Here is a 232,500-nt window from a genome sequence, read left to right on the forward strand (position 1 = left end):
TCTGCTTGGAGAATAAAGATGGAGATGGTTGCTTCAGCTCGCTCTCTGCTGGGCTGCTGAGGGTGGTTAGCGGGGAGTCTGAGGAGTGGATCCAGGGGGAGTTTGAGGGGATGTGCAGGCTCCCTGTGGAGCGGTGGTGGGCAGGTGGGCTGCGAGAGCCACGTCTCCCCTTTGAATGGCTCCCTCCTCCTGCATCTTTGGAGGCTCTGCAGGATGTTTTGGGCTTGGGTTGACTGATGGAGATCAGATTCCCTGCTCCCTTTTCCCCCGCTTTTCCTTTCTCTGCTTTCCTAGTGGGTCCTGCCTGTTGGGGAGAAACACAGAGTGATCATTTATTTGATCACAAATGTTGTCTTTACCTGCCAATAAGTGTCTCGAGTGCATCATTCTATAATCATTTAATAAATATAATAGATACTCACTCCAGTCTTGTCCTCTTCCTCCTTCTCTGCGTTCTCTTGTTGGGTCAGGGACAGCTTCCGGCCTTTCTTCAGCCAAGAGTTTGGGTGGAGGCCCCTGCATCCTTTTAAGGTGCCCCAGTTGAGTGCCTCCTTGGGTGGGGAGCCTGGATGTCCACTAGAGGGCAGAGCAGGGCTTATAGAGGAGGGAGCAGAGACAGGGGGGTAGCTGGGAGGGAGCTGGGTCTTGATTGGGTGAAGCCCTCGTCGGGTGGCCCAGGTGTGATCACTGATGTCTGAGTCGAGAGAGTCCAGGGAGGAGCGGGTAGCTGTGGGGGAGTTTGGGCTGGAAGAGAGGCTGGGGGACCTCAAAGCTGCTGACCTCAGGGTCAACGCCAGCTCATCTTCTGCCTCCTTACCATGGAGACCATCACTTCTCCCGGACACACACGGGCGAAACTTAGCCACATATTTTATCGCAGGCTCTGAGCAGCGCCGCGGTCTTTGCAGGGACACAGAGTCCAGGGTCGGTGCATCCTGGGTGGAGCTTGAGAAGTCTGCATCCTGCCTCCTGCCGCTGGTTCTCCCCTGCAGGTGTAGCTTCAGCCCCTGCAGGCTTTCAGTGTTGGCCTGCAGTGAATCCGGGTCTGTGTCCGGCTCACAGTCGCTGAGCGTGAGGATGGAGTCCAGGCTGCCTTGTAGAGGTTTGGCTCTGCTGCGCCGTGGGCTGCAGAAACCCGGCGAGCCGCTGACGTCCAGCTCGTTCTCCAGACTGTCGTAGGACGAGTCCGTCAGAGGGTACAGCCACGACTCTGAGGACGAAGAGGGATGCATACAGAGAACTGTGAAAACCTTTCGCTGATGGTGCTCAGTTGAACTATAGGAAACTGTTTTCTTTCCCCTCGTTATATTTCTGTTGTTTCTGTACCTGATCCCATCTCGTCAGTGAGTCTTTGTGGCGGCCCTCCGAACAGGGAGCAGGGATCCTCTCCCAAAATCAGCTGACAGTGCTCGATCATGAACTTCACCAGCTCACAAACCTGCGGCACACATGGGGAACAATGGGAGTTCAATCATAACAAGTGTAACAAATATTTTGCAATGTTAACTATTTCCAATGTTCAAGCTTTCCAAGGCTGATCAGGGATCAACACAAATATTCTTTTCAAAAACAACATCAGTGTGAGTGATATCCCCAATCATCAAAGCCATTCAGGCAATAAAAACTCAAATACGCTGTAAAATGTTTTGAATATAATGTGCATTTTTGATAGTATTTACAAGGCAAACTCTAAAGAGTATCATGACACAATTATGACTCAGGATAGCACATAGAGGCCCTTCTCTCCCCCCAAAAAAAGGGGGGAACATTTATTGAAAAGGAAACTTAAAAATTGATTGAAACTAAATAAATCTTGATTATTTTTTGTTTAAAATTGCTCCTTTAGGTGATCCCATTACATAGAAGTGTGCCTTTACTATTTTACTGGATCAAGCTATGAATTTCAAATGTTTTTATTCCTTTTATTTCAATATGTGAGAGTGCAGGGAGTCCTGACAAAAGGCCAGCTGCGGTTAATAAGCTAAAGGTTGAAATGTGGTCCTTATTGTTTCTAAAAATGGCAACTTTTCATGACTTTTATGACCTGCAGACAAAGCTCACACACCTCTCTTTGTTACTGAGCCGTGACGTGGTTCACAAACACTGATTTAATTGTGTTGCAACATTACAACAACCCTGGGTGTCCGAGTCAAAATAGCAAGCGACCAACTGTATCTCCATCTGGGTCAAATTCCTCAAAGCATTAGCAGTCAGTAATATTTCCTCCCACTCTCTCACCCTCTTGGTTCCCTCTCCCTCCACCTCAGGGCTGCATGGCGCTCCAGGAGCCCAGAGCATGCTGGGAGCGATGCACACGGACAAATTGAAGCTGGTCATCTGGTTTTCCTCGGCGTTGCCCTGGATGCCGCGCAGCATGGCTAACAGGTAGCGGAGCAGCAGGCCGTTTTCTCTGGGAAGCCGTGAAATCATCCTGCAGGAAAACAGTCTTTCATTTGTATGTATTTATTTATTATAGCATGCTATTGTTTTATTCCAGTAGATTATGCACCTCTTTACATCCTGTAACTGCTCCTCCTCCTCCTCCTCTTCTTCCAGCACGTCCATCCACTCTTCATGCAGCTCACAACACAACAAGCTGCTCGGGATGCTGCGCAAGAAATCCTGAAGACAAGCAAACATCACATTTAATAAACCTCTGCCTTAGCTTCTAGGTTAAGTGAATTCATTTTTATACTTGGAATACTTCAAGTGTTCACGCGCACGATTAAACTGTAGCTGTAGGGTAATAAGTGAGCCTTGTGTACAGAAGCTCTCTGCAGATAATAATAAGAGATCTTAATCCAGATTACACTAACAAGTCATTCTAGAGCCTCTGCTTGTTCTGCTAACGTAGCTGCACGGGATGATACACAGAGCGGATTTAACCTACAGATGTGGGTCAATTAGCTCACAAACAACATGACGCTACCATGACATGTGTTGCTATGACGCTTTATTAAATATTGCAGTGCAAATAAAGCACTTTTTCTATTCTCTATTGATGTTTAAACATACACACATGCTGATAGCATGGTGGGGGGTCATTTTCCCCCCAAAAAACCAAGAATATTTAAGATTAAAGTCGTAAAAATAGCAACAAAAAACTACAAATTATGAGAAAATTATGAAATATTCCCTGAGATAATAAGTCTTTGATTAATAAGAAGTAAATCTCACAAATTCACGATAAAAGAACTCGCCGTGTATTATGCCAACAGCAGATAAGCAATTAATCAAATTACACTTTTCACTCTGATTTGGCATTAAGGAAATACTCGTGATTTGAATAATGGTATTTGATATATTACTTTGAAGACTCCGGCGATGAGGAAGACGTGGTCTCGTGTCAGAGGAAGATGAACCTCTCCGCTGTCCAGTGAGTCGCGAAGCTCCCGGACGGCCCGAGCCCCCGCGGCCGCCGGAAATCCCCCGCGTCCACGAACCCTCGTGGTACAGGAACGCCATCATGTCCTGGAGAGGGAGAGCCGTGTAATTCAGTGTTCCTTCATCCATCTTTAAATTATGATATTATAATGGAGTGCAACCAAAGATAACATATATTTTAAATAAATAAAACCATTAAATTCCATTTTATTGTATTTATTACTTTATATGTTACTTTTTAATGTGTGTTTATGCATATATGTGTTGATATATATTATTATTTGCATTTCTCTTTTGTATATTTGTAAAGTCCTCTGTAAGGGAATGTTCTTCTTTGACAAAAAATGCATAAAAGTCTAAAAAAAAAACAATGATTTCCCGTGAGAAAGAAGGATAAACCAGCTATGACTGACTGAAACACTCCTCTCGTTGTTCCCACTCACCATCACAGGTTTCGGCAGAGCGTCCTCCACGCAGACGGCGCTCAGCGGCTGGGAGAACAGGATGCCGCGGGGCCCGCTGGCGAGGGACAGCTCGTTCAGGTGAGGGGAAGAGCCTCGCCAGAAAGCCCAGGTGATGAGGGAGCGCCTCCTTTTAAACGGCTTCTGAGACCAATCTGAGAAGGAGGACATGGTATCCCACAATGCATTAGCAAATCTGGACGACTTAGGGTCAAGAAAAAGGCAGAAATCTAATTGTACTTATCAGAGTCATCTTTTTGTATTAGATTATTCTACATGTTTGATGAAGAAAGGAAAGGGTGCTTCCTTTTCTAAATAGATATTGAGCTCACCTGTAGGTTCACGCTGTGTTTCCACGAGTCGAGGCTTCATAATGAACTGGCACTGCTTGTACACCTGCATCTGCTCCACCTGTCTGTCTGCGGCCTTGCCTCCCCCACCCTGAGACACCCCCGGTCTCACATGACTCATCTGGATACTGAAGGGAAACTCATGACCTGAGAGGGAGGACAAGAGGCATTATCACTCCCCTGCAGGCTTGGTAGGAAAAACATGGATAACACCACGGCAGCACACACACTGTGACCTCTCGCGTTCACCCTGCAGGGGCTGCATTACACAACACACACTCTTCTCTGCGAATGAATGGTGCTAGTGTGTCTAAAAAAAAACATCTCACCCCCGTGTCAGCGCTTAGAGTGTCTCAAACTTTCTCAGCAGAAGCGAACAGAAAAAGCTGAAGACTCAAACTCGGTCCTCACTTACTGACCTATCAGAGGATAGGGGGCGTTGTCCCTCTTGGAGATGACCCACAGCTGGAAGTCTTTCACATTTCCCTGAGCCAAACACAGACAGAGATAGTCAGAAAAACACTCGGGGAACAAGATGCCTAAGAACCCACACAGCCGGTCCTGCAGGGGAGGAATACTTTTGAGGGTCGGAGATGTAAAAACAGTGGAATTATCTTCAGCTGTGGGTTTATATCACATGCAGCTTGCACACGAGCTGAAAATCGGCTGCAGGGCTTCTGTGAAACCCTCAGTTGGTCTAAGTTGCACAGCACGGTTGATTGTGTTGTAAATAATCTGTCTAAAAAAGATCTGCTCTTTTAACCTTTTGACCAATTTAACTTTAATTTAGTAGTACATGTAGCATGGAGCTTTCCTGCTTTTCTCAGTTTTAAATCCTATTAAACGGATTATGTTTGGGGGTAGGATTGATAAAACAAGACACCTAAAGATATTAAGGACTTTGAGAAACCTGGATCTGTATTTTAGGAGATAAAACACACAATGGAAAGCACACCTGCAGGTTTACATAATGTACACATATCTAATCATAAATGCAGCAGTGTCAGGTAATTTAAGTAACCTTACATAAATATGATCAATATGTGATATTTCTTCACTCACTATGATGCCAAACTGCTGCAGGGCCAGGCGGATCACCTCATTGGCTGAATCAGAGTTGCTGACAGGAAGCGTCTTGGTCTGATCGGGGTAGAAAGACATATTGACAAACTGTGAGGAGAGAGAGCCGAGACAAGAAGTAACTACAGTTATGGATCAGTGTTGCAGAACGTACAATAGCAAAGGTATTGATGCCCTTCCCGTAGACCCTCAGAGGAATGGTTTTAGGTTCTTCCTTCTCCTTCTCTTCTTTTATCCGACTGGAAAGGAAGCAGAGAGGAAGCTTTACTCGTCTCTCATCTCACAGACTGGATGGACACACTTTATGTTTATGCATGGAGGCTGACTTTACCTTTTGAGAAGGGAGAGCCACCTCTCCTTCTGTTCTGCTGAGCTGAGGAGAGCATGGAGAAGATGTTACTCATTTCAGAATAGGGCGTTTCCTGTCTGTTGTCTGAGCATTTTATCATGTGTGTGTTACCTAAACATGGCCACACAGTTACAGGTGGGCCAGCCCATGACAAAGCTCCTCTCTGGATTGGTGCTCCCCTCACACACCTCGTCCATGCAGCCTGCCGTCCACATCTCACACACACACACCTGCGCCTTCTGCTTGAAGTGATTGGCTGATCTGGGAATGCAGAGGAAGGCACCAAACTTAAGACGCAGGACTTAACCCTAATCAGCTCTGAAGGACGAGAGGTGAAAATGTTCCCCCACTTACTTGGCTTTGGCGATCACCATCATGTCGCTGAACAGGAAGAGGTGTCTGTCCTGAGTCTGCATCCCTGTCTTCAGCTGAGCATGTCCGTGGAGAAGGAAGGACCTATCAGAGCCGGAGAGGAGGGACTGGACCAATGAGCAGCTCTCAGGACACACAGGAACCAGGAAGCTGTCTCTGGAATAGGGCGGCAAAGAAGTGACAGGTTTTTATTTGATGCAGCTGATAAACATACTTACAAATAGCACATTTAATTCAGTTACTTCATTAAAGTGAGATTCAATGGGTGCTTTGGAAGGCGGTGATATGTGAGCTGTCACTTTGGATAAACCATCAACTTAATGAGATGGAATTGAATTACTGAAACTCCATCGCAGACCACGTTTCATATCAGCCAAAAGTTTTTTCATCCAAACTAAATATTTACAGCTGAAAATTGTGATGAAGGAAGGAAGGTATTAGAGGCTAAAGATCTTCTCAGAAATGTATTATCAGGTTTAAATACTAGATTGCACCTGAGCCCTACATCCTGCTTACGGGTTAAAAAGTCATATTTTTAAATTGACAGAATTACAATATTTATAATAGCCAGAACAAAAATGTGATTTTCAACTTGTTTGGTTTCAGGAAAAGCTTAAAATAGTTATGTTTCAATCAAAATCACTACATGTCTCCTTTAAAACATACCCCAAAAACAAACATTTAGCATGAAACACATCCTGCAACCAACAGGAAATACCCATAAAAAAGAATAACTCTATAAACATTGAACAATAAAGAGGAATGAATAGATGAAGTAAGTAAGACGAATCCTAAAATGTATATATATATTAAATATTACATTTATTTTCTATCCTTCTATTTTACTTTTGTCTTTTTTTTTAAGGATTATTTATTAAAACATGTTCCTTTGTATTTTTTATAAAGTCACTTTTATGCAACTTCAGCCACGAGTGCCTCTGATGAGACCTCTTATAAGGAGATGTTTTGAGGTACAGTGTTGGGTTATCAGTTTGGCGGTGACGTCGCAGACCTAATCCACCCCGTCTCTTATGATGCCAGAGTGCCTCTCTCTGATTAGATTATTCACTTCAGATCTGTGACTCTCCGCCTCATCGTGAAATACAAAACATCTCCCAAATTCTGACATGTATGAACATTGAGTTTGCATGATCCACTTTGACTCGTCCCTGGCGTCGATAGAGCTTGATAAGGGATGAAAGGACTCTTGCATGTAAATGGGATTTATGTGAGTCATGTGTGCCGTATGGGTTCAGGTCGGGGAATCTGCAGATTCTGAAAGTCAAATCTAAACAGGGACAGAAAAGCCTTAAATATATGGTTTTCCCAGGTTTGTATTTCTCCAAGGAGGTGTCTTTTCATATTTCAGGGTCATGTCTTATAACTTTTTCCACACTTGACTGAGCATTACGTGCAGAGGAAAAGTCTAGGGTCCAAGGGTAAGGGTCAGAGGGTGTTTTTTAACGAGGTTACTTCTACTTCACTTTCCCTGTCTGCACGTTAAAGACAGGGCTATTAATAGATGCCTGATCCTCTGATAAGTCTGTTTGCAGGAGGATTATCTATCTGAGTCGATTCAACACCTCGCTGAGGGGTTGTTTCTGACTGCGTGTGTGTGTGTCTGTAGATTCAGAGTTTTGTTTAGCCTCTGTTAAAGTGAGCTGGATAATTTTAGAGCTTGACCTATTCACCCGGTTAAACCCTGCTGGTACATTTCCTGACAATGATTGAAGGTGGACTTACAACATGAACACAATCAAGAGGACTTAAAGGTGCAACGTGTGCATCAAGTGTAAACAATTGAGTATTTCAATGTGTTTTGCAGTACCTGGAGATAGTCTTGGACCTGATGAGAGCCTTGGAGAGGACCAGAGACGGGGCAGACTGCCGCCGATAACTCTGAGACTTCATCCGCTAAAATCAGACAAAAACACACAATTAGTTAATGCAAATCAAAATGTACCTCACCACTGTAATGTGTGTGAAGGGTGTATGTATCCATGTGGAACAGAAAGTCACCTGAACTCAGTTTGCAGGTCTTTTTTTTGCAGGAAAACAATGAAATATTTGATTTCCGATGACCAATATTCATACCGAATGAAGGAAGAAGGAATGAAGTGTAGTGTTTAGACGTCCAATTTACCATTTCTGATTATCATTACGATAGCACTTAACTGAATCTTTAATGTGCGTCAATTTAGAAGACAGAAAAAGTGCATTAACTTCTGAATTTGGCTTAAAAACTACATTTAACACCTCTTCATGAATCCCATATAAACGTCAAGATAAAAGCCTAAAAACACGTTGAATCACCTCGAGCATTTATCTAACCCGCACAACTCAAAAGGCTCCAATCCCACAAAGAGCGGAGGGTCAGACCCTTTTTTTTAATGTCGTGTTTGCACTTTCCTCATCCGTTAACACATCCATCACGGCGCTGGGACCGAGTGTGGCCTCCAAAAGGACGGGAACGTCCGATTGAAACAGGAGAATTTAAACACGGAGGAATGTCGGGGCATGAAGATTAACCAGGTGACAACATAGAGCAGTCTGTAGGACGTCCAGCCTCATCTGTCTCTGCCGTGGCTCCCCTGACCTCTCTCACACTTCATCTGCACCGTGCACACATGTGTGAAAACTGTGACGCTCGTATAGGAATTGAATCTGTCTGTTGGATGTGAGTGTAAAACTAGGTGACAGAGAGCCATTACATAACCATTGTTATGTGTCCGATTAACACACTGTGTCGTCGTCACCTAATACCTATTATGATGAGTAAAGTCATTTGTAAAGACAGGTAATCCGTTTTTAAGATGTGCTTTGAGGATATACATTACTCTTCATCACACTTTATGAAGTAAATGTATTTTAACTCTTTAATATATGAAGGTAGAAACCTCCCCAATTACAAACTATTTCTAGGGAGCAAGAAACATAAATAAGAACAGTTTTAATTCAATAAAAAATAAAACAAAAGGAATGAAAAAAAAAAAGAACTGGAAGTAAAACAGGATTAAATACAACATGCTTTTGAGTGTTCTGCATGTTGTACCATGGCATGTTGTAGTCAAACCGACTGGGTTTGTCATTAGTTTTGCATTAATTAAAACCTGAGGGACTCAAGGATGTTATTACAACATATCCGTAGAGGATTATGAACATTGTGATCCAGTCTGGACAAACGGCATGACATTAAATTCACTCATGTGTGCGTGGGGCGTCATAAACTTTCAGCCTAACAGAATCAAAAGCTCCACAGTGAGAAAAGATCAATCCCATCTCCACACATTTTTGACACTTCACAGTGTAATATCATTGATTTAGCAAGGGTCACACGCTGGTGAGACATTCCTCACTCTGCAGCCACAACATATATACTTTTCACTGCTTAGAATAAACTAACATGAACTCACAGCCAGGGTTAATGTTGGGAAACACACCTACTGACTGCTTTAGGACTCAAAGCATGTTAAAGGATATTTAACTTTGTGCCACGGGCTTTTTTACAAAACCAATGCACCATAAACACCCTTATTATGATGCATCTGATTATAGTACAGACTGTTTTACAGCAATCTAAAATGATGCTCATGTATTAACAGCCTGGAAACTACAACACTCCGAGGGACAAACGTCATTATTGAATGCTTTGTAATGTGGTATGATTCAATTCTGACCATTAAGTTGATAAAACCTAACTTCTTATATATAAGACTCTTCATAAATGCTTATATTAAACTACAATAACATTGTTTATGGTTGTTATTTGTTATTCTGTACATCATCCTCCTCAGGACACAATGCACCCTTCATCTTTCTGCAACATTATTTAGTAACACTGACATACCCGTGTGATGTCCTGCTGCTGCTGTGGAGACATGTCGTCCATCAGCCTCCAAACTCACTGTCCCGCCGCCCTCAGGTGATGCAGCGGGGAGGGGAATCCCATTAACGCGCTCCGTCGCCGGGGGAAAGCAACCATCCCAACACCAGCGCGTTTTAGAAGTCACTGGAAACTTTTTTTGGTCTGGTGCGTAAAATGGACGTGATCTGCGAGGAGGGGAAACACGTTTTTAAAAAAGTGAGAACACAGGTATCTCCTTCTCTTTACCATCCATGCAAGGCTGTGCTGTAACCGAAAGCACCTCCTGTCTGGATTATCAGTCACTGTGCCACCTCTTAATGCGTCTTTACGCACCGAAGGGAGGCGGTGCCAGTACGCTGCAAAAAATAGGTCCGTCTATTTTTAACCAAATTGCTCCATTCAATCTGCGCGGGCAATCAGATTTACCTTTAAACAAACAAGTCAAAAGGAGGTTTATTAGGTAAGGTTGGATGTTTCCTTTGGAGATTACGTTGTATTAAGACGTCCATGCAGTAGATCAAAAATAGACTTATTAATGGATCAATCCGCAAATCATTGTTGCCTATTAGCAGAAACAAGATCCTGTTTGTAGATTAGACTCTCTAAAAACATACATTTATTAACTTATCCTCAGAATAATATTAATTATCATTATATTTGGGTACAATTACATTTGCAAGGCTTCTCTTGGTGTGGTTAAATACAAACAAATAAATAAAAGCAGCCATAAAAACTGCGTTTGTTATCTGCGGATGGGGGAGTGTGTCACAGTCACAGTTATTTAAGAAGGGAACACCTATACACTCAAACAATCACATAAAATACATATATGTATAGCTTAAGGATAATTAGAGGCTGGAAAAGGTATGAAAAACAAACCCTAAACGATTGATTTTCTTCCATTTCCATTTGACCTATCAGTTTATCCTGTGACTTTTGTCATATTTTTCAAACATGCAAGCCCAGTTTGCAGCAAAAGCAAGGATGACCACAGTCTATAATACATATATACAGACAAAAATAATAAATAGACCTTGTATTTACTACAATGTACACATTTAACCATCCATACAGATGCACAAGGATTCCTGGGAACATGTTCCAGCGGTTATTTGGACGGGTGATCAGATTAGGGGTCTGATGCTCGCTGTCAGTAGATTAGCTGCAGGCTGAAGCCACATTATTAGATTCAGTGTCTCTGAGAAACTGAGTGCAATGTAGGCCAAAAGGTTGTAATGTAGGACACATTCACAACATAAATTAAGTGATTAACTCCACAAAGAGACATCTTTGATCTGTGAGGCAGATACTGATGTCCCACAGCTGTAATTATTGAATAATGGCATTAATGTACGACCCTATCTCAGGAAACATCGAGGAAGGAAACACAAAAGGACAAATGACTGTTACCCCAACATCGATTGTCCTTCTGGAAAGTGGGCCACAAACTGGGCTAAAGCAGAACAAGGCCAGAGAGTGAAGACATGGAGTATTCATTCCCCAAATTGGCCACAATCAGCCCCGTTAAAAGTGGATCACTTCAATGATTACCTTCCCTCGTGTTGGTAATGAGCAGCCTTGGGCATGGCAAAGAAAAGCAGCACGCCCCCCCCCCCCTTCGCCGGCACCAAAATGTCCTGCTACAAACAGACTTTTTCCACCCCTAAAGCTGAATCAGTGAGTGTCATGTTAATATTTCATTCTTCTAAAACAGCACATTTGAAACATTGCTTACAAACACAAAAGGTGATACAGGTTCTTCTGTTTCTCTACAAATGGACCCAAAAGTCTGGAAAAAAGCAAATCATCAAACAATCATCTTTGTACATCAATCAGAGGCATGACCTAGTTATCAAACCTAACGTTTGAGTTTGTACTTTAGTTCCCTTTAACAACATCCAATGTGATTCATAATTTATAGTAGGAGAGGTATCTACAAAGCATCGATGTTTGTACTATCTTTCAGAGGCATCGACAGCGCTATGGTTTCACTCATCATCTTTATTTAAGTTTGAAATCTACCTGTGATGTTTTACATTTGTCACAAAATAATTTAAGTCAATATGTTGTTTAGATTTCCGCCAGCTTAACCACGGACACTTCTTTGTCTTCTTGCAAGCCAGATGATTGTCCTGGACTTAGTGCTGACTCAGTAACCCTGTCTCTACTGACATTATGCACCTCACCATCTTTGTTTTTGGAACCAGAAGCACTTTCAAAATATAATGCAATCCATCCTGTAATCAGACCGGGTGTGTCTGTGAGTATTTACCATTTTTTTCACGGGACACACTCAGGACCTATAAGAGACAAGAGAGAAGACAGTTTAAAACTGAAGTACTGTGCAGCACTGAGCATGACACTGAAAGTGGCTGAATGATGTGGTTTCAAATAGCCTCTGAAATATTCATAAAGTGGACAGGCACAATCTGCAGTAACCAATAAACTGGTTGATCCTCATCAGGTGACACAAGTTACATCTTAGCAATCAGCAAATATTAATACTGATTCCAGGCAGTGCCGGCGCTAAGGGGGGGCATTCGAGGGCCGTGCCCCCCCTAGCGGTCATTGATGCCCCTCCTACCAGCTGTGAAGCATATTCTCGATCTGTCACAATCGACTATAATTGACGCTGAGTTCGAAGTTGCTAAAGAGTTTTTAATGTCACAAAAGCAAGCAAGCCCCCCCCCCCCCCCCCCGCCAATGACCCAATGCCCCTCCAGTAGATCTGCTCTGGCGCCGACTCTGATTCCAGGAAATAGAGGAGCCATTCCTTATGAAGGACCAGCTATTCCCAATTATTAAGGATGAGTGATTCACACAAAGCTACGATACATGCACAGACTGAACCATCGACTTTCCCCTCAAAATGCAAAACAAATAGATAATAAACTGCTCTCAATTTCCCTAAACATTCTTCTGTAGGATAGAATTCGGCACACACACTAGATAGATATAAAGACAGACAGATGTGAGTGTGTTTCACTGTGGAAAGGGAAGGAATAAAATAATTGAAGTGCCCAGATCAAGTGAAAAAAAGAGATTGCTTGGTCAAGAATAAGAGCACACACACACACACACGTTTGCTACCACTATCTCCCTCAAAATGTCAAATGCTTTTTTCTACATTTAAAAAGGTGGAACTGCGAGAATCAGAGGCCAACTTATTGCAACTACTCAAAAGAAAAGAGACTCAGAAGCTTGAAAATAAGGACTTTTTTCTACATTTAATAAATAACGTTTCTTGACGGTTAATCAGATTTTGTGTTGAACTCGTTATTGCTTATATTTCCATTTCACAAGAGGACTGGATTTATACAGCATGCTGTATAAAGGAAATTACAGTACAAAACATGTAGTAACCACAAGACATTTATCAGGATCTGACTCAAACAAAACAAAAGGGTTCAGTGTACGGAGGTTTGACAAGTACTTCCAATCACAGAGACAGAATTTCCTACGAATGGTTTATTACTCTTGAACTTTTATTTAGCTCACAGTCTGTGTTTGAAGGAAGCACTCCCAGGAACATCTTTCTAATGTTACACGACTTCTCAGTTTGAGAGTCTTGTTCTCAAATGGCTTTTTAAAAATGCGACACTCAATGCAGCAGTTTCATAAAGTCTGTTCCAGACGATAGCAGCCATAGCAAATGTTCCCACATTTAGGATTCAGCAGAGGAAACAGCACCAACCGTCCCATTCAGAAACCATCTTCGGTTCAAAGATATAGAATATAAATATCGCGTTAAAAAGCACTTCATCCACAAAATAGACGCCTTAAAGTCAGACCGTGGGTCCGCTTTGTCCGGCACACATTTCCCACGGGGAGTGAAGTGGACGTACGTACGACAGAAAGAGAGGATTGGGACTGGGTCAGTCACAAAGGGAGGTTGTGTCCCGAAGAGTTAGTATCTGCGGCGTTTGTTATTTGGTCCATCAAAAGCACCCCCTACTGGACTCCCCCTCCCAAATCCTGGGCCCTGTCCAGCCTGAGGGCCCAGTGGCTGCTGTTGCTGTTGTTGTTGCTGCTGTTGTTGTTGCTGTTGCTGCTGATTTGGGGATTCAACTTCTGGTCGCCCCCCCATTGGTCCTCCCTGCGGAAACCTATCGTTCCGCTGAGGTGTCAGAGTGAGGATCCAAGTGTCGTCGTCCGAGAGCAACAGAAGTGAGCCGGGCAGACAACAGGAGAGAGGAATAAGACTATTAGTAAAGTCTACAGGTAAATTAGACAAAGCAAAATAAAACACTCTTTATTTATGCACTGTTACGAGACAATGCTCTAGACTCTATGTTTCCTGATACTTTACCATGGCTCCGTTCTCCGACATCAATGGCGACCCTATATTTGCCGTTCCCTCTGGGCCGATGGCTGCTCCCCTTCCACTCATGCCCATCATCTGACCCTGGTTACCATTGGGCCCCGGAGAGCCCTGGTTATATCCATCTGCACACAAAACAACGCAGCATTGGTTCGTTGGTGAGTCAGGGAAACGCCCCGCAAGAGACAAATACACCAACACAACATGTTTACATCAACCAGCTTTTATGATGCCCATACCTCCCATGTTACCGGCTCCACGGGGGCCCATCTCCCCACCTCTCATTTCCTGTTCTCTCTGTAGGAAGTGGACAGAACACTGAGAACACAACCAGCGAAAAGCACCATTCTTCAGCGGAGAAGCTACTATAAAAATACACATTTTCTACACAACACTGACAGAACAGGACTCTGACTGAATAATTATCATTCTGCAAAACAAAGGAACACTTACCGGTCACAGAACATGTAATTGCAATCACAGCAATTGTACATTAAGCCACATAAAATGGGCTTTATTTAGTTTTACTGACATCTAGACATCTACAAATGATTGCTGAGCAGCAGCTGAGCACTACATGGCAGCAGACAGCATTTATAGTCTTTACTAATACTTCAAATTAAATAAATCACAAACTAGAATATCACCAGAAGAAGTATGCATGCACCTTAATGTAAAATGCTTGATATGAAATGGTCAATTATATACTTCCTGATTGCAGATATGATACTATACGTATGAAAAGTGCAAACTAGATAAGCTTAGGTGTGTTTGGGATCCAGCTGTACTCACGTTGTCCGGGTAGTTTGGTTTGAATCCCTCTGCTGGACGTCTCAGGTCCTCCTGTTCTCTGTGCCTCATCATCTCCTCCTCTCTCCTCCTCCTCTCCTCTTCATGCCTGCAGCCACACCGAATAAAAACCAAGGTCAAATAAAATACCATGAACCAGTAAGAGATCGTCATGTGGGCCGTGGTTGAAAGGTTGAAGAGCACTGGTCTAGAGACAGAAAGCACACCTCATCTCTATCTGCTGTCGTCTCTGCAGCTCCTGATTGCGGAGCTCCTCCAGCCTCCTCAGCTCCTCCTGGCGCCTCATCAGATCTGGAAGAAGCCACAAAGACGATACCACATATTGAGCATCATATCAGAAGGACAGCATGCATGAATGATGGCACTTCCACAGCCCCTACCCTTTCTCATCATCATGAGCTGATGTTCGTGTTTGGCTGACTCCAGCTCGGCCTCCAGCTTCTCTTTGGCCTCTTTGATGTTCTTGTCCACCTGCTCCTTCTGCTGTTTCTCCATCTCATGGAGGGCTTTCCAGCGGGACGAGTATTCAAACTCAAAAGTCCCCGGCTGGGCAAAATGTGGCTTCAGTTCTCGCTCCCTGAGGAGGAAGACAAAGAGAAGGAAATACACTTTTCTTTACTGACAGAAAACCAGGTGCATGGTACATTTTAAGAAATCTAAACAAGTCTTTGTACTTACTTATAGTACTTGGGTGTCTTGTGCAGCAGTTTCTCAGGCTGTCCGTCCTCATCATCAAAGTGCTCTGAGGGCTCTACAATAGCTGGACAAGGTGTGCTAAAGAAAGGGAGACAACACTGAATGAATCCTGTGATATTACAAGTAAGCAATGGTTTGGTTTGAAGTAGAGCTATGGGATAATGACAGGTTCTGTAAGTTTAATAGATGTTTGTGCATGGATTTTGTCGTAGAAAATGCAGTCCTGCACTCACTTGGTCAGCAGCAGCGCTCCCTCTGTGCAGCGCTCCAGAGCTTTTCGTGCAGCCGCTTTGTTTGCAAACTCCACAATGCCTCTCCCGGTGGGACGACCGCGGTCATCTGTCACCACAATAGCCCGCTCCACCGGCCCAAACTCAGAAAACGCCTGATGAAAGAAAGGTCTTCAGATGACAGGTGTGCACAGAAATCAGCAGAAGTCTCTTTGACAAACACAAGAACCTTGTTGAGTTTCGGAAGTGTTGAAACTCTTGTCCTACCTGTTCTAGCAGCTCATTGGTCACTGCAGGCAACAGGTTGCGCACAGTCAGCGCAGAACTGTGTGTAGCGAAGCGTATCCTGATTGGTCGGTTGTTCATCACAGTCCCATCCAGCTCACATTTAGCAATCTCTGCTAGTGTCCGTGTCTCCTGGAAGACAAGGGATGCAAAGGAAAGGATGATGATACCTCAGTGAGGCACAGTGGTTTCTATCAGGGCTGAATCCTACATACATAACTTGTTGTCTTAACTTTAAGCTATTTGTGTCTTATATTTATGTTGCATGGCATTTGAGATTTGCATTGCCATAACTAAACTGTATCAACTGTGCATATGAGAATGAAACCTTTGAATTAATGAATCTTGGTCAAACATATTTCTGCAGTCAATAAAGGTTTTGTCATGTTGAATAGCTTATTCCCAATTCTCTTAGGGTTTATTTATGGCAAACACAAGATTAAAGTGTGGCTTTTGCCTGATTGTTTGTGGAGAAACACAAAACAATGAAACACACGTTTGGGAAAACAATTGAAACCACAATAAGCTGGACTTACCAAGCGAATGAAGCCGAAGCCCCTCTCTCTGTTGATAAACACCTCGCTGACATTTCCATATTTAGCAAACATATCTTTGAACTCTTCCTCGGGGATATCCACAGGCAGGTTGCCCACAAACAGCCGTGATCTCTGGGTGAAAGTCTTCTCCCCAGGCTTCCTAAAACTATTGATATCCAGGGTCATTTCATCCCGGGGTTCCTCGCTGCCTTCCCCGGCTCCTTCCGCTGGTTCGGCCGCCGGAGAAGGCTCCTCCTTCGGCTCTGGACTGTCTTTGTTCACCGGTGACTCCTCTGAGGAGTCGGTGGTGCGTAAAGCTGGTTGGGGGGAATTATTGCTTTGCATGGTCGCTTGATGCATGTTTCGGTTAGCCATTTTTGGACAAAGTTCTTGTAGAAAGCAATTAAATTAAAGACAGTTTGAGGAGGGTGTTGTGGACCAGACGGTGCACACCTCCCGATTTTCAAAAATGGCGACAGATGCGTGCGCAACCTCTTATTTTGATCCATGCGTAAATACAAAGTGCGGACACTAGGGGACCCCCTTTCAGCTATTGGGAGCTCTATAAATGTCATAATTTCCTTATTAATTAATGTGCATAAAAGGGTCTAAAACCCAAATATATTTTATGATTAAAATGAAATTTAAGAGGCTTGAAATGTATATTTGTTAAACTCCAGAAGCCTTACAGCCAGCAGGTCACGTAATGTACAAAATATCTTACAACACTCTGCAATAGAGCCACTTCTCCAACACACACTCTTTCTGTATGCTGATTGAGTTCTTGTTGCACAACGGGAAGCACTATGAGCTCCCAAGTAATATTTCCATATATACAGTATATGATTGCCTTGTATATCATTTCTATGAAATAGTATTTTTGCCCTCCAGTTTGGGATATTCAAGCAGTGTCCAAGCCTGAGCGTTTACCCTGTGAGGTCCGGCCATCTGTCCAGATATTATATGGCACATCTGTGCAAGAATGCTGCAGTTTGACAAGGATCTGAGGGGTTGCTATCCTCCTCATACCATGCATTTCGCTCAGGGAATGTGAATAAGCAAGCGCTTTGGAGGGTCTTTGCCTGCAGAAAAAAGGCAGGCTCATTATACAGAGAAGATTCACTGTTTGATCTCTTTTGATCCTGAGCAACGCCTCTGAGCATTTTACATAACTGCACTTTTCAAAGCTGATCTTACTGGCTTTTTAATTACTGTTTTTAATTGTATTTATACGTCCTTTTGTTGTGTGTTGTCTCAATGCTTTTCATGTGTTGTGTAAAGGAATTGCCTTGTTGCTGACATGTGCTATACATAAATTTGCCTTGCCTTGTATTAATTAAGCTGATGTTAAATATGAAGCCTAGTTGTTTCATAGCACTCGATGTTGTGTGTAATTGCAGAAAAATGCATGAAACAGTGTGCAAAATATCAGATAACAGAGTAGAAAGTCAAATGTTTTACAGAATTCAAGAAAATAAGTGCCTCATCATGCATCTCAAGGACTGCAATAGAACAAAATACTTTGTATGACAATGCTTACTGATGGGATGCACTAAACGTGTATAAAATGTAGATATATTACTAATCCAGCTGCAGTGTTGCTGATGGGACTAGTAGTGACGTAACAGTGACGCTGCAGCCCCTCCTCCTCCAGTTGTCCGCTGAGCAGCAGCACAGTAGTGTAGTATTTTCATCTGCCTGCACACTCCTGCGGGCTGATCGAGGAAATAAAGCCGGTGAGTTGAAATATAAAGTACTACAGACAGTTTGCATACCGAGTCAGTGTTAATGCATGAGTAAATATCACGCAGAGTGGTTTGTAAGCGTGCTTATTTAAGGATAGATATTAGAAAGCCACTTACAAATTCCGTTTGAAGTCGTTTTTCTGTGAGAAACATTAGTTATTAACTGACATGTAAGCATACCGATATCACAGTGTGAACACCTCTGAGGTTTGAAACGGAGAAGGCATTTTTAATTTAAAATAATAATAATAATAATAAGTACATGCAGTCTACTCGTTTGTTTATGTGCACAGGGTTGCATTTGCTGCTGTGCATTGTTGTGATTATTGTCCATTGGGACTTAGTGTGAAATGTAACTTAGTAACGTTACTACTATTTATTTCACAGCAATAGCTAGCTTACAGTTTCAGACTGTAAATAAAAACATGTGCTCTTTATCAAATATGATGCAGTTTCATTGATTTAAGTACACAGTACTAGCTTCACTTCCAGCAGTTATCAAAACAAAGCATATCCAGTCCTTCATCAGTGATATAAATCAAGTGTAGAAACCTAAACTCTGGACTATATGTTCTTTTGACATGGTTTCTGAACATTGGAATACTTCCTTTTCCACTGCATGAGAAAGAAGGTTTGCAGGAGGCTTAACGGACAGTAGAATTTGCTTAAAGCTTCCCTTTGTGTGTCTGTAGCATGCATGTGCAAGGTTAATATTGTAGTTTCCATACAGAGTATGCTCCATTCTTTCCAGCAGCAACACCTTGTCCTTTCTCCGGTGCAGTCATGTGTCTGCGGCTCAGTGTGGAAGTGAAAAACATGAGCAGTGGTATGTCAGAAGTTAAGCCCCTGCCATATGTGTCTGGTCCATCTGAGCTGCTGGATATCGGCTGGACTTCAAAGGCGACCCTGGTGGCCCGACTCTTGTATTCTTTAGACACGCATGACAAAACCGGAGTAATTAACGTGCAGCTCAAGAATTAAGTTCACACATTGTTCGAGCAGCCCAGATCCGTTTGCAACTGTTCCAGTGATTTTTTGAGCACTCGATTTGGCTCTGTTGTTTGGGTCGAACGAGGAAATTCTTGTCTAAAGCTGCCAATGTTGTTGTTTACCATGGGATGCATTTAAGTGTGACAGAATGAACAACTGCAGAGGCCTCGGGGTATCAAAACCATTCCTCTGTTTCTCAGCCTGGTGCCTTTCAGTGTTCCTCATGTACAGTATAACCTTAGACTTAGAAACCTTAGTCCATGCACATTTAAATGTTTGTATACCAGCAGTTAACACAAGTAGCATCCATGGATTGCCCACATTTCTGCTCCAAGTGGACACAGTTAACATGATTCCACATCAGTCCAGAATCGCTTCACCATTTCCAGAGATAAGAACGTGGACGTGTGAAAGAACAGTCAAAAATGATAACATCAAGCCTAATAGTATCTTTATTTAAACAGCAGGTATGAAAACACAATTAAAAACATAGTGATAAAAGTACTAAAAGGGCAGAAAGGAAATAGGGACTGAATAAAGATTAGCAAAAGGGGAAATCAGTGCAATAAAAATGGCGTGATTTTGGATCGACTTTCCCAATAATATGATCTTTTGGCTCATTCATGCGCATCTCAGTCGTAAATATGATAACTCTGACAACACTCTAAGCCAGCACTGACTGCAGGTATATATTTTAGAGAACATATTGTCAAAAACAAGGCTTAACCTTTGACCTTCTGATGACTGATTTACAACACTGGACTCTGCAGTAAAACCCCACTACTCAGAAAGCTAGAGTTACATTAAAGAAAACTGTCAGAACCACTCCTCAACTTTCACACTCACAATCAGCAAACGTTATCCTCTGTAATCAGGGGGGGACAGGAAGATTTAGACTGGCCCTCCTTCAGATTCCTCCAGCCCTGCGACCCAGAAGGAGTGGGTCGGGGCTGATTGAACTCTGGGTGATAGAAACCCTCTCCAGTTGTAACACGGAGCCATTGTATCTAATCCCCGCACTCCAGATTTCTCTCCATGCGGGGCCTCGCATCTCTCAGACAGCTCAACGCTGGAGAGTTTAATCCCAAGTTTTCCATTCAGCATACAGAATCAAATTAGGAGCCATACAGTAGACCTGCTGCTCTGAGGAGCTTCATTAATGCAAGCCAATAAACTGAAAGGCTTCTCTAAATTAAATAACACAGCATCGTATAATTAAGCCGTGTTTGCAGACTTCTGTGCAGGCCAGATTCAAAATAGTTAAATAGTTTAAATACATTTTAATCAGGTCAACATTGTCTACATATTGGCCTGATTTGCTCCTTTAACGTATGCAGTGTGTACACCATATACTGTATATGTGCAGCTATGGATCAGTGTTATTGGGGCATGCATAATGCTAAAAAAACAACCATTAACAACCACACTGCCTGCACAACGCCTGGGGTAAAAGTCAGGGGCATCTGAACTGATCTTACACTATGATCTTCATTCAGGGCTAACCAGGTCATCTGGTACATAATTCATTGGCTGATGTCTCAGTTAATCCAAAAAGAGCCTTTTCTTAGAGAGTGTGTACTGCAACTGAGTATTATTAGACGTTCTCAAAGGTATATAAGAACACAACATCTAAACTCTCCCATATAGCGACAAAGCATTCACATTTCTGCACAAAGGACAGCCGCCTCTGAGTGCATTTGATCTGTCGGTGTTGAAATGATAAACGTCCTCATGCCGTAATAAGCTGTAGTATGTTCTGCATGACTTTCAAACCCTTCAGCTAAACGGAGCGGTGTTCATGTTAATCTCTACAGTATATCTTAGTCGCTGACTTGTGAAATCCTCCTTTGTAGTCTGGAACAAATTTAGTGCCTGCCACATAAACATGACCGTAGCTGCACCTGATTAAGCAATGTATGAACGGATTAACACGGCGGCTTACAGGATATTACATACATTCCTCAACAAAGTCAGTCACATAGTAAGGAATGTTAGCTTATTGTTAATTGTACTTGTTTGAAACAGTTGTTGCAGTCTCCAGGTTAAGGGGAATCAGACTATACAAATGCTTAGCAATGAATGTCCCAATGCACGGTGGGGAACGACCCCATCTGGCAAGCAACGACTAATGGCTTAATTCCCAGAGGGCAACATGGGTTTTGTAATTGAAACATAACTCATGTTTGTGTCAGAAGTGACAGCGTTAATAGTTATAATAGATCACTTCCTATGCTCCGTCTGCAGCCTGGTAGGGATCCTTTTGACATTTAAATAATGAAGCGCGCTCACAGCATGAGCCGCACACACAGCTGATCACTTCTGGGGACGGTTCTTTCTCCTGTAACACACTGCTTTGCTTTTCTCTCCAGAACACGTTTGTTTTTCGATGCTGGGGATTCAGTTGAAACATCCTATATGTGGTGTATTTCAACTGCTCTCCACAGGGTTTGTCTGCCCAAACAGTGAAGTGCATGAAGGCACACCTGGCCAAAGATGGAGGCCTGGCCAACCGTGGCCTGGGTCCTGCTGATGACCAACATTGCTGTCTGGCTGAGAACTGTCCACTCCCGGGACTTCACCATGACAGACATCATCCAGCTGCATCCCTCAAGTAGGAGCATATTTAATATGTATTTTACACCGATTAGGGGCGCTGGAAGTCCGTCTGTGTACTGCCAAAATGCTCACATGCTGCATGACATTGCTGTTTTATTTTGTCATTTGAATTATCTGTATTCAAGATTTTAAAACCACTTCCACACACCAGGTTTCCCCCTTGGTTTGCCTTGGGGTACAGGGGGTTTGCTTGGAGATCTTATTTAAAAAAACAACTGTCTTACTGTCAAGGGAACTACATTGATGCAATCTTTTGAGGGGTTCGTTTAATTATATCCATCCTTTCTTCGTGATGTTTTTTGATCTAAATCCTTGTGAGTTTTTATGAATTGCAGCACATTTCAACAGCTCAAACTCAGATGCATTATCTGTCCTCCACAGCCACTCCTCATCCTGGCAGCTTCAAGTGCTTCACGTGTGAAGACGCGGCAGATAACTATGAGTGCAACCGCTGGGCGCCGGATGTTTACTGTCCAAAAGGTGCATCAGTGTCTCTGTGTTTGCAGCTGCACTGAGTTTATACAAATGTACTACCCAAAAGATTATGTCTGCTTATTTTGAGTGGTTAAATAATCCATATATTAAGTGTGTCATGTCTTCCAGATGCCAGATACTGTCACACACTGCACATGATGGACAACCATGGAGACAGTGTGTCTGTGACCAAGCGCTGTGTGAGCCTGAAGGACTGTCAGTTTACCGGCTGTGCTGACGTCACTGATAACGGCTATCAGGTACGGAGATTTCCCTGGATTCACTTTTAACGTGGGAAGTTGTAGATTATTTGACACATGCAGGACATGCTCTCCTCATCAGATGTGCTCGTCCTGCTGCGAGGGGAACATCTGTAACGTGTTTGTGCCGAGGAATGCCAGCAGCGCCATCTTTTCCTCGTCTTCTCCTCTGGTCAGCTCGAGCACCGTGCATCTCCCGACAGCGCTGAGCTACCTCCTCATCAGCATCTGCACAGCAGCTCATCTCTGAGGGAGACACTCTGCCTCTGTGGGACGCCTTAATGAAGGACTTTCTTTTGTACATCACATTTTTTAAAGCTGAAAATCAAGAGTTATTGTATTTGTTTAACCCTGGCAGCATTAGACCTGAGATTCATATTTGTTTAACAGTTTTAACTTGACGTTTAAACAACTCAAATAAAACAACTGGACTGTTTTCCCTTTACCCTCTTCCTCCTCTCAGACACTTTGTTAAAGCTATTCTGTTAATTTATTCATGCTGAGTGTCAACATTGTAACAGCATAACTGTGTTGTTTATCCATGTCTCTGTCTATATTCGGAGTTTGGTACTTATTAAATTGCTTGTGATATTACCTAGCATCTGGTTTTTTGCATGTTAAAATACATACGAAATGCAAACTCAATTAGCACATCATTCTTCATCATTCTATAACACAGTGTAGGACAACTCACACTCTGGGCTTAGTTGACTGCATATTACATTTTCTTTACATACAATTTATCTAACACTAAATGTATGGATCTTTATCGTCTCATTAACAGCAGGCTAGAATTAAGCGTAACGTACAAAGCAGAGACTGATTGTATATTAAATGAAAATCTGTTTTGTTAAAATGCAAAAATGTTTTATATAAAACAGAACTTTCTGGATTTACAAGGAAAGTTTCAAACTAACTCAAACAAGGCTTTAAAGTTTGATCATCAATACTAAATACATCGTTAAGATGTAATGCTCTCACCCCACAACTACTTACATGTCCTTAACATATTTAACAGTTTCCTCCCTAAATCCAATTCACAAAAGTTATCAGTGGTGTTTATTTATGTTTTACTCCTCCCTGTTTCGGCTTTATTTGCAAATAGATGGCGTCTGATTTTTCTCATTCTTTTTGTGAGCAGTAAATTATTTTCCCAATATTTTTTTTCAATGCTGCTGGTGATACACCATCAACATTTAACTGAAAGATGTGGGTCTTCTTTTCAAGGGGCGGGGCCGCATTTGTGTGTAGACGTTCCAGAATGTGGACTTCCGGAACGTGGGAGTTCTAGAAATTCTAGGCCGAAGCCAATGCATTCTAGAACTCCGGCTTTTATCTTTTGTACCTTGGAGTTAGATTCCAGCAGAATATTCACTTATCTACAGACCTTCACTGGACAAGTCACAGAGAGAAATACTTCTGTAGTAAGTACCTTCAAAAGGAAATCAGCGCACCCAAAAAGAACCACAGGGTAAAACAATCCCTGAATCAGAGAAAAGGGACCAGCTGGGGAAGAAGTTACAGTTTTTCTTGGATTTATGTTTATTTTGGATGAAATAGCCTTGAAATGCATAACTTCGATGCTGGTCTCTCTGTGCACGTTTTCAGATTCACTGCAGAAATGGTTTATGAATTTTAGCTTTGTTGCTATTTTTAAACAGGCCTGACTTTTAAAACCTGGTTTGCTTCCTTTCTAGATTCCTTCAGACGAAATGGGACCCCTAGCGTGCAACAAGTTGCTCATGCCTTTTTTAACTCCAGACCCATTCCAAGCCCCAATCTTGTCATCCTTCAAGGACATCTCAAATGAGTAAGTAACAAGTTCAAAGTCATCAAGCAAATAAGCTCAGTCCTAAGGTAGAAATGTCCATTTTGCTAAACCATTACTTATCTTTTTCTTGCAGGGGTTGGAAGGTGTTATCAAACGGCCACATTGACTCAAACTTGATCTTTGTTTTAACACAAATGTGTCAGGAGATCCTAGATTTGCTCACCATCATTATCTTGGAAACTGTTTTGCCTCAGGTTAATAAGAGGATGGACTGGGAGAAAAAGGAAAACCACAGAAACAGAAAAAACTCCACAACAATGTAAGTCAACGGCTTCACAGACAAATTCCTTTCATTCACTTTTATTTATGTAGGCCAAAGCAAAGGTTCTGGGTTTTAGGATTCATTCATGGAGAATTCTGTCACCTTGTGACTGTAAGAGATCGTAGGACTAACGTGCATTACTTTTTGTTTTCTCAGTCGCACTAAGGCTTATGGGCAAATCCTTCGTACATATGACAGAGTGACAGAAGAGGATATTGATGACATCTTCGGGAATTCTCTTGATCGCTGTTTCGGTATGGCACTAGCTCTCCCACAGAGTAAAACCATACACTCTGAAGCACTCCGGGCTTTGTTTGTAGAAGTGATAACAAAGAGGGTGAACATGGGAATTGACAACTTCACACAGACATCCCCTTCTTGCTGTTCCAATGAGTCGGATGCATCAACTGACTCACTAACCAAAGATATGGTTTACTACGTCACCCACATCTTGAGAGGTTGCATGGGAAATCATAAGAAGATTCCCTTATCACAGTTTTCCAAACGCAGCCGAGGTTCATGTTGCTCGGGTTCAGATGAGGAGATGGACATCAAAAAGATAATGGCAGCGGCAGATCGAACCATGCTGTCTTTATCTGACACTGGAAAGCCTTCGATCAGTACGGCAGGGCAGCTGCCACAGAAATCAGCAGAGAAAGAGACAGAAGGACACCTCTCTTTAGCAGATGTTTTAGAATTGCTATCCAGTGACACCGAAAACGACCCTGTCTCAAGATCCAAGAACCTGCCACAGAAGTCAGCAGAGAAAGAGACAGAAGAACACCTCTCTTTAGCAGATGTTGTAGAATTGCTATCCAGTGACACCGAAAACGATCCTGACATAACACCAAAGAACCTGCCACAAAAGTCAGCAGAGAAAGAGACAGAAGAACACCTCTCTTTAGCAGGTGTTTTAGAATTGCTATCCAGTAACACCGAAAACGACCCTGTCTTAAGATCCAAGAACCTGCCACAGAAATCAGCAGAGAAACTGAAAAAAGAAACAGTCCACTCTTCATTGGACAACGTCACCGCCGCCTCACCGTTTGACATCTTTGAGGATTCGGACATTTCTTCGGAAGGAGAAGAGTTAGAAGGCACTCGTTTCCCCCAAAGCCCTTCTTACAGTATAGTTGTAGACAGACCTGATAGTTACGAAGAGGAGCTGCCAGTAAAACGCAGAAAAGGCGTAAAAAAGCGCAAACAGAAGGAAGTTGACTCTTCAACCGGGACTTCAGACATATACACAGAGACACCGCCAGACAACAGGAGAGTCAAAGATGAAGAGAAAGAATTGTACTCTGCAGAAGAGTTGCTATCAACACAAAACAGGGACTGTCTCAATGCGTTTCTAGTCATGCTGCTAGATTACATGGCACCCAAACGCACTAAAATTTGCCTCATGGACTCCGAGGGGTTGTTGGAGCGCCTGATAAAGGAAACGGATACAATTGGAATCGCCACTCTCCAAAGAAGCTGTTATACAATCCACATCCCAGTCTACGAAGACCTTTGCGAGCAGTTTGGATCTGCAGAGGAGCTGCTGCGTGCCATCAGATACAGATGTGAGATTTTCGAAGAAGCCGTGGCCTGGACATTGAAAGAACATCTGTTGAGGGCTTCATCAGAAAGGTCCAGCCAACCAGCAAGAGTGAAGAGGAAGAGCAAGAAGAGGGTCAAGCAATCACCCACAGACAGTGAGATGAACACATCATCATCAGTGACGGAAACCTCCCAGCTGGTTTTGACATCGGCACCAAAACCACCCCAGAAGAAGAAGAAGAAACCCCTCTTGTGCAGGATGTACTCCTGGATCGCCAAGTTCAGCAGGAAGGCGTTCAACTGAGGACCCAGCGCTGGATCGCTAGCATATAGAAAACAACCATCACACGTGCATCACATCTTCCCCTTTATATTATCTTTCCCCTCTGTTTTTCAAGATGAATACACACTCTTAAAAAGGTCTAATAATATCAAGTACAGGCCATCTTTACAATGTGATAAAGCCGAGCTAAGAGTGGATCTTTGTTCTGGTTTTGTCTTACATTGGCACTGATTTACACGTCCTTTTTAAGAGTGAGCTTCTAATGTTTTTCCTCTGTCCAGTATTTTTTAGTTTTTATATTGTATACTCAATACCCGTCTTAAAAAGGATGTGCTATTTCATTTGACATTTGACAAGGTAGAGCTGAGAGTAGATCTCCGCTCTTGTTTGTCAGGCGAGTCAGGTTGTTTACTGGAGTGATTCAGTAAGAAGAGCACGTCCTTTTTAAGACTCTGCGAGTTTTCTTCTATGCTATGTTTTCTTTATCCTTACCCCCCCCCCCCCCATTTGATTAATGAAATAGATTCAATAAAATTAGAACAAATTGTTATTTGTTGTCTTTGCCATTTATTCATTGTAAGAGGTAGAACAGGAGTCAAGAGAACGCTCTCATTCTTAGAAATGTGGCAAGCTGAAGTTTAAGGGGTCAACCGTTCTTTGTACTAGAGGGCGACAAATAATAACAAACCTATTTTGCTTTGTGACAAAAAGAAATGTCAGCTGAGTCAGTTTATCTTTTCAAAACATAAGCTTTGCATTCGTTATTAAAACAGGTTCACAGTGAACTAATATTCAGATGGCCAGACTGACATGTTCAGTAACTTAAAGAGTCACTTTATTTGCTCAGTAGTTATGACCGTCAGAACTGTCTTCAACTTCAGATTATGTGCACCGGGTTAGAGAAACATTTACAACACTTTTATATGAAAAGCTTTAACCTGAGATCTGGGTTTCCAGTTCAGTCCATTATCAAAAAACACAGGTGTCGTCATCCTCTCAGTGTTGCCTACAAACGTATCAAACAGCAGGTATTACATGTTGAAATGCCTTTTTATTGGTAATATGATCCCTCCCCCTGCACTGAGTGTGTTTCTCCCAGGATGTAGTGCAAGGTACGCCGGGGGGACCTCTTCTACATTAAGGTCTCAGTCAAGTCCTCGTTACAGTACAACAGACTTCCACCGTGCCATCAGTATACCAAGTTCCACGCTCCGTCAAACATAAATAGGAGGCATGTCGTGGATTTAAATCCGTGCAATATTTAATAAAAAGCCTATTCCTCATCAGAGAGTACATTTTAAAGTCCTTGTAGTCTTGCAATAGCAGCACTGTGAGCAGGTGCGTTGGTGAAAACGGTCCCCACGAACATAGGCGTTCCTCTCAGGATGTGGCGAATAACTGTGCAGGAGCCGGACACCTCGATGTGGAAGCCCAGATCTGTTAGTTCCTCCTCTGTCCGCAGTTTGGTTTGATTTGATGGAGATGCAAAGAACTGTAGGTTTGTATTAAAAAAGTTATTTAGTTGTAGAGTTAAAGTAATTAGTGATGCATAAACCGTCTCCCTTTATTATGAATTTAAAAATAATCACTCACAGCTTCTCCTGTTGTCGGGTCAATAAAGTCCGCCCAGTAGCCGGCAGTCCACAGAGCGAAGCACATTTCCTTTGCTCCGCTCACAAACTGCAGTGAGGAGAACACACAGTCAGCAGCTGTTTCACAACTCTACGTAACATTACCAAACTTAAAATAACCAGCAGAGATGAGAGGACTCACTTTGTGGAGCTGCTGCTCTCTGTCCTGCTCTGCCGCCTCCTCACACCGACTGTTGCTCTGTGTGACCGTCACCACTGTGATGGAGGCAGTGGGCGCTGAGGGGAACATCAGCTCGAGATCTGCCACACACACACACACACACACACACACACACACACACACACACACACACACACACACACACACACACACACACACACACACACAGTTTTGTTATTGAGGGTTATAATAACTCTCTGTATAAGATGAGGAAATGCCATTGCCTCACCTTTTCTCAGCAGCTCAGGGCAGGAACTGATGGCGCAGTCTGTGTCCGTCTGATGAAAGTACTGCTCAGCTTTGTTCACTCTCGTGTCTATACCACCTAAGTTTCCCTGAGGAACAAACACACAACTCATATAAGAATACCACACTGGATATATAGTGCAGCCTTGACAAACAATAAGTAGATTGGAAAACGCACCTGGAACTCATTTACAAACTGGGCCAGGATGAACTGGTGTCTCTCTGAGCAGCTCGGGGCCGTCAGTACATCCGGCACCGTCCTGTGGACTGGAGTCTTTCTTTGGGGGCCCATGCCCTCCAGGTGGCAGTCAAAGCCAGAGTTACCCGGCAACTGGAAGCGCTGGTCCTGAGGTCCGAATGGTCCCATGTTCTCATCGGGCCACACGGTCCTGGGGCCTGCAGATGGATGTGAGGAACACATTATATAGCATCTGTTTTCTGCTTAAGCGTCCCTTAGAACTGTATTTCTAACTGTGATTGTTGACCATAAACTCTGCATTAGGTCACATTAACCAGACTGATTAATCCACCGGTTGTCTCACCTGACTGTGTGTGTGATGAAGCTATGTACGGCTCGTCTGAGCTGGCAGCAGAGAAGGTTCTGGTTCTGCCGACTCGCAGGGCAGCTAATACTTGATGGCCAGCAGTCTTAGTGAGGACCAACCGGCCCCGACCACACAGCACCTACACCGGGACAAAGACCTCTGTTAACAGCCGGAAACATTTGAATAAACTGGATAACATTCATTTATTGTATGCATAACTTGCACGCTAGAATGTCAGATAATGTAAACGAGTGTTTATCTGATTCAAATTCCCTATCTTGTTTACATTACACTTATCACAGTTGACTGTGCCTGCAGCTACACACGCTTACCTGGTGTACTGCTTTTAAGCCTAACACGTTAAGTAAAACCTGAATAACAAGTTAAATAAAATCAGATTCATGTTGAAAATAAAAAGCGAGAAGCTTAGGAGCACATACTACTTTATGCACGCAAAAAAGGACAACATTATGGGATACAGATTTGTTTAAAATCCTATTTTTTGGGTATTTTGTGTGTGTTTGATGCAATAGCCTATAGCGTTTAACAGGGACAGGGGTATGTCACTTACACTGCTGGACATTGTGTGTGGTCTCCTTCTGTTTGTCACTTTAAACCTGTTGGATAAAAACAACAACAATAAGAACACAACACATACAGTTTGTTATTACAGTAAATCAACAAGCGTTAGCTTTGCTATCCGAAGTTATTCTAACAATGCTAACATGATGCAATGATTACATGCATCGTACACGAGGCACCAGAAGCATCAAGGGTCAGGTCTATCATTGCTTTACTTATATATACTTAAATAGACAAACAGGAAGGCATGTTATGATTTAAAACACAATCAAAACAGCTGTTAGCTCCTCGCGTTAGCACGTTGTTTTGTAGCAAATATGGAAGGTCAGCTGATTCTTATTTTGACACTTGCCCTTTTTTCGACCGTAATGTTTACTTCTTTTCTGACTATAAACTAGCACCGAACACCTGACAACATGGACGACAAACGTGTCAATAAATCTGAGGGAAAAAATGTCAAATGAACATCGTTTAATGGGTAAACATTATGAAAAGTACATGTTGTTCTTACCTGTTAACTTGCACGTCCGCAGCTATGGCATAACAATGACGGAGAGTGACGAGGGACAGAAAGGTTGCATTTCGCGAAACGGTTAAACTGTATGATATTTCTAATGTTACTTATAATGGGGATTTACTATTTACGTACGTGTTGTAAGACAATATTTACTTTAATATACCAGAGCATTTTTCGACCTTTGAACCAGCCTTGCACTAAATATATATATAATGTTGTATAGCCTGCGTTTTCTCATTTCCACCACAGGATGGCAGCAAATAACAGCAGCACTTCCCCGGTCTGCATAGCTGTGGCCTTAAAGTTGCATTCATTTATCATTTAAAGTTTGTTATGTCAATTTGCATGCTAAACTGTAGAATGTGCACCAGATTCTTTGCAACATACACTGTTCAGTAAAAAAAAACACTTGTGTTGATATTTATGAGTTCTTACAAAATAATCATTATTTAAACCTTTGAGGTTTACTGTAAAACATTCACAAAGAGCAGGTAGACCCAATTAATACCAGGTGTGTCAGCTGATTACTCAGCTGCATTAATTAGGCTGATAAAAAGTACATTATAAGTCCTATCAATCAGTTCAATTTTGAGTATTTGTGCTCTTTTGCTTCCATAACATGTCAGCTTTTAGAGTAGTGGATAGAACATATCCAAAGTACACATCTTGGGGGACTAACATGTTTCTATTCTTGAACAGTGTGCAAACTAGCACATATTTAATAAAACCCTATTCAACTTTAGGGTCTCCCCTTACTTCTCTCTAACTTTACCTTGGCTATCCTCCACATAGAATCAAAGACTGTACCCTTCGTTTCCCAGGTGGGAATCTGAGGAAAAAGGGGACTCATGCTCAGCAAAGTCCCCCTCCCTTGATCAATAAAGTTTGAAAAGTAGAAAAGAGGAATTGTGGTGGCAGTGTTATTTGCTGTCAGAAGTGTCGAAGGACAAGGACAGCTTCAGTGAAGTTCATTCTGCTGGCGTACACACATCTGTTTAGCTGACTTAGACAAGCTGATTGACACTTTCTCTGAACAGACAGGATATGCAGTGGGACTTTACCCTGCAACCAACATGCTGTGTGTGTGTGTGTGTGTGTGTGTGTGTGTGTGTGTGTGTGTGTGTGTATGTGTGTGTGTGCGAATGACACAGAGCCAGGCTGTCAGTGAGTCTCCCACAGGATCATTTGCAACAGCTATGCAGAAGCATCCACCCTAGATGGAGCCCCTGTGGGATGCACACACACACACACACACACACACACACACACACACACACACACACACACACACACACACACACACACACACACACACACACACACACACACACACACACACACACACACACACACACACACACACACACACACACACACACACACACAGCCCAAATGAATTCTTCGCCTCAGGCTCTCTGCACAGTGTTGTTATTTGGATGTAAAAAGCATTGAATTAATCAAAATGGAAATGTTACACTCTGTTTTGTAGTGAGATAATATGCAGCTCAACTGACATTAAAGCACCATTTCTGTCTAGTGTAAATACATTCAATTTGTCCATAAAATATCAAAACAAGTTCAGAACAGAATTCTACAAGACACGATAATGTAAACACAACATTGAAAAAACAAAGAAGCAACAAACAGCATACTAACGAGACAAAAGAAAAAGGATGGTTTGCATAATTATAGGAAAAACACATTTCAGATCTTCATGAATCTTTGTGGAAGGGTGAAGCATGAGCCAAAGAAGAACCCATTAAAAAATGGAGTTGAAACAATTGAAAGGTCCTGATTTTTTCGGGTGTGCCCTTTCTGTGAAACCATTGTCCCTGGACAGCAGTGCAGCGAAACCTTGAAACCTCCAGACAAAACCATGCATCAGTCCAAGTCTTTATTCGATATGTATCGCTGCGCTGTCAGGCCAAATCGGGTCTTGTGTGGAATCAGCACTTTTCTACTGTATGAACATTTCATCCTCTGTCAAAAAACACATTTCCATCTCACACATCCTGAGCTACCTGTCTTTGAACTAATGATAAAGGGGGAACCATTAAAGGTCTCTATCATGTCTTTGCCACGTCAGGATGACTGACCTATAGGACTTGCAGAGCTACAGATTTGTCAGAGTTACAGACGCCACACCACCTATACGTGACATTTTATACATGCTTGCTCGTGGATTTTAAACGCTGGTGTGTTAGGCTTTATCTCCAGTCTTCTTCAGTCTCTGTGTTGTTCTCTGCAGCCACATGTCTACTGCATCAGTGCCATTAAGACCACATCCCCAGCTCTCCAGGGTGGGATATTTCAAATGGCTGCCATTTATAAGTTCTTCCCATCTAAACTGATTTCATTGATGGGGTTAATCTTTTACATGTTAAACCCAACATCCATTTTCTCCCCCTGATTGACCTGACTTGATGAACATGGTCACAGCGGACCCTGATGCAAAATGCATGAACAGCTCCTCCCGAAACATGCATAATCATATGAATGCGGAATCACAGTGCTACCTCATTAGAGACTATAAACCCCCGGGTAGCACACAGAAAATAATTGAAGAGTTCAGCACTACCGACAACGCTCAGAGCATTTTGGAATCCATTTTTACAAATAAGCACCAGCTGCAAGTGTGATGATATATCCCGAGAAAGTAGCACAGAGAGGATTTCTGTTTTAATAAAACATGTTGGCTTGTTAATAATGCCAAAACACTGCCAACAAGACTTAGGAGTCTCCAGACGTGCTAGCAGCTGTGAGGCCCAGAAACAGTGCTGAGAGCTAAGTGCTATCACAAGCATGCTAAAATGTTGGTTTGGTTGGTAGTGTAGCACTTCATTTCAGTTTCAGAATCATAATAAGTACACTACAGCAGCTTTTTCAGTTATATACTTAAAATTTAAGAGAAAAGCTACAGAAAAAACTCTCAGTTGCAGAGTAAACTTGTATACTGTATGCCATAAACTAATACTCACTAGTTCTCATTTTTTAATTCACGTTTGTCTCAGCAACTTTACGAGAAAATTGCTCAATTTCTCTGTCTGTATCCCACTTACTGAGGAGGACGTGTCCAAGTGAAACTGGGGGTAAAGTGTGTCATAACTCAGGAGAATTACAGGAGAATTTTGATCCAGGTGAAAAACTCCTGGGTACAACCAGGACATTTGGCAAGGGTGCAACCGCTCACTCTGCAATGCAACACACTTGTAGGTTGTAGTCAGTATTAAGAAAGACCCATTTAAAACATGTTAAAGCTCACTGACACCTCATCAGTCACACTCATTGACTTATTCCCTCTGCAGAAAGTCCCACAGACTTCCTATGAGATGTGACAGGAAGGTCAGACACATCAGAATATTTCGATAGGTGCTTCACCTGATGCTCATTTGTCCAAGTCTGCTGCAAAATGCTCAGAGCGCTGTCAGGGCTGCTGAACTGTGCAATTAGGCCTTTTCCCGGCTGTACGCCCCGAGGCTGCAGCCACTAATGAGGTATGGGTGTCTGCTGTTGCACGGAGCGCATAACATTATGTATATGCACAGAGGGCCTCGGGGTGCAGCTCACCACCGACACCACTACTGACTGCTGCAGTGATTCTGATCATCCCCGATCGCTCGGTTCTACTTTGTTCAGTAACACGGACGTCACACCTGAAAAATGCTCCTTAATGCAGCAAAGGCTTCATTAAAATTCAGGCGAGTAGTAATTACAAGGAAGATAATTACTACTTGGTTTGCATACGAGAACACTCAAGCATGTGGCACCCTGATCACTTATGCCATTTTACATATCTTTACATATCATGAATGCACGCCTGCAGAGCAAAGGTTCAGATGATCTTCCCAACTCTGTTTCTTCCCATCAGCCTGAGAAGATGGAAGTAGCAGATTTGAATAGAGACACATATTTCTGACCGTTCGGGTAAGAGATTAAAAAAGCTGCTGCTTTCGTTCTGACTCTCCTCCTTCAATTTCTGTGGAAAAACCTCAGGATTAATCGTTTTTTCGTGTGCATGTAATTCCTTCCACTGAACCAATACCTGCACCAGGATCAGTCTGGCATCGAGTAAGGTCTAACATTTCAGGAAATTACTCACATGATGTCGTCATGCGTTAGGATTTTCCCTTCTTGCACCACAGTCCAGACCTCAGTGTGCTGAAATGAATAGACTGGCAGCACTGGGAGGAACTGCAGTATTATAAACCAGAGCAAGAATCCTGAAAAGCATATAAAAGGAGGCAACCTTTATCGATATGTTAATAAGAAATGCAATAGGTTGTAAGTAATGCAAACAGGAGCCCTGGTCCTGGAAGGTCAGCAGGAGCCTTTAGTCACAAAAGCTTCCCCAGCAAGATGAAGGTCAGCCGAGCGAAGTAGCAGCATAATTTATTAGAAATTACAGTACAGACAAACCGTGGTGCAGCTTTTATTTCCTCCTTTCTTATCTCTTGCCTCCTAACCAGGCCTTGATGCAACCATTTCTCGACTTTGCTCCAGTCCTTCCACTGACATTTAACTCAGCCACTCAGATTACCACGGCCCCTGGATCTGCTGAACCCTGCAGGAAATGTTTGGAAAACGTACATTCTCATGTAGATCTGTGCATGTGTGTGTCAGTGCTCGTCACTTCTCGGGGACCAGAGGTAGGGTGACATTTGTGAAGGCACGTAAAACCTTGCCACTGTCTCAGCTACTGTCTGTTCGGATTACAGTGTGTGCAGTGTGGACAGGGAAAGCTCTCTGAAAGGGTGTAAAAATATCCAACTTCTGTCTCGTCTGACGCACGGTGAAATGAAAATAGACAACATGACTTCAGTGCGTATTAAAAAGGGGCTCGTTGAGAAGCTTATGTACAGTATGAAGCGAGTATGTTATGTGCTCTGTAAAGGCAGGAAAACAGCTTGAATACTAATGAAGTGATTATCCACAAGATGGCTGTTTTGTGGCATATTCTCTTCATACTTTAGTGTAATTTTAGCCTCTGAAGCTGAACAGGAATAGCACACTTGTTTTACAAAATACTCAAGGGTCAGTTCAGCATTGTGATGACGGCATGCTGCACAAAGGGTGCGGAAAGGCTCGGCGATGCCACGGCTCATAATGCCCTGCTAACCTGTGCTTTCACTTCCCATTGCAAACCGCAGACGATCACAGTGCTGTGGCATCTCAGTGCGCTGGGCGACGGTCCTGTGAGTCTAACACAGTTTGATAGAGGGCTTTTCACACTCCATGCCCAAAGGTAATGTATTAGCTAATCTCACTGCTGCTAACTCACTGGAGGGGGAAATAATCTCCTCATAGCAACATAAAACCCTGATAGATTGTTTGCCCAAAAACACAATAATATCAGGAGATGAAAGATGCATGCACATCAGAGCAAGAAGCTAAACAAGTCCATACAGTGTGCAGCTTAATGTGTATTGATGTGTTCATGTCAGCTGTCTCTTTGGCTCCGTCACACGCTCCGATGATCGCCATCCTGCCCGAGAGCCACCTACACGCCACATGGGGCTCAGAGACAACACTGAGATTATACAATGCATGCAACAGAGGCAGGAACAAAGGGTAGAAAGATGCCAAGCTTACAGTTTCACCACTAAATCATTCTCTTATATCTGTGTTTCTGCAGCATCCCTGACACACATAACCAACCAACCAGGTAGCACTAAAACAATTGAATGAGCCTCCAGAAAGCTGACCAGCATTATTAAACATGAGGGTGGATAATGCTAGCAGACAGCTGGAGGTGATCCAATAAGTGCATCACACATCAGGCACCGCAGGGCTGATTTAGCTCTTCATGGGTGGATTAAACACAGCAGCATGATACTGTGCCGAGGGGCGAGGCACCTTTGAGTGACCACGACACTAATTCCACAAAGGTCAAGGGTTGTTAGGACCAGCTTTCTACATGTGTTTCAGGTCAAAGTAAAGGTCTCAGAGAATGCCACTGTGAAGTATAATGTCACTCTACAAAGGGAAGGTGACTGTGTCCAGATGAGAGAAATAGCATTTACTCAAAGGCGTGCTAAACTTATCATCTAAGTCTCAATAAAAACAGAAAATTGGTGCAAAGGAGTAAAGTTCATGGCAGAATCACCAAAATAAAGTACTTAAAGACGTCACCGATGCAATCAAGCTCAGGTTGAGGTGTCTTTGTTGTTGGAATAATCTCACCCTGTTTGCTGCCCTGTAGTCCTGCTAACCTTTGCTCTGCAGCATCATTAAATGAAGGCCTTGTGACTTATCAAAGTGTGCACATGTCCCTTCCTCTTTTAACGACTCACACTCCATAAACCGGAGCGCCGCCACACTTCACTGGGTTTTCTGTCTGCGGGCAGGGGTACGGTGCTGAGCGTTGGAGCGTGACTGCAATGCTCTGCTATATTTCCCCGGCTTTGTCTCCTGGCTTGGAGCCTGCGTACAGTGCAGGATTGTGTGTGTGTGGCCTGCCAGATAAGGTGAGAACGCTGACCTCTCTCAATCAGACAGGGGCAACGATCCGACTAGCGCTGACCTAATTTGAAGGGGTATCTCTGATCCGCTCACGTTACCTTCAGCAACCTGCGTGCCGTTTGAATTCCCTGCAGCTGTTAGAGGTGACAGGTGGAGAGGAATCAGGACGGCGTGGAGATGATCCTACTACGGGTTGTAGCTTTTCTATAATGCCTTTCTGTTGCTGGGGAAAAACACAATGACTATAACAACCTCTTTAATGTCGACCAATCCCTTTGAGACATGCATAAAAGACACATCCTTACCATTGGCTTCTTATGGAACTATGATAGTCCAATGCAATGTGGGTGGTGTGTTTCCATCTCTTAACTTCGCTTTTAGCCATAATAGGGTCTTAAATTCAGGACGTATGCATTGATCCTTTCACCTGCGATAGTGTGCAGAGTGTCCTGTTGATTATTTTCAAATTCAAAGTGGAAAAAAAGTGATTCACAATAAGAATATATGTTCTGTTTGAAGGTTAACAGGGTACCACAGGGCTGCTGTTTTTGGACTGTAAAGCTTTTCTCTGAAGCTGCATGTCTTTGTTACACAATGGAAAGTACAGTAATAATATGCAGGCACTGCTTCTCCTCTCTTTGGGCCCCTCATGAATATGAACTGTTTCTATTACAGTATTGATTGCCCAGTCATTTCAAAAGGTCAAAATAATCCATCTGGACCGGTAAACTGAATGAATTTGACTAAATAGACAAGTACATGCGTTTAGATAATTTGGGGCGAAGGAAAGACGGCACAGAATCTCATTTTCTTGACATCCAAATCATCGAAAAATGTAAAATACCACCGACAGACCATATTATAAAACAGAAACAACCAGCCAACAAATGGAGCACATTTTTCTGCTATTTCCTATTTAAGAAAAGCTGTCATATAGCTGTAAACGAGAGCAACATTTGGGACCCATTCCTCACTTCTCCCACTGGATTAAAGTCATTGATTCACCCAGTGCACCCTGAGGTCAGAAATTGGCTGTTGGCCCAATCAATGTCCACCTTACCGCCGTCTTTCGGAGAATCAATGCCTGCTTTAATCTTCCCACAGCTCCCTCTCCACATGCAACCCAGGTTATTTTCTCCATACGGCACGGCATCCTCCCCAGCAGCGAGGACTCATATGGAAGCCTAAAATTGGTCAGGATCTCCTGGGGAAGAGGATAGAAATCAATACCCTGAGAGAGAAGCTGTGCTGGATTCAGGCGATGCTGATTGTTGTGAGTTTCCTCCAGTGAGACGATCATAATCTCATCGCTGTGGTGGAAGTGAAGTGGAAAACTCACATATCAGAGTGTGACTTTTCTTACTTTAGAGAAGTTCGATGGACAGAAAGTCTATAACGGAGGCAAAATAAACTGGAATATGTTATTTTGAGATGTTATAGAATACATGGACCCTTCAATGTCTCAAATCTATAATAATACCGGCAGTAGGAATAAAAAATCTGGCTTTTGAGCAGAAAAACAAGTCTGATTGTATAGGAGTCTATGACAAACTTACCCTACGTCCTCCTTGATTTATTACACATAGCACACATTTTCCTAATGAGTTCATGGTCTAAAAGGCTCATTTCAACTTCAATACAGCATGATATTAATATAGTTTCCTTTCAAGTAAAATAGAGGATAAAGCAGGGTATGATTTAGGGCGGGGCAATCCTTGTGATTGACAGGTAGCTACCACAGTGTGGGTGTTGCTTGTGTGTTAAAATGAACACTTTGGTCGCCTGCAAATGTATTTTTCAGTGTCCACAAACCAATGGATACCATCCTGCTCATATAGTCTGCATATATAGTCCCTAATCTATGTCACATGCTTAATTTCAATCTAAAAAACAGTGAAGTATGATGGTGTGGATTATTACCAAACAGTACACAGTGACAGATATCAAACCCTTCATCCGTGCACTGGTGGAGTGGCAGCAGAGCCACATGAAGGAGGTAAATAGGTTGTGACAGCACATTACAAAGCCTCTCGGTCGAGTGTTGTAAAGGACGGTGAAGGACACGCACCACAGAGATAGATTTATGTTCGGGGTTGCTCTATGATCCAGATGCAATGAGTGAAAGCAGGTACGGGTGCAAAAAGGTTGGTCAGTGGGTTTTAAACATCTTTAAGGGGAATAGTTTTCTTGCAGAGATGCAGAGTTTCCCCCCTCTGCCAGGATGTGCAGCCATGTGTAAATATGTTCTGAAATGACTGTTGTTGTAAATACTCGTCCATCTTCCACTCTCCCTGATCCAACCAGAGTTTCTGTTCATCCACTCTCCTCTGCAAAGGTTAAAAAACTCTACCCTTTACCTCTGCACACAAAATGTCACCCTCCATTGCTTATTCATACACACACACACACACACACACACACACACACACACACACACACACACACACACACACACACACACACACACACACACACACACACACACACACACACACACAGGCTGCAGAAGATGAGGGTCAAGGACAGGTGGGCCATTGTTGAACGCTGATGGCCTCTCCAGAACAAACACAGAGCGGGGTGAATGAAAGAAAGCTATCAGAAGTAGCAGCTGTATTGCTTGTGACAAGGCACTGATGGGATGGAGAGGCTCCTACAATATAGAAAGCCCCGCCATCAGCAGTTCTCTGCCTGCAGGTAATGGGCAAATAACATGCATTCACTTCCTCGCTGATGCACTCGCGGGCGACAGTACGGCACTTTGGTTGCTGCGAGAGTGCTTTCCTTTGTCGCCTCGCCGAGGGTCTGTGCATCTGGCCGCGCCGTCCCTCCCCCGCAGATAAACTCCCATCTTTGTCTTTCTTACTGTCAAAGCATGTTTTTGCTGAGCCTGTAATTTCAGGTTTACTTCTGTTCCCCACTAAACAAAAAACCAGCCGTGATATGAAATGGCTCTTGTCCCCCCCCCCCTCGACAGATGGAGGTGAAGGGTTTTTTTTCTCGATGTGCAGCTACCAGAGGAGCTTCACTCAATTACCCAGTGGCATTTTCTGTGACCTTGCACAGGATAGTAATGACCTCTCCATCCCACTGAGCTCTGCTTCTTCAATTTTTATCTCAAGGAGACGACAAGTCCTCCATCACACCACGAGCTGATTGATGCGTTCTGTGCATGACCCCATGTTTGACGAGAGCGACGGCAAATCCATTCTCACGTCTCTATTTCAACATGTCTTAAAGCAGGGTAATGGGTTTTCTCAGGGGTAAAGTTCTCCACTATTCTATTCATTTGAAGATTTTCACATCTTGTTCTGATTGAACTCAAAGTAAATGAGATTTCTTAACGTTAACACACCACACATTTACCCCCCCCCCTGATCCGAAAGCCCCTTTGGTTAAATAATCAGAAACACAGGAAGGAACTGTTCTGCAAAAAATATGTTTTACAAAGAATAAAGCTCTGTCAAATAAACACTGAGAGCAATAACCGCAGCTCCCACAACAACAAAGAGCTGCAGACCGGATCATTTAAACATGCTACATCAGTGATGATGCAAAACATGCCAACATTTCATCCTGTTTCACAGTCTCACTGAAGCCAATGCTGCACAGAGAACAAGCAGGATGTATATCAGCACCACTGTGTTCAGTTTGTATCATCATTTTAAGGCGGTTTTGCTTGTAAACAAACAAATATTCCTTTGGAGGGAAACAATGGCGACAGAAGAAGTCACATTTTGCTGCATGCCAAGCATCGAAGATAAGCTAACACGCAGAATAAATCACCTCCTCCGTCGTCTCATTGAACAATGTGCTGCAGCTGTAGAGACGTTTACACGAGCGGCTGAAACACAAGTGTTTGTGGGGGTATTTGTGCACAGAAGGCTTGACTTCAGACCCTTGTTTTGTGATCATGTTAAGGGTTCTCCCTATGCTGTTGGAGGAGGAAGAAGTCGGTCATAAATGACGATGCATAAGCACGATGGAGGTCAAATGATCTTTGATCTGCTTCACACAGCAGCTGATTCTTCTCCTCTAAAGACACACTATGCAATGCTAACATATAAAGCATTCACAGATATTTAGTCGCGGTTTCAAGGCACAAACAAGGGGTGTCTTTCACTCTTCAAGTGTTTAAAGCTCCTCCTATGAGTTTGGACAGATCACCTGACGTTGTATCACGTTAGGAATGAAGGTGAAAGCAGGACACAAAACAGCCGCGCACCAAAGGTCATTCAGCACAAATGGTCTGTCCTCCTGCCTCAAGTGGAGGTCATTGTGTCTCAGCAGGATTTCTACTGAGAAAAAAAGCTCCTCAGAAATGTAATATTTCAATATTTAGCAATAAACAATATTTGATATGTCTTTTAGCATGCAGAATATGGCAAGTTGATCCTCTTATTACAGGCTGGATGTCTCAGTAACAACTTTTCTAGCATGTCTTGTGGAAAACATGCTTTTATATATTCCTAATTGACGGAAAAATAGAATAAAATACAGGCAATTTCTGACTAATTTGCAAAAAAATTGGAAGTGTATTAGTTAAAAAAACATCATTTTTTGTGAAATAAAATGATTACATATTCAAAGAAGTTGGTTTGCATTAAATATTTGCTTATTTGCATGCATTTCAAGAATGGAAATGTACATTTTGGAGAAAGCCAGTTTCAAAATTCCATGTTTTAGCCTCTTGTGTAACGCCGTTTGGAGCAAAAATCAATATTAATAAAGTTTTTTTATTCTCAGAAAACTCAGATTCACATCTTTGTTATTTCCATCCACACGTCACTAAATGAGTTTCCACATTAATGCTGTTAGAGGCACTTCATTACTCCCATCCTCCTCACATTGTCCCTCTCAGAATCGCTCCTAGCGTTGATGAGCGGTGACAGTGATCAGATTAAAACACACACACCACTGCAGTGATATGAGCAGTCACTGCAGCACGGCCTAATGAAGTATCCGTATGTAATATGTCAGCTGCCTGTGCATCAGTCTGGGACTAAACTGTGGTGACTGTGCACACGGAGTGCTGATACAGGAAGTGTTCAGCAGTGCTGCACTGACACCCTGAGGCCTCCGTGTCACACGTCAGAAACACCAAGATGAAGTCACTCATGAAGTACATCACAGCTGTGCAGAAGGACCTGTTTTACATTCACTTAGAATCCATAACTTCTTGTGGTGCAATAAAGCACAACATGCACCAAATTCACTCTGAACCCATGAAGCAAATTCATTTAAAAGCAATAAGCAACCTTATCACCATTTCCAGGCTCAGTGAGATATCATTTTCAGCATCCTGCGGGAATATGTCACCGCTAATTTAATCCGTGGCTCGCTTGCAACACTTCCCTCAAACAGGCAGGAAACAAAGCAAGCCGAGAGAAAGGAAAACACAAACTCATGTTTCATTAAATCATGAGGGAGCCAGAGAGCAATCAATGCACAACATGCCATTTTCCTATCCACTGACTCAGAAACTGAAGGATAGGGATCTTGTTATTTTCATATGAATTCAGTCTGAGTGACGGCAGCTGGTAAATATGTGAGCCCATGCAGGCGTGTTAAAGTGCACTTTCATCAATATTGTGTCAAAGCTTACCACTTTCTCCACATTCAAAGAGAGTGAACACTTTCTTATTGATTAAAAGCCCTGTGTAGAGAGGCAGGTCCTATATTTATTGCACTGCATGTGAAAAGAAATAGTTAACTTCCTTTAAAAGTCCTGAAATTGACATTTTTAGACCCTATGATTTAGCTTTCTGTGCACATTTCTCTTCCAAATCCGGCTGTGGGTTTATTTAATTTCAAATCCAGTACTTCAAAGACATCCCTGCTTTGCAGCGTCCACTGAGGTTCAGCGGATGTGACAGCGGGCTGCAGAGACCACTGTGCTCTGCAGTGACACACTGTCCACTCGCATCATCAGCATCCTTCCCCCCACAGCAGCCTGTCACTGCTCTGCCTTTAACCACCTGCTCAGGGGGAAGAAAGCAGCGCTGGCAACACCTGCCCACATCTGGCGCCTCTGCTGCCACCCAGCCCCTGCTTTTGTGGGTCGCCAGACAAGCATTTTTCTGGTGGCCGGGCACGAAAAGATGCAGTTGTTTTTTTGGTAATGCTGCATGTCACACTTGCTTCAAATGACAACTGAATAATACTCAGATTAGCCTAGCTTAGCATAAAGACTGGAAACAGGAGGGAACAGCTAGCCTGCCAGATCTTCTATAGCTTATTTTAAAATGCCCAGGAGAGAAGGACACATTTCAGGTTCTGCACACTCACACGTTGTTTGAATCCATGAAATCTCATTTCCAAATCCTATCTTCTTTCACAGTGCCCGGCGACAACTACAGATTAAATGGAGTCAAAACAGATGTGCAGAATTAGCATTTAAGAAACAGGAGATTACATTTGCTCTTGAAGTTGCACAGCAGTAAATTACTGATGAAGTTTAATTGGCAAAAAACACTTCACAACTAATTCCGAGTTGTAATTGAGATCTCTCTGGTGTTGGATTATACTCGTGCACTTATATTGACCAAGTTGTTATTCCAAAGAGGAAGAGTTCAAGATTGATTCATGGTTGGTACTTTAAGTGGCCTTCAGTGCCTTCCTGTAAAAGAAAGGCTTCCTTATAGTAAATCTTTTCAGGATAAGTTAAGTTTAAAATAAAAGATCAGGGGTCAAGTTTTATTCGGCTAGTCTGCAGCCCTGAAGACCATCTCGTCTCATCATACCTTTCTGTGTCGATCATTTCACTCCCCCTTCCTTGGGGACCTGTTGTGCCAACAATGACTTTGTTATTAAAGGCCCGGGAGCTTTTTAATGTCCAAAAAACAGAGAGCTCAGCAGGACGTTCACGAGCGTGCTGCCTCTGCAGAGCTGCAGAGCACACAGCAGCAGAAAATCATCTGAGGTTGGTTTGACGAAGCTGAAATGTAAGCAGCAAGACGTTTAAAAGGTGACAACTGGTTTTGCATCCATCATTTCCATATTGTGCAACAATGTATGATAATTCTATAATCATCATACATATCTCCAGATGCCAAAAGCACTTAATCATGTAAATCTGTAAGATGGTTGCCTCCCACGCTGCACCTGCTTTCTCTGTGAAGCCGCCAATCTGCTGTAATTCTCTGGAGTCCTCAAGGTACAAACATGTTCAACGCACAACGCTGCGAGCCCTCTCTCTCTTAATCCTGATTCCTTTGTCTTGCAGAGAAAACAAGTGACGACTCTTATGAGATATGCATCTTGCTTTTGTTAATCCTCTGCCTGGAACAGAAAAAAGACTTGCTATTTTACTCCCTGTAACTACAAAACAAAGCAAACTAAAACCACTGAGAGCCTGAAGCCTCAGACTGGTTGCTTTTTACCATAAAATGGTTGCGGCTGGACTTCAAGCTGATTGCAGACGCATGAGAACTTATTATGGATGACAATCAGACAAAGAAATACTTAATTCCTACAGTAATTTTGCCTCTTGGTCACATTAAGTTTTATTCCCTTGTCCCGTCTTGTCTCCACCAGTCTCCGCCACCATGTGAGTCGAATAATCCCGTCAATTCTGCTCCAGCTTTCTTTTGTTTAGCTTTTGAGTTTCATCCGTTCAGAAACTACAAAGAGATTGAGAGTAAAGCTTTCATGTCGTGCCAAAACACACAATTCTCTCTCTCAATGTATTGGCGAAAGGAGTGGGTATTTGAATCGGACATGGCATGTGTGTGTCTGCACGCCTTGCATGAATCACATTAGATAAAAATGTAGACATATTGTGTTGCGTCACGGCAAAATAAAAAGTCCTTTGAGAGCCTAGGAGATAAGTCCTCACTGGAGAGGATATAGCCTTTCCAGACCATTTGCATGCACAAAAACCTATAACACACTACAGGAAAGGGAAAAGGAAAAAGGCACAATAGGGAATCTTTAATAGACATCATAAAAAAGGATGAGTCTCTTGATACTCCATCAAATAAATCCCATAAAAGCCATAAAGATGTAATTTAATATAGATTAAAAATATGCTTTATCTAGCAAAAATACAAGGCAGCAGACGATACAATTCACAACCTGTCTTCATTGCACATCAGGAGGCGTCATATAGGGATGCTGAAGGGTGCTTGAGGGTTACATTAAGAAACAGGTGAAAGGTTAAGCATGAATGGATTGCAAATCAATTGGAAGGTGCTTATTTGAGATGGCCTTATAAAACAAAAAATACAGAATAAAAACAGCAGCAACACGGACCTCAACAAACTGCATTCCTCCTCTCAGACCCGTAATTATGTTTGTACTACAGCGAAGGGGAGGATGTAAACAGGTTTCTCATGGAGTAAATCTTTCCTCACTTGAAGACAAACAGACACACACACACTCAGTGACATTTCAGGTCCTTCCAATGACATTGTGTGCAATAACCAAAGGGCAAAGTGTGTGTGTGTCTGTGTGTGTGTGCAGGATGTCATGTTTACACAATCTGACAGGCAAATCTATGAAATGGGAAAATAGCTCGGCCACTGGAGTAAAAAGTCTGCAGCCTCTGAATTTGAAAAGATAAGTCTCCTACAAAACACATCACAGATATGACATATCTGGGTCCCCACCAGCGTGGAGAAATCATCTCGGAGTCGCACAAGTGGAGTCACAACAACAACTCGCTGTCGTGTCTCTGCTCCGCGAGGCTTCAGTGAGTCAGTTCAGGATTTCAGGTTTTAAATTATCAAGCTGCTCGGAGTTTCTCAAATGCACACTAGGACTATTTCTACATGTAAACAGCACACTGCTTTGCATCCAGAAACCGTACCTGATTCCTGTTAGAGATGTCTTTAGTGAAATATAGAAGTCAACAGGATCTTACACTACGCCAGGATGTGTGTGTTCATGGAGCAAATGACCTCACAAGGGAAGAAGTGATGGCATGTTTGAGTTATTAGGGCCTGGAGTTGGATTTAGAGTCAAAGATAGAAACTGGGGAGTGATCTAAGGGCTTATTTTAGCCTTTGTAGACCACTGACATGCACAAAAATAGGGCCTTTTTGATTTACAAACCAGGATGTTTCACATATCTTTGAGTCCCCAATGTCTGCTCATGGCAACAAGGCTTTTGTTAGGTTAAAGAAAGCTTGTGTTTATAAGCTGTGCTCAAGGTATGGTAACACATTACAGTTAATAAGAGAGGATGGTTGGGATTCAGGAAAGGAATATGGATGTGGTTCTCGGAAAGAAGCATTGGTGCAAAAATACATTTTAGTTCCAGATTGTGCTCACAATGAAGTTTCCCATCCAACTGATTTTAAACCCCCTTAAACTCTACTCCCTTTACTGTCCTTTTGCTTATTCAACTCTGACACTTTTCCAACATGTCAGCAAGTTTGCTCGTCGCCGCTCTATCGAGAATTACTTGAAAGACGACGTTTTTCTCTCGCTAAGCCTCTGGAAAGACTCCCACTGCCGTCCTCTGGCTTTCACATCCACACTTCCTCCACCACGTCTCCACTCCTCGGCGTGTAGGAAGCAAGGGGAAAACACACAGGAGATAATAACTGATGTGTCAAACCTGGAGGGAGATCAAAGCGGCCCGGCTGACAGGGAACCTTCCTCCCAGCACCGCAGCAGTACGTGGGGGGGGATTTACATGTTATGCAATGCAATGCTGTCGAATTAACACTCAACATGTCCCCCGAAGTTCTCAATGAAACATTCGCCGTCACCTCGCATTGAACCCATGCACCTGAATGGATATGTCTGCAGCAGAATACAAGGTCTTACTATGATGTACACAAAAGTAAATAAAGGCTTTTCAGTTTTCCTCTGCATCTGATTGTGTTTTCACCTTTTCAATTGATCATTTTTCTCTTGCACGGTTGCAGAAATGCTCTCTTCATGTGAGCCTCCTCACTCCCACATGGGTTGATACCGTGTGTGAGGACATGGATGGATCTTATTTTCCTTTGGCACACATCACATCAGTCATCTGAGTTTTGGTGTGACAGCCTCAAGCGTACCTTTGACAAGCATCTCATGTGCCAGCAACGTCTCACAAGCTTCTGTTCAAATGCTTCAGTATATCGAAGACATTGCTTTTGAATCTAATATTCACTCTGGTGCTTTTCTCTCACTGAATACCTGTCTTGTTTCAGTAGAAGATATCCATGTTTAGGATGGCTGATATCAGTTTCGATAGGTGCAAAAGGAGCCGATACCAAAAGAGAAAGAAATGATGTCGACGTGAGAAATGCATCTTATTGGTGACATTTAAATTACTTCTGCACATGTAGCCCAGCCAATCACTTTAATCAAGAATATCTGTAAGAAATCTGACAGTTTGGGCTATTTCAAATGTGATTTCTGCATTTAACTTGTATTTGTGCACGTCAAAACTGTTTTAAAAATATCTAAAATTCACATTTCCAGTCAGCCTTACTGAGTAAATGTGTTCTGTTTGTTCAATCACATACATAAAAGGTCCAGTGAAGAAAGAGTGACATTGGTGCAACAATGTGTGGGTTTAACACTGAGGTATGCACAAACAGCATTGTGCAGGTATGAAACATCATAGAGTATTTAAATCAATGCCAAAGTAAAACCTGGCAAAGCAAAGAGGAGTCCCGGTTGCAGCACATCATCAGGAATCAGAAGCGTTTCAGGGGGAAGTCAGCTTCCAGGATGTTTAGAGAGACCGGCCCTCTTTCTGTTTCGCCTTTGAACCCCCTCCAGCTTCAATCCCAGCTGAGAGGAAGGAAAGACGAAAGGAGAGAGGAAGGAAAGAGGAGAGTAGGGGGGCACTTCCTGCAGAGGAGATGATCTCAGTTCACAGAAAGAGCTGCTCGACCAAACACTGCTGCAAAGTCGCTTTACACACACGAGGTCAAAGGGTAAAGAATATTGCATGGACACCAATAGTGCTCCATGCAGATATTAAAGACTATCAGTGTGAGCGGGGAGGAAACAGGAAGTAGTATCTCCTATTACCCTAATGCTAAATCATATGAATAATTCAGATATGTTTACAATGCGCTATAGTGCAATCACTTCACTATTTATCATGTTTACTGGTGCAGGGTCCTTCAGAGACTGGACTCCTAGAGGTGCTGCTTGCCTTTGCTCAGCGGTTGTTGACTTTAGGGACGATATAACAATGGAACAACAAAATCAGCGGGAAAAATGTCCACAAGAATTGTCCAACTCCTAAAACAAACTCCAAGTTGTACCTGATTTGAAAAGGACAACTACAATCCAAGTAGAGAAGAAAAGCATCCTCAAAAAGGCGTCAGACTCAGCTGCAGTCCTCGTGGTCCTCAGACGTCCTTATTTTCACAGGCCACGCCCCCTTTACACCTGTGGGAACAGCACACCTGATCGGTGGGTGGAGACAATAGAGAGAGACACTGGGTGGAGTTTAGCCACGTTAGAAGACAAAGAGAGAGAGGCAAATACTTTATCAATATTTAGGAGTTTGTTACTTGCATTATTTATCAGCTTAAAGTGTTACCCGCTCTTTAATTCATCTCACATCACTTCCAGAGGATGATTTAAAAGTGTGTGCCGTGCAATAAATGTCATCATCTTTGTTATCCATAACTGCTAATGCTTCTCAGATTACAATTTAATGAAGATGTTATTTTGCAGACAATAGATAAGTCATGAAACATCGATCATGAGCTTCAACACAAGACAAAGTGCGGCTCGGCAGGATGCGGTCAAACTGCCGTCATCTGAGACAGGAGGAAGTAGCTGTATCGATTCCTGAGTGTGTGTGTGTGTGTGTGTGTGTGTGTGTGTGTGTGTGTGTGTGTGTGTGTGTGTGTGTGTGTGTGTGTGTGTGTGTGTGTGTGGGTGTGGGTGTGTGTGTGTGTGTGTGTACTTCAGATAAATCTAATATCCATTAAGATAACAGCTTGGCTCTGCTCGGGTTTCATACGACTCTGAAATCTGGAATAAAACCTCAAATATATAATGATTTCTTCCTGAAAATACATTGAATTTGACTTATTTATACAAGCAAATAATAATGACAGACAGAGTAGACTTTGAATATGAAAACCAAACTTGTTTTAAAGAGGATAAAGAAACTAAATTGTTTCTTCATATGATATCTTATAACTTGGCTTTGGCTTCCAGGACACTTTTGCTGTCAGGAAAATGTACATTTGTAACCAATTCCTAAAATAAATCAACAGCCATCCTGCAGCTCTTGTGTTTTACCTTTAATGTAATGCATGACATGTCACGACCCTCCGAATATCCCGTGGACTCAATGGATCAATGCTGAACGTGAGCTGATGTATTTTTTAAATCAAATCCTCAAGGTCATGTTCGTGGTCCCTGTGCACCGAATGCTTTACAAGGATCAATGCAGAGATGACTGCCGGGGTTACACGCTCGCTTTGATCCATTATTAATAATGCTGAGGTGCTGCTTTTGGGGGGAGAGGTTCCTCCGAGGGGTATTTGGTGCATGCAGCATATACTGTAGTACTATCAGTGGAGAGAAATGGTCCTGGTGTCATCGTTTTGACTGGTTAATAATGTAGCTGTGGATTAATCAATCAATAGTGTCTCTCTGTCCTTTTGTAGCAGACGGTACGGAAAAGCCAAATGAGTCGAGTCCTTTATTAATGCGGTTTGTATTAGTGACTGCCACCTCTTCAAAATGAAAGCCTTTACATCCACACTGAAACAATGCACACAACGGACACATGTATTTCAAAACGCAGGTGCAGCTTTAGGATGTTTTGCATGAAGGTAAAGCTGGCAAATTTGAATTTCAGACCCCCTATTCTCTACTTGTGGCTCACAACAACATCCCTCGTCCCCTTTTCCTTTACTGCGTCTGCTTGTTAGCTTTGAAAATTGTTGAACCTTTAAAGGAGAAGAGTGAATTTTAATACATACAGTAAACCCACACTCAGAAAATGACACACCGTCCTCCCAGGAAAACAATGCAACAACACAAAAAAGGCCTTTCTCACTTAATGGGACTATTAAGGAGCCTCCAAAGGGACCTCTTTGAATGTCTCGCATTAAAGCAGCGAGAGGCAATTTCACATACTGGCAGCTGCAATTGGAAACAGGAGGATAAGTGCTGGGACTGAAATGAGTTTAGTTGCCAGAAATCCAAAAACGTGACTTCAGTAAACTGCTTTTTGTGCACTCAGGTTAACCGATACAGTACCAGACGTCCTTCATTGGTCCTGCTTTTCTCACTTCCTGTCGGTGTCATCCAACTTTCGCCACAGAAATGCATGTTTTGCAGATTCCTCACACTGCTCTAGACAATCCTGCACATGTGTGGCCCCGAGTGGCAGCCAAAAGGAGCCCTCATGTAATATTAAGTCAGCGTTTTCTTATGAAACACACCAAATGTCTGCTCTGAGGCCTGGGGGAGTGAGTTTTGCAGCTGGATCAGCCCATTGTTGGAGGGTTAGGATGGAGCGAATGTTTTTCTGGGTGGAAACCATTTGTCCATATCCATCACTGACATTTAATTACAACTGTCCACATCTGTAGAGGTTTTCAGAATCCTTCAGGTGTTTTTACCTGATTGGATGATGCTGTAAAACACCTTTGGGATTTGTCGTTATTTTTTAATTTTCCAGATGCTGGGCAAATCCCTAAGGTTTCCTCAGGATCTGCAGAATGACAGCGGAGCTACACTGTTCCCCTTGTTTAATTCACTTTCACTTTTTGGGCCCCCACCTCACAGGGACTTTGAGTCATCCATAACCTCGCCGAGGTTTAATTGCTTCTGGCTGTCGAGGACCTCAGGGAGAAAAGCTGCAGCTGAACCGGATTCCTCTGTTAGGAGGTACTCAGGCACACTTTCACTCAACTAAAAAGGCTTTTTTACGCTCATCGTGCCGAGAGAAAAGTAGGTTTTCACATGAAGTGCACCATGGATACACCACTGTGTGTCTCTGTTCATGTTAGTGTCAAATACGTATTGTCCTAATTAAAGAGTGCAGAGAAACCCTGACCCTCTCTGTCTCTCCTGTATGCAGCAGAAAAACACATGATCACGTAGCAGATGAATCTACGTGCCTCGTGTTGGCTTATAAAGTCTTTGTCACAAATTCATTTCTCCTCCGGTGCATTGCTGCAAGGAAAACAGGAGCGGCTGCACTCCTTTGTGTGCAGAACTGAAAAGAGGAGCCTTGAATTATTTTTTTTCAAAAGCTAGTCGACTCTTTGTACTCCTCCAAAACACAAATAACGGTTTCACCTTGATTCCATTTGATCTCATAGTTAAAGGGGCCCTATTATCCTAAATTCATATTTAGCTCTGTGCTTTAATGTTCAGAAAGCTCTTTATGTTTGTCACACTGCCTGAGACGCAGCACCTCTTTTCACCCTCTGTCTGAAACCAGAGCCCAGTCTGCTCTGATTGGTTAGCTGGCCGGCTCTGTTGGTATTGGTCAACTGCTTAGAGATGGGAATGCTAGCCAATAGCAGTGCGAGTGTTACATAGTGATGTCACGAGGGGTTGCAGATTAATAACATGCACAAAGCTATAACACACGACAGGAAAGGTCTTTGAAAGGGCCTCTTTAAAATGAAACTCAAAAGCTTAGATGCTCTCTGGCTTCGATTGCTGCTCTCTGCTAGCATGCATGTGAATGTCTCTAATCATGTTTCTAATAATAGCGTTGCCGTGGCTCCTTCCATCTGTGATCCATCCCTCAATCCGTGGCTTTTCTCCGAGATGACTGATATGCAGAGAGTCAGTGGGCTGCAAACAGCTGATAAGGAGAGTCTGCACAACCCAACAGACTCACCTCTAATCTCCACACACAGTTTGAATCCAGAGGTTTTTCTATCTGTGTGTGTGTGTGTGTGTGTGTGTGTGTGTGTGTGTGTGTGTGTGTGTGTGTGTGTGTGTGTGTGTGTGTGTGTGTGTGTGTGTGTGTGTGTGTGTGTGTGGCCACCTAACCTTGGTAGTTTCATTTTGAAAGGCTGAAGAGATGTTATCTATCAGGCTTAAAGTGGAAGAGTGTAGACAGAGTTTACACTTTGACCCTTCAAACTGTTGTTTACTGCAAAGCATTCAGGAAGAATATCAATGCTCTACCCTAAGGATGCATTACTGCTTACTAAATGTATAATATGTTACCTAAACATGTGTTTAAAAAAGCCACTGATTGTCTCATCCGTCACACATAGCAGCTCCTGTTTTCATTATGTCCCAAAGTCTTGGAAAGAGAAGACAATTTCCTCACTTTTGTGATGCATGAAGCACAGAAAAACTGCGTTACCATGGAAATAAATCCAAGTGATTGAGATGCTGACACCTGATTGGTGCATATCTGACCTTGCAGGAGGTTGATCGGCTTAGCAAACAGTTATGCTAATGATCTCCACCCACTGCTCCATCAGCAGGGAGGATCCCAGAGGAGCCCCCCCTGCAGAGACCCCTACTTTAAAGGCATCTCTATCTGCTATATTACCCATCAACATATGTGTGTGTGTGTGTACTCTGTGTGTGAGGCTTGGACTGCAGTGACTCCCCTCCCTCGTCCAAAAACAATTGGAGAGTCTCTCCGCTGAGATAATGTGTCTGACTGCATTACAGTCCATTAGGAAACAGCCGCTGCAGGGATGTAATTGTGATTTAATAGCCTGAGAAAGGAGCGGTACCAAATGGATGAGACAAGTTTGATTAGCAAGAGGATCATTAAGTGTTAGCTGTGCATGAATAGCATGTTTCCTGTGTGTTATTTACACACTTTCGTCTCCGGAAAGCCTGATTTGTGTATGTATTTGAGTTGACAATGAATCTGTTTTCACGGGAGTCGAGGAACAGTCTTCACTTCAGGCGAAGGAACTTTCCTTTTATCGGACAAAATAAGATCAGCTCATCAGGACAAAGCAATGTCCGAGAAAGGGAACAACATTCAGAAGCAAATTGAGTTACAGCTCAGCAAAACAAACACACAGCGGGGTCTCTGCAGCGCTGACAACTGATAAGCGTCTTTGGCTCGGTGTGGCATCAGAGGCGCAGTCGGGGGTTTGGGTTTTGGGGGGGCGTGGTGGTGGGACTCATGCTAATCAGGCAGGTGGGAGCTGGGTGCTTTTTTGTTTTTGGTGAAGAAAACACTCAGCAGGAGGGAGGGTGACACTCTTTCTCTCCCACAAAGTGATTTTACTGCAGCTTCTCTAATCTTTAGGGGGTCTCGGGCTGATGGAGATACTGTAAATGAACTCATAAATAATGCCGCATTGAGAACGGCTTGAGTTTGGATTAGCCGTGACCCAAGAGACCGGGTTTCTGCCAGACAGGAAGTGCAGATGTCTGAGGTGAACGAGCAGGAGACAGCTGCGTTAAAATATGGAGAGGGGACGGTGTAAATTGCTTTCATGGCAGAATCTTAAAATACATATTTGTCTGGATAATGAAAAAGACGCTGTGCAAACGTGTACCTGAGTTAATCTTGTTTACAGTCTTTCAATTTACGAAAGGGGTTTTGAAGAGGGGAGAGTTTGCTCTGCTGATAGCTTTGGAAGAAGAGTTTTGTAAAGATTTATCCAAAACTTCTCCTGGCACTGAAAGCCAAATTGAGGTAAATTCTTTAGACATCTATTTCATATTTTACATTTGACTTCCTGAGCGAATATCCTCTGGGAACCATTGTGCACAATATCACAGCAACCTGAAGACTGGGTGGATCAAAAGTGGGAATACTCTTGTGTTGAGTTGCTAACGGTCAAAGTTGGGACCTCACATCTTGGAAAGCAGATCAAAAGACGGCTAAGAAAGTTAATTACACGTGCACATCTAAGCATATCATTCAGATGTAATCAACATTTAGCAAAGGGAAGTAAAAGCTAGCTAAGCAAAATGATGTGAATTAGACTTTAAATTGGTTTTGTTGCACAACAATTAAATGCTTTGTCCCCAGTGGATTATTGGCTGCAGTTCACTGTAGCATGCACAATGTTGACTGATGTGTAAAGAAGATAAATTTAGAATCCAAGCAGCTCCTGACAACATGCTCAGACATGTGTTGGGCTTGGCCCCTGACCAGAAGGAGCAGATGGAGCAAAGAAGCAGGAGGTCAGCGGTCTGGACGGTGAGCGCCAGACATATGGAGCAGAGAGCATGGAAGATAAAGAACTAGTATTTAACAGATCTGTAGCCAAAGCGTGACAAAAAAGGTGCTGTAGCAAACTGTAGCGGACTAAACATGAGTCAGGAAGTTCTCCGGTGATTTGGCAGACTCTTTGCAGAGAAACTCTCAACCGAGACGCATGAAAAACCTTTCCCACAATCCTGTCCAAACACAATCCCCCGTTGAGGACAGAGAGAGAGAGAGAGAGAGAGAGAGAGAGAGAGAGAGAGAGAGAGAGAGAGAGAGAGAGAGAGAGACAGGGGGAAAGATGAGGGAGAGAGACGGAAGCACAAATCCACTCATTTGTTGAAGATTTTTTAAACGAGCTTAAAGATTCTGGAATGTTTTTGAAGAGAGTCTAACTTCTGAAATGCAAATGGTTAAATTCAATATATATTTAGGGCTCCTACGGTCTTATATGTTCCTGTAAAAGTGGACAGGCCTTCCTCAAAGTCCTATAAATAATATATGATGCTTTCTTAAACTCTTACTTTGATCGTTGCTTATTTGGTTATGAATCTTTCATGTTAAAGAGAAACACAGATAGATAACAGAGCTCGTGTTTAAAGCCAAAATACAGAAGACATTTGAGATATCTTGACAAACAGGAGCATATAAATACATTTTACAGTGAAATCTTTGCAATGCATGCATCTACAGCCCTAAAATGGGACTAAATGAGGCATGTTTTGCCTCTTAATCTGAAGCATTGTCTGATTCTTGTACACAAGGCGCTGCACTGTTTCCTCACCCTGTGTGTCAGCATTTTAGATTAAGCCACATTCCCCCCACGTTGCAGCAGTTCATTCATAATGAACCAAAGCCGTGTCATTAAACTCGAGCCGTTTGCACGCCTCTGAGCCGAGGGGAACACGTTCCTCTCTTCATCCTCTTTTCTCAAGACCTTCAATGCAGCACCAGCTTTTTTTTTGTTGTAAAAACACCCCCATTGTTTCTCCTCGGCGTGTCTCTACCTTACAGCTGTGCATGACGGATTGTTTGAGCAGGAGGATTGTGAGGGGAAACAATGCACCACCAGTTCAGACCTATTGATCTCCACGCTCCCAGTCTGTCCCAGCTGGTCCTGCAGGAGAATGGTAAACCGGTTGGGGGTTGGAGGTAACCGGCTGCTTACACAACCCGGGGAAGCCTTCATTTACATTTAGGGAACTTAAAAGAGTGTGTGAGGATATTTTCCCTGAGCGAGCTATTCAATGTCAGGCCCTGGGTTGCACTTAAAAAGCAATATGTGAGAGATGGATGATCATTCCCCGTCAATCGAGTTGGTGCTTCTGCCATAACAGTTCATCCTGAGCACTTTATTTCTGAATCAGGAGGAAAAAAAGCCTCTCCGCTGCAACAAAGATGGGGATGAATAGAGACCATCTCCCTCTAAGCTTGTTACTGCAGACGGATGAAGATTTGGATCCTGTTTTGCAGCGGAGAGCGGGATGAAGATATTTGGTTTCATATTAAAACTATTTATCACATGCTGGGAAATCCTGAGTGATAGGTAGGATAGTTTTCCCTTCATGCAATCAAGAGCTGTTTTCAGAAAAATGTCCAATAAAAGGAACGGCATTCTGAAAAACGACCAGCTCCATTTCCAAGCAAACAGTTTGTCACCTGTCAGATTAACGCACGGCTGAAAACAAAAGAAACGCGACAACAAGATTTTCCAATTGTCTTCTTTTTGTCTTTAGGGACCGAGCTGCCAAAAGGCGACAATGGAGCTCAACCTTTCCATCTGCCAGATACTGTAGAGACTGTAGGAGTGGCTTCTTGTCACATTTTCTCCCACTGAAATGCCACCACTGTACAGTCTCTATGAATCATGCCTATTTGTCAGGGACTTATTCAAGACTTCACAGCCGGCTCTGTGAGATGCTGGGAAGGTAAAATAAGCCAGTGGCAATGCAGGATAACATTTAGCAGTACAGTGTTATATTCCCCGCTTCAGTTAGTGTTGCTCATAAGCAGTAAACACAAAGTATGACTAAGACGGATGGAAATGTCGTTAATTATGCAGGTATTTGGAGTTAAGAATTGCACAAGTTTGGACCTGATGTTGGCGCTTGATTAAACATTTAGAAGATCTCTAAGCTTTTCTCAACACCACTTTATGAACATCTATCCAATAAGAGCCAGGATTCTTTGTCTCAAACAAAAACACCAACCTAATGTCAGATTATCACCAAAGAAAGTAGAAGTTTTGGGCTGGATTTTGAACTATTTGACATGTGATTCATCTCCTGGGAATCATGAATGCACGTATCAAATAGCAATTCATCCTGAAGTTGTTGTGATATTTAATATAACCACTATAAGGTTTACTTCTAACGTTGCTAGAGGTGAAATCAGCCAGTGTTCATCGTATGGGAACCATGAATAGCTTCATGAATACATCTATGTAATATATCCCAGGATAGGTTAACACTTTGACCTGATGGTGGCGCTAGAAGAAGAGTACGACAGGCCTCAGAGTCAGCAGGATTCATGCTCTGGGGACCGTGAATGCCTGTGCACATTTTCAATATAATACATGCAAAGGTAGTTGAGATATTTAGTTCATCTGGAAATCATAAGACCTCAACCTTGGGGAAACGGTGGAAATCACTCGCAGCACATCTGCAATCAATGGATTAGCTCACTGTACCTCCCGCACTTGTACAACATGGCTTAGTGAAGCGAGGCGTTGTGGGACGCATACAGTGCCTGGACAGGGCGGACTGCTTGTCTGCCAGCTCAGGTCCAGATTCCTCACTTGTTACAGTATGTGGGTCAAGCCAAATACCATTACAGTCTGGACGCCGCTGCAGGTTAGATAGAGACGTGTTCTTTGTGAGGGTCAGTGACTGCTATCACTGTGAGTTAATGCTGAACTTTCAGCGGGAGTGTTGTAATTCAGTACGGGGCTTTCCCTCCTCTCCACCCTTGCAGAGTTATGTCCTACAGATGGATTTCAACAAGCCTTCGGAGAACATGCCTGGACATCAACAATCAAATGCATGTTAGAGATAGAGTGTGTGTGGAAAAAAAAGAGCCACAAAGGAAGCAGCAATGGCAAGAAAGCAGGTTTCTCCATTTGAGAAAAGATGTCCTCTACATGTCAGACGTTCAGCTCTATGAGGCTGGGTGTGGAGGGTGTTATTTGATCTACATCTTGCAGGACTCCCCTGTGTCTCTGGTGGAAATAGAAGCAAAGCCAGCTCTAGAAAGCAGAACTTGCTGAACCTGATTACAGCTGATGTTTTGCTGACAATTATAACTCCTTTTTTGCAGGAACAGCGGCAGTGTCAGTGTGACATTATGAATGCACAAAGGCTTCAAAATAACCTGGTTTTATTAGGTGTTGTGACTTGGTTGCAGTAGCTGCGGTGTCTGTCCACTTAGAGATATGAGAAACTAGTCTTAAGGCTTTACAAATGAGACTTAAATCTAATTTAAATGCATGCTACTTGGAAAAAGAACGCCCCCCCGTGCAGCCGTAAGGAGCCCAGTGTCAGTTTTCCACCTGACAGGCCCTGTTTTCCTGCCCCCTGACAACCTAATACATCTCGGGCCGCACATACTGTATGTGATGAAGTCATTGCGTGATATATAGGCTCGCTGTGTGAGGAGAAGCAGTTTGTATGCTCGGCAGCCCCGGGGGGATTCAGCACGGCCTGTACAACATTGTCTGCCTGCAGTCATTCTGAAGCTTTTAGAGCAGACGAGACGCACAGAGAGCTTTTTGTTCCTTTCAGCTGCTACACAACCTGCTTTTCTCTGGGATGTCAGCGCAGTCAAGGACTCGAGTCCGACTTGTTTTTCTGAAAAGAAACATTGTAGTAATAGTGTAGAGCTGAGGAGATGACTGTTAACTCTGCTGCGTAAATACTTATCTATTTTATCTCCCATTTAATGTGGCACTCACTGCTTTCTTTTGTAGTTTGTTACGAAGCTGGGCCCACTCGGAGCTGAAGCTACACTTATGTTATACATTCTTAAACTGGGATCAAGTCAATTTAAGTGCACTCTACTTCTAAATCAACATGAGGAGAGAGACCATAATAGGAGGCTTCATATGATGGCCGCTGATTAAACTATAGATTTAAGGTGTCATAAGCAAGAAAACTACAACTCCCATGATGCCACGCCATGTTAAGACTCATCCAAACTTGGACAGCTGTTTATCTTTTGATTGAGAGACCCCTGTTGTGCATTTCAAGTGTCAAAACATCCCCTTTGTTTTGCTTAAAAAGGCTTGAATATGACCCATTTATGACAAAAACAACAGCCAGGAATTAAGTGCATTAAACAAAGGATGCGTAGCATCATTTACTTCCAAATAAACGTTACAAAAACCTTCTTTATTCCACCATTAGTGACCTATGTACACAGCAGAGGGCTCAGGAGGAGACTTAGTGTTCTGTTGATATAAATGATGCTCATTTTCCAACCAAGCATCAATAAATCTACGGTCAGAACCTCAGATCTCATCTCCATTTATCACCCTAAAGCGTCTGGAGGAGAGTAAGGAAAGTAAACTCTGAAAATGGATTGTATTAAGGGGGTCTAATGCCTCGGGACATGTGTGTACAGCCCACACAGAGCTTTTGTCAGAGAGCAAACACAGACTAAAAGCCTCCGTCATGTTTGAGTTTACAGAGGAGACCGAGGGTTCGGCTGCACCTGTGCAATCACCTGGACCATCACAGGTGTGTCCTTTGTCCTGGCCGGATTAAAAGCTGTAGATTTAATTCAACACTTTATATCCGCTTCGATTGATGATGAAATCCTGGAGTATTTTCGCAATGCATTTCCTGTTTTAAATGAGGAAGTTCATATTTCCCCTCTTGTGTAACTTTTCAAAAGATTTGTAGGAGCACAAATGTGTGTAGGTGTGTTAAACTTTCTGACATAAATATAAGCTTAATTCATACCTGTCGTATTTACAAACTTCTCCATGTGTCAGGCTTGTTTCGTGCACGTTACTTTAGAGAATATAGCCCAAAAAATCCTTCAAAAAACCATCGTTTTCTCTCAAATGAACAGGAAACACACGTCTCTTCAATTCCATTTGCATTTATTCTAAAGGGAAAATATATAATTCAATAAATATTGCGGCAACAACATTGGCAAAGACATTTGAAGGTGACATCAACATTCAAGAGAATATGATAATGTACACGGGGGGGGGGGGGGGGGGGGGGGGGGGGGGGGGGGGGGATAGGAAGACAGATTTGGGCCAAGATAATTGGGAGGTTACATTAAAAGTGCATCAATACCTTTGATATTCAAACAGCTTCTTAATTGCACTGCTGAGAGGAAATAACACTAATTCACACTGTAAACAACACGGTTTCTTCATAGCTTAGAAAGTAGTTGGTTTTTGTGACAATTTTCAAACCTAATAGTGTTTCAAACCATGTCGGGGAATATTATCCAAGTTGAGCGAAGGCCCGGTCACACCACAGAGGGAAACAGACAAAAATGTTCCTAAAACTGCAAAAAAAAGATGGTTTTACAAGTTATTTCTGCCTCCTTTTATTCAGTTTCATGCAATAATTCAGTATATTTTAGGTTAACACCAATGTAACGCAGTGCTTTTTGATCATGACTCATCACAAATGAACGTGTACAGCTGTCTATATTTAAGAAACCAGCTGATTATTTCCTCTGTTCGTCTTTATTGTTCCTGGTGTGACCGGGTCTTAATAAGAGTCCGAACACTTGGAGGAAATGCAAAGCAGAGAGCTCTGGTGTCGTCAGCTCCTCACAAACAAGGTTTAATTGTTGCTCGCATTTCCACTCCCTCCCTAAAGTGCATTGGGAGAATGACTCATGGCTCAAACTGGCTGTCATTTTACACAATTACTCCCTTTTTTCACTTGGTCGACTGACGCTTTTTAGCCCATTAAGGGATTTAAAACGCGTTAAGCAAGTTATGTTTTGCAAAACAGTGTCACTAATTTGTTGGCCAACTCCTGGAGGCGTTACCCAAGTAATTAAGCTTTTTGCTGCCCAGTCTGATACAGGGGAGAATCAGTCTTTCTGTTTGTGTATCTGTCTGATAAAGTGAAATAAACGGGCACAGGATGGCTGCTACGGACTCAAGAATCAGGATGGAGCTAAAATAAAACAATGATGCAGTTACACACCAATGACTTCACATTATACCGACAACAAATCAGGGACACGGGGGGACAAACAGCGTCAGAGTGTGTGCAGGACGAGGAAATTAGTCTTGTAATGTCCTCTGCACAAACAGGAGCGGGGGGTGAGGGTGAATCACTTCCGAACTACAGTGACGAGTTGGTGTTTAAGCCCTCCGAGCAGCTCCTGTTCTCTCCCTCCTCCTCCCGGGAAGCAAACCCCCCCACCACGCCGGCTTTTTGGCTCTCATTCAAAAGATCACATGTTTTAAAACCCGGTGAGCGTTTCCTAATGACATCACCCCGTCCCGCTCATTTCCTGCTTGTGTGGAAACACCTCGAACACGTCCGCTATGTGAGGGAAGTAGGTCACTTCCCCTCGCAGGTATCTCGTCGACAGATAGCTTCCTCTTCTGGTGGGGCCACACGGATCGGGAGGCTACTACGCATTGAGTATTCCAGTAACATGTACACGAACTGAAGCTTATCAAACCCCCTTCCAGACAAATTAGGGGTCTTTAGCATGCAGGAAAGAGCGTCGGCCCTTCGCTTCCTGCTTGCACTGAGCTCTGTCCTCGTCAGTCTGATCCCCCTCGGTCCGATCAGTCACATGATCGAGCAACTTTTGGCTTTGTCCTTCCGGAGATCCGAGGCCACCGCTGCCAGGTCAGGCCTGCTGGGCATGTGTGAGATCCTCTTGTTGCCGCGCGGGGCCTTACTGCGCTTCACGTGTTTGTTGTTCTTGTTAATGCAAGCCAGTGTCGCCACGTGGAAAATGTCTCTGACGCTGTTCTCAGACTGCTGCGCCGAGCACTCTATGTAGGGCGCCGAGATCTGCTTGGCCATGCTGTTCCCCTGAGGAGGAAGACGACAAACACGGTCAGAGAAACGGCTCGCAGGTCAACGATGGCGACAGTATTTCCTCTCTTAGGGATTAGCTGTGGCTTATAGCACAATGAGCGATTATTCACGAATGATTGCAGCCACCAGACTGCTCTCACTAATTACACGTCTGAAATGTGTGATTTTAATTAATCTGCATACCTGGTCGTAGGAGACGGGGGTCTGTCTGTGGTTGGAGAGCTCCACCAGCGTGCTCAGGTCTGTGCGCAGGTCTGACTTGCATCCGACTAAAAGCATCTTCGTGTTGGGACAAAACTCCTGGATCTCCCCTTTCCACTGTGGACAGACAAGAGCTAATGTCAGGCAACATTCAGAGGAAAGACTAAAGGTATAAATGAGCAGAAAATCAGTATTTAGCTCCACGTTCCCAACAGACCACCAAGGAAACCTTATGTTTATTTAACTACAATTAAGGGGTAAATTATGCATGTTGGCCAGACTGACACAACATCACATGAGTTGAACCCCCCCCCGTGATCCGTCTTTTAAGTACAAAGGTTAAAGCTGCCACTTCCTGGAGCCCATCACGCTTTCGGCCCTGGAAGCGAACTACAAATAATCCCTGTGTTTCCTCCCTGACAACAATAACTGCTCTGTGATCGATGGCGTGTCTCCAGGGGATTTAATCTGAGGCTAATGTGCCTGAGGGCCCGGCTGGCCAGGGGATCAAGTCCATCGACATGTAAGGAGGAAGTTGTTCTGTGTGGTTGCACAAACACCACTCGAGGAAAAGGGTACAGACTAAATGAGAGCAACGCTAATTCTGCTCTGAAAGCTAACTGTCTGATGAGCTTAAGTTGAGCTTTGAAAGCAACAGAAATCCAGGGAGTTCCTTTCAAAATAAAAGCACAACAAGGAAGAAAAATGTCTCAAGATGTTTAAGAAATTTGTTTCAGTATTTCTTTTATTCTCCTGGATTCATTAGATGTTATTTTATCTAGATATACTAATAATAATGCTCATACAGTATACACGGAGCATTGATCACTGGAAACACATTTATTCACAGTTTACATCCCCTTTAAACTTCCTATACCAATATATTATAACATATTTAGTGCAAACTATCAAAATAAACAGCCAGAAAACGACATATTAATTCGGACATTTTATAAACTAAATGAAAAGTCATTCAAATAATGTTTAGTTTCAGTTCTATATCAGCCATCAGAGCCTTTGATCAGTCATAAGACTTGATGGTGCATGTCCGGCTTTATGTGCAGTAAACATATGTGGGAGTCAGCCTCAGTCATCAGACCTGAACCACGTCAGCTCCATGTGAGCCGGCGGCTTCACCTCACACAGCTTCTCCTAGCAGCCGCTGCAGGGATTTAACCCAGCAACCCTCCGGTCACACCACAGCTTTACCAGCTCACATCACAAGATCAGACATGACGGTGGCTACAGGAAAATCTCTCGACTGTAGACTAGACTTTTGTCAGTGGATCAAACACAATCAAAGGCTTGTGGAGGAATGTGTAGAGTTTCAAGGCTAAACAGAGCGAGCTTATCAAAGGCTTCATGAGTGAATGTGTCAGGGAACTAGCTACTAACCTTTTTCAGGACGCTGTCGAGTGTTTCAGGGCGGCTGATGTCGAAACAGATGAGCACAGCGTCAGAGTCTGGGTAGGAGAGGGGCCTCACATTGTCGTAGTACGGAGACCCTGAAACACAGGAAACAGGACGTTTAAAGCACATGGTGCGTCTTGTGGATGTTGGGCTTGAAGACATGCACAGTTTCAGACACCAGAAAATGGGAATTGGGAGGCCTACAATTCTTCACTAAGGGAAATACCTGCATTGAATCGAGGGGCAGCTACAGACAACCACACATATTTGTATAATGCACCAAGCAAATCCTGGTTTGAGCTTCTAAAGCATTCCTGACAGTTATTCTCTTATGGTATGATTGCAGCTCAGCCATAATCCATAGCAACGGGGCGAGAGAAAACAAATAACGCAGCATCAGTCGGAAAAATGTGCTGACTACGGCGAGATCACTTGTTGAAGAAATCCTTTTCTGGAGAAAGGGGAGAACTTCAGAGCGGGGAAATGACTCCCATGCTCAAAATTGGAACCATGTGTGTGTGAGTGGGAGACGCCCATGTCTCTCTGGCAGACAAAAGTCTCCTGGGAGGAAGGGAGGGGAGGGTGGCGTCATGTCAAGGTGAGTCAAGATCACATGACGAGCAAGAGCTGACCACACACACAAGCGGCTGCCAAGAATCTGGAGAATTTTGTTTTTGGTAACTGAAGGTCCCCCCTGGGAGGTCCTTTTCTAAACACTGCTGCGGCGAAAAGGCAGGACGGACACACACACACGCACACACACACACCGCCCTGGTGCTCCCAATCTAAACACTGTGGGTGAGAGACGACACCATTTATTCAATCTGCGCTTCCTTCCAGGACCCGGGCCTCGCACAACAAAGCGTGACACCGGCTGATGTGTGCACAATAAAAAATGTGCCGCTGCTGCAAACAGAAATCCGAAGCCATATCCGTGAGCACAATCATACGTTCCCAGTGACAGAGCCAAGGTTTTCTGGGAGGAATGGGGAGAGAGAAACCGGCCAGTTAGGTTACTGGGACGGATAAACAATGCTGTGAAAGCTGAGAGGGCAACACGGAGGCATTTGAATGAGATAAGTATTATGAGACATCATTTCTTTGCTGAATTCACAGCAGTATCAGAGGTTTTCCATATCCAAGCTTTACAGAGTGGCACACCTGTCTAACAAACCATAATTATCCAAGACACAATTCTGTTTGCAAGCTTCATTCTGCAGTGTAGCATCATGCCAACAGGCTGCCCTTGATTTTTTACGGGGGTAATTCAGTGCAGGGGGCTTGTAATGATGGGACATTTTATGTTCTAAGGGGGTCATTGTCTCAATTGGCTCAAAGCCTAAATTCCACAGCATCACTTTCCCAAATGTTGATACAGGAAGCAGCCTTAATGTCTTTCAAAAAATGGACCCAAAGAACGAGACATTATTCAGATGTCTCGGAGGGGAACAGACTGGTTTATTTACGACCTCCTGCCTTCCCACTCGCTCCCAGAGGATCTATAAAGCGGTGCGTTAGGTGACAACACCTAAAAAGGCCGGACTCGGAGATGCTGTCATCGACGAGGCACAGGAAGTCGAGGAGGAATGTGGCACCCCCCCACCCCCACTATAATTTATACCCCATTTTTCATGGCTGTCTCACAATCAATCAGCAACGCATTGTATTGTTTGAAGGTTTTTTTTTCCACTGCCTGGAACCAATCACCGGGAAAATAAGAGATTGCGTCTGAAGCAGTGGAGCCCGTCGACATTTTACAAAGAATTGATTGTTTTTACCAACCCAATGAGGGGTAACACACACACACACCGGGGTCTGTGGGTGCAGAGTGTGTGGTCCCGGTTTCAATGCATCTGCACATTTTACCTGGAGATTAAAGTATTTATAGCAGCAAATCCTCAGAGTGCATCTCTGCAAACTAAATAAGCTGCACAACACAAACAGCAAACTCGCAGAAGTTTGAAGAGTGTGTGCAGCGTGGAGCGGAGAGTGTGTGTGCACGGCTGTTAACGCTTTTCAGGAGACTTTTAATAGGAGACGTTTGCTTTCTTGTCTGGCGTTTATAGCGAGGAGTCGTAACTGCATTAGGCCCGGGTCTGGGACTAAATTGTGCTTTGAGGTCATCTATCTTCCTGCAAAAGATAAGAGGAAACCTCAAAGCCAGCACAGCCACACACACACACACACACACACACACACACTACGACCTGGTGACCGTCACCTAATTAGCTCTTGTCATTGTTCCCTTCCCGCAGGATCTCTAAATCTGGAAGGAAGACACACACCCTGTCCTCCCTCGCGGTCTTTAAACACACACACGCTGACACACCATCTCTCAAATGTGTTCCCCATTGCTCCCAGCACATAAAAGCACAATGCAATGAGAGGAAACACAATGCCCACGGAGGTCTGGATGGAAAAACCAAATGACTTTCCATGACTGAGCAGAGATTCTTCACCAATAAATGTAAAAATATTCTCCCTTCCTGGTTTTGTTAATGTGCTTTTCCAGGCTGGTTACCACAACAGCTGGGTCTGAGAAGCCCCACTTAATGCAGTGCATACACATCAGACGAGATGGGGAATATATTCTGCTCTACTCATGTAATGCGACTCGATATTCACATTCCCAGATGTTCCCCGACTTCCAGTGAAACACAAAGGAATCGGATATTTCCGGAAAGTAGTCCTGGTCTGGAATACAGTCCTTAAATGCTTCATGATGTCTTAGAAATCCCCCTTTTCTGGAGAAGACCATCACGTAAGTGGTTTAAAGGAAAGGCTGTGTTTGATATTGAATCATCCGCAGTTTATTTTCTCAGTTTGGACATAAAAAGGTCTGAGAACAGTGAAAAATGTCCATGAAAGTACTCAAAATCAAAGGTAATGTCTATAAATGTTGTACTTTCTTAGTCAAAACCCCAAAGATATTCACAAGAAACACATCTCTATGTTTAAGAGGCTAAAAAACAGCAATTTTTCTGATGTTTCTGCATGAAAAATAACTATCTATTGACAAAATAGTCTACTTTTATCGCAGCTTGACTTAAAGACATGGAAAAACATTTCTCTAAAACAGTCCTGAGGTAAGCCAGCTGCGGCCAACTGGCTGGAGGTATGGCAACAGGTCTGCAGGCCTGCTGATTTACTGCATAGCTAGCATAGCTGAGCAGAAGCAGGGGGAGTGTGTGTGTGTGTGTGTGTGTGTGTGTGTGTGTGTGTGTGTGTGTGTGTGTGTGTGTGTGTGTGTGTGTGTGGACAGGCGTTAAGCCTTCAGGGACACCTGTGGAAACTACAAACAGCGACAGGCACGTACAGCCATTGAGCTGAAATATGTAGCCTCCCACAAGCCAGACACATTTAACACAAACAGAGCGAGGAAGACAGAAAGCAATTTAAACTGAATAACCTGAACCAACATCAGCGGAGTTGCTGTGGTTACCAAGACCTCTGCTGCTGCAAACGCTGCCGTGGAAAAGGTCTAATATAATATAAACTAACCTGAGGCTGTGAATGCACCACGATGCCTTTAGATCTGATGTAACGTCACTACCCTGCAAGATAACATGTCTGATAAATGGTTTTGATACTCTACGTTACGATTGGTTGTGTTGGAATAGAACATTTGACGATGCAATGTGTTGCACAAGAAGTGTTCAAATAAAGAAGTAATGACTTAAATCACAAAACATTGGACTTAGTGTAAACGTTGGTTACCCATATCTCCCTCGCTAAAGATCCAGAAGTTTCTGTAAAATGTAGGACAAGCATTCGTCCCTCAGATCCCATCTCACGCCTCAGAGGTGTTGTTAACGATGCTTTAAGGCCACATTAACAACTGAGTGTGACTCAAGAACGACTCAAATTGTGGCCCAGTTCTTCAAGTGTATGCAGTTTAAATGATCTCTACAGAAACCCAGAGAAAGGAGTGTGGATACAGTTTGAAGTCAGTCATGTTAGGCTTGTTTTAATTTGTTGTCAGTCACATCATTCCTTTGATTTTGCAAGTTCAATATTTACGATATCCGTGTGGGAAACCCCCGAGAAAAAGCCCAAACTGATCCTGTGTGTGTGGTCTACCACATTTTCCACATCTGTTAGGCTTTGGAAGGTCTTTTTGAGTGTGGGCCGGCCTTTATAGAGCTCAACATTCACACAGGGAACGGTGCGTCACAGAGTTCAAGGTGTTCGGTGTCGGGACCGGACATTTTAATGCCAGGTGGAACATCATACGGAGAGTGCTTCCCAGCATTAGCAGACAGGAAGTGTATTAAACTCCTGTCCTTTCGCTGCATCACCTCTGTACGCTAAAGGCTCTCTCGCTAGTCGGTAAATTCCAGCGTGATTCAATTTCCCCTTGAATCCGAGGTAGGCTTTAGTGAACCACGCCACTTCTCTTTCACCCTGCGGAGGATCTGGGCCTGCTGGGTACAATAGGGGTCTTTGTAGCGGAGGAAGTAGGGAACCTTTAGCCTGAGGAATGCCAGACATGCGGCTCCAATTCTCTCCGAGGCCCCGAAATCTGATCCAATGCAACAATGGCTGCCGACACAAGAATGGAGTGGGGGGCACGGTGTGTGAGGAGCTTACTGAGTTCATGGAAAATGTCCCATGGTTCAGCTGTCCTGCATTACAGGGGAACATGCTGGAGAGGAACCAGAATCCCAGCTCCGCTATCTTCCTTTCAAACTATTTTTCTTCCTGTTTTTCCAGGAAGTGGGTCATCTTTTAGAGTCGGTAGCTGTTCAAATTAAACTAAAAACAACAAGAACCTTCCCTCAAGGATAAATATTATCAAATGAGATCCATAGGGTCCAACACACGGCTCTCTTTGGAGAGTTCCTGATATCTGAAGCTCTTTATTTGTCCTAGCTTTGGAGAATTGCCTCAGAAAAGTTGGAAAAAACATCTCTGATTTCTGAATTGCTAATCTCACTCCAACATAAGTATCAGTGTTTCACCACTTGTTTCAAATCTAATTAAACCAAGAGATCCTGAATGTACAAACTATTAAGTGGTCGACAGCTACTTTAGACATGTTCTTATCAAGATTTTAGGCAGTGTGTGTGAAGGGAAAGCTATCAAAACCCACCAAATAGAACGATATATCTCCTTTGAGGTGGTGGAGAGCAAACTGGACTTTTATCTATCACAAGACACTAAATCAATGCTAATATTGCTCCACATCTGCCGTTTGTGTAAATAAGCTACTGTTTGCTAACATGTTATGTCACTGTGCAGCCCAAAAATAAACATATGCAAGATTAGGAAACAATACATCGTAAAAACAACACTTTTTTTAGATTTTCTCTCTCAGCTTGGCTCTGGGAAACTGCAATGTAATAATGAAGACAGTCAGCAGTTGCAGTCCCGCATGAGATCTTCTACTTTAGGTTTAAAAAGGAGGATTTTTTTCTCATTTCCCCTCGAATGTGAATAGGCCTCGGGCTCCTAGCTGCAGGCGTTGTTCTGTTTACCTTCCCCCTCTTCCCATTCTCCCGTTTGACTCTCACACAAACACCTTCGCAGAGCATTTAGACTCACAGGCAGACAGAGAGCGTACAGCGCTTCCTCTGCTGCTGAGAGATGCATCAAAGGCTGCGAAAGCAAGCGGGGTGGGACAAATGGAAGGCAATACACCTGGTAGGCATTTACCTTAATGACCTGAATTACTGCCATCACCCGTCCCTTCTTAAAACACACACACGCCAGCCATCTCATTAGGCCGCTCATCACCGCAGAACAAAGACCACCACGGTGTGTGAAGGTGTGTGTTTGTGAGGGAGGGGGTAGGAGTGTTTATCCTGGGCTTTTTCCCGTTGCATGCTGGACACACACAGACACACACACACACACACACACACACACACACGGAGATAAGGGATCGATTTGATCGGCCATGGCTGATGGGTGTCTCTACAAAGGGACCAGTCAGGCCAAAGGCTGTATCAATCAGTCTCTGGCTGTGTGTGTGTGTGTGTGTGTGTGTGTGTGTGTGTGTGTGTGTGTGTGTGTGTGTGTGTGTGTGTGTGTGTGTGTGTGTAGATTGAAGGGGGTTGGCTCAATCTCAGCCCCACCAATCTAATAGGAACGGCGTCCCCCCCTTGCTGTTTTACGAAGCAGAGAGAAGAAGAAAAATGGCTCCAGGCAGTCGGCCAACACAGTGCAATAAAACAAAAATTCTCACTCTGGCCGACTTTCATTTCTCCGCCTTTCTGTTTCCACAGCACACACACATACACACACTGTGGGGGTGAAGGAATTTGAAATCCGACCTCCTTGTATTGCTGGCTTGTGGTGTTACTAGCTCTGAAGTCTGAAGCAGCACAAACCCAACAGATGCTACATCGTGCAAAATCTGTTCATCGATTCTTTACTTTTGCTTCATTCATGCTCGTTTTTTGAAAAGGTTGACAAAGTTATTCAAACATCACTCAGGAATTCCAGGCCAGAGAGCCGCAACAGCTGGCTGTCCACTTGTCCCCGCCCATCACACACACACACAGACATGCTCACACACACACACACGCTCACACACACAACATACGCCTCGCTCACGCTTGACTGCTGTGCTATTCACTGCTAAGGCATTGATGGATGGGAAAGCTGGATTGTTTACACATAAAACACACACTCTCACACACACATCGAGGGGACACAGCAGCTGGTTTGGACTCTGAACACAAAGTCCAACCAACAAGCGATAAAAATTTGGAGAGCGTGTACACGTGTTGCACAACAAAACTTTCCCAAAAAGCCGCAGAGGGAGGAATGTCAAAGTGTGTTCTCCAGATGTATGAAATGCGCTCAATCCAGCCTTTCATTATCTTTCCTTTCCTGTTTCTGCTTTTGCTTTTCTCTTCATAAATCAGACCCAGCTCTTTGATGCCTTTCTGTGTGATACTGAACCGTACGTTTGTATGTAGGTAAAAGGTGAGGGTCTGAGGGGGAACGTGTTCAGCTGCAGGAGCTGCAACTCACACTATGAGAAAAGGATTAACCCAGCTTTTTATTAAAATGGGTCACGGATTCATTTCATTATTCAAAAGTGTAAGCCTGAGCCTCTTAATATCCTAGGAGTTGGACATTTAAGGGGAAATACACCAGCGTTACATATGGACACAAATGGATGAATTGACCCACTATCTGATCACCTCTAACCAGCATGAGATGCATTCAGAGGTCACAGAGGGTCAGTGACCTGCATGCATGGACATGTCAGGGCATTTCACCACAGCAGATTCAACACACAACAAGACACAGGAGAGAGGTGTTGGAGGTGCATTGTTACCTGAGGTGTCCCACAAACTGAGCTCAATCCTCTGCGTGTCGATTTCAAAACTGGCTGTGTAGTTTTCGAACACAGTGGGGACGTAGGTCTGCAGGAAACAGGAACAAAAGACGTGTTTACATCTTAAACTTTGAGGAGGGATATAACATTTACAAGGACTAGCATCATAATAATACTCTGTTTGTGTCCTTCAGTAAAGAAACTCCTATAACACTCATTTTGCTGACTAACATAGTAAAACAAATCTGTAAAACTGAAGCAGCTTTTACTTTGAATCTTGTGTTTATTAGATATGTGTTCAGGTTTTAAAAACAAGACATCAGCATAAATAAAATAGATGAACATCTATTTCATGCTGCTTTTCCCATGAATTGTGACATTTAATGCCTCTTTATTTAAGTATATTCTTATGTTTTACTTTTTGTAGCACTGTATCTTTGCTGGTGTATTGTCTAACTAGCATTACAGCTACAGCATCAAACAGGCTGAAGGTAACTCTCAATGCATGCCCTTCAACATCCCCGCAGCACACACACATCCCTCTCCATAACGCACAGGTAATACCCCGGTGTGTTAGTGATAGCAGCAGGTTAGGGAGGGTCATGTCTCACCTCGGGGAAGCAGTCCTTGGCGAACACGTGAAGCAGGGCGGTCTTCCCGCACTGGCTGTCTCCCACCACCACGATCTTACACTTCACACTCTGACTGGGATCCATGCCGGATAGCAGAGACAGTTTCTGACAGGACCGTCTCTCCTTCATTGATTTCAATCGGAAATAAAAAAGTAAAAGTCCAATCTGGAGGTGTAGATAGAGCTGCAGAAGCGTGTCCTTGGTGCTGTTCCTCCTCCGGTGTCTCCGCTGCTCTGAGCCGGTGAAAAACACTGGCCTCTATTTATAACATCTCACGAGCCTGACAGGATGACGCGCATGCCTCCCTCCTGCAGCGCGTGGCCTTCAGCAGGGCGCCCCCGTTTGGACAATACAATAACCACAACTTATATATAAAATACAAACATTTAGATGCACAAACCTTTATAGGACTTTATACAATGCATACTAGGTTGGTTCATCATGTATTCTAACTTATTGTGTATGTTTTGTACTGCGTCTGTTCGAGTTTACTTTCTATTTTGTTTTATTTTGACTCTCTTGTGAACATGCTAATATCAATAAAGCAAATCTAAGACATGAAGGCAATCATACAGTCAACTCCCTGTTTGCAAAACGCAGATCCATTGTCTTTTTAAGGAACATTTTACTGCACCAACATTAGTTTTCTTTGTGTATCATAAATATATAGACACCTCACAATCATAATGAGTCCCAATAACCTAAATATGAAATGTTTTCCTTGCTTGTATTTGAAACCACTAAACCCCCAGACTGGTTTGTGTACTTGGGCTTTACTTCTACATACTACTATAAGTACTACTCTCAGTTCCTACAGAAGGTTATCCCCTCTTTCTGCATATAAGCTGAGCATTGTGCACAGTGCACAGATATTGATTAAGTAACCCACGTTTATCTCTAAAAGCAATCAAATTCAGCAAACCAATAAACCCAGTAAACACAAATGCTGCTCTGGTGGTTTCCCTTTATTATCTGAGCACAATACACAGACTTATTGCAGCAGAAAAAACACATTATCATTATGAGAAGATAGAGAACATGTTCAAATGAACAGCAGATTTCCCTACAGGCTTTCATAATGCACCACATTTCTATCTTTCAGTGTGAACAGACCCCCCCCCCCCACCCCCACCCCCCCGGTCCCAAGGTATCATCATCTCCAAGCCTTCGGGCTACTCTCCCAACATGGCAGCACTACTAATTTCTCTACAAAAATGGGGAAACAGCAGCGTTGTGCATCAGCTCTCCCCTCTGTGACAGAGTGATTGGACTCTGTGTGTTGCTGGCAGCGTGTAGTCTTACAGTGAGACAGCTCCACCCTGCAGGCTGTGTGCTGGGAGTCCCGTCTGTTGTGTGGGAGCATCACTGCCAGGAGAAAATGGACGGAGGGGGGGGGGGTTTACACACTGTGGCTCTACTATTTGGCTGTCATCTCCATACCATATGCATTTGACCTCCTCGTAGTTCTGTCTGAATTTGAATTTTATGTTTACCTGCATGGGCTACAACATGTGGTGCTCCCTTTCATCTGGTAACCGTCCTCTGGTCTGTATCGTCCCAAATAATAATAATGATGTGTGTGTGTGTGTGTGTGTGTGTGTGTGTGTGTGTGTGTGTGTGTGTGTGTGTGTGTGTGTGTGTGTGTGTGTGTGCAGCATTGTGCTATAGCCTGCAGCATTGCCATTCTCACTTGTGTGCAGCCACACATTTGGGCCAAAGTGAGAATGTGCAGAAACATCCTAAGAAGAAATGTCTCCCATTATATATCTAGATCAATCTGTGATGCATTGAGGAGCTTTCTTCAGTTTAATAATCATCTTTGTTCCCTAAAGATACTCCTTAATACATTTCCTGAGATGCCTCGTAGCAAACATGATCTTAAACATCATCCCTGCTGTTTCAGGCCAGAAGAAAAGACCCACATCCTGGTGCAGCAGAAGCTCAACTCCACCCGTCTTCTATTGCATTCTGGTCCATTGAGTGTTATGTCAATATATAAATTCCCTTCCCCCCCGCATGCATCTCCAGCGTGATTGATGTTCCCGCTGAAGGAGATGACAAAATGTGCACAGAACACACAGCCTGGTCGACACTAGAGCGGGTCTTTGTGTGAATGGGATTGGCAGGCAAGTGCAGCCGCCCAAATACTGTACATGTCTCCCAGAATAGCAAAGAGGGTGCCACCTGTTTCTGGACACATGGTGCCGTCTTGCACATTTCCATGACGGCACAGGCTCATTTTTTCCTACAACATCAACACATACACTTTTAATTATTTCCCCTACAGCAGCCTCACTGTGGAGGTTTCATTCAGAGGAAACTGTAGTTTGTTACAGCTGGGTTTCAGGGATGATCTTGAGGTATCCTTGAGTAAAACGTCAATAACTGAAATACTGCAGCGCTCCTTTGGGAACCCTTTAACCACGTACAGCTACCCCTCACTGCCTGTCACACACACCAGGATAAATAGTGATTATTTTTACCTTTCTGTGAATATATGAAGCAAGTTTTGGAAGGAAAATCCAATTTAAGTCCTTGGAGGATTATTGTGGATGCTTAAACTCCAATTTATAATTCCAGATTAAAGATAAACTGTACATTTTAATTAAAACACTTTAATTAAAAGAACATTTAAGGCATACACACACTTGTTGACCTTGGTGTGTATTCCCGTTATGCCTTATTGCACAACTAGGTCAGCCATATGTACCTTGCAGTGTTTTGTAAAGCACTTCCACATGTTGGCATCATAACAGTTGGAAACATGGCATTAAACCAGCTATTTTTAAAGCCACAAATAACTGAATTATTCATACTGAAAGTACCTCAGAGCAGCAATGCTGGAGTTTCCAATGATGCCTTGTGTTCTGCATGGCGGGCAAACATCACTATCCCGCAGGTCAGGTCTGGGTCACGCACCGGTGCACATTATTCCTCCTGTGTGAGGACAGAAGAAGAGGGATTTGTCATGTTTGTGCAATGATTTTCCTGAGATTTTAAGCAATCACAGGTACGGTAACCATTTAAACATGACGGTTTAAAGATCCCGTCACAACATGAGGAAGATTGAATCACTAACGGACTGATTTGAAGTGGATTAAACTGGGTTTGGCTGCCGGGCCTGCAGTGCTGGAGGTGTGTGACTAGGAGGAGGAGGAGTGTAGGTCAGTGGGCCGCTCTGCCCCTCAGTTATCTCTGTCGCCGTGCATTCAATCAGCGGCTCACTGACATTTACTGCCGGGGCAAACGCAGCACACACTCACTGAGCTCCGATCGAGAGGGATTTCCTCGACGGTTAGTCACCGCGACTGGGAAATTAAGGGCAGATTCAAAGCATTCAGGGAGAAAAAGCAATGGTTTCCTTTGTTCTTGAGTCAAAACAAGTGCATGGGAGTGTTTCATACTGCCTTGGCTTTTGAATCAAAATGAAATATATGAGTAGTTAACACCCAGGTCATTTGTTGACATACGCAATAACACAATCTTTGATTTAACGACGCCGTCCACTGCATCGGAGCAATTTCATTTAGATTGTATTATAGATTCTGCATGACAGTTTCATGGTGCAAGGCCGTAGCAATAAGACAGATGGGGGTACCAGGTTTAATTACCTCATGCATGTGATTCTATATATGATAGTAGTCCTGCATTGTGACAGCTTTTGTGTCAAAGCAATGAATAAAACCTCCAAAGCGCCCGTAGAAGAGAAAATGAATTTAGGGAGTAGTTTGACCTCTCTAATCTTTGGCTGACAGCAGCAGGGGGGCCGCAGTCTGAAAATACTCTGGATTCAGAACAAGAAGAGATGTTATTTCACACCCGCTGACATGTGTGAGTGTGTTCCTGTACATGTTTGACTTCACACACAAATGACTTTCCATAAAAGTCGCCCATATGAGTCAATTGCAACGTTCTCTGTCTCTATTGTATTTATACTTCTGCTCCTTCTTCCACTATTCCTCATTGCTTTATGTCTTCAATTGCACGTCAAAGGAGACTTTAAATGGGCTTTGCCAAAATCCTGTAGCTGTTCTACACGTGACCATAAAGCCTTTTGAAAACTTTCAACAAACAAAAGGGAAGAAAAAGGATCCAAAAAGATCCATAAAAGGTACACAATCATTGGTTAAATGTCAGTGTGTATTGGATTTATCACATTCAAATACAAATTTCACAACATTTTAAGGAAATATTACATCATGTGGTGCTTCAAAGGTAAAATAAGACGAGTACACACTTCAACACACGACAGAATCTGACTTTGGGGTGACGGTGGGGATGATAGTAAACGACGAGTTGGACTTAAACTTTCCAAAGTTTGAAACAGCTAAATTTAGATCTTTGTGTAGCACAGTGACGTCCTTGTAATCCCTGCCCTGAGTGAGGAGATCTTTTCCATTCGGACTGCCTTTGTGTCAGATATGATGTCAGTTGAATGTGGGTTGGACCATCGCTGAACACTTACTGGGAATTTTTCCAGAATTCCTTTTAGTTTTAAAAATGCCTCCTCCTGTTTTCCAAAAGCTCGTTCTGCTCTCTCATTTGTTTTGGCTCCAGCTTTTGTGGAGTAGAATAGACTCGTGCAACAAGTGAAACTAACTTCTCCTGTTGTGCTCTCCCTTTTATTCTCCATTGCCAGCAATCATGAGTAATATGTATCCAGGGTCAGTCGGTTCGAACATGTCCTGGGTGTGCACAGCTTTACCAAATGCTGCATGAGTCAAATGATATAAATCCATCAGATAGAATGTCTTTCCTGTATGAAACCATCGGGACACCACCCTTTCAAATAACTGCAGAAGAATATGATCAAACAGCAAGAAAATAATCATATTTTTTGGCTTTCTTTTGTTCATGAGACTGCCGGGAACCCCTTAATGAACCCTAATCATCTCTCTTCCTCCCCTACACATGACATTTTGTTTTAATAAACCATTAGCTTAATGTCCTGAACTGTAGGGCAGCGAGGGCACGACACACACACTCTGACGGGAACACACACAGACAGACGTGCGGGGAAAAGGCACCGATGCGTTCAGCAGAGTACAGTAAGTCTGTGCCGTGTCTCCCGTCAGTCATTAGGTCTGCTCAGGCATGGGTACACACACTGATGTAATGAGGCACAGTCCATGTGTTCAGGCTGTGTGTATTTAACAGATTGAAGGATGAATCATACCAGGGCTGACCTGATTCTTCGGGGGGGAAGTTTCAGTTTGTGTGTGTGTGTGTGTGTGTGTGTGTGTGTGTGTGTGTGTGTGTGTGTGTGTGTGTGTGTGTGTGTGTGTGTGTGTGTGTGTTTGGAGGGGGTTAATGGCGCATGAAATGATGTCTTCATTAGCATCTCTTCAAGATAAACCACATGAGGGGACAATAATCATATCTGTCAGTTACATGACGGGAACAAAGCGATATTTGTGAGTCCAATCATTCCTGGGAAACTGTGGAGAACCTTCTGTATCAGGTTTAATTATACCTGTGGAGCATCTGATCGAATAACGTGCAATTTGGCTTAACTTTTTATAGGTAACCCGCCCGATTTTGCAGTTTTGTCGCCACCTTGACTGTTTTTTTGTGGGATTTTCAATGCATATCAATGCTTTATTAGTTCCATGACGTGGTTCCATTAGCTGACACATAAGCAAAGACTTTACATACCCTGCCTCATCCACAATTTGACACTAAATGGGACTATAATGGACATCCTGCTGTATTGAACAAGACCTCAAACTAGTGATTTTGACCATAAACTCAATTGGAAAATGTTGACAGAGGGGGTAAATCAAGTGATGAGTAGGATCATTTCTCAAAGGCTTTGATGCAGCCAACAGAGAGCAAGTTCAACAGATGCGCTTCACTTTGCAGAGGTGAGTTTTCACATGCATGCATATCAATCACTCCTCATGGCTCTTGTTTGTTTTGTCTCAAAGAAAATGTTGAAGAATCCTTTCTTTCTACAAAACAAACACAGCAGCAGTCAGCTCTGTCTTGCAGTCGTGTCGTCTGGGATCAAAACCAGCGCCTGCTGTAATTCCTCGTGATCCTCGGAAATGTGCGGCTGCCGTGTGAGGATGTGGTTCTTTTTAACAACCGTGTGCAGACCCACCACAGTCGCCCCGATGAGTCAAATCACATCACAGGGCGATACAGATCTGTGTGTGTGTGTGTGTGTGTGTGTGTGTGTGTGTGTGTGTGTGTGTGTGTGTGTGTGTGTGTGTGTGTGTGTGTGTGTGTGTGTGTGTGATGTGTGATGTGGAGGTGAAGATGAGGGTGACAGCCAGGAAGCAGCCCCCGGTGTCATCCATCTCTTTATCACGGTAATAAAATATGAGAAGCTCCGTATGTGCGGGGGGGATTTTAATGTCGGGACTGAAATTTCCCCTCAGATCTCAGATGCACCAAAGGAAGATAATGCAACGGCTGCTGTCGCCGACGTCGTTCTGATAAAAGGCTATGAAATATTAAGTGGCATTGACTGATGCTAATGTTGACACGATAGTGGGGTTTGGACGTGTTCTTTCAGGTGACAGACTATGCCTCCTGGCTGCTTTATTAGAGGCCCTCAGCTGATCGTCACAGACAGAAGCTGGTTGTCTTTATAATGCATGATCAGGGGTACTTTGCACATCATTTTTTAGGAGGTTTCAAACCCTGATATGGACAGTTTCACAGTTTTGCATACTTAAAAAATGCCCCACAAAGCCTGGTCTGTAACCTTGATTTTGATTCAATTTAAGGTGTCAATCTTACTTAGTAGTGTCAAATATAATCCTAGGAATCAGCTTTCCATGTCTCTGTATAAGGTCTCCACATCCACGGTTAAATAGCCCTTCAGATATTACATGTTCTGTCTAAATATAGCTTAAAACCAGGCCATCACTGTGGCCCATATATGTGCTAACTCTCCACTAGACCTATATGAAAGTACACTGCGTCTCGTCTACTGCTTAGACCGAATTCAAATGATTTATTTTAGACTTTGACAATGTTTTACTTGTGTTTTGCATTTGGTTGCACTGTAAATGTGCATAGCAGACATTCCCAGCAGACATGTTGACAGAGGAAAAGCATTCACTCCAACATGAGTTACTGGGAACAGCACAGACCATTGTTAATGATATTAGTACCACATGTTTTGGGGATTTTAAATATTATTCTCATTACAGATTGATATTTTTGGGCTTTTTGGAAACGTCATTTGATTGATTGACAGCTTGTTTTGTCCTGCAACCTACAGAATAAATCAAAACCACCACTAAGTATGAAAGAAATCCTGATTTGCAAAAAACAGAGAAAATAAGAAAGAAAAATCACATTTATATTTGGTATTTTTGCAAAACTTAAACACTTCTCCTCATGCAGCATCATCTCTTATATATATTTTTAATATAATGCACTAAATGCTCTCTCACCCAGGTGTGCAGGAGGACAAATCCCACTAGCTTGAAGCATGCAGTCGATGGAAAATGTTCTTTGACCTAAGGAAAGAGCAGAAACAACAACATGTTCCCAGAAATCAATGCATCCTACCAAACCAAAAACTAAATTATGGATAAAAACAACAATATAAGAATTCCAGTTCCTGCATGAGACCCTGACTGTGAGTGATGCAGTCTTTGGAGCTCAGCCTGCAACCCCCCCCACCCATTTTCCCCACCTACTGGCAGGCCTTGGCACTGTGGCCTGGAAACCAGCCTCAGGCGAGGATGCAGCAGGAGGTGTTGGCATCTGTGAGAGAGCAGTTATGTGCGGGGATATGGGAACTGGACGTCTGAAGCATAGAGTGATTACAAGAATTGGATGTAGTCCTTCTGCCTCTGTTAGCCAGGTGCATCCATACCTGGAATAGTGACTGGCATGCAGGCGGACCCTCTCCGCTCCAGGCCTTCTGTTTGCTTCCTGAAAGAGGGAAAGAGCACTTAAAGCAAGACGTGTGTTTTGGGGTTACTTTCAGCCACTGAGAGGCAGGGGGGGGGGGGTTCATACCAACATGTCTTTGATCTCCTGAAATTGCCTGAGGTCTGAGCAGCATGCTGTGAGAGGGGGGGTAGGTGGAGAGTAAGTAGGAGGAGTAACGGTGTAATAAAAGCCGTGTATTGACAGGTCATTGTTTTAATGAAACGTTGTGTCAGGTGTAGTTAATATTAAGGGGTTAGTTCATAAATCACACACACCTCATACACTGTTAACTAGTGGTGTGTAGGATGTAGGATTGCAGTGTTTTTAATAGAGAAGAAGGGTGTGTTTGAGACCACTTGTGGCACTTTTTTAATTGTACACATGCTAAAGGATTCAAGAAGAAGACTAAGCTAGAAGATGTGGATAAATGCAACGCCTGATTTAGAGTATTGTTGAAATTCTGCTTTGCAAATGTTGTATGAGGAGGGGTTTAGTATTTGTTAGCTGGACAGACACAATAAGTTCTGGTGAGAAACACAGAATGTAAACATAGCTGTGTTTGTTTACCACACAGCTCCACGGGGGGAATTCATATCGTCCAATTCTTCGGTTTTTAGGGGGTTTGTGAGGGAGGGTATTGTGGTGTTTATGTGAGATTATGAGTGTGATTTATTCACCAAATACTCAAGTTGGTTGAATATCTTGACCTTCAGGCGGTTGAGAACATGCTCCCTGTCCTGCAGAGGTGGAAAAGCACAGAGAAAGTGCATTAATGTACCATGAGGCGCCCCGGGCAAACAAAGAGGAATTCCTTGTAAAACAAGTACATGAAGTATGTGACACATTTGCAAATGCAGCACAGAGCTGGTGGGCTCGGGGTGTAGCTCAGAGGGGGAAATGTCACTTGTCTCTCTGCGATTTTGGTCTGTCTCCACTTATAAAAAACCCATAAAACCAATAATGTTGTGCACGTGTAGACGTTTTACCCGTGAGCTAACAGTATAGAAGGCGCAGTATGTGGAGAATGCCTTTCATCAAGGCTTTATGAAGGAGGCGGGCGCTTTGAAGAATCTGCTGACATTTCCAGAAGACTTTAAAGACTCCACTCGGGATAATCTAATCAGGGTGTGTTCTGTCTTCGAGGTGAGGCAGCGACCGGAGATGAGGAGACATCGTGTCTAAGTGCATTCTGGATGAAATTGTTGACTGTACACTAAATTTAATCCTACATTTTGGCATTTTTACTCATGACACAATACACATTCCTCCCTGTCCTCCTCCCTTTGTCTTAGCAGTAACATTAGAGTCGAAGCCAATGCCATTCATCTTCACCACACGACTGATTTCAGACGCCGACAGCATACAAATGCCCTCATCACACACACCTGCATGTGCAAACACACCCATGCTGGCACATCCTGTTGGCTCAGTAGGCCACTGATGTATTCCCAACCTCTCCTTGCTCGCCGCCTCCATCTGTCCCTTCCCTTTTCACCATTTGCTCCAGACAAAAACAGATCACATTTGTGTGCATAGCCGGAGTTATGAATTATACAAGGAGTCTTTTTTATGTAATCTGTTCCCAGTATAATTATGTAAATCTTCCTTTTGTCATGGGGGACTGGAGTCTTTATTTGGCTGTCACAGAAATGGCAAAGCTGGCAGTTTTTTGGGTCTCATTTATTGCGCTTGTTCCTCAGGGTAAGTGAACTCACCATCTGAATTTCACAGTGCTACAGATTTTATTACGGAGCCGGGGTCCTGTGGTCAGTGCAGCATGTATAACTGCAGGCAGAATATAAAACATGGTGCCACTGATGCCTTTTCTGTCCAGGCTTCAATTTTCAAAATCGTCCAGGCCATTAAATCGTACAGGTGCTTTCACACAAATCTCAATTATGACCCTCAGAGTTTTCCCCTCCTGCACACGTCCAGTTTAAAACAAGACAGAGTGCAGACACCGATCTGGAGACACACAAATCACCTGAGACATGCCTCCCTCTCTCAGGACTCTGCTGTCTTTTGTCAGCTAATGGAGCTGAGAGATGAGGGATGAAATTGAGAATGTCTCCCACTTGGCAGCATAACCAATCAGATGATATTTTGGACCGGCTGCAGTCAATGAACCAGTTCAGCCATTTATCCTGCAACTGGGACCAACTACTGCCTCCCTTTCTCCAGTAAGGGGTTGTTTTTCTGTCTTTTTTTGACAGGGACGATGCAGCAAAGTATATTTCCAATACAGAGCCTGAAACTGATTTGCTTTTCAGAGTTCATAGTGATTGCAAATGTTCATAATTGGCATTTTGAGCCCAGATTGACTCTGTTAATGGTGTGTGTTATTGGGGAAAAAGAAATTACCATTAGCTACCCTGCAAGTGTTCCAGGTGCACAACAAAACAAAACCTTGCCTGAAAAAGAAAAAGGTTTAATGCTTTGGCAAATGTACAAGGAATGGACCGTCAGCGGGAATATTTACAACTAATTTGATTAACTTTAACCTTCCCAGCTCCATAATCTCATCGGCAAACATATGGACCCTTGCAGAAAGCAAGCATTATTTAAATTAAATACCTAACTTTGTCTTTTAGTTGATGGTTTACTCCTTACAATGTGAACTTCCTTTGTTGTGTGACGTCACACAAGTGAATTTTATGGCATTTGCAAGAAGGAACTTCAAATGAGTTTGGAGTTATATTTGTAATTAAACAATAAAACAGTTCCTAGTTGCAGAATTAGGGCCCAAAGGAACGACAACAAGGTCTGAATCACGCTCCAAAAACAATGCAATGAGATCTGTAGTGCCAGAAGCTCTTGTTTACATGCATAGGAAATCATTTTAGCTAGAGTACAGCCCCCCTGTCTTTAAATGTCCACGTGCAAAGTACTCTGTATTCAGGGGGGCCTACATGTGGCGGCCGTGTGTTGCGGCCTGCGGTGTGAAGGTTTAACAGGCCCTCGCGTTTCTTCTTCACACCCAGAAGAGAGGATGATAATTACACCGACACTTCCTGCATCAAGTCGTGAGGGAGGCTGTGCAGATGGGGAGGATGAAGAGGGAGTACAGCAGGATCTTTAAAGGACACCATCACATCTCTTTGCATTGCATGTCTGGCTGTCTGTGCATGGGTGTGCAGAGCTGCTGATGAGAGGCAGGTGTGCAGGGAGGAGAGTGGGAGAGGCAGGAAAGGCTGGTGCATAAAGATGAGAATAGGAAAGTGTTTGTAGTAAAATAATCTCCTCAGTAAATGGGATCAGAGGAGTCTGAGGACACACACTTTGCACATTAATCCTCCGTCTCTCGTGGGTCACCTTCTGAACGTCTGGGGGATTCGGTGTGTTTACATTACGGCTCGTGTGTTGCGAGACCAATTAAACACAAGTCATCCTTTTTCCACGGCTTTACACACACAAACCGTTTTGGGGTCTGTTGCCCCCAATTTCTCCTACGAGGCTCTTCCATCACATCTCCCTTACCCCGTACAACAGCAGGGGGGGCGGTGCAACTCCAAAACCCCCCTCCTGGGCAGGGTGATGGTGTGTAAAGAGAATCATTAAGACTCAATTTGTGACATGCACACACACACACACACACACACACACACACACACACACACACACACACACACACACACACACACACACACCATCGCCTGAGGAGGACAATCCATCACCAGCAGCAACATTCCTCAAAATATGACGCCTGTCTGCACGACCTCTGACCTCCAGGATGTGTGTCTGAACATGACCACACACACTTGGGGGGGTTGGGGGGGGGGGGGGGGGGGGGTAAAGGTATCGCTGTTGATCATTTTGTGGTAATTTTCCTGTTTTTGTGTCAATTTGTGGTTGTGTGTTGAGAACCTGTGAGGATTTTGCATCATCTGGTGGTTGATCTGCCCCTCTTCAGGTTCTTTTGTGTTGTTGTGATTGTTTTGCATCTCTTTGTGGTTGTTGTTAGTCTCTAAGCGTCTGCATTTATTTTACGTCCGCTTGGCTATTTTGTATTTTTTAAATGGTCGTTTTGCGTCTATTTTGGTCTTCTTTACATTTGTTTTTCGCCTCTTTGTTTGTTTAGGTGACTGTCCCTCCTCCCTCCCTGTTCAGCTATCCCTCTGTGGAATCGTCCTCAGAAAGACACTCAGCCCTCCTCCTCTGTTTCTGACCTCCATCATGAAAGTCATACATGTGTAATATATTCAAAATGTATTTAATTACCCCGTTATATTTATGCATAATGAGGAGATAGGATGAAAGCGATGTAATGGAGGACCATTTCAGGAAAACAAATGCATGCTTTCTGCTTGTTGACCCTCCTTTCCATTTTACCACTAGCCCCCCAGCCCTAAATAATGGGTAATTGTTCAAGAAGAAGGGATGACAGGGAGGTGTGTGTGTGTGTGTGTGTGTGTGTGTGTGTGTGTGTGTGTGTGTGTGTGTGTGTGTGTGTGTGTGTGTGTGTGTGTGTGTGTGTGTGTGTGTGTGTGTTAAGAGTCTTTATTAAGGGTTCTTCTGCTGTAATGTAATTCCTCCGTCCTCCATGCATTGTACTCGAGAGCTTCCCCTAACAACGCCCAGTGCTGCTGCTCGGCAACCTCTTCCACTATGTTCCTATGGTAACAACAAGAGTGTGTGTGTGTGTCCGTATGTGTGTGTGTGTCTGGGAGATGAGTGATTGTCTTGTGTTTGTGTGTGTTCATTATGGTTGTGTGGCTTATTTTTACATAATGAATCAATTACAGAGGCTGTGGAGCGAGCTCATTTGCATAATCGCAGACAAAAAAAAGAGAGCTCTCCACACAACGAGATTTTCACCGAGCATCTCCACACATCACATGCTCGGATCAGTGTTTCCCTGGGAGAAGGTGAGGCACTGTGTGTGTGTGTGTGTGTGTGTGTGTGTGTGTGTGTGTGTGTGTGTGTGTGTGTGTGTGTGTGTGTGTGTGGAGGGGGAGGGGGCGTATAATGGGACGTCCAACTGACAACATTTGCCTGCCAATCTGCACCCTGCTTGCCAAACCCAGCCTCCATAATAGCTCCAGTGAGCAGCTCCACTGTCTCTATTTTATTTTTTGCCTCATTTTACCATATTGGAGGAAGTGTCATAGCGCCCCCTACTGCTCGATGGTGGTCTCTGGTTTTGGCAAAGCACACAATGGGAAATGTTCAAGCCATAAAGCCTCAATAAAGAGGCAATTGATTGGTGATAGGACACATGTTTTACTAATAGAAATCACCATGAAGCTTCCTTAGTTCATGTAATTAGTGCAAATATTTTCTGTTTTACAAGTTTTAATAAAAAAAGGCAAATCGACCACAAAGAAATGCAAAACAACTACAAAAAGTGCAAATATAATCACAGAGATGCAATAAACAGACATGAAGAGATGCAAAATGTACAATTATCACAAATCTTTTGTTACAATTTTGGTCAATTAAGGAGAAATCTATACACATAACAATATCAAATTAGACATTTACTTTATATTAAGAGTATTTTCCACTTTTTCCACGTTTTTGTCAGCTATAAATACACAACTAATCAACTTCAAAATGACTAAAACATTTCAGGGATAAACAGGAGCAAAGCATTTGATTCTTTTAATTTAATAAGCATGTTTAACTGGGTTTTAGAGACAGGAAGTTCTTCGATACAGGGTTTTTAACTCATATGAGTCTGATTATTAGCCAGGGTAATAAAAAATATGTGTTGGTTTAACAGGGGGATCCAAACTGTGCCAGTCATTTTTAACTTAACTTTAAGTTGATTTCAGACCCACTGTGCAGGAGCTGGTTTTGTGGATGCAAAATGCAGTACAATGCTGCCACCGTGTGGTCATCTATAGAACTGCAGTCACTCCATCTATTACGTTATTCGAGGGTCTTTGAGTTTAGTCTCTCCTGCACCATTTCACAGAACAGGTGACATGAAACGGAGTAGCCAATGACTATTACACAAGAGTCCCCTATCATGTATAAAACTCTTGCGTGCAGGACGTTCACATGTTGGCAGATTTGTCTCACTCTCTGCTTGTCCTTCTTGTTGAAGTCGATCTGATGAATTCTCAACAGCTTTCTCCTAACCTCCACCATTATTTGGAGTGTTCCTAATGCAATCTGCAGCCGTGAGACCGTGGATGTTGGCCTCTTGGTCAACATTATCCTTACGAGGTCGGTGCCTTCGCTGTGCACGGACACATCAACTTCTCTGGAGATACGGTCAAACTCCTCTTTGTCAAATTTTTTGATGTATCTGAATATGTAGGAGTCCACCCAGATGCACGTATCCTCCTGATCCCTGGGACCAGCTGCAACTGTGTCCCCAGTGCTACTCTTGGAGGACTTTGAGACATGTTTAAGTCTGGTCTGGATCTTAGCGGTAGTGGCTGGGTTGTTCTGATCTGATTCCTTCAGATAGTCAGCACTGCTGCTGCGGCCTGTCTGACTCTGTCCTCTGATCTGAGCCGCTGAAACCCTGTCTGGTCTGCTGCGTTTTTCTGAAACACCGTCTACTCCTGACTGTTTTGGTGATATTTCCAGCTCCAGGCCTTGTAAGGACGGTCTATTCCTTGAAATTTGCACTGGACTGGGGCTGGTTTCCACTTGCTCTGTCCTGTATTCTGTGGGCATTTCGAGCCGATCACTCTTATGGGAAGCTTTTCGCCTCGGGGAAGGAGTTCTAGCATTTGAGTGCAGGTGTTGGGTTTCCTCACCTGTGGTGTGCAGCGGAGGCGATAAGCAGTTCGCACTTTCTGGTTTGAGCTTAGCATCAGCCCCTCTGTGAGGAGATGTGACCCTGGGATTAGGAGCCATTTCTTTGAGTTTGACGGCAGCTGTTTGGGATGAGGATTTAAGTCTTTCTGCCCTGAGGATGAGGTCCTGTCTCAGGGTCCGGACAGCGGTGAAAGGCCCTTCAATGATGGCTTCCTTCTTCTCAGGCGAAGGTTGGAAACGTATCGACCTGTGAGCTGAACGCAGACTCTGAATCAGCAACGACTGATCTCTGCCGAATACCAAGAGATCAACTGTAGCGCTGGAGACGTATAAAAACACCTGCAGCACAAGAACACATTAATCTTATACATCATCCGAGGAAAGAAGCACAGCCCTATGCATGCAAACAGAAAGTGATCATACATCTGGAGTGAAGGGGAACACCGTGAGCAGGTATTCTTTTGGAAACTCATCGTCCGTCATGATCTGCTGCTCCTTTTGCAGCGCCCTGTTTGCATCTGCCCAGAGAAACACACTGATATGTTATAATGTGAACATCATAGAGCCATTCAGTAATGACACATAGCTTCCTCATTACCAGTCTGATGCTGACATTATACTGTAGATAAATGTCTGATATATACTGTACTATAAGTGGGTCCCATTGGGACCAATTAAAGCATAATACAGGAGATAAATTCAGAAATGACTGGAGTTGGTTTAAGGCATTTATGCATTTAAATATCTAGTCACTGCTTATGACTTACCGCCAGTCAGAACTAATAAGTGTAATAACTGAATAAATGTGAATAAATACGAAAACTTAGGAAAACCCTGAAGGTGTTTCCACAAATACTCTCATTGGTATGCATCAGTTTGCAGCTGTATTTCTGCATACAGGTGCAGTAAACTAAAACATACTGTTTAAAATATTCATGCATTACAGTATTAAAGAAAAGCCAGCCCGACATATAGCATTATTAATGATCGCTTTGTGATATTGAGGATGCACTACCGGAAGAAATATATCATTTCCTGTCACTACCTCTGAGAGGTGAACACGATTTCTATTTTGATTCAAATGTTTAAGTGTTTACACTTTAAGTACAGCAGGAAGTGTTGTTAAAATAAGCTGAATATTTACTCTCAAGTGTGAGATGCACACACTGGAGCTGCTTGCAACAAAACAGCTCGTTTATTGTTAACTTATTAGGCTTTAACTTTAGCTTCCTAGAAGTGAGACTAATCACAACGCACACGCACACGCACACGCACACACACACACACACACACACACACACACACACACACACACACACACACACACACACACACACACACACACACACACACACAGTTAGCAGCTTGTAGCTTGTGTTCAGTAGAGGTGGATTTACCTTCAGCATTGTCGAAAGTGACAAAAGCGACTCCCTGCATGTTGGTGGGGGACTGGACGACCCCCACGTCTCCTCCATGGCTCTTTCTGAAGCTCTGGAAGTGAATTGTTAGTTTGTCTATCATCCTGCTGACGGGCAACACCTCGGGCACTCCGGACACCACCACGGTCCTCTCCTCCTCTGGGGAATCTGTCTCCATTTCGGCTGCAGACACGAAGCCCAGCGCGCATCTCAGCTAACTGCTAAAGGCGCCTTTCCCCTCCACGATAAACCCCGGGCTGTCGCTATGAACACACTCTCTGATACATTAGAGTAAGTTTCGCTTTCACTCTGCTGTGCATGGCTAGTTGCATGATTTGGTAACTGCAGAGCTCCACTAGGGGTCCCTGTTTCTCTATATTTCATATTGAAAATGATAGTAATGATAGTTACCTCATCATTTTTGCTATTCTTCCTCCTCACACTATAGGAACATTTTGCATGAAGGAAACTGTTTAATACACTCTTTAGTGTATCTCATAGTGTACTATAATGTTACTTATTATATAAATACTGCTTACTTACCCCTGAATGTGCACCTTTTTTATTTTAAATACCAAGTGCACGCCTTTTTTATTTAATAGTGTGTTATTTTATATATTTTTTCATCCATCTGTACTGCTGGAATCTCCCCTCTGGGACGGATAAAGGAATTAGGATTCCTTATATACTACTTTCAGATTATTGCGCACCTTTAAACACTGGAAAAAGGTATGTAAACACGTGTGGTGCAAACATTTATTAGAGTCAAACCAAAAGAAAGAGAAAGAAAAAAGCCACACCAGACACAGCGACCTCTCATGATTCACACAAACAAAACCCAAACAAAGAAGAAGAAGAAGAAGAAGCCAAGTAGAGCGACACACTCGTTTGCATTTTTCTTGTGCATATAAACATTTTAATTAAATATAAAAGAAAGTGGCCTGGTCGAGTGCAACAAACAGGAACGATGGGGGTCGATAAAAGAAAACAAATCCAGGCCCAGTTCGATACCAATCAAATCTCCATCTCGTTTCATCACTTCAGTGCAAATCCAACATTCACTGTGTATAAAAGTGACTGTAAATAATTCAGGTAGTATATCTATTATTCAGTGTGTATTATTGTATGGGCTGCTGTGTGCTATTGTTGGGAGCATGTTGTACAAGAGAAAAGTCATTCCTGTGGATAAACGCTTCTCAGTTTCAGTGACAACAGATGATGGAATTATTGATGGACATTAAATAAAACATGACGCCTGCTTTGATATGAACGCTCAGTTTGGATTCAATCACATGGTAGGGGAGCCCCAATTTTCACAAAAACCTTGTTGAACCAGTTGGCTTACTGTTAGCTCGATATGATGCACACACCTGCTTTTATAAAAGAAAATCCAAAAGCTCTCCAAACACTTTCGAAACAGCAAACTAGAAATTTAAAGTAGAGATGGTCAACGGACGCATTTCAAAAAAACAAACCTCAGACCTTTTTGGCCAGGAAAAGAAAGATAAAATGAAGTAAAACAAAATAAAAAGTGAACATTCATTCTTCAAAACATTAGCTTTTGATTTTGGACAGAGTCTGTGAACCGTGACAGTCCAGACTGAGGCAGCAGAGGCAGGTGGTTTCGATGTGCGTTCGTGGCGCGCTCCTTAGACGCACCGGGATCTTAGCAGCTATGAGCCGGCCGAGTCCGAGTCGCAGCGCCCCCCTTTGTGTCCGGTGCTAGTCCTGTGGTGGAGCGTGCTGCTCGGGCCGGCGTATCTGGAGGGTAGCATGGCAAAGATGGAGTATGATGAGGCCAGGTGTCCGCCGGGAGCGTCCCTGGTGGTGTTGCGCAGCCGGGGCCGATGGTCCGACAGCCGCTGGATCAATTGGCCTCCTTTGCAGAGGTCTGCCAGGAGGTGGTGTGAGTCTGTACAGCTGATCCCCTCCGGAGGATCTGTCACTTCCAGGATCTGACTGCTCACTGCAGACACACACAGACAGCACTGTGAGCAGCCGGTAAATACAAACAACTGCCATGGGTGAGGAGAGGAATCAGAGCTACACCATCGGGAGGCTTCAATAAAACGCTGCTGTCAGGGAGAGGCTTTGGGGGGAAGGTCGGTCGAATAAGTCACAGTGTCACTCAAAAGAAGACTGCTGTTTTGTTCCTAGTTTCCAGATTTTCTAAGGTAGAACTTTCCCGTGCAGTGATCACATTATTATCAAACTATTATGATAACCAATTAAGACATTTTTCATGCAAAATGCCAGAAAAATGCAATTAATAACAGATACTTCCTCTCTGGTATTAAACTGAATATCTCCCTGGACAATCTAATACAATAGGAAGGACATTTATCACAATTTTCTGACGTTAAATCTATATAACCGCAGTTTAAGCGATTCATGAACCGTCTTACTTTCATTTAATGCACAAAACACTAGGCAGCGTGCGCAGCCCCTCCTTGCTGATGCACCCTTGATATGATTGACTAAAGCACCTGAATAACGCGGAAAAAATACCTAGCTGCGTGCAAAAACTTTACGCCATATTTGAAATCATCAGCACATTTCTGTCGGCACAATACCGCCGGGGCTGCAGGTTGCACTGCCAGGTGTGAGATCTGCCCCGTCTGTGATTTATTCTGCTTACATTCACAAACACACACACTTCTCCTCTTCAGCTACGGAGCGCGGCAAGCATATTCTGACACTACAAAGCCCTGGTGTTATTTCGGGTAATGTGCACAGCAGCTTTTTTCTCATTAAAGATATGATCGTTTTCTTTGGGTTGGCTGAAGTTAAGATCTAAAATGAGCATTTAGTGGTTCTTAGTGTACGGGGAAGGTCAAATCTGGGTGTTATGAACTTAACATGACCTGGAGGTTCACTAAACTAATGCCTCCCTCTGGACTTCCTATTACCTGCTTCACCTACACTGAGATCTGAAGACAGAGGTTTTCTGCTGGCCTTCCTCCCATGAGCGCTTCGCCAAATCCCCAGTGGACCCTGAGGAGACAGAAGGTCATCAGCTGATCTGAAATGCCATATCTCGAACAATATTTCAGGAGTGTGTGAGTGTGTGTCTGACCTGGTGTTTGGCCACCATGTGGGCGGTGTGGATCAGCGGAGGTCTGATGGAGGGTTTGTACTGCAGAGGTTGGCCCAGTAGAGAGTAGTGTGCTTCACCTTTACGGACAAAACACAACAAGGTATCAACAAAAAAAAGTGGGTAAATAATTTACTTCAAAACATTTGTGATTGCTTCAGTAAAAATGTTTTTGTGTGACAGCTTCCTCTACAGAACCAAAATGCTTGCAAGAAATCTCTGCACACTCAGGATTGAGGCAGGGCTAGGTTCAGACTATCCTGCCATCACTGCTTTCAGACTGACCTTGTCCACTGTGGCAGAAGGCTGTAGGGAGCGGCGGGGGGTGGTGCGGGTGGTGGGCCATGACAGGGATGGACGTAATGCCTGATGGGAGGCCCTTGACGCTGGGCGGCTGGCCGGGCAAGGGAGTGAGGGCCCGAGACAAGGGCCGGCTGCTCTACACACAACACACCGGCGAGAAGAAGACGAGGGAAGAACAAAAACACTTTCATTCAAAAAAAGCAAACGGCTGCGATCCCTCTCAAAGCCATTCCAGTGTTGCTTTAATGTACCGTCCCATCCACATTAGTCCCCTTAATGTACCATTACGCCCTAATGCTGAGGACTGTTCCTTCCTCGTTTTCAGGTTACGCCAGCGCCGACTTCATTTGCTGAGCCTATTTACGGCGACATTTAACCCGCCTGGAGCGCAGGAAGGCAAGCCTGGCATCACTGTCAGCCTCAGACAACCAAACTAAATTGGCTTTCAAATTGCTTTCGTGTAAACGTCTTAACTTTCTGACACGTACTGCATTACATCGCTTGAGCAAATGTAGAATTTACTTTAACATTATTTGGGGAAAAGTCCAAACCTCTGGAGCTGATTAAATCTTGATAAGGTTATGAAGGAGCTCAGGAACATTTGGGAAGAGAGGGGTTTGTCTTTGCACACGGGCAGCGTTTGTACCTGGGTGTTTTCTGGAGGCGGCAGGAGCTCGGCGGGTCTGCGGCTGCGCTGGTGCTCGGGCCCCGGGTGTTTGTGGCTGGGTTGCTTCCGCTGGCAGGGGGAGGGGGCCCGGGGCTGCTGGCAGGAGGGCGCTGTCATTTGCAGCATCACCATGCCGCCGCCGGGAGCCGGGGGTAACAACCCTGCACAGACAAATGGAAAAACACAAGCTGGAATCCAAACGCTGTGTTGACGAGGAGCAAATAAGGGGACAAGGACACCAGATTTGTGTTAAATTCATTATATAAACTCGTCATTTATGCATCAAACTGCTCTTTTGTTCGGCTGCACACCTCAGTGGAAACGCAATTAGACTCTAAGTGCCTCGATTTTAAGGGCACATCCGCGGCGGCTATAACATCCCATCCCCTCCGCAATGATCACATTATCTTATGACGCATAAAAACCTCAGCAATCAGGGGGGTTTCAGAAGCTTCTGCCCCATAAATCCCCTCCCTCGTTTAATTAATTTCCATTTACATGAAGCTCACATTAGGTGGAAAGCGTATTGTAAACCTGGCACGGCCGACGCCCCGTGTTGATTTATGAATTATCACCCGACAACAGTATCAAGGACAACGGCTATTTGGACTTAATCTGCAGCTTATTTCTGGACCGAGCCAATTAACAATGTTTACTGGTGACGCTGTAGGTGAGACCTTTATCTGACCTCATTACTGACGGCTGGGAAATGATGGCTCCCTCCAATGCTCGCCCATAATAATCAGGCATGAATAATAAAGGTCATTAGTAAGGAGACTGCCCCACCTGGGCCTCTGGACAGCACGAGCCCTTCGGAAAGGCCAAGACATGAAGAGAAGAGTTATAATGGAGGGATTTATTACTTAAAACTTACTGAATCACTCTTTATTTATGTTAATTCACTTAGTGGTAGTTTTATCTGTCTCCTAATATATATACCCATCACACTTAGCCCCATATATCACCAAAAGCAGTCATATTACCAGTCTCTTGTGCTTTATTTACTGCATTAAAGCATGAATGTGTTGTGGATGGTTTATGATAATCCCGTAGTGAAACAGTTCTCATATAAAACCTTGTATTAGATCATTTATCCCCGCACCAAACAACACTTTCCCTGAGTTGTTTGGTGTATTTGCAGAGGTAGACCAACCGGCTCCGGTGAAAAGAAGGATAAAAGGTGGACGTGCAAATCGCTTTCACTTGTCCAACCCCCGGGGGGCTGTCAGCGCCACGCCTCACTCTTTCTCATTTTGAAAATCCGCAGTGTAAATCTAATCCCGCTTCTGACGGAGACACAGCGGCACAGTCAAGATTATTTCACTAGGAAGCGCGGGTTGTAGTGGTGCAGGAACGCAGTGAGGGAGTGAGTGTTCCCCGTGTGATCCTGAAGAACAGAACCGCGTGTTTGGATCCTGATCGAGCGTACCTGCGTACTGCTGGCCCGGGTGCTGCTGGGAGACGCAGGGCGACGAGGTCTGAGGAAACTGGAGCTGCTCCATCATCTGCGCCGGCAGGAAGCTCACTGTGGAGCTGAGGAACACACCAAGGGGTTAACAACAGGGTAAACTGAGACTTACTTAAAAGCACATTCTCACATGTTTGAAGCTTCTAACTGGCAAGGTATGCAAGATTATAAGGTGGGGTGCATTAATGCCTAGCCTAGCATGAATTTATAGACATTTATTTCTTACTATTTGACCAAAATTACACTTAAAATCATTAACTGAATACACCTTTATTTGGGATTGTTGCTCGGTAAAAACAAGTTATCTGCTGCAATGATTTAGTAATTGTTTTCTGATGTTGTAAAGACATTTGAGAACATCCTCTTGGGCTTGGAGCAACTACATTCTGACATTTTATAGAGCAAACAACACGTCTGTTAATTAAAAACATAATGGAAAGATTAATCGACCATGAAATTAATTGTGACTTGCATAATTCTGAACAACATCATACATTTACCTTTAAAAAAGACAGATGGATTAACGTTAAAAAAACAGTCTCTAAGATAAGCAGATGCGCCGTATGAAGTCTAAACGTCGATGAAGTCGTCAGCAGAAGTGCTTCAGGCGCCTCAGATGGAGGAGAAAGCAGAGCACGCTCACACCTAAGTGATTGGTAAATCCCTCCTAAACCTGCACAGACGTAAATCTGTTGAGATCTTAGCGCTGCAGCTGGGGATATTAAATTTGAAATTTAACTTTAAGTCTGTGTGCAAAGCAGCCGTGTTGCTCGGTAAGCAACCTGCCTGCAGGGACTCTTCTGCAGCTGCCGGAGAAGCAGGCTGCAGGTGGACAGTCGGGCCTCGTGGGAAAACCCTGAGCCAGCCCGACGCTGCAGCATAAATCACTTCCTCCGACTGCCCTACTAAAGCAGCCTCATTTCACAGCTGGGACAATGAGGGACTGACCTCTCCTCAAGTGTGTGTGTGTGTGTGTGTGCATTGTTCCTCTGCAGGTGATGACTGCGAACATGGCTGCCTCATGTCTGGTGTTTGTTACGAGCACACGCCGGTCCCAGTAGTGCTCCGCTCACCATTATCCAGATTGATTGGGTCCGTGGAGGTAGGAACTAATTACATGTTTTGCTTTCTGTGAACTAGTTCTATCAATCAGCTTATAATGAGAGCCCGGCGCTCACACCAGGAGAAAAAGCTTCTCAAAAAAGTGGCTTCACGCAGACAGGAAACACTGAAAGCACGGTGGTAATAACTTCATTTTTTCGCCCACAGTGAACAAAGATGACCTTGGCTCGGCAGCGCTCTGGGATGCACTCGTCAGGCTTGTTATGTCTATAAATAAGAAGCACCTTCAGGAGTGAGAAACGGCATTGAGCACCTGCAAATGGCTTTCTGAGACAGAGCACATCCACAGGCGAGATAATGACTCCATCTGAACCCGTTTAAAGCCTCTTCAGCTGTTACAACCCGTCGTTCTAAAAAGGCTGAACATAAATGCTCCTCACAAAAGACTTTTGCAACTCAAATAATGCATTTCTTTCAAAGAAATGACACGTTGTTTAGTGTGGAACCATCCTAAATTGTGTTTGCTAATACTGTATATGTTTATTATTGTAAACATACATCATTTTTCATTAAAGTCTTGAGCAAATATACCAAAAACAAACAATCCTCAGTGACTCATGTGTCATTTTTCCTTTTCTGTTTCATGGGTTGCTGGTAAAATGCACACATTTCTATTTACATCTGAGAATAAATGCATGGCTTTTCATGATTTTTGCTCGAGTTTCTGGTACCTCATGGTGGTGTGCTGGTTGGGGGGGAGCAGGCTGTAGCAGGGCTGCATGCCGGCGACTGCCACCCCCCCCTGCCCGGGCTGACAGGACACGAACACCGGCTGCTGGTAAGTCTGCTGCGGCATGGAAACCTGCTGCAGGGACAACATCAGCAGGTAAACCAGCAAATAAAGAAAAACAATGAATAAAATGCTGAAAAACAAAATGAGCTCATTTCCACACGGGTGATATTAAATCTGACACTGATCATCCAAATACCTGATAAGACTGCATTGGAGGGTACTGGACCATCATGCCTTGCATCTGGTTGCCCATATTGCTTTGCTGGTTGCCAGTGAGCGCGAGGTTGGAGGTTGGCTGCATGCCCATTATGGTCTGGTAGCTGGACGCCGGGTTTGGCATCATGGCTTGGTGCACTGAGGCGAAAATGAGAAGAGGCACAACGCTGTGACGGAGAGAAAAGACGCTCGAGACAGAAGGATGTCTGAGACCTGGTATCAAGACTCTACAAGAAAAAAAGATCAAGATTCATTGACTCTAATAGAAATGAGTCGACAGAAGAATAGGAAAGGAAGCAGCAGCAGATTGAAAGATTGTGGAGGAGCAGCTAAGCAGTGCTGGAATAAATGAGAAAGTCAATATATCTGATTGAGCCCGTGGTGGCCTCAGCCTGCAGCCCCGGTCGCTGCTCCTGCAACTTCCACTCCAGCGACTTATTTGGTAAACAGAGAGTGGAAACACATTTCTATAGCACTACTTTAAAACCCATTTAGAGGAGTACAAGAAATCAGAAGCCACACTTATCCGTCCATTTTCCAAAAACGGCCTGAAATGGTGGCGCGTACTCCTTGCCGGAGGGGGAGGATCGGCCTCTTAAATGTCAAGGTGACAATGAGAGACATTTGAAAAAATACCGTCCCCTCGTGACACACACATGTGGTAATCCAAGGGACAAAAAGGAGAGGACGTCCTTTTGTGAAGGTGTCTTTACAGCCTGCCGCCCCCGGGGAGGAAAGTACAGCGAGACAATGAGCGTCTATTTTTATCCATCCTCATCTCTCCCACCTTCACTCACAAACAGAGCATGAAATGACCCTAATATCAAACATTTTATTCCAGGCGGCACGCGAGGAAATGGGGGAATTGCCTCGCATCAGGAGAGTGTCGATGACAGTTTTGCGCACCTCGGGGGATTATGAGCGTCCAGGGAGGCCGGGCTGAGACCAATTATAAAAAGGAAGTTTGTGGCGCACACGCTCCATCCTTCATTCCTGCTGCCGAGGTGAGGAGGGAGGGGCTGAAAAAGAGACCGGTTCACTGTGAGATTCATAGAGGTCTCTCAGACAGCGTCCCGGCCCCGCATCCCGCCTCTCCGGCTCAGCGTGCTGCCGATAAATCGATCTTCATAAAACGACTAGGATCGACCCAAAACAGATACTGTGATTGAACCTGGCTGTCTGCTTTCTCTCCATGTCAATATTTGCTCATTTGATTCAAAATATCTTAGGGTTGACCCTTTATAGTAGAGTTGCATCAAAAATGATTTAACATATCCTTTACGTAATCATTTGGTCTAGAAATGTCAGAATTATATGAATATCTCATCCCTCAGACCCTTATTCACACCTTTATTTCCTTCATAACCTAAAGCTATATAAAGACAAGGAAAAGCAGCCAAATCCTGAAACAAGAGAAGCTTATATAACCGATTAATGACATTTCAGCTCCGTCTGCCAGCACCAATTCAATTCTCTTTAACGTAACTTCCACTGGTTTGTCCCCATTTTCCTTTCTGGTAATGCTAAGGAACTGTAGCTCCCCCAAACAGTGAGGAAGACGCATGCTAATCCCGTCACATAAATTACAAGCTGCTCTCCCAGAATGACCATGACTGAAGCTGCAGCCTGATGCAAGGCGGGGGAAACATTCACCCGTCGGAGAATTCCCACTGATACTTATTTATTGTGTGTGCTACCCCATGCTACTATATCTTCACCTTCAGTTGGGGTTATACGTCTTTTTTTAACTTTAATTAATGCAAAAACAGAAGGGAACACGAGGCGCTGGAGTCATTTTTTTGTGCCGTTTCCTTGAGAAATAATTGCTGTCCTTTGCCTTTGTAGGTCAGCTTCATTTGTCCGCTGTCTATTCCCCGGGTCCCCAGCAGGGAAGCCGCATTTGCAGCCTACAGATGACAGACTAGTGCCGCAGCCACTTACACAGATATGTGTGTGTGAGCGCTGCAATCGTAGTTAAGGAAGAGGGGTGTGTGTGTGTGTGTGAGGAAGAGCGAGCAGGAGCTAACAATCTCAGCTCCTGTGGCGAAGGAAAAAGAAGGAGCAGAATAATCAAGTGGAAGACTCCCGGGGAGACAGAAAACAAAAAACAAACAAACAGAGGAAAAACAGGGAGAAATATTTGTCCTTCAGTAGTGCCGTCGGACCGTTTGCTCAGCTCCCTGGTGGAGGAACATCCCAAAACAAATAGAAACTATCTAAGAGGAAGAGTATTGATGTAGCAGCGAGGCTGGGCTTTGCTCCTGACAACATGGGAGTCTAAATATTCAAGGAAAAATCTGCTGCTTCACATCAGAGGCTGCAGACCTCGTTCATTAAAACCTCCTTTGATTCCTCTTTGATTTCCACCATGTTTCTATTTCAAAGCCATGTTTGAAGAAGCTTCGGTTTAGCACGGGAGGAAGTGAAGGATGTTTGGCATCAAGGTGCACTCGTCATAAAACACAACCTTGGTTTGGATTCAGTGAGAAGTGTAGAATAAACTTGTTTTAATAGAGGACCTTGAGTGTGTTAAAATGAGTCCATCTCACCAGGTCAGTCAGAACAGGGAAAATAAGTGCTAAGATCTGTTGTATTTTACTACTCTAAGTCTAAAACGTCAAGAAAAAAGGTGGAATATTTGGAGAAAGTCAGATTTTTAGTATCTGTGCTACTGCTAGTAGCTTAAACTATTCTCCATTTTGTGTTTTTATCAAAAATAATAAAAAAATTAATCCAAAATCTGTCAATTTTTGTCCTCCTTTACCTCGCCTTAATACCTTACCTTACATTCAGCCTCACTGACAGTCAAATGTTCTAAGATTTCAAATGTTTTACGTGTTCGTACCTTGCTGCTGGGGCAGGTTCTGGCTCTGAGGGCAGTTATAGGGCAGCGGGTTGATGGCGGGCCGGTAGTGGTGGTGCTGCTGCTGCTGCTGGGGGGAGCAGTGGGGGTGGTGGGCTGATGAGCAGTAACACTGCATCTGGAGGAAACAACACACCGATTAACGACTCATCAGACTGCATGTGATTATTGTTTTGCTAATAAAGCTAATTGAATTGATGGGTCATGTGACTAAGGCGCCCCGTACCTGCTGCACAGGCTGCTGGATGTACGTGTGCTGCTGCAGGAGCTGCTGGTTCAGCGCCGCCCCAGGGAAAGCAGCGGGGCCCGGGGTGGAGCTGGGATATGCGAGGTTGGGGCCCGGAGTGGGGAGCGGGATGGGCTGACCCTGCAGCATCCCCCCCGATGGCCCCGCCAACATGTAGCTGGTAACCTGCTGCTGCTGCTGCTGAGGAGGAGGAGGAGCTCCCTGCAGCAGCATGGAGGGCGGGTGGTGGTGGTGGTGGTGGTACAATGCCGGGTAGTGGCGGGCGTCCGGAGCCGATGCGCCGCTGTCGCCGGGCGGCTGCTGAGCCAGAGTCATGTGACCAAACTGGGCGTTCAGGGCGTCAGGCTGCAGAGAGAAGGCGGTGTTAGAAATCATTTTTTGTGTGAAGTATTCCTTTAACCCTCTGAATATGGATCAATACAGAAGGACCACCAGGGGACAGTCAGCTGATTCCTAATTGACTTTCTCTAAACGAAGTGTGACCCTGTCTGCGGACACTAAAGCCGAATATTTATCTCCAGTTCAGGTCACATGTTGGAAAAAAGTAGTAGTTTTTCTAGTCATGGATTATTCAGCGGCAACATCTGGTGATGAATTAAATATTAATGGAACTTTCCACAGGCATAATTAGTCACAGAGGCAAGTCTTTCACTAGAACCAGGTCAGAAATGAGGTTAAGTGAATGCATGATCTATATATGTGGCTCCTGCTGGATTCAGACACACCTTTCCAAAAATTAATCGTTAAGTGGGGGGATAATCAGTTGTGTAGGTGTTTGAAAAGGTGAGATTTACTTAAGATGTCAGTTTCATAGTTTAAAAAGTCTAGAAATGAACTCTTAACGAGGCAGGAGGGACAGGAGTTGGGATTGGAAACGAAAGGAAATAATAAAGATGGAAAGAAAGGAGTTTCTGTACCACAGTGTACTGTTGGTTAGCACAGACGGGCAGGAACTGAGAAGGAGGAAGAGGAGGAAGAGGATAGGACACCGTCGGGTTGTGAACAGGCTCAGAGGACAGCTGGAGAGGAGGACAGATCGGCTGAGGAGGGAAGGGAAGAAGGAGAGGACGGACAGAAGGAAAGGAGATGAGACAGAAGGAAGGATGCTAGTTAGTAGCACGGTGGGAGCTTCACTAGACACTGAAAGGTGGAAAAGATGAGGAAGGACTGATGTTCTTTACGTACTTAAACTCTTTGTAATTTGCCAATTAGCTGCTTGTGGGAGGGGTTTATCAGAAAGTCAATTAAGTGGCTAAGTGAAGCTCCAACCATCAGAGTTAGTAAGTGAAGTTAGTGACAGTTTTTCATGCAAAAAATAGCAGACTGATTTCAGTCCCATAAATACGGAGATTTCCTGCTTTTTCAATCTAATATCTCATTATAGTGAACATCTTTGGCTTCTGGACTTCAAACACAAGACATGTAAAGGCATCACCATCACTGGAGTGGACATTTTCTGACATAAATTGAGGAATTTTGTCTCTACATAAAAGTGTGTAAATGAAGCCCCACCCACTGACCTGGGAGTGGATGTTATTGGTCGGCTGCTGCAGCTGCTGCTGTGGAGGGGCAGGGATTGGCTGCTGTGGGGATTTCCCCAGCTGAGGGTTCCTGCCCGTGGCGCTGGAGGCCGGATTATAAACCACAGCGCTGCCGTCGGGGTGGATGAAAGGCTTGCCTGTCGAAAGTAATTCATAAGAGACATAAAACCACTGCGATGGGAAAAACACACACGTACACACACACACACACACACACACACACACACACACACGACAGGACCCCCATCTTCACCCACCTGTGTGAGGGTTGACCAGCACGCTGCCAGGTGGGATCCCTGAGGCTTCCAGCGGCAACACGTAGTAGTTTGTTGCGTCGGTAGCGGGCGGTGGCTGCGGAGGGACACTCTTGATCATCTCAGGGTGCCCGGGGCCTCGAGTGTCAGGTGCCGGGTGGATCAAGGGAGCGCTGGGTACGTTGGACCAGGACTGGCCCGAGACGACGAGGGAAATCTGGGGACGGGACAGCGAGCTGGACGAGGAGCCGACGCTGCTGCACGACTCGGAACCTGAGGAGAGCCACGAGCAAAAGCATTTACAAGGAGGAGCTTTAACGGATCGCTGTCAGCCTGCTAGTGGGTGGAAAGAGTTGATAATGAAGCAGTCATGCTCCTTGCATTGCATGCTGGTCCTTAAGGCCAACTGTTGATGTAGAAACTGGTCTCTGAGCGCCGTCTGTGATGCACTTCTCCCTGTATAATCACAGAGTGTCGTGCATAAATGGCTAAGAAGTTTATGGGAGGAGGTTGGTGGCAATCTGGTGTTTTTGAGATGGCTGAGTTTAATTCTGTGGCTGCAAACCAATCACAGTGAAGTTCTAAAGATGTGGAAATCAATTAATGTAACTATTCATTAATGTCCCTCCCTTTGGATTCAGAATAAAGGAAAAATAATAACTGAAAGATACTATCGAATTGTAATTATGAAGACAGTAACGATAAACTATTTCATTTGAAAAGATGGAGAGGAATGTGGCCTTCATCTTCTATCAGCCTGTATTCCCAGAAAGAGATTGCGTGCAGGCGGCTGGGAGGAGAGGTTATCTGAGGCGAAGGAGAACACGGCACGATGTCTCCTCGACTTATACTCCCAAAACACAAAAGGGAGGGCAGCGAGCCGCCTCGTAAACAACTTAGAAAACTGCTCAGGCAAGAAGCTGCTGCTGCACCTCTGAGGGGGAGAAAGGGAGGAGATGGGCAAAAATAGAAAAATGCCAGACAGAGGGAGGGAACTAAATGGACTCCTTATCCTGCATTCCCCGAAATTAAGAAGACAACCTGCATCGTGGAGAGAGCGTAACGTCATCTGAGGCCCTTCACCGTCACGCTAATACATAATGCAGCAACTCCTCACTGCTGGGTTTCACCCTGCTGCACGCCTCACCATAGTTTTGACAGCTGTCCGGCTGCAGACTTTATTGACCACGATAACCAACGTTTGCTCTGATGAGTCCTCGGGAGCCCGAGAGGACTCGACTCAATGTGCAAAAGGACTATTTTAGTTGTCGATTCACCAGGGTCTGCTCTCTAATTACAATGACTTTCCTCTGAATGAAATACAGGCTCATAAAACTCTTTGCATCTTCATTCAGAACTCAACATAAATCTGCCTCAGTTTAGTAAAAGAGCTGCATGTCTTGGATGTTATTTCTCGGAAAGCAATCCCATAAAAAACTGTAGATGGCAGAATATTACTAGACTCTTAATTATGAATCTGAACCTTATAAGTACAGCTTTATTCCCCGCCTCCCTTGCCTGTTTTTGAGAGCCTTCCGGTGCTCTTGCTGCTGGCCGTAGAGTCCCCGCGGACGAGGCCGGGGCAGATGCCGCTGAAGCTGCTGGCCTTGGTGATGGCGGGCCGCGGGGCGAGGCGGTTGGAGCTGTCCGAGCTGTCGGTGCTGCTCCACGGCCGAGGCTCGCCGTGCCGCGGCTCCGTCTCCGAGCTGCTCTGCCGGCTGGCGCCTGATCGGCCGGCCCGCAACCTGCACAGGGCCAGAGGTATTTACATTAACCGTGATAATTAGAAAACTGAAGTGCGTGCTTCTGTATTCCATGAGATCAATATCAATAAATCAATCAATAAAGGTCTATCTGTTATCTTTTGTGTATTTATGGCCACACAAAGTTAACCATCAATGAAAGAGGGGATTTTAGAGAGAATAACCCGGTCTCATGGAGTAATTGGCAGGCTTTGGTTGGAACAGGCCGGCCCACATGGGCAGAAAATCCTATTAAACAGAAGCTTCTCTGAGCGGAGGAAACAAATCCTCAGATCAGCACTCCTGCTCCTCAGCGAGCCGATTAAGGCAGACGGCGATTCAAAGGGTTTTTTCTGCGCCTGCGGTTCCTCTGAAAGGAGCTGAATGGCGTGTGACGGGAGAGGGAGGGGGTGGGGGGGTGCACCTACCTGAACATTTGCCGCCTCTGTTGGGTGCTCATGCATGCGCCTTCATCCTGAGCACTGGAGGGAGGAGAAAGGTGTTACAGGCGCCGACTAAATGAGATTTCAAAAAACTCTAATTGCCGCTCTGACAGGGAAACTATAAAAGTGATTGAACGTCTTTAAAAAAAGGAGCTATGTGAAGACTTAAGGTACACTTTAAGAAGCTGTAATCGGTTCTACTTTGCCCAATTAACGGACAGTTTATCATCTGTATCAGAGAGCATTTTCTGGAAGGGAATTATTGCTCAATGACGAGTGAAGCAGAGTCAGTGGCCGTGAGATGAATGTGATTTTACTACTCACCTTCTATCGAGTATGAAGTGATCTCCCTGCAGGAGGGAAGGAAAACCACAGTTATTTCCAGGAGATCATTTCCAGTACTTTTATCTTTGCATTAGCATTAAAAATTCCCCAATTTATGATAGAAACCAGTAGAAAAAAGAGCGTGTTGTCAGATGACTTAGAGGTCTGGTTATAAATTTGACTTTATAGATTTGGCTGCACATCAGAGGGTCTAAAATAAAAATGCATAAATCCAGCAGTGGTAATTGGTAGCAAGAAATCTTCTGAATTTGCACATGAATAGAAACGACACAACATGGCGCCCCCCCCCCCCCACACACACACACACCCCCTCTCCCTCCCCGCCTACACAAACAGCTCCTCTCACATCATGTGCAAATATCCTTTCTCTGGCTCGCTGGTACTCCTCCTCCCGCTCCTCCATCGATTTGCTCCTCTTGTCAGCTTTCAAACGCATTCGGATCTGGAAAGGACACACACACACACACACACACAGTTCTTTAGCAGCTATGTCAGAGACGCCAGATTGTCCCACTCTTACAAACATGTCAGAAATGAAAGTGACAGCTTGGTGCACACACACACACACACACACACACACACACACACACACACACACACACACACACACACACACACACCCCTACCGTGCTGTCTTCCCGATCAAAGCTGGAGTTGTCTCGTTTGAGAATGTAGCGTTTCTGAAAATCGTCCGCCCTGTCATCCTTGATGTGCTCGGAGAATTTCTGATCGGGTCTGTTGATAGTGGAGGTGGGGGGGGGGGATTCACAGGAGTTTTAGTGGCGACTTAATTCCAGGCTGACAGCAACATATGTTAAGCAACACGCAGGAGAGGATACTCTCTGAATGCAGCAGCTACACGGCAAAGGGAGAGTGGTGCAGGAATGAGTCCCAAAACCCGGGAAATGACTTTGCATTTTCCCACTTCTGGTTCGCTCGTGCTGTTTTTTTGTGGTTTTAGTGCATGTAAATGGTTTCGAGAGGCTAAGATCTCTAAAATGTGTTTTATTTTCTGCAAAATACCAAAATCCAATGAAAAATTCCCATGCTTTTTGTCGAGGGAGCCCTTGTGATGCTACCACAAAACTATGTCATCCCTGCACCACTCAATTAAGTCACTGAGTCCGAAGAGAGGCTCACATTCTAGTGTTGGTGGTTTTGTTGATCACCACTGATTTCCCACTAGGGTCCACGTTGTGGTCCATGCCAAAGTAGGCGGCCACTCGATGCAGCAGCATCCTGTGGTAAGACGTCATGGGCGGGAACTTCCTCTTCTGGCTCCTGCAGGGAGACACACAAGTGTGGGTTTTAGGGTGAGTAAAGCTGGAATGAGAAGTCCTCTGGTGCTTTACCTTGTAAGGATAACTCTTGGGTTTGTTTTGAAAATGTTTCAAAGCACGTCTGAGGTCACTGGAGGACAGCCTAAAGCCCTCTGTAATTCTACACCTACACAGCTCCATTAAAAAATGATCCAAACTAAATATTTCAGACTTCCAGGAGATACTAAAATGAGAATTTGATAACCAAAGCCAAGAGTAAGGCCTCAGACTCCTTATTAAAAGTGATGTGATTTCCAAACAGGGCTATCCCCTACAGAGCAGCGGCAAATTAAACATCTGCTCGTCTTCATTTTGTGACATCAAACACAGCCCTCGCTTGTACTCTCTTTGGAAGAATATTTTACAAGTTCTTATCCTGTCTTAAGCTACTGCAGCTGTCTTCACTAATTAAGTTCTCCTCCTCTGATTGAAACCCCAGTGATACGGTGTTCAGTGAAGTGAAGCTACATGAATACTTCTTACTCGTTATTGCTGATGAAGTCCAAGATGTCCTGTTCCAACTTCAGGAGCATGATTCGATCCCTGGATAAATAACACACAGTTTTAGAGACATATTGAAGACATATTGGGTTTAAAAATCTATATTTTTAGGTCATGAGAAACTCCAGAAAGGTTGAGTGTACCTGGGGTTTCCCTTCAGTGTGTTGACCAGGAACTCATGGAGATCTATGCCAGTGGAGTCTGTGTAGTCTTGACTGGAATCTAACCGAGGGAAAACAAATCAACCATCAATGATGCAACCTTTAAAAGCAAGGCAATGCACCGGAGAGGGTCACAACTTCCAGGTTTCAATTGTTGCTCTAGGGGCCTCCTCTCACTGCTCAAAACAAGAGCTTCCTCCTTTAAATGTCATCAAGACACTATTTATACACCGAATATATTTCATATTTACATGAATAATTAGGATCTTGAGATGTTCCAGCCCGTTAACTCGCCAAATTAATGATGAATACTTAATCAACTGCCCGTTTTGAATAATAATCTGCTATTTAATCAGCCTGTCATTCAACTGTGTGTGTGAGAAACTTCGCTGAGGGTGACATTGCTTGTTATTGGTGTGACCAATGGGAGGAAAATCTGGCAGCCTGTATCGGCGGCAGAGAGCGCTGCCAGCTGAACCATTTAAGATATGAGAAAAGTGGCTCGATAATGAAATTGAAACCCGGAAAAAAATCCATGTTCCTGTGCACAAACAAAGGATGGGACCCATAGGTGGGAGTCAGGGGACACTTTCCCCCCGGTGGGTGTCTGGTTTCTATAATTGGCCACTGCCTCATCAGTGGTGTTGCTCCACAGAGGGAAGCAGACACCTTTATTCGCCCGTGGGAATCCTGGATAATTGCTTAACACCTTGAGCTTGTCGCAATTAACTGAATCACGCCAATTATCGGCCCATAATGAGATATCATTTAAAAAGGGAGAAGTGCTTTTTGACATGCTGGAGGGGCTGCTGTGCCGGGGGGGAAATTAAAAAAGAAGTTCAGGACTGGCTGTTCCTCGTGACACGGTAAAAGATATAATTATTAGAAGGCTGTACTTTGTTTGGGTGACATGCATTGTGTGATGAGTGTAATTAAAGCAAAGCCTTCGGTTGCTTTTCAACAGTTTGCCTTCAAACATTATAAACTTATAGATATTTAATCTCATTTTTTCAGATGTGCTCCTGCAAAGTTCTGTCGGTTTAGATTACACTTTTGGGATGGGAAAAGCACCTGCATTTCAAGCGCCCGGTTTGGAAGTAAGCAATGTTTATAAATGAGGCCCCAGGTGTTGATGATGTAAAGAAAGCGGAGGTGTTAATGGAAAGCTTTCGGCTTCTGTGACTGCAAATCTGTTCACCAAGGTTCCCATCAAGGACATCAATATGTTACAATATGTATGAATAAGAAAAGGTAAAGATGTGCATTTTAAATTAAACTCTAATTTCTAAAAACCTGAAGCAAAATCTATAAATAAAGGAGGGGTTTAATTGCATTTCCTCACCTCTCGACAGCATTTTTCTCTGCGTTTTCTCAGGTTTTTCCACCTTATCGCAGCTGTCCTCTTTCTCAGCTTGGTCCTGTGAGGCTCGGTCTTCCTTTTCAAAGGGCTGCAGGAGAAATTCATCCTGTGTGTGTGTGGGGGGGGGAGGAAATACAGATTGAAAAACTGATTGATTCACAGGTAAGAGTGTGAAGCAGATCTTGCTGATGTGTTATTAAACGCTGGATTGCATACGGCGGTTAATGTCAGAGCTTCAAACACCAAATGTGACCCGAGTGTGTTCTGATGGACGACCAGACGTGAGACGGAGGCATTAAGTAGGAGGCATTTAGATCTGTACGGTGTACCCTGAGGTTGTATGTTAATTAGAGAACAGCTTGGGCAAAGGATGACCCCGTTAGACATTTAATAAACTCCCCTTGCTGGTACTCATGCACTGGTGTCGATAAATTCCTTATGATAATGGCAGTTAATCCATCAGATTAGCCCGTTTTAATTAAACCACCTGGATTTGAACCCTGAAAGCAGCACATTTTATTCTCCAAAATCTGACAGAAAAAGGAGTTCTCCAACGGTAAAAATTATTAAAATCTACCATACCGAGTAGAAGATGTTTCGCAAGACCTATTAAAAACTGCCTTGAATCAACCCAGTCGTGTTCCTTCTTCTCACACACACACACAGATACACACACACACACACACACATATCTGATTTGCTTTTCAGGCAATTTTACAAAAGGCTGAAAGGAAAGCTGAAAAGAGGAGAGGGTTTGCCAGTGCACTGTAAGTGGATTAAACACAACTCTGGGGAAGCTAACATCAGAGAGTGTGTGTGTGTGTGTGTGTGTGTGTGTGTGTGTGTGTGAGAAATGGATGAATGAAGTAAGAGTGAGGGAAGGGGTGACCTAGTGGCGGGAGAGAGGCTCATAACCGAAAAAGGTCAGGAGTTTGATCCTTGTAACAGCTGCGAGGCGACATAATGAGACGCAGCGTTCACTGAATATATGTGAAAATGTAATATGCTAATGAGTAACGTGACTGACTAATTGCCTGAGCGAGACCGGGAGAAAAAGCGAAAATGAGCCTTGGATGGCGTGTCATGGAAGTGACAGCGAGTTCATGTGTGTGTGTGTGTGTGTGCATGTGTGCATGTGTTTGGTGTGTGTTCGTCAAAGCAAAAGGGATTTTTTTTCCTGGCATGAAGCGCTGATGTTTGCTACTTAAAGCCACCATCACGTGGAAGCCGCCCGGTTGATGTGCAGCTGTTGCAAGCCGCCTCATTTGTTTCCTGACATCCATTTACCTCGAGATAAAAGAAAAACAGCGGGGAAATGACGGTCCCCTGAATACGTAATGAACGTGGTGTCAGTCTAAAACAAAAAGTGCATTCAGAAGCCCTCGACTGCGCCCATTGATTGGAATTGACAGCCAAGGCGTACGATGTGTGTGTCGCTTTTTTTTTTTCCAGTGATGGCTTGGACAGCCCATAAATCCATACAGCCTTTTGTCATGTCCCATAATCTTACATTACAGACAATAAAGTGGGAATGTTCAGATTTTATAATCAAGAGGTCTGAATGGGGAAGCTGTACTCCATTTGTGTTTCCTCTCCTCTTTTATTGCTTTACCTCGCCCCTCCAGGTTCCTCCGCAGGCCCCAATAACAGTAGCGGGGGAAATATCAGGAGTATTCAATTAGAGCGCTCCACGGCTCTCTGTAGCTGACGTGTGGAAATTGTAATTTCCCCGACATGATTGATGGCGGTAATACAGGACGTCGTGTGAGTGCAGACGATGCGAGACTGTTGTGGGAATAACACCGCCCTCTGGTTCTGGAGCTCGCTGCTGACTGGCTGAAACCGCCTGGAAAACACCTGTGTGTGTGTGTGTGTGTTTGTGTGCAGAGTGGCATGTAATGGAGAAAAGTTCGATCAGAGAGGGGAGGAAGGGGGAAGGTTTCGTCCTGAGATACATCGTAAAAACAGAAGAGATGATTTAGCAAACTGGCCCGCTGTTCTGTACTTTCCCTTTTGATGATGTGATGTTTCCACAGGCAGGTGTTTAATCAAAGCTGTCAGACGAAGGCCGCTAACTCAAGCATCAGAGGTGTAGCTGCTCTGCTGTAATGAGCTTAAACTGAGAACTGATCCCTGGTCAGCACCTCGGAGCATGCATGGGGGCTTATAGATTAATGAATGGGGCTGTGTCTGGGAAGAACTTGGAGGTGACTGGGATGAACTTTACTGCACATGAGCAGGATTTGGGATGTGCTGGCATTTTATCTTCATGCTTTTTTTGTTAATCTTTTTGTTTCAAACATATTTTTCAGTTCCTGATGCAGTTTCATTTAAATGCATGCTCTCCACTACTAGCTGCAGGATAGCATTAACGAGCTAACGTTAGCATAGCAAGTCATGGCTAGAGTAGCTAGAGCGAAACACTGCTCAGCTTCAGTATTGATCAATACGACACGGTATGGATACCATGAGAATATTTCACCACGGAACAAAGTAAAAGCTGACTCTCTTAAGTGAAAACACTCAGAGGTTGTTACCTGAGGTGCTGCTGAAGGCTCAGGGCTAGGGCAAGGAAAGGACTCTTCACACACTGCCAGGCTCCGCACCAGCTTTAGCCTGGTGTTGGACTAAGGGGGGAGGGGGTTGCAGGTAGGTGGGCACAGTTAAAAAAAACATGCACACACACACACACACAGATCTGCATCAATATCATCACAGTGACAAGCAAAAGAGAAACAGCCAGCGAGCACGATCGATTCTTGCAAGCAAATTTCAATATTCCCCCCCCCACCCCGAGTGATGACTGTAGCGCACACTTTCTCAGATAACTGGATCAAAACAACTCCAAATAACAAATACAGTAAGCATTTTCTCGGGGTAATATCAACAGCGATGCAGCAAGCACGATGTCCATTTGAAACGGTTTGTATTTCCAGGCATAATTCACTCTGCACTGATCGCATTTTAAAACAACTGGAGCAATGGTTACATGACAACTGGCTTTACAGGAAACACGGGTACAACTTCCAACGCAATCAAGTGCACATTACACAGGGTGGAGCATCCTTTTACAACATGCAGGTGGAGCGTACCGTACCTTGGAGTACTTCACAGGCTGTCCACAGGTAGGGGGAGGGGTGTCGGGGGGGGAAAGAGTGCATAGGAAGAGGTGCGACAGAGGAGTGTTAATTTAAGAAAGAAGTGGAGGAGTTTGAATTAAATATGAGTGGCCTACATAATGTGCATGCAAGCTCTGCAAAACAATTCTTAGCAAGACAGCAGAAAAATATCCTTTAATGCCGTCGATTCTTAAACATTTCTCTGTGAATTGAAACAAAATTAAGCGACGATGATCTGTGGTTAAAGAATTGACGATTCCCTGCACAGCTAGAAATATCAGGGCTGATTTAATTTTGCAGAGCATAGCTACCAAAGTGGCTGCACTGTGAGGCCCCTTTCTCTCTCTCTCTCTCTCTCTCTCTCTCTCTCTCTCTCTCTCTCTCTCTCTCTCTCTCTCTCTCTCTCTCTCTCTCACACACACACACACACACACACACAATAAAACAAAAGCCAGATATGTGGCTGCGTCGAGTCGGTTCAGTTTTATGCGTTTGCTCACAGCTCCGTTTAACTGTCATGTGAATCAGAGGTGAGACGCAGAGAGAGAGAGAGAGAGACTGACTAGCCAACAGTGTGTGTGACAGCTTCACGCACCGGTGAATGTGTGTGTGTGTGTGTGTGTGTGTATATGTACATATAAACAGAAGGTCTCTCAGTAGCAGGCGTAGAGGAGTGGAGGAAAAGAGGGGAGGGGGGTTAGACCTGGCAGGAGCCATTTCAGGCAAAATTGTAACAGAGCCCAGCTTCCTAATCCCAACATGCACACACACACACACACACACACACACACACACACACACACACACACACACACACACACACACACACACACACACACACACACACACACACACACACACACACACACACACACACACACACACACACACACACACACACACACACACACACACACACACACACACACACACACACAGCCGTCCTTCCCACCTGTCCTCTGAAATCAAAAGGACAACCCCTCCCCTCCCTCATTGAGCCTGAGGGCCAAATATCACCAATAAAAAATTGAAATGGTCCGTCGTTCGCCCTATCTCCGATGCCTGTGACCTGTCGGCCCGTTTCATATCAGGTAATGTGGAGGAGGAGGGGTGGGTGTGGGGGGAACGATTTGGGACCATGCGCCGCACCGCTACACCAGCTAATTGAGCGGTGAGGGGCCGGTGGGGACCGAACAATGCCGGCAGGAGATAAAGGAGCGGGGAAAGGGCTGAAGTCAGCAGAAGTAGGGCGGCCACCTGTCCTGCCGCAGAGGACGACGGAGCAGGAGAGCTGGAGGCAGATGGCGGCAATGTCACACGGTTTCTACCCCCCCGCCCCCCCTCCCTGTGTAGGAATGCTATCCACCTCCCCCGTTTCTTACCCCAAGTATCCTCTATTTTCCCCGCAATGAACAGGCGTTTAACCGCACAGAACGACAAAATTAGCTTTTAGAAAACAACAAGCGGAAAGGTCGGCCGCTTCGGTGCCGTCAGCAAATCCTGTGACCAGCGGGTCAGGGGGAGTTTTAGGACAAAGAGGAAGGATACGTAGACTTTCGGAGGTCACAAATATAACATTAGCCGAGGCAAAGTCAAATCAAGGTGAGTGGTTAGAGGACAGGGAAAACAGAGCAGGAGTCCAAAAAAATTCAATGTATTTTTGTTAAATGTTAGGAAAACTTGGAGCTGATTGGCTATCAGTCTGAAGAGTCCACTCAGTCCAATAAGAGTAAAAAAGATAGGTTTTAAAGCTGAAATTGTGCGTCTGGTGGCTGCAAGATTACAGCACAAGTTGCCTAAAGGAATGGTTTGTCTTTTTCTTAAATACATTTGATGAAAAGAAGTCCAACTTTAAGCTCGTTGTTTCCCCGTCCAACACTACCCTTCATGTTTCCCTCCCTTTATCCTTCAAAACCCCGTCTTTCCTGCACTTTCACAATCATCTCCTTGATCCCTCATTCTCACAACCCCTCAACCATCCCCTCCCTCTCCTCCCCCCCTGCAGCTTCACACATGCTGGTGTCATTCTGTTCCTCGGGGTAACGTAGACACAGGAAGTTGCTAGATAAGCCAGGATTTGAGCTCCAGATTATCTGCCTGCCTGCCTGCCTCCCTCGCTCTGCCTGCCTCCCACTACGAGGCCAGATTGGCCTGAATCCTATTTTAGGGCTGCAGCCAAAAGACACAACCATTTCCTTTGCTTGCATTTGAGTCCTTGACCAAAGATCATTTCCCTAATTTTGAGCACGAATGAACACACCGGTTTTACTTAAGAGCCAATTTGCAAGTCGATGTTTTCCCCACATTTTATTACAAAGTGATCTTCAATCCCCAGTAGATCCCATGGAGGATACAAGAGGTTTCCTCGGTGCTGTGGCAAGCCCTGCATTATTATTTCGGAGCAGACAATACTTTTCATAAATAGCTTTTCTTGCCGGAGCAGCCGAGAAAATCATCTCGAATGCCGCAGGTGACAGGAGATCCCCAGGGCAGCTGGTGTTTGACTGCTAACTGAATTCTTATGGAAATGAGCGCGGAAAAGCAGTGCATTTTGCCGGGTGCAGACACCTCTAACCTCTCTGATTCCGCCACTATGTGACGGGTTGAGAAAGGGATGACTGTCTGGGTGTAACGGGAGGATTTCTTTACCTGGGCGTCCCTCTTATTGTTGCCGCCTTGTTCCTCTCTGCCGCTCTGGCTCTGGTCGGCCACGTCGGAGATGCCGGCGTTGTCTTTTGGAGATGGCACCGCGTCGGCCGCCTCGGAAACCTTCATCGTTTCAGTGTCAACCGTGTCGGACATTCTCATTGCAAAGTCTTACTGGGAGATGCTGGCAAATACAGAGAACCTGCAAGAGAGGGAAACGTCCGTGAGGGCTGCTTTATTTGAGAAGTTACAAGAAAGAATCATAAGTAAGAATGACACGCTGCGGAGGTTGTCTTTTATTAAAGGCTTGTGGAAACAGGAACAGAAATAAAAAAATTCCAGAAAGACAAAGTTTTTCACCTTTTATTCAATGGATGTCTCATCAAAATGTATGATTGGAGTGAGGTGCCCACAAATCATACATTTAATCTATAAATGAACTATTTCTACCTTAAATAATCACATATAACAGTTGATCTCCTTATTCTATATTTATAAAAAGCATATGGCAAAGTGATTGTAGTCTAACCAAAACAGTAATGCACTTTTTTGCTAGTCAGAGTCATTTATTATTTCAGAAACAACACAAAAGGCATGAGGTAGAGATCAATGCATGAGCACTGAAGATCTGGTCCGATGGCTGTGCAGGCGTCCTTTATTGTCCCCATGCTTCTCTCTACAGGGTGTAATAGAAACAGTTCATCACCATTACGCTGCGACATGAACTCAAATATTGTGCAAAATAGGACACCGTGCAATAATCGATAAAAGCAATATCATAAGGGGCTATGTTATTAGAAAATAATCAGAATTACAGTACAAATGAGGTGCATTACTGTAAATAAACTTGAATATGCATCCATAAACCAATAAACGCACCTGTTCCCACTGCATCATCTCCACGGTGCCGCGTTGTTTGAGGAGCCTTTAGTAATGACTGTTTAGAAAGCAGAATGCTGCCGCAGTAATCATAACAGTGATTTGCCGCATGTGCACGGATGCTAACTTCCCACGGAGACGCCGTACATTTGTGTTGCAGCCGTAGAAACACAGGTGCAAATAACGGACCGCTCCACATCTAAATGGTTTCCAGATATTATCATTACCTGTGTTTCCAAACTCAAACTCCATGTTTTCCGCTGTGAGAAAGAGGCGGGCGCTGCTATGGATTCATCCATCTTTTCCCTTTCTGTCTCGCAGCTCCGCAGCTGTTCAGACTCACACACAATGGACGTGATTGGAGAACACACAGCAGGGAGGACACTTTGGTCCTGAGAGATCCAACAGCTTCACGTTACGGCGGCTGTCTCCGAAAAACAATAAACCTTTGACACCCGTGTTTGGAAGTGTTTGAAGGACCCATGGAGGGTCAAGTGTCCATCGCCTGAGACTTTGTTTGGAGCCACTCATAGGAAACAAATAGATATGATGGGGCTTCTTAGGGTGCATGCTAAAGCCAATGCAGCCAGGAAGCTCTTACATAGTATTGAAAATGAATATTTCACTACAAATTAGACCCAGATGTAGTTTGTTTTTAATGACAAGCATTCTGCATCAAACACGAAGATTTCCTGGTTCTTCATTTGTTAAAAATACTAAATAAAAGATCTGCTTAATTGCCAGTCTTAGCTGCTTTGCACCTATGCTCCTTTGCATGCAATAACTATGTAGTGCCACGACCTTCCTATGTCGAAGTCATAGTGTGAGTTCATCCTGCTGATACGCCCTAATTATGCAGTCCGACCCCATGCAGGGAAACACACACAAAGACACACACATATGCACGGGAAGGGAGGGCAGACATCTGGTACATGAGAGCTATGATTAATAGGTTAATTAGAAACGGGCGCATCAAATTCACTTTGCACATCAAAAATGGATTCACACACGACAGCAGCTACTCAAGTGTGTGTGTGTGTGTGTGTGTGTGTGTGTGTGTGTGTCCTCACCAATCAGTGGGGCCTCAACTTATTTGCCCGCCAGTGATCAGAGCGATTTTCCTATCTGAGCCGGCTGAGTCCTGATTGTTTATCTCCGTCCCGAAAGAGCTGAGAGTCGCTCTCTCTTAAAAAGGCGCACTGTGATGTCAGAGTAATTGACTTCCAGTGAGGTCCGCTGCTCTCCAGAGCTTATCTGCCAGGCAAATGTAGCACTAACCCAATGCTGCGCGAGGCTAGGAGGTTAGCTCAACGTAGCGGGGGCACTGGAGAGTCACGTGTTGAATTTCAATGACCCGTCAGAAGGTTTGACAAAAGCAACGGCGGCTGCTGCTTTACATTATTTTTACATTCTGCAGGAAAACAGCTTAATTCTCCAGAGTGCCGCGCGGCGCCGGTGAATATTTAGTGTCTGTTGCTGACATTTTTGATGAGTGAAGTCTCTCGAGTCGCTCCGTTGAAGATTTTGCAATATTGGACAGATATTTTTCAAGAGCCGGGGCTTGTGATGGATAGCTATTTTGCCCCTCACCGAATCACTCATTCTTCCAAACACATTTTATCATGGGACTGGAGTGTTGGAGTAAATTTGGCTCCAGACTTTGATGCATTCCCCGTCTCTCATGGCGGAGGTAATTGCACCGTGTGCCTCTTTAGAATCCCTGATGTTTTCCCTGCATAAGTAATACAGATCATCATTTGATCCTTAGTGTTACATTAAGGGAACGTCTGGGAATTAAGGGACCAGCAAATTGGTCTCTTATGAGCCAGACTGAAAGGGAACATCACTTTATATTTCTGATATATATATATCACTTAATACTGTAACGTCGTTTGATGGACTCACGGTAATGATTGCTATTTGCTTTAAAAGGGAAATTTCTAACAATTATTTTTCACTCCAGTTATTACTTTAAAATATATATTCTATAGCAGGTTTAGAGACTAGCAATGCATCCAAAAAAGTGGGAAAAAATACTGCTTTTAAAGTGCATTTATTAGAGAAAGCACTGTGTTTTTAAAATAGTAACAACACACATCTAAAGATAATTAAATCAGACTCAAATATAGCTTCAAATCTAAATGTTTTTGATATAATTGGTACTTTTGGGGAATTAAATCAGGGCATAAATGAGTGTAATGTCAGAATTACAGGAAATTGCATAATGTTTATTCTTAATGCTTCAATGGACGCAATAACTAGTGAGTTAATTTAAGAAATATCCCAACCTGATATCTTAACCCCTCGGATGTGATTTGGGAAAAAGCAAATGTCTGTTTTTGTGCACTTATATAAAGAAAGTAATGTAATAGAGTTTCTGTATCTCACTCTGAGCAATGCAGAGGTTCATGGTGTTGTTGAACAAGTGTGTAGTAATTACGTCATCTGGTAACACCCTCTTCTTCTTCTTCTGCAGTGGTTGATGGCACCCCAGAGGAGAATTAGCATCAGAAGTTGTGTAATTAAACCAACCAACGTTGCCGATGTCTCCAGGATTTTGCACTGAGTTTGGTTGTAAACTTGCCTTTTATGCACCCTGACTGAGTGTTAATTCAAACCGGAATAAGGAGGATACGTACTTGTTGCGTAGATTCTTGTGGAGAAGGAGGACGATGAGGCTGAGCCTACCGATGCCATCGAGACTTCTTTGCCCATGCCTGCTTCAGCTGCTCTGAACAGCAACCGGGGCCTCCGACACCCTCATGACCCCTGCTGACCTGCAACGAGAGGAGAGGCACAGGGGGATTAGCGCTGTGGTGTAAGGGGTGAGAGGTCGGGTCTCGTGGACTGACAGCAGCCGGGATGTCAGCAACTCTGGAAAATATTTGTGCATCGGAGTAAAAAAGTTTTTTTTAAAAGTGTGTATTTCTGGGCCTATGCGTGCCAATGCGCCATAAATAATAGATGAGCACAGAGATGGGAGTGCGGCGGAGGCAACAGGAGAAGGCACCCCTGCCAACCTCGTAAAAAACAAGCATTAGAATTCAGAGAGCAGCGGGGGAAGAGAGCAATTCTCAGCCGAAAATCCTCTGCCATTTAGTCGCACATACATTTTCAAATCGTGTAGCGTACAGTCTCTCTTTTCCTGGATCAAATTCAGGGGGACACTGGGCAGAAGTCTGAAGATGCACACAATAATTAAAAGACAATGTATGCATGACTATGATTGCCAAATTAGGATGATACACATCACATTAGAGCTGCAGCTAATATTCATTTTTTATTAATCTGCAAAACATTTACTCAATGAATCATTTAGTTGATAAAATGTAAGAAAATAGTGAAAAGGAAACATCTGAATGTCCTAAAGTGACATCTTTAAATGCCCAAAACCCAAAGACAACCTCCATTAATCGGTTATGTGTTGCAGCTCTACACTACATTATGACGCTGTATATTTCCTTAAAGCAATATATAAAACAGCACCTTGCCCGGGCCTCTCATTGTCCCCCTCCCCCTCCCCCTCTCCCCTCCTCTCGGCCTCAGTGAGCGGGCGAGGTGCCACGCTGACTCTGGCACCCAGCGGTGCCAAGGCCCGGCTGCTGCTCCCAACATGGCCGTGGTGAGACCCCCCGTGCCAGCCAAAAAAGGTCAAGTGGAAACCCTGCCCGCTTTATAATCTTCCTCCTCCTGACACCTCATGGCGGCAGACTGGAACGATGATCGACGTGCTGGGAAACAGTCGCCATTTGGTGCATTGCTTTTGTTCTACCAGCCCAGAACTCGACGACACTTAAACATAATTGTTGTTTGACATTTTAGCAAAATTTGGGAGGGAAATGTCCTCCCTCAGTCTGCAGCGTTTCTCCCAGGCGGTGACAGGTGTGACGCCCAAGGCAGGATCCATTCATCAATGTTGATGTCATTATTATAATGACTCACATCTGGAGAGAACACAACCTGCTTCATGCAGTTTGCAGCCAGTCATTTATTACCATCGCCTATATATTCCCCTCCTGTTCCCAGATAGTCTTATCTTTACCCTTCTGCTCTTATTTCTCCCTCTTATCTCTTTTCTAAATGCAGCTTTTACAGGGTTATTCGGGTGTGACAGCAGGAGTATCATTCTGCCGCTGGGGCTCTACGTTTTGCCCTTCTTGGTTGGAAAATCGGATCCAGTTCAAGCCGCTGCGAATAAAAAAAGGTGCCAGCTGAAAAGTCTGGAATTTTTTTTTGATATCGCTCTGAAATTCAGTGTTGCTCCTGCAGCGAACACACATGCACACACGCAGAGTGTAAAAGTTGTTCTGTCGGCCATAGGCGCTCCAGGTTTTACGAGCAGAGCTGCTGAGCGGGCTCCAGGACTTCACACTGAGCCGATGTGTGTGTGTGCGTGTGTGTGTGTGTGTGCGTGTGCAATATGGTGGAGACAGCGTTATGAATGCTACTGGCGCAAACAATGCAAAGCAAAACCAGGAAAGAACTCATTTTGACGCGGAAAGAAAAAGGGAATATCACCGTTTGATTGGTGCTCTGCAGCTTCTAACACACCTACGCACCGCTACACACACACGCACACAGCAGTGAACTTGATGCTCCGCCTGCCTCCAGTTTTGTGCTGTGGCTGACAGGGAGTGGTTCATTGGTATTACAGTCGCCGCAGAGCCCAGCAACCTTAAAGAGGCTCCCTCAGGCATCGTTCAGCGACACACCGCCTTTATTGCCAAGCCCGACCGCATATCAGCAAGCTCACACTCACATAAATCTACACAAATGCATGAAAGAATGACCAATTAGTCAGACTGGAATCCAGGAAATAATCCAATAAAACCAATGCAATTTGATGACACCAGCAGACCTATGCATGCATGTTCTTTCCATGGAAATTATTTCTGCAAAAAAAAACACACAGTGGGGTCATGAAGGTGGTCGTCAACGGAGCCGAGTTAATCACACGCCACGCTCTTCACGGACAATTATGTTCGATGGCGAGCTAATGAGACATTTTTCAATCACTGTGAAGCATAAAAGAGCCCACTGGAGATCACACACACACCCACACACACACACACCTTGCAAAAGGCTGACCTTTCCCTCTCACACCTCCACTCTGCTCTGCGTGGATCAGGGCTCTCTTCTGGGCTAAAACCGGCTCAACCGCAGGTGAAGGACCCTCAAACCCTCCCTCTATCCCCCAACCTCTATCCTCGGTGCACAACGAGGAGATGAGTCAAACACGGGGCGGAAAAGAACAAGCCATCACCTTCACCAGCTTCTGTGTGATCCCGAAGGAAACATGATTTATGAGCGCCCTGAGGGGGGAAAATCAAATAACAGCGGCAGCATCTCCCTGCATGCAGCTGCAGATAATGCGTGGAAAAATAATTCATGCTTTATTGCCGCGCTGATGAGCGTTTGCAAGTGTCACATAAAAAGAACAACGGGGGGAGCGGTGCCAAACAGCTGGGATATTGTCTGCAGAGATGTAGAATACTAAACTGCTCTGTTCAGCGGAGCACGGGGGAAACAAAAGCAGACTGAAACACAAAAGGTAATGCCATGTCTGAGGGCTGCAGCTTTGTGTCACCTGCACACATTTCTGAGGGAAAAAAATCACCACTTGTGCTGAATTCAATTGTGCATTCATGGCACAGGAAGCGAGCACAGCCAAACATTTTACGGCCGTGCTGACTTTCAAACACGTCGACTAAAGCGCAGAATAATTCAGCTGCAGCGGGATGCCGGACATGCACCCCGGCTGAGGGAAAACAGACATCAAATAAACAGTTAATTAGGGAACTAATGGTGGTTTGCACTCGTGGCGCTGCGATAAAATTGATTTCTGCGTTTTGCTAAACTGAGTAACTAATCTCCCGTTTTCTAGCCATTTCTGTTAATTACTAAGCCAGGAAAGCGCTGACAGGGGAGCTGTGTAATTGGACCAGAAAACGATTAGCGAAAAAGCTTATGAAATTATATCACTTTCATACACTGCTTGCCTCAATTTCTGGGGCGACTGAGGCGGTGTCAGTTTAAAAGGAGCTGCTCGTAATAGCTGAATTAACTGGAAAAACATAAACAGGCATAAATGAGCCACTAATTGTGCTTTTTCTCTGCGCCTGCAGGTCACACAAGGCGGAGAGCGCGGTGCAGAGGAGCACAGGCGCAGTCAGACAGCATTAATAAATTAAATCCACAGCAGAGCATGCAGGTAATCCATTACCTATCCCACAGGAGAGCTTCCAGGGAATATCAATCTAGGCAATTAGAGGAGAAACAATAAACACAGAAAACTAACATGCAAGTCTAGCAGTTTTAATCTATGGAGCCTTTTGAGAGGAGCATAACTCAGAAAGTCTGCCAGACTCATTAAAAGTCCATTTGCAGTCGACACCTGCAGAACAAACAGGGGAGCACGGCTGAGCCCGACTGGAGACGGAGAACAATGCAGAGCGGTGCTTCTCATTGGCTGCATCTTGGTTAATTATCCCCGTAATGAAAAGCAGAAGCTGCATTGGCAAACTGGCGAGGAGATTTGGAAAAGCTTTGGCTCGGCTTACCGAATATCACGGCTCTGACAGCGCACACAATCTCATGTTGCACTGAGTTCAACAAGCCAGAGAGAAACACACTCACTGCTGCCATGCAATCAGGTAAAACAAATCAGATACAGAAGAGATTTGATCATGGATTTAAAACAGCATCACCTTGAAAATCAAACAACCTCAATGACGGAGAAAAAGAGAAAAAGAGAAATGGAAATATGAAGATGAAATGAGAAAAAGCATGAGAGATTGATGCCATAAGTGGCTGGAGGCTGCAGGACCTACCTGCCCGGCAGCTCTGCCCTCCATCCCTTCTGCTACTCAACCGTTTAGTTTCCATTGTACAGGAGGCACAATCTGCTGGAGAGGAGGCTGGGGTCGCCTCCCAGCTCGCTCCTCGGCAGCTGCCTGCTGCCTCCTGCTCGCTCGCTCGACTGAGTGAGAGTGGAAGACGGGGAGAGGGGAGTGTAAAGGGAGAGGGTGAGGGAGTGGGTGTCACAAAGAGAGAGAGAGAAGGAGGGAGGGAGAGAGGAAGAGTGCTGTGCGAGCACAAGTCTACCTGCCACAACCCATCAAGCCAGCCAGCCTTGGAGACAGCGCCAAATCAACAGCTGGCCCCCGTGTGATGTCAGAGCCCGAACAGCCAGTCAGAGCAGCCGTGGCCGGACGGCACTACGGAGCGCCGACTGAACCAAAGTCACTGGCTAAATGGGGCTCTTCATTAGCTACTCTGCTTTAGGATGGAGGCGGGGGGAGGAGGAGGCGGGGGGAAGAGGAGGAGGAGGAGGAGGAAAGGGCAGCCAGGGACAGGGGATAGATGGAAGGAGAGTGAGAGGAAGAGGAGAGGGTGGGAGGTAAGGCGCAAGAAAAGAGTGGAGAAAGAGAAGAGAAAGGACAGGATCGACATGTCAGCGGCCAGCTAGGTGCTCAAAGAGCAGGTGGAGAGACGATGGGGAGGCGCTGGCCGCTGAGAGGCCGAGCTGTTCACTGGGCTACCTTCCCATTAAAGCTGGCACCCTGCGCTTCACACATGAAGACGAGGCTACAGCTAATCCCACTGACTCAGAGAGAGCCACCACCTGAAATACCACCCATTACTGAAGACAGAGGAGGAGGAAAACACTGCAATACCATCGAGCTTTAGGCAAATCTCAGATAAGCTTATTGGTGGATAAGAGAGGAAACAATACAGTGCTGCTTGAGGAGGAAGAGCAGCTGCTTGTGCATGATCTCACCTCTGTTTGATCTCAATTGACTTTACATTTAAACAATAAGGGATCTTAGCGTTGTTCATTTCATTAGGGATCGAATATTCTACACGACAGCGTGATAATTGAGCTTTGGAAATAATTGACTTCATGAAGCACCCTCCTCACTAAGTGATAGACAGACTGTCAAAGACAGAAGAAGTCACACACCGGTCCTATGCGCAGCTGAAGTCTAGACTGCCATAATGTGATTGTTTTTGTCCTTTCAGTCACTCAGACTTTAACAGCAAACACAGTGGGCGGAAAAGTTCCTGCTGTCACTAAGCAACCAACACCAGACTGCGACAACCGATCCGATGCGATCCTGCCTCATAATTGTACCATTCGTTATGCCAGGTCTCTGAAGAATTTATTATTGTGCTTTCTTAATCCCGTGAAAAGGTCACCAATTGAACAAACAATTTACGGATAGGCGGATGAATTATTTAAATGGCACAGACCAAATATTATCGGAAAGAGAGAGATTTTCCCCCTGGAAGGCGATGAATTATTTAGTCATCGGGGCCACATTCGGCGACAGCCATTACACAGCATCCTCAACCTCAATATCTGATAATGTCATCAGCTCCGAATGTGCCCTAACCTGCGTAATGAACGGTCAACAGAGTCGCGGCTGCAGACACAGTTATTAGCGTTTATTTTAAGCCTGGGAGTGGTGTGCCACAGAGCAATTGAGCATTGATTTAGTGTACTTTTCACCCTCAATATATCATCCAGAAATGTGTGGGATATCCATATTATCCAATCAGATTGATGGCTTCTCAATCAGCAAGCACACAGCAACTTATAATGGTCATAAATCCCCTGTACAGTACCCACACAACACATGTAGAGCGCTGGCCAGCCCTGCAAAAGATTACCACTTCATCTCCTGTAAACAGCAGCCGCAGGGACGGAGCATGCATCCACTCTCCACCCACCAGGCTCCGCTGGTACCTTAATGAAAATGATACTATCATGATGCACAGCCTCAGTGGTGTTTTCAGTGCCATCTCCAGCAAACATGAGGTAATAATTGCCTGGGTTAATGTATAGGAATTATAATGGGTTATTTATTACACAAGATATTAATGTATTATTTAGGGCTTTTTTTTTACAAGAAGTCAGGATTCAAGGTCCACTTTTATAATCTATGTGACAGTAATGGAGTTGTACTATGTTTTAAAACTATACTACCACATAAAAAGGCTTTTGAAAAGCATGCATTCATTCAACACTTGGGATTGATGGTGTGCACAGCTGCACTGCATCATTCATTATTTTAATTCATGTTATTGTATAGCCTTGGATAGAGGGACAGTGATTGACATTGATGCATTTTATTTATAAATAATACAAATACAACATTTACACCTATTTCCTTATTCAGAAAGCTTATTTGGTGATCCTGCACTTGTCAGGTAACGTTAACTGCGCAACGTTTTATGTCAATTATTAATACGTGGGCTATATTAATACGGGTGACTTTTTTCTCAATGCTTCTAATAACGATTAAGGAAATGTCTAATAGCCACCTATCCATCCACCTCAAAGACTAGATATTATGAGTAATAAAGGAGGGAGACTCAACCGAAAATAAATGCATTTTATCTAAAATAGGGCAATGCAATTTGAATGCTACTTTTCGGTGGCTATTGCTACACCAGACTCCCTTACAAATGGGGCAATTTTAATGTTTCCTCTGTATCGACAAAGCAACAAACCGCGGACAACAAGTGAATTATTAATCCTAAAATATATTAATGTAGGTAAAATTCGGCATGAAAAACAAGTGCAAAAACCGCACAACAACTCAATTAAAGCTCGTTTTATTGAAATGGCATGCCGCATCTTAACGGGAGAGAAACAGTCGAAGCAGGCCTGAAAGTTATTCAATTCTGCTGTATTATTTAACCACTGATGCATGCTTTTTTCCAAATAAAGCCGAATTTAAGTGTGTCCTCTAAAAAATTCGAGACCACGTTTGCATGCAAGGTGTGTGCTTTCGCAGAAGCGCAAAAAGCAATATTATATGAGCCACATTTTTGGCCTGCCACTGGGGCTTGAAATCGGCCAAACACCGGTGTCATGCATTAGCAGGAGACATGTTTACTGCTAACTAGCTCATGGTTACAGCCAGCCGTTCGGTGTCTTTTCCTCCGGTAATTGTTGCACATGATACCGCAGATATCTAACGTTGCCTTACCTCTTTTGGTTAAAACAGTTGAGTCTCTACGGAGGGGAGAAGAAGCGAAATGAAGGAGAGAGAGCAGAAAGCCTGGTGCGTCAGATCCTTACGTCGGGCACGTAAGGGTGTTGAAACATGTCACGTTTCTGTCGTTGCTGGATTTTTTTTGCGTAATGGCACTATGCATGGTGAGTGAACAAGTATATCCTCCTGGGAACGTTTCCTATATTAAAAATGGAAATACTCAAGTACAAGTATCTCAAAATTGTACCTAAGTAAATTAGTAAATGTACTTAGTAAATTCCCACTTCTGCGTAATGGCACTTTGCATGGTGACTGAAAAAGATATATCACTTATATATCATGTTAAACGTTTAAATGTGTAGGTAAATGTAATTACATATGTTATAAAGCCGCAGGAAGTAGCATGGACTGATGACGTTACGTGCAGCGGAAGCTCGCTGGCATAAACAGAGTGAACCTTACATTTGCGTGTTAGTGTTTCACTCCAGATTCAACATATTCCTGCGCCTCATTCCACTGTCTAACCAGGTAGGGAGACCACACACACACACCCACATATAAAGCTTGTTTCTTCTTATGTTCCTTTGCTAACAAAGTGCTTTAAAGTGCTTTAAAGTGCATGCTATGTGCTTAGTTACTGCTCCTGCTGCAGAGTCACGATGCATAGCAACCACAGACTGTCTGTGTGGCTTCACATGGGCATTTAAATCAACATAAAGTCAAAATTAAGCAATTATGTTAGCTTACTAGTGTTCTACTCACTTGGTAGCTTGATGAGGGAGTCAAATACCACACAAAAACAAATACATCCGGTTTTTAAAATAACTATTATACGGGTAAAGTGTACTTTTATTTTGATAGGCAAGTCTGTTTACTTCCGGTGCTACATGCACCCCATGCTGACCTTTTTTAAGTGGTTTAATTAACTCCTAATGTGGTTTGCATACTTTTAAGTGTGTGCACTTGTTGTTGGCCCCTTACCTTGTGTCATATAATGTTCGTGCTATAATATAATATGTATAAATTCACAGTTTTGCGTGTTTTGTTTATCTTCTACTACTTCTATATACCTCTAATTCATGTGCATTGCCTTATATATGCTGCTGTGACGATATTATTCCCGCATTGGGATTAATGGGGTGTCTTATTTTAATATATCATAGATAAAGTTCATTTTAAACTTTAGATAAACACTGATTTCTTACTTTGAATATGATTCATCTAAAAAATAAACTTTTTCAACTATAGAACATGCACATCCTATCTGACCACTGTTGTTCTGGGATGTTGTTACTGTTTTAGACAAAATGAGTATGTGGGCTTGACAGCAGCAGGTGAGGCAACACAGAGAAGATGCTGTAACTGCGGGAAGCTGAGACAGCAAACTCTGACTGCCTCCTTTTAAATTCTGACTTTCTTTGTCCACTACACTGCGTCACCCAGCTTCTCATAATGCTATTCCTGTCGGTGCTAATAGGCAGCAGATGACGGCATCTCAAACTTATAATGAAACATGTTTACATCAGCATCAATACGGCAAACAAAATTGCACTTGTACATCTTGTTTTGTTTGTTTCTCCAGCACAAAATCAGTCGGCTGATGAGGATATACGAATGGAAATGGACGATAATGGCCTTCAGACCCCCCGCTGTGAAACAAGATGGTCACAGCAACTGTCGGGCCTCCCTCCCAAGCTCCTGCAGCGTCTGATGCCGTTCCAAAGGGATGGAGTGGAGTTCGCTTTATCCAAGAATGGAAGGTAAGCAGTCAGTTAAAACACAGCTGTAGTGAATTTGTGAATTTATGTGAAATCTGACGAGGCAAACCATTGATTAGACACCTAATTGTGGACCTAAATACATCTGTTGTTGATTTGTCAGGGACAGTGTAGCCCCCCTTTGAGTTTAAACCAGCCTTTGTCTGTGTATATATTTAGTTATTGATATAAAGATGCTTTCACCTTAAAATCTGTTGTATGAATATTTAAAAGAATAGGTGTTTGATACCGATATGTCTACATCTTTTCATCAGTTATTTAGTGTCATTTTATGGTATGATCACATTGCTTTAATGAGCGTTAAAGTAGGCAGTTCTAATCGACAAACAAGCAGAAAAGCACTGATTTCCATCCCATATTGATGACTCAAGAAACAAGTAAAAAATAAAGAACATATGAGGTTACAAGGTCACATATTTTATCTTTGAAAACAATCACAACTCCATGCAAAGTTCCTCGGCTGCCCTTAAGTCCGTAAGTGTTTGGCTGTGTACGGCAGGACTGCCTCTTCTCGACCAGTCGATGTACAGGAAGGTCAGCGCAGGGGGAGCCATTCTGAGCGGCCGTATTGATTCAGAAAACACTGGGAGGCGATGCTTTGTTACACGGGTGGGTCAGGAGTCAATTGGCTCTGGCTGCACTGTGCGGACAGCTACCTCAGTCAATTGGCTTCAATGTGACAGGGAGAGCTTCCCTCTGGAGACGGGTAGAAGTGACATTAGCTCAAGACATTACAGCTAAAGGCAGCCTGGTTTACTCTACTTTAAAATAACTACATTCTGTACGCCTACACGCATAGGTGTTGCTCCATCTTCTTAAACTTGATGATGATAGGCAGCTAAAATAAGCTTCAGGATACGATTGGACAATTGATGCATGTGGGAGCAACTTTGTTTTGCTCTTCTAATCATGCCATATTGCTTCAGTAGGCTCCCAATTATATTTGTCTCTTCAAACCGATTGTGTCCTTCATAAGTATTAAAACATGAAGCCATTTTAAGAAAACCACATCCAGGTTGCTACACATATTAAAAGTAGTAATGTGAGAAGATAATACAGTGACTAAGAGGTTAGAGATGCAGCGTTTTAATCCCGCTGTGTGCCGCACTCACACACAGGCAGACGGTACAGATGATAACGAGCTAAAAATGGTTATTTTATTGACAGTAATCTCAGTCTTTTTATGTATCCAAGGCACCCTGCTGTTCTTTATTTGTTCGTTCAATCTCCTCGAAAATGGAGGAGAATTAAAGCGCCAGTGTCTCCTTCTGATGCTAAACAGAGACCAGATGTAGCTGCAGATTTTTTACTAAGGAATGTACCTATTCATGCAAATGTAATACACCTGAAGAGGCAGACTGACAGACAGAAAAAGATGTCAGCCCTTCATTATGATATAACACCTGAAATGCACTGAACTGCGTACATTGATGTCTGATATCTAACAGTGTGGGTGGATCCGTGGGAGGATTTTTCCTTTTAAATCTCACATTGGTTGTGTCTTTCCGCATCATCAAGAGCATCGAAACCGAAAGCATCAAATGTTGTCGCAATTCCAATACTTACGGGGCCCGCTGTATGGGTCTGTGTGGGAGGGTGAGTGAGCTTTATGAGGGATAATGTGGGGAACAGTGCGACAATAAAAACCCCTGAGATGTGACTGATTGTATTGTTAGGAAAGTTGGGCAAAAGTGTGCCAATCGGGTGCTGACATCTGTACGTATTCAGCTTTTCTACCCTGTGTTACATCTGTGCATGCACTCCTCCTTCCATTAGGACCTCTTGGTCACTTTCATTAAGGTGCTGACTGCTTGATGCACTCTGTTTCCGCCTCGCTCTGATTTGTCTCGAGTCTTATTGTTAGTGACTGCCTGTGCTTTTATTGAATAAGGCCGGGTGTGCTGTTGTGAGAGGAGATCAATAAGCCGGCTGTGTTGTCTCTGCCTGTGACGGTCAAATTACTGAGAGAAGTCCTTCCAGAGATGGACTTAGTTATCAGCACACACACTCAAGATGATTTATTTATTCCACACATGTAGTCGTCCATAAGTGTTGGTCATAATAAAGAGACTGTACACAGAAATCATTTGGGTGCTTTGCAGTACACAGTTACAGGACTAGGAGTTCAATTCCTCTTATTTCTAAAATCCAAGCTTTAACGCCAGTGGTGCATTCACTTTCTCCTCTGATGGGAAGTCATTGTGGAAGGTAGGAAGTATAGAAGACGCTTAGAGCAATCAACACAGCCTTTAGTCGTGTGTTAGTGTAATATGACCTAGGATGAGTCGATAATCTTTCTGACAGACGGACTAACTAAGCTCAAAACGTGCAAAGAAAATCTTGAATGAACACAAAAATCTTGTGGAAAACTGCGTGCTTTTGTAGGACCAGTAAGAAGCTGATGAGAGAATACTTTCAAGCCTTTAAACAGATTATTTGCTATCATTTACAACACATAGGTGGAAATAATTGCCCATGTTGATTCAGTTTTAGGAAAATAGAACAGAGATGCAATGCACTAGTTGTACATTGGTCCATATATTAAGGCCAGAAAAACTAAAACAAAAAGACAATCAATCAAGTAATAGTTAAAAAATAGACAGATAAAGATAAAGAGCATGGATGAAACGTAGATAGATGATCTCTGGAGAGCAGCATTTTAAAGTGACACTCGCTATTGAAACATCTTTCATCCCCAGAAGAAAAGCCCAAAGCCTTTTCCCTCTAAAGGCTACTCTGTTTTGATTTCAAGTTCATCCTCCAAATCCAGCAGCACTGCTCTCTGAACCCAGTGTGTGTGTGTGAGCACGGCGCACAGTAAAAGCATTTTTGCAGCTCTTTTGTGCAGCGCTCCCCCCCCTCAAACCACAGCACACTTCAGGTCCAGTCCTCAGAAGAGAACCTGGAAGATTGGGGTTAGACACCGGGCCACACAACACATCACTGTGCCGAGGTCAAACCCATCAAATCATTGGGAGGCGGGTGGGAGAGAGGAGCCCATTTCCTGACACTTTGGGGCTTGTGGGTTTCAGAGATAACATTAGAAAGATGGGGCCGTGCCGTCGTCAGGCAACAGCACTGCAGCATCCTCGCAGTCTCAAACCGTCAAGACGACACTCAGGTTATTTAAAGGAGGATGATTAATGTGTTGGGAAATGGCAAGCACCTGCCCCACTGTGGGTGTGTGCGTGGGTGTATGCGCACGCACAAATATGTGTGTGTGTGTACACTTGTTTTGCTTTTTTTGCATATCTTTTGTGTGCATTTTCACACACATACTGTCCTGTGTGTGTGTGTGTGTGTGTGTGTGTGTGTGTGTGTGTGTGTGTGTGTGTGTGTGTGTGTGTGTGTGTGTGTGTGTGTGTGTGTGTGTGTGTGTGTGTGTGTGTGTGTGTGTGTGTGTGTGTGTGTGTGTGTGTGTGTGTGTGTGTGTGTGTGTGTGTGTGTGTTGCGCTGACTGGGCCGGTGTGCTGGCAATTAGAAAAACCACCAGTGGCAAGGTGCACATTAATCATGTTCCTCAGCTGAAAGAGAGAAATGGGGCGGAGATGGGGAGGAGGAGGAGGAGGAGGAGGAAGAATAATGAGCGGCTGTGTCTGAGGTATTCACAGCCGTGCGCTCGCACTGTTTGCTCTGACATGGCGTTGGAAGCATTTATGAATAAGCAAGGTCATGACAATAGGCCCAAATCCACCGGGCCGAGAGAAGCAGGTTTATCAATCTTTACTTTCTCCGCGGGGACGACTTCGGCTAAGGAACGTGACACACTTTCATTGTTCCTCCATCATGTACAGTGTAGCGGGGGGACTGCTGGGCTGTTATAGGGTTGCCAGAGCAGCGTATCAGAGACAGCCACACAGGTGAGGCTATTCCCAGTTGTGAGACTCAGTGGCAGGATTATCTTTAACTGTTAAAAATGGGAAATAAAAGGAGAGTCGGGAATAAGAAACTCTAAAAGTGGGAGGAACGTTCTTATAGACTAAATGGTTAATTGATAGAATATTTAATTGATGATTCAATTAGACGATCGTTAGAAAACCTAAAGTATTTGATCATTGCATCATAACTAGGCATTATTAAAACACATTTTCAAATCCTCTGTATCTTCAAAGACAATCATTATTTCACTTTGGGAATTTAACTCACCCAGCGTCTTTTCCTGTGAAATCGGAGGAACCCAAACCCAGTAAGCCCTCTCCAAAGACATGGGCATTTCAATAAGAAGAACAAGAACAACATAAATATTGAATAGCAACAGCACTTGTCAAACTGAGGCAAAGCCCCGGTGCAGACATAAATTACAGGTGACAGATGTGTAATATGTCCGAGAGCAGCTGGGGGTGAGGTGACGGTGTGTCTGAGTGTGTGTCGTCTGCGGCCACAGAGGCTTGAGAGGAAAAGTTTCGGACCTGCAGGAATATCAGGAAACAGTGAACCCCTCTCTAATGGATGATGCTGCCCTTGAGCAAATCCCTCTTGCTGCAAGATACAAGAACCAGGGCAGCTCTGACAAAGTTTTCTTTTGTTTTACAGATGCATGATCGCTGATGAGGTAAGCACACACAACGCTGGCTCAGGAAATCTATTTCCCCCTCCCCCCCTTTAAAAACTGAACGTGGGACTTCGCTGCATGCCGTCCAAATTAATTTGTCAGCCCAGCACAGCACTCCCACCTGCCTAATCGCTTTTGACATGGGAATCATTCTGAGACCTTATTACTCTTGGGCCGCACATCAGCCCCAGCCGTCATGTGTAATTTACCGCAGAGCCGCTGCAGAATTGACTTGTTTTTCTTTCCCCCTTTGCCGGCTTGTTGATTTGCTGGGTCCAGATGGGTCTTGGGAAGACAGTGCAGGCCATCGCGGTGGCGTATGCCTACAGGCAGGAATGGCCCCTGCTGGTGGTGGTGCCCTCGTCCCTGAAGTATCCCTGGATCGAGGAGCTGGAGAGGTGGATCCCCGAGCTGCAGCCTGGAGACATCAACCTGGTGGAGAACAAGAGCCACACCATGTAGGTTTTCATCACTACTGGAGATGATGTTGCTTCTTCACACAGGGATCAGATATCACAAGCACAGTTACTGAAACACACATTATTATTCATGGGGAAAGAAACTCTTAGAAGATGTTGAAGATGATGTCATTTAAACTTGTTTCAGCTTTGCATCAATATTATAGAATCCATCCAGATCAATATATCATTACACACCTGGCAGGTCGTCTCCTTTCACCTTCGTCCCTTCAAACAACCTCAGCCAGGCTAAACAAACCATTACTAGTACTTAAATCTGCATAAACAAGCCAGGATCGTGACATATTATTACCTAATAATAAGTACATTATGGCTTTTAACACATTCAGCAGATAAGATGCACTATTCTCCTTCATTTGGAGTCGTGTTTCTGAACACCTGATGAGTGTAGGTCCAATAATCGTCATCCATCTTTAGCTCCGTTTTGACCTGCAACCCTTTACTTTGCCACACAGACTTTGCTGTAGTTGGGTTTAAAGGAATCATAATATCAAAATGTTTTGCTAGAATATATATAATTGATTATCTGCTTCACAAATGCACGATTAATTTTCCATCAGCAACAGTTTATATTGGCAAAATTATGAAGAACTGTCAAAGTTTTTATTAAGTCTGCAGTTTGAGAGTCAGAAAGTTAAACCATGAGGGAAATATGCTGGATTTAATACTTAAAAGAACTACCCATAGTGGTGAAAAGAAGCTGCATTTATTACTAACTTTGGTTAAAGGTCACATCTTTAATATTTCTTTAAATACATTACTTTTCTGTGTTTCCTTTTTCAATATTATTAAAATCAATGAAAGACATTGTATTTTGAAGTACGCTCGTATATGTCAGCCAAGAAAAAGGTTGCATCGTCAGCAATCTTATTAATAATTAGCTTTTAATCAAGTTAGAGGCACAATTTGCTTCCTATTAGAAGAAACTATGAAAGAAATGTGCAATAAATCATCGGAAATGTGCAAATATAAAAGTATTATACCCCGTCCTGTGTTATGTAGGTAATTAAGATGAGTTTCACTATATTTAAATACATTTAGGGTCTGATTCTTCACGTTATGGAGCAAATTTGGACACATCAGACCCACAGATTTTAAACGCTCATAATAGTACATCGTGTTCATCTTTTATAACAAGTGAAACATTATTTGAACTTAAGTGGGAGTTGTCGCAGTGTCCGTCTGCTTCTTCTACTTCGCATGCAGGCGGTAATAATTTACCTAAAGAGAAGTAATACACACACACACACACACAGCGTGAGAGTGTGGCACTGTGATGGACGGAGAAGTTTTGCCTGACAATTTAATCTGAAAGTGTCCCCGGGTGTCAGGAGTCAGCGGACCGATGTTTTGACAGCACTGACAGACAAATCATGTCGACGCAGCGTCGGCAATATTGCACAAGAGCTGGGAATGTTTTGTGGGAAAAATGCTGTGGTGGAGAAACGCGTCTCATACTCACAGCTGTTTATATTGATTCAGGTCCGGTAACAATGTATAAAATACTTCTTTATCACTTCAACTTTCCCCTACTTCCGTCCTAGTTTTATTTTTAAATGAAACAAACTTTCTCTATCTGTGACTTGGAGGGAAAAAAAACCCTCACCACCTCACATCACAGCGGAGGCGCAGAGAGGTTGTGAATGCCTTCTGGGGAAAACGTGTCCTTGAACCGGGATGTGTTAATGACTGAACGGGAAGGCAAGGAAGAAATTATGCAGCGCCTCCTCTCAGTATTTTGACTCGCTCCTTCTTTTGTAGAACATGAATGGCACCTCAGGTTTATTTCAGCTCGGGAAAGTGTGTGTGTGTGGTGAAGGCGATGAATTAAAACTGTGACAGATGCTGGAGAGGTTTTTGATTTCTCAGAGATTCTTATTGTGTTTCATGCAGTTTTCAATGCTTGCTCGTTTGTTTATCTGCAACTCTGTAGCTGTGTGTTTGTGTTTAGGCGTAAAAACAGAAAATGCAAAACAGCCAAGGAACCTGCAGCCCTAGTTTGTGCCTCACAGTGTCCGTGTGTGTTTTCCATTGTATGCCTTTACATTATCAAGTCCACACACCCTTTTTTTAAATAGTCTGCTCCTCTTTTTCTTGAGGGCTCAGAAGCCGAGTCAATAAACACAAGAATATTTGAACAGATGTTGTATTTATTCTACCTGTTCACACACATTTGTCAGTGTGAAAGGTGGAAGAACTACTGTGGCAGTTCAGAGGATGAGGTGTGTATTAACGCCTGATAAATATTCTTCGGCACAGAGCTTCACTGTAGTCCAAACTATATCAAAAAGTCATCAATAAGCCGCACGTTTCTCTTTGCAATGATGTAGTTTATTGTGATTTCATCTCAAATAAGCCATCCAGCTATAAATGCTCTCCAACCAAATGTGTATTTATCCTTGGAGGAAAGTAGTCTCCAAAAAAAGCTCCACAGTGCCATCTGTTTCATGAACATACTGAGCCTTTTAAAAAATATATTTCTGATTATTTTTAGAGGTTTGCATGTTCATTAGAAACCAATGCAATGAAAAGTTATGATTTTTCCTACCTGCAACTTTTACCATTATCTGATTTGAATACTGCTTCCTTAATGTGTCCCTGCAGGGGCATCAGCAGCAGCAAGGTGACTGTGCTGGGTTACGGCCTGCTTACTACAGATGCACGCCCCCTGGTGGAGGCTCTCAGCCGGCAGAAGTTCGCGGTGGTCGTGGTGGACGAGTCACATTACCTCAAGTCCAGGAACGCCGCACGGACCAAGATCCTGGCGCCTCTCATTCAGAGCACCAAGCGGGCCATCCTGCTCACCGGGACCCCGGCCCTGGGTCGGCCTGAGGAGGTAAGACCATCTGATTAAATGGCAATTGACAGGTGTCTCCTGGGAAAAGCCTGTTATGGTGAATAATACACACTTGTAAGCTGCTTTTGTTCCCTACAACATCAACTTGAATTTCTGGACAGGAAGGAGCAATTTGGACAAAAATATATAAGAATTCACATGCAGCAGATTAGAAAAAGACATACATGTGCTTCAAACGAGGATGCTCAGCCCACGCTGGAGAAGAAACACTATGAGGCAGCAGCTCTGACTTCTCACCGAGGTGTTTTACATCACAGAACAGGTAGATCGCCATGGTAACTTGCATCATTGCACTCCGATCCAACATTTCAAAAAAAGCCAATTAACTCTCCCCGGCATCACTTATCCTCCAGGATCCTGTGGACTTATTTCAATAACCTTTGTTGCAAAAACTTGATTTACAAAACCCGGCGTGAACAGACAGTGCACTGCAATAAATGAGACAAGTAATAAAAAGAGGCGCACAAGGGGAGGGGGTGACTATTGAATTTAGAGACAATAAGAAGGGCTGTTCACAGGACAACAGTGTTTGGAGAGCGCTGGAGCCAATCCCCTCTCCATAATGATTTATTATATCATTTTTATATATGATACATCCAAGCAGCAGATTGCAGCCGTTTTCCATCACTGCAGAAGACGAAGTGGACTCTGAATAGAAAATCTTTCCACCGAAACAATGCAGTATCAATAAGATGTTCACTGCACTGTAATGATAAGGCACTCTACTTCCTCTTAGGAGTTGACAGGTTATGTTCATAAGAGTGTCTGTGGTTAATGATACCGTAACATATATTCTCCCAATTGATTTTCATATTAACAACTTATATTGTTTATTTGCCTCTCTGGTTTGTAGTAATGCATTACACATATTGAGGGCTTTTATTTTGAAAGGGAAAACAATCAATCTTAATACTGATAGTGTTTGTATTGCCACGTCAAATAATCTAAGAGGACACTCTGGTACATATTGGGTCAAGATCTATACAGTTAGTTAAGTATAGCCTTATACACTATTAATTAAATATAAAAAGAACTTCTTAAACACATTAGGGCGACTGTGATGCTAAATGTGGTTTAATTTGGTCACAAAATTAAAGGCAATTTTATCAGATGGTAACCAACCACATTACTAGTCTGACATCATTTTGTTTTGAATACATTTAAGTATCTGAGCGAGACAAGACTCAGAAACCCTCTGTCATCTAACTGCCACATAGCTGCGAGGAAAACTTAATTATTGCCTCGGCTCGATCGTGATAATTACCTGATGAGATTCAGGCAGCTAATTAATTCCAAAATAGAAACGAAGTTTGTACTTGTAAGAAATCTCGAGAAGGTGTTTCATGGAGTGTGTGTGTGTGTGTGTGTGTGTGTGTGTGTGTGTGTGTGTGTGTGTGTGTGTGTGTGTGTGTGTGTGTGTGTGTGTGTGTGTGTGTGTGTGTGTGTGTGTGTGTGTGTGTGTGTGTGTGTGTGTGTGTGTGATATATTGAGCATATGTGTGTGTGTGATATATTGAGCATATGTGTGTGTGTGACACATGCCATAGCCTGCCCGCAGTGTCAAGGTTAGTTTTTAGATATCATCTCTAGCTCTGCTGCCACTAGAATCTGAAACTGAATATAACATTTTATCATCCGCAGCATAAACCTGATAAGCCCTGTCCCTGCCTGTGTGCCAGTCTCCCCGCTGCCATCATTACTCACTGTGGCTCTGACATCAAGTTAGCACACAGCTCAGGGCATGCTGCACCGTTCATGATGTGCCCTCATTTCCACCTACCTATTATATCAACAGTGTGTGTGGGGGGGGGATGCAAAGTTCCTGTTGAACAAGCGCTGAATTTGGAAATAGCACTCTCACTGTGGCAGCTTATTCAGATCACCTGGTGGATGATTACCTGTCATTACTCTATAAATTGCTGCAATACTGAAAATTGACAGGCATGTGGTGTAGACACGGACAAAGCTTTGTTGCATCCTGTTATGCACACACTTGCTGTATGAAAACACACTCTTTATAATGCCATACGTCCACTTGAGACAGCAGCTTGTAATTATTTATGATGCAAAGATGTTTTGATGACTCAATTGTCATGTTAGCACGAAGAGGTCATTTTTCCTTTATCCGTTTTTAATTTAATTTTCAAATCAGTTTCATTTCCTGGCTGCACAGCTGTTTGACCTGGTTAATTGGCACTGACACAGTTGCACAACACACAGCACTGTTAAACTAGGCTAAGGACAAGGGGACCTTGAATAAATTGCACACATGATGCACATCATGACAGTAGACTAATCGTGAGCACAGGTAACGTCTGTTTCCAGCCAAAGAAAGCTAGAGTTATTGCATGCAACTTTCAGAAAGTAAAAGGTGAGAAGTTATAGAAAACTTTAATCTTAATGGCTTGCTAAATCTGCCAGGTTGGTGCAGGAGAACTTTACTCAAGATATAAAAAGCTTCCTCTAAGTAAGAGGTTTTAGAAGTAGTAGATATTCTGCTTTGCTGTAGCAGTTAGCTTAGCTTAGCTTAGCACAAAGACTGGAAACTGAGGGAACAGCTAGCCTAGCTGCCTCTGTCCAAATTTCGGAAAATATGTCTTAGAAAATAATAATAATAATAATAATAATAATAATAATAATAATAATTTAACCGTGGATTTGTCAGCGACATGCACTGAATTTAAAGAAGAGTCATAAAGCCAGGATAACTTTAGCGATGTTTTGCTAGCATTATGGCACCATGTATGTTGAGTTGTTGGAGGAGCACGCGACATAAGATTTTCATTGCCAACATATACGCTGTATCTGCTGTGCATATGACAAATAAAACCTTGAAACCTGAAACCATTAGCTACCACAGTCTATGGGACATTTCCATGGTATGCTAAACCAAACCGTGAAACAGTTAGTTTGCTAATTTCATTTAAACATGTTATGTTATTTCTGTGTCTCATTTAAATCAGCTTAGTGAAGGGAGCTAACATTAGGGACTGTTCTATATGCTATATCAACCTTTTATTGGAAGAATGCTGTCTTTATAAAGCTATACAGTCTCATGGAGGTGTGTTTATCATTATCAATGTGTTAAAACATGGAAGTAAATAACCTTATGAGAAAAGTATATAATAAAAAGGAGACTGATATTATTATTATATATCATTTTAAGTGTGCTTTGTGTGGTAATATAATATTTATTACCAACATTCTCCTGTTTATCCTGAGTATCTTTCATTCCTTTTTAGACCATGTTACACACACACACACACACACACACACACACACACACACACACACACACACACACACACACACACACACACACACACACACACACACACCCTGTAATGTGTGCTTTAGTACAGAGGAGCTATTATCTAACATAATAGTAATTTTCCTGTCCCTTTTTTATATCACAGCTTTTTATGCAGATTGATACCCTCTACCCAAAGAGGTTTGGAACATGGACTGACTTTGCCAAGAAATTCTGCAACGGCCATTACAGGTGAGTCACACGCACACACATGCACACGCAGACACACAGCAGCATGGTAAAATGACAGCAGGAAAAGGCTATCTCTCATTGCTTAAGCTCATTAAATAGGTGTAACATTGTGGTAATACAGGTAGAGTTGGGCAGATAACTCTCACCCAGAAAGTGAGTATTTCCCAAAACGACAAATAATCCTCTTCAATCCTCTTATTTATATTCTCTTAATTCTTAGTTTAGTGGAATTAGCAGATAGATCTCTCCCACTCTTTTCAAGTGTCTGCTAGGATAAGGTGGGCTGTACCTGAAGCTGGAGCGGTGGAGCTGCTGAGTCGAGGGTTTGTTGTCAGAGCCAGATCACAACTGAATCCAAGCGTTAAAGGCCAACTGGCTGCCAGTTTCCAGCGATGATCAGTTACATGTGTGAACAAACACATCAAATGCATTGTTTTGGATGTCCATCAAAGTGGGCAGCTCGATTGGGGATGGGCCCGCCGCCATTAATGATAACACTTTGTATATAATCGCACTTATTGTGGCTGGGGAATGCCATTCTGAGCAACACACACACAAACGATTAAACACACTGTAGGGCACAAGGCATTGTCATATCAGCAAAGTTTCCATTCCTAACAGAGTCTGCGGGAAATGAGAGAAAAGCAGCATCACTGCTTGGACGTTGCTGGTTTGAATCCCAGAGCAGAAACATAATTTAGGAAGGAGTGAATCGGTTCCCTTCCCTCAGCAACTACAAGTTTAAATACCGAAGTGTGAAGAAGCACATTTTGGCAGCGGCTTGTTAAGTTGGTGCACACTTCCAGCCAATATGGCAGAAAACCAGCCTTTGTGTGGAGGGCCAGTTCTATTCTAAAAATCCGTTTGGCAGATAAATTGCGAAAGTTGCCGGAGAGTTTTGGGATAAAACCTGCTGCTGTGGCCATTAGACAAAATACTTTCCTGCTCTGCAAACTGCCCTTAAGCTAAAAAGTGATCCCCCGACTGCTCAGCAGCAAATGATGGGAGGCTGTTGTAGTGCCGGGCTGCTCCCATGTGGGACTGTTTAAATGTGTTTAACTACCTCTTCTGGGCATAGCCGTAAATAAGCATGTTTGCCTCTCTCGGTGTGAAAAACAAATGCATCAGCAGCCACGGCTTCACCTCCTCCTTTTCTCTCAGGTTCTTCGGGGCTCGCCGGCAGTGGGACTGTCGCGGGGCGTCCAACCTACCGGAGCTGCACCAGCGTCTGAGTGAGATCATGATCCGGCGTCTCAAGGCCGAGGTGCTCACTCAGCTGCCCCCCAAAATCCGCCAGCGAATCCCCTTCGACCTGCCTAAGGAGGCTGCAAAGGTCAGGCATAGATGACGGCATGTGGCCTTTCGTCAGATGTTCAATCCACTGTGCTTTTTATACACTGGTGATGCATGCGTCCACATTTTCTGCAGCTAACAATCGTTTTCATTACAGTTACTAATCATCAATTGATAAATAATTGTGTGTGTTGAATGTCAGATAATAATCGTAATTTCCCAGAGCCCAAGGTGGCATTATCAATTGTCTGGCTCGAAACTGAGCCGAAACGATTAATCAACAATCAAAATATTTTCCTGTTGATTGACTAAAAGATGAATTGCTGCAGCTCCAAAAGCATCATTTTAAAATATCTCGATTAATGGAGATGCCACAGTTTCATGCTGTTAGGTAAAATTAAATTCTGCCATCTCCAGGTTTGTATTTTTCTCACCACACAGGGAGTGATTAAAGAGGATGTTTGGATGATTTAGCCTCCAACTAATCACGTTTTTAAAATGTTGCTGCTGTAACTTTTAGCTAAACCCAAGGATAACGACTTGCAAAAACAAAACCAAGAATAAAATTCCACATTTAATGAAAAATGGTAGGTCCTGTTTGCAGAATAATTAATACAAAAATGGATATATGGGTAAGATGCATTCATTTTCATCAAGTAATTCTCTCCTAGGAAGCAACAAAGTCTGACCTTAACTTAAAATAATAAATCCCAAAACATATATATCTGCTAAAATGAATTGTACTTGAGTAAAAGTACTTTTTTACTTTCCATACCTGTCATAATGATTTGCCAATTAACCAGGTTTGAGGTTTTTTGGTACATTTTCGGGCCTTAATTGGCGTACTTCAGAATGGCAGCTTATACATTTCCGCTGTTGGGGAAAATTCAGCAGCAGCTACAGGCCTCGGGGACATGATGCCAGTTTCCATCACGAGATCCCGCATAACAGCTGACGGTGTAACATACTGTATAATAATTTCTCGTCCATTTCCATGACTGTCACCTCCCCTCTGACTGATTCCCATTTAAGTCATGGACCGGCTTTGCTTTTTGCACACATAGATTTCATGTCATTTCCTCTTCATTTCTGTTACAGTTTTGCTGCCACTGTGGAAGAAAAAGTTACATATTTCACTTCAACATAATCAGTATTATGATAATGCCTGTAGGTAGGGTAGTTACGGAAAAAAGCATGACAGTATTGCTTCCCTTAAGCGGTGCAGAGCTACAGCCCTGTTTGCGTGTGTGTGTGTGTGTGTGTGTGTGTGTCTCCATCATAAAGAGGAGGCTATTCGTAGAGTAAATGTCATGTTTTCTGTGTAGGTGTTCTTCATCTCTTTTAGCTCCCCGAAGTTGCGGTTTTTCTGCCGCCCACGCCACGCTGGATGCATGTGCACACGTGAATGCTAATGTGGCTTCGACCCGGCCTTTCGGTGCGCAGGGTCACCGGAGCTAGGAGTGGTTTGCTTTCCCACTGGGAGCGAAGCAGCACGGAGAACAATACACACATTCACCAGCACTTTATGTATTTTGTTCTGTATCATAGCTCTTTCAGCGCTAATTACGCCACCTTTTCAGCGGTGACACAACAATGAGGAAGTTTGCTCGGAAAGTGATGATGCAGGGTAATTTTAACAACCAAAACCCTTAACTTCTAAAGGACGCTTTAATTGGAGGCTAACTATAGTCAGTGTTTCTACATCAGACTCACGTGTAGAACAGTTGGAAAAGTTCACGTCATGTCTTGTTTTGCTCTTTTATCTTAAGTTGGTTAAATTTGCAGCTGTGATGCCCCGAGATAAATCTTACTTTTTGGGTCAAAATACCAAAAGAATAGCTGTAGCTGTTCGGCCTCGTGTCTGTTCATGTGATGAATGTGCATGACCTTTTTTTGCACAGATATTTGTCCACTGAGAAGAATAGAGAGGTGTTTTATCCTCCCATCTACAAATGCTCTGGTTAAAGGGAGCTGTGAAGTGGCCAGTGACCCAACGCTGCGCCACATTCACAGAAATATGAACAATATAAAACGTAAGAGCTGAGGTGGACATTATTTCCCTCTAAACAAACTCTCTTTTAAAGCCTATTTATGCTAACTCACGCTATATACTGTGTACCAGGACCACTCACCAGTTCAGCCCGGTTCCTCCTGTCTCATTTTACTCCCTAATGATGGCTTTTATCTTCCACTGCAGACACTTTTTATGCCCCTCCTGCCCTTTACGTTTTCAGCCCTGGCCTTTTGTCAGTGTTAGTCTAGCGAATATCATCAAGGGCGGAGTGTTTAGCCACTCAGGGTTTTGTGCTTCTTTTTTTTTCCCCCAGCAGATTAAAAAGCAATGCTTGAATGTAACATTTTTAATTAGAAATAAACATTGAGAGACAGCCAGAGTTGTGTTTATGCAGGTGCTGCTGAGTGAGACATCTGAGAGAGGAAAAACATAAAGCAAACGCAGCTCTGTGCTTCCTGCAATATGATACTATTTATTCACTCAACCGTCCTTGACTTTGACGACGTTTGAATCCACTGAAATGCTAATTATCTCACTAAATAGTGTAAAGCTTTCATGTCTCACCAGAAAGCTTTCTATTGTACAAGTCGGGAGCACACGGTGCGAAAATGCCGTTGTGAAATTCTCTATCTTTTATATATGTGCGTGTGCTCGCATTAATAAGGCTTCTCTCCCATTCTCCCTCCCCCTCTGCTCACTCATCAATGTGTGTGTGTGTGTGTGTGTGTGTGTGTGTGTGTGTGTGTGGCTAATCACGCGCCGGCCACCTCTTCCTTCAGCTCGCCATATGGTTTGCAGTTTTGCATCGTTTGATATGCAGCGTGCGAAAGAAAAGTGTTCATTCCTGTTGAATTTTTTTACACATTTTTCTGGTGTTGCAGCCTGGATTTTAGACAGATGCGATTCAGAGTTGTGAACAAAGGGCACAAAACGTAAAAGTTTTTCTAAAATATGATGTAATCCTGAGGAGTCAAGGGGGTTCTTGTGAAGCACTTTAGATTATAGGCACTGAAGCTTTTGCATGACACTTGAATTAAACCCAAGCTTTGCAATTATCCGAAACAGTGTGCTGCTTTTCATGTCACATTTCTGCATAATGTGCATGCTGAATATTGATAACATATTGCTGTAACTCATATGTGTGTGTGATAAACTGAACCTAAATGCTTACAACAGCCTCTCTGCATGTCTTCTTTATGAACAGGAGGAAACAACATGCTGCTTTTCTTGTCCCATTCCTGCATAATGTGCACGCTAAATGTAACCGAAGATTGCCTCTAACTTTAACTTGTTAGGACGATAAACAGAACAGATATCAACGAATGCACAGACTCTCTCCAGGAGGAAACATATGCTGCTTTTCACCGACTGCAGCCTCTCCCTCTGCGATCCTCCCGCTCTCCTCTCCCGCCTTAAATACTTCTCGCCAATCACCTTGAGAGCACGCCAGGCGTCTTTGATTTATTGTAGCGGCCAGGCTGCTTCTCCATCTTCGACCCCGGCTTGTCACAAGGCGGCTATAATTGGGCGATGCTCATGACCCACCTAACACAGCAGCCCAGTCGGACGGGGGGTGGGTGGTGGCATCCTTGGGAATTCTCCATCTCTCTTTTTCTCTCTCTATCTCTTCCAGGGAAAGTAGGACACTCAGCAGCTCCATTAATTGTTTTGCCCTTTATATCTCAAAAACAGTCGAGAGAGAGAGAGAGATAACTAAAGGACGCTGTCTCTCCGTCTCTCTGTGCAGGAGGCCTCAGCCAGCTTCGCCGAGTGGGAGAGACTGATGAAGGGACTGGGATCGGGGGTCGTCGGCGCGGACAGCAACCCCTTCACACAGGTCATGAGCCTGGTCACACAGATGTACAAGCAAACTGCGATTGCCAAGGTAATGGGAGAGCAGGTGCTTCTGGAGTATATCTCACTTTCACCCAGCACTACACACACCTTTACTGGCTTCAAAGAGAGTACTACGCAATACTAGTGAAGCCACTGGTATGAACTAAGATGCTCTTCCTCATTCCCATTAGCAGTTCGGGTTTGCATAATATCTTTGGACTTGCTTGAGACTTAAATACTAAATTAGTTCTGCTGCAAATGGAGCCAGAAATGAGGAATTACCTTCAGAAGATTGTGTGTTTAAAGGACTTTTAGTAAAGCTACCTCTTGTAGATGCACATATCCATACAAACAGATGCAATCCCATCATTAAAGCCGTACAGCTGTACGTTTTCATCGATGTAAACGTGCTTTTGGAAGGATTTAACGTATGAGGGCACAGTTACAACATCAAAATAATGTAACATGTAATACCCAGAACAGTTCAGAAAGCTTCAAAATGACTCACTTTTTTATTCATATTTGAATGTTTTGAGTCGATGGCACAGCATCGCCTGAGCCGACCGCTCAGTGAGATCTCAATGAGTGGAAGCATCGTCATGGTAACAGAGCCCTAATGGTGTCCGGCGAAAGCACTTAGACAAAGTAGGGAGTTATGACCAAGGAATTATTTAGTTGCGTCCACCCTGCCCTGATTACACCTTACCTCAAAGTTACACACCGCAACTAAAATAGCATCTCTGTGATGCTGTTGCTATGGAAACCCAGCCGGTTCTCGGTCTGAAGTGACATCTTTTTTTTTGTGTTTTAATGAGAGAGCGGGAAAGTGGTTTGATGCAAACACAGTGTGAGGAAGGCTGGGGGTCAGAGGTGTGGAGCATGGAGCAACACTAGTCCTCATCAGTCTCCAGATTTCACTCTAATCTTGATGCTCTGAAAGCTGGCAGTTCCTCGTTGTCTTATGTTTGTAGTTGAGTAAACATTTCCCCCCAAATATAGTATCCCTCTCCAATCATCTGTCCTGCTCAAGAGCTGGCGTTCCTCTCAATTAGCCCGACGCCCTGAGCCATGAGGAGCGAGCCCCGAGGTTAACGAAGACCGGAGATAACCACCGAATGCAATCATCGACACGCTGCTCGCTCAGCCTGCCTCCAAGCCTGGATCTTTCCTGCGCTCGGCTCTGTTTGCTGATTGGATTTCTGCTCAGTTTAGCCTAACACTGGACCTCCTTTCATTACAAAGCCCCCCCGCCCACTCAACCCACCTCAAAGCCGATACCCGGTCTCATTTCCTCTCCTATTGGTTTTAGGAGCCAGACACACTTTCTACTTCAAGAAAAAAATTAATCTTTCTTCTTTTTTTGGATCATCAGGAGGGGTGCAATGATGTGATAGATTCACACATCTATGTCACTGACGAGCATCGCGGCCCCTGCCTGCTTGCCAGTCCGCCTGGCGACGGACCTGCCAAACGCCTTTGAGTATTTTTATTGCTTTACCCGCCAAGCATCTGCTCCCAATTACCCAGAGAGGACAGCTCTGATGCTGGACTTTAAAGCGAGCTAACGGCCCGCTTCAGACAACCGAGAAGTTTGTGCGCTAATTAAACTCAGCGGAAGGAAGCCGGCGAAGCCAAGCCGTCAGTAATGAGGACCCCCCAGATCAGAACAGGGTCGGCAGGTCTGGCGGAGAGATTCATTATCATGCGCAACGGCTAATTATCAGTGAGGCAAAGCAGAGGTTCTCCCGCCAGAGCAGGTGTGATGGCGGGAGAGGTTGTCAGGTTGCAGGAGGTGTGCAGATTACAGGGGTGGGATTCACACCGCGGAGATAGGCCTGTCTCCAAAAACCGTCCAGTAAGGGCTCTGTTTGACTCAAATCAAAACTTGGTATTCTCACTAGTTGGTGCTATTCTTGGCTGCTTTATGGCTCGGGGCTCTGAAATGAGCCGAGCGCCAGGATGCTCAATGACACGCTCATCCACGGCACATCCACTCCGGCTTTGCAGCGGCCGCAGCCATCACAGTGTGATCGCCGGGCAGCCGCGGCGCACGGTGAAGTGACAGATAGGGATACCTGCAGGGCACGGTTAACTCAGTCACACTTGTGCTGCTTTCTCTTAGAGACTGTCGGCTCCACACTGTCAATCTGGGTCACAGACTTCTGCAGAAACAACATTTGGACTGTGGTGTTTTCAGTCAATTTGACTTCATGAATAAAACAATATTTACTAAAGAAAACCAGTTACATAGGACTTTAACTAACTGGTGGACTGCAATCAACACTTTAACACCTAACAAGCCTAACTTATAGATATTTTTAGGGGCATTTGCAAGTCCTGACACAATCTGAAAAGTTAAAAAAGTCTCTTTCTTTAGCTGTGCTTGAGCGGTTGTTAAAGTTCCTGATAGTTTGACATTTTGGGGGAACCAGCTCATACACTTTTTTGTAGAAAGTTAGACGAGAAGATGAATGCTACTCTCATGTCTGTCTGCGGAAATGGAAGCTACAGCCAGAAGCTAGTTAGCTTAGCTTAGCACAATGACTGGAATTGCTAGCATGGCTCTTTAAACAAGTTAACAAAATCAATCTTTTCTTTTTAAGACCCGGTCAAACAGATCCGTAATATATCTTTTACATGACATTTGAAACAAAACAACCTTTGCTTTTATTAACTTGTTGGTACATTCTGATTCATCTGGTTGTTTGTTCAGAAAGCTGAAAAGAAGGCACTCACACTAATCATATCCCAGAGTTGCGAGTTATTGATTTGCTCTCACTATCTGCGAGCTGACAAATGCACCCCGGTCGCTCCGTGTTCTCTCTCCGTCTAAAGTCTGGATCCTCGGCCATTCAATAGAGAATCGATCACACAGAAAGGATGCCGCGGTGATTAATTGACTTCTCCACTGATCTAGCCGATTCCTCTGAGTGTGTGTGGTGGATCAGTAGTGGAGTGATGGATTCAGTAGAGCTCCCTTTCATCTGTGTCTATTTCTGTGTGTGTGTGTCCAGGCGGGAGCTGTGAAGGACTACATTAAGATGATGCTGGAGGCGGAGCAGGTGAAGTTCCTGGTGTTCGCCCACCACCTCACCATGCTGCAGGCGTGCACCGAGGCCGCCATCGAGGCCAAGGTAACCGCAGGAACCTGAGACGTCTACAACATGCTCAAGCTTACGATATACTGCAGCTTATAAGAGCCTGTAGTTGTATCCATGTGACTCACAAATGGCACTAATTGTTTCACATCACACTCACTGCCTTGGAAATCAATAGCATCCATAAAGAGCTATCACACACACATGATACTTACCATAACACATGACCCGTGTTAGCCCCGTAACGATTTTACACACAACTCCAATTCGCTGATGACAGGGACACTTATTAATAATAGATGTGTGTGTGTGTGTGTGTGTGTGTGTGTGTATATACTGTATATGTGGATGATGCACACAATTAACCCATTTGCCTCCTTACAAACTTAATATAACTGAAGTCTATACTAGTCTAATCATCTATTTACCAATTGATCACAATCTCAACATGTCAGACCACAAATCTAAAGGTGTTTTTAGGTATTTTATGCCATAACTTCAACATTTCCTTGTATTTTCTGTACAAGAAAAGCTAAAAAAATACATGTCGTTGTCAGTCATCACCTAACCGTTCATTTTCTCCCTCCTCTTATCCATAATTTCAGAGCGTTTGTAAGCTATGATTATAAAGAAAACCAGCTCGCCGAGATGTTGGAACACTGTGTTCTTATAAAACTTCACCTCAGCTTCCCCACAGTTGCAACAAAGTGTTTAAAAAAAATACTCAAATATATCTGGCACAATCAATGCTGATATTCCACCGTGGCACAAATGTTAATTTCTGTCATTTCCCCGTTAAGACTTTCAAGTTTTCCTCCCGCTGCAGAGACCTGAATCGCCCATTAACGGTAACCTGGAAGCACTAAATGTGCAGAATTTATTCATATTTCACTCCTGCTTCCAGAGGTAATTGGCCCCATACTCTTTCATCCACAGTCCCGCTGTGTTTATAAGTCAAATCTTCGCCATATCTGTGATTAACAAAGACAGAGTACTGAGTGCTGAGCCCGTCGGCTTACTTCAGACGTTAGCACTGATTAAATATTGCTGTCTTCCACTTATGTGCTAAATCAACAGGGTACAGTGTGATGCACGTGGAAAATGTACATTAAAAAGCTGAAGTTAATAATGACTTCATATATTAAAGCGGCCCTTTATGCGTTTTATGAGTTATCCCTTTCCTGTAGTGTCTTGCGTATGTTTTAGTGCATGTAAATGGTAACTGCAAAGTTTAAAATCCCAAGGTGGAAATGAAAAGAACGAGCAGAGTACGGCCCCTTTGATCATCGTCTTAAAGAGTTATTTTCCAATTCCTGAAGAAAAGGTCTGCTTTTTTTCCTCTAAGTAAACTTTACTTCCACAACTTATCCCTCAAGACGTTTCACAAGTCATCACGAGCAAACGCTTTCTCTGAGCTCGACGCTGGCAACCTGCGAAACAGTCGAAGTGTGTGTGTGTGTGTGTGTGTGTGTGTGTGTGTGTGTGTGTGTGTGTGTGTGTGTGTGTGTGTGTGTGTGTGTGTGTGTGTGTGTGTGTGTGTGTGTGTGTGTGTGTGTGTGTGTGTGTGTGTGTGTGTGTGTGTGTGTGTGTGTGTGTGTGTGTGGGGCGCAGGGGTCGCGGAGGTGTCGTCGAATGTAATGCAGCGGTACGACGTGTGATAGCACATTCCTCAGTGAGACGCTCTCTCTCCGGATTGTTCGCACTCACCAATTAACGGAGATGGGTTAAAAAAAGCAACGGTGAGACAACGCCATCACATGATATTATCACTGCCTTTGGGCTCCATTTCTCACCTGCTGTCGGAGGGATTAGAGGGTTTGTTTGAGGAAGTTGTGAATGTTTTAAAGTAGTAAATATACCTCAGTGTTGGTGCCATATCTTTAAGGCCTTGCTTTCTCGATAAGCCCATTTGTTTGACCTTTTATTCGCCTCATATTCATGCAGTTATTCGCTCTCCTACTGTCGTCCGCTGAGCTGCTCTGCAGGAGCGATGAGCCCAAATCAAAAGAGTGCATTAGCGGCTCAGTGAGTGTCAAGTTCCAGTTCAGGTTTGATGAACACACCGCCGCTGCTCTCTTTGTGAGGTGTTACAAAATATTAGATCAGCTAGTTCACTGCGGCTCGTCCCATCGTGTTTTCATTCACGCGTCTGTCATTGAAAGATCTCCACTACAGGAGACGGGTTAATGCAACACTCGCTGCACAAATCTGCTTTTTAGACGCTGACAAAGCTCTGTGTTCATTTAACTCAACACAATGTACTAACAACCAGACATGCATTATCTCTTATTTGCAGGTGCACTTCAGATGAATATGCTTCTCTGCTAATACACCTGTGATAAATAACAGCCCATACTTGGTTAGTCTGGCTGCAAAAAAGGCTGGGGATAATGGGGGAGTAAGTATCCTCTGAAAGGATATACTGACAGGGTAATAACGACAAATAATGCAACACAACTATCCACCTTCTTCTCTTGAATAAAAGTAGCAAATTCAAACAAATCATCAAAGTTGCAAGACTGATTTTTCACTTATTAAATTGTGCTTTTTATTGTTGTCTTGCAGGCCGGTTACATCCGTATCGACGGCAGCGTCCCGTCCTCCGAACGCATGCAGCTCGTCAACAAGTTCCAGAGCGACCCAGAGACACGAGTCGCTATCCTCAGCATCCAGGCGGCCGGGCAGGTGCTCACACACAACACACACACACACACACACACACACACACACGCACACATATAGAATGGGCTTTATTCCCATGCATTGTAGCACAAAACAACCCTTTTTTGTGTACCAAATACATAGATATACAAATATACCGTAGGATTTGGAGCCGTTATAAGTGACAAAAGAACTGTCTGCTATTCAAGAAGTCACAATTCCACTTCAGGGACACTTTGAAACTGATTGAATTTCATCATCAAAAGGTACTTTTTAATTGAATGAAACCTCTGTTAGTCTTCCCTTGAATGAACGGCTGAAATGCCACAATGAAAAGGCTTTTATGTGCACATTAGTAACGATGATGACTGTTGTTGGTTTAATGAATCCTAATTGAATTAAGAAATAAACGCTTTACTCTTAATAATAAACTTGACATTAATTAATCTGGGTTACTGAATGTGACGCATACCAATCACAGGAAGTAGGTGCTTGACGCTCTTGCACGGCAATTAGCTGCAAATATTCTATTATTAAAAAGGACTGGATGTGAGCTGGAGCGGTTCATTCAAGGTGGTTGAATGAGGTAAATTGTGTGTGTGTGTGTGTGTGTGTGTGTATGTGTCCCTCTCCAGGGGTTGACCTTGACTGCCGCCAGCCACGTGGTTTTCGCCGAGCTCTACTGGAACCCCGGACACATGAAGCAGGCCGAGGACCGGGCGCACCGCATCGGGCAGACGGCCTCCGTCAACGTGCACTACCTCATCGCCAAGGGCACCTTCGACACCGTCATGTGGTCCATGCTCAACAGGAAGGTACCGTGTGCAGAGGCTGGAGCGGGCTCTATAGACACCATCAGTTTTTACCCTCCTTTTTTCCTGTGTGTTTTGGTTTTAGCTTCACACAGACACAGTGACGGTTGCACCGTGTCCGTTTGTTACTATGGTTACACGGAATGTTGAGTAACGTTCCGAGATCTCCATGACGACCAATCACGTAGCAACCGTGGCCTCCTTATTAGCTTTGTGGATCTTTTCAGAATTGAGTTGTTTGTAACATACATGTACTTATTGTAGTAGATTAAAAACCCTTAGAAATGAAATGGTTCTTCCCTTTTGTATTCACAACTTCTACAAAAGTACATAATTAACTAAATGATTGCATAAATCTGACATACTTAGTATTATATTTCCATTTTAAGCTGCATTTACAACATACCTACTCCCCAATATGGTTCAATATGACAAAGTACATTCACATTTTGGAGCCACAGTTGCCTTAATTGGGGAATGAATTGTTTTTAATGTCATTTTATAATACTCTTATACTGAATAAGCCATTCTGCATACTGAATACTTTAACTTTTGACACTAGAAGTAGATTCTGCTCATAAAACGTCATTACTTTTACTTAAATGCTTTGTAATGGAGTATTTTAAGACCATAGTATTTCTCCTTTTACTAGGGTCTGAGTACATTTTCCACCCTTTTGATTCGTCTGCACTCACTCCACCAATGTCACATTTCATTTGAATGATAGATCACTGGAGTCTCACCAAACATTTAGTCATAATTATGACTAATTATCGCTTTAATTGAATGAGATCATGCTGATATATTCTGCCATTGATCAGCTAGTCCATGGAGAGTGATGGAGAAAACATGTGCAGTGTCTGTCTTCTATCATATTGAGCTTTATGTACCGCATGCAACAAGAAACAAACTTATTTAATTAGTAGAAATATGAAGATTAGGCATTAAATGTCCTGCATGTGCTCCAGGAAACGGTGACCGGCAGCACCTTGAACGGCAGGAAGGAATATCTGAAGGCCGACGAGGGCGACAAGGACAAGTGGGAGTTCCTCAACTTCTCCGACGCATGGCAACCGAGCGAGATGCTGCTGCCGCCTGAGGGAAACACCGGAGACTCCAAAGAGGACGTCTTCTTCACTCATGTGAGTTCACATCTGTAGTGAAAGTCTGCTTTATTTCAGCCACAGTCCTTCTGTAAATACACTTTATCTTACATGTTTTATACCTACCATCACTGAGTCTGTAAGAGATAAGATAAGATATACTTTATTAGGACATGTTTTGGAAACAGCAGCATGTTAGGACAAGGCATCGCTTATGTTTTAGTAGAAAATAAAGAAAATAGAAACTAATCTAAAAGTAAAATATAGACAAGTTGACCGTGAAAGATACAACTCTGTGGACTGTGAAGCACAGCTAAATGTACATGCTATTTACATGCATGTTACTTTAGGGGAAGGCTGCATACTATATAAAGACCTTGAAGGCCGTCAATCAAAACATGGGATCGCTTCAATGACCATTACAGTGGAACATTATGAATACATCTATAGAACAAATATACTAAAGAATATTACAGTCTCTTTTATTCACATGTTTTCAGAGTGGACTCCTCACTGAGATTGGCTGTTTTTAATTAATGCAGGTTGCAGTAATCAAAAAGAGGTACTTCAGAGCTAATTTATTATCAAATAATAATGAATATGTGCAAGGTTTGTGAGATCAAAAGATGTTTTGGTTACCGTTATTTTTATTAGCTCGAGCTCATTTCCTGAAACACTTTATTAATCATGAAATGAAAAAGTGTAATTATCTACAATCATCCTTGATTTGTGGAGCAGCTTCCGTACAGGTTCGGGAAGTATTAAGTGACAAAACAATTAAACAATTTGAGAGAAATATATGGTTTATATTCTTCAGGTTGGGTTGCCTCTTTGAAATATTGCTGTGAGTCTTCATGAAGTAAAAGGCTTTTCTGTACCTGGTCATTATTTGCCATCAGGTGCTTTTCTTCCTGTGTATTTTTATCGAAGGGGAGAAATGACTTCCTTACTTATGAAACTGAGATTTGCGTCATGGATCCTTTGTTGTATTTAATCCTATTTTTATTTAAAGAAACCTATCAAAAAATGCTTATTTCCCCTCAGTTTGAGAAGGATAAGCAGCACGACATTCGTTCCTTCTTCTCGCCGGGCGGCAAGAAGGAGAACAAGAGGAAGAGGACGGGAGATGAGGAGACATCTCCCTCAGAGACGACTGGGGAGAAGAGAAACTCTGAAGAAGGAGAGGAGACAACAGAAACCTCCAAGATCCCAGACGAGGACTTCTCCCCGCAGCTGAAGAGGCTACGGACCCCACAGCCCAGCCCCAGCCTCATGTCCCAACGTGGGGGGAAGAGAAGGTCGTCGGCTGGGGGGATGGTCTCCGGCAGCCCCAGCTTTTCCTTCATGGCCCCGCGGAAACTCCTGGTGCCTCAGCTTCAGCCTGAGTGGAGCTGTGCGGCCTGCACGTACTCCAACAGCGGCCTGATGCCGTACTGCGAGATGTGCAACGTCCAGCGCCCTGCAGCTCCTGTTCCCTCGGGTAAGAGCACTTGCAATGCAACAAGGAGGAACATGCATTGACCTATCGTGTATTATTTAGAGGAAGTATTATATAATGAAGCAGAAGAACACTTAACAGAGACTTCACATGCAGCTTCAACTTCCCTATAGCTCTCAGTTACTCCATTGACCAAAGACAGGATCTATAATCATTAGTGTTCAGATTGCACCCTTTTTTCTGTAGTAGTGCAGTATATTTTGCACATTTACGCCCATTTGGTTTACTCCTACAACTAGTCGATCAAAACCTGGTGTGGGTGTGGTGTGTGTGTGGGTGTGTGTGTCTCTTTTATTAATTCACAAACTTCACTTCGCTGCAAACTGGATTCCATTAAGGAAAAGGAAAAATAAAGCCATCATCTCTTGCTTGAAATGAAGCGCCTGAAGCTGAAATCCATTCATCTCTTTATTTTCCCTCCTGTCAATATCAATCGCCGCTGTGTGTTGACATAATACTTTTTGAACAGCATTACAGATTTCACCAGATGGAGACGCGTGATAGCGAGAGATGGAGGCAGAGTCTGAAATAGCTACTGTCTGTCTCTCAGTGCACATGACAAGGACTCTGTATAATTCTCACCTGTCAGGCTGAGAGAGAGAAAACAGGCGCTTACTATAGCTGCAAACGTCTCGCACAAAGTTGGGAAAAAGTTTAGCTTTCTCCAGCTGATATCTCTGACAGCCTGAGATTGTATCGTGCTGAAAGCGATGTGTGAGGAGGAAGTGGTTATGACCCGGCAGGCTGCAGGTCCGCGCTCTTTAAATGTCTCCGGTAGCTGCAAGGAGAAATATCCCCAAATCCCGATTGCTATTTTGGCAGCAGTGATATTTAATAATGCTGGATGTTTGGGTTATTGATATGGGAGGGCTAACATCAGACAAACTTATACATCTTAGGGTTTTTTGTCTCTGCTTTTCACTGTTTTTTTGGCTTCAATTTAGGTTTTTGTTTCAGTCATCTCTTGTTTGCTCTCAGCAAGAAAGCAAATAAGCATAAATCCCAAAATGTCGAATATTACCTTCATGTAAAACATATTTTCCTCTTTCTCTAGGCTTTTATAATTCATAACGCACTCAAACTTCACAGGAGGAGGTGCGATAAGAAGGAATTGGACAAAAACTAGTTTGAAATATTGATTGAAATTGTGAAATTGCTTCAATATTTTGCTATTTTAATTTAAAAAGTGTCACCTAGCTACATAAACACAAGTATACTCATATACATTACATATACATGATCCAGTATTGCATTTAATCTCTCACCTGGCTGAATTAATGACTCTCAAGTGTCATTATGCAAATAGGGATCTATATTTAGTGTAAGTGCAGAGTCAATATTTGCTCTGCTGGAGATGAGTGTGCAGCTCAGTCCACTGCAAGTGAGGATGTTGCACTTAAAACACACACAGTTCAAACAATCAGTACCTCAGGCTTCGAGCATTGCGAAAACACCCACACACTCACCCTCCCACACCCACACACTCACCCTCCCACACCCACACACACACACACACGCGTGCGCGCACACACACACACACATTTTTTTAACAGAATTCACCCCCCCATTTCATTCTCAGCTGCAGCAGATGCGTGATAACTATTCAGCAATCACACTCTTCTTTGTCACAAGCGGCACTCTGCATTCACAGCAGTGGCAGGCTGTGTCAGCTCCCCACACGGGGAATTTAACAACCTGCTAAATTTGTAAATGACAGACTGTGCAGTGAGAAATAACAACTGTATTTATGGAGATATCTCTCAACCTGGCACTGCAATCCTCGGCTCTTAGGAAATGTTGGAAAATAATCAGGTCGGCGCACGAGATATTCTCTCCCTTCAAGAGCAACGATTCCTCACAGTAAAGAAGGGTGTGCATTTAACACATGATGCACGGACAGCAAAGCTTCATATTGACAGTAAAGAAACACAGGATTAGTCTTTAACTGTGTGTTGAATTGAGCAGTAAGACAGCAGCTGTAGAGGGGGAATAGTCAGCATGCAGTCTGCCATAAGGTGTTTGTACCAGAGTCAAATGAGAAGAAAAGTAAGATGTGGGAAACAGAAATGGCATTTTAGGAGCCTGCTACATCATCACTCAGCTGCTGTTGCTATACTTGTTTGGCTTTCTGTAATGACTATCTATTATTACTTTCTTATGGGCGACGTCAGAGAAACTACGTCCATATTTGCGGTAATTTATGAGGTAAACACTCAGTTAATCCGTTCTTAAAGCTGCAGGTTGTGGTGAAAACACACAGTTATGTTTCCCTTTAATGGTGACCTCCTCTGCTAGCCTGCACTGCTACAAACAGCTGATTGGTTTTGCATTTGAATATGAGAGGTAAATGAGGTAAAAGTTGCATTAATTTGAGCCAGCACAGAGGCTGTTTTACCGCGTATCATGTGTATGCAGCTTTGCACTTCTGCTCTTGTGTCTCTGCCTCTTCAGAAGGCCAAAAAATATATATGCCCTCCTCAAAACTCTTGCATAAGTCGAGCTGTACTCCTACTTCAGCCTCATGGACACTTGTATGTCCTGCTGAGGAGTCCTCGAAAGGCCTGCAAAGCGTTATTCTTTATGATACTCGTGAAACCCAAATACATCTTTGGTGCCAAGCTGCAGTTGTTTTCATAATGTATTAATACAGGCTCTCTATTTCCTGTGCAGCAGGGAGGGGATAACTCACCAAATGACTGCCGCTTTCATTAATTGGCCACAAATTGAATCACTGTTGTGCTATATCGTCAGTAATTGAGAGGTGTTTTTAATCAAACTGTCATGCACTATTATCTCCTTTACGTGACGTCTCAGGTGGGCTGGTTTATATAAGTTTATTCAGCAGAAGTTAACAGCAAGACGGCTTCACATTCTGGTGTTTTCAGCCCTTTGTCCTTATCTCTGGACAGATTTTAAGCATCTCACAACACCAAATACATCTTCAACTGTTGGGTGTTGTGCAGTATGTGAGGACTAAATAGTTTCCTTTCCTTTGATGCTGTTTCAGCCCCAGTCTGCAGCTGTTTCCCTCCCAACAGACTGCAATAAAAGCCACTTGTGAGTGAGTTATATTGTCATGTGAACTCTTATTAGCTTACGCCGTTGTTAGGATCACATTGTTTTTGAATGTGTGTAGAAGTATGCCTGTGTGCTTAAACACAAGACTCAAATTTCAGAGCATTATCGAGCCACTACAGACCTAAATGGGACCCTTATTGGGTGGTAAACCAGGGGGTTGACTGGTGGAGTCGAGGCACGGCCCTGCAGGATTTCCCCCCGCTAACGTCTTCCTCGGCGGGGACAGCTTAACACAAATTGAGCCGTCTCCCCGCGGTCTCGCTCGGCTTGTTAGCGGAGGGGGTTACAGCGGCGGGGCCGGGAGCCCGGAGACTCGGATGACATTTTAAGGGAGCCGACTAGAGCCTGGCCTTTTGAAGAAACAAGTCGCAGAGAGGCAGGATCACTAATTAGCCCTCTGCGTCCCCCAGTCTCACAACTTACTGTCTTGTTAGATTTCACACCTCAAGTTCAACAAGTAATGTAAGAGGATGGGAGTGAATTGAACTAAGTAGGGAAAGGAAATTGTATAGCACTACTTCTTCTCCGGAAAAAGACGCTCAGATATTCATTAGAAATAATTGCAAATCCGTCTGTTAGCTTTACCTTGATGACGATCAGTACTACCTGTAGGCTGTGAGCGCCTGAGAGCACCACTTAGAAGTGGAATATTTAATATTGAGGGGTCCGTGAATGGCAACGGCATAATCCCTGCATCCATTAACATTTTTCTGGCTTGGATCGCTGCTTGACCTTTGCAGAATCACAGCGTTAGTTATGAATGAAAATCCAATGAATGGTTTAAGAGCAGAACAGAGTCAGCTGTTTGAATCCCGCCAACTGCGCCGTACAGATGCAGCGATCGCTGACAATTATTTTGTTTAGGTTTAATTGCACATGATGCAGGCGGGCAATTAACAAAACAATGTGACACAAACGTAATTCACTTTCCGCGCTAATTATATTGACGGATCAGAGAGCTGCTGAGCGGCAGGTGTTCATCTGCAGCTCTCTGCTTCACTGGGTCTGCAGACTTAGAAGTAAAGACCCTCAGTTAGGGATCAGAGTGTAGGAGTCCTGCAGCTTCATGGGAGAGATAATGTTTCTAAAAGCTTGATTTAAAAATATATATTTGCCAGAATTTGGGGGAAATTAAATAAATAAAAGTGTAAAAATATTATAAATTAAAGGAAAATAAATAAATGTAAATAATATAAATATATAAGAAATAAAAATAACCAAATGTTGGCATTAAAATAATAAAAGATAATGAATACAAAATAAGAAACGAAAAGTAACAATGTGCAATAAAATAAAGAGTAGTATTTTAGCATGAAATAAATATAAGAAAATAAGAAAAACAATACTAATATATTTATACAAACACAAGACCTCAAAGTAAAATGCGTGCACTGTGACTGCTTTTAAAATTCACAGCCTCCTCTAAAGTGTTTATACATTCCCTCACATCCCGCCTATGTCTATCCCATCTTCTAAGTTGGTCAGTGAAGGACTCCTGATAGCTGATAACTTCCCTAATGAGCCATATTGAGTTTTACTTTCATGTCAGCAGTCATTTTGTCACACTCCTCAGATGATGGATATCACGCCGGGGAATGAAACTCTTCAAAGTCTGATTACAGTGCAACTCGGCCAATAATCCCTCTCTCCCCCTCCCTCCCTCTCTCTCTGCAGCAGGCTCAGAGCCAGCCAGGCCTCGCACCCCCCCCTCGGGTGAACCGGACAGCGTGTGTATCGTCCTCTCCGGCTCCGACAGCGAGCCGGAGCTCAGCCGGGGGAAAGACCAGACTCCCAGATCGCCGCCGGGAGGCAAACAGAGCGAGGGTGAGGATGAGCCTCGGAAAGACAAACAGAAACTAGAGGAGGAGGACAAGCGGCAGCAGATCAAAGACAAACAATCAGCCCCCCCACACCACCACCGCCGCCGCACAGAGGGTAATCCCAACTGCAATCTTCTTCTTTTCATATCTAGGGAAATTGGCTGCTACTGCATTGTCACCTGCCCATATAATGCTGTTTAATATCATCACCCCGAACCAATAAGGGACTATATCTCACTCCATATGGGGCCGCATTATTATTCCTCCTATTATTAGTGCGCTCTCAGGGAGCTACAGGTGATATTGACTCAAACTTCCCCAGGGTGCATCATGTTGGAGAACCAGAATCAGGTTTATTGGCAGGTGTGATGACAAGGTGTTTGGTGCATGGTAGTGCAAACCAGAGGTCCAAATTATAACGAAAAGGGTCCAATCACTGTCCAGGAGCCTCTGATTGGCTGTTTTTCATTTATTTAATAAAGTGGACTACTTGAATTAAAGAGACAAGTTTCCTCCCCCAGCACCTCTCCCCGTCCACTCCCGTTATACGTGTACATGTCTGGGAGTCTCAGAGGGTCGTGAAAAAACAAATTCCCAATTACACAGTGTGTAATATTGCAAATTAAGACCTCTGTGTTCAAGTGCCTGTGTCTCAAAGGGATACGCAAAGCAATAAATTGCGCTAATTACAAAGAACTAATTACACCGTGTGCAATATGAAGAGCTCTGAAATAATAATAATAATAATATTGCCAGACTTGCAGGGTCTAAGAAAAGCCCCTGACCTGAGCGATGCCTGTGAAAGCGTTTTGGGTTATTAAAGGGAGAAACCGAGCTGGGAATATTGCAGAAGCCATTTAGGGTTTTAACTGGGAAGCTATCAACCCCTATTGCCCTTTAACATCCTCAGATCAGCGTGCACACACACACTCTGAGCTCTATTCGTGGTCGCCTGTGTGGCTACCAGTGCCCCATCCAATCCCAGTGATGCTCCCCCCCCCCTCCTCTACTCTCAGGCGAAGAAATACTAAAGGTGAGCGAAAGGCCTTCTTTTTTTTGTGTGTTGGAAAAACACGATTTCGACCGAGATAAAAGCCCCGCTGTCGATCAGGAATGGCAGCACTAAGGAGACACCGCTGGGGGCCGACTGGTGGACATTCTCCCTGGAGACAAATGCACGTTTCTGTCCATCTATACGTGGCCATGTGTCTATCCATCCGGTTAATTTGTGAGCCCGTCTCCCGCAGCGTGGGTTAGCTATGAAACACAGCGGGTTGTCCAATAAAAGTGACCTATGGGGTCAGAAGCGGAGCCTAATGATTTTCCGCTACCTGCCCGTGGTTTTTTTTTCCAAGGCAAAGCGCAGCGCTGTCGGCCGCCCCCACATCTTGATTGCTCTGAGATTACTTTCCTCACAGCACAGACAGGCAATCAGTCCTCCCCCTCCTCCCCTCTGTCTCTCGCTCTGCTTCCTGTCTGTCGCTGCCTCATCCATCTGCATGACCCAAACATTACAACACGGATACGCAGCTCCGGATGTTAGTGTAAACGCTGCAGCAGAATCAGCCAAACGTCCTCACACTTTTTTTAGTTGTATTATTTCTCCTTTTGTTTCGATCCTGCAGAAGATGAGATGACTCTGTCCAATTAGGCGTTTGTTTTCTCTCTCTCTCTCGCAGTAAAATAACAGATAAATCCCTCGGGGTGTTTTGAAGGCACTGTTCATACTGTGTAAGTGACAGTCTAATAAGACGGCTTTGTAAGATGAATTGCCCCCATCGTATAAATGGCCCACTTAATGCAGCTGGCGTGCAAACAGAGGAAGGAGGGGTACAAAAAAACTGCTTACGACAAATATAGGGTGCACATTGCAGAGATGCTAGGTTTCATTACAGATATGGAGGGACAGATAGATGGGATTTTGTAGAAACGCCAGTGTCCTGAAAGTTATTTTAGCTTGTAGCACGGCACACTGCCTTCTCCCGGGCTTCTGCCTCTCCGGCAGACACAAAGTGGCCCCATCGAGCTGATGCCGGGGTGAGATCAGAACAGCCTGTACCAGACCCGGGGAAATTGCACCTATGAGGACGGCAAAAAATTAGAGATATGGCCAGTGGACATGATAGGTCAGCGAGAGGAACGATGTCACCTTTTTAACAGAAATCAAATTGCATCACAGATCTTTGACAAGGCCGTAAATCCATCTGTGAATTAGCCTCGTATTTTCTAACACCCTCATCAATATATAAGGTAAATAAAAGCCCCTGATTTTATTTGGGAAGTTATGGAAAGTGCATTTACTCATCTGTAGAATTGTGAGGTGCTTTTTCTTCCATTTTCTGCTACTTTATGAGCATTGGTTTAAAATAGGTAAGATTTGGATATCTAAAGACACATTTGGGCCTCTGAAAAGCTCTGCTCGGTTTTAAATCTTCAAGTTTTGTCTGTAATATTACATATGCATGACAGAAGGGGCAAAATATAATAAATGTTCATGAACAATCATCCTTAAATATAATTTATTGAGTTTAAAAGTAAAAAAACCCACAAATTGCGTCATATTTTGATTGAAAAGTCGTTATCCTGATTGGTGAATACCTCAACTCCTCCACTTTAAACCAGGAAAGCTTAGAGAAAAAGACACGTAACAAAGATGTCTTATTGAAAACAGACCCTACTGTTTTAACTTCTGTGTCCTTGTAAGACCCCATCCCTCAGAATAAGTAGAAATTGAGTAATCGTGTTTGCAGGGCCTTTGATACAGCAGGGCTGATGGGAGTCTTTTGTCACTCAACCCTCGTACTATTCAAATGGACACACACACACACACACACATTCCCACACAGGCAGACAACTGGCCATGCAGAGTGATTTAAGGCGAGTATCGTCAGAGTGCTGTAGGTCAGTGTCTAAATGAAGCGTGGTGGAGCAGCGGCCGTCTCATTTCCACCGCTGACCTTTTCCTGCTCGCTGCTGCAGGATGAGCGAGCTACACGGCTGACATTAATGACCCGCTCCCTCTCCTCCCTTCCTCTGTTCCTCCCCATTTGTTACTGTCATCTTATCTTTCTCCCTCCCTCTCTCTCTCTCTCTCCCTTCTGTGGTTCAGCAAATTCTCACACGGACATGTCTGAAGTAAATCAGTCCCAGAAATGGGTTTTCCATGTAGAAGAATACTAATTGCAATCAGGATTTCAGCCAATTAAAGGAACTTGATTGATATTTTAAAGGCATGCTATGCTCAGAAACTTTCCTGAGTGTCCAGTCCACTAAAATGCAACAGATTGCACTTAATTCAGGTGAAGACAACTTTATTTAAAGTCTTATTTTGATGCACAGATGGTTCAAATACCAGGAAGGGAGCAAAGGTGTAAGCTCAAGCAACTGTCTTGATTTACATTTTGAGTTAAAGGTGATTCAATTCTATTTAAAATCTGCATTTATTTGATGTAGTGTGCATAAGGAGCAGTCTTTATTTAATGCAGAACCATGATGATGCAAATGCACGGCTCCTAATATTCAAACACCTAAGACCACTATGGAAGCATGGAGCGTGCAGTCAGGTCTTTTTTTAAGAGACTTCCTGTCTTTATTCAGTGCTCATGCCTTTTATCGACACTGGTATATAAAGCAGTAATGAATATAACAGGGCATTTTAAGTGCTTATGTTTGAGTGTTTTGACTCAATTTCAGTGCTGGAAAGTCTTGAAAACACTGCTCCTGCTGCTTTAAGACACATATAAAGGTGTAGTTTGGTTGTTGTATCAACAGGTGATAGCCAAAGGCAAGATTGACTTTCACTCCTATTTATATGAAAATGTCAAAGGTAATTATTAAAACATTTTCATTTCACATTGTATAATCAAGTGTTTGAAAGCAATAAAGCTAAATATATTTTTGCGAGCGTGCACGGCGTATGCATTTTAATGATCTGCTACAAATGTCATATCCCCCTCAATATTGTGCAGCGTGTAATAAATCCGAAAGCTGCAGGAGTTTAATGTCTCTGCTAGTCGGTGCATCAGCAGAGGAGCAAACAGAGCTACCAATAAAGCTGTGAGAGCCAATAATGAGCCAGTAATATATACTCTGAGAGATATTAGCCTCTTCCTCTCTCCCTGCAGAGACCGCCGCCGCCGCCGCCGAGGCTAATGACGATGATGAGGCCGATGATGGAGACCATCCCGTCTACCCGGGCCTGCAGTTCTGCGCCAGCCCGTACACTGACCGGATATACCTCTACACCAAGGTACCTGCAGCCTGTCGTCAGTACTGAGCCATGCAGTATTCATGTAGTATTCCTTTTGAAGTTCTTTAATGTTTGCACGCATGGCTCCTCCTAACGAGAGCAGGTGTAAGAAAACACAAATATGTCACATGCATGTCGAAAAACACAACCTTGTGCCCATTATTAGAATATATAAGGACCCTTAGCTTGCAGAATTATACAACACCTCATCCAACATCTGTTTATCAAGGATTAGGACATGTCTCATGCTTTAATGTGCAAAAAGCTCTTTATTTTTCTCATACTGCCTGTTTTCACCCGCTGCCTGAAACCACAGCTAATCTGATTGGTTAGCTGGCTAGCTCTGTTGTGATTGGTCAACTGCTTAGGGATGTCCTGCCCCTTAGCCTTCTGTGGTTGAGTGTAAATATACATTTTAATTTTTTAAAGACTAAAGTTTGAAAGCAGGTGTGAGCGAGATGGATACATCATGAGGTTATATTTATTTCAATTGTGCAACAAATCCTCCCACTTTTTGTTGCCGTGAGTCCTTGAATGAAGAAACACTGACTACATATTAGTTTTCATCTCTAAAGCTGCGCTATGTGACATTTTAAGGTGAAAATGTATGTGTTTATCAGGTCACATTCACCATTTAATCTGCTGCGGCTTGTAAACACTATCTCCCCGGAGAAAGGGATGACTTCAAAAGCATTTCATGTTTTCTCCCGTTCAGACAAAGCTGGATGTCTTTATTTATTCCTCTCTTGTCCCTTCAGTATAACATATTGTACAATGTCTGATGCCCTTTGTTTGAGTATTACATTTCAGATGGCAGCTATTTGAAGATAGCAAAGTGCAAACAGCTCAGAAGTGTAAGCATCGGGAGCTCTTTATACTTTTTAAATGAAAGTTTTTACTCCAGTGAGAATAAGTAAAACTGAAAGGGCATGTGGAGTTGTGAAACCCACTCTGTTTTTTGTTCCTTCCCAGCTTGTTCCTGTCATATTCAACATTGAACAAAGCATAATTAATCCCTTTTATTTAGCGCGATGTCTCGTTGAGATGGAGATCTTTTCAGAAAGAAAAAACAATACACGTACCACAATAGGAAACGTGCTGTTCGGTAACGCTTTGCCAATTAGCAACCGGTACAGATGTGAGGAAACCGTACCAGGCAACGTGAGGGAAGTCAGAGTCTAATGGTGATTGAAAGAGCTGAAATTATCCCAGTTAGTGTAAAAACTACTCTTACCGGTGCTTGATATTAACCCTAATTGCCTCCTGTCTTTTATCAGAGGCGGTTTGCTTCTCGTTTTCGGAGATTGATCGTGGCTGTGTGGTAGAAAGAGGGAAAGAAAGCTCTTAAATCCACTCATGTGCTTTAGGTCAACACACATGAAAGGTTCAGGAATTTCCAAAGGATTACCAATACCATTTAAAAAGGATCTGTTCCTGGCCTCTTTCCAACTCTCTTATCTGCAACCCTCCTGCGTTTACCAGCCCTGAGGGAGTGTTTTATATTTGATTTATTTACATATATTTACAAGTGCAGTCAAGCAGTTATACATACATGAAGGACAGAGAATTAGAGCCAACAACACCATGTTTCCCTGCAAACAAGAAGAGCCTCAGTGTCTAAAAAGCTCATTTCAATGGCACGAAGTTTAAAAAAGCAAAGTACAGATGAGGAGTTTGATTCTGGTCAAGTATTGCCTTTCATCCACCAATCTTTTGGGTTTTTTGGCGTTGTTTTTGCGCATTATTGCACCGTCTGTAGTGGAAGTGCATCGCTGTCCATAGTGCTGAACTCGGTAGAGAACAGGACATAAATATTGTGTTAGCATGCTTGATTTTGGTGTTTCTTCTCATCATTTTGTTGTACATTCCCTCACTAAAAGTCTTCTATTCATCGTCTTGGTGCTGCATATATTGTTTTTCCTGTCTCTTGCTTTCCCCCCACTTTATGGGAGAGTACTGCATTGCATTTACCAGCAATCGGGGACTCGTAACATTTCATAACACCAGATTTATTTATATACATCGGAAAATGCAGTACACTGATTTTACACATTATAAAGGAAAGACAAGTCGCCTTACAGGAAATGTAGGATGTTTTCTGGAGCTAACAACCTAATGTTTCCCAGCAACAAGCAAGCCCCCTGTTGTCTATTAAGTATTTAGTAACATTAGAAGTAAGTAAGTATTGCCTTTCATTGATAGACCCTAAAATAAATACATATTTTTTGCACCTTGATTGATGCTGTTTGTTGTGTCGCTGTCCGTGGTGCTGAAACGGAGCAGAGGAGCGCCATAAAAAGATGAACAGAAAGCATCGTTTTGTCTTGGTCTTTCAGTGTTTTTTTTGTATATTTGCTCTCTAAAAGTCTTGTATATGTGTTGGTGCTTTGCTGCATACTCTGTTTTATGTCCCCCACGTTATGGAAGACTACAGCAGTACTAAATCACTCAAGTACCGCTTCAAAGTGACTATTTTCTTGCCATACCGGGGCGAAGCAACGTAAAATAAATGGACTCAATATTGCTCAAAATACAAAACAACTCAACACCTGGCTGCTCTGTTTGAGCGGTAATGAACAACATCAGCAGTGACAGACTGTTGCCTGAGGGAAGAGGTGTACAATCAGTCATAAATTTGTAGATTTCCCCAAACCAGAAGCAGTCATTTTGAAAGAGCTGACCACAAACAAAGAGAAGGGAGCAGAGGCGGTTTACCTACAGCAACCAATCATGCTGTATTTAAAGCAGCTGCAGGCGGCCTCTCGCTGGGGGCTTTGCTGTGAAGACTTTCATTCACATAATCAAGTGAAATGCTCTCTAAGCTACTTGTGTCATTGAACTTTGTGTTGCTGTCTGCCCCCCCTGACTCTGATTACACTCCGGTGCCTTCCTGGCACTTGTCTTGAGTGCCACTCACCAGCAGACCTCCGTATTGATCGGATTGTGATGCTCGCCGCCCCTTTTGTTTCATTCATGAGGGATCAAAGTCCTTCCCCCCCTAACGGAGATAAGAGACAACAGGGTTTTTACATGGAGAGCTGAACTGAATCACCAATGCAATATTACCCAGAGTGTCGTGCACGCATGGCTGAGGCGATAAGCCGTGGAGATAAATGTCCCCCCGCCCGCTGCCGTTTAAATGATAAACTGGAGGAATTTTTGCTGGAAAAGCTGTCACATCGGGATGATCCGGGACCAGGCGCAGAATTCACACGGGGGCCGCTCGATGCACCATCACAGGAAGATTTATCACTTGGGTTTGAATGAGAAATATTGAGAGGATATTTGATGTCCATTTTCTTTCGTTGTTTCATTACGGATTCACTGTTCTTGTTACATGTCATCAACAGGACGAGCAGATGGGAGGTTGGGTTTACCACGTCAGGATGATTCAGACGTGCGTTCTGTTGGGCTAAACTAATGTGAGATCCTTTGCTTAAGGTTCTAGACGATGCAATATCTACTTCTTATGCATCAAGATGAACATAAAGTGTCGTTAATGTGACTTTAACTGCCCAAATTCCAAAAGTAATGCTTGTAAAATCCAGTGTGGTGAGTTAGTGATTAGAGATTTGATTGCTCGTCTGAAATTACCTGTAGTTTAATATAAATTGAGCTGCAGAACACAATGTAAGTAGCTTAGCCTCTGCAGCTGCTATTGTCATACATGTTTCAGACAGGACCGACCGGCTTACCGTGATTTATTCTTTTGAACCTTTTTTTTCTTACTCTTTGTTCCCAGTCGTCAGTGAGATTACAATCAAGGCTCCCGCTTCTCACTAGTGTTATTATCCGCTAGCTTTTCACACAATTTCATTCTCATTTTGCACCAGATGTGCATTGGACAGCCACACTGAGGGTCTACAGCCATGCTCATGCATCTGTGAGGCGTGTGTTCTTAGCTACATGCTAACGTCAGCGTGCTACGGTATCTGCCATTGAAGTCTTGCAGGTATTTGTCATGCATCAAATACATAGGAGTTACAGGAACACCACGGTTGTACAACTTAGAGGCCCATGGTTTTAAAGCGTCTTCCCTTTCCTATAGGGTGTTTATAAAGGTTTTTGTATCTCTTCTTATGCATCAATCATGAACATAAAGGTTCGTAATGTACTTTAACTGCCCAAATTCCAAAACGTAATGCATTGAAACATCTCATAATATCCTAAGTATAAACCATCCTGTTAGCTCAGAGTGCATTTTTAGCTCTACACATCTAGCGTGTCTTGTCTCCAAAAATGAATATGTTGGTGAAATTTGATGGAAAACCGCAGGAATTTCATGTTTGTGTTGAGAAAGATAGGGACTATAACCCTTTTTTAAAGTCCCTACATGCTAGCTTTGTGCTTTAACCCATGCTGCCTGTTGTCCTCTTGCAGGATGTGTCCATTTCTCACATCCTGCAAGAGCTAACTTCCTGTAGCCCTGCATAATATTTGCTAGTAGCGTTAGCTTGCAGGTGTGAGGCGTGCAGTCAAAAGTCCAAGAAAACCAAACCTTATACTCATATATTATGGCTTTATGTTTGTTATATGTATTATTTCTGTTCTTCTTGTGAGTAGGGATGTTAGTACACCTCTTTTCCATCCCCTTCTGGCTGTAAACAGCACCAGCGGCTCCACCGTTCCCCTGACTCTCCATGATATTTATTCTGCCATAATCCAAATAAACACGTGGGCCTCTGTGCACACGGGAAAAAATGCCCTAATGTTGATTTGTATTTCCAAATGCCTGTGTCAGCTGCCGACAGGTGTTAACCTTTAAACTTCGCCCGCCTGTCCTCTCCAAATCCAGATTTCAGACTTAAGCTGGTCAGCCTCTTTCTTGTAAAGGTTCCCTGATGTTTGGCACAACCACTGGGAGTGTTAGTGGCTTCTCAGGCTTCAAATTGGCAGTAGTTAGTGCTAATGAAGCAGTAATAACTAGGAAAATGTTCTTTATTGTGATTATTTTTCACAATGATTATGCAGGTACCTCGGAGCAGCGGCGGTATGATTACCCATAATCACAGGGAGGTACGGATATATGCAGGGCTGTTTTTAAACTCCTCACAATCCTCATTATTCTCATTGCTCTTGCATGTGCACTGTCACCAGAGGAGCATTATGTTCAAAGTAGTGTACGTACATTAGAATAAAACCCAGAGATCACTAACGAGCTCCTTGGTTACCACGAGAATCTCCATGGCAACAAAGTGTGGGCAGACATAATTGGATCCAAGTTGTGCGAGTTAGTGATTAGAGATTTGATTGCTCGTCTGAAATTACCTGTAGTTTAATATAAATTGAGCTGCAGAACACAATGTAAGTAGCTTAGCCGCTGCAGCTGCTATTGTCATACATGTTTCAGACAGGACCGACCGGCTTACCGTGATTTATTCTTTTGAACCTTTTTTTTTCTTACTCTTTGTTCCCAGTCGTCAGTGAGATTACAATCAAGGCTCCCGCTTCTCACTAGTGTTATTATCCGCTAGCTTTTCACACAATTTCATTCTCATTTTGCACCAGATGTGCATTGGACAGCCACACTGAGGGTCTACAGCCATGCTCATGCATCTGTGAGGCGTGTGTTCTTAGCTACATGCTAACGTCAGCGTGCTACGGTATCTGCCATTGAAGTCTTGCAGGTATTTGTTCATGCATCAAATACATAGGAGTTACAGGAACACCCCGGTTGCACAACTTAGAGGCCCATGCTTTTAAAGCGTCTTCCCTTTCCTGTAGGGTGTTTATAAAGGTTTTTGTGCATGTAAATGGTCTGCAGAGGCTGAAATCCCAAAGTTCCCTGCAACAGAAACTTAGCATTACCGTTCCTCTGTTGTGGTTAATGAGAAAACAAAAAAGACATCCACCTTCTGTGACGCGTAAAACATTCATTTGACAGCCTCAACACCTCCCTGACATTTATCTGTGAAACAATAACGGCGCTGCAGCTGCGCCGTCGTTCACTTTAAGGTACGCTGAGCGAGGCACAGCGCACGGATTTTATTTCCCAGCCGTTTTTCCACTGGTGACTCAGCAGCGAGTCCCACCTGTCTCACCAACTGTTTGGGCGTAAAAACACGAGGAGCCAGGGAGAAACCTTTGAAGAACCATGAGGGGACTGTGTGTAGTGAAGTGGTGCCACTATGTACCATTCACTGCTTCAAAGAACCACTGAGTGTGTTTTATGGATCCCTCTCTGCTGGGAGAGGGAGGGACACCTGGCCAAAACTAAGGGTCTATTTTTTAAGCATTTCAAAAAACAAACAAAAGGATCAAAAAATGTGAATTATTGGTGCAATTCTCCTCCTTAATGCAGGGAACTTTCTTAATGAGGCCCTATCACTCTTTTTGGGGGGTTTTCCCTTTCCGGCAGTGTGTTATATAGGTTTGTGTGCATGTAAAGGGGCTGCAAAGAACTTTCGGACCTTAAAGCACGTAAACATTTCACAGTAGAGGCAGAAAACACTAATATGAACCTGAAAATAAGCTTAATATTTCTTCTTTAAAGTCATGAGCATCATTCTAGATTTTTTTTTTGGTGATCTGGATGGTAATGCCTTATTTTAACCCATATTAATGCTGCTTATAAAGGGTTTATGGGCTTCAGAATTAAAATAAATACCAAATACCATCAAAATAAATGCTTTTTTAGACTTTATTTTAGCCAAAGATTGTGATAAGTAGAGGCTCTGATAGATGTGATGGTGGTATTAGAAGCAGTAGTCACAAATGTTTTTGCTAAAGGCCATCTTCTCCCTCTCCTCATCTGTTAGGACGGGACTCCGTTGAGCCTGAGCTTCACCCCTCTGGACATCAAGCTCACCAACTGGGACGAGCTGCCCGAGGCCTTCAGCCGGCGCCGGGAAAATCGAATCCAGGTCTGCCCTTCCCGCCAGGCTCTCTGTGTGTGTGTGTGTGTGGGGGGGGTTGATATTCATGAACGTGTGTGGGCGTGCATGTGGATGTGAGTGTGGGAGATGTAGCTACTTTATGTGTCATCATTGAATTCCACTGAAGCAGGTTTTAAAATGTGCCGATATTTCCTCCCTGATGAACCGTATCATTTGATGTTATTTCCATGAAGATTATTCTACATATTTCTCTCAAGATTACCTTAATTCTAGACTGGTTTGATATCCCTCTCCCTATGAGTGAAGAGGAGGTTATTAAACAGAAATCAGGAGTGTGTGTGAATACAACGACACCACTGAATATGAGGAGGAAAGGTGGAGAGTGGGCGATCACTTCCACCACTGCAGGGCCTGAAGGGGGGGATGATGGAGAGAGGAGAGAGGCGAGGGGGTGGTGTGGGGGTTTGTGAGAGAAAGTGCCGTTTTATGACGGTCGTTAAAGGAGACGGATCATCGCCTGAAACGACCCCGCACGTCGAGCGGCTAATATTAAATCCTGCAATCTGCCGGGGCAGCGATGACAGACGCCCCACCTGTCCCCTTGTTTATGTTCGGTTTGTAAAACCGAAGCGTGCGCTGCATCCATCCCCTGACCCATCATTTACGCCCTGTTGCACTCCAATTGTCCATCAAAATCAATAGCGGGGCCAGCGGTTTAATGTGCGCTGCAACACGGCCCTGAGGAGGCATGCAAACTCACACCTCAAGCAAACATCTCGTCAGATAATTTACGACGGACCATTAGAAATGATTTTGAAATGATCTATATTTCATGAAAATGGAGCCCCTTTAAGGGTTTGAAACATGAATAATACATTCTTGATTATTAATTGTGAGGTTGCAGAGAGTGCATTGTCGTCCTCCTACATGTAATTCTGTTTGCACGCCTCTTACAGGATAAATCCAGCATTATTCTGTGTGTTTTTATGATCAGCAAAATCCATATGAAGACCTAAAACCAACACAGGATCTCTTCCAACCCTGCCTTATAAAAGAGCTCAGAAGTGAATAGTGTATTTTCTAACTGTACATTTTGAATAAATGGAGGATTTTAATCGTGAATGCCTCGATCAGGACGGGTGTTTTTAATTTATTTCGTGTTTTACCTGCATTTAAGTATTTTTCAACTCAAATATGCACAATTAAAGGCCTGTCGTTGACTAAAAGCTGCCAGGTTTCACTTCGTCGACAAATCAATTAGTTTATTTATTGAAAGATCTGTAAAACGTGCAAACACATCCATACAAACCTTGTGTTAAGCAAAGAGGTGCTCATTGGTTTAAAATAGCATTAAAATCACTCATAGACTACAGAAATCTCAAGACCAAGACAACCAATTAGTTGATGAATCCACAAAGATGCAACGCAATGCAGCTGCAAAACATAAACAAAGCAAACCTGGGAGCAAAACTATATCATTATAAAGCATACAGAGTTTTGTTTCTGAGAGCAGCTATCATCCATGGAGAGAAAACACTTCTCCAGTGTGATATAAACGTAGGTAAATTGCCCATTAAGCCTCGGTGCTGTTTGTTTTGGTGCCAGTGGATTCTCTTTGACTTGGCTGAAAACACATACGGCTCTTCTTTTGGTTTGATGGGTTTTATTCAGCTCTGTGTGCTGTGTGTGTGTGTGTGTGTGTGTGTGTGTGTGTGTGTGTGTGTGTGTGTGTGTCCAAGTTTGGATTGTTTGTTTTCAGCCAAAGTGTATTTTCAAAAATTGAAATGATGTTTTTGTTCCTAAAGAGGCTCCCACATCTAAACCTAGAAAATGAAGGCTCCAGCAGTTCTGGTTTTGCTTCTTGAAATTGAATATGAACTCAGGTGTGTGTGTGTGTGTGTGTGTGTGTGTGTGTGTGTGTGTGTGTGTCCCCTGCAGGTTCTGAGGTTCGTTCAGGACTGGAGCGGTCTGGCAGCGATGAAGCAGAAACTCCTTCAGCGCAGCGGCCTCCTCTTCCACAGCCCCTCTCTGGGCTTAGGGCAGCTGGCCGCCGCCCAGCGCCCGCACTCCAGCACCAAGAGGTCAGCAATATGTTCTCGAAGGAAAGACGTAGCTTTGACTTTCAAATACTTATGATATGAGTAAAGACTCTGGCCTTAGTTAGCAATTACTAAGCCCCTCCCTGCAGCAGCAATTGGTGTTAAAGCAAAGTCAAGTTGTAATTTTCGACATGTCGACGAAGCGTGCATGGTACTGTAGTAACGCTGCATTCAGGTGGTTAATTGGAAAATTGTGTTTTAAAGTGGGAAAATTCACATGAATAGGTGCCGTCTAGTTGAAAAATCTGAAGCAGGTTTGTAAACCACGCTTAAAAATAGCAAATGTTTCATCGTACAATAGGCATTTCATTTGTGATATAAATGCATAATCAGCTGGTGAGGATGCAGCTCTAGCTGGAGTTTCTGGTGCAATATGACACAATTAGTCATCCAGTGCACATTTGAAACCCCTTTCAGGTTTCCATTTTAATACAGGTCAGCCGAAAAGGTAAAAAAAAAACAGCGAGAGTGTTTTTTAACCAATTCATGGATTTAATGTGAAGCATGCTAGCGACAGCTGATAAGTCTGCCTAGCAACAGCTTTTAATTTAGATGGCAAAAAGTGAGAAGCTGCTTTTATCTTCTTCTAAAGAGAATTTATCTTAAGAAATTAAGAGGTGAATCTGCCCGAAAAGAGTGGTAATGAATCTGTAAACTGTAACAAGAACGAGTAAACCTCCCCCTCTGAGCAGGATCAGTAAGAAATAATTTGCCCTAGCACCCCTGTGGTGAAGTGTAAATTTGAAAAAACCTCCTTCCAAACGTTATGTCAGAAACCGGAAAGCAACGTGTGAGATTTCACAGAGGAACCAGCAGATTTGTAAATACTAACTGCCCCAGGCGTCATGGAGGCTGAATTGTGTGTGTGTGTGTGTGTGTGTGTGTGTGTGTGTGTGTGTGTGTGTGTGTGTGTGTGTGTGTGTGTGTGTGTGTGTGTGTGTGTGTGTGTGTGTGTGTGTGTGTGTGTGTGTGTGTGTGTGTGTGTGTGTGTGTGTGTGTGTGTGTGTGTGTGTGTGTGTGTGTGTGTGTGTGTGTGTGTGTGTGTGTGTGTGTGTGTGGTGTCAGCTGAGAGGATGAGCTGTGTATGTGTACATGTGTGTTTTTTGACAAACAAGCATTGTTGCTGGCACACTAATTACAGCTGGCGTGGATAGAGGCAGGGAGAGTTTGCCAATTACAGGGTTATGTGTGTGTGTGTGTGTGTAAGTGTGTAAGTGAGAGAGTGTTTCTCAACCGGGGAACGTGTTTGGGGTACATGAACCTAATCAAGGTGTGAGTAGGAGGCAATTGGCCCGGCTTGATTTGATACCTGTTTGATTTATTCACTAATCAGAACCAATCAAGCTCCAGCTTCGTCTCAGCGGGGCGATCACGGCTCACCTTCGTGGCGCCGAGACGCTCGCTTTACGACGGATTCAAACTTAATGCACTTTGCCCGGGCTCTCAACACCGTGGATGTTTTCCATCGTGAGCCACTCACGGTGATTTACAACGATTTTTAGACGAGTTAAGAGGATTTTAATCGCGTTTGCATCCTGCCTAAGAACGCTTCATAGCTAAATGACTGCAAACATTCACTAGAAATGGTATATTGCTTCTATAATACGCCATTAAAGTGGAATCAAAGGATCATTTACATGCATGCATATTGCTAAACAATGCATGCAAGTAGCAGTGGAGAGAAAGAGTCAATAATTGCGTGTTTGTAACTTATTATCCAGGTAAAACTGTTCAAAATATTCACAATCTGACTTTGAAATGAAGATTTAAATGGATAATTAAGGCTTTTTGTTTCCTGCAACTCAGGTTGTCTAAAAGCATGTGCATTTAGTCCTATTTTAGCCGAGTTTTAGTCAATGAAAACTGTTATAATGTGAGTCTTTTTGGGATTATCTGATTATATTGAATCAATTATTTTGTCATTTTAGTCGAGAATGCAGTGTCTGTGTGTGAGAGTGTGACAGAGAGAGGGTAAGAGAAGGTGGGAGGTGAGAATTTTAGTCCTTTGCATGAACAGTTCTTGCATGTAGAGGTCGTCTCAGTTTGCATTCGTGCCGCCTCGTCTCATTATTATAATGGTTACAATCATTTTAGGTTCACAGTTTTTGTCCCAAATTAGCAGGTCATTTTAGTAAAACAACAATATGCTGAGAGCTGGATGTGTAAACTGACACCACTGCCATGTCTGTACAGTAAATATGAATCCACCACCACCAGCAGCAAAACCAGTTACCAAGCAACCATGTAGAGACTAGAGGAAGTTACTGCTCCCGGCCAAGAAATAGTCTGCTACATAACCTCCTGTAAAAACACAAATTAGCAAACAGATATGGATGTGATATCAATCTTGTTTTCTAGCTCTGGCAAAGAGGAGAATAAGTATCTCACAACATATCGTAATCGTCCTTTAAAGGGAGTGAAATTCTCCTGAAAGGGAACAAAACGCCGTCTCAATTCAGGTGTTTAACGTGCATCCTTTATCAGGTTCCCTAAAAATGTAAATGCATGTTTGCAAGCTTCTTCTCCAGTGCCTTTGTGGACACATTAGTGCTCTTCTTCCCCCTTTATCTGCTCTAATTCAGTAGGATATGGATATATATATATATTTATGATACTTGATGTAGTCTGTGCATGATAAATAAGCTAAATTGGGACCCACTTGTATGGAATCCAGATTGCTACTTGTGGTCAAACATCTGTTATGCAAAAGAAAAATATACTGCATAACGGAGAAGCTGCATAAAAACACACACACACACACGCACATGGAAGCGCGGTTGGACTCCAGTTTAGTGTAAGGTATCTCGTTTCATCCCGCCTCTGTGCAGGGACTGTTTGAAGCAGAGGAAGCTCGGTGTTTGATGGAGACTTACCTTCTTCCTCATCTCCCCTCAGCTTCCAGAGAAACTTCTCCTCTTTGATGTCGCTCCCTCCTCCACTCTCTGCCTCCTGTCATCCATCTTTTCCCTTATTCCATCTCTCCCTCTCTCTGTCTCTCTCTCCCAAAGAAAGTGTTCGGTCCAGATGGAAGAGGTGGAAATGCATTAAAAAGATGTCACAGCGTCGCCTCCGGGGCCGAGTAGGAATACTAACAGCATGGTTTAACAGTGTTTCATGGAGACTTCATTTCATCAGGGAAACAGAATAAAAACACATAATCCAGGTGGAATTAAAGACTTGTATTGTGTCCAGGCAATTTTTGGGAGGTTCTGCGTCAAGCTGATATTGACTTAATGTGCAAAAACCCCCGGAAACATTAGCTGATTTACTAAAAGAGTCCTGTATAGCTGCAAGATTAATAGATACATGAACTTAATTAAACACACGTCATGCAAAAATATCACAAAAAGGTGCTTTTCTCTGGCTCGGGTTATACCAAATTAAATAGATTTAGCTTTTTGACGGACAAAACAAGACATTTCGAGGTATTTCCTTAGACTTTGAGGAACTTGGATGGACTTTTTTGACTATTTTCTGACATATTTTAGACCTTAGAATGGATTGATACATATATACAATATATGTTGCCTTACTTCTGTATTTTTACATTGCTGAGGCCAATGGGTAAAAGCACAACCTTTGCATACTCTACAAGAAGGCGGAGACTTTGTCAAATGCTGCAATTCTAACGCAGAAAGAAAAACAACATTTGATGCATTACATCGCAACAAACCTGCAGAATGTGGTCATGGCTCCTATGGTAGAATAGATATGGTTTATTTGCATGATTGAGCAAGCATCCTCTGTCTTTGAGCAGAGCTTCTACCCGCTGCAGGACTTTAGTTTAGCTGCTGATCTCTGACCTCTGCACAGGAGGACAGAGGAGGGATAATTGCTGAATGGGGACCATTACAGTGAAGCCTAAATGAACTGATTGGTCACTTTTCTCTCAAGTCCACAGCAATTTTCCTCCAGCTAGAACAAACAAGTCAGATATGTCTCTCCCTCCCTCACTCCTCCTCCTCCTCCTCCTCTCCTGTATTCCTTGTCGCCCCGGGGTCATTTTAATCCTGTCCAGATTGACTCGTAGTGTTTCATGCAATTTTCAACTCGCACACCTAGGATCTGTGTTACAAGGGCCGTAAAAACCAGAGGCGGGCTGGATGGATTAGATTAGATGATTGACGATCCCTGTGGGGAAATTAGATTCCTGCAGCAGAAGAAGTGATAGGATCCAGCAGGGGAAGAGGACAAACAGAATAAAAGCTCACAGGAAGAATTGAAAATGAGCAATGGGAGTGAGATTCTAACACTTTTGCTGCAATGCACTGTTTGTGGAGCCAGTTCTGTGGGTGTCCGTGTGTGTTACATTCACGTGGGTGAGTCCCAGCGCCAGATGACTCAGATTACGGATATGCTTGAGCAACATTGAATTTCCCATCTTACCTGGTGCTAATGCTGTCCAGAGAGAGCTGGTGAATCCATCTCCTTGCACCCACTCCCCCATACATGTGAATCAGCTCTCTTCAAGCATCTTTGGTTATATAACGTCTCCGTTTATCCTGTTTTCACAGATACCTCGGTAAAGACGAGGTGGCCCAGGCCTCCCTGAGCAAGGCCCAGCAGGAGGGTGGCAGCGTCCGATTGGTCACCAAGGAAAAGTTCTTCAGCAAGAGGAAGTCAGCGGCATTAAAGACGCCACCTGCTTCAGAGAGGTAGGTGAAGGGTGGATATGTGGGTGGATGTTCAAGTTCAAGCTCTTTATTTTTCTCATACTACCTCTTTTCAAACCAGAGCCCAGTGTGCTCTGATGGGTAAGCTGTTATTGATTAATTACAGGTGCAAAACCACCACAAATATCAACATCTTCTGCAGCCTTTGTTTGTTTTAACGATGATGCCGTGCTTCATCTTTAGCTGTATTTTCATTTGCCTCTTCTTAACTGTCTCCATGGAGATCTGTGTGTGCCTTGCGGGAGGGAAGCACAAAAGCCTCTCATTGCATGTTACTACAGTAAATATAGACCATAATACAATCTACTCAGTGAGATGCAACCGGCTCACCCCAGGAGGGAATATCACTATGGAAACCTGCACCAAACACACACATACTTACACAGTGATGTCTTTGATACACAATCATGTACATGAAAGCATCACATTCTAGGTGTTATTATACATCTTTGTAGCGCCAATGGTATAACAAAGCATCTCTAAAGATACAAAACTACATTTTTAACAAAAGCTTATCAATGCTTTTAAGCTAAAATAACAAAATTGTGAAATAAAAACATGTATTTTTAGCAAAATAATGCATGTATGTAGCAAAGAATGATGTCTAACTACATAGAGGAATATATTTGATATGTTGTTTACCAAAAGACTAAATGCTTGTCCAGCTAACATGCTAACGGCAAGCCTGGAGAGAGTTGATTTTATACAAAATACATCTAATTTTGATTAATTACGCCACTCAAATTGAGTTAGGATTTTCATTTTAAGTGTGATGATGATATGAAATATGACGGCAGACTTTCAAAGCTTCTTCATAAAGCTTCTATAAGGGACTTCATAGTAAAAAACAACCCAGCTTTTTCTATATCATCTGGTGTGCTAGGCTCCCTGTCCATGGGAAGACTCATTTTTAATTGCATAAATCACAATCTTCCTCTCCTCTGATTGACAGCGTTCCTCTGTCATGCCTTTGGTTTCGTACGAGGCATAAGAGACGAGCTTGACGGTAAACACTTGCGTGATTTCTGGGGTTGTGCACCTCACTCTGGAATGTAGAGCTGCCAACATGCTCGCATCCTTTGTGCATACTTGCATTTTAATAGCTTTGAAGCTCAACGTAAAGGACATATCATAAGTGACAGAAATACATCCTCTAATATGCATTCGATCCGCTAATGCATTCATTAGTAGAACACCGTGTATTTCTGGGTTGCATTTCTTTGCTAAAGTACATGTTCTCAGTGTGGGCACACCAGTAAAAAGTCTATTTCCGTCACCCCTTCATCTGCGAGATGTTGCTGGCACAGCATCCTCTCTTGGTACTTCCAATTTTTGGTATCTTCTCAACTTTGAAGCGGCAAGGTTCCTCTTTGTGAGGGTGTTTTTTTCTTCTCCATTTCAATGATTAAATCTCACTCTGTAGTGCTGTGTCTCTGGCTCTTTGTTCCTCTCTCTGTCAGTCTGAATTGTAAACCATGGGGAAAGAGAATTTAGTCCATCTGTCCTCTCCAATGTGGCTCGAGCACCCTGCTGGGACAACATGGCAAACGCCCAAACCCGCTGTCCTCTGCCAAAAGGACACACACACACGCACACACACACACACACACACACACACACACACACACACACACACACACACACACACACACACACACACACACACACACACACTCTTGAAATGTTCTGCAGATGCATCCCCATCATGTGTACGTGCACACAGTATGGAGACACTTCCCACACACCAGCCATATGTCCAACAACTCTGCAGCTGCAGCACAAAGTAGCAGATATTATTTTTAAATTGCATGAATCCGTGTTGAATTGTGTTTACTGCTCGTCTAATGTTGAAAGCGCTTCGCTCTGCATTGAATGTGGATGTCGGCGGGCAGGCGGATGTCTATCGCGCGGGTCAAGGTAACTTCTCTTTGAAGTTAAGTGTGCAAAGGGCGGAAATCTGCAGCAGCCACGGCGCCTCAATCAGAGCGATATGAAGAATAGATTGCACAGACTGAATCCATTTAAGAAGCCGCTTTATGTGTTCACTCTTTCTGCAAAATATTTTTTATTTCCTTTAAATACATTTGAGTATTTCCCCAGCCTTCTCCTGCATTCACATTGCATTCACTTGAGTTTTGCATACCTTAACATATTTAACACTTATATATTAGCATTGATACCGGACTGAGCTCTCATGGATTGTATTTCTTCCATATAATTTATCAGAATTTACTCTGATATCTTCTTGCTTTTATCTCCTCTCGTTACATTTTCCACTAAATAGTTGTTTTTCTCTTAATGCAAACCCCACACAGTATCATATCCCACGAGTATTTAATACTTTAAATGGTAGCAGATCAAATAAATAAGTATGGTATCAAGATGGAAACCAGTATCAATCGTGAACGTTGCATTTGAATTCTTGACACTTTTCTCTCTGTGTCTCTGCAGCCCGGTCAGCGAGTCCTGTGAGGCGGCAGAGGATCAGCTGCCCTCTGAGTCGGGCTTCCTGCAGGCCGTGGACAGTGAGGGCGTCCCTCTGTGTCTGTCCTGCCAGCATCCCTGCTCCACCACCGGGGGGTCCTGGGACACCCGGTTCTGCAGCCACAAGTACAGTCACACTACATGCATGCAGTCAGTTGTCTTATTATCAACTGTGCAACTTCGTTTTTATAAGGCATATCATTTAATCCCTAACCAAATCAGTGCTTTTTATGGAACCATGCATGTTATTTTTGCAGAAGGTCGATAACATAACCCTTCATCAGGACACATTTAAAACCCGAAGACAACAGGAGAGTTAAGATCCATAAACTATAACGTCCAGAGTTCTTAGATGCTTATAAGTCTTTACGTGGAGCACCAGACGGGAGGGGTTTCCTGCACAAAGTAAAATGAATGCTCTCATTAGGAAGACGTCAATCAAAAAGCATATTAAATTAACTTTCAAATAGTTTGCTTGAACTTCCCAGTGCCGATTGTCCTTTGTGACAAAGCCCACCCATCTGGTAGCTAAAATTAAAGACACACGCGGAGCTTTTTATGCACAAAATCCCCAAAACTATAATGTGGATTTCACCTTGATGGTTTACTCGATTTGTATTTCAAAAGGAATACAGTTTTTTGATGAATAAAATAGCTTTTGACTTGGATATTTATAATAGCCCTCTTCCTAATCTTTTCAACATCAATTCAGTGTATTTTAACACTAAAATATGAATGATATTTCTAAAGAAAAGTGTCCCTGGATGTGTTATTGTCCCTGAGACAAACTCTGCTCACTCACACGGTCACCTTGAATAAGACCCCCTGAATTTAAAGTGAAAAAACTTCCTTTTCTTTAAGTAGAAATTCAATTTCCGTAAGTGGTTTTCAAGAGCTAAATCCAGGTCATCGAGTCAAGGTGAAATCCTTCGCTCCTCTATGCCTGCATTACATCCAACACAATGCTGCCTTTCAGCTGAATCATAAAGGACACAACAACATATTTTCCTCCTGGAATAAAGGAGCTGTTTTTGTCGTAAGTGTGAAGGCAGATTATTCTGTTTCCCCGCCCACAGGTGCCAGGAGGAGTTCCAGTTGCGCTCCAGCCAGACGTACATGCGTTCCCGGGTGCTGCAGGTGGAGCAGGGCGTCTGTCAGCACTGCGGCCTCCACGCCCACGAGCTCTTCCTCAAAGTGCGCGACGCCCCGCCCGACCGGCGCAAGGAAATGCTGGAGAGCACTTGGCTCGCGCAGCTGTCACTCAAACAGGTGGAGGAATCTTTATCTTCCTACAGATATTTCAGAGGGTAGACGGTTGGAAGGATATATTTGTTTTCTGGTAAAGTACTGTCCAACACTGACCTGATCTGAGCCATTTGTTGTCTCAGTGTTTGTGTAAGTGCAAAATAAAATCACCCTGTACTCTCCATACCACCCACCTACGCACTCACACACTCTCCAAGGGGCCAGCTCCCAGTAAATGGATTGCTGGGCCCATTGATTTTTTTTTCTCTTCCCATTGCCAGACCCCGACCAGTAAGCCTGTTTGATTTGGTTGGCTGTTATCCTGCAAAGCCGGCCCCCCCCCCTCTATCCTTACACACACACACACACACACACACACTGTTCCCAGTGCCGGCGGCAGCAGCAGCAGCATCAGCGCCGATCGATGCAGCGAGCTTTAGAGGAAACAAACTCAGCCAAATGATAAGACAGCGCAGTGGTGGAGGAGCCTCGAGATTAGAGGCTCATTCTTTGGTTCATACTGGGGGTTCTGGTGTGTGTGTGAGTTAGTGGGTCTTCCTGTGTACCTTAGGGGGCCTTTCAGTGTGTGTATAACAGAATCTACTCATGTGTGTATTGGTATTTTCTGGTGTGTGTGGATTTGCTGTATTTATTATGGCCTTTAGGTGCCTGTCAGCAGAATCCAGTTGTGTGTGTGTGTAGTAGTGCAGCAAGGTGCATGGTTTTGGCACAAAAGCAGGAGTGTGTGTGTGTGTGTGTGTGTGTGTGTGTGTGTGTGTGTGTGTGTGTGTGTGTGTGTGTGTGTGTGTGTGTGTGTGTGTGTGTGTGTGTGTGTGTGTGTGTGTGTGTGTGTGTGTGTGTGTGTGTGTGTGTGTGTGTGTGTGTGTGTGTGTGTGTGTGTGTATTTGAGTGTGTGTGAACTCGCCCCTGTGAGAGGGCCTGTTCTTTAAATCTGTAGGGATCAATTCCAGCTCGCTGCCTTAACGTCGGCAGAGTAGCACTCAAAGCACCAAAATGGATTTTTCGCACTGAACTCTTCCCACCAGGCTTCTCTCCTCCTCTGTTTCTAATTCTCTCAATCATCTTTCCTCTTGCCTTCTCTGTTCTAGTCTGTTTTCATTTTGGTCTTTCCCAATTTCTTTTCAGGATACAAAAGATACACACCGACGAGCAAAATACTTCAATTTCCAGGTCGATTTGTTCCCAGGGTTCAGTGATTTAGTCCTGTTAAGATGCAATCCAGGTCCTATGAAGGTCTGTAGCCTCAAAGGTGGAAATGATAGCTTTATTTAGTTATTCTAGGCTTTTCTTTTTGGCTGGCATCTCATGTGGATCGATAACAGAAGGTCAGAGTTCACCGTCATCGATTCGGTGCAATATGAGCTTTTTATCAAAAGATCTTTTCCTCACAATCATTTTTATCCGAGGCCTTATTACTTCCTGTTGTGGATTCCTGCCACTTATACACCTCGCTGTCATGTTCACTGCTTGAGGCGTATTTGTTTTTATCACCTCATGTTGAAGCGTTCCCCGCGGTGCAGACATTTGTTTAATATTTCCTGTGTGTTCGGATGAGAGTAGCTGCTGTAAAATAGCAATTTAGGTCACTTTTTTTAAGATTAGGTTCTACTTTATATGCACATTGTTGAGTACTGATCCAACCAAATGCAGGTTAGTTTAGATCCTAAGCAGAAAAGGCAGTGTATATTTACATATGTATAAGGGATAAACAGTCAGATACAAACAGCAATGCTCAGCAAAAGTCATTTTCAAACATTAAAGCAAGGAAACATGTCACAATAGAGACACAAAATACAACCTTAAAATGAGATAATAGGACCCCTTTCATTTGTGAATGATATCGCACCTGCATATCAGTCCAAAAATGATCGCAAATAGTCATTTCTCCATATCTTTCAACCATAAGCATTGATATAAATCTATATCTATAAATATGTAGCACCTGTTGTTGGCTCTTTAGCACAGAGGAAGGAGTGTATGTACCGAGGCGCTCACTGTTAAATTGTGTGTGTGTGTGTGTTTGTGTGTGTGTGTGTGTGCGCTTGCAGCTGAACGTGATGATCCGAGCCCCGGTCGAAGGGGATTTCTGGCAGGTGGACCACATCCGGCCGGTGTACAGCGGAGGAGGCCAGTGCTCTCTGGACAACCTGCAGACGCTCTGCACCGTCTGCCACAGATCCGTACGTGCACCCTCTGCATCGCTGCACCCATAGCAACACCACAGGGCTTAGAGGGGGCAAAAGCAATTTGTCTAACAGTTAAGGCGCACAGAGGATGGACCTCTCCTTTATCCCCCGTATAAAAAGAAAAGCCTCATCACTCATGTTGAGGACCATGTGCGATGGCAGTAATGTGATACATGGTCAAACACATTGATCAACAGTCAGCCCATCCCTCTCAGAGCTAGATATTGCCTGTAATAACATCACATGATGTGCCTGCGTGACATATTGATATATAGCATGTGTTGCCCTCAGGAACATCCTCCTTCAGTCGATATTTCATAATCACAGACCTCTTTAAGAAGTGATTGGCTTCAGAATAACTCTCATTGTAACCTCAAATGTGCTTTACTTTCACGCCAGCGTGCATTTCTGTCCGAGTGGGTGTCAGATCGGAAGGAAGCGCTTCACATGTTGACGTGTAAACTGATGTGGAGAGCTGCTCGCACCGATAAGAGGAGCCTCTCGCTGTTTGTGACACTTTAATCTAAGAGATGCTCGATATATTGATCCCTTCAGATTGAACCTCTTACATCATGTTGCATTTTTTGTTGTTGTACCTCCACAGAGGACGGCTCAGCAAGCCAAAGAGCGGAGCCAGAAGAGGAAGAGCGTCGCAGCCTCCAAGGTTGCATCAGACATCAGCAGGTTCTTCTTCAGGAAATGACATGGAGGTTTAGTAAGGGCTCGTATATAATGCATTGAATGGGATAAAGATGCATGATGATCTTTCAATGCACAACGCCAGATTAGAATAAAAGGCCAGATTTTCCTTCAAATCCCTTCTTCAATTTCTGATGAAAACGCTGCACCTGTGGAGATGTAGTGACGTGTGCATCAAATGCTAATTCAGCCAACAAGCTCTCGTCCCCGAAACGTCACCGGTGCACTACTTTCTGATTTATTACGGCCCCGTTTAACTGGAGGCTGAACTGGAGCAGGTTGTTTAGAGAGATGCAGCTATTTTAAGATTTTGCAAACTTAGTGGGAAAAAAAATGGGGGCTTTGTGATTTAAACTAGAAACCACAACGCGAGTGTCCTCACCCCCAACATGTGGTGCCTTTCTTTTCGGAAGATGGATGAACAGTGAAATAAAAAGTCTATTTCCATCCTGTTTAATGTCTTCCTCTGTTCCTCCGCTGCTTTTAAAAAAACGGTTTTAACCACAAGCTAGGAAATCGTTTTATCGCCTCGAGTCAGGAACATTATTGCCCATGTCCACGCATCTCCCTCCTCTTCAGCTGTGCTTGATGATCTGAACAGTGCTAAAGTCAGTCAGGAGGGCTATGTTTAGAGAGATGGAGAGCAGAGTTACTATGGAAACAAGGCTTCAGGTTCAGCAATGTCGGGAATATTGAATCTCTCCTTGTGAGAGTTACACAATGAGCCAGACAGACATCAGAAACTCCAATCAATATCAGCGGGCTCCTGTGAAAACGAGGCGGTCACATTCCTCCGCGGCTCGACTCCACTTCCCCCTCTCGTCGGGGATGTCGCCACGTCACTATTGGTCCGTCCGTCAGCCGTGTCAAACTCCAAACTCAGCAAATTCGGGGGAAGTTTTCAAATGTTCTGGCAGCCCAAACTTCTCTCCGCCTATCACAGCGCCGCTCTGAAGCCACAAACTTTATCCGAGCCCATGTGGGTGTGTGTGTGTAGGTGTGTGTGTGTATTTCCCCTACGGCGGCTCCAGGTCTCCACTTAATAAGACCGTTGTTCCTCTCCTGTCCAAACAGACAAGCTTTGTGAGTAATGAACATCTCCCAGGCAGCCTTCCAACAACAGCAGGCTTCAGTGTCAGTCCCTGTCAGCAGCCAATGACTCTGATCTGCTGTTTTATTATTGTGTGTGTGTGTGTGGGGAAAGTAGTGTGTGTTTGTCAAATGGAGCCATAATGAGGCAGCGGCCAGATGAAGATGTCTCGTGTTCTTCCCAGAGGGGCTGCTGGGTAAAGAGCAGCGCTGCAGCCGCGTGATACTGTGTGCGTTGGACAACCCTATCAGCCCAGAGGAACAACATTACCTCCGCAGGTGATGACAGTAATAAAGATGGACTCAAACACAGGCGGAGGTTTGCGTGTTTGCTCTGCGTCTAACACACCCCTCCGCTCCGATCGTCCTTTCAAAAGCTTCAGAGCAAAAAAACTCACTTTTTCCATCAGATTCAATCACCGTCTCACCACCATACTGCTTCCAACAAGTCACATAGCAACACAGCATCCTCTGAACGGCACGTAGCGGAAGTAATGACATGTAGTTAGAAAATCACAGAGTAGGGACGAATTGGATCAATCAGATGGAATTAAAAAGAAGTGCAGCGCTATAAAAGAGCTTAAGATATCCCCCCACAAATACTCTTTATTTCCTCCACTTGTTTGTAAAAACTAGAGCTTAAACCTGATGCCAGATTAGCTGACATAGTGTTGGTTTCGGTCCATACACAGACATCAAATGACCGGTCGCTCTATAATATTTCAGTTTTAATGATCTGAGTTGCCCCAGTGTTTCTCAATGTGGGTCAGAGGACCTCCAGGGGCCCTGCACGGGGCACCTTGGGGTCTGCAGCAAATTGAGAAATAGATTAATATCGCTCAAACTCAATTCCATAGGAACTCCTCTAATTACCTTCATTACATTATGTGTAATAATGATTTTTGTAATTGTAGTTTTCGTTTCATTATTCCCCTCCCCCTGCAGGATGTGTCTTTTTAGGAGTCCCTGACATGAGAGTGTCTGAGAAGCTCTTCCAACTCAACAGTAAAGCATACAAATCATTCATAATTCAATCATGATTTACATTCAGACAGCAAGGCGTTATATTTGGCGCCATTCCATTGGTTATTCCATTTCAGCCTCGCCTGCCCCCATAATCTACTTTGGCCTTTTCAGCTGAAGGAAGCGCTTCTACAAACCCAATCTTGTGTGACAGGTGTGATGGAGAAGGGCCAATAAAAGCCTGCATAGCGCGCCGCGTGCAGCCGCCGGCTCTCCAATCCGTGGCCGAATCCTGCTGTGGTTTGATTCCTGGCTGCCATATTCTCCGCTGTGATCCCTCTGTGTCGCTGACCCTCCCTGCCCTTCAGCGAGGAAAAGGAAATAGACACTCGGGAGGTCGTACCCCGCTGCTCTCCTTCAGGAGAGAAAAACAGCCCGAGCACCTCGGATATTCTGTCATTTGGTGGAATGTGCTCGGCAAAACCTCATTATAGAAAAAGAAATGGACCTGCAGTCAGACCTCTGCGGCGTTGTGTTAAAACATCCAAAGAGCTTGTATTCTAAAATGCTGCACCCGTATCGTCTAATTGAACTCGGGAGTCGGCGCTTAGGAAGCAATTCCTGGCTTTAAACAGCCACAGCCGATGAGAGGCTTTTGTCTTTATTGTCATATTATCTCTCGCGATGGTGATGAGATGATTAATCATTTCCTGCTGCAGAAAACTGGCACGGCTTCGGCAGAGCGCGACGCCCTGGGTGGAGGAAAACGGTATTATGGCCCAGGTAATTGGTGGAGGACCATCACTCATAAGCGATCTAATTAATGTCATTAAAACACCCTCTCTGGCTGCACAGAGACGCCTCCAAAATGGGCTTATCTATCCTGATGAGTGTCATGCACGCAAATGATATTCTGGGAGAAAGTGCGGCAGAAGAGAGTAACAGAAACATCGATTCGGCAGTGCAATGTAAACAGTGGCCAGCTACTTCCTAATGTCATTCTGCCCGGTGGGGGGTGGGAGGGGTGCAGTGGTGAAAGGATGCTTTCTCATTGCTCAGCTGGAGGTGGCTTTTGTCAAGTCCAAATTCTATTTATTCAAGATGGCTCCCTGGTCGTCTCCCAACATGCATGGCATGCTGCGGATTAGGTCCAAAAACGCAATCAATTCACCCAGCAGGAGATCAGGGGAAATAACAGATAAGGTTCTTAGCATAATTCATACAGTCCCCAATCTGGCGGGGATTAATGTATGTCTTTGCTGCGGCTCGCTCTCATTTGTATGTCGGAGCTCGTGTGGGGCTAAATTGGCTCTTCATGTGGCCCATTACTCTCAGGCTTTGTGTGGAAAGGCCCCTGTGAGGACTGGGTCTGACCACAGCTAATGCAATTTAGCTCTGATGTAATCGCATGTGTATTTAATTACTATCAAGATGTCCGGCAGGCTTTGTCAGCACATTCGTGGCTGTACAATCCAAAAAGAATTCTCCCTATGGATGAAGAAGCAACACATGTATGTAGCATTGGCTAAATATACATTCAAAATGTCACAAAGGAGTCCTGGTGGCACTTCTTTACATCAGAGGAAGAAAGCCACAGTGGGCTACGGTGTTACCGCTCAGCCCTTTCATGTGTGCTGTGTTCAAATGATTGAGGTTAAAAATGGAAGGCTGCCCTCCAACAAGTTCCCTTTTCATGAGACATCTTTTCATCTCCCATTTTATTTTGCCGCCATTGATCAGCCATCTCTCATAGATTGCTTCCAGACATCTATTCAGCCGCGCTGCCGCTGCTCAGCATGCCTTTATTTCAAAGGTCTTAATGGCAAGGTCTGGCTCTTATCGCCCATACATTCCCAGGAAGTAGTGTTTGTTAGCTTATGTTAAATGTGGAGCAGTGGCTTTAAAAGATGCACGATGATGCCAAATTGAGGCAAATTTGGGGCTGAAATGAGATCTATTTCTTGCCTCATGTTGGGTTTTTTCCCCCCAGAAAAAGGTCATGTCAGTCATGTGACATGAGTGACAGGTCTGGGGCATCATTACTGAGACTTGGAAGGTCTGAGTTAGCACCTTTGGTCACCTCAGGAGAATAGAGCCCCACTGCGGTACCGCCGACCTAATGAGCACAGACAGCCCGGCGTCTAATGAGCGTTGCGACTGTCTTCCATGAGCCCTGCGCTTCGTCGCTACAACATCCCATAATGCCTTGAACATGTGGCGCAAGCAACTGAGTATAGCTTGTCGCACATCAATGCCGGGGCCGTGGAGTCAGCGGAGGACTCTGCCAACCTGTCCCGAGCTGAAAACATAGTGACTTGCTTTTTAAGATGTGCCGTTAATAAGAGGAGATAAATGGAGGCACTTCATCGCCGCCTGTTCTCTATGTGGTCCCTTGTTTCCAGCTGGCAAAGCTTGTTGGACTCCACTAAAGCAATCTGCTTTTAGTTCCTACTCAAACATTTCTGAATTCTTGGCATGTCTGACTCTTAAAAAGACCTCCTGATAACTTACTTTTCTGCATTAGATAAATGCTTTATGGATGCCAGAAGGGAATCTGAGCCATATCTGCTTACAGCGACACGGCTCTTCTTGCACGTGTTGCAAAGCGCCGCGCATCTACAGGTTTTACAGCTTTTTAAAGCGTGTACGAGTGGAGCAAAATGAGCTGTTATATTCACCTTGAAAAGGTCCAGCGTCCCTCAGTGGATATTTGTGGACAGCTTGGCTTTGGACTCTGCAACAATTGATTCGTTTTTTTGGTGGCGATCCAGATCTGGGATTTCTGCCACTAGATGATTAACACCTTGTGGTTGTTATAATAAAAACCCAGCAACAACACAGACTTTATCCCAGAAAGTTTGGGATAAGTTTTGCGAGAGATTTCTTTTGTAAATCGGAGCGTTGGCGGAGGTTATCGTGTGCGAAAATTAGCCTGACCAATAGAGGAAGGAGAGACTTTCTTTTAAAGTTGTGTTGGCATTTACATTCAGCCAAAAGGGCTCCAGTATCATTAACAAAGAGCCTATTAATACACGGTAATTACTGACCACAAAGAAGGTGCCGTGCGCCTCCTTCCTTGTCGATATTATAAGTGTTTGACGGCAAAAAATGCTCAAACATCGAATTCATCATATATGTAAATCTGACTTCATGCTAACCCAATTATACCGGTGTAACAAGCATCCATTGGGATGTATCGATAGGTACAATCGGCTCTTTGAGTGGGTTGCATTTGGCCACTCAACCATGGACATCTTCACACCACCACCACCACCACCACCACCACCATGTATATCCAGTTATGCCAGTTTCTCAATTACTGCGTGAGTGGGCCGGTGCAAAAAGGAGGGGGAAAGCTGGATATAAAAAACCTCACCATCATCCCACACAGAATAATTCTACTTGATGATATAAATCTTGGTTAATTATGTGATGGCGGGCGTGATGAAAGGAGCGAGGTGTTCGGATATACCTGGAGAAGCGAGCTGGATGATTTAACGCTCAGCAGTTAATCCTGAGAGTGTAGAGACTCAACTCCGTGCCAGTGTTTATATAATTCAACTTTCTTTCCCAGGTACTTTTGAACTCATGATGTCCTAGATTCATATCAGGTGTTTTTAGGGGAACAAGCAGCACTGCTAGCAGCAAATAATTCATATGTGATGTGTGTGATAGCAGCTGGAAGTTAGGGTCTGTGTTGTCATGGGACAAATGAGGGTCTCACTTTAGGATTTAGGGCCAATAGAGCAGTAAATGTGGCAATACTTGGGAAAAATCACCCCCCCGTGTACCTATAACTTGTGCTTTTATACTTCTTTCTTTGCACACATCTATTAAACGTTGTATTTGTACACTTTAGAGGGCTGGTAGATGGACATCAAGGCTGCAGAAAGCATGCATATCTTCCCACTTATCTTGTCAATGAAATGCAAATTAAAGTTCAAGGATTGGCGTATTAGAAGCAAATGCACTTGCAGAATCCGATTCTCCAATCTTTATTCTTGCTTGCACTCATTTGATAAAAGTATGAGCCTATGTTGCATCCGTCTAAAGCCCTTTCTCTCCATTTCGGCATCATATTTAGTGCTAATTAAAGGCCAAAGAGCATACGATGCAACGTCCAGAACTATTCCTTTAACATGAGTTTATTTGCCACCTTACTGTTGTTGCCTTGAGCAAATTTTGAAGGCCAGATTTAGCAGAATCACCTCTTTATTCTCAGTTACTTCCTTTGGTTGTGTACTCTAAATATGTGATAGAATATCCAATACTGAATGTTTTTTCCTTGTGAAAGAGATTAATCTGTGTGTACTTTTCTTGTTTAATTAGTCTGGAGTTGCACATTGTTCTCCGGAGCAACAAACAGACTATTATTTGATCCATTCACAGTTCACTGTTCGCAGATTTTAATAACGTCTGTGGGGAACTTTACTCGCTTGATCTACGGAGAAGAAGCGGCAGATAGAGAGTAATGACGCTGATGCAACCAGTACAATACAACAATCAAACATGTTTACCGAAATAAGGCACATAGATAACGATTTGGTACTTTTATAAACAGGTTTAAATCAGTGTACTGCACACACACATTTCTTAAGCTGTTCTGTATCGTGTACCGGTGTGAGGTATTGATTCTTTGTCAAATTAATGAGATTCAAAGAGAGAAAATGAGGATAATAACACGACACGTACGGCATCTTTTGGATATTTCCTCGCACACACAGAGGATTAGCTTTGCATGCACACACAAAAGCATGAATCTGCTCACACACCTCCACTGTTGAGGACCTGACGATAGAAGATTACAGATGTTTCTGCGGCGGTCTTTTGGCTTTATTATCTCAAAGGCTTGTCATCGCATTAAGGTATTGCAGCTGAAGAATGTTATATAAGGACACTCACGTAAACCCAGTTAGTATTTAGACTGCTTTTTACACCAGCTGTGCTCGTCCGGCATTAGAAATTAATAGTTTGTAATGGCAGTTTAACCATTGCGTAATATATTTCATGAATCTGCAGGAGAAAGATACCATTATCGTCTCTCCAAACAGAGAAACAGTGCGCTGCTTCACCTTAAGATATCAATAAACCCTTGGCAGCACCCTCGCTGCTTCACCCTGCCGCTGCGAACACCAGATTTCTATGCTCTGTCAACCCAAATCCAGCTTTGGAAAGCCCTCGACTCCTACCTTTCCAATTCAGCTTTCTATACAGCCAACTCATCCTCCTCCTCACACTCCCACTCGGCCGCATAATCCATAACGTTTTGTTTCGCTGATGACACCCTGCTGTATCTCCCACAGAAACCTGAGGATCTAAATAGCTGCTTCTATGGTGTTAAGAGTACAGGACATCCTAGAGCTTGGGGGTATTAAGCTATTTCCACTCGCAGTCCCTCCATAAGAGCATCGTTGTGAGCACAATCGGAAAGTTCAGGTCAGAAAAGTCGAGGAAATCAGTTCAAGAACAGAGTGGAAACGCTTTGGAAAGTTACTCACCAGCAGGTAGCTTAGCTTAAAGACTGTTTTAATTGTGTTTTTGTTATAAAACATGATAGTAATTGTGATTTCGAGGTGCTAATTGGCCGACTTTGGACCCATTTGTGCCAAAAATTAAAGCTCAATTTGAGCACGATAAGGATGATTAGTATGAATCTAATGAATCCAGATTCAATTCACTGACGACCAAAGCTACAGTAACAATCCATTAGAGCAGGAATAATTATTAGGGCAGGTATTTCCTTGGCGTGGTGATTGTGGGGTCATTATATGAAACAAACCAGCAGAGAGCCTCCGTCTCCACCGAAGCCGTTATCGCCGCCCTTCAGAGAATATAAAAAGGAAAACACTTCAGCGGCAGGCTAATTAAAACCAGAGAGGTCTGGATGAGAAGGCCAAACAACCCACACAGGTGGCGGCCACAGCATTGTGTGTGTGTGTGTGTGTGTGTGTGTGTGTGTGTGTGTGTGTGTGTGTGAGCTACTGTAGCACTCCATGTTTATGCATGTGAGTGTGTGTGAGGCAGCAATTCATGTTTTTCCTCTTTATTTGTTTGTGGTACATCTGTGTGTGTGTGAGGCAGCAGGAGTTCCTGTTTGTGTTTCGGAGGTATATGGTTGTTAGAGGTGCTTTCCCCTTCATTTTAATGGCTTCAGCCTCCACCGCTTCTTTCTGCAGCACTGGACCGCTGACAGGGAGGACCTATCAGCTTTCATCTGACAGGACCCTGCTCAAATAGGCCATTGGTGCACCATAATTAGTTCAAATGTCGAAGCCGGTGAATTATTGATGATCGGGGACGAGTAGGGAGGAAGACATTTCACATTTAGCTGTATCTTTTTTAAAAGGACAGCTGGTGCTCTGCGGTTCCACCACAAACACGAGTCTCAGGCCGCCAGAGGATGCATTTGAATCAGGGCGGAGGAATAAACTGGGGTAGTAAAGGGAATAATTACTGAGGAAAAACTGTGGAATAATGTCTTGTTTTTCAGTAAAGAGAGCACTACCATGTCTGAAAGGCACAAAAAGTAAACCCAGCCACGAAGACAGAGGCTAATGTATGCTCCTGCCAGTCAGTGGAGATAATTGCGCCACCATGGCATAATGGCAGCCCAGGCCCAGTCACTTCCCCCCTCCGGCTCTATCTCAGGTACTTCGAGGGCTTTCCATCAGCTCCTGATTTTTCAAGAGAGACCTCTCAGACAGAATGACAATGGACTTTCAATGGCTTATTATTATGCCACTTTCCTGCACAATTTCCTGGGCAGCATTTGCATTAAGACTCATATGGCTGTACAGTAGGTGTCCCGTATGCTGCTATGCCTTTTGATCAACCCCACCTCTGAAATCGCAGAGCACTGTGACATTTCCTGCGAATCCCTCGTTGTCCGACAGTTATACCAAACTGTTAATTAGATGGATCGAGTCCAGAGTGTGTGGCGACACATGTGTGAGGTTCACAGACTGCGCTGAGAGGCACCTTGGATTCATGGCATGAAAACCTGCGTCCTCTTTTCTTTTTTTTTTCAAGGTTATTCAACACTGCGTCTTGTTTGTTTTTAGATGGAAAACTCCTCCTAAAAGCAGAGAGATGGATGCTGGATGTTTGTGTGGCTGCTGGTCTGATGAACGGCCAAAGGTAATACTGCCATCTAGTGTCCACAGGGTGCCAAAGCAGCTGCTAATCAGAGCATCATGGTGTGAAGAGGGCTGCACATTACAACCTGTCATTCTGTGGCAAATGGATGGAAAATATCCTTTCCAAAACTGAAAACATCTCTCCTTGTTTTGCATGCTTGATTGAATAGAAAAAAGGACAATGATTCATGTTTTTAAAGTTAATTATGTACTTTAACTTGCTGCCTTAGCCGCTGAAACAACCGTATTTGTGTCTTGGATTGCTCGTCTAAATATATGTCCCTGTCTTTTGATTTGTAATTAGAGCTTGGCTGGTGTTTTCCTTTCAGATGGCTCTAATTCTGGGATTTGTTGCTCACAAAAGCCCCGCTCATATCTCTTGCCCCTCTGCGGATTTTCGAGCAGTAGGCGTCTCTTATTCAGCTCGAGAGGTTGCTGAAAATAAATCATCACCCTCCCACCAGTATGCGAGAATGTCCAGATGGTTGAATTCTTACTGACGTTCTCCCGCTGAATTTCCCCATTGTCTTCCATGCTAAAATTAGAAGGTAATACTTGGTGAAAACGCTGCGTTTGCTCTGAGGGTGCTAGTTAATTATCAGGAACGGGATTTATGTTCCACCCACGAATGAACCACCGATGCTGCATTGTGTGTGAGAGAGTATGAAGTCGAAAGATGAACGTTGAAAGCCACTTGAGGTTTTGTTAGAGGGACCAAACGGCAGGTTTCACTGGCAAACATCTTCCCCATGTGTTTGTTCGTTTAGCGAGAACAAAGGAAGAAAGAGCCCTCGAGGTAATTTAGCTAATAAAAGAAAAGGATTACGTAATTGCTGCAATTATCAAGACACAAAGGAAGCGGAGATGCTGCGGTGGAGAAGATGGTTTCATTAAGTAGGAGTACAAAACTAGATGGTTAAAATACTCTGTTAGTAAGACCTGCGTTCAAAAGCTTACTCTAGTACTCAGATCTTGTTCTTGAGTAAAGTAGAAGTACTCAGATCTTGTACTTGAGTAAAGTACAAGTACTCAGATCTGTACTTGAGTAAAGTAGAAGTACTCAGGTCTTGTACTTGAGTAAAGTAGAAGTACTCAGATCTTGTACTTGAGTAAAAGTAGAAGTACTCAGGTCTTGTACTTGAGTAAAGTAGAAGTACTCAGATCTTGTACTTGAGTAAAGTAGAAGTACTCAGGTCTTGTTCTTGAGTAAAGTAGAAGTACTCAGGTCTTGTACTTGAGTAAAGTAGAAGTACTCAGTCTGTACTTGAGTAAAGTAGAAGTACTCAGATCTTGTACTTGAGTAAAGTAGAAGTACTCAGGTCTTGTACTTGAGTAAAGTAGAAGTACTCAGATCTTGTACTTGAGTAAAGTAGAAGTACTCAGGTCTTGTACTTGAGTAAAGTAGAAGTACTCAGATCTTGTACTTGAGTAAAGTAGAAGTACTCAGGTCTTGTACTTGAGTAAAGTAGAAGTACTCAGATCTTGTACTTGAGTAAAGTAGAAGTACTCAGATCTTGTTCTTGAGTAAAGTAGAAGTACTCAGGTCTTGTACTTGAGTAAAGTAGAAGTACTCAGATCTTGTTCTTGAGTAAAGTAGAAGTACTCAGATCTTGTACTTGAGTAAAGTAGAAGTACTCAGATCTTGTACTTGAGTAAAGTAGAAGTACTCAGATCTTGTTCTTGAGTAAAGTAGAAGTACTCAGGTCTTGTACTTGAGTAAAGTAGAAGTACTCAGGTCTTGTACTTGAGTAAAGTAGAAGTACTCAGATCTTGTACTTGAGTAAAGTAGAAGTACTCAGATCTGGTACTTGAGTAAAGCAGAAGTACTCAGATCTTGTACTTGAGTAAAGTAGAAGTACTCAGATCTGGTACTTGAGTAAAGCAGAAGTACTCAGATCTTGTACTTGAGTAAAGTAGAAGTACTCAGATCTGGTACTTGAGTAAAGTAGAAGTACTCAGATCTTGTACTTGAGTAAAGTAGAAGTACTCAGATCTTGTACTTGAGTAAAGTAGAAGTACTCAGGTCTTGTACTTGAGTAAAGTAGAAGTACCAGAGTGTAGGAATACTCTGTCACAGTGAAAGTATTCTAAATGTTCCTCCAGTGAAAGTAGAAAGTACTCTCCTCTAAATGTACTTAAAGTAGTGACAGTAAAAGTAGTCATTGTCTGATTGGTCCATTTCAGAATAATATCTCTGATATGTTTTATAATGATTGATCATTAAAGTGTTCTCAGAGCTGGTAAAGGTGCAGCTAGTTCTAATGGCTTTGTATACTGCAGGGTAGCTGCTGGATTTACTGCAGGTGAACTACAGTCTGATTAAATGTCACATCATTAATCCTAATCTGCCTAGCAACTGAAGGTATTGAGTAGACGTAGTGGAGTAAAAGTACAAAGTAGCATTAAATGCAAATAAATGAACTGTACTTCTGCACTCTTCTGGAGTAAATGTGCTTTATACCGCTGCTTAGATATATAAATCCCAATCTAAATGAGGTATTCTGCTAATGCAAAAGCCCAACGTATGCCTCATTACTCCCATTAACATTAGGAACACAGCAGCACCGCCTCCATTCACACTCTATTAGAGCTCTGTTTCAAACATGACCTGGACATTTAATGTAGGCATCATCGTTAGCCTTTAGCATTCACAATTACTCCACTTTATGCAAGCAGAGGCGGCAGGGATTGACCTGTGTGTGTGTGTGTGTGTGTGTGTGTGTGTGTGTGTGTGTGTGTGTGTGTGTGTGTGTGTGTGTGTGTGTGTGTGTGTGTGTGTGTGTGTGTGTGTGTGTGTGTGTGTGTGTGTGTGTGTGTGTGTGTGTGTGTGTGTGTGTGTGTGTGTGTGTGTTTTTGAGGAGAATGTTCTTTGGTGGCGTTTGACAAGTGATTGTTTTATCTTAAAACGCAGCGAGGGCTTACATTCAACGGGGAATAAAACCGATGTTATGAGGATGGGATTAAACCATCAGCATGATTTGGCACTTCTTTTCATTCCTGCGTGCTACGTGTGCTTTGCAGGCCAAAATTAAGGCCTTATGGTTGTTCTTTTTTTGCACTGAGGGATGGGTTTTTAAAACTGCAGAGGGGAAACTCGAGTCAAAGCGAAGCAGAGTACTTCATGAGCTTTGACAGGGATGTAAATGGGTGCTTTTAGAGGCAACACATCTACACAAAACCCCCCAGGGATGGACTATCATCTTGTAAGTATTACATGATGACTCAAACTGTACCAGGGACTTAATTGTGATAAAAGCAGAATAATATTAAGTTAAAAATGCCTGTTTTCTTCCCAAGTATGAATTAAAACAAACAGATTCAAGATCCCTGAACTAGCTCTGCATTACTAGTCTTCCTCTACACATGGTATGCACTGGAAAGCTTAACATCATCCATTGTTATCTTTCAGAGGCAACAGGCAGCAGGTGAAAGCCCTGTGGAAAAGCTAGCAAGTACAGCTTTAAGCTATGTGGTCAGAAAATAGGTTTTAAGAGTACAAATATGGGGAGGTAATTGGTTCCAGTTCCTCAAATGTAGATATTTATGGGTATTTCTCAGTCTTGTGGGATAGCACACTGAATATCTAAGGTTTTTTCCCAGTTTTGGACATTTTAGAGACTAATTTGGGATCAATTAAGTACATTTCATCTTAATGCGTTGATTGAGAATAATCTGTGGATCCTCAGATAAGTGCTTTTGCAGCCCAATAACTTTAAGCAGAATAAATGTATTTAAAGTAATAAAGAAACACAAACAAATCCTCCCATCGTCTCCTAGATTTGCTTTTGTTATTTGCAACATGACATTGAAAGTTTACCCTCCCAAACAAATGCAATCAACAGAATGAATCCATGTTTCCCACACACAAACAGATCACTTTGACACCTTTATTTGGGCTCCCAATACACAAATCGAGGATATGTTGTTCATTACAGAGTCTGCTTTAGATCCCATGATACACTGAATGAGGAAGGTGTGGACTGATGCAATAACTACAGTCCTATTTACACATTCTTATCTTAGAGATTTTCTGGTAACATGTATCATACTGTATAGCGATTGACAGGGTACAATCACAAGGCCCTTTTTTCGTAAATTTTTAGCCTATATATCTTAAATGCACTTTCACAGCAGATGTAACGTAAACTTCATTGGTAGCTCTATAATGAGTCTGCACATTAAGTTCAGGTGCGGCCTTAGGAGTCCCGATAAACAGCAAATAGACAGAACCTCGTGTCTTGGTTTTCTTTTTTTTTTATTTAGCTATTGATGCGCTCTTTGAAACGTAAGCAGACCATGTTTTTTTTCCTAAGACGGACACCGAGGCGCCGCCGTCATCGTCAAACAGACGAGGTGATACATCTCCACGGATACAGGTAACAAACCCAAACAGAGGAAGATTCATTCTTATATATCAAAAAAGTTCAAGACCTGAGATTTTCAGTGGAACAAAACTGTCTTCAACATACAGAAAAGAAAAAAAGGCCGTCTGTAAACCGTCACGATGGCTGCGAACACCAGCTTTCCCTTTTGTGACTTAAAAACATGCACGATAAAACCATACTAACGTTAAAAGAATGGCAGCCGTAATTTTCTTCTTTTTTTTGTTGCAAGCTAGTCGCACACAGCTCTATGCATATGATATAACATTTTTCTGACAAGAGGATCAGTGTGTAGAAACGACTGAGGGCGATGCAGATAACTTAAGACAAGTAAATTGTTTCTTCTTAAAATTCTATTAAACATGGTAATACCTTATTCTAGACAGCACTGCGGACTCTGAGGATTACAAGTTCATTCCTTGGGCACTTAGTAAAGAGTCCAGCATGTCGAAAGTGTCTTTGTAGTCGGTGTGTTGGCCGTTGGTGGTCAGCATGCCGTTGGTGCCGTCGTGGCCGTGGTGCTCCATCATCCTCTGGCCTCCGTCCGACGAGAAGTGGGCCGAGCCCGCTTTGGAGCTGCGGCTCTTGGACGAGTGGTGGTGGTGGTGGTTCCCCGCGTCAGAGTGAGGCCTCTTACGGGAGGAGCCGGAGGAGCCCACGTCGGGAGCTCGTATAGATAAGGAGGCGCTGTCTATTGTGCCCCGGCCGTTCCCGCTGACAGAGTAAGGGTGCGAGTGGCCGTGTTTGGAGTGGCGGTGGTGGTCTTTGTGCTTGTCTTTACCGCCTGACTCCGAGCCGCCGTGACGCTCTGATGAAACTTTGATCCTCATCTTGAGCTCCTCGCCCGTGGCCGAGCCGTTCTCCGCTAAAGAGTGAGGCAGCCGGGCCTTTTTAGAGCTGCTCTTCTCTCTCCGGCCCTCGCCCGACTGTCCCGCCTGCTGGGAGCGTTTCTTGTGGTGGTGCGGAGGTATGTACATGTCTGTGTTCGACTCGTCCCGTACCCCGTTCTGCGAGGTCACGTCCGCCGCCGCGTGTTTCTCCCGGTACTTTTCCAGAGTCAACACTTTCTGCGGCCGTGAAAAAGTGGCAGCGTTTGTACTGAGCTGCAGCTTGCTGCTGGAGCCGCCGGCAGCTTTGTGTTCGTGTTTCACTAGCGTGAACTCCGGCTCAGCGAAGGTGTCGTATCCGCAGCTCTTTGAGTCGTCGCTCAGCGGCTGGTAGGAGGCGTAGGAGGCTGCGATGTTGTTGAGGGAGGGCATGTCTGAGGAGTCCGAGGAGGTGGAGGGGAAGAAGGAGTTGCTGACCCCAGGAAGGCCATCTAAGGACGTCCCCTGGTAGACACTGTCCACAGAAGAGCCGTCCGACTTTGGCTTCTTAGCTGCTTGAATAGCCTAGAAGACAAAGAATTCAACATGAGATACAGAGGTACTGTTCTGCCATCAAGTGGGATTCAGTAAGTATGAATGACGCACCCTCCAGTTTCGTATTCTCTTCAGTTTGCTGGGCGTCTTTTCAAGTATCTGAAGGAACTCATGTGTGAGCTCTGCAAAAGAGATGGAGACGAACATGTCAGTGATCTCTCCTCGATGCTGCAGATGACGGCATTGACTGCGATGCACATCACGCGGGTCTTACCGTCCAGCAGCTGTAGCGTGACGGTGCGATCCACGTACTCCCACCAGTGCTTGCTGTCTGTGGACACGGGGATCTCCCAGTTGGACCACTTGCAGGCCAGGTGGATGCAGACACAGGCGACCACCGTGGGTCTGTACTGCAGGCAGAAGGTGGTGAGGTGCAAACTGCAGGAGGAGACAAAGACACAAGAGAGAGACATACGACCGTCAGCTGCGGGTATTTCACACTAAACACACTATTATACACATTCAAATTAATAGGTTAAGAGCAATATTATGGTCATGTCTCATACACACAGCCTTACCTTGAAGTACTGGAACTTCAATTAACCTATTTTGTTAAGATTTGTTCCTAAATTTCAGTATAAGACATAATATTTTGAATCTGTGTAAGGCCACATTATAGATTGTGTTTTAAAAACAGTGTTTCTCAATCTCTTAATGAGCAATGATGTCTAATTGCAATGAATCTACTCACTACTTGTATTAGTATAATGAGTGATGACTACACGTTTCATCACTGGAGCTTCACAACAACAAGCACTAAGACTGAGAAACACTGGCGTTGGTAGCCGAGACAAACGACTAAGGCTTTTAAAGTTTTCTACGGTTAATTTTCTCTGCAACCTGAATCCCAAACTAGACTGCAAACCGGCTCGTATGTACAGAAGCAAAAACTGTGACAAAAGAACCGCCTAGAATCAAACTTAAGACACATGCAGAATAAAAACACGCTCCTAATATGACCAACATGACTGAATCCTCCTAGTGCACTCTTAGCTGCAATTATAGGATGCAAAACAGAGTTAAAACTCGAGGATGTATTTTAAACGGTAATGAAAGTTTGAGTCCTTTTGAAATAAAGGCATAGCTTATATCTCAACTTGCATGACTTCAAATGTTCTTACATGCTTTTAAACAGAACTCGTAGCGTGCCATGTCCTCAATAATGATATAATGCATGTAAATAGTCTGCATGTAGATCTCGTTTACTGTGAAGCAATTTGGCTTTCCATAATTATGCATAATTCCATAATACACAATATAATTTCCCCCCCAATTATTGTCATGCATCCTGTCACTTTAATACTGTCATATCAACAGCTTGGGTTATTACAATCACTGCAGATTAGTGTAGAATTCACTGTTCAGATTAAAGATCCTTTCTACTATCATCTGCAAATCAAACTAGCAGCCTCAGAAACACGGTACAGTGAACCCCTCATAAGTCAGCAAAATATCCAAATAGTTCTGCCCAGATGTTTCCTCTTCCAAAGACAACGACCCCCCGACACATGCACAGCTGTCAGATCTCAGGCTGGTCATACAAACCGCACAGTTTGCAGTGTAGTTTGGTGTTTTGTTGTTAGCTCTTTTTAGGGGGTAAAAAATGTGCACAAAAAGTGTAAAAAGAAGTGTAAACTATACTTACCAAAGCACTCTATAAGTTTAAGAATCTTTAGTGGCAATCTATATTCAGGCTACCATTTGAGTTTCTCTTTTAGACATATGCACTCTGTACCAAACAACCTTGAGAGGTAGACAGCACCACTACACTCCACATTGTGCATTCAACCCCTCTGTGCCAACACGGAGCCCTTGTACAATACACCGCACACAGCAGCCCGGCCGGTACTTCCCCACACTGGGGGTTCCCGGGATCCGGGCGCAAACAGGGCGTTGGACACAGGAAGGGGGGCCCTGCAGGACAGGAAGCTATAGTGTGCCATTACAGTGCAATAATGGGAACAGGATAATAACCTGTTGGTAGCCATGAAATAGGAAGTCTGTGCCAAATCCTTGCTTGCTGTAAGGGAAGAAGAAAGGGTGTGTTTTTAGAAAATGAGCCGATGCTTTGAGGTAGCATTTTAAATTAGCATTCATGTAAATGTAGCACCTAAGCTAAGTCACCACATGGACATTCGAAGTGAGTAGTTTTACCTCGCACTAGCTGGGAACACCTCACAACATCAGTGTGTGGATGATCAACTGTTATTTCAAAACCTGCAATAATATAAAATGACATTTTGAATATTTAGGAAGGAAGAACTGTGGTAGTTTTATAGGTTTCAAGCACTCACCCAGCGTTTGCAGCACTATTGTTTCCAGTGCTACAAGCTCTTGTGTCTGTTGCTGGAATGCCTAAAAAAAAAAAAAGAAGAGCAATCAATGCACGTTTAAAATCTGCTTTCCACCACGTTATCAGCATTCCTACAAAATAAAAGCACTGCAAGCGGTAACACTGTATCGGGTCGGGGAGAGCCCAATGTGAAGAGGGATGATTATCATACAAGACAAAGAAACATCCTTGTGGTGAACCAGCTTCAAAATGACATTCAAATAATGATGTAGATACTGCTCTGAAGTATTTATACCAACCCTCGATTAAATTGCAGGACGTTAATCACTACTCGTGGTTCACTTACGTTGCTCTTAGTGTCTAGGGCAGGCTCTTGTGGGTTAATGTAGGCATGGGCTATTTTAATGACATGCTCCAGCTTTCTGGGCTGCTCCTCGACTTTGGCTGCCAGGAACAGAGTAGTCTGAGAAATTACCTAAAGGGAAACACAAAACCTCAGATTTTCACAGTCGGCCCCCACCAGTAATTATAGCATCAGCCCGCTCCGCAGTCATACTTACATTTCTATGGAATTTGCTGAAGGAGTGAATCATATAAAACCTGTGCATATATACTATAGCAGTGTTGATAATCAATTGAGACCTGGATGTGGAGTTAAGGAACAACACATGGATGATATACAGTGTTAGTGAAGCCTGGAAAAACGTGCATCCTGCCAGATAAAAACCAGTTATAGTAATCATGCATTAGTATGTATTTATTTCTGTATGTATTCTGGGGCTTAAAAAAGGTATTCTGATTAGTGTTTTCTTGCTATATCCAGATTTCAAGGATATATCCTGACGTTTTTACAGAAATGGTTGTTTTTCTTTCTTGCTTTAAATCCTCTTTACCTGTGTTTAGGCATGCATCACATACACCAAAGCAAATGCCTTCTATATATGTAAAGCTTCTTGGCAATAAACCTGATTCTGATGCCTGATATCCCAAGACACAAAGCTAACAATGGACTGCAGTATGAAGACACACAACAATAGCTAAGCTAACTAGCAGGCAGGCCTTCACGTTTCCTGCAGGCTGAATATAAGCACCATGTACTCAGATGTAAACAACCCTTGGAAATCTGAACGTAATAGATTTCACGGTGTGTTTGGATTGTCTAAAACCCGACTTTTAACACGTGTTGCGGTTTGGGTGTTTCTCGAAGCTAATGCTAACAGGAGCTAACACCAGTGGGCCGGTTAGCCTGGAGGTTTTGTCGGAGGATACACGTTGAGTCTCTGGCCGATATCTTGGATTAAGTTGGCCGCCTGCTGCCGGTAAGAGAGCTCCCTGTCGGCCTCGATTCCGGTGCGTCGGGACGGCGTGTTGTCCAGCTGCTCCCGGGAGAAGAGCCATTTGGTGGAGGGTCCCCGGTGCACCGCCATTACGCTCCCGCAGCCAAGACGGTGCTAGCATCGGGAGGGAGTGAGGGGGCACCGGAAGGACGAGAGGAGTTTTACCGGTGGACTGGTTTCTGCACAGCGCACCCAAGCAGCTGGGGGTGCAAAGCGCATCTAAACATGTTGGGTTTGTTATTTAACCTTCGTCTTGTGTTAGGGTCGGCACCGACCCGTTTTTAGGTTTTAAATGCATAAAATAACCATATAAATTTGTTTATTGCATCAAGGCTTTATGACTTTGTCAGGAACCTCTATTTCAACAAAATAAAACAAAAAAAATCGTTTTCACTAAATTATAAAATGCTCTAGTTGAAATTGATACCTTTGTGTTGTTAGGGTCGGTTTCGACCCAGTTATAAAAATAAGATTATAAAGCAATAATTAGAGCCAAAACTGAAATCACAAGTTCACTGTCAGCCAACACACTGACAGCCAGCTCCTCTCCCAATCATGTGAGCTTTAGGGGATTCTCATTTTGCCTTGTTTTCCAGTATACCTGCACAAAAACAAAACAAACAAAGACTGGCATGTCCAGACATGTGAGGCCAATTCAGTATAGAATTGGTGACTTGCAGAGTGCACATCTCCAATTTGTAGCATGCAAAAATGAGAAGAAGATTTTCAGTGAGCCAAGTTCTGGATAATATTTTTGGTGAAAATGAGGGAGAGGACACAGAGCAGCATAGTGATTCGGATGAGCAGGTTTCTGAGGAGGAAGACAATGTGGAGTATCATCCAGAAGACACAGACACATCTGATGAGTCTGATGAGGAGGTCACCGGTGCTGAAGCTGCTCCCGCTGAAAGATTCAAGTCCAAAAATGGTAAGATCTGTTGGAGCTCAGTACCTCCTGATGTACATGGCAGGGCAGCTGCTGCAAATGTCATCAAAATGACCCCTGGAATCACAAGGTTTGCTGTGATGAGAGTCAGCGACATCAAGACATGTTTTGAGCTATTTATGCCATTGTCACTAAAAAGAGTCATCATTGCTATGACAAACCTTGAAGGAAAAAAAGTCCATGGCAGCATGTGGAAAGACATTGATGAGGAATACCTGGATGCTTATATTGGTGTTCTTCTTCTTGCTGGATGACGCCACTGATAGTCTGTGGGACGCATCGACAGGCAGAAATATTTTCCGGGCAACAATGTCACTTCAGACCTTTCACATGATATCAAGAGTCCTCAGATTTGACAACAGAGATACCAGAGCAAGATCTGACAAGCTTGCCCCCATCAGGGATGTCTGGAGAGATGGGTGCAGCTCCTTCCACTGATGTTCAACCCAGCGAATGACCAGGAGATGGCCAATGGTTGTGTTTTACAACATCCTTGATGTGTCTGCATGTAATGCATTTGGTTGTGGACCCACATCCACCAAGGATGGAACTCAACCAAAAAAAACAAGTGGAGAATGTTTCTTGAGGAGCTGGGAAATTCCCTTGTCAAGCCACACATTGAGCGAAGGGAACGGGTGCCCCGAGACCCAGATGCTGCAACCTTGGTCAGACAGCTGCAGAGCTCACCTAGAACTCCGTCCACACCAGCATCCTCCTCAGACAGCCCTGCCTCAACATCATCCACAACAGCCACAACCACAACCCCACTCAGGCCACCTGTGTGTCACTTTTTGCCACACATGCATCTAAACACACACACACATACACATGCATGTTCTTGCACACAGAGACTTTTACTCTGATTTTTATTTTTATTAGTGTTGGAACTAGTAATTGATTTCTATTGGTTTGATTTGCTTGATTGGTTGTTGTTTGCTTGACCTTGAAAATCTATATTTTGTTATATATATATATATATATATATATATATATATATATATATATATTTGTTCTGCTTTTCATTTTGTGTTTGTACTAAAGTTCTATTGCTGAAAAAAGAGACTTTTTTGCCTTTTACTTGAAGTAAATATATACGGGTCGAAACTGACCCGTAACACCATAGATGTTACTATAGTTAATAATATTAAAATGAAAAAATAAATAAAACTAATTTATTTAAGAGATGTGTTCTAAATCCCCTCAGTAATAGTCAGGTGACATAACAACCTTTTATTTATTTATATGATTCTCTTGAGGTTCATTTTACATTTTTTTGTTATTGAAATCGAGGGGTATACTGACAAAAAAAAAGGTCCAGGGGCCCACACCAAAAATATTAAAACCAATATGTTTATGGATAAGGAAGCCTAACAAGGTAACCAAGAGATGAGAAACAAATTGGATGATAGATCATTGTTTTTAGTGTATTTTACAACTAAATTAAAACACGGGTCAAAACCGACCCGTTAACATAAGAGATGGTAACAGGGAACTAACACAAGACGAGGGTTAAGAACACCAGAATCAGAAAACAGAACAAAAAACATCAAAACTGAAATAAAGAGCAGAGGGATGTTTGGTGTAATTTAAATACAGCTGACATAGTGCTGTTTGCACTATGAAGAGTAAACAGTACAAACAGCTGTGTAGGAAACAAATACACCGTGGACACAATACAGAATGAAAGGGAATATATTTTGGATAGTTTTAATCATTTTCAAGATAATATAGGGCTGAAATATCTGGTTTACCCACTGGATGTCTCCAGTGGCCCTTGAGAAATAGCAGTGTATTACTCCTGTTGCATTAACAGTGCATGCATTTTAGACATGGCTTCCTTTTCAATTTAATTTCCAAAAACGTCTTAATTATCCTAATTTAAATCATCATTTTTGACCAATGCATGTCCAATGTGTCACCACACGGTGGAGCATCCACTGGCCTGCATTGCTCTCTTTCTGCCACTAAAGGGAAGCAGAGACCCACAATCAAGCGAGTTTAAATACCCTCTGCACCAAGAGATCTAACAAAACAAGGAACCTGTGAGGTGTCGCTTTACAAAATGCAACCAATAGTTTGTCATTTGATAAATAGATCTAAGTAAATGCATTTTAAAACATCATGGCATTAGTAATGTTTACGCACAGAAAGCAAACTTATAAAGTAGTTATTCATGAACACGTTAATGCATCCATATTCATGCATGGCAGTTGTGTGGTGATGATGATGATGGACACTCATCTTCATCAGTTTTGAAAGAGTATGAAACTACGGTGCCTCTCTGGGGTCAACACCTAATTAGAGTCCCGGTGTTGGTATTTCACAACATCGCGAATTGGAGCCTGCTGTGAATATTTTCTCTATGGCTTTTCCAAATACAGAGCATCAGGTTTGTCGGCAGATAGCCTTCACGTGCCGGTTAAGCCCTTCAAAATAAACAGAGAGACATTTACTGTCATAGAAACATGGTATATTTGAATATCGAATATAAACCTGTCTTTACCATTAGAAAAGAGGCTATTCAACACAACTACTGTATTAGAAGTTCTGAATTCAAAATGTGCATCAGCCTGAATTGAATAGAGTACAATTGTGCATGAAATGTAGTGAAAACGAAGATGAATACTCTAGTAAAGTTCCCAATTTGAAGAGAGCAGGACAAAGACGCGTTTTATTTCCTACAAGTGCAGAACATTGCTTTGTTTTGAAGCCATCTGTTAATTTCCGGTTCTGCTTCACCTCACAGTGTGCAGTTTTGTGCATCTGGACCTGGAGTCTCCCTCCCCTCTCTATCTCTGGGTGTCTCCCTGGTTTAAAGCCTGCACTTCTCGCCCAGGTGAGACATTTTTGGAGTGCGTAATTGGAACTGCAGCCTGCCGAGAAGATGACGGACTCCACACCGGCTGAATCCACCGCCGTCTCGGACCCGGTTGTTGTGGAGGAGAACGGGCAGTGCGAGAAGGAGGAATCCCCGGAGCAGCAGCAGCCGCAGACAGACACTGAAAGTCGGGGAGAGGGTCTCAAGATGGACCAGGAGATGAAGATAACAGACAGCGCGGACGACGGAGGTAGGCGGTGGGATATGTTTAATTAGAAGATGCTTTACTTGGGTAAAAGTATTCACTATTATTATCCAATCATTGTGTGACTCAAAGAGTGGGTCAACCAGTTTAATTTTCAGAGATGCATTTTTTACATATTTACTGCTTTTCTGTGTAAAAATGAAAAAGAAACTATGTTTCAATGCACACCAAATGGGACCAGGATCATTGATAGTGTAATAAAGTGTTTAATAATGAGGATATAAGTTGCTTTCTTACAGATAATTAGGGACTGATTTTGGCTTGTGAGCCCTTGCAAGAAAAAGCAATGTTTTTACAACTTTTCAAGGCATTGCCATGAAGTTTGGTTCAGGTATTTCCCTCAGGATGTTTATGATAACTTAATGACAGTGCCATCATCCCCTGCTGTACTGTGTTGAGTGCAGATAGGCAAATTAAAGATAAACATCTGCATATTAGCAATGTCATTGTTATAATAAACACATGATAACTTAATGCTTTATTTGGTAAAAGGAAATGATCACGTTGAATTTTGCCAAACTGTAATACTTGTGATGAATTAGGAGATATTAAAGTTCACTATCGTTCTGCTAAAATACAACAGACACAAACATTAATGAAACTCTCTTTCAGTGGGTTTATCGCCCAAATGAACATCACAATGGTGGTTAAATTGGATATTTTGTGCAGCTTCCTAATGGAAGGCTTTCTGAATGTGGAAACCCGAGCTTTAAAGCGGTGAAAGCTGAGTTTGGATCCCTCTCTGAATCATGTCTGTGTGTCTGTAGGTCTTCTGGAGAGCAGCATGCGTCTGAAGCCTCATGAAGCTCAGAGTTATCGTAAGAAGGCTCTGGTGGTGTCCTGGGTGTCCATCGTGATCACACTCATCCTGGCCGTGGTCTCTTTCAGTGAGTAGCGCTCCCTCGGGTCCCTTTTGAAGTTTACTTTTATGCTTAAAGAAACACTGACGACTGCTGAAGGACCGGTTTGTTAATTACCGTGGCGTCTCAGAAGCTGATTAAACAACAGGTTGCTTTGACGTCTTCATGCCAAGATCTAGTTTTCATTTAAACTCCCACAGCTTGTGACACGTTCTCTGAGTTAAGAAAGCCACTGGAAGCGTTGGTGCTGTCGAGAGTGTGAACTCGACCTTGAGTTTTATTTCTGTCGGAGGCAGAGCAAGTCTTAGTTCTGTTTTTTCTGCATAGATAAGATGAGTCATTCATTGAGAGGAGAAAGGGGATAATCTTTAAAGACTTTTGCATCCCTCCTTTTTCATATCTGTGCATGTCAGAGGTTTGAGGTGAAGGACTTTATAGATCAAACTCAGGTTGTGTGTTGTGTTGTCGGATTAGATTTGAAGGAATTGTAGTAATTTTTGACAATTGAGACACTTGAATCTGTGTCAGATATCTATAAACAACAAGTCAAAACTGTCAAACGGATGAGGAGTCTTGATGATAGCCTTGTCTCGGAGACCTGTCACCATCAGCTTTATTTACATAACGCTGCTGCAGTGAATGCTGAGCAGGGCTTTGACAGATGAGAAGCTGCAGTGTAGCCTCACTATTTTGCAGAAATTCCTGTACAAATAGCATGTTGTTCTTCATATAGACTTATTTATAGACCTCAAAGAGTGCAAACATGTCTCTTTATCAGATCTTTATATCCACATCGTGCCCGCTCTCACTTATAAATGAAACATGGCACGGCTTGCAAATGAGCTGCAGAAATAAGCAGAGGAAGAGCACCGGGCCAGTGCCATTACTCACTCACACACACATCGTCGTTTCACTTCGATTCTGACACTCTCTGGAAGAAAAGCAAACCAGTGGTGAGAAATTCCATTGGTTCAATAATTAATTGGAGGCTTGTCTCAGGAGGAAATTAAGAATTGGAATTGGATTTGTTGGGTTAGAGTTGTGGGAGTGGACGAAACAGGACATTTTGTTTTGGAAATCCGCCCGTCTTCCTGAGTGCAGTACATGTTGTTTCAAACGTTGTGCCCACTTCCGGTTTCTGATAAAGTCTACGCAGGCATGTCTTACAGCTTCCTTCTCTGTCCTGTATGTTCAACTGCACAAGCTATGTGTTTAACCCCTTAGGAATCACAGGCTTTATTGTCATATGTGGATTAGCAACATGCAACATACTATACATAAGAGACTTAATGGTGCAAGTAAAATCTAAGTATATCTACAATGTAAACATCTACAGATGTGTGTACTTCATAGAGCTACAGAGATGTATTGGTTAAATATTGAAAATTGAAACTACAACTATTTTAATAATCAATTAACTGTTGAGTTATTTTTTCAAGAAATAGAAGTCAGTATTCTCATTTTAGCTTCTCTAATGTGAATATAATGTGTTTTCTTTACTCTATCATAACTTTTAACTGGATTTCTTAACAAAAAAGGTGTTTGGACACGTCATTTTGGCCTTTTAAGAAACAATAATTGACCCTTTCTATCAATTAGATGCACTATGATATTAACCTTGCCATGCAGATGCTACTTTTTGTTCTACCTGCAGCTTCCTGTGTAATATTCTAGTGAAAATGCACAAATATTAGCAAACAAACCCTAAAAACCTCCTGTTTGGCAGCATGCCAGCGAGTCCCATTGTAAATAAGAAAATTGTAAGTGTGTGTGAGAGTCCTGTTGTTAACCAGCTGCTGGCTGCACATTTTGTCCTCCTTTGACATGTGTGTTTCTATAAGGAGCTTTTGCATAAGAGGACACTGTAAACTCAGTCAACACAGTAAGACATCATTCAAAGGAAGAACTAATGGACTCAGGCGGCTGAAAAGTACACAGAGAAGGCACAGATTAAAACCATTACTCTGCCATTGATGTCCTGAATTCAAAAGGGATAATGGGTTAGACTGTATATGTGTTAAAGAGAATATTAAAGGCGCTTTTTGTGCCTTTATGGTATTGAGAGCTGAAAATAATCAACATCTGATTTTAAAATTGATTAATCATTCATTGTTGTTGCAGAAAATACTGTTTCCAGCCTCTCAAATGTGGAGATTTTTCTCATTTTATATCATATTAAAGGGAGTAATGTTGGGTATTGATCAATGACAACACAAGATCATATAAGACCTTGCTTTATGTGAGACTGATAAGGACATTTCCCACTATTGTCTGACTAACCGTTCATCTAGAATAAAATGAACAGGTTAATCAATAATGAAAATAATGGCATCAATGAACAAGGAGAAAGGACGAGCTGGAAACTGTAGGTTTATTGAGGAAGTGAGGGTTATTTGACTCCCTGCTGAGAGCTAGATAAGCAGATTGATACCGCTCTCATGTCTGTACACTCTAAATATGAAGCTATCAAACAAATAACGTCTAACCGAGCTGCTGAGATACACAACCGGTAAAACATTTGCATTACTCAAACATGGTAAAGAGAGAGTGAGAGAGTGTGTGTGTGTGTGTGTGTGTGTGTGTGTGTGTGTGTGTGTGTGTGTGTGTGTGTGTGTGTGTGTGTGTGTGTGTGTGTGTGTGTGTGTGTGTGTGTGAATGGGATTGAGGGCAGGCAGGTGCAGTTTATCATATAGACGTTACAGTGGGGAAAATAGCACACGTGTGTCACAGAGAGAGGTGTTACTGTAGCTTGGGAAAGAGCCCAGGTCTAGATAGGCAGCAACAGTTAGAAGATCAGGTCTGTATGCATCTGAGTCCCTCTCTGTTACAAAACAAGGTATTGTTACGACAGCACGGTGAGACAAACAATTCGTCCACCAAGTGTAAAAAATATCCTTGGCGGTGATTTGCATAATGCAGCTCCAGAAGCACTGCCTCTCAGATGGTGTTTTACCGTCTGTACTCCTGCTTCTGTTGTCAGATGAGACATGGAGGGAAGAGGGGGAGATGAAGCAGATCTCATATCTCGTGTGTGTGTGTGTGTGTGTGTGTGTGTGTGTGTGTGTGTGTGTGTGTGTGTGTGTGTGTGTGTAAGCCCGCTGCGATGCTAGAGCTCCGTCTCTCCGCAGACACCCACCCAGCTTTCTTGGGAGCCAATTAGCCGTCGCTGGGCCGAGCTTTGAAGAGCCGCAGCAGCAGATTCATTTACACACCAACTCTTCTCTTCTGCTCCTAATGAAGGAGCTATGAGAAAGGGGAAGGAAAGAGGGGATGAGGGGAGGAGCAGCATGACATTTACGGGCTGATCAGTGTGGTTTCCATCCAAAATAAGACCTCCAACAACTGAAAAGTTTCATAAAACAGCTTGAAAGGTCAAAAATAAAAGCGTTGAAATCATTCTGTTGCTCTTAGATACAACACTGATGTTAGGTTTGTATTTTAGCTTAAAACTGCATCCTTCTTTACCTTTCTTTACGGTATGTATACATACATACATGCTCAGTTGTGTCAAAGCCTTTCATGTGTACACACAAACAGAAAATCACTCATCATCCCTGTTATGTTAACTCTAACTGATGCCATCTGGTTCCTCCCTTTGTATTAACAGCTATGAAGTTGTATTTGCTTTAACACAGGTCCTTTAACACACTGAAAGAACATCTCCCCCCTTTGTATGTTAAAGAAGGGATTAACTGTGCCTTGAAGCATATGTACACTGTGGGGCGATGGTCACATTTCTGAAGTTTCCTCCAGTTTTACAATAAAGTCATAAATAACACACTACAGGAAAAGGAAGACCCCTAAAAGCATAATAGTGTTCTTTGCTGTGTGAAGAGCAGAAGTGTCATCGCCTCAATGCTGCAGATCTCTCATATTACAAAACAAACCCCAGCATCTCATCTGTATTCAAGACCTGTTCATGTGTGCTGAAGTGTTTGCAGAAGCATGAGCGGTGGGCAGCGTTCATCTCTGTTTTCATCTGGGTCTGGGGAAGTGGATGATTGCAGCTTCATCCCGGGGAGTGCAGCTGATTGTCGGTAAAACAATAAGGTCTAAAAGAGAGAAAGGAGAGCTAGAGGAGGAAGAGAGAGGAGGGAGGAAATGATGATGTCGCTCCTGTTGCATCAGATATAATATTAAGAAGCAAAAAGGGATGCACACAGTGTTTGTGTATGCAGGCTGAGGCGAGTCTCTAGCCCCCAGTGAGCGTTGCTAAAAATAAAACTGAGAGGAGATGAGAGGATTCCTCCCCTCCATCTATCTGCATCTTTCTCCCCTTTGCAGGTGCATGCTCAATGTTTGTTTTCCACACCTCTCATTAACACCACAACTAAATCACTCAGTCAACAAAATGCATCCTCTCCAGAGGGTCTGGTTCGGTAGGTTTGCTGGGGGGGGGTCTGTTTGTCTGTCAGCTGTTTGCTTTATCTGTTCACATGTGCAGACAGGAACAGGAATTATCCTGGTGTCAGGATCCTGCAGAGAGACTGTTGTTTATGTAACATCAAATGCAGAGAGACTGTTGACTCTTTATTGGAAGAAGTGGTGATTAAAGGTGGAAAGATGTGTATGTAAATAAGTGAGAGCTTTCTCTGCTATGAATATGCATTGATTGAACTCAAACTGTTCAACTATACGACTACCTCTGCTTGACAGTGTGTTTATTTTCTTTCCAGCTGTTTCCATCATGCGCCACAGTGCTTCTGCTTTTGGATTTGCTGTAAGTCGACTTCACTTCAGTAACAATGGCTCACACTTCATTCTGTTAGGAAGATAATCTGAAGCTGTTTTGTTTCCCCCTGCAGTTTGACGCCTCTCTGGATGTGCTGTCCTCGGCTATAGTACTGTGGCGGTACAGCAACCCCTCAGCGGTCCACTCTGCACACCGCGAATACTTGTGAGTGCAAATCAGACGCTTTTCAGTCTTATGAATCGGTCCAGGTCTCCCATTGGTTTTCTAACTCCCACACAAACTTAGAGCGACAGAAAGATGTAAATCATTTTAATTTGAGGTATAAAAACAGCTGCTTGCATCAACTTTAAGACTGACTAGATATGAAATGCATCTTGCAGAATGTCCTAAAAAGATATTTTGAATAAAGGTCCATGCAGAGACAGTGTTGTGTTGACAGCTCTCTTTGTATTCTGAATTCTGTGTCTTGAAATATAAATTAAAGACTGCTTGAAGACAACAAACTGTTGTTTTCGGCTCAACCAGATGGAATCCTTACATCTGATGATGCATCCTATGTGATGTTATGGTGTGTGTGTGTGTGTGTGTGTGTGTGTGTGTGTGTGTTTGTGTGTGTGTATTACTATTCAGGTTCCTGGCAGCAAGCAGGCGACCACATAGAGAGAGAGATGAAGTAGAGCACTTAACTTCTGTTTTGTATTAGTCCGGTTTTTTTTGCCAAATAATGAATGAACTGAAACGACGTCGACAGCAAGAACCAGTTGATCTTTCAGGGAAAAAACTGAAAATCAGGCAAAACAACAGCATCTGTTACTGAATGAATCACATGAAACTTACTGTCGGAGCATCTGGTAGATTCAACACACACACACACACACACACACACACACACACACACACACACACACACACACACACACACACACACACACAGACTGCTAATTAGTGAGGAGACGGATGAGAAACCCTGAGATAAAGACCAAAAAAGACACAAATTCTCCCATAGATTTAAATATCTGACAATGTATTCCGATAGTAAGCTTTGGAACATCCTTTTCTTGCTTTAAAGTTATTTTTAAACATACATGTACGTACAGTATACTGTACTACTATAGAAGTTTCCGTAGTTGGTGCTTTTCGCTGAAATCCACTATTTCACTTGCAGAAAAATAGGTAAAAACAACCAACTCAAAAAGGAGAAGTTTAAATCATCGAAATACATAAAACTTGACGTCTTGACGGCTCTGTAAAAGTGTAAAAGCATTGCGTTTAAACATCCAGAGACACCACGTTGCTAATTAGAGAATTCAACCAAAGTTCAGACACTAATTGGATTCTGAAAAACACACACAAATATAAACACACTGTTATATGCAGGCTTTAATATTCTGAAAGACACCTTCAAGCAATTAAAATGCCCACACACACACACACACACACACACACACACACACACACACACACACACACACACACACACACACACACACACACACACACACACACACACACACTGTAGCATCGTCTGTGTGTTTGTTCTACAGCTAGTGAGAGTAGTATACTGACAACCAGAGGATCGATTTTATTCTTTGCTGCTCTCTGTGTGTGTGTGTGTGTGTGTGTGTGTGTGTGTGTGTGTGTGTGTGTGTGTGTGTGTGTGTGTGTGTGTGTGTGTGTGTGTGTGTGTGTGTGTGTGTGTGTGTGTGTGTGTGTGTGTGTGTGTGTGTGTGATAGAGGAGGGGATATGGCTGAATAGCGATGCCCAGGTACAGAACTGTTGCCATGGTAACAAGCCTGAGGTTGCCAGAGAAGGTGTGTACACAGAGTTGTGTTTTGAATGTGAACTAATGTTCCTTAATGTTCAGAACGCTCTTTATGTTTCTCAGACTGCCTGTGCTGCTGCTCCTCTTTTCACCCTCTGTCTGAAACCAGAGCCCAGGCTGCTTGAGGCAGAGGGGGGAAGGAGTGTGTGTGAGGGAGAGAAACTCCCTCTGGTGATGTTGGGGGTTGCCTTGGTTACCTCATCCGGTCAGAGCGCGGCACGGGAGTGTGTTTGGAGAGCAGAATTCTGATTTGAACATACACCGGTAGCCATGCGCGACCCGGACTTCTGCTCCAGCTGTTTTTAAGTCTCCCCCGGGATCGTGTTAATTGGGCAAAGGTTTTTAAAGGACATCTGCTGCTTCCCAGTCAATCAGTCACAGTGTGTGTTGCTCCAATAGACAGTGATGGAAACACCAGGCCCTGAGAGGGACTTACAACATCTGTCCAGGGACAAAGAATAGCTTACCTCTTTGATAGAAATGGTAATTTCCCCCTCCTTTTCCTCCACAGAGCGTGCATTATCCTGGGTGTGGTTTTCATCCTGTCCTCCCTGTGCATTCTGGGTAAAGCCATCCACGCCCTGGCCACCAAGGTGCTACCTCAAGTGGTAAGAAATTCTATATGTTCACGTTGTATTTGGCTTCTGTTATTAAGTTTTAAGCCGCAGTTTTAACGTGAAACTGAGGAGGAGGAGGAGGAGGAGGAGGAGGAGGAGAATCATGCACGTACTTTGACTCCAGATAACAACTTCTAAAATATGAACAATTACGGAATCCTATCAAGCAAAAGCTGATTGCTTTGATTTCCATTGTAGTGAAAACTACATCTCCCATGATTCCTAGCATCCTAGCTATCCCACCAAACTCTGTCTTTAGTTGTTGTTTTGATTAAGAGCCTCGTATTGACAGAAATGTACATATTATGGGTTCAAAAATCATTAAAAAGGCAGCAAGAAGGCTCAAGATAACATAGTAAATATCATAAATTAGGAAAGCTCTGTGACCCTGGTGCAGAGGTCGGATTTTAGTTCAAACTGGGGATGCTGCAGAGCTTTGGATTAAAGCGTGCACCATATGGGACAGATTATATATCCGTTTAACCCCCAAACACATTAACGTGGTACTCTATGGCAGCTGTGTTACTCAAACAGGGTCACTACACAGCTTTGCCGTCCAAGGCTGCAGAATTTAAGCCAAACTTTTGGTGTATAACCAGATTTTTTGGTTTGATCTGTGGCTATTTATATATGTTTTGGCTGGATAGTATAACAACCACTCTGTCCAGCCTTCTGCTCTCTATTCTGCCTGCCAGGGACGAGGATTTTTATGCAAATCCCCCCCAAAAATGCCTGATGATTTGTGCCTAATACTAAAAATATCTTCTCAAATGTTCTTCTCAGCGGCCAAGACAAACAATATGCATGCTATGTGATTTGCAGCAGCTGATGTGATGCGTCCCGGTCGTGCCTTCTGAACTGAAGTTCATCTAATAAGTCGCCGTCACATGGTGCAGGTCTCTGCAGGGCTCTGCAGAGCTCTGCAGGGCTCTGCAGGGCTCTGCAGGGCTCTGCAGGGCTCTGCAGGGCTCTGCAGGGCTCTGCAGGGCTCTGCAGGGCTCTGCAGGGCTCTGCAGGGCTCTGCAGGCTGCGGGTTCAGCACACTGACGCAAAGCTGTGCTACTGAACAGATGGAACGTTTTGGCCCTAAAAAATCGCCCAAAAAGTTTTAATGATTTAGTTTGAATTTAGTTTTATGTGTCCAGGCAGCAGTGGTGCATTCAGGTACCTCATTTCCAGCTGTATATCAGTATTTAGTGTCTCTGCCGGGACATGTCTCCATGCTTTAATTTTTCTCTTACTGCCCTCTGTCTGAAACCAGAGCCCAGTCTGCACTGATTGGTTAGCTGGCCGGCTCTGTTGTGATTTGTCAACCTCTTAGAGATGTACTTCAAACTCTCTCACACTGAGCAATATATTTCCCCAAACAAACACCAACTGGACAGAAAGAGTTTTCTTAGATCAGGTTTGTTTTCCTCCAGCGTGTGTGTGGGTGTGTGTACGTGTGTGTGTGAATAATGTCACAATTCTCAGGTGTGAATACTTCCTGAAATAGTTTTATTACGCTGTTGCCGGGCGATATTCATCTCCGTGGTTACAGTGTTGAGGATATGAGCATAGTGGTGATGAGTAAACACGGGAACATCATGCTCAGCTGAGCTGAATGACCGCACCGAGATCATTCAGATCTTCCCTCTTCACTTCTGAATCCACACTGGGGGTTTTACAAATATGGAATAAACTGCATTTTACAGCATTAAACAATTCTAAAGGAGCAAATAGCAGAAAACAAGATCTGATCAGCCAAATATATAAAAACTATCGCACCAGAACAACTTATTCCATAGAAAAGTCAAATGTAATTTAAAAAATGCGTTTTCCAATCACATTTTTTAAGAAAACTCCAAAGAAGTTGCTTTATTTATGAGTCTTTTAAACACCGGTCTCTGAAATACGCTTGGATCTAACTTTGTTATGTTAAAAGAAATCAAGATTTACTGAAAGACTAAATTAAAAACCCTCTGCTGCATTCATTACTTTGAGGTATTTATAAGAAAGGATATAACTGGGAAAACATAGCTTTGCTCGTCAATATGCGCCCCGTTTAGGGAGGATTACAAGGATTATTTTGAAGAAATATCGAAAGAAATAAGCCTTTATTTATCCCTGAAGAAAGGCAGCTGCTTCGTTTTAGAATGACATAAAAGAACAGATTTAAAACGTGTGTATAAACAAAAACTGAGAAATAGAAATGAGAATATGAGCATACTGTACCATGCAAATAAATACTTCATAGTACTGGTTATAGAATATAGAGGAAAGATACACCCCTTAAATGCACTGAAATCATATTTTGGTTTCAGCTGCAGGCCATGGGGAGGAATCCTCATTTCAAGAGTTTCAAAAAGACTCACTCCGCTCCAGATTCAAATAGTGGCTTTCAAATCCTTTATTGACGTCCGTGCCCTGCTGTGTTTCCCATCCCTCTTCACTGTGGCTGCAGCGAGGACACAGACACAGACACAGACACACACAGAGAGCAGCAAAGCTTGATAAATATAAAATAAAACAGAGGCAGGCTGCAGCGCGGGAGGCAGACAGATTGTGTTTTTGTGAGTCGACCTGCTCCTCTTCTGTATCACAGTCGGCTGCTACCGCCCTGCATCATACTCTGAGTTATATTTAGTTCCTCACAGCGCTCCTCAGTATGCAGATGCTGCTTTACTTTCCCTCTCTTCCTCTCTTCCTCTCTTCCTCTCTTCCTCTCTTCCTCTCATCCTCCTCCATGAAATGTTAATAAGGTGAGCAGCTGCTTAGGTATGCAGCAGTGAGAAAGAGGGAGGGGATGTTTAGTTTCTGACACCAGTTCCTGTTGTCCTCAGAGTCCAATTAGTGTCCGTTAGCAGCCCAAACAAGGCTTTCATCAACCTTTAAACTCCCATTAAATATGTTAAATTCATTTAAAGGGCTCAGAAGATTGCAAAACCTTTAAAGTATGTGGTCACTTCAACTCAAGATGAGGCAGATATTAGTTTCTGAATCACAGTATCTGCATACAGTGGAGCTGCTTGGTGAATCAGGGCTGCACGATTAGAGACACAATGATATTTAAAGATGTGTTTCTTCCATGCTGTGCAACTTTAGTGCTCATCTACACACACTTGCATCAGTTTGACCTAAAATAACTTGACTTAAGTGCATTTACGTCAATAACACAGTCGATGAAGTCATTAATAACCCCTTAATTCTGCAGCCCTTAGTCAAACATATAATGCATGACCAGTGAGCTTTCAGACATGCAACCTCTGCAGACACTTCTCCACATCTAATCCTGATCATTTTAATATTCTGCTCGAGCACCTCTGCAGTATGTAAATGTCAGGCACTGTGTTCCAATTCTGGTCAGGGTTTGTCTCGTACGATCGCTCTCTCTCTCTCTTGTTCGGGTGTGTTTGTATTCTCCGTCACGACCGAAAATGCCAGGCCATTCTCTCCAAATGCTGAGTGGAAATTCACTCTGGGATTCCCCACGAAGGTCCAACATGATGCTCTTTAAATGGAAACAAAAAAGAGTGAACTAAAGTCTAGATTATCAGCTGCAATGCTCCTTACTTATTCCATAAGATAAAGAGTCATAGCGCGTTATGCACAGCTGTGTGTGTGTGTGTGTGTGTGTGTGTGTGTGTGTGTGTGTGTGTGTGTGACAAACATGTCCTTGTTGCTGGAGCAGATAATGGGCTGTTTAGGTGATATTTTCTCAGGTCCTTGCTGAGGTTCTCTCTCAGTCTCGCCTTTGACGTCTGCACGCTCACCACAGTAGCTCTTCCTGGCTCCTGGGCCGTAGTGCAATATTAATGCTGCCGCAGAGGCACCGAGGCTCAGCAGCTCCCTTCTCTTCTCTCCTCCATCCCTCCTTCATGCATTTACATTCCAGCCATTACAGGTGCAACAAGAGAGACATGTTAACCACGAGTCCCTGTTTCTCTCCCAGGACAACTTCCTGTTTGCCGTCTCCATCGTCAGCGGCTTGCTGTGCATCATCCTGGCTGTCATCAAGTTTATGCTCGGCAAAAAGCTCGTGAGCCGGGCCCTCATTACTGATGGTAGGTGCGCACACACACACACACACACACACACACACACACACACACACACACACACACACACACACACACACACACACACACACACACACACACTAGGAAGTGTTTTTCTACTCATTAAGTCTTTTCCCAGTAGCAGCATCCCAATGTGACTTCCAGTGTGACACATATTTGAAGCACAAATCTCAGGCGTACATTCCTGCCATGGAGAAACACTTAGGCAACAAACCATCGCCGAAACACGCCAGCTGCCCCCGGCTTTAAGGAGATGACCCCCCGAGCATCTGACAGATATCAGAGGCATTCGGTAGAGGCGATGTCACGTGTTACTCTTAGGGCTGAATTCCAACACTTATCCGACACAATGCACCCATCAGGTGACTTCATTTATTCTCTCTCTTTCCAGGATTCAACTCTTTGGTCGGGGGGGTGATGGGGTTCTCCATCCTCATCAGCGCCGAAGTGTTCAAGCAGGAGCCGCAGGTGTGGTACCTGGACGGGACAATAGGCGTCCTCATCGGACTCATCATCCTCGCCTACGGAGTCAAGTGAGTTATTCTACAGGTTGTTAAACGGGGACGTCAAACCCATGTAGTTTGTATTGATTAGACTACTTTAAATGTACGTTATTGATTCCAAATTGGGAAAAAATGTGCTACAGGAGCATGCCTTCAAGGCTTTGGAAATATAATTAGATAAAAGCTTGAAAAAAGAATCACTAGAGATCATGTTTAGAGTGTATTCAGTTTGCTTTTAGTAAATCTGAATGATTACCGTAATTTCCGGACTATAAGCCGCTACTTTTTGCACAAGCTTTGAACCCTGCAGGCTTATAGTCCGGTTCGGCTAATGTATGAACAAAACAGGATTTCCCCCTAATTTTAGCTTGTGCGGCTAATATTCAGGTGCGCTTGGTAGTCCGGAAAATACGGTTTAAATTAGGGCTCTGAAAGGGTCGATATTCGGCCCTAATCTTTGAATTTCTCTTTAAATATGGATATTTTTTGTTGTGGAGGAGATTGAAGATAAAGTATTTGAAGTCAAAAAACACATTTATTCAACCTGATTTGTAATTAGTGATGACATCTGATCCATTGATTGATCATAAATGTGTTTTCAGTCACCTGTTCCAGTACTAAAAAGTCTCCTCTTGTACCTCCGTAGGCTGCTGGTCGACATGGTTCCCCGGGTCCGACAAACCAGGAACTACGAGCGCTTTGAGTGACGAAGAGGACGAGGAAGAGGAGGGTTTGGTAAGGGTGGCTGAAGGACAGACTGACTGACAGACATTCAGTCCTGGAGGTGCGTTCAGGCTCCAGTGTCTCCTCCCATTCACACATCCAAACTGAGCCAGGGGGGAGGACGCTGCGGCACATTTTAAGTGTTTTACAAATTGGTGTACATCTAATATCTTTATATGTCTTTTAACAGCCGTCAGTTCTCCTGTCTAACCTAAGGCCTTCAAGAAGACTCCTTAGCAGCGACATGTTTTTTGTACAGAGAGTAAATAATGTTCAGTACCTCAGTAAGTCAACACACAACGGTTTATTTTTCCCATGGTTCCTAGAGGCCTTTGCTGTAAATATGAAACGTGTGGCAGGTGAGAGGGATGGATGTAGCTGAGGGAGGATTCAGGGTGATTTGTCTCTTTAATGACGAGAGAGGATGTATCAATACGAGGCCCGTTTGGCACCGACAGTCTAAAAGCACAGGCTCAGCGACTTTATGTTAATATATTTATTCAGACTGGAGCCCAGACAGGGCACTGTGTCAGAACCCAACGCCAGCGCCGGCTTACTGTCCTGCAGGATGGAAATCATAAGAGGGTCATGGCCTACAATTCACCAGTAATGTAACAGAGGGGGAATGTGAGAAACTAGCTTAGTAGCTTTGTATTGCAACCTTTTATTTGTATTTGAGATGACAAAGTACATTCACAACCAGTGCCATCTACTGAGCAAAAGAGGACCTGCCACACAGGGATACATGTGAATCTGCATCAAGTATAGCAAATGACAGACCTAATAATAATAGACATTTGAATTCCTGCACACTGTCAGCACTGCGAGGTACATGTTGTATGTCATCGATCTTCTCAGGGTCGAAGCCTGGAAGAGCAAAAATAAGAGCAGTCAGATCACAAAAATCTGAAAGTTACAGCAGAAGTTGCACAGAAAACGAATAAAATAAGGCAGAAAAATCTTAGAATTCTCGCTTTTTGACCAAACAGGCACAAAACACCTCTCTTTGTTAATTTCTTGCCTTTTCATGCAAGAATGCCAATTCATAAGGAACAAATCCTAAGGAAACATTAGATTTAGTCATTATTTGCAGGATTTATCTGGAGAAAGTCGACTAACATTTGATTTATTTGAGAACTGTCCCAGTATGTCACACTGTCATCGCTGTCGTTGCAGTTTTGCACTTCCTGTTGTTGACTCTCGTCGAGTTTAATTCTAGACCTAATGTTTGAGGAGCTCCTACACGGCCCCCCTGCTTGTCACATCAGCTGAGCTGCTTGGTGACAAACGGAGGCTTGTCCTCACATGTTGGGTTTACTCCGGTTTGTTAATTAGTTTATCCAATTTCAGTAATTTTGTTTGTTTGTGTATGTTTAGACAACCATCACAGAGACTTTTATAGATATCTGTGATGGTTTATTGTGTGCTAGGACAACCAGTCATGTGATAGTGACGGTGGAAACAAACAAATACAGAAATCAGTTATTATAAATGGAAAGAGATTGATAAAACAGGAATAAAAATACTCAAATTAATAACAGTATATTAAATAATGAATGCAAATCTTCTATCTTTTTTATGCTACATATATGTATTGATGTATTTTAAGCTGATGATTAGAAGGTCTTAGATGTATTTTAGAGCCTTCTTCTTTATTCCTGTGACAGAAACGTATCCAATGGGCTGACAGTGTGCAGGTAATCCAAGTTTTTCCAATCAATTTTAATGAATTTTCTCAGCTGTGAATGATTCAACATGTCAATGAAGATCATACTGTGAAGGATTCCACTTTCCAGCTGTCTCAGTCGCTCAGATTGGTTCTCATTGATGAGAAAACGCTTGTTTTGAAGTTTCAGCTGAAATTGGACGTCTGTTGAACTGACTTGAACCTTTTTTATTTCTGTTCTTTATGGAAACTGATCACACGGACACTCTGGTTTTAGACAGCAGTCTTTTTGTGACGTCAGGAGTAGATAACGATCCTCTCTCTTGTGGAGCTGCTGTTTGTTTTGGGATTTTAAGGGATGTTCCTGATCTAAGTATATTGACTTGTGGAGTAATAACAGTAATACATTGGATTAGTGTTAATCATTCACTGACAACTTCTTAATGCTGTGTTAATAACCTTTATACCTGACGTGAATCTGTACTGGTTTACTGAAGCACAGTGGCTACTAATCTACATCTACCAGGCATTATTTATTAAAGTTACCAACATGGAACAACACCTGATCCACCCACCGTGTTGGTTCCTGTGTGAACTCCAGAGCCTTAATGTTACTGCTCAGTGTTTGGTGACTGTTGAACATGAATGTAATTATCCGCTGTTTGTTTGTCCTTGATGAGCGGGAGCACGAGAGTCATTGTTTCCTCCCGTGTGTGTTTCTGCAGTGGCTGTAACTGAATGTACACACTGTGCTGTGAGAATGATGTGTACAGCGAATTACTGTTCACACTTACAGGTATAATATATAACATTAAAACGTATGAAATCAACCAAACCTGTGGTATTGTGTTAGGGGAGTGCTTTTATTTTACCAAACTATTTTCAGACCAAAGGTGTGTGTTCTATCCACTTTGCGCTGCAACAAGCTACACAAATACACTGACTTTTATCCAGCTTTAAGTCACATTTAGCTGCATAATTTGATTTCCTCATGGTTTACCTACAGGTAGCCTACCGCATGTAGGCAAACCATCATAAAAACTAATCAAAGGTCACAATTATTTAATTGAAATGTCACAAAAAACATGATAAAGTCATAAAAAATAGTCATTCATAAATAATTAGAAATTCCTAAAAAGTGTTAAAACATCTATAAATGATGACTTCTAAAATCAATTGAGATGTTTTATTGTTTTACAAGTTGATAATTACTTATTACGATAAATAGATCTTAAACCTTTCTCTCTCTGTTCAACCCAGTGGCTCACCTGGTAGAGCAGGTGCACAGTGAGCCAGGATGAACCTTTGATGCTGGGGTTCAAAACCCCCCCGCGGCTGCACTGCTGTTTTCAGGACCAATAAAAGCAAACACGATGAAGATTACTCTTTCATAGAAGTTATGATTTGGGGTTTGGGAAGAGTGCACCTGAGAAGCCTAGAACTCACAACCTGCAGTCTCACAGTCAGTCTTCTATCCCTCTGAGCCATTTGATCTGAGAGATGAACCTTTCATTTGGTAAACTCATTCTCCACTTTGGGTGTTAAGACTTGAAAATGGACGACTTTCACGGGGATCGAATCCAAGACTTCTGCACTTCGGAGCAGGATTGAACCCAGAACCTCCAGTCTCTAAGGTGGTGTTTTATCTCAGTGAGCCATATGACCTGAGCAAATCTGACCGTGCACATCTCTGCACATCATGAGGATGAAACCTAAGAACTTGAGAGCTCCTGAATCACTCTTGAGATCTGAGCGCTGTGTGTTTTCTGGTAGAGGTTCTCACTTGGTCGGGGTTGTGAAACAAAGACAATGTGAAGAAAGTCTGATTTGAGTTAATTATTTTAGGTGTTGGACTTTGAAAAAACCACATCAAGCATCAAACTAACAACCTCAGCTAAATATAACACGTTTTCAAAAAATGTCTCCATGGTCAAATGGCTCACTGGATCAAACGCTGCACTGAAGACTGGAGGTTCTGGGTTCAATCCTCAGCTTAAGTATCCAAAGTGATGAACTGAAATAAGGGACGAGTCTCATTTACATATTTGTGATTCAATCGGGCGACATACTAAAACTTAAATTTCAAACTTTTTGAGATATTCTTTGTAAGACAGAAACATTTAAATATAATTACTTTTCAAAATAAATATTTGCCTGTGGTCAAATGGCTCAGTGGGATAAAACACTGCCTTGAAGACTGGAAGTGAAGGGTTCAATCCTCATTATTTGCACTGATTTTTCAGGTAAACCATCCAAAAGGTTGTGAAGAAAGAGCATGAACTATGTATCATTCACAAGGGCTGTGTTCTTCGAAGTGGTTAGTAGAACAGAAGGTCGTTGGTTGAGTTTTAGGGTGACTTCCTCTTAAGGAAGAAGTCAAATACAAGTAAAAGCAGGAAGCTGTCATCTGGTTCCATAGCTTATGGAGGTAGAACAGGTCCTGGTAGAACAGAAGGTTGTTGGTTCAAGTCTTATGTGTTCCCCTGAGTTTTAGGGTGACTTCCTCATAAGCAAGAAGTCAAATACAAGTAAAAGCAGGAAGCTGTCATCTGGTTCCATAGCTTATGGAGGTAGAACAGGTCCTGGTAGAACAGAAGGTTGTTGGTTCAAGTCTTGTGTGTTCCCCTGAGTTTTAGGGTGACTTCCTCATAAGCAAGAAGTCAAATACAAGTAAAAGCAGGAAGCTGTCATCTGGTTCCATAGCTTATGGGGGTAGAACAGTGCTTGGTAGAACAGAAGGTTGTTGGTTCAAGTCTTGTGTGTTCCCCTGAGTTTTAGGGTGACTTCCTCATAAGCAAGAAGTCAAATACAAGTAAAAGCAGGAAGCTGTCATCTGGTTCCATAGCTTATGGGGGTAGAACAGTGCTTGGTAGAACAGAAGGTTGTTGGTTCAAGTCTTATGTGTTCCCCTGAGTTTTAGGGTGACTTCCTCATAAGCAAGAAGTCAAATACAAGTAAAAGCAGGAAGCTGTCATCTGGTTCCATAGCTTATGGAGGTAGAACAGGTGCTGGTAGAACAGAAGGTTGTTGGTTCAAGTCTTATGTGTTCCCCTGAGTTTTAGGGTGACTTCCTCATAAGGAAGAAGTCAAATACAAGTAAAAGCAGGAAGCTGTCATCTGGTTCCATAGCTTATGGAGGTAGAACAGTGCTTGGTAGAACAGAAGGTTGTTGGTTCAAGTCTTATGTGTTCCCCTGAGTTTTAGGGTGACTTCCTCATAAGCAAGAAGTCAAATACAAGTAAAAGCAGGAAGCTGTCATCTGGTTCCATAGCTTATGGAGGTAGAACAGTGCTTGGTAGAACACAAGGTTGTTGGTTCAAGTCTTATGTGTTCCCCTGAGTTTTAGGGTGACTTCCTCATAAGCAAGAAGTCAAATACAAGTAAAAGCAGGAAGCTGTCATCTGGTTCCATAGCTTATGGGGGTAGAACAGTGCTTGGTAGAACACAAGGTTGTTGGTTCAAGTCTTATGTGTTCCCCTGAGTTTTAGGGTGACTTCCTCATAAGCAAGAAGTCAAATACAAGTAAAAGCAGGAAGCTGTCATCTGGTTCCATAGCTTATGGAGGTAGAACGGTGCTTGGTAGAACAGAAGGTTGTTGGTTCAAGTCTTATGTGTTCCCCTGAGTTTTAGGGTGACTTCCTCATAAGGAAGAAGTCAAATACAAGTAAAAGCAGGAAGCTGTCATCTGGTTCCATAGCTTATGGAGGTAGAACAGTGCTTGGTAGAACACAAGGTTGTTGGTTCAAGTCTTATGTGTTCCCCTGAGTTTTAGGGTGACTTCCTCATAAGCAAGAAGTCAAATACAAGTAAAAGCAGGAAGCTGTCATCTGGTTCCATAGCTTATGGGGGTAGAACAGTGCTTGGTAGAACACAAGGTTGTTGGTTCAAGTCTTATGTGTTCCCCTGAGTTTTAGGGTGACTTCCTCATAAGCAAGAAGTCAAATACAAGTAAAAGCAGGAAGCTGTCATCTGGTTCCATAGCTTATGGAGGTAGAACAGGTGCTTGGTAGAACAGAAGGTTGTTGGTTCAAGTCTTATGTGTTCCCCTGAGTTTTAGGGTGACTTCCTCATAAGCAAGAAGTCAAATACAAGTAAAAGCAGGAAGCTGTCATCTGGTTCCATAGCTTATGGAGGTAGAACAGTGCTTGGTAGAACACAAGGTTGTTGGTTCAAGTCTTATGTGTTCCCCTGAGTTTTAGGGTGACTTCCTCATAAGCAAGAAGTCAAATACAAGTAAAAGCAGGAAGCTGTCATCTGGTTCCATAGCTTATGGAGGTAGAACAGGTGCTTGGTAGAACAGAAGGTTGTTGGTTCAAGTCTTATGTGTTCCCCTGAGTTTTAGGGTGACTTCCTCATAAGCAAGAAGTCAAATACAAGTAAAAGCAGGAAGCTGTCATCTGGTTCCATAGCTTATGGAGGTAGAACGGTGCTTGGTAGAACAGAAGGTTGTTGGTTCAAGTCTTATGTGTTCCCCTGAGTTTTAGGGTGACTTCCTCATAAGGAAGAAGTCAAATACAAGTAAAAGCAGGAAGCTGTCATCTGGTTCCATAGCTTATGGAGGTAGAACGGTGCTTGGTAGAACAGAAGGTTGTTGGTTCAAGTCTTGAGCCATACAATGAGTTTAAAGGTGTGTTTTCAAAAATGAAGTAGTCAAATATACCAAAAGTTCAACTCTGAGGGCCAGTGTCACCAGTAGTGTGGAGGTTAGTGCTTCGGCACTAAGGGGAGAGCGATGGGTGGCACTGGGTTCGAACCCGTTAGAAGGGTAGTCGGAGCCAGTGGAAGCAGCAGTCGGAGCCAGTCGGAGCCAGTGGAAGCAGCAGCAGTCGGAGCCAGTGGAAGCAGCAGCAGTCGGAGCCAGTCGGAGCCAGTGGAAGCAGCAGTCGGAGCCAGTCGGAGAAGCAGCAGTTAGAAGGCCGGTGGTGCGGTTGGAGAAATGGGGGCATGTGCCCCCGGTGTTTCGGAGCAATACATGCAGGGGGTTATGGAGATTAAAGCCAGAATCAGCTGTCCTTATACTGAGAAGGTAACACCTGGGAGCGGAAGTAAGTATTTACAATAACTTGAAATTAAGAAAGTAGACAATTTTGTTTTATTCAAACATTTATTAATTAACAATACAGAATACTTAGCGTACTTAGCTAAGTATTCTGTATTGTTAATTAATAAATGTTTGAATAAAACAAAATTGTCTACTTTCTTAATTTCAAGTTATTGTAAATACTTACTTCCGCTCCCAGGTGTTACTTTGTGCTACCTAGTTAGCATACTTAGCTGCTAAGTGTGCTAAGTATGCTAAGTACACTAACTATGCTAAGAACGCTAACTATGCTAAGTACGCTAAGTACGCTAACTACGCTAACTCTGGGGCGGGTGGCTAGCCGGGTGGCTAGCCAGGGGAGAGAGGCTGAACCCGGCAGCGGGGGGCCTGGCCGGGCCGGGGGGGGGGAGAGGCTGCCCGACAGCGGGGGGCCTGCCCGGACAGCGGGGAGGGGAGGGGGGGGGGAGGCTGGCCCGGCAGCGGGGGGCCTGCCCGGGCAGCAGGGGGCCCCAGTCTGCTAAATAATACTAACACTAATACTAACACTAATACTAACACTAATACTAATACTAACACTAATACTAATACTAACACTAATACTAACACTAATACTAACACTAACACTAACACTAACACTAACACTAATACTAACACTAACACTAACACTAACACTAATACTAACACTAACACTAACACTAATACTAACACTAATACTAATAAAAAATAATACTAATACTAATAAGAAGTAATACTAATAAGAAGTAATACTAATACTACTAATACTAATACTACTAATACTAATACTGACAATACTAACAATAATACATACAATTAACATACATTTACATAAAATCAGAAATGTCCCCAAGTGTGTCAGAAGCTTAGGACGCCATGGTCATCATTGATGCCGTGGCTCTGTGTGTGTGTGTGTGTGTGCGTGCGTGCGTGCATGTGTATGTGTGTGTGTGTGTGTGTGTGTGTGTGTGTGTGTGCGTGCGTGCGTGCTTGCGTGCGTGCGTGCGTGCGTGGGGGGGGGGTCATAGAATAAAAAGATTAAGAATACAAAAACACGCAGTTTGACCTCGGTCCATAAACAGGTAAGGTTGAAAAGGTGTCCTGCACTGCTGAGGGGAGAAAAGAAGAAAAAGACACCATGAATTTTGGAACTTGATGACTGAGTACTAATGACTAAAAGTCAGTATAGTATGTTGAAAAAAATACATAGTATAGTACCTTAAGTTTTCCAGAAACTCAAGAAGACAACGTCTTCATTGATGTCAGATGTCCGATCACTCCTCCAGCAGATGTCCTTGAACTCCTCCAGCAGATGTCCTTGAACTCCTCCAGCAGCTGTCCTTGGACTCCTCCAGCAGATGTCCTTGAACTCAGGTGGGGAGTAAAGAACAAAAAGACACCATAACGTCAGTACAGTCTATTGAAAATGTCAGAAACAACGACATAGAATGGTATGTTGAAGATATCAGAAAAAAGTCAGAACACAGCGCCTTCAGTTTTTCAGAAACTCAAGAAGCCTCCGTCTTCATTGATGTCAGATGTCCTAGCCCTCCTGTGGGGACAAGAGAGGAAAAAGACACCATGAAGTCAGTATAGTATATGGAAAATATGTCCAACGGCAACATGGAAATATTTAGGCAACTATTATGAGCAGTGGTGTAAAGTAATTAAGTAGATTTAGTCAGGAACTCAATACTTTTATTGAATCCCTTTAGTTACTTCAGATGTGGAGGAATGATGATTAAATATGATCAACCTCTGAATGTGAGGCATGAAAGGAAATAGGAGCATCATGAATTAAATGCACCTGCTCACAGCAAATAGAACTACAGCTAAATATATATCACACACATGTAATACCTGTAGAAGCAGGTTAAAGGAGGAGAAAACTAATGGAGGATCATAGTGTGTACATCATCAGAGCCTGTAACCCGAAGTGCGCATGCACAGGTGTTGTTGATTACCTCTGACAATAACAGTAGGAAAACCAATACTAAATCCATAAAACACTAATTAAACGCTATGTTCTTTCCCCACTGATCTCTGCTGTTTAAATGTTTGATGTATCTCACCTGAATGTACCGCTGGGTTGTTTGTTTATTAGCCTTGACCGTAGCAACTATACGGGCATTAGCATAGCAGCTAGCTGCTAGCACACAGCGGCCACGTGTGTTGGATTGTTTGCTTCTTTGTTTCTTTGCTTCTTTGTTTATTTTCCTTTTGGTTTGTTTGAGTGTGAGTTCAGACCTTTTAAATCACATGAAACTCCACTTATCGCTGTTTATTCCCTCAAGTCTCTCTTCTGCTGCATCTCGTCAGCTGCTGAAGTTGCTGTGAGCTGTTGCGCATGTGTCATCTGATCGGACAGCTGACTCTCCATTAAGTAGCGTCTCTGACCTGCAGGGGGGGGTTGGTCTACGGGTCATACCACCCTGGGGGGTTCGTGGCCCAGGCTCTCATCGTCATGTATGGTTGGTTTTGAGATACATGTAAAAGCAGAGAACTGTCATCAGATCCCACAGCTCATTGAGATGGAAGAGAGGTTGGTAGACCAGAAGTCGCTGGTTCGAGTCCCTAGTGTTGCAGAGGAAGATGTCTCCCTTATCGAAACAAATTATTTTTGTATCTGAGAGCATTTTTATCACACTGAGCTAATCCACCTGACAGGCAGAGTTAAAACAAAGTACAGTTAGTATGAAATAAGAACAACTCATTAATTTAGGAGCCATAAAAGTCACATTACCTTATAAGAAGTAAACTCATGACCCCGAATCTTACTTTGAGGCCTTTCTGAATGTATTCCTTGTTCCTGTATACGCTTATACAACTTCATTCTGGTAGATTTCTAGCAACAGGCAGGTTTTGAACCCACACTGGCACCTTTCATGTCCAAGATAAACCCACTGTGCCACCGATACAGATAGATAAAGTCACGCTTTCTGTCTTATTCAACTTCTTTATTTTGGGTTGTTGGCTTAAATAAAATCCCTGTACAACATTGTGTCGTGCAGGAGAGGAATGAACAACTGATGAAAACCCAGATTTCTGAAGTGAAAACTGCTTTATTGAGTGTTTTTAAAGGACTTATCTCTGTGTGTGTTTCAGGTCCTCTGATGGTACGTACTGTGGTGATGTGAAACAGACATTAAACCAGAGTCGGAGCCTTTTGTCACAGAAAAAAGGTTTATTTAAAAATAAAGTTATATCCCTCTTACTCGTCAAGACTGTGGAAACAAAAAAAAAGAATTTGTCATTGCGTCATCCCCGCTCTGGAGTTTCAGATTCATAAACAAAGATTGATAAATGTCCGCGTGACTTTACGTAGCATGTTTGTTTGTTTGTTTGTTTACAATGGAGACATTCAATGCCGAGGTACACAAAGACAGATATGGTGAAGAAACCAGTTTGTTCACTTTGATAATCTGATCAAGAACAGCATGCTTTGACTGACAGAAAGTAAACAAGGCAGCAACAACACACGTTTACCCGGCTTTCACCTTTTTTTATTGTAAAAAATAACTAAAACCATTGATTTCCACTCATTGTATTCAGCCATCCTTACTCGATCGAACATAAGATATAGTCTGCTTATGTTTCTCTTGCTGTCAACAAACCCACAGACCGACGAGGTCCATCAATTAGATCTGTTGACAATAATAAAGTGTAGAATATATTACGATTCATCCTGTAAATGAAAGGAAAACTCCACTGTTGTTATCTGCAGGAAGTCACGTGCAGAAAGTAATCAGTTTAAGACAAAACACTTGCAGCAGTAATCTGATTACTCACTAGTGTATGCATGGAGGAAAACTATACATGAATTATGAAAAAGGAAAGCAGATGTGCAGCAGATCTGATTACTGTCAAACATGTAACTCCACTGATAGGCTGTAATGTTTGCTAAGCTCAATAAACACTGGTGTTACTCTTCCTTATGTCTCTGGGATCTGTTTACTTTTCCAGCAACTACAATATCTAATCACAAGGTTTGGACTGATTTCATTAGGTGATTTTAACAGTATTATATTAAAATTAGATACAAAATTCAAAGTGAACAATAAAAGTGATTCAGGAGAAAGAAAATCAGTGGATATTTGGCCTGCTGATCATCCAACAGAAACTGAAGCATGAAAAAGGCACGTCATGTTCTTTGAAAAGTTGGCGGCAGATCTCTGATCTGTTTATAAAAGTAAAAAGGAGTGAATTCAGTCTGAGCACAGAATGAATTCACTCCGTGTGCAAACAGAAAAACTGAGATTGGAAATCAAAGCACAAAGTGTGTGAGGCTGCTGTCAACGTCACAGGAGGAAACCCACTGCTGTCCAGCTCAATGCGCAGTGAGGAGAGGGGTTTATGTTCTGCACAACTATTAAAAACACTATCGAAGTCAAAAAATGGGGAAATATCTGAGTGACGTGTTGTGGTGAAGCAGAGAAGTCCTGGTGCTCTACAGACTTAATAAAAAATCCTTGTGTGGGTCAGATCCTGTTAAAAAAAATCACACCATTTAAATATATTTTTCCTGGCCCCTCTAGGATGAGAATCATATCACATTACCCCCAAAAGAATGGTAATTTGTTTCCTTTTCTCCCAATTGTGCATCCCTGTTTCAGACTATGGATGTAAAACCAATCCTCATGCATGTTTTTAGATCCTTAAGGGATAAAATATCAAACCAGGGTTAATAATATTTAACATCTTCTATAAAAATCCACAAAATCAATCATGAAATTTAGTATTTTTATAGAAAATGACCAAAACAATATCCCTTATGTTGGAACGTTTTGCACATCACTGTTTGAAGCTGAGCAGCAGCAGACAAAGCCCCCCACTTCCTCCTCTTGAACATACACTTGAAGATAAGCAAGCTTTTATTTTAAATTACTCTCCATAAATAAAAATCACCCACCTCTTATAAATAAAAAAAAACAAAACAGAGATTTCCAGCAAAACACAGCGATAAAGATCTGTATACAAAATAAATAAAAAGGAAAACTTTAAAACCCATATGAACAATATACAGTGTACTAACGTCTCGCTAAACCTCTGCGAACAGACTACCGTAGTGCATACGTTTCCATTCACCACAACAACTACCAAATTTGACTTTTATCTTAATCTTTTTCTTCGCAAATCTGCAGGAGGCGAATTGGGATCCTAAGGAACGGCAACGAGGAGATGCGAGGTTTTGCGTGGGCGTGTTTTTTCGTCGCCTTGAGAGGATTTCACAGGAGGATGGAGATGAGCGTGGCTCCTCTGTCGTTCGTTTGGACCCCGACAGAGGGGGGTTTCCCGTTCCTCTGCAGGGTGTGGAGTGTTTGCTAAACATCTTGTTGACTCCTCGTCTACGACACCATAAACAGCCTCAGCTCTGGAGAAAGACCCTCCCTCATCCTCTCGGTGTGTGTGTAGTACCGCATGATGTGCTGGAATATTACTGGCCTTTTAGAAGCACACACACACTTTTCAATAAACTCTAACCTTTAAAACAAGTGTGCAAATTAAATGAGAGAGTATGAACATCGAGCGCGCGTGTCTGACCCTCGGGCTGGGCGATACGTCGAGACAAAACACTACATATCGTCTTATATGTAGGGTATGGTGTTGTCTAGTCCTGGTTTTAAAGGCTGCGTTACAGCAAAATGATGCGCAGTGGGGAGTTTACCCCGCTGTTGAAGCTGTTAACCTATCCTTTACATCCACATTACTGATGAAGGTCTCTGAAAGCATCAACGGTCAACCCCACAATACCGTCGCCCAGCCCCAGCCGACACACCTTCCTGTCTACAAAGGGCTAGAGGACTTCTCTTGGGTCAGGGGTATGCGTCAGGAAATAAAACCTCCAGAATAAAAATCTAGATATCTACAATAAATCACGTTTTTATCCAGAAGAGAGGTTACAGTGTAAAACTGGTTCTTCTTTAGCAGCCGTCTCTTAGCCTCCCCGTGTGTGTGTAAATGTGTGTGTGGAGGGGTTGGGCCTTCAGGCATGCTGTCCAGTGCAAACCTACCTAAAGAGTAAAGGGTTTAAGGGGTTTATGGAGGGGTTGGAGGGGAGGTGGAGCCTCCTGGCTGCAGACAGACCGGCAGCAGTCTCTGATATGCGCCGTCTGCAGAGGAGAAAGTCCAACACGACTCCCTTTCTTGATTCAAGTATTTTCACACCGCCTCCAGGACTCGGGGATCAGCTGCTTCGGGAAACAATAAATATGATGAATGTTCAGACAGCTTCCCCACAAAATAAAAGTCTGCTGTGTGTGTTGTTTGATGGATGCTTCAAACACACACACACTCACAAGCTGCCCCGTCCCCTCCGTCAGAGTGTGTGTTGGTGCTATAGGCAGGTTTTGCACAGCGCCACCTGGCCCTTCATGTAGTCGCGGCAGGGGCAGATGCGGTGCAGCGACTGGTGGGCGCCGGCGCAACTGAACAGCAGCAGGTCGGACTGGAAGATGCAGTGACGGCGCGTCTCGCTGTACGCCGGGACCAGCGTGTCTGCACTCGACTCCACCGTCTGACAGTCCACCCCGAACCTGAGGCACAGAGAGGCCCAGTCAGGAGAGGCAAACACAAGTGCAGCTAAACCAAGGAGCAGCAGGATAAAAGTAAGTGAGTGCACTTTTTATTCATTGCTTTTGTACGTAAAAATAAAATTAGAATAAAAAGAAGATTCTCTCTCACACACACACATATACAACTGAAGTAATGTTCCTTAGCATCAGTCATAAGCCATGACCCATTTCACTGCAGTCTAACAGCGCCCTCATGTGGTTGCAACCCAACACTGCAGCTTGTTTTATATACTACAGGGTTTCAGACGTTTTAATGACAAACTGACTGTAATTCATGACCAATTTACCTTTCTACTTAGCTGTGTGTGTGTGTGTGTGTGTGTGTGTGTGTGTGTGTGTGTGTGTGTGTGTGTGTGTGTGTGTGTGTGTGTGTGTGTGTGTGTGTGTGTGTGTCACCTGGCGAGGTCCTTGTCCTTGTTGAGGTGCTGGAAGAAGGAGGGTTCGCAGATGAGCTGCTCCTCCTGACAGACCTGCTTACAGGATCGACCTGGCTCCGCCAGCTTCACCTGCAGCGCACTGAGGGGGGGCCACATCACCTGGCCGTGGCAGAAGTCCTGAGAGAGGACACAGGGAATTAGATATCATACATGTCAGACCAATTTGGACTGCACTGCACTATATGCGGTCTCATCGGACTCAGATTTGCTCTCATGTGAAGGAAGTCTTCTCTCAGTCTGTGAGGAGTACCTGGTTCTCGATGAAGGCGTTGACTCTCTGCAGCATCCCCTCACAGGTGAACTCGTAGGGCAGGTAGGGTTCGATCTGAACACACAGACAGAGAGAGGTGTGTGAGGAGTGACGTCACAGACACACCCTGAGCGGGTTCACGGTGTGTGTGAGCGCAGCCGGGTGAAACACCAGCCGCTCCACCGCGAGTCCGATCGACTCAGATTTGAAACTTCAAACGGGGGCGAGCAACAACAGAGCTTTGTTGAAGTCGCTCACTGCTTCTGTGCGGGGAGGAAGATGAGGAGGAGGAGGTGGAGAAGAGAGGGGGGTGCGAGCCAAGCCGGAGCCTGGTAGGCTGCACAGCTCGCCACGGATCACAAAGCATCTGAAGCTCTGCAGGCTTGTCCGCTGAACAAAGCCATTGTCCCGACTCGCTCGGCGGAGCACAACACAACACGAAGTCCCGAGCCCGGAGAATAAATATGCATGGGCCCGGAGGAGAGGCCGAAACTAGACCCAATACCTTCCCTGCACTCTCACTCAGGTCCAGTGTAGATGATACTATAATAGTCAATGAAACATTAACCAATCCTACCTAGCAACAGCTTCCTAACTGGGAGGATGTGCAGCTCTTATTGTCACAGGAAATTGTGACATTTGTCTTGCTTTCTGACTTTAGAAACCAATCTAGGAATCTAGCGTCCGTAGTTTCAGCTAAAAATATATGTGGACAGCCACACTGATGAAACAGCTCTCACATAAATATTTGTGTGATTTTTGACTGAAGTCTGCACAGTGTTTATTTTCATTTCTGGTTTTCAGTACTATGACTTTGCATCAGAGCTGAAACCATTGAGATGAATAATTGATTAATTAGCCAACAGAAAATTACTCTACAACAATTAATAACTTATTGTTTGAGCCATAATAAGGTGCAATAATAACATGTGTAATTGTGTATCTGCCCGGACAGTGTTTGGATAGAATCTGGATAAAGAAAATCTCTACCATTGCTCCCCGTGTTTACCTTCTGGCTGAGGATGGAGCGGATGGCATTCTCCACCTCGACAGGGTTTTCGATATCCACCGTCCAGACGTGGGGCTGACCGACGTACACCTCAGCGTACGGATGTTGGGAGGTCAGCTGCGGACAGGACAGAGTAAAGGGTCAGAAAATCAAACTCACCTTTTCAAAAACTCTTAATTGATCAGGACTTCCTCCTCACCTCTCTCAGCGTGGGTTTCCCTTTGAAGAAGTCTGTGTTCTTGCTGCTCTTCGGAGGGGTGAACTTGGGGTTGAGGAAGGCGCAGCCGTTGGCGATGGCCTCCAGGGGGGCGGGACCCTCGTAGGGGAAGGAGAGACCCACAAACAACTGCAGGGAGAGACAATAAAATAAACTGACTTGAGTAAAAGTTGACATTTGTGGTGCTAAAAAACACACCTCTACACAACTTTAACCCTGGTTTAAAGACACGCTCGAGCCGTGGCAGCGTCAGAATAATGAGAATAACAAAGAAGCCGCTCGGGGAGTTTCTGCTGTTTGCTGATAGCAGCACATAACCCAAACCTCCCATGTTATCAGGACAAAATACCACGAGGCAGCACATTTTCAACATGAAAACAGGAGAGGAAAAACAGAAGAACATGAAGACAGCGCTCTGACGTTTGGTCCTCTTGGAGGTCACTATTATTTGGCAGATTAGAAGCCAGGTGAGAGTATACAGAGTAACCAAATGGCTCTTGTGCCGTCCTCCCCACACACTGCACGGTACACACTGTGCATCGACAGCACAAGAGGGGCTTTAATAACAGCTCTCTGCTCCTGAATGGGAAAAGCAAATATTTGCGAGGTCGTAGCAGCAAGCTGAAACATGTGAGAAAATCAGAGAGGAGGGGGAGGGAGAGCCTGGGAGAGTGTGAGAGTGTTTTACTGTAAGGGCTGAGAAAAGAAAGTCTGTGTGTGTTTGTATCGGCCAGTGTGTGTGCGTGCAAAATGACACAATGCAGTGCTGTACCCTGTCTGTCTGTATATGAATAAGACCTAGGTTTCCACCACTTGTGTTGAAATGAAAGACTTCTAAGTTTTTATATATTTAAGTCGGTTTTAACTTCCACTAATACTGCATTATATCCAGGGGTCATTCAGCCTGAGGAAAGTTAATAATAACACTTGTTAAATGACATGGGGATTACATTTAAGACCAATTACATGTGCAATTTTCTCTACTTTCTGGATCTGTTTGACGTTAATTCTTCATTTGTTTCTACTATATTTAAGGATATATTTTAAAAATATTTTCCAAAGCAGATCAAAAACATTTTTAGAAATGAATAAAATATACCTTGTTCCTTTATTTGCCTTTTTAAAGATTCTCAAAAGACCTATTAAAGACATTTTAATACAAACAAATGAAGCTTTGAGTGCATACTTCCGCCAGCAGAGGGCAGCAGAGCACACTTCTTCTCGAGTGTGTGTGAGAGAGTGTGTGTGTCTATGCAAAAGCCCCTCAAAGGCTAGAAACAGTCACCAACTATTTATAGGAGCGAGGAGGGGAGGGGGTGAGACAGAGAGATAGAGAGAGCTGCGATGGTTGAGGGGAGGAATGAATGAAGGATGCATCTCATATGTGACTGTTGGAAGAGAAATCAATAGGAAATGTTTTTTTTAACCTGAAAGCTGCTTATCAGTGTGTGTAAGAGCAGCATTTATGTGCATATCAAGTGATTAGTGCTGCACGTGAAGGACTGAGAGCTGCTGATGTATTTATCCTGATCATGCAGGGGCCATAACTCTCAAATGTGAGTTTAGCATGTCTTTGCATACAAAATAAAAGCTGCATTAGTGAACCTGTCAGCAGTCGTTCTGTGTAAAGCCACAGATGAAGAAGAGCTCCACCTAAAGAGACTTAATAACCCACAAAAACGAAGTCAACAGCTCAAAAATAAACAACAACAACAAAGCGTCTGGAGTCTCACGGTTCTGCCACATCCCCTAAAACACGCCGGTCGCTCAGTCGAACGACCCACAGAGATAATTAGTTTGTTTTTAGTGTCTCTACTCGCAGCACCTGCCGTGGGGACGTGTTGGTTTGCAGAAAGTGATGATGAAGTAAGGAGGAGGAGGAGAGACTGTATGTGGTATTATAACCTGAAAGCTGTACTTGTCTTACAAACAAATATGGTGCAAAGGGAGAGGAGGAGAGAGGTAACCAGAGGAAGACAGTAGGAGGCAACGGACAGGTAGTGCAGACACAGGTGAAGGAAAGCTTTGACTTAAAGCCGCAGCGGTTTGATCATCAGCACTATTCCCCTGATGCAGAACAGCATGTCAGGGTTTATTTCAGGAAATAAAGCTGAGAGAAAATCAAAACTCAGTGATCTACAGCAACAGCGCTGCGTCTGGTTAGTGCTTACACCCCGCGAGGCCAATTAATTCAGATTGCAGGTAAAATATGTTGTGAGAAACTGTGCCTACGTACAAAAAAAAGGCCTTTTTTAGCCGACAAGGGGGCTCAAATGTTGGGTTCAGCGTCTGGGTTTTCTATCGAATGACATGGCACTAAAGGTTTCCCATCTGGGCTGAAATTTAACCGGCTTAATTCCAGCAAATCCAAATGTCCTCCGTTGTTTGTGCTGCACTTCCTGGCACCAATGTGAGTGTTGGTTCCTTGTTTTCAACCCTTTAATGATCTGCTGCCGCTGCGTAAACGTGCCTCCAACATCACGTGTTTGGTGTTCAGTGCAGAGATGGATGTGAATCCTTTTTATTTGGATGTTCAGAAAGTTTTCAGTCCGTGCAGCTTTCTGAATCATGAGCTCTCAGATGGGAAAGCATCTCGTTTCAGAGGCTGCAGAAATCGAAACCCCCCCCCGCCTCCCTTACTGCTCTGAAAAGGATGCCGACTGGAGCCCAAACACAGACTCCATCCCTCAGCTCTAAGGATGGTCTTCACCTTCAGCTGACATTGCTAAGGACCAGGTCATTTCAATTCTAATCCTCCTATGGCATTTTGGGGAAATCTAGGTTGAAAAAGAGTGTGTTATATTTTGGGAGTAGGTCTTTTAAGTGTGCAGCTCTGTCTTACTCTTAACTGCCATGGGTACGCTAATTTTCCCCAAAAGAGGCTAACGTTTCCACAA

At 43.5% G+C, this 232,500-nt stretch overlaps 11 protein-coding genes and 1 long non-coding RNA gene across 18 annotated transcripts in view; 3 read left to right on the forward strand and 9 right to left on the reverse strand.

Annotated features, from left to right (window-relative positions):
• LOC134861171 (rho GTPase-activating protein 20-like) overlaps window positions 1-10,132 on the reverse strand; it is an 11,090-nt gene extending 958 nt beyond the window's left edge. The window contains 17 exon segments of the mRNA XM_063878200.1: window positions 6-304; window positions 423-1,210; window positions 1,327-1,438; window positions 2,239-2,431; window positions 2,510-2,622; window positions 3,309-3,426; window positions 3,428-3,471; window positions 3,828-4,000; window positions 4,178-4,342; window positions 4,615-4,681; window positions 5,258-5,335; window positions 5,430-5,514; window positions 5,607-5,648; window positions 5,736-5,885; window positions 5,979-6,152; window positions 7,825-7,910; window positions 9,844-10,132. Coding sequence (XP_063734270.1) covers window positions 6-304; window positions 423-1,210; window positions 1,327-1,438; window positions 2,239-2,431; window positions 2,510-2,622; window positions 3,309-3,426; window positions 3,428-3,471; window positions 3,828-4,000; window positions 4,178-4,342; window positions 4,615-4,681; window positions 5,258-5,335; window positions 5,430-5,514; window positions 5,607-5,648; window positions 5,736-5,885; window positions 5,979-6,152; window positions 7,825-7,910; window positions 9,844-9,885 — 2,729 coding nt within the window. The 5' untranslated portion in view covers window positions 9,886-10,132.
• Window positions 10,133-13,069: 2,937 nt separating this feature from the next.
• pspc1 (paraspeckle component 1) lies at window positions 13,070-17,203 on the reverse strand. Its single transcript, XM_063877439.1, has 10 exons — window positions 16,740-17,203; window positions 16,186-16,335; window positions 15,922-16,073; window positions 15,671-15,766; window positions 15,373-15,569; window positions 15,199-15,283; window positions 14,975-15,080; window positions 14,422-14,479; window positions 14,171-14,307; window positions 13,070-13,978 (listed from the first exon to the last, which is right to left on the reverse strand). Exons 1-10 carry the CDS (start codon window positions 17,112-17,114, stop codon window positions 13,769-13,771), a joined length of 1,566 nt encoding a protein of 521 aa, XP_063733509.1. The 5' UTR covers window positions 17,115-17,203; the 3' UTR covers window positions 13,070-13,768.
• Window positions 17,204-18,426: 1,223 nt separating this feature from the next.
• Window positions 18,427-23,398, forward strand: lypd6 (LY6/PLAUR domain containing 6). Of its 2 annotated transcripts, none has more exons than XM_063878064.1 (5): window positions 18,427-18,475; window positions 21,844-22,085; window positions 22,472-22,570; window positions 22,694-22,824; window positions 22,907-23,398. In XM_063878064.1, exons 2-5 carry the CDS (start codon window positions 21,968-21,970, stop codon window positions 23,072-23,074), a joined length of 516 nt encoding a protein of 171 aa, XP_063734134.1. In that variant the 5' UTR covers window positions 18,427-18,475; window positions 21,844-21,967; the 3' UTR covers window positions 23,075-23,398. The 2 variants fall into 2 exon arrangements, with proteins under 2 accessions (XP_063734134.1, XP_063734135.1); XM_063878065.1 differs by having other exon boundaries at window positions 21,938-22,085.
• Window positions 23,399-27,286: 3,888 nt separating this feature from the next.
• Window positions 27,287-30,468, reverse strand: mmadhca (metabolism of cobalamin associated Da). 2 transcript variants are annotated; one of them, XM_063878100.1, is made up of 8 exons: window positions 30,439-30,468; window positions 29,917-29,962; window positions 29,343-29,484; window positions 28,979-29,196; window positions 28,784-28,889; window positions 28,516-28,634; window positions 28,336-28,422; window positions 27,287-28,234 (listed from the first exon to the last, which is right to left on the reverse strand). In XM_063878100.1, the coding sequence occupies exons 2-8, from the start codon at window positions 29,926-29,928 to the stop codon at window positions 28,040-28,042; spliced, it is 879 nt and encodes a 292-aa protein (XP_063734170.1). In that variant the 5' UTR covers window positions 29,929-29,962; window positions 30,439-30,468; the 3' UTR covers window positions 27,287-28,039. The 2 variants fall into 2 exon arrangements, with proteins under 2 accessions (XP_063734170.1, XP_063734169.1); XM_063878099.1 differs by lacking the exon at window positions 30,439-30,468 and adding an exon at window positions 30,280-30,392.
• A 28,746-nt stretch (window positions 30,469-59,214) lies between these two features.
• rnd3a (Rho family GTPase 3a) lies at window positions 59,215-70,762 on the reverse strand. The gene is made up of 5 exons (XM_063878062.1): window positions 70,522-70,762; window positions 69,911-69,998; window positions 62,605-62,714; window positions 61,192-61,326; window positions 59,215-61,002 (listed from the first exon to the last, which is right to left on the reverse strand). Exons 1-5 carry the CDS (start codon window positions 70,669-70,671, stop codon window positions 60,754-60,756), a joined length of 732 nt encoding a protein of 243 aa, XP_063734132.1. The 5' UTR covers window positions 70,672-70,762; the 3' UTR covers window positions 59,215-60,753.
• A 12,960-nt stretch (window positions 70,763-83,722) lies between these two features.
• LOC134860839 (uncharacterized) lies at window positions 83,723-86,844 on the reverse strand. The gene is made up of 3 exons (XM_063877674.1): window positions 86,550-86,844; window positions 85,576-85,670; window positions 83,723-85,491 (listed from the first exon to the last, which is right to left on the reverse strand). The coding sequence occupies exons 1-3, from the start codon at window positions 86,746-86,748 to the stop codon at window positions 84,310-84,312; spliced, it is 1,476 nt and encodes a 491-aa protein (XP_063733744.1). The 5' UTR covers window positions 86,749-86,844; the 3' UTR covers window positions 83,723-84,309.
• A 468-nt stretch (window positions 86,845-87,312) lies between these two features.
• LOC134860840 (R3H domain-containing protein 1-like) lies at window positions 87,313-121,913 on the reverse strand. The gene is made up of 27 exons (XM_063877675.1): window positions 121,592-121,913; window positions 114,233-114,370; window positions 110,718-110,916; window positions 108,047-108,064; window positions 107,487-107,576; window positions 104,932-105,055; window positions 103,572-103,650; window positions 103,411-103,470; window positions 102,749-102,889; window positions 102,235-102,343; window positions 101,955-102,050; window positions 101,588-101,613; window positions 101,249-101,302; window positions 100,597-100,823; window positions 99,082-99,351; window positions 98,804-98,961; window positions 98,201-98,323; window positions 97,263-97,628; window positions 97,019-97,154; window positions 94,154-94,311; window positions 93,896-94,029; window positions 92,064-92,167; window positions 90,614-90,795; window positions 89,950-90,103; window positions 89,647-89,744; window positions 89,480-89,564; window positions 87,313-88,536 (listed from the first exon to the last, which is right to left on the reverse strand). The coding sequence occupies exons 3-27, from the start codon at window positions 110,874-110,876 to the stop codon at window positions 88,244-88,246; spliced, it is 3,444 nt and encodes a 1,147-aa protein (XP_063733745.1). The 5' UTR covers window positions 110,877-110,916; window positions 114,233-114,370; window positions 121,592-121,913; the 3' UTR covers window positions 87,313-88,243.
• Window positions 120,345-178,916, forward strand: zranb3 (zinc finger, RAN-binding domain containing 3). 3 transcript variants are annotated; one of them, XM_063877671.1, is made up of 23 exons: window positions 120,345-120,414; window positions 121,610-121,761; window positions 123,180-123,357; window positions 127,909-127,927; window positions 128,207-128,385; window positions 131,011-131,242; window positions 134,679-134,764; window positions 135,926-136,097; window positions 139,819-139,956; window positions 142,922-143,041; window positions 145,571-145,690; window positions 146,302-146,481; window positions 147,447-147,620; window positions 148,626-149,061; window positions 153,832-154,092; window positions 158,102-158,226; window positions 164,985-165,089; window positions 167,001-167,143; window positions 171,676-171,816; window positions 174,286-174,444; window positions 175,395-175,587; window positions 177,633-177,764; window positions 178,375-178,916. In XM_063877671.1, exons 2-23 carry the CDS (start codon window positions 121,641-121,643, stop codon window positions 178,471-178,473), a joined length of 3,513 nt encoding a protein of 1,170 aa, XP_063733741.1. In that variant the 5' UTR covers window positions 120,345-120,414; window positions 121,610-121,640; the 3' UTR covers window positions 178,474-178,916. The 3 variants fall into 3 exon arrangements, with proteins under 3 accessions (XP_063733741.1, XP_063733742.1, XP_063733743.1); XM_063877672.1 differs by having other exon boundaries at window positions 153,835-154,092; XM_063877673.1 differs by lacking the exons at window positions 120,345-120,414; window positions 121,610-121,761 and adding an exon at window positions 122,049-122,125.
• A 12,614-nt stretch (window positions 178,917-191,530) lies between these two features.
• Window positions 191,531-197,252, reverse strand: ccnt2b (cyclin T2b). Its single transcript, XM_063877861.1, has 9 exons — window positions 197,023-197,252; window positions 196,314-196,395; window positions 196,100-196,228; window positions 195,755-195,815; window positions 195,615-195,677; window positions 195,435-195,480; window positions 193,675-193,838; window positions 193,512-193,582; window positions 191,531-193,430 (listed from the first exon to the last, which is right to left on the reverse strand). Exons 1-9 carry the CDS (start codon window positions 197,178-197,180, stop codon window positions 192,444-192,446), a joined length of 1,761 nt encoding a protein of 586 aa, XP_063733931.1. The 5' UTR covers window positions 197,181-197,252; the 3' UTR covers window positions 191,531-192,443.
• A 3,551-nt stretch (window positions 197,253-200,803) lies between these two features.
• Window positions 200,804-216,897, forward strand: LOC134860690 (transmembrane protein 163a-like). Its single transcript, XM_063877461.1, has 8 exons — window positions 200,804-201,104; window positions 201,887-202,006; window positions 206,656-206,699; window positions 206,785-206,876; window positions 209,007-209,103; window positions 213,044-213,155; window positions 213,562-213,703; window positions 214,320-216,897. Exons 1-8 carry the CDS (start codon window positions 200,921-200,923, stop codon window positions 214,378-214,380), a joined length of 852 nt encoding a protein of 283 aa, XP_063733531.1. The 5' UTR covers window positions 200,804-200,920; the 3' UTR covers window positions 214,381-216,897.
• Window positions 216,898-222,182: 5,285 nt separating this feature from the next.
• On the reverse strand, window positions 222,183-223,476 carry LOC134861068 (uncharacterized). The gene is made up of 3 exons (XR_010165359.1): window positions 223,191-223,476; window positions 222,337-222,670; window positions 222,183-222,227 (listed from the first exon to the last, which is right to left on the reverse strand). It is a non-coding gene; the product is annotated as an uncharacterized LOC134861068 (long non-coding RNA).
• Window positions 223,477-224,280: 804 nt separating this feature from the next.
• The window catches only part of mgat5 (alpha-1,6-mannosylglycoprotein 6-beta-N-acetylglucosaminyltransferase), a 57,838-nt gene continuing 49,618 nt past the window's right edge, over window positions 224,281-232,500 (reverse strand). For all 3 annotated transcript variants that reach the window (XM_063877626.1, XM_063877628.1, XM_063877627.1), the window contains 5 exons: window positions 229,586-229,732; window positions 229,387-229,503; window positions 228,378-228,452; window positions 228,087-228,244; window positions 224,281-227,651 (listed from right to left, as the gene is read on the reverse strand). In XM_063877626.1, coding sequence (XP_063733696.1) covers window positions 227,453-227,651; window positions 228,087-228,244; window positions 228,378-228,452; window positions 229,387-229,503; window positions 229,586-229,732 — 696 coding nt within the window. In that variant the 3' untranslated portion in view covers window positions 224,281-227,452. The remainder of the gene's footprint in view (window positions 227,652-228,086; window positions 228,245-228,377; window positions 228,453-229,386; window positions 229,504-229,585; window positions 229,733-232,500) is intronic.

This window comes from Eleginops maclovinus, chromosome 24 (assembly GCF_036324505.1).
Source record: "Eleginops maclovinus isolate JMC-PN-2008 ecotype Puerto Natales chromosome 24, JC_Emac_rtc_rv5, whole genome shotgun sequence".
NCBI lineage: Eukaryota > Metazoa > Chordata > Actinopteri > Perciformes > Eleginopidae > Eleginops > Eleginops maclovinus.

What these genes read in the sequence shown, in the direction of transcription:
- pspc1 (XM_063877439.1), bottom strand. Translation starts at nt 17,114, where the DNA reads ATGGCTAACCGAAACATGCATCAAGCGACCATGCAAAGCAATAATTCC. An exon ending in CGACAGCAGATAGAGATGAG is followed by an intron (nt 15,081 to 15,198) that starts GTGTGCTTTCTG and finishes GTGTGGCTGCAG; the next exon opens with GCATGAAGAGGAGAGGAGGA. An exon ending in AACCAAACTACCCGGACAAC is followed by an intron (nt 14,480 to 14,974) that starts GTGAGTACAGCT and finishes CACTTCCTACAG; the next exon opens with AGAGAACAGGAAATGAGAGG.
- lypd6 (XM_063878064.1), top strand. Translation starts at nt 21,968, where the DNA reads ATGGAGGCCTGGCCAACCGTGGCCTGGGTCCTGCTGATGACCAACATT. An exon ending in GGATGTTTACTGTCCAAAAG is followed by an intron (nt 22,571 to 22,693) that starts GTGCATCAGTGT and finishes CATGTCTTCCAG; the next exon opens with ATGCCAGATACTGTCACACA. An exon ending in TCACTGATAACGGCTATCAG is followed by an intron (nt 22,825 to 22,906) that starts GTACGGAGATTT and finishes TCTCCTCATCAG; the next exon opens with ATGTGCTCGTCCTGCTGCGA.
- mmadhca (XM_063878100.1), bottom strand. An exon ending in CCCTGAGCTGCTGAGAAAAG is followed by an intron (nt 28,635 to 28,783) that starts GTGAGGCAATGG and finishes TGTGTGTGGCAG; the next exon opens with ATCTCGAGCTGATGTTCCCC. An exon ending in ACCCGACAACAGGAGAAGCT is followed by an intron (nt 28,235 to 28,335) that starts GTGAGTGATTAT and finishes ACAAACCTACAG; the next exon opens with TTCTTTGCATCTCCATCAAA.
- rnd3a (XM_063878062.1), bottom strand. Translation starts at nt 70,671, where the DNA reads ATGAAGGAGAGACGGTCCTGTCAGAAACTGTCTCTGCTATCCGGCATG. An exon ending in CCAAGGACTGCTTCCCCGAG is followed by an intron (nt 69,999 to 70,521) that starts GTGAGACATGAC and finishes TGTTTCCTGCAG; the next exon opens with ACCTACGTCCCCACTGTGTT. An exon ending in CAGTTTGTGGGACACCTCAG is followed by an intron (nt 62,715 to 69,910) that starts GTAACAATGCAC and finishes CCTGTGTTTCAG; the next exon opens with GGTCTCCGTACTACGACAAT.
- LOC134860839 (XM_063877674.1), bottom strand. Translation starts at nt 86,748, where the DNA reads ATGGAGACAGATTCCCCAGAGGAGGAGAGGACCGTGGTGGTGTCCGGA. An exon ending in CACTTTCGACAATGCTGAAG is followed by an intron (nt 85,671 to 86,549) that starts GTAAATCCACCT and finishes TTCTCTGGGCAG; the next exon opens with ATGCAAACAGGGCGCTGCAA. An exon ending in TGTTCCCCTTCACTCCAGAT is followed by an intron (nt 85,492 to 85,575) that starts GTATGATCACTT and finishes CTTGTGCTGCAG; the next exon opens with GTGTTTTTATACGTCTCCAG.
- LOC134860840 (XM_063877675.1), bottom strand. Translation starts at nt 110,876, where the DNA reads ATGAGAATGTCCGACACGGTTGACACTGAAACGATGAAGGTTTCCGAG. An exon ending in GACTTCATCAGCAATAACGA is followed by an intron (nt 102,890 to 103,410) that starts GTAAGAAGTATT and finishes GTCTCCCTGCAG; the next exon opens with GAGCCAGAAGAGGAAGTTCC. An exon ending in CAGAGGCGGCAAATGTTCAG is followed by an intron (nt 100,824 to 101,248) that starts GTAGGTGCACCC and finishes GGCCCTGTGCAG; the next exon opens with GTTGCGGGCCGGCCGATCAG.
- zranb3 (XM_063877671.1), top strand. Translation starts at nt 121,641, where the DNA reads ATGAAGGAGAGAGAGCAGAAAGCCTGGTGCGTCAGATCCTTACGTCGG. An exon ending in CCCTGGGTCGGCCTGAGGAG is followed by an intron (nt 131,243 to 134,678) that starts GTAAGACCATCT and finishes TTTATATCACAG; the next exon opens with CTTTTTATGCAGATTGATAC. An exon ending in GGATATACCTCTACACCAAG is followed by an intron (nt 158,227 to 164,984) that starts GTACCTGCAGCC and finishes CTCATCTGTTAG; the next exon opens with GACGGGACTCCGTTGAGCCT.
- ccnt2b (XM_063877861.1), bottom strand. Translation starts at nt 197,180, where the DNA reads ATGGCGGTGCACCGGGGACCCTCCACCAAATGGCTCTTCTCCCGGGAG. An exon ending in ATCGGCCAGAGACTCAACGT is followed by an intron (nt 196,396 to 197,022) that starts GTATCCTCCGAC and finishes CTCCACATCCAG; the next exon opens with GTCTCAATTGATTATCAACA. An exon ending in GTGTTCCCAGCTAGTGCGAG is followed by an intron (nt 195,481 to 195,614) that starts GTAAAACTACTC and finishes CTTCCCTTACAG; the next exon opens with CAAGCAAGGATTTGGCACAG.
- LOC134860690 (XM_063877461.1), top strand. Translation starts at nt 200,921, where the DNA reads ATGACGGACTCCACACCGGCTGAATCCACCGCCGTCTCGGACCCGGTT. An exon ending in CCAAGGTGCTACCTCAAGTG is followed by an intron (nt 209,104 to 213,043) that starts GTAAGAAATTCT and finishes TTTCTCTCCCAG; the next exon opens with GACAACTTCCTGTTTGCCGT. An exon ending in CCGGGCCCTCATTACTGATG is followed by an intron (nt 213,156 to 213,561) that starts GTAGGTGCGCAC and finishes CTCTCTTTCCAG; the next exon opens with GATTCAACTCTTTGGTCGGG.